At 43.1% G+C, this 243,793-nt stretch overlaps 1 protein-coding gene across 5 annotated transcripts; it reads left to right on the top strand.

The window, feature by feature from the left end:
• Positions 1-953: 953 nt before the first annotated feature.
• On the top strand, positions 954-162,774 carry p2ry1 (purinergic receptor P2Y1). Of its 5 annotated transcripts, none has more exons than XM_059992458.1 (3): positions 97,944-98,440; positions 112,805-113,016; positions 157,175-162,774. In XM_059992458.1, the coding sequence occupies exon 3, from the start codon at positions 157,220-157,222 to the stop codon at positions 158,303-158,305; it is 1,086 nt and encodes a 361-aa protein (XP_059848441.1). In that variant the 5' UTR covers positions 97,944-98,440; positions 112,805-113,016; positions 157,175-157,219; the 3' UTR covers positions 158,306-162,774. The 5 variants fall into 5 exon arrangements, 4 of the variants coding, with proteins under 4 accessions (XP_059848458.1, XP_059848441.1, XP_059848452.1 ...); XM_059992469.1 differs by having other exon boundaries at positions 112,802-113,016; XM_059992475.1 differs by lacking the exons at positions 97,944-98,440; positions 112,805-113,016 and adding an exon at positions 954-982.
• The last annotated feature ends 81,019 nt before the right edge of the window (positions 162,775-243,793 follow it).

Raw genomic sequence — 243,793 nt, 5'->3', positions numbered from 1 at the left:
TTCCTCTGGGTGTTCTGGTTTCCTCATATATTCCAAAGATGTATGGTTAAGGTTATATGTTGTGGGCTTGACATGTTGGCACCGGAACTAGGGTGACACCTGCCAGCTGCTCCTAGCGCATCCTCGATGCAAACAACGCATTTCACTATTTGATTTGATGTTTCAATGTACGTGTGACAAATAAGGCTAACCTTAATCTTAATTCAATTCAAATTTAACTGTCCTTCAACCATACATGAATACCCATTAATACAGCCAAACATGACATCGTTTCTGAGGGGTCAAGGTTCAAAACACAATGCTAACAGTCACACACAGCACAAAGTACATATAGCACATTCAAGATAGCAAGCACATGTAAGAATCAGTAAGATACAGTAACGCAAGCAAAAGTCCAGACCAAAGCCATGAATGCCACAGAAATCTGCAGTCGAGCACAATACAGCTTGTCTTCTGCTGAGCGTACACTGGGGGGCAGCACTGGCCCCAGCCTGCATGCCACACCACGCCAGTCCCCAGTGGAGTGCAGCAGCTCAGAGGCCCCTCTTCTGGCGGCTGTAAGCAGGTGACATTGCGGTTTGAGGCAGAGTCCTCGCACGCACAAGATACTGAGCGCGGTAAACTTGTAAGATTAAGATGCTACTCTGACACTGAGCAAGAGGTTGCAGTCGTGTTACTACTCAACCAGCTTTGCTTGCTCATTATAATCCCCAGATATCCCACTACCTTCTAGTGTTCTTGAACTCAGAATGTCACAGGACCTTCTACATCCACCCGAGTCACCTTGATCAACGTCCTATTTCAAGGGTGGTTTAGTACAGCATTAGAGACTCAATTAAGGGTTTTATGCTTGAATCTCCGGGGTAGAAATTGGACCCACAACCATGTGACTCAGAGGCTAGAAATGCCGATCGGGTGAACAGCTAACAATGAAACAGGAAATGAGAAGACTTACAGCCCACAGAAAAACCAGGAATAAACGGTCAGTAGTAGACTGTGGTTAGGCATGTCAAATTATGTATTAACAAGCTAACACAGCTCACTTCCTTATCTCCCACAGGCATATCTAGGCAGAGTTGATTTCATGTCCATTGCAAGACGCTGTTTCTCTGCCTCTTTTGAGTTTTGCCAGATTATTTAATCTGAGTAGAATTAAACCAGTAATTCAGAAGCCTCGATAGAACGGCTGGAGAGGGGAATCCATGTACCAGAGTTACTCGAGAACTTGAATCTATGTACTTGAAGTGGGAAAAACTAATTGGTATTGTGAAGATAAAACTACTTACTGTTGTGAAAAGCCTTCTAGCCCTAATGGATGGCGATCTGCTTTCCTTACCTAGGACAATAAATTTTAAGTTACTCACAAGCTCTTACATTTATGTTTATATAGCAGGGAACCTTCAGCTCAATTGGCCCATAGGAACTTCTATCTACATTAATCCCATTTATTTGCTGTTGGCCCACATCGATCTATAATTTTCCTATCAATGTTCAAAATTCAAAGTTCAAAAATTCAAAATGAATTTGGTATCAAAATGCACATATGTTATCTTACACTACCTAGAGATCCATTTTCTCACAGGCATTCGCTTTAGACTGATGACTGTGTGGCTAGGTACAGCTCCAACACCATATACAAGTTTGCTGATGGTACCACTGTTGTGGGCCATATCAAAGGTGGTGAATCAGTATACAGGAGGGTGATTGAACATATGGCTGAGTGGTGTAATAGCAACAACCTCTCACTCAATGTCAATAAGACCAAGGAACTTATCGTAGACTTCAGGAGAGGGAAACCAGAGGTCCATTAGCCAGTCATTATCAGAGGATTAGAGGTGGGGAGGATCAGTATCTTTAAATTCCTGGGTGTCACTATCTCAGAGGACATATCCTCAACACATCATATACTGTAAATGTAATTGCAAAGAAAGCACAACAGCGCCTCTACTTCTTCAGGAGTCTGTGGATATTTGACATGTCATCAAAAATCTTGGCAAACATCCATAGTTGTGTGGTGGGACGTCTGCTGACTGGCTGTTTTACAGCCAACCATTAGGCACATCTACATGAAACATCTCCTGGGAAAGCAGTGTCTATCATTAAAGATCCTCACCACCCAGGCCATGCTCTCTTCTCTCTGCTGCCATCAGGTAGAAGGTACAAGTACCTCTGGACTCACACCACCAGCTTCAAGAACAGTTACTACCCCTCAACCATTAGGCTTTTGAACAAAAAGGGGATAACTTACACTCATTCTATTTCTGACGTTCCCACTACCGATGGTCTCACTCTATGGGCTCTTTATTTTCTTATGTCATGCTCATTATTTATTGCTATGTATTTATCTTTGCATGTGCACAGTCTGTTGTCCATTGATCCTGTTTACAGTTACTGCTCTATAGATTTGCTAAGTATGCCTGTGGGAAAAAGAATCTCAGGGTTGTATGTGGTGACATGTATGTACTCTGATAATAAATTTTACTTTGACTTTGGCATTCACAGGAAAATGAAGAAATACAATTGAATTTTACAAAACAGAAGTTTACATAAACAGACAAAGACGGACAAACATCAGTTGCAAAAGAAGGCAAAATATGCAAATGAAAATAATACTGAGCACGTGGACTGTAAAGTGTCCCTGAATGTGAGCCTGTAGGTATTGGTATATGGTTGTCACATGTACCACGACACACTGAAAAACTTGCCTGGTATCCTGTTTTTGAAGATCAAATCTTTACACAGTTGGAATTGGGTAAAACATTAACAGTGCAGAATAAAGTGTAAAAGCTGCTAAAAAGTGCATGTGGGTAAACGATAAATGAGGTAGAATATAATGAGGTAAATTGCCAGGCCAAGAGTCCGTTTTATTGTACAAGAGGTCATTCAGGGGTCTGATAACAGGGGTAGAAGCTGTTCTTGAGTCTAATGGTGCATACTTTTAGATGTCTATATCTTCTGCCCAGCAGGAGAGGGGAGAAAAGAAAATGTTCAGTGGAAGAGATCATAGAATCAGCTTTGGAGTTTAGAGGCTATCCATGCTGGTTTAGAAGCCTGATGGTTGTAGGGTAAAAACTGTTCCTGAACCTGGTGCTGTGGAACCTAAGGGTTCTGTATCTCGTGCCCAATGGTAGTTGCGCTAAGGAGGCATGGACTAGATAGTGGTGCTCATGTATGATGGATGCTTTTTGTTGTGGCTGCACTCAATGTAAATTACTCATTAGTAAGGAGGGTTTTTGTGAATCTGTGGAATTCTCTGCCACGAGAAACAGCTGAGGCTGGTTCATTGGCTATGTTTAAGAGGGAGTTAGATATGGCCCTTGTGGCTAAAGAGATCGGGGGGTATGGAGAGAAAGCAGGTACAGGGTTCTGAGTTGGATGATCAGCCATGATCATACTGAATGGTGGTGCAGTCTCGAAGGGCCGAACGGCCTACTCCTGCACCTATTTTCTATGTTTCTATGTTTTTGCCTGTGAGGGACTAGGCTGTATCCATGACTTTCCATAGCTGTTTCTATTCCTGGGCACTGTTAATTCCACACCAGACCATGATATAACCAGTTAGGATACTCTCCACTGAGCATCTAAAGACATTTGTCAAAGCTTGGGCAACATGCCGAATCTACACAAACTTCTAAGAAAGTGAAGTGATAGTTGTGCCTTCTTTGTGATGACACTTCGTGCTCCTCTGATATGTTGACTCCAAGGAATTGAAAGCTACTGGTCCCCTTTACGTCTGTTCCCGTCTCATGGACATTTGACTCCTTCCTCCGATTAGTGATAATAACCTTCTTGGTTTTGCTGATGTTCAGTGAGAGGCTGTTGTTCTGGCACCACTCAACCAGATTTTTAAACTCTTTCCTATCTGTCCTAAAGCTTTGATTTAAACTTTGTAACTGTATCAGCCTCCTCCACCTCCTCTGACAGTCCACTCTACATATTCACACCACCTTCTATTTGAAAAAAATGTGCCCCACAATCTCCTATGAATCTTTCCCTCAAACAAACTGCTGGACGACTCAACAGATCAGACAACATCTATGGAGGGAAAGTATCTTGGCCTCAATACCTCTTTGTAAAATTGGATACTGGATTTCCTTACTTGTAGACCCCAGTCAGTTTGGACACATCTAACACCAGATACAAGCTTGCTGTTGACACCACTGTTGTGGACTTTATCAAAGGTGGTGATGAATCAGCACACAGGAGGGAGAATCAAAATTTGGCTGAGTGGTGTAATAACAACAACCTCTCACTCAATGTCAGCAAGACCTAGCAGCTGATTGTAGACTCCAGGAGAGGGAAACTAGTGGTCCATAAGCCAGTCCTCATTGGAGGATCAGAGGTGGAGAGGGTTAACAACTTTAAACTCCTGGGTATTACTATCTCAGAGGACCTGTCCTGGACCCAGCATGTAAATGCAACTGTGAAGAAAGCACAGCAGCGCCTCTACTTCTTTAGGAGACTGTGGAGATTCGACATGACATCTAAAACATTGACAAAATTCCATAGACGTGTTGGGGGCAATACATTGGCTGGCTGCCTCACGGCCTGGTATGGAAACACCAATGTCTTTGAACAGAATATCCTACAAAATATTGTGGCTTTGTCCCAGAACATCATAGGTAATGTCTCCCCAACCATAGAGCACATCTACATGAATCTCTGTTGCAGGAAAGCAGCATCCATCATCAGAGATCCCTACCATCCAGGCCATGCTCACTTCTCACTCTGCCATGAGGTAGAAGGTACAGGAGTCTCTGGACTCACACCACCAGGTTCAAGAACATTTACTGTCCCTCAACCATCAGCTTCTTGGACAAAGGGGATAACGTCATTCAACTTCCCACAACTAATGATCTCATAACACGCTAGTGTTATGGTCCGGTCCGGAGCCCGCATTCCGGGTCTTGATCCGGTCCGCAGACTCCGGATCTTCTAGCCATCCCTCCTTTCACCCTTAAGCCCAAATAGGATCATCTTGGCTTAAGGAGGCGCACCTGATGCCTATCGGCTGGCAGGTGTATATAAGGGGCTCTGGGACTGAGTCTAGTTGGGGGTTGCCTTATTTATTCTGTTCTGACTGATTTGTTATGTTTGCCTTGGCTTGGAGTACCCACTGTTAATCAACTAGTTCTGTGAGTCAGTCTTGGAGTCACCTGGACTGAGCTCCTTTCTGATCCCTTGCCTCTGTAGGGTAAGCAGGCTGGACTGCTGTTACCTGGTGGGGGACTCTGACCCTTCCTACCTATCTCTTCTGATGGGTTGTGCCCTGTGACCTGTGCAGGCCCCTATGTTCCTGCCTGGCAGGCTGGGATCTGCCCAGAAGTTATGTGGCCTGCCCAGAGGAGTCTGACCCTTTCCTACCCCTTGCTTCTGGTGGATTGTGCCCTGCAGCCTGCCCAGCTTCCCTGTGACCTGCCCAGGCCCCTGTGTTCCTCCCTGGGAGGCCTGGCCCTGCCCAGGAGTTATGCAGCCTGCCTGTGGGAGCTATCCCAGCATTCCTTGTCCCATAGACCCATCCTCTAGCCTAGCCAGGGCCCTGCCTGCCTTGAACTATCTCTGAACCCCAGGATCACCTTGAACACCATGTCTGTCATGCACACCATGGTCTCCCCATCATGTATTATCCTTTAGTTGTTCCTGTTCTGCCCCTAGTACTTCAGTGCCTGTGTCCTGCCTTGTGACAGCTAGAGGCAGGAAACATGTTCCTGATATTGGAGAGTCCAGAACCAGAGGCCACAGTTTAAGAATAAGGGGTAGGCCATTTTGAATGGAGTTGAGGAAAAACTTCTTCACCCAGAGAGTTGTGGATCTATGGAATGCTCTGCCTCAGAAGGCAGTGGAGGCTAATTTTCTGGATGCTTTCAAAAAAGAGTTGGATAGAGCTCTTAAAAGATAGTGGAGTTGAGAGATATGGGGAGAAGGCAGGAATGGGGTACTGATTGTGGATGATCAGCCATAATCACAGTGAATGGTGGTGCTGGCTGAAAGGGCTGAATGGCCTACTGCACCTATTGTCTATTGCCTTCTGAAATCTAGTTGATCTTTCGTTGATTGTGTTGTAGTTACTATTCTATAGATTTGCTATGCCCACAAGAGAATGAGCCTTGGGATTGAATATGGTGACACATATGTACTTTGATAATAAATTTACTTTGAGCAAGGTGGACACTGAGTGATAATAAAGCTGATCTGATTTTTGAGAGAGGTGGATGTCCCCAACAGACAATCTGTTCAGAGGGCACAGTGGATGTGAACCTGGCCAACCTGTATCAACATTCACACTTCCTCTGGGAAGTTCACCCAGACTCTGTAGCAAAGGAGCAATTACATCATGGGGCTTTCAGTTTAATAACAAACTGTCTTTAAGTTAATGATTTATTGGTTTAAGTTAGTCTCACAACAAGGTCTGTGGACGACTCAGAGCAATGCACACAAAACACTGGAGGAACTTGGCAGGCCAGGCAACATCTATGGAAAAGAGTACAATTGACGTTTTGGGGCAAGACCCTTCAGGCTGCCAGTCCTGTTGAAGGGTCTCGGCCCAAACCGTCCACAGTTTACTCTTTTCCAGAGATGCTGAGTTCCTTCAGTATTTTTGTGTGTATTACTTTGATTTCCAGCATCTGCAGATTTTCTGTTGTTTGTGACTGGACTAACCAAAGATTGGCTTTCTCCCAGACATCTGCCCCTCTCCCTAGAAATGAATGCAATCTCTGTATCTGAGACAGGCGAGAGATTGCCCAAGTGTAGCGTGGAGATATCCCGTCATAATTAGAGAAACCAAAGGAATTGTCACTCTGCCATCGGACAGCAGGACGAGCCCAACCTCAGAGCTCAATTGAAGCAGTAGCAGGAAACAGCTCGCTGAGGGAGTTTGAGATGCGTGGATTTGCGCCAAGTGTTTACAATTTTTAGTTTGGCCTTTCAGGGTAAGATTCCCTGCATTAGTGCATTACAGCCATTAAAGATCATAATTTCTCCCCCAGGGAAAAAACAAAAAGCAGAATGATTTACAGAAGGTCACCAGACATTCTGCGTTCTAAACAGAAAGCCCTCAGGATAGCAATTTATGTAAATAAAATATTAAATAGTAATGCAGATGGTGCCTACTAAAGAAGCTGAATTGATGGTAAGTACAAATTGGCAGTGTGCTACCATCCTTGAAATTCTACACACAAAGAACGTACACCTGTACAGTATAGTATGGGCCATTCAGTCCACAATGTTGTGCTGGCATTTTAGCCTGTTCTATGATCTTTCTCTCCAACACAGTCCATAACCCTGCGATAGGGTGACATGGTAGCATAATAATTAGCACAACACTTTACAGTAGCAGTGACCCAGGTTCAATTCCTGCCGCTGCCTGTAAGGAGTCTGTACGTTCTTCCTGTGACCACATGGGTTTCCTCCGGGTGCTCTGGTTTCATCCCACAGTCCGAAGATGTACCGGTTGGTAGGTCAATTGGTCGTTGCCAATTGTCCTGTGAAGAAGCTTGGATTAAATTGGGGGATCACAAACAAGAGAAAATCTGCAGATGCTGGATACCAAAGTAATATACACAAAATTTTGAAAGGGATAGATAAGATAAAAGTAGGTGAGACCAGAACTAGGGGACATTGCCTCAAGATTCAGGGGAGAAGATTTAGGACAGAGATGAAGAGAAACTGTTTTTCTCAGAGAATGGTGAATCTGTGGAATTCTCTGCCCAGGGAAGCAGTCGAGGCTTCTTCACTACAGATATTTAAGAAACAGTTAGATAGGTTTTTACATAGTAGGGGAATCAAGGGTTATGGGGAAAAGGCAGGTGATGGAGCAGAGTTTACGGACAGACCAGCCATGATCTTATTGAATGGCGGGGCAGGTTGGATGGGCTGGATGGCCTACTCCTGCTCCTGTTTCTTACGTTCTTATGTTCTTCTTAAAATACTGGAGGAACTCAGCAGGCCGGGCAGCATCTGTGGAAAACAGTAAACTGTCGACGGTTCGGGCTGAGACCCTTCATCAGGACTAGCAGCCTGAAGAATATCGGCCCAAACCGTTGATTGTTCACTCTTTTCCAGAGATGCTGCCTGACCCGCTGAGTTCCTCCAGTATTTTGTGTGTATTAATTTGGGGGATTTCTGGGCAAGGCTCGAGTCTCAAATGGCCCGTTCCCCACTTTTATCCATCTAAGTCTGTTAAATATCCTGAATGTATCAGCATAACCACCACTCCCAATAGGGCATTCAGGAACCTACCACCCTCTGTGTAAAAATACAATAACTGATATCTCCCCCTAAGCGTTCCTCCACTCACCTTATAATGATGTCCTCTGTTATCAGCTTTGAGAACAAAGGCACTAGCTGTCCACTCTGTCTGAGCCTCTTAATCTGATGCACCTCAGTCACATCACCTCTCAGCAGCCTTCAAAAGGCAAAACAGAAGTTGGGACTATGCGGAGGGTGCTGCCTGTCAATAGCTGAGAAAAAGGAGCTGGTCATCAGGTATGAGGTGCAACCAGGGCTGCTGTACTTGGCACAGGTGTGGCTCACAGGTGTGCCCCCATGTCTCCAGCTTGGGAATCACCTCAGCTGTCCTCAGGTCTATCTGGGGATCCAAGATGGAGTGGGTCAGATGGTTCACAATGCACAAGTCCATAGACAACCGGGGCAAATGTGTACCCAGTCGCCTTCACCCTGATGACCGCCTTCGTGTGTGGCTGTGTGTGGAACCTAAGGACATGGACACCACGCACCACTACGTGCCGACATATCTGTCCCTGGTGTTGTGAAGGATGGGTCTGTCCTCAATGCCGCACAACGTCCCAAACAGCCAGACGCTGCCGCACTAGCTGTCCTCCGTGGAAAAGGTCTTCCAGACCAACACTTTGATCACAAGTCCACCAGGCAGTGGTCAGCATGGAATGTCTTGCAGACAGTTCAGAAGAAGGGCTTGATGAACAGAGCGGGATTGCTTCCTGAGCAGACTATCCAGACCATCTGACAGAATGCCTCATCATCGGACCTCACCAAGACCTTGCCTGGCTGATGGTGAGGGGGGCCCTCCAAGGCAGATCCTTCTGGGCCATCACTCCCAAGTTGCGCTGCTTGTGGGATGACCATAATGGGGACAAGACGGTCACTCACCTCTTTGGGAGTGGAGACAGATACTAGGGCCTATGTCATGGTTGATCCTGAGCAGTTACGAGAGAGAGCACTCTCTGATCTACAGGCTGCTCCCAGGGGCACACAAGCAGATGAACGTCCAGTGCTGCTGACAGATCATCAATTTAATGAAAGACACCCTTTGGTCAGGCAGCACCTTGAGTTGTCTGTGGAGGACTGCTGCCAACAGACACATCCAGGCTGCAGGAAAACGTGCTGAGGACTGGATTGAAGCTCTGCAAAGGCTTGGTGGGGAAGGGCCACAGTATAGGTTCCTCTACTGGAGAGTTGGGTGAGGAAACCCCTCAACTATTGTAGTTCTACACTGTCCCAGGAGGCCACGTGAGTGTTATTGGTGTGTAGAAATGTAATAGAACAATACTGAAAGCATTGACTATGAAAATAAAAGTGCACGGTTTACTCTTGTAAATAATTATTTATTATGAATAAAGTTTAATTTGATATGACAAAAACACCTCAGTCAAGTTGCCTCTCATCCTCCTTCACTCCTAAGAGAAAAGAGCAGCTCATTCAACCGTTCCTCATAAGACTTGATGTTTAATCCAGCCAGCATCCTAGTAAAATCCTTTAAAATCCTTTAATCATTAACAAGATGTTTTTACCCACAGAATTGACGCTCACTGGATTTTTTTTTTGTGTTTGTATTTTGCATCATTCTCTGTAGAGACTATTGAGCATGAAAATCCCAGGAGATCAGCAGCTTTTGAGATACTCAAACTGCCCCATCTGGCACCGACAATCATTCCACGGTTAAGGTTACTTAGATCACATTTCTTCCCCACTCTGAAGTTTGGTTGAAACAACAACTAAATCTCTTGACCATCTCTGCATGTTTTTATGCCTTGAGTGATTTATTTATTAATTGTTTGAGTGATTGAGATACAGTGCAGAGCAAGATCTTCCAGCCTGTTGAGCAGCACTGACCAGCAACCCACAGTTTAATCCTAGCCTAATCACAGGACAATTTACAATGGCCAATTAACTTACTAACTGGTACTGTTGCAAGGACCTGGCAGTGGAGCGAACACAAGAGCTGAACATGGGTGCAGAGGCCGAGTCGGGAGGCGTTATGGAGGCGTAGTGAGCATGGAATTGGCGCCAAGGGAGTCTTTACCTGGAGTCTTGATCTGTTTTGGGCCCAATGTTGTTTGTAATATACATAAATGATCTGGATGATGGGGTGGTAAATTGGATTAGTAAGTATGCCGATGATACTAAGGTAGGAGGTGTTGTGGATAATGAGGTGGGTTTTCAAAGCTTGCAGGGAGATTTATGCCAGTTAGAAGAATGGGCTGAATGTTGGCAGATGGAGTTTAATGCTGAGAAGTGTGAGGTTCTACATTTTGGCAGGAATAATCCAAATAGAACATACAGGGTAAATGGTAGGGCATTGAGGAATGCAGAGGAACAGAGAGATCTAGGAATAACAGTGCATAGTTCCCTGAAGGTGGAGTCTCATGTAGATAGGGTGGTGAAGAAGGCTTTTGGAATGCTGGCCTTTATAAATCAAAGCATTGAGTACAGAAGTTGGGATGTAATGTTAAAATTGTACAAGTCTTTGGTAAGGCCAAATTTGGAATATTGTGTACAGTTCTGGTCACCGAATTATAGGAAGGATATCAATAAATTAGAGAGAGTGCAGAGATGAGTTACTAGGATGTTACCTGGGTTTCAGCACTTAAGTTACAGAGAAAGGTTGAACAAGTTAGGTCTCTATTCATTGGAGCGTAGAAGGTTGAGGGGGGATTTGATCGAGGTATTTAAAATTTTGAGAGGGATAGATAGAGTTGACATGAATAGGCTGTTTCCATTGAGAGTAGGGGAGATTCATACAAGAGGACATGATTTGAGAGTTAGGGGGCAGAAGTTTAAGGGAAACACGAGGGGGTACTTTTTTACTCAGAGAGTGATAGCTGTGTGGAATGAGCTTCCTGTAGAAGTAGTAGAGGCCAGTTCAGTTGTGTCATTTAAGGTAAAATTGGATAGGTATATGGACAGGAAAGGAGTGGAGGGTTATGGGCTGAGTGCGGGTAGGTGGGACTAGGTGAGATTAAGAGTTCGGCATGGATTAGGAGGGCTGAGATGGCCTGTTTCCGTGCTGTGATTGTTATATGGTTATATATGGTAGTAGAGAATTCAGGAACGATGCTAGACTTAGCACTGATAATCCTAAGAAACATGAAATGAGGTTACTCATACACGAGTCGTGTAAATGAACGGACAGCTCCTTGTTGTGTCACAGGACTTTTATGCTGCATTTGCTGATGGAAAGCAGGTGATTGTAGTTAATGGAACCTGGGAATGATTGGGAACTAAACGAGGTGTTTGAGGCCCAATTTCTGAGGAAAATAGCAAGGTGCCAGAAGGGACCATGACAGGTACATCTTTGGACTGTGGGAGGAAACTGGAGCACCTGGAGAAAACCCATGCATCGGTGGGGAAGATGTACAGACTCCTTATGGACAACACTGTGGTAAACCATGTATACCTGTCTGGACATGTCCCTCTGCTGACTGCTCCTGTGGCTCCTCCCACAGACCCCGGTATAAAGGCGATTGGGGCACTGCTCCTCCCTCATTCTCTGAGATGTCGTGCTCCCTTTTTGCTGCTAATAAAAGCCTGTCGTTCACTTCCTGTCTCCGAGAGTTATTGATGGTGCATCAAGCACCAGAACTGAATTCCAAACTTCAAAACACCCCGAGCTGTATTAGCACCACGCTGGCCGCCATGCTACCATGATTGGCTGATTGAATGTTTCCATGAATGAGCAGATGTATTTAATTAACATGGCCACTGAGAATAGTTTATGCTCCTTGTTATAAAAAAGATGTGGTTAAAGTGGAGAATGCAGAAAAGATTTATGAAGATGTTTCTAGAACTAGAACACATGAGTTTGGGGAGAAGCTAGCCAGGCTGGACCTTTATTCCTTGGAATGTAGGGGAATTAGTGGCAATGTTACGCAAGTGTTTAAAATCATGAGAGGCATGGGTACAATGAATGTTACCAGTCTTTTCCCCAAGGTAGGAAAGGCCAAAACTAAGGATAGGGGGGGACCTTTGATTTAGGGCAGGGGTTCCAACCTGGAGTCCATGGACCTCTTGCTTAATGGTATTGGTCCCATGACTTAAAGAAAGTTTGGAACCCCTGATTTAGGGTGCTGGGAAAAATTTAAGGGACAACTTTTTCCATAGAGGATTCAACTTTCAATGTAAATTTATTACCATATGTTACCATATAAGTGTTACTATTTACTAAACTGAGATTCATTTCTTGCGGGACTTTACAGGAAAAGAATACAACACAATTTACAAAAAAAACTATACGTAAACAAAGACTGACAAATAGTTAAACAGCCTAGGCAAACTGTGGAAAATAAATACTGTAATACTGAGAACATGAGTTGTAAGGGGTCCTGGAAATTGAGAAATGAGTGAGCTTCCCTGCGCCCGTCCCTCAGGTTTCACCAGCTTGAGCTGAGAGAAAATATATATTAAAAATAATAACAACTTATTTATGGAGAACTCTTCAGACAAACAATATAGTGCAAAGTGCTTTACAATGGGATAAAATGCAAACATAAAAATAATGAACAAAATGATGTTAGTTAAAGGTTAAATAAATAAGTTTTGAGCTGGTGATTAAAGGTGTCAGCTAAATCTGCATCCCTTATAGCTTTAGGTATTGAATTCTATAGTTTAGGAGCATAGTTCAAACAAGCTGACCTGCTAACTTTCTTTTGAGGGAAATTTTTTAAATTTACGAGACAGAAGAAGACCAGAGAGCTCAAGAAGGATAATAAAACAAATGGATCTTTTCAAATGAGTCTTCCAAGTACTTTCCTGTTTATTTCCTCAAACTTTAGGTTGCTTATTCCAAACTGATACTGATTTCCCCCCATGCAGTATCTACAATCCAGTCTATAAACAGAAAATCTTCCAGGATGTTGCCAAAGATTCTCCTGTACATAAAGCAAAAACCTTTGGTCAGTTCTGTCTTGGCCAATTCTCATTCCATGATTAGAGCAATTATTTTCATTAAATACCATTTAGATAGGTTAATGAGAAAGAAGCTATAAAGTATTTTAATGAATTTGTTAATCTAATTTCTGCCTAGTTGAAGCAGATCATGATACACAAGTCATTTAAACACCGCCGTCAAATTAGCAAATGATAAAGAAAGCAATGATATATCTTGTGTCTTCATTCTATTTCTGAGTTCCATTATAGCCAAACCACAAACTGATAATCGTGGTTTTTTTTTTAGAGAATAAATGTATAGAGGGATCGAACAGATATAACGGAGACAATTATCAACTAAGCCCATTAAGTTGCAGGCTATGATCTTTGAGTGGTTTTACAATTCAAGCAGTGAAATATGTTCAATAATTGTTAACAGCTAATGGGCCATCCAGCTTCAGTGTTCATTAAACTGATGGTTGTCCCAGCTGGGAATGGAGCACTTTGTGCAGATGAATGATATACATTCATTGGCCACTTCATTAGGTACACCTTTATACCTGCTTTTTAATGCAAATATCAATATATCAAAGTAACTTTGACTATGGAATGATGGCTGGTGCCAGATGGGACGGCTTCAGTTCCTCAGAAAAGGCTGATCTCCTGGGAGTTTCATGCACAAAAGTCTCTAGGGTTTACAGAGAATGGTTCAAGAAATATAGTCCCTAATGGGAGGCTAATCCAGAAGATGAAGATACATGGGGTCTGTGGCAAATTGGCTGTTTTAATTTAGAACTGGCTTGCACATAGAAGATAGAGAGTGTGGTCAAAGGGATTTATTTGAGCTGGTGGCTTGTAATTAGTGGTGTTCCACTGGACCTCTGTTGTTTGTGATGTATATAAATGAGCTGGATGAAAATATAGATAGGTGTTTTACTAAGTTTGTGGGTAATACCAATTATATCAGACAGTCTTCTATACTATCCACAACTCTGCCAGTCTGATGTAATCAGTTGCAGGTATTGGCAGAGAAATGGCAGATGGAGTTTAACCCAGATAAATATGAGGTGCTGCAAATGCAAGGAGACAGTGCACTGTTAAGGGCAAGACAGGGTGGTTTGAATACGTCAGAAACTGCTGATCTCCTGGGGTTTTCACACGCAACGGTACAGCCCTTCGGCCCACGATGCTGTACAACCATTTAAACTACTCTAAGAGCAACCTAACAATTCAATAGCCCTTCATTTTTCTTTCATCCATCCGCCTATCTTAAATTCCCTAATGTGCCTGCCTCAGCCACCTCCCCTTGCCTCGTGTTATTTTGTCATGCTCAGTGGGAGCACAATGATCGGGACAGTAAAATAAATGATCGCTTATAAACCCTGACCTGTCTGTGTGGAGGTTGTATGCTCTCCCTGCAACTGGACAGGTTCCCTCCTGCTGCTCTGGTGTCCTCCCGCTTTCAGGACAGGAACATAAAAACAAGGATGTAACGTTGAGGCTTAATAAAGCACTGGTGAGGCCTCACTTGGGGTATTGTGAGCAGTTTTGGGTCCCCTATCTTAAAAAGGATGTGCTGATATTGGATAGAGTCCAAAAGACGTTCATGGAAAAAAAATTACAGGATTGAAAGACTTATCATAAGAGGAATACTGGATGGCTCTGGGCATGTACTCCTCAAATTCAGAAGAATGAGGTGGGATCTCATTGAAACCTACTAAATATTGAAAGGCCTCAATAGAATGGATGTGGAGAGGATGTTTTCTATGGTGGGGATATCTAAGAACAGAGGACACAGCCTCAGAATTGAGTGATGTCCATTTAGAATGGAGATGAGTAACTTCTTTAGCCAAGGAGTGGTGAATCTGTGGAATTTGTTACCACAGGTGAATGTGGAAGCCAAATAGGTATATTTAACACAAAGGTTGATAGATTCTTGACTGGTCAGGGCGTAAAGGGATGTGGGAAGAAAACAGGAGATTGGGGCTGAGAGTGAAAATGGATTAGCAGAGCAGACTCAAGGGGCCAAATGGACTAACTTTATTGTATGCTGTTATGGTCTGAACCAAGTAATGAGGTTTGGTAAATTAATTGGCTGCTGTAGATTGCCTCTGGTATGCAGAAGAGTGGCAGAAGTGAAGGGGGCAAAAGAATTTGAGTAAGGCAGGTTTAGGGTAAAGATGAAGCCATTGCCTTTCAGTGTTCCTTAGTGTCAAGGGTAAAAATCATGCAACGTAGTTGTGTAAGTGCATTATTCCTTACTTTTTAATGATGGAAAGCAAAGAGTACCAGTCACTATCTTTGTCCAGAGTTGAAATGTCTAACACTAGAAGGCCAACCTTTAGGTGAGAACGGGGAATATTCAAAGGGGAGGTTCAGGAAATGTTTTCTGACACACAGAGAATGCTGGGTACTTGGAATATGGTACCATAGGTGATTGTGGAGGCAGAAGTAATTATGGCAATAAAGCAACTTTTAGATACAGTACTGTAAAGGAGGAGTGCCAGGGGCGGGAGGTGGCATGTGTGCAGACACACCCAGCCCTGAAACACCAAGCAAGGTCATTTGATTCTAAACAATTAGTTTATTGATCATTACAATGTCTCACTGGTACTTTCCTCTCACATCCCCTTTTCCCAACCATGATTTCCCTCTCTCTGCCCCCTTCCCACTCTCAGGGCACAATAGACACCCATATCAGAATCAGGTTTATCATCACTCACATATGACATGATTTTTTTTTGTGGCAGCAGTACGGTGAAATATATAAAATTGCTACAGTACTGCAGTAAAGTCTTAGGCGCCTTAGCACAGTGCTCTAGGTACATGAATAAGCAGAGAATGGAAGGATATGGACTATGTGCAGGCAGAAGGAGGGATAAGGTGGCATTTATTACCTGAATTAGTTAGAATTAGTTAGAAAGCCTGGCTCTGTTCTGTGTTGTCGTTCCTTCACCATTGCTGGATCACAATTCAAACTCCTAGTCTAATAGCGCACTAGTGGATTTGACAGTCATTTAAACAAAGGTCCCTCCCGTTTCCAAGACGATCACGTTTACAAGAATGTTGTCGGGACTGTAGGACTTGAGTTATAATGCCAGCGAGCTTTATCCACTGAGGATGGGTGGACTAAGACTAGAGGTCACAATACTAAACACCACTAGAATAGACTGAAAGTTTCTAGCAATTGACAAATAAGTCTGCTCAGCTGTGCCCGTACCTCAGGTTTTAACAGTTTGAGCTGAGAAAAAAATTAAAATATAGTAATAATAATAAAGCAATGTTACGTGTGATGATCAACCATTCTAAATTTGATTTGAAATGTTGGTTGTCTATTTCCCTCTACAGATGCTGCTTGACCCATTAAATTCTTCCAGCACCTCATTTATTGATCCTATAGTCAATCCCTTAATTGTCAGAAATGTTCAATATGTCCGATAACCAAGCTATTTATAGAGGGAGCTAGTAATTCAAATTGTCATTGGAGTCCTACTACACACACACCAAAACATCTGGTCAGGAGCTCCTGAACCTCTAGTCAGATACTTTGTACCCAAGAGCCATGAGGTAATATTGCAGCTCCGTAAAACCCTGCTGTGACCACACTTGGTACGTCATGTTTAGTTCTGGTTGCCTCATTATAGGAAGGATGCACAAGCTTTAAAGAGAGTGCAGCGCAGATTTACCAGAATGCTGCTTGGACCAGAGAGCATGGCTTAGGATGATAGATTGAGCATATTTGGGCTTTTCTCTTTGAAGGGAGGGAGGATAAACGAGAACTTGGTCGAGGTGTAAAGATGATAGGAAACATGAATAGAGCAGATTGCTTGAGACATTATCCAAAGCAGAAATGGCGAATATATGAGCCCTAATTTTAAGGTAAGTGGAAGAAAGTATAGAGGTGATGTCAGAGACAAGTTCAATGGTGGGTGTGTAGAACCGGGGGTGGAGGCAATGCACTCAGCAAAATTGGTTCTCACTGTCTACTCTGTTGGCTTCAAAATATGGTTTAGTATACATGAGCCAATTATCTATTGTATAATCAAACTCGTCAATATTTCTAATGCAGCCACCTATTTCTGATTTTTAATGATTATTATCACCCAGTCCTCACTCTTTATGAACCCTGAATACTTCCTGTTTATGGCCTTTTTATAACTCAGCACTCAACTCTGCACATGCTGGGGTGCTCTTTTCACTCGCTGACGCTCTGGCTGTGTTTTCTTTAGTCTGAACGTCTTGCTGCATCTCGGGTTCTTTTTAAAAATATCTCGTCACCAATGTAACTTCAAAACATTAAACTAATTCAAAGGAAGACGTGAGAACCCGAAATGTGAGTCTAGCTTTGAGGGTACTTTAAGCGAGGTGTGCATGTGTCATGTAAGCATTTAATGTATTTTTACATGTAACACTTAAATAATTACTTAAATGAACGAGATTGCTGAATCAAACAATATATATATATATAAGACTAGTCAAATATTATTGTAATATTAAATGCACAACATTCTATATCCTGAAAATTTACATTTTAATCCTTATCTGGATATCCTGAAGTCGTGAGTTGACATACCCAGGCAGATATTTACTTGGGACTCTGACTCGAAAGGGATTGGGTTAGGGTGAGGGTGAGAGGCAGCAGTGACTTACTGAGCTCCACTTACTTTGCCTGGCCAATGTAAAGAAGTGCAATGTTCCATTATCAATGTCATTAAGATGTTTTTGCACAATTCTCTCCTACACTTTCCCAGCAATCCTTCAAGATGGAAGAAGCATTTGAAAATGAGGTCATGTCTTGAATCAAGGCCAGGCATGAGAGCTTGCAATGTGGAATTACCTCATACAGATATATTAATAGTTGCTGAACAATGGAAAGAGGCCATGCCGTCCATTGAGAGAGAGCTGGCTCTGTGAAGGCGTGTAATGAGCTCTCCGGTCCTGTGTGGGGAGCTGGTGAGCGATGGACGCCGAGGTTTCTCGAGTACCCGAGTTTGTCAATTGTTGTTTGACATGATTCTTTAATTGTTGATATTTCCTTGATAAGTTTATTTTGATTTGATAACCTCATAAATGAGATTTGGTGGCAAGAACAGAAAGGCAGATTACTATTTAAATGGAGTCAAGTTAGGAAAAGGGGAAGTACAACGAGATCTAGGTGTTCTTGTACATCAGTCAATGAAAGCAAGCATACAGGTACAGCAGGCAGTGAAGAAAGCTAATGGCATGCTGGCTTTTATAACAAGAGGAATTGAGTATAGGAGTAAAGAGGTCCTTCTGCAGCTGTACAGGGCCCTGGTGAGACCCCACCTGGAGTATTGTGTGCAGTTTTGATCTCCAAATTTGAGGAAGGACATTCTTGCTATTGAGGGAGTGCGGTGTAGGTTCACAAGGTTAATTCCCGGAATAGCGGGATTGTCATATGTTGAAAGATTGGAGCAACTGGGCTTGTATACACTGGAATTTAGAAGGATGAGAGGGGGTCTGATTGAGACATATAAGATTATTAAGGGATTGGACACGCTAGAGGCAGGAAGCATGTTCCCGCTGATGGGTGAATCCAGAACTAGAGGCCACAGTTTAAGAATAAGAGGTAGGCCATTTAGAACAGAGATGCGGAAAAACTTTTTCACCCAGAGAGTGGTGGATATGTGGAATGCTCTGCCCCCAGAAGGCAGTGGAGGCCAAGTCTCTGGATGCATTCAAGAGAGAGTTAGTTAGAACTCTTATAGATAGTGGGGTCAAGGGATATGGGGAGAGGGCAGGAACGGGGCACTGATTGTGTACGATCAGCCATGATCACAGTGAATGGCGGTGCTGGCTAGAAGGGCCGAATGGCCTACTCCTGCACCTACTGTCTATTGTCTATTGATTTGCTCAGGGATTTTATGTTTCTTATATTATGTAAACACAGGCTGTATTACCACTATTGAGCAGGGTCCCTTTGTTAACAGTGTGCACTGGTAATGATGGGACCCAAGTGCAGAGGAAAGACAGACTCTCATGTGGAGATGGCAACCATAGGAGTTCCAATGGTTTGGCCGAGCAACACCACACAACGTAACATTCTTGAATCTGGACCTCATGATATTTATTTATCTATTTATTTATTAATCAGTTTATTTATTTATTTGTGTATTTATTTATTTACTTCATTACTTGTTTACTTACTGAGATACAGAGTGGAACAGGCCCTCAGGCCCTTTGAGTCATGTGCCCTGCAATCCCCAATTTAACGCTAGCCTGATGACAGGACAAGTTACAAAGGTACCAACCGCTACATCTTTGGAGTGTGGGAGGAAACCGGAGCACCTGGAGGAAACTCACACAGTCATGGGGAGAACGTACAAATTCCTTACAGGCAGTGGTGGAAATTGAATGCCTGCAGGCAGGGAGTTGGGAACCAGAGCAAGGCACTCAGGAGGGTAAACAAGCAAAGATAGTGTGCAGTCAGACTGTCAGGAAGGGCAGGGAGATGATAGGATATTATTGCAGCCAGCAGGGTGAGTATCAGTGCATTAGGGATGCAGAATCAAAAAGGGTAGCAAATAGAGCACTCAAGGTGTTATGTCTCTATGCATAAGAGTATAAGAGATGAAGTGGATGATCGTGTGGCACTATTACAGATTATCAGTTATGATGTTGTGGCCATTACTGAATCGTGGCTGAAGGATGGTTGTAGTTGGGAGCTGAATGCCCAAGGTTACACGTTGTATCAGAAGGATAAGAAGGTCGGCAGAGAGGTTGGTGTGGCTCTGCTGGTAAAGAATGGCATCAAATCAGTAGAAAGATGTGACATAGGATCAGTAAATGTTGAATCCTTGTGGATTGAGTTAAGAAACTGCAAAGGTAAAAGGACCTGATGGCAGTTATATACAGGCCTCCCAACAGTGGCTGGGAGGTGGACCACAGATTACAACGGGAAATAGAAAAGGTGTGTCAAAAGAGCAATGTTATGATAGTGATGGGAGATTTCAACACGCCGGTCATTTGAGAAATTCAGCTTGGTAATGGATCTCAAGAGAGTGAGTTTGTTACATGCCTACTAGATTGCTTTCAAGAGTAGTTTGTCATTGAGCCTAATAGGGGATCAGCGATACTGGATTGGGTGTTATGTAATGAACCGGAGATGATTAGGGAGCTTAAGGTAAAAGAACCCTTAGGAACCAGTGACCACAATATGATTGAGTTCAAGTTCAAATTTGATAGGCTGAATCTAAAATCTGACCTAGCAGTGTTTCAGTGAAGTAAAGGAAATTACAGTGGTATGAGAGAGGGGTTGTCCAAAGTAAATTGGAAGGAGATGCTGGGATGGATGACATGAGACCAGCAATGGCTTGAGTTTCTGGGAAAAATGAAGAAGGTGCAGGATAGATGTATTCCAAAAACAAAAAAAAAAATACTCAAATGGCAAAATAATACAACCGTGGCTAACAAGGGAAGAAAAAGCTAATGTAAAAGCCAAAGAGAGGGCACACAATAAAGCTAAAATCAGCTGGAGACTGGGGATTGTGAAGCTTTTATAAACCTACAGTGAGCAAATAAAAGAATCATTAAGAGGAAAAACATGAAATGTGAAAGTGAGCTAGCAAACAATATCAAATCAGCGAGAAAAAGCTTTCTCAAATATGTAAAAAATAAAAGAGAGATGGGAGTGGATATAGGACCACTAGAAAATGAGGCCGTAGAAATAATAATGAGGGACAAGGAGATGGCACATGAACTGAACAAGTATTTTGCCTCAGCTTTCTTGTGGAAGACACTAGCAGTGTGCCAGATATTGAAAGGTGTGAGGGAAGAGAAGTGAGTGCCGTTACTATTGCAAGGAAGAAGGTGCTCAGAAAGCTGAATGACCTAAGGGTACTTAAGTCATTGGCATGGTGCCAGAGGACTGGATCTTAGCAAATGTCACTCCACTCTTTAAGAAAGGAAGAAGGCAGCAGAAAGGAAATTATAGTTTAGTTAGCCTGACCTCAGAGGTTGGGAAGAAGTGCTAAGGATGAGGTTATGGAATACTGGTGACACAGGAAAAGCTAGGATAAAGTCTGCATGGTTTCCTTAAGGGAAAATCCTGCCTGATGAACCTGTTGGAATTCTTTCAAGAGATTACAAGTAGGATAGATAAAGGATATGTAGTGGATGTTGTATATTTGGACTTTCAGGAGGTCTTTAACAGGTGCTACGCATGAGGCCGTTTACCAAGTTAAGGGCCCATGGTATCACACGAAAGCTATTGGCATGGTTGGAGCATTGGCTGATTGGTAGGGGGTAGCGAGTGGGAATAAAAGAGTCCTTTTCTGGTTGGCTGCCATTGACTAATGGTGTTCTGCAGGGGTCGGTTTAGGGACCACTTATTTTTATGTTGTATACCAATGATTTAGATGATGGAATAGATGGCTTTGTTGCCAAGTTTTCAGATGATACAAAGATTGGTGGAGGGGCAGGTAGTGTTGAGGAAACAGGTAGGCTGCAGAACGACTTAAACAGATTAGGAGAATAGGCAAAAGAGTGGCAAATGAAATACAATGTTGGAAATGCATGGTCCTGCACTTTGGCAGTAGAAATAAATGTGCATGTTATTTTCTAAATGGGGAAACAATCCAAGAATCTGAGAGGCAAAGAGACTTGGGAGTCCTTGTGCAGAACACCCTGAATGTTAACTTGCAGGAAGAGTGGGTAGTAATGAAGGGAAATGAAATGTTAGCATTCATTTCAGGAGGTCTATAACATAAGAGCCTGGATGTGATGCTGAAGCTTTATAAGGGACTGGTGAGGCGTCACCTTGAGTTTTGGAAACAGCTTTGGGCTCCTCATCTAAGAAAAGATGTGCTGACATTGGAGAGGGTTCAGTGAAGGTTCGCAAAGTAGATTCCGGGAATGAAAAGTTTATCATATGAGGGACGTTTGAAGGCTCTGGGTCTGTACTCACCGGAATTGAACTGAATTGAATGGAGAGCAACACACACAAAATGCCGGAGGAACTCAACAGGCCAGGCAGCATCTATGGAAAAAAGTACAGTTGACATTTGGGGCCAAAACCCTTCGGCAAGACTGGGGAAAAAAAATTTGAATTAAATTGTATTGACTTTATTTCTCACATCCTGTACATTTACGAAGAGTAAAAATCTTTTTGTTATGTCTTCATCTGAATGTGCAGTGTGCAAACTAGAGTAATTTGTAATAAAAGGTATGTACTGTAAGATATACCACAGAGCAGTCAATATAGCTTAGAAATACAATTGTATCAGCATGAATTAATCAGTCAGTTGGCCTGGTGGAAGAAGCTGTCCCTGAGCCTCTTGGTCCTGACTTTAATGCTGCGGTACTGTTTCCCAGATGGTAGCAGCTGGACAGTTTGTGGTTAGGGTCCCCAATGATCCTGTTTACGCACCTGTCTCTGTAAATGTCCTGAATAATAGGTAGTTCACATCCACAGATGCACCAGACTGTCTACACCACTCTACAGGATTTAGAAATCTGGGGCAGGGGCGAGGGATCTCATTAAAATGTTGAAAGGCCTAGACAGAGTAGATGTAGAAAGAATGTTTCCCATGGTGCCGGAGTCCAGGACAAGAGGGCACAGCCTCTGGATAGAGAGTCATCCATTTAAAACAGAGATGCAGAGTAAGTTCTTTAGCCAGCGGGTGGTGAACTTGTGGGATTTGTTACTGCAGGCAGCTGTGGAAGCCAGGTCGTTGGTTGCATTTAAGGCAGAGCTTGATAGAGTCTTATTTCGCCATGGCCTCAAAGGTTACGGGGAGAAACCCAAGGAGTGCAGCTGAGGAGGTGAAAAAGGGATCAGCCATGATTGAATAGCAGAGCAGACTTGATGGGCCAAGAAGCCTAATTCTGTTCCTATGTCTTATGGCCTTATGGTCTGTACTGTACTGTACTGTAAAGCGCTGTGCTGGTCATTTCGCTACCATGGCACCCTGCACCCATTTTTGTCTACCTATCTATTTTATATTTTCTATTTATTTACCTTTTTAATATTTGCATAGTTTGTCTTCTTTTGCGCATTGGTTGTTTGTCGGTCTTTGTACGTAGCGAGATACAGCACAGACGGAATAGGCCGCTTCAGCCTTTTGAACCTTGCTATTGATTCTATGCTATTGCTTTGAATGCCTGCAAGAAAATGAATCTCAGGGTATTACTGGGTAATGTATATCTAATTTGCAAATAAATTTACTTTGAACTTTGAAACGTTTCCACATACTGATATTCAGATGAATTTCCTTAAGTGCCATTTCCTCCTTCATAGCTCTTTGGCAGAGTAAATGCTTGCCAATCCAATTAACAAAAAAATGGTTACAACAGAAATCAACTTTCTGATTTCTAATCTAAGATTTACTTGTAGTCCAGCAATTTTTCCTGTTTGAGCTTTGATCTAATCTAAATTGCTTTGTTTGCATTGAACTGGGAGTTAAGCCAAGTGTAATTGCTAATGCATGGAGCTATGAGCACAGGGCAGGAAATGATCCTTTGGAGGAACTCAATGGGTTAAGCAGCATCTGTGGAGGCAGAGGGATGGTCAGGAGCACATTAGCACTGCAGTTATTGCAATGCTTTACACCCGTAAGTTTGGGGTTCAACTCCTGCTAATGTCTGTCAGACGGTTGCACGTTCTCACAGTTCAGCCTCCTGATCTAGTGGCATTGGCAGTCCTTTATGCAAAGGTTGCTCCCATTTGCAAGATGGTGGTGTACGATGTGCGGTACTGATGCTCCCACATCTCTATTGACCCTGTCCTAATTGGTGTCTAATGGTCAGGAGACAAGGTGAAAATAAATTTTCCTCTCCTTCCCCCTACTAAAAGACAGTTGACAGGTTGGGGTTCAATTCCTGCCACTGTCTGTTAGGAGTTTGTACGCTCTCCCCTGTGACTGTATGGGTTTTCTCTAGGTGCTTCTGTTTCCACCCACAGTCCAAAGATGTACCAGTCGGTAGGTTAATTGGTCATTGCTAATTGTCTCATGATTAGACTAGGAGGTTGCTGGGGGGGCATGGCTCAACGCGCCAGAGGGCTGATTCCGTCTACGCTCTATCTCAATAAATAAATAAATAAATGTTCTGATGAGGGCTAGTGAGTTGTGGGCACGTTATGTTGGTGCTGGAAGACTGTGTCTGCATGCCCTAACATGCCACATGATTGGCTGATTGGAGATTTGCCTTCACGAGCAGGTGCACAGGTACCTCTCATAAAGTAGACACAGAGTGTGTATGCATTGGACCATACTGATGCAGAGATTCTGGCTGCTGCATTGTTATTGCGTGGAAGCGTGGCAACATTTGCAGACTGCCCAACACTGCCCCCACTGATTCGATTTAGTGCAAATGACACACTTCACTGTGAAGTCTGACATACATGTGACAAATAAAAGTATTCTTTAATCAGGCCCAAAGCTTCAGCCATTTCTTCTCCCCCCACCCCACTCAGCACGCCCCACCCCGCCACCCCCGCCCCCACCCAACCAGCAGAGGCTGACCGGCTGTTCACATTCTTCAGCACCTGTGTTATTTTGCTTTCAGTTTCTGCAGATTCTTGTGTCACCGCAAAGCTTTTTAGTCACATTTACTTGGTGCCCAATGTCTGCCCCTGAATGCAAATGCAGACATTGCTAGGCTTGCAATATTAATGCAGCCAGTTACGTTCATGTGGCCTCTTCATTGGGTACCTCCTGTACCTAATAAAGGGACTCTGAGTGTACGTTATGTGCGTGGTTCTCTGCTGCTGCAGCCCCTTCTCTTCAAAGTTTGGCAAGTGTGTGTTCAGAGATGCTCTTCTGCAGCAGTAACATGTGGCTATTTGAGTTACTGTCTCCTTCCTGTCAGCTTCAACCAGTCTGGCCATTCTCCTCTCCCCTCTCTCATTAACAAGGCATTTCAGCCAGCAGAACTGCTGCTCACTAGATTTTTCTTGTTTTTCACACCCTTCTCTATAAACCCTAGAACTGTTGTGTGTGAAAATCCCAGGAGATCAGCAGTTTCTGAGATACTCAAACCACCCTATCTGGCACCAACAATCATTCCAGGCTCAAAGTCACTTGGATCACATTTCTTCCACATTCTGGTTTGGTCTGAGCAACAACTGAACCTCTTGACTGTGTCTGCATGCCCTAACACATTGAGTTGCTGCCACATGATTGGCTGATTGGAGATTTGCCTTCACGAGCAGGTGCACAGGTACCTCTCATAAAGTAGACACAGAGTGTGTATGCATTGGACCATACTGATGCAGAGATTCTGGCTGCTGCATTGTTATTGCTAACTGGTAATTGTTTCTATTACTGTCAAAGTCGAAGACAAGGTCAAAGTCGAGTATATTGCCATGAGCTCAATACGTGTACTCACAAGTGCAATCAAAAACTTGCAACATTTCCACTGGCACATAGTATAATATCAGCAGATTCACAAGAAAAATATGATGATGAACAATCATTACAAGAAGAAACATGTATTGATATACTGCCATAAAAATTGTTTTGCATGCCATGCATGGATTATTTCAAAACATTAATACATCAAAGTACTAACTTTTCAAGATCCTGACTGGTTTCATCCATGTCTGGTGCAGATATTCAAATGTGTAGGAATGTAAGAAGCTGAAGAGAGGAGTGGACTCTGTCCATCCGTCCCCATCACTGAGACTTCAAGATGGAAACATATATCATCAAAGATAGCCGCCATTCGCCTTATACCATCTTAGACGGCAACTTCCAAACTCATAACCTCTACCATAAGACCATAAGACATCATTTCGCCATTCGCTATTTGATCATGGCTGATTTATTACCCTCTCAAACCCATTCTCCTGCCTTCTGCCTATAATCTTTGATAACCTTATTAATCAAGAACTCTTCAGCCTCTGCTTCACCTGTCTGTGGTAATGGATTCCATAGATACACCACCCTTTGGCTAAAGCGATTCGTCCTCAATTTCAATTTTAAAGGGAAATCTTTCTATTCTGAGGCTGTGCTCTCTCATCCCTGACTCTCCCATTAATAGAAACATCCCCTCCAAATCCACTTTATCTAGTCTATTCAATATTCAGTCAGTCCGGCTAAAAGGACATTGGTCTGCAAAAGGCCATTACGAACCGGAGCCACGCCCGGCCTCACTCCATCCTGATTTGGAAATGGTATATCATCTCATTGTTGCTGTGCCACAATCTTCAAAGTTAAAAATTCAAAGTAAATTTATTATCAAAGTATGTATCTCTTAGCTCTCTGAGATTCATTTTCTTCTTAGCATTCACAGTCAGTACAATAAAACCTACCCATTTTGGAGCTCCCTCCCTTACCCCATCCGGGTGCCTCACGCTGCCAGGACTGCAGCACATTACGGCAGCTCATCAACACATTCCCAAGGGAAACCTGGGATAGAAAGCTAATCCTCTGCAAGGCCCACATCCCTCGCACTAATTAGAAAAGGAGGGATTTGAGCTTCAGTGCTTTAGTGCACGCTTGTTTACCTGGCAGTTCACAATCTGGTGCTTTCAAATAACTGGAGGTTCAGTGGCAAGAGTTAGAGAGGCCTTTCCATTCAATGAACCAGCGATAGAGTGTTTAGGGCAAGGGAGCTGCCAAGGTTGAGGTAGATGTAGGGCTGAGGGAGCAGCTTGATTTGGTGGGAGGGTTCCAGGCTGGTCTGGCCCAGATTTGTGGAATCGATCATCAGGCCTCTACCTCTGGACTCACCGATTCTGGTATTTGATGTTTTGGGATTGATGCACCATCAATAACTCACTCTGAGTCGTAAAGGTGAGATATCGGCTTTTATAGACTGGAAGAAGAAACAAGCAGTGAATGACCACCATACTACATCCTGGAGACTGAGTGGCCGGGCTCCGGCCTCAATCGCCTTTATACAGGGGTCTGTGGGAGGAGCCACAGGAGCAGTCAGCAGGGGGCGTGTCCAGACAGGTATATGTAGTTCACCACAGGGCCTCTACCTCCAGACTTTGCCAATCTCTGGGTATTGGCCTCTGAACTCACTGACTGGGGGTTTGACCTTCAGGCTTAGATCCTATCATTCGAAGACCATAAACAAGGTCATGAATGGAGCAGCTGAAGATGATTTGACCTAGAACAGACCCTGAGAAAATTGTTAGACGATGTCTGGGGGTTGGGGTGTGGGATGATTAGCCTTCAGTAATCACAACCATCTTCCTTCAGCAAAAGAGATTTATCAATGTGAGGCTGTGAATTGCCAAAATCAACAAAGAGAAGCATTAATGGAAGTGTGTGATTAATCCAAGATCATTTCAGGGGGAGCTTTTCGAAGGGTGAAGTGATGCATTTGTGGGAACCAAAGCAAATGTAATTGAGCAACTTAGCAAATAGGTCCCTTTTCCCTCACCTCTTGATCTACCCAGTCCTTCCTACTGCTGCTCCAGCACCCATCACCCTATTTCTTACTCCTCAACCAACTCCATCTGCCCATTATTGACAAACTCCTTGCACTAGATCCCTTCCCCCAAATGTTCCCACCTTCCTTCCATATCTCCCTTGTTCAATTTCATTTTCCACCTTCCTCTCCAATTAGATCTGACCATCTGCAGTCCTTTGTTAACCCTACCAATGGCATATCAGCCTCTGGCACCAATTTCTCTCTCCCCTCTCCATCTTTCTATCACGGCTCCTCATCTAGATTCATCTATCCTATTCCATCCCTTGCTTCATCCTGTTCGTCCACCTTTTGACACTGGCTATCTCCTTCTATCTTTCAGTCAGGGTCTCATCCTGAGACATTGACTGTCCATTTCCCTCCCCAAATGCTGCCTGACTCACTGAGATCCTCCGGCATCTTGTGCATTCTTCCAGATTCTGGCAACTGCAGTCACTTGTGTTGCCAGAAGGAAGGCAAGTATTTTTAAAGATTCAAAAAATTTGATAAAATCAAATTCCTGCCTCTTATCCTCTGGTCTATGGTGAATGATGGTCTTTGTAAATTACTCCATGTGATAATGTTCTTCCAAGAGTCAAAGCCTTTGGTATTTTCTGCTGCAAAACTTCAATAACGCAATATTGTTTTTTTTATTTTCATGTTATTCATCAAGCAAATCAATTGTTTTTACTGAAGTTACAAAGCTTGTAATTACATAAATTACTTTAATGACGTGAGGTCCAAAGTCACAATGGACTTGGAAAATAAACGGGTTTTCCAGAAACAGATTTCATGTAATCCTAATATGTGCAAAAGGCAAACATCATACGTCCAACATGCATCATAGTAGCAAAGATGTTGTAGCCTCATCGGCGTGGATAATTCCAGTCACCTCAACAATGAAATGAATCTACAAATGATGGGCTCACTGTCAAAGACTCTGCAACTCATGTTCTCAGTATTACGAATATCCATATTATTTACATATGTATGTATTTATTCATCTATTTATCAGTTTGTTTATTTATTTAGTTTCCTGTTTATTTATTTATTATTTGTTTCTTTATTGTTTTTGCACAAGTTACAGTTTACGTGTATTACAGGAAAGATACTAGAATGGATAGAGCATTGGCTGACTGGCAGGAGGCGGTGAGTGGGAATAAAGGGGGTCTTTTCTGGTTGGCTGCCAGTGACTGGTGGTGTTCCCAGGGGATAGTGTTGGGACTGCTTCTTTTTACATTATATATCAATGACTTATGTTTGTGGAAGATACAAAGATAGGTGGAAGGGCAGGCAGTGTTGAGGGAGTAGGGACCCTGCAGAAGGACTTAAACTGATTGTGAGAATGGGCAAAGAAATGGCAGGTGGAACCTAGCGTCAGGAAGTGTAGGGCTATAAAATTTGGTAAAAGAAATAAAGGCATAGACTATTTTCTAAATGGGGAGAAATTTCGGAAATCAGAGATGCAAAGGGATTTTGGAGTCCTCATGCAGGATTCCCTAAAATTTAACTTGCAGGTAAAGTTGGAAGTAAGAAAGATAAATAAGATGTTAGCAAACATTTCAAATGGTGCAGAACATAAAAAGCATAGGATAGGTAATGGAGGCAGCAGTTAGGGCAGTTGAGTGCTCCGATTGCAGTATGTGGGAAGTCAGGGACAGCACAGTTGTCCCTGATGACTACATCTGCAAAAGGTGCATCCAGCTGCAGCTCCTGACAAACCGAGTTAGGGAACTGGAGCTGGAGTTGGATGAACTTCGGATCATTCAGGAGGCAGAGGCAGAAATAAACAGGAGTTTCAGGGAGATAGTCACCCCTAAGAGTCAGGAGGTAGGAAACTGGGTGACTGTCAGGAGAGCGAAGGGGAATAGACAGAATGAGCAGAGCTCCCCTGTGGCCGTTCCCATCAACAATAAGTATACTGTTTTGGATACTGTTGGTGGGGACGACCTACCAGGGAAAAGTTGCAGTGGTTGTGTCTCTGGCATTGAGACTGAACCCTCAGCTCAGAAGGGAAGGAGGGAAGAGAGGAGAGCAGTAGTGATAGGGGATTCGATAGTTAGGGGGACAGATAAGAGGTTCTGTGGAAGAGATCGAGAACCTCAGATGGTCTGTTGCCTCCCTGGTGCCAGGGTCCGCGGTATCTCGGTTTGAGTTCTCAGTATTCCTAAGAGGGAGGGTGAGCAGCCAGATGTCGTGGTCCCTGTAGGGACCAATGACGTGGATAGCAAGAAGTAGGAGGTCCTGCAAAGAGAATTTAGGGAGTTAGGTGCAAAGTTGAAGGACAGGACCTCCAGGGTTGCAATCTCAGGATTGCTACCTGTGCCATGTGCTAGTGAGGCTAGTGAGAAATAGAAAGATGATGCAACTAAATATGTGGCTAAGGAGTTGGTGCAGGAGGGAGGGCTTATAATTATGTGATTTTTGTCAGTCTTTTATCAATTATGGTATTGGCTGCACTGTTGCAACTAAATGTTAAGTATAACTATGTGGTTTTGTGTAGGTTTTTGCTTTGTTGGGTGGTAGTGCTGGTCTCTTGACTTGGTGTGTCTGGGTAGTCTTGTTTCATCTGGTGGATTTGGAAACCCTTTCTGGGGGACGCGCTAAGATGGTAGCGCGATATTAATACGCAGCAGCCTCTCCGGACTCTGGATTGGGGATTGCCAAACGTTATGTGGATTTTCTGGTGTAGTTGGTTTTTTCATGTGCTTTTTTGTGATATCATTCTGGGGGAACGTTGTCTCATTTTTTAACTGCATTGCATTTGTGGTTTCTAAATGACAATAAACTGAATCTGAATCTGATATTTCTGGACGATTGGGCCTTGTTCCAGGGAAGGTGGGACCTGTTCCAACAGGACAGGTTGCACCTGAACTGGAGGGGGTCTAACATCCTTGTGGGAAGATTTGCTAGTGCTGCTCCGGGGATTTTAAACTAGATTTGCAGGGGGAGAGAACCAGAGTGTTAGAGCAGATAGTGCGGTGGGGTAGGATAAAGGTCATGCGAGAGCTGCAGGTATAGTGCATGGAATAAAGGCAGATCTAGCATATAAAGAGGTTTTGAGGAAAGAGAAACAGAAAAAGGGGTGTAAAGGTAGTAAGGTAGAAGGGCTAAAGTGTGTGTACTTCAATGCAAGAAGCATCAGGAACAAGGGTGATGAACTGAGAACTTGGATACGTACATGGAATTATGATGTAGTGACCATCACAGAGACTTGGCTGGCACCAGGGCAGGAATGGATTCTTAATATTCCTGGATTTCAGTGCTTTAAAAGGGATAGAGAGGGGGGGAAAGGGGAGGAGGTGTGGCATTACTGGTTAGGGATACTATTACAACTACAGAAAGGATGGGTAATGTAGCAGGATCCTCTTTTGAGTCAGTATGGGTAGAAGTCAGGAACAGAAAGGGAGCAGTTACTCTATTGGGGGTATTCTATAGGCCCCCTAGTAGCAGCAGAGATACTGAGGAGCAGATTGGGAGGCAGATTTTGGAAAGGAGCAAAAATAGCAGGGTTATTATCATGGGTGACTTTAACTTCCCTAATATTGATTGGCACCTGATTAGTTCCAATGGTTCAGACAGGGCAGAGTTTGTTAAGTGCGTCCAGGACGGATTCCTATCACAATATGTTGACAGGCCGACTAGGGGGAATGCCGTACTAGATCTAGTATTAGGTAATGAACTGGATCAGGTCACAGATCTGTCAGTGGGTGAGCATCTGGGGGACAGTGACCACCGCTCCCTGGCCTTTAACATTATCATGGAAAAGGATAGAATCAGAGAGGTCAGGAAAATTTTTAATTGGAGAAGGGCAAATTATGAGGATTTTAGGCTAGAACTTGCAGGTGTGAATTGGGATGATGTTTTTGCAGGGAAATGTACTATGGACATATAGTCAATGTTTAGGGATTTCTTGCAGGATGTTAGAGATAAATTTGTCCCGGTGAGGAAGGTAAAGAATGGTAGGGTGAAGGAACCATGGGTGACAAGTAAGGTGGAAAATCTAGTCAGATGGAAGAAGGCAATATATGTGAGGTTTAGGAAGCAAGGATCAGATGAGTCTATTGAGGAATATAGGGTAGCAAGAAAGGAGCTTAAGAAGGAGAGCAAGAAGGGGCATGAGAAGGCCTTGGTGAGTAGGGTAAAGGAAAACCCCAAGGCATTCTTCAATTATGTGAAGAACAAAAGGTTGATAGGAGTGAAGGTAGGACTGATTAAAGATAAAGGTGGGAAGATGTGCCTGGAGGCTGTGGAAGTGAGCAAGGTCCTCAATGAATACTTCTTGGTATTCACCAATGAGAGGGAGCTTGATGACGGTGAGGACAATATGAGTAAGGTCGATGTTCTGGAGCATGTTGATATTAAGGGAGAAGAGTTGTTGGAGTTGTTAAAATACATTAGGACGGGTAAGTCCCCCGGGTCCAACGGAATATTCCCCAGGCTGCTCCATGAGACGAGGGAAGAGTTTGCTGAGCCTCTGGCTAGGATCTTTATGTCCTCATTGTCCATGGGAATGGTACCAGAAGATTGTAGAGAGGCGAATGCTGTCCCCTTGTTCAAAAAGGTAGTAGGGATAGTCCGGGTAATTATAGACCAGTGAGCCTGTGGTGGGAGAGCTGTTGGAAAAGATTCTTAGAGATAGAATCTAAAGGCATTTAGAGAATCATGGTCTGATCAGGGGCAATCAGCATGACTTTGTGAAGGGCAGCTCATGCCTAACAAGCCTGATAGAGTTCTTTGAGGAGGTGACCAGGCATATAGATGAGGGTAGTGCAGTGGATGTGATCTACATGGATTTTAGTAAGGCATTTGACAAGGTACCACACAGTAGGCTTATTCAGAAAGTCAGAAGGCATAAGATCACGGGAGGTTTGGCCAGGTGGATTCAGAATTGGCTTGCCTGCAGAAAGCAGAGGGTCGTGGTGGAGGGAGTACATTCAGATTGGAAGGTTGTAACTAGTGGTTTTCCACAAGGATTGGTTCTGGGATCTCTACTTTTTGGTATTTTTATTAACGACCTGGATGTGGGGGTAGAAGGGTGGGTTGACAAGTTTGCAGACGACACAAAGGTTGGGGGTGTTGTGGATAGTGTTCAGGATTGTCGAAGATTGCAGAGAGACATTGATAGGATGCAGAAGTGGGCTGAGAAGTGGCAGATGGAGTTCAACCCGGAGAAGTGTGAGGTGGTACACTTTAGAAGCATAAACTCCAAGGCAGAGTACAAAGTAAATGGCAGGGTACTTGGGAGTGTGGAGGAGCAGAGGGATCTGGGGATACATGTTCACAGATCCCTGAAAGTTGCCTCACAGTTAGATAAGGTAGTTAAGAAAACTTATGGAGTGTTAGCTTTCATAAGTCGAGGGATAGAGTTTAAGAGTTCCAGGGTAATGATACAGCTCTATAAAACCCTGGTTAAGCCACACTTGGAGAATTGTGTCCAGTTCTGGTCGCCTCACTATAAGAAAGATATGGAAGCATTGGAAAGGGTACAGAGGAGATTTACCAGGATGCTGCCTGGTTTCGAGAGTATGCATTATGATCAGAGATTAAGGGAGCTAGGACTTTACTCTCTGGAGAGAAGGAGGACGAGAGGAGACATGGTAGAGGTATACAAGATATTAAGAGGGATAGATAGAGTGGACAGCCAGCACCTCTACCCCAGGGCACCTCTGCTCAATACAAGAGGACGTGGCTTTAAGGTAAGGGGTGGGAAGTTCAAGGGGGATATTAAAGGAAGGTTTTTCACTCAGAATGGTTGGTGTGTGGAATGCACTGCCTGAGTCAGTGGTGGAGGCAGATACACTAGTGAAGTTTAAGAGACTACTAGGCAGGTATATGGAGGAATTTAAGGTGGGGGGTTATATGGGAGGCAGGGTTTAAGGGTTGGCACAACATTGTGGGCTGAATGGCCTGTACTGTGCTGTATTGTTCTATGTTCTATAAAAGGCTGAGATAGAGTGAATATGGAGAGGATGTTTCCTATCGTGAGGGAGTCTAAGGCCAGAGGGCACTACCTCAGGAATTTTTTAGCCAGAGGGTAGTGAATCTGCAGAATTCATTGCCACAGTAGGTTGTGGTGGCCAAGACTTGGGTATACTTATAGAGGAGGCTGATAGATTCTTGATTAGTAAGAGCATCAAAGATTACGGGGAGAAAGCAGGAGAATGGAGTTGAGAGGGATAATAAATCGGCTATGATAGAACAGCAGAGCAGACTCTATGAACCCGATGGCCTAATTCTGCTGCTGTGTCATATGGCCTTATGGTTGACTTCTTTTGCACAGTGGTTGTTTGTTAGTTTGTGTGTGTAGTATTTTAATTGATTCTATTGTATTTCTTCATTCTACTGTGATTGGCGGCAGGAAAGTGAATCTCAGGGTAGTGTGTGGCGACATACCTTGAGAATAGATTTACTTTGAACTTTGCACTTTGTGGAAAGCTGGAATGGTGTTGTGCTGTGCGAAGTGCTACTGTTGAACTCCCACAAGTGGCATTCTGTCAGCAATGAGGTAACCTGCATCTTTGCCTTTGTATGGCAAGGCAGAACTCCCCAGATCTACAAATATTTCCAAGGAATTACAGTATTGAGGTCCACTCCTTTAGGTCTGTTGCTGTCAACAACCTTGAGCACCATCTCCTAGTTGACGCCTGTGGCAGTGTTGCTGGTGAGTTTTTATCTTGTATACATGTACTTGTGCATGTGAAAATAAACTCAACTTTGACTTCAGAATCAGGTTTAATATCACTGGCATATGTCATGAAATATGTTGTTTTGTGGCATCAGTATATTGCAATATAGGATTTAAAAAGCCATAAGTTGCAATAAGAAATATATAAATAAAATTTAAATTAAATAAGTAGTGAAAAAGGTATAAAAATGTTTAGGTGCTCCAAATTTGAAAATCTGATGGCTGAGGGGAAAAAGCTGTCCTTGAAGCATTGAGTGTGTGTCTCCAGGCTCCTTAACCTCTTCCTTAAAGGTAACAATGAGAAGAGGGCATGTGCTGGGTGATGGGGGTCCTTCACGACGGATGTTATCATTTTGAGGCATTACCTTTTGAAGACATCCTCAGAGCTGGTGAGGCTAGTGTACATGATCGAGTTGGCTAAGTTTGAATCTTTCTGCAGCTTTTTCCAAACCTGTGCAATGGCCCCTCCATACCAGACACTGATGCATCCAGTTAGAATGCTGTCCACAGTACACCTGTAGAAATTTGCAGAGTCTATAGCAACATACCAAGTCTCCTCAAACTCCTAATAAAATATAGCCGTTGCCATACTATCTTTGCAATTCCTTCAATCTGTTGCGCCCAGGATAGATCTTCAGTGATGTTGACACCCAGGAAGTTGAAGCTGCTCAGCCTTTCCACTACTGACCCCTCAGTGAGGACTGGGGTTTGTTCCCCTGACTCCCTCTTCCTGAAGTCAATAATCAATTCCTTGGTCTTACTGATGTTGAGTGCAATGTTGTTTCTATGCCATTCAACCAGCAGAACCAGCCAAACAACCAACCAATCAATCAATCTGTCTTCCATCTCTGCTCAAACTCTAGCCGATGCACATCAATTTTCTTTGTTCACTGTTTCTTGGCAAGTTTAAGCATGCCCATTTACCAACATTTTCCCCAATCAAGTAAACATCCACCCATCATTCAGCCTATCAAGTCTGCTGAATCGTTATGCCTCTCAACCCCATTCTCCTGTCTTTTCCACATAACCTTTGACACCATTTTTACTTAAGAACCTATCAACTTCACCTTTAAATATACCCAAAGACTTGACCTCCACAACCATCTATGGCAATGGATTCCACAGATACACCACTCTGTGGCTAAAGAATTCATTCTCCCTCAATGGATGCTGCTTGCCTTGCTGAGGACTTACAGTATCCACGGCTCTTATTTCTGTATTAGAATATTGGCCACACTTTAAAAACATTTCATAGCAGATCACTTTGCTACAATCTGAGATGGTAAAAGGCACTATAAAAATGTAAGTCACCTTTGTTCCTTATCCGTCACCATTCCAACGTGCTTCAAGGCCGCCACCATTGTTCCCGTGCCGAAGAAGTCTTCAGTGTCCTGCCTAAATGACTACCATCCCATTGCACTTACATCCATCATCATGAAGTGTTTTGAGAGGCTCATCATGAGGCATATCAAGACCCTGCTGCTCCCCTCACTGGACCCCCTGCAGTTTGCGTACCGTCCCAACCGCCCAACAGATGACACCATTGCCACCACCCTCCACCTGGCCCTAACCCACCTGGACAAAAAAGACACATACGTTCGGATGCTGTTCATAGATTTCAGTTCATTCAACACAATCATCCCTCAGAAACTGATTGGAAAGCTGAGCCTACTGGGCCTGAACACCTCCCTCTGCAACTGGATCCTAGACTTCCTGACTGGGAGACCTCAGTCAGTCCGGATCGGGAGCAGCATCTCCAACACCATCACACTGAGCATGGGGGCTCCCCAGGGTTGTGTGCTTAATCCACTGCTGTTCACTCTGCTGACCCACGACTGCGCTGCAACACACAGCTCGAACCATATCATCAAGTTCACCGATGACATGACCGTGGTGGGTCTCACCAGCAAGAATGACGAGTCAGCTTACAGAGAGGAGGTGCAGTAGCTAACGGACTGGTGCAGAGCCAACAACCTGTCTCTGAATGTGAACAAAACAAAAGAGATGGTTGTTGACTTCAGGAGGGCACGGAGCGACCACTCCCCACTGAACATCGACGGTTCCTCGGTAGAGATCGTAAAGAGCACCAAATTTCTTGGTGTTCACCTGACGGAGAATCTCACCTGGTCCTTCAACACCAGCTCCATAGCAAAGAAAGCCCAACAGCATCTTTACTTTCTGCGAAGGCTGAAAGCTCCATCTCCCACCCCCCATCCTCATTACATTCTACAGGGGTTGTATTGAGAGCATCCTGAGCAACTGCATCACTGCCTGGTTCGGAAATTGCACCATCTCGGATCGCAAGACCCTGCAGCGGATAGTGAGGTCAGCTGAGAAGATCATCGGGGTGTCTCTTCCAGCCATCACGAACATTTACAATACACGCTGCATCCGCAAAGGAAACAGCATTATGAAGGACTACATCCACCCCCATACAATCTCTTCTCCCTCCTGCAGTCTGGGAAAAGGCTCCAAAGCATTTGGGCTCTCACGACCAGACTATGTTACAGTTTCTTCCCCCAAGCTATCAGACTCCTCAAAGCCCAAAGCCTGGACTGACACCTTGCCCTACTGTCCTGTTTATTATTTATTGTAAATGCCTGTACTGTTTTGTGCACTTTATGCAGTACTGTGTAGGTCTGTAGTCTAGTGTAGCTTTCTCTGTGTTGTTATTTTTATTACGTAGTTCAGTCTAGTTTTTTGTACTGTGTCATGTAAGACCATGGTCCTGAAAAATGTCTCATTTTTACTATGCATTGTACCAGCAGTTTTGGTCGACAATAAAAGTGACTTGGCTTGACTTGACTTGAATTACTCCCAATAGGTGCATTATGTATGCTTATTAGGGAATGTTCCCTTTGGAAAAAAGCATATATTTAAATGAGGCTATAGAACAAAAGCACTTCACATTTCAGGAAGATCAGCTCTTATTTGGAAGGAAGAACCACTGGCTTTATTTCTCACACGTACACAGAAACATCAAATTATACAGTGAAATGCATCACTTGCAACGTCAGCCAACTTGCTCTCAGGGGCAGCTGGCAAGTGTCGTCACAGCAACGTGGCATGTCTACAGCTCACTAACATTCACTGTACATCTTTTGAAACAGGGGCACCCGGAGGGAAGCCAGGTGGCGATGGGAGAACAGAATTTGCTGCCCTTTAGAACTCCAGCCTGATCAACCTTTCCTCCAAATGTAGCACCTTCGTTCTCCCTTCATTTCCCAATGGTAATCAGCCTGCAGGTAAATCTAGCAGTTGTGAGTGAAAATGCTGAAGGAATTCTATTCCACTCCTAATCATTTCCTCCCCTTGTGTGATTGTGTCTTAGTGATGACAGCAAGCCATTCTAGTTAGCCCTGCCCTTTCCACAACACTCAGTCTGTTACCCTAGTCACTGCACTGCATTGCTCTTTAAATCTCTTTTTATAATACTACTTACTTTGTAAGTGCATGCTGGTAATTATGCACATTTTATTTCACATCCATACTTTAATCTATAATTCTGTTTTTATATAATTTTTAAGTCAAGTCAAGTTGCTTTTATTGTCATTTCAACCGTAACTGCGGGGACAGTACACAGTAAAAACGAAACAACGTTCCCCCAGGACCTTGGTGCTACATGAAACAACAGAAAACTACACTAGATTTCAGACCTACATGGGACTACATAAAATACACAAAACAGTGCAAGACAGTACAATAATTAATAAACAAGACAATAGGCACAGTAAAGGGCAAATTACAATAATAAATGATGTAAATGTAAATTTGAACATTGTAAACAATGTATTAGCAGGAATTGAGAGCAAAATGAGCAAAAATTGCAAAGTGAGTGGAGTGGTGTTCAGGTGTGTGTGTGTGTGTGTGTGTGTGTGTGTGTGTGTGTGTGTGTGTGTGTGTGTGTGTGTGTGTGTGTGTGTGTGTGTGTGTGTGTGTGTGTGTGTGTGTGTGTGTGTGTGTGTGTGTTTTGGTGTCAGACTAGACTCTGGGAACTGAGGAGTCTAACGGCTTGGGGGAATAAACTGTTACACAGTCTGTGCGAGCCTGAATGCTTTTATAATTTTATAATTGCAAACACGAGGAGATCTGCAGATGCTGGAAATTCAAACAACAACACACAAAATGCTGGTAGAACACAGCAGGCTAGGCTGCTTCTCCCTACAGATGCTGCCTAGCCTGCTATGTTCTACCAGCATTTTGTGTGTGTTGTTGCTTTTATAATTGTTTTTGTTGCATGTCATACCAACACACCACAGCAAATTCCTAATATATGTAAGACCATAAAACCATAAAACATAGGAGCAGAATTAGGCCATTTGGCCCATCGAGTCTGCTCCACCATTCAATCATGGCTGATCATTTTACTCCCATCTCAGCCCCACTCCCCAGCCTTCTCTCCCTAACCTTTGATGCCATGGCCAAACATGAACCTATCAAGATCTGCCTTAAATACATCCAGTGACATGGCCTCCACAGCCACCTGTGGCAACAGATTCCACAAATTCACCACCCTCTGGCGAAAAAAATCGTTGTTGTAAATGGACACCCCTCTATCCTGAAACTGTGCCCTCTTGTTCTGGACTCCCACACCAAGGGAAATATGCTTTCCACATCTACTCTTTTCAACATTCAAAAGGTTTCAATGAGATCCCCCTTATCCTTCTAAATTCCGGTGAGTACAGACCCAGAGCCATCATATGATAACCCTTGTTATCCTTGTGGGCCTTCTTTGGACCCTCTCCAATGCCAACACATATTTTATTAGATGAGGAGCCCAAAACTGCGCACAATACTTGAGGTAAGTGCCCAAAGCCTCAGCATCACAATCCTGTTCTTGTATTCAAGACCTCTTGGAATGAATGCAAACATTGCTTTTCCCTTCCATATATATTGTAAATGTATAGTGTGAATAAAGTTGATCCTTGATTCTTGATTTCCTACATTGGATATACTAAAGCCAATGTGCAAAATCACTAATCCCTTTTTCTCTATAATAATTAGTGCTCTGTAAAGAGCTGTTATTGTTTCCACCACACTAACTTTCACTGTTAACATGGATTTCACTGTTCCATTCCATTATCTCCCAGTCTGGCACAGATCCCTTCTTTTTATTGGGAAACATTTGCTTCTTCTTCGCAAAGTAAAAATCAAAGCATGTCTCTTTTTAAAATATTGGGAATATTTGATGAAGATCGAATGTTGAAAGGCCTAGATAGAATGGATATGGAGAGGATGTTTCCACTAGTGGGGGAATCTAGGACCAGATGGCACAGACTCAAAATAGAAGTACAGCCCTTTAGGACCGAAATAAGGAGGAATTTCTTTAGCCAGAGGGTGGTGAATCTGGAATTCATTAGCACAGACAACTCTGGAGGCCAGGTCACTGGGTACACTTAAAGCAGAGTTTGATAGGTCCTTGGTTAGTAAGAGCATGAATGATTACAGGGAAAAAGCAGAACAGGGTTGAGAGGGATAATAAATTAGCCATGATGGAATAGCAGACAAGACTCAATGGGCCAAATGGCCCAATTCTGCTCTTATACCTTATATATATGCCATGCAATAATCCGCTGCCACAAAAGAACAAATTTCATGGCATATGTCAATGACAATAAACCTTATTCAGATTGTGATTCAAGCTTGCAGATGCCTAAGTCTTTCTGCATGTAGACATGGTCTTCATTTTGTGAGCAGCTGTGGACATAATCAAACAATGTGCCTTTTTCAGTGAGCATTCCCAACTGAGCTGGGTTATTAATATTACATGCTCCAAATTACAAAGAAAAACTTGCCTTGCATGTCAGCCCTACAGATCAATTTGTTACATAGTGCATCAAGCTAGTAGATGTTAAGACAATGACAATGCAGAATAAAGTGCAACAGCTACATAGAAAGTGCAGTACAGGTAAACAAGAAGATGCAAGTTCACAACACTGCACTGAACTGAATTATGCCTGGACTCTCTGATTTTGTGTTTCCTGCTTATTTTTTATGATGTCATTTGCATGTTTTTTTGTACGTGGGTGCGTGTTGATGCTTTTCTTTGATGGGCTCCATGGTTTTCTTTGTTTTGTGGCTGCCTGTGGAGAAGATGAATCTCAGGGTTGTATACTGTTTACATATATGATAATAAATGTACTTTGATTCTTTGAATCTTTCAGTTTAAGATGGCGCTACTGAACATGGATGACAGTTTACTGGTGGTTCATAGAACTAGAAATGCAACTAAATACTTTATTAATAAAACATCTTCTGTGGTAAATGATCACTACAAAAAATGAATAGGTGTGCAGAGGTGAAGCTGACTCATAGGTCAAGGCAATACAGTGCAATGTTGAAGCATGTTTGAGTCAGAATCAGAGTTGGAGTGAATGGAGGAGAGGAGTTTCAGTGCTCATCCACCTGAACTGGGAGCAAGGTTGGATTGGTCTCAGTGTTGGGCCAATCTGGAAACGTCAGGTACGGCTAGAATGTGGCAGCGGGGTCCAGGCCCAGAGTGTTTGCTGTGGCACATAGTGTGGGGGACAACTCGATGTTTGGACAATTTAAACACTGGCCCAGGTGGACTGAAAAGACAAGGTGTTGGGTCCAGAGGCAAGGGTTGGGCCAGTTCTGCTTGCTGCTCTGCGATCTATTCTCCACTTTCTGTGGGGAAGTCAGGCTGAGGCTGTGAGCTGCTCCATCAGCACTGGGCTTCGTGTCTGCGAGCTTTGTGATGATTTGCCCCCCTGGGTGATGAACTGAGGATGAAGCCAGTTCTGGCTGCTTCTAGCTTTATGTCTATGGACTCACTTTCACTCTGAATGCTACTACTTGCTCTTATTGTACGTACGATTTGTCTTCTCTCTCTCTCTCTCTCTTTGCATTGGGTGTTGGTCTTTTTTTTAATTGAGTTCGTTCAGCTGTCTGTAAAAAGAAGAATCTCAGGGTTGCATTCTGAATATATATTCTGATAATAAATGGACCTTGAACCTTTTGAATCTTTGAACCTTTGAATCCTCTCTGCTTGGAGTAGGGAGAAATGGTCATGTCCCAGATGGTGAGCATCCTGAATGACAGATGCCACCTCCTTGACGTATTGCCTCTTGAAAATGTGTTCGATGCTGGGGAGGTCAATATGGGGCAAGTTTCACATACACACACTAGAAAAGTGCCAGGTGATGACTGTCTCTGAGAAGAAAACATCTATTGATCATCTGTTGGCAGTCAATGCTGATTCCCACCGACATTGTCCAGAAACTCAGCTGGACCAGTGGCATAAGTACAGTGGCAACAATAGCAGAGCAGAGTCTGGACTTCCACCAAGCTGCACTCACATCTACTGATCTACTATGATGAAATGCTTTGAGAGGTTGGTCATGGCCAGAATCAATTCCTGTTTTAGCAAGGACCTGGACCTGCTGCAATTTGCCTATTGCCACAATAGGTCTACAGTGGATGCAATCTCACTGGCTCTCTACTTGGCCTCGGACCAGCTGAACAATAGCAATACCTATGTCAGGCCTCTGCTTATTGATTTGAGTGCAGCATTCAACACCATCAGACTGTCAAAACTTGGGCCTCTATACCTCCCTCTGCAACTGGACTTGGTCATTGGGAAACCACAGTGCGTGCAGATTAGAAATGACTTCTCCTGCTCGCTGACAAGCAACACCTGCACACTTCACGGATGCTTCTCTAGTGCTCTGTTCAACTCTGTCTACATCTACAATTGTGTGGCTTGGCACAGCTCAAACGCTAACTATAAATTCACCGATGACACAACTATTGTTGGCAGCATTTCAGGTGCTGACGGGGAGGTGTATAGGAACGAGATAGATCATTTGCTTGAGTGCTGTTGCAACAACAACCTTGCTCTCAATGTCAGTAAGAGAAAGCAATTGATTGTGGACTTCAGGAAGGATCACACACCAGTCCTCATCAAGGGATTAGCAATGGAAAGAATGAGCAGTTTCAAGTTCCTGGTTATCAAGATCTCTCATGATCTATCCTGGGTCCAACATATTGATGCAATTACAAAGAAGGTTCGAAGATGGTTATAATTCATTGGGAATTTGAGGAGACTTGGTGTATTTACCAAAGACACTTACAAATTTCTACAGGTGTACCCTGGACAGCATTCTAACGAACTGTATCGACATCCGGTATTGAAAGACCACTGAACAGGATCGGAAAAAGCTGCAGAAAGTTTTAAATGCTGTCACTCCATCCTGGGCACTAGCTCCCCAGCATCCAGGATTTCTTCAAAATGTGATGCTTCAAAGTGGTAGCGTCCATCGTTAAGGATGCCCATCTCCTGGGAAGAGTTCTCTTCTCTTTGCTCCCATCAGAGAGGAGGTTCAGGAACGTGAAGACACACACTCAACATTTCAGGAACAGCCTCTTCCACTCCGCCATCAGAATCCTGAATGGACAATGAACCCATGGACAGTCCCTTGGTATTCTTTCCCCCTTATGTTGCATTACCTAATTAATTTTATATACATACTTAAGTTTATACAGTGATACAGTGGATTCGGATTAATTGGGCCATTGGTTTATTGGGACAGCCACTTATTTGGGTCAGCTCTTGAAGAACAGAAGCTAATTGAGAAAATAGCTGGGATTCCCTTTGCTTATCAGGGACACTATGCCAGTTAATTGGGGCTGGAGACTTGCTGAGTAGTTTCTAACTTCTGTCAGTCACTTGCACTCATGGTCATTAGACGCTATACCATCCTTAGAGCAATCAGCATTTAAATACCATCAGTAATATGTGTTTGCCTTCAAAAAACAATGATTTTATCATTGATAAAATAGTGTAAAATAAGCAGTAAAGCTGTTAAGATTGTTGTGGTTTCAAGCACTCAGACTTGCAGATGCCAGAAAAGACCAGAAGAGAAAATGAAACAATTTCACAATTTCAATGAGTTAAAAACTATGAAGAATTGGAAGGTATTGACAATTATCTTCAATAGTCATAAACATTGTATCAATCAGCCATGATAAAATGGTGGAGCAGACTCGATGGGGCAAATGGCCCAATTCTTCTCCTACATCTTATGGTCTTCTAGTCTTATTAGCTGCACCAGGTGCCTGTGCTAATTTTGTTCATTTACGAACAATCTAAAGAAGACGGCAACATGCATTGGATGAATTTCTCCATCAATAACTATTAGGAACTAACGGGCAGTTTTATACCACTGTAGTACTATTGGTAATGTTCTAATTTCTTCTGTATTCCATTTAATTACGTAAATTGTGACTCCATTAAATGGCAATTTGTCTTTTTTATTGCCTTTTAACTATTTTCATGAAACCTTGGCTAGCTGAAGCAGCTGCTTAATTGGGCAGTCAGCACATTTTACACACCACAGTTCGTGAGGAAATGTCTGATTGCATAGGGAGAGAAAAGATTAAAAGAAGTGAAAGGGAGCAGTTGGCAAATTTTGCATAACACGGTTACCAAGCAGACTTTTGGATTGCACATACTGTAATTAGGCACTTGGCAAGATCCAATAAAAAGAATTCAGCTTTATGTTGTGTGGGTGGGTTATTGTTAGGGAGGAGAGTTGAGGCTTCAGGTCATCAAGGCTTTGGCATTATACTATGTTCCTTCACTTTGGCTTCACTTATCATTGGAACAACTTTCCTGCCTCGATCTTATCTATCTCCTTCATATGCTTCTAAATGATCTCTTCTCATTATTCTGAATTCCAGCAAGTTTAGACCCAGGCCACGCAGTCTCTCCTCCTACACTAAAACCTTCCTCCGCAGAATCTCCTCCCGGTGATAAATGCTACACCTGTCTCTACGCCTCTTCTCTTACCACCATTCTGGGCCCCAAACAGTCCTTCCAGATGAGGCAACACTTCAGTTGTGAGTCTGTTGGGGTCATCTATTGCATCCCGTGCTCCCGGTGTGGCCTCCTCTACATTGGCGAGACCTGACGCAGATTGGGGGACCACTTCGTCGAGCACCTATGCTCCGTCCGCCACAACAGACGGCATCTCTCAGTTGCCACTCACTTCAACTCTCCTTCACATTCCCATTCAGATATGTCCATACATGGCTTCCTCTACTGCCATGATGAGGCCAAACTCAGGTTGGAGGAGCAACATCTCATACACCGTCTGGGTAGTCTCCAGCCCCTTGGCATGAACATCGAATTCTCCAACGTTCGGTAATTCCCTCCCTCTCTCTTCCCCCATCCCACTTCCACTCTGTCTCCTCTTCTAGCTACCTATCACCTCTCTCATGATTCTGCCTTCTTCTACTACCCATAGTGCTTTCCTCTTACATTCCTCCTTCACCCCACCCCTTGATCTTTCCTCTGATCGGTTTTTCACCTGCACCTTCCCCCTCCCCCCACTTTCTTTATAGGGCCCCTGCCTCCTCCTTCTTCAGTCCTGACGAAGGGTCTCAGCCCGAAACATTGACTGCTCATTTCAACAGATGCTGCCCGACCTGCTGAGTTCATCCAGCTTGTTTGTACGTGTTAATCTCCTCCCGGTGAACCTTCTCCGCACTAACGCCAAAGTCAGAATATCTTTCCCCCAAGTAAGGAGAATCCGATGTTTGGACAAAGACTTAAATGCCGGGCTAAATCAGAAAGGTCAGGTCCAGGCTGAATCAATTTGATGGGGTCCAGGCCCCAGAGCGTATTGAACCAACTGAACCTGGTTTGGACAATAACCGGGGTGATCTTGATTCAAGGCATTGGGGGCCGGAGGTGAAGGATGGGCCAGTTCAGCTCACTGCTCCATTACATTTACTCGGCTCTGCGCTGAACTGGGTTCTGGGGACGAACTTTGTCTGGACTTCAGTTCAGAATGCTGTTTGCTTGCATTTATTGCTTGCATGATTTGTTTTTTTTCCTGCACATTTTGATGGTCTTTTTATGTGTTCTTTAGGATTTCTTTGTTTCATGGCTGCCTGTTAGAAGACAAAACTCAAGGTTGCATAGTGCATAAATACTTTGATAATATAGATGTAGTTCGAAATTTTAATCTGAACTGTATACAGTACTCTGAGTGCAAAGTCATCATTACCCTGTAGAGTTGCAACATAACCCCCCTTGCACCTAAGATTGATCCCTCTAGCAAGGAAGGACAACCTCTATTAGCATCTGACTAGGAATATATTGTGCTTCTTTATTGCCTCTGGGTATAAGACCTGGAACTTGCTTCTAACAATACAATTGGAGTCCCTGTACCAAATGAACAGCAGTGGCTCAAGGTGGCAGCTCACTATTACATTACCAAGGGCAGTTAGCATTGGGCAACATGTCTTGGCTTTGCCAGCAGTGTACAGATCCCCGAAAAGGAATAAATAAATAAATTTCCAGCTCTTGTAGACCTTGATTTTACATCTGTTTTCTTAGGTTCATCAATCTTCCAACTGACTTAATCTATGCTCTTTAGCCCTGAGTTATCTTTCATCTTTTCTGCAACCTATGAGTAAATTACTTGGTTTGCATGCTGGCCCTGTGTAAAGCTGAGGTATTTTCAATTCCTCCCAGAGTTGGTCTGTACTTCCACCCTATACTTGCCTGATTCCATTTTACTGAATTTTAAAGTTAGCCTTACCAAATTTAGAAATGGTTTTAAGTTCCTCACTGTATAAACCTCACATTTGAACTCACTTGCATTATGATCTCTCAGCCTCCATCACTCAACAAGTTTCCTGGTCAGTTGCTTCAATACTCGTGTGATCTTGCTGGGCATACAGTGACAGTTCAGTGACCACTGTACTTAGCTGCAATTGTCTTACTCGACTATACCTCTTCCCAACCTATTTCCAGTAAAAATGCTGTTCTCTTTTCTCAACTCCTTTGTTTCTACTGCATCTGTTCCCAGGACACTACGCTCCTTTGCAAGATATCAGAGATGTTCCGCTTCTTCAAAGAACAGGGTTTCCCCTCTTCTGCTATTAATTCTGTCCTCACTCGCACCTCCCCCACTTCCCAAGCATCTGTACTCACCCCATCTTCTTGACACTCTAACAGTGATGGAATTCCGCATCCAACACATCATCTTCCATAACTTCCACCATCTACAAGTGGGTCCAATTACAAAATCTATCTTTACCTTCCCCGCCACTCTACTTTCTGCAGGGATTGCTTCCTCCACGATTCCCTTTTCCATTCATCCCTTCCCATTAATCTCCTTCCTGGCACTTATCCCTGCAAGCAGCCCAAGTCCTTACCCCTGCCCAATCAGCTCCCCCTTCACCTCCATTAGAGCCCCAAATAGTCCTTTTGGATGAGGCAACACTTTGCCCGTGAGCCCGCTGGGATCATCTATTGTGTCCGGTGCTCCTGATGTGGCCTCCTTTCTGCTGGTGAGATGCATTGTAAATGGGGGACTGCTTCATCGAGCACCTCTGCCCCATCCACCAAAAGCAGAACTTCCTCATGGCCAAATATTTCCATTTCGATTCCCATTCCCATTCCGACATGTGAGACCATGAACTCCTCTCATGTCAAGATAAGGCCACTCTCGGAGGAGGAGCAAAACCCTATATTCTGAGTCTAGGTAGTCTCCAATATGATGGCATGAATATTGATTTCTCCTTCTGGTAAGAACCATCCTCCTTTTCTTTTCCTATGGCCCATCGGATTCCTTCTTCTCCAGCCCTTTACCTTCCCCACACACCAAGCTTCACCTATCTCCTTCCAGCCATCCTCCCTCCCCTCTCCATACCTTTTTATTCAGGCAACTTGGCATCTTCTAAACGTCGACTGTTTATTCACTTCCATGAACGCTGCCTGACCTGCTGAGCTCCTCCAGCATTTTGCGTGTGTGTTGTTATTTAAGGGTAACTGCAGTGACGCCATTGCCAAGAAACCTCTTCTCAGGAACATAAATAAATTCAGCATGCCCAGGGCGACTCTCACCGGTTTGTATCGATACTCTATAGGAAGCATTCAGTCTGGATGCACGACTGCTTGATATGGCACAAGAAGCTGCAGAGGGTTGTCGACACAGCTCAGCACATCGCCAGAACCAGCCTCCCCTCTACGGACTCTACGTGCGTAGTTTGCACTGCCTCAGTAAAGCAGTCAGCATAATCAACGACCCCAACCACAGTCCCAGACAGTCTCTCTTCTCCTTCCTCCTCCCCTAATTGGGTGGAAGGTACAAAAGTCTAAAGACACCAGGATGAAAGGACAGTTTCAATCCCACCATGATGAGACTGCTGAATGCACCTGTAAGATGAACACATGACCTGCACTGCACTCTTTTGGTAATTTTACACTTCATTCTGCATGGTTATTGTTTTACTTAATGCAATTCTAATGATTTGATCTGTATAAAAAATATAGAAGACAAGCTTTTCTTTGTATCTTGGTGTATGTGACAATGTAAATAAATCAACACCATTTTGCCCATTAAGATATCTGCATAAATGTGACGTGTATTTCAGATGAGAGGAACGAGCTGCCAGGACTGGTGGTGGAATCTGATGTGAGATTTAGAAGCTATTAGGTGCAAGAATGTGCAGGGAATGGGGGAAGATGTTTAGGCAGAAGGGCTTAGTTTATTCGGCATCGTGTCCAGCACAGATATTGTGGGATGAAGGGCATGTTCCTGAGCCATACTGACAGCCCCCCAATGACCCTTTAGTTTCAGTCTCTGAGGCTGGAGTGAGAGCATTCTTCAGGAGGCTGAACACACAGAAAGCAATTGGCCCAGCTAGGATACCTGGCCAGGTACTAAAGACTTGTGTTGCTGAATTGGTTTGAGTGTTCACCAACATCTTTAACCTCTCGTTTCAGCAGTCTGAGGCATCATAAGACAAGAAGATGTAGGAGCAGAATTAGGCCACCTGACCCATTGAGTCTGCTCTGCCATTTCCATCATGGCTGATTTATTATCCCTCTTAACTCCATTCTCTTTGCTTTTCTTCAAAACCTTTGACGCCCTAACTAACAAAGAACCTAGCAACCTCCACTTTAAATATACTCAATAACTTGGCCTCCCCAGCAATCTGTGGCAATGATTTCCACAGATTCACCACTGTCTGACACCAGAAATTCCTTTTTATCTCTGTTCTGAAGAACATCCCTCTATTCTGAGGCTGTGCCTTCTTGTCCTAGACTCACACATAATTGGAAACATCCTCTGCATATCCACTCTATCTGGTCCTTTCAATATTCAATGGGTTTCAATGAGATTCCCCCCTCATTCTTCTAAACTCCAGTGAGTACAGGCCCAGAGCCATCAAACACTCTCGTACATTTACCCTTCTATTCTCAGGATCATTCTCATAAACCGCCTCTGGATTCTCTCCAATGCCAACACATCTTTTCTTCCCATTTAGAAAATAATCTACGCCTTTAATCTTTCTCTCAAAGTGCATTACCATATAGTTCCCTACACTATATTCCATCTGCCACTTCTTTGCCCATTCTAGCAACCTGACCAAGTCCTTCTGCAGACTTCTGCTTCCCCAAAACTACCTGCCCCTCACCTATCTTTGTATCATCTGCAAACTTGGTCACAAAGCCATCCATTCTATCATCCAAATCATCGACATATAATGAAGTGGTTCCCCAGTGGGACACCACTAATCACCAGCAACCAAACAAAAATAAACCCCCTTATTTCCACTCTTTGCCTCTTGCCAGCCAGCCAATGCTTTATCCATGCGAGGTATCTTTCCTGCAATAGCATACACTCTTATCTCGTTAAATAGCATCACGTGCGGCACCTTGTCAAAGGTCTTCTGAAAATCCAAGTAAACAATATCCACTGACTCTTCTTTGTCTATCCTGCCAGTTATTTGGTCAAACAATTCTAACAGATTAGTCAGGCAAGACACCCCCTTAAAAAGTTGACTTTGGCCTTCTTTATCTTGCACCTTCAAGTACCCTGAAACCTCATCCTTAATAATGGACTCCAATATCTTCCTGATAACTGAAGTCAGGGTAGCTAGCCTATAATTTTCTTTGTTCTACCTCACCCATCCTAAAGAGTGCAGTAAGATTTGGTATTTTCCAGTGCTTTGAAACATTCCAGAATCTAGTGATTCTTGAAAGATTATTACAAATGCCCCTGCTATCTCTTCAGCTACCTCTTTCAGATCCCTGAGGTGTAATCCATCTGGTCCAGGTGATTTGTCTACTACAGCCCATTCAGCTTCCCAAACATGTTCTCCTAAGTAATAGCAACTTCTGCCCCCAACACTCTCGTTGTTCTGGCATAGTACTAGTTTCTTTCACAGCAAGGACTGATGCAAAATGCTTATGAAGTTCATCCATCATTTCTTTGTCCCCTACTACTCTCCTCACTGGCATAATTTCTGATATCTATTCTCGCCTCTCTTTTTATCTTCATATATCTGAAAAAACTTTTCAAATGCTCTTTAATATTATTGGCAAGCTTACCTTCATTTTTCATCTTTTCTCTCCTTATGTTTTTTAGTTGCTTTCTGTTGGCTATTAAAAGCTTCCCAATCCCCAACCTCCCAACAATTTTTGCTTTATTATCTCTTTTGCTTTGATGCTGTCTTTGACTTCCCTTGTCAGTGATGATTGCACCATCCTCCCTCTAGAAAACTTCTTCGTCTTTGGAATATATCTATACTCTGCCTTCCAAATTACTGCCAGAAATTCCAGCCATTACTGTTCTGCTGGAATTCCTGCTAGCGTTTTCTTCTAATCAACATTTCTTCTAATCAACAGCTCTGCTCTCATGCCTCAGTATTTCCCTTATTCCACTGTAATATCGATACATCTGACTTCATCTTCTTCCTCTCAAACTGCAGAGTGAATTGTGTCATATTATAATCACTGTTTCCAATGGGTTCTTTTACATTAAGCTCCCTGATCAAATCTAGTTCACTACACAACACCCAATCCAGAAATGCCTTTTTCCTAGTGCACTTAACCACAAGCTGATCCAAAAAGACATCTCATGGGCATTCTAAAAATTCCCTCTTTTGGGATCCAGTACTAATCTGATTTTCCCAATAAACCTGCATATGGAAATCCCCCAATGACTATCATAACATTGTGCTTATTACATGTCTTTTCTCTTTCCCACTGTAATTTGTACTCACTTTATGGCTACTGTTCTGGGGGCTGTACATAACACCCATCAGGGTCTTTTTATCTTTCCATTTTCTTAACTCTACCCACAAGGATTCTGCATCTTTAGATCCTGTGATACCTCTTTCTAAGGATTTGATTTCATTTTCTACCATGAAGCCACCCCAGCCTTCTGCCTCCCTGCCTTCCCTTTCAATACAATGTGTATCCTTGGATGTTAAGCTCCAGATCTTCTTTCATTCACGACACAGAGATGCCCATAATGTCATACCTGCCAATCTCTAACTACACTACATCTACCCTATTCTGTATATTGTGTACATTCAAATATGATGCCTTCAGTTATATGTTTGGGATTGGGAAATTTTTAAGGAACAACAGAAATTAACTAAAAAGTCAATACGGGAGAAAAAATGAGGTACGACTGCAAGCTAGCCAGGAATATAAAGGAGGATAGCAAAAGCTTTTTTAGGTATGTGAAGAGAAAGAAGATAGTTAAGAACAGTGTTGGGCCCGTGAAGAATGTATTGGGTGAAATTGTTATGGGAAACAGAGAAATGGCAGAAGAATTTAATAAGTACTTTAGATCTGTCTTCACTAAGGAAGACACAAGCAATCTCCCAGATGTATGGATGGGCCAAGGACATAGGGTAACAGAGGAAATGAAACAGATTGACATTAGGAAGGAAACAGTGATGAGTAGACTGATGGGACTGAAGGCTGACAAATCCCCAGGTCCAGATGGTCTGCATCCTAGGGTACTAAAGGAGGTGGCCCTGGAAATTGCGGATGCATTGATAATCATTTTCCAATGTCCCTTAGATTCAGGATCAGTTCCTGAGGATTGGAGAATGGCTAATGTTATCCCACTTTTTAAGAAAGGAGGGAGGGAGAAAACAGAGAACTATCATCCTGGCAGCCTAACATCAGTAGTGGGGAAGACGCTAGAGTCCATTATTAAAGATGAAATAGTGGCATATCTAGATAGCAGTGATAGGATTGGGCCGAGCCAGCATGGAATTACCAAGGGCAAATCATGCTTGACTAATCTATTGGAGTTTTTCGAGGATGTAACCAGAAAGTTAGACAAGGGAGATTCAGTGGATGTAGTGTACCTCGATTTTCAGAAGGCATTTGATAAGGTCCCACATAGGAGATTGGTGGGTAAAATCAGAGCTCATGACATTGGGGGGAAGATATTGACATGGATAGAAAACTGGTTGGCAGATAGAAAGCAAAGGGTAACGGTGAATGGGTTTTTCTCGGAATGACAGGTGGTGACTAGTGGGGTGCCACAGGGCTCGGTATTGGGACCACAGCTGTTTACGATTTACATCAACGATTTAGATGAAGGCATTGAGAATAACATCAGCAAGTTTGCTGATGATACTAAGCTGGGTGGCAGTGTGACATGTGATGAGGATGTTAGGAGAATTCAGGGTGACTTGGATAGGCTGAGTGAGTGGGCAGATACTTGGCAGATGATGGTTAATGTGAATAAGTGTGAGGTTATCCACTTTGGGAGTAAGAACAGGAAGGCAGATTATTATCTGAACGGTGTAGAGTTAGGTAAGGGAGAAATACAAAGAGATCTAGGAGTCCTTGTTCATCAGTCACTGAAGGTGAATGAGCAAGTGCAGCAGGCAGTGAATAAGGCTAATGGAATGTTGGCCTTTATTACAAAGGGAATTGAGTACAAGAGCAAGGAAATCCTTTTGCATTTTTACAGAGCCCTGGTGAGACCAGACCTGGAGTATTGTGTACAGTTTTGGTCTCCAGGGTTAAGGAAGGATATCCTGGCTATAGAGGAAGTGCAGCGTAGATTCACGAGGTTAATTCCTGGGATGTCTGGACTGTCTTACGCAGAGAGGTTAGAGAGACTGGGCTTGTACACGCTGGAATTAAGGAGATTGAGAGGAGATCTGATTGCTACATATAAGATTATTAAGGGATTGGACAAGATAGAGGCAGGAAATATGTTCCAGATGCTGGGACAGTCCAGTACCAGAAGACATGGTTTGAGAATAAGGGGTAGGTAATTTAGGACAGAGTTAAAGAAAAACTTCTTCTCCCAGAGAGTTGTGGGGGTCTGGAATGCACTGCTTTGAAAGGCAGTAGAGGTCAATTCTCTGGATGCTTTCAAGAAGGAGCTAGATAAGTATCTTACGTATAGGGGAATCAAGGGATATGGGGACAAGGCAGGAACCGGGTATTGATAGTAGATGATCAGCCATGATCTCAGAATGGCGGTCCAGGCTCGAAGGGCTGAATGGTCTCCTTCTGCACCTATTGTCTATTGTCTACTATTGTCTATGTTCATCACAATTTTAAATTTTGTCCCCATGTTACACTTCAACTCATCCATTATCTGCAATTTCACCCTATCATCTGCCTGTCCTTCCTCACAGTCTCACTACACACTGCATTAACTTGTATACCAGCTCCCCCATCCTCAGCCCTATCACTCTGTTTCTCATTCCCACTGACAAATTAGCTTAAACCCTCCACAACAGCTCTAGTAAGCCTGCCCACATGAATATTGGTCCCCTTGGGGTTCAGATATAACCTGTCCTTTTTTGTACAGGTCATACCTTCCCCAAAAGGGATCCCAATAATCCATAAATCTGTCACCTGACCCCTATACCAGTTCCTCAACCACTCATTCCTCTGCTCTATGTTCCTATTCCTGCCACATGGTTCAAGCAGGCTTCGATTATATTGGTACCCAAGAAGAACTTGGTAACCTGCCTCAACGACTATTGTCCATTAGCACTTTCACCCCTGTGATAAAGTGCTTTGAGAGGTTGGTGATGAAGCATATCAATTCCTGCCAGAGAAGTGATTTGGATCTGCTTCAATTTGCCTCCCATCACAACAGGTCAACAGCAGATGCCTTTTCACGGGCTCTTCACTCAACCCTGGAACATCTGGGCAGTGAAGAAGCATAAATCAGGAGAGCCTTCATTGACTACAGCTGAATATTCAGTACTATTATCCCCACAAAACTGATGAATAAGTTTCAAGACCTCGGCCTCAATACCTTCTTGTGCAATTGGATCCTCGATTTCCTCACTTGTAGACCCCAGTCAATTAGGATTGCAACAACATCTCCTCCCCAATCTCCATCAGTACTGCTGTGTCATAAGGCTGTGTTCTGCTTGCTTTATACAGTATTTATGTCTGTGGTTTAGCACAGTGCCAATACCATATTTAAGTTTGCTAACACCACACCATTGTAGGCCAAATCAAAGGAGATGATAATTCAGCATTGAAAATCTGGCTGAGTGGTGCCACAACAATAACCTCTCACTCAATATCATCAAGACCAAAGAGCTGATTATTGACTTGAGTAGGAGGAAACAATGAACTCGTGCTCATTGGGGGACCAGAGCCACCTCAAATTCCTCAGTGTTACCATTTCAGAGGACCTATCCTGGGTCTTGCACTGAAGTGTCATCGCAAAGAAAACATGGCAGCACCTCTACTTTCTTCGAAATTTATGAAAATTAGGCATGCCATCTAAAACTTTGACGAACATTTATAGATGACCATTGGAGAGTATGCTGATTGGTTGCATCCCATTCTGGTATGGAAACACCAACGTCCTCGAATGGAAAATCCTGCAAAAACTAGCGGATACAACCCGGTCCATCATGGGTAAAGCCCTACCCCACCATTGAGCTCATTTACATGAAGCACAGATGCAGGAAAGCAGCATCCATTGTCAAGGACCCCCACCATCCAGGCCATGCTCTGAGGGGATAACTTCACTTGCCTCATCACTGAACAGTCCTAACGAACTAAGGGCACTCTTTCAACTCATTTTCTTGATACTTATTGCTTACTTATTTTTTTTTTTCATTTTGCATTTGCACAGTTTGTGGTCTTTCACACATTGGTTGTTGCCATTCCTGTTGGGTGCAGCCTTTCGTTGATTCTATTATGGCTATTGTATTTGTTGAGTGTGCCCACAAGAAAATGGATCTCAGGCCATACATGTATGTACTTTGATAATAAATCTACTCGAACTTTGAACCCTAAACTTTTATTATATCAATGTTTCCTTGCCTCTGAACAGAGATGGTTCCAATGTGCCTCAACCTCTTCATCAGAGTTTTCTGCTATTTATATATTGGGCTGAGGAACTTGTTGAGAAGGAGAGTGACAAACCATCATTACCAAGCTGTCTCTGTGGAATTCTCCTTGTCAGTTTTGAGTGTGAGGCAGCTATGGGTGTCTGATAGTACAGGCTCAATTCATTCTCAAGAGCTATTGTCTGCTGTTTCCCGTGTTATAACTGATAGAGCCTTGAATGTGAATATGGAACATAGAACATGCAGCTGGTCTCCGCATAACTGTCGGTTATAGTCATTGTCTCAAAGGGGAATGTAGCACTGAAGCTGGCTCTTCAGTCCAACGTATGTGTCCCAGGCTTCTATACCAATCCTACACTCAGAGGCCACTTTATTAGGTACACCTCCACACCTGCTCATTAATGCAAATATCTGATCAGCTAAACACCTTGCAGCAACTCGATGCATAAAAGCATGGAGACGTGGTCAAGAGGTTCATTTGTTGTTCATACCAAACAGCAGAATGGGGAGGAAGTGTGATCTAAGTGACTTAGAGAAATCATTGTTGGTGTGAGATAGTGGTTTGAGTATCTCAGAAACAGCTGATCTCCTGGGATTTTCCGACAGAACAGTCTCCAGAGCTTACAGAGCATGGTGCGGAAAACAAAAAGCATCCAGTGGTTGACAGTTCTGCGGGTGAAAATGCCTTGTTAATGGGAGCAATCAGAGGAGAGGGCCAGACTGTTTCAAGCTGACTGACAGATGACAGTAAATCAAATAATCATGCGTTACATCAATTGTGTTCAGAAGAGCATCTCTTAACACATCAAACCTTGAAGCAGATTGGCTTCACTGCAAGCATACAAAAGTACACTCAGTGGCTTCTTTATTAGGCACTTGACGTTCATGGTTTACAGATCCTCTTTATAGTTACTGTTCTACAGATTTGTTAAATATGTCTCGAGAAAAATAATCTCAGGCTTGTATGTGGTGATATGTATGGACTCTGAAAATAAATTTTACTTTGAGCATAGAACTTTGAATATTTTGGAAGTTCCTGCACCTAATAAAATGGCCACTGAGTGTCAATAGGTGAATGCATAGTCTTTTCAGTGAAAGAGAAGCAAAAATTAGAAGGTGTAGATATAAGTTGAGAGGGTAAAGATTTTAAAGACTCCGTAAGACATAGAAGCAGAATTAGGCCATTCGGTCCATTCAGTCAGCTCCACCATTCCATCAAGGCTGATTGCTTTTCCCTCTCAACCCATTCTCCTACCTTCTCCCTGTAACCTTTGACACTCTTATAATCAAGAACCTATCAACCTCTGCTTTATATTCAGTGATTTACCTTCTCCATTCTGCTATGTCAATGAATTTCACAGATTCACCCCACTCTGGCGAAAGAAATTCGTCCTTGTCTCTGTTCAAAAGCGATGCCCTTCTATTCTGAAACTGTGCCCTCTGGTTTCTATGCTCTCTGAAGGGTCTTTTTCTGTTCTCTCCCACTAGAGGAAATATCCTCTTTACGTCCACTCTATCTAGACCTGTTAATATTCGGTGTGGGCCTGGGAAGAACTTCTTCAGCAGAGAATAGTGGGTATTTGGAACAAGCTGCCGGAAGAAGTGATTGGGAAAAGTAAAACAAAACATTTGGACAGGTACTTTGATAAGAGCGATTTAGAGCAGAGCTTCTCAACCTTCTTTATGCCATGGACCTGTAACATTAACTGAGGAGTCTGTGGAATACAGGCCAATGGAACTTAGATGTGTATCTTGGTTGGCATGGACCAAAAAGTTCAAAGTAAATTTATTACCAATGTATGTATATGTCACCGTCTACAACCCCGAGAAATATTTCCTTGTGGTCATTCACAGGAGATACAAAAACACACAATAGAATCAATGTAAAACGGCGCAGACGCAAAGGCAGACAAGCAACCAATATGCAAAAGATAACAAATTATGCAAAAGCAAAAAAAAAAGATAAATAAGTAATAAATAAATAATATTGAGGACACTAGTTGTAGAGTCCTTGAAACTGAGTCCGCAGGGTTTTAGGGCAGTTCAGTTTTGGGGTGAGTAAAGCTATCCACCAGTTGGTCCGATGGGCCTGTTTCTGTTCACTATGACTTTGGGACTCTATACCAATGTTTTTCAATTGCATGCCTTGCTCATTTGACCTCAAGCATAGATGATTATAATCCATCTCTGCCTTGTGCCACTGGTGCCGAACTCCCTCCTGTAAACCTCCAGTAAGTTGTTTAGACCCTTAAACTGAACTAATGAGCACAGTGCCAAGAGATTGCAGAATGGAATTTTACATTAGACTTTTAACATATGAACTTGGTATTAATCAGGTGCATTCTCAAGACAGGACAAACCAAAGCTCTCACCAAATAAGGTTATACAACTTGTGTGTTTATTTCAAATTAGAAAAATAAATCATGTAAAAGACAAAGAGCTGGGTGAGAGAAAAGACTTTTCATGAAATATGATATTCTCAGACAGGCAGTGGAGTCAAGGCATTGGGTATATTTAAAGTGGAAATTGATAGGTTTTTGATTGTTAATGCTTCAAAAGGTATGAGGAGAATGGAGTTGAGAGGAAGAATGCATCAGCTGTGATGGAATGGTGGAGAAGACCTGATGGTCTAATTTTACTTCTATGTCTTATGGTCTTAACATATGATGGCAGTGAGCCAAGCTGATTAAACACACATTCTTGAAGGAGTTATGAAGGGTAAAGATATTTGTAAACTCAGTCAGTGTTATTACACAGAAATTGATGCTCATTGCTTCAAATTAGAGATGTAGACATTTTGATCAGGATAATTAATTGTCTCCAGACTAACCTCTCACAGTGCCATTTATTGCTTTGATTTATTATAGGTTCAATGTTCTGACTTGTCCATAATGCTATTCATCATTGAGTCAAAGAGTCATAGATACTTAAATAGGCTCTACGGCCTAACTCATCCACGCCAACTGTGTTCCCCAGTGAGATGGTCCCTTCTGTCTGCATTTTGTCCACTGCCCTCTTCACCACTCCTAACAGTGTATTTGTCTAGATGGCTTTTAAATGCTGCTTATCAACCACTATTTTTGGGAGCCTCATTCCAAATACGCAACACCCTTCACGTGACCCTGCCCCGATGCTATTTTTAACTCTCTTACCTCTGATCTTAAGCCTACAACCGCTTGTTTTTAGTGCCCCTCCCTGGAAGATGTCTATGCCTCTAATATGGCTCTGTTAGGTCACCTCTCAATCTCTTACATGCCAGGCAATGAAGTCCTAGTCTTCACAAGCTCTCCTTGTAACTCGGGCCTCCCCCCCAAGTCCAGTATCCCCCTCTGTACTTGAAGGCCAGTGATGTGGGCATGAAACAAAGGGAATTAAGAATCCAGACCTCTACACCATGCTCTAAGGCCAGTGATGTGGGCATGGGATGAAGGAGATGTGGAGTTCCGGCTTCCACTTCATGCTCAAAGACCAGTGATGTGAGCATGGGGCAAAGGAGATGTGGAGTCCAGATCTCTGCTCCATGCTCAAAAGCCAGTGATGTGGGGATGGGACAAAGGAGATGTGGAGCTGAGGCCTCAGTTCCATGTTCAATTGCCAGCAATGTGGGCATTGGACAAAGGAGATATGAAATCTTTTAATGCTGTCTTTGATGTCTCTTGTCAACCACTGTTGCCTCATTTTCCCTTTAAAATATTTCTTCATAAATGGGATGTATCTTACCTGCACGTTTTGAATTACCCCCAGAATCTCCAGCCATTGCTATTCTGCCATCATCCCTGCTAGTATTCCCTTCCAATCAACTATGACCAGCTTCTCTCTCATGCCTCTGTAATTCCCTTTACTCCACTGTAATATGTTGTGAAATTGTTTTGAGGCAATGGTACAGTGTAATACATGATTAAAAGAACTTCAAATTATAACAAGAATAAAATACATATGTATAATTAAATTAAACAAGTAATACAAAAAGAGAGCAAAAACAAATAGTAAGGTAGTGTATATGGACTCATTGTCCATTCAGAAATCTGATGGCAGAGACAAGAAGCTGCCTCTGAAATGTTGATTATGTGTCTTCAGGCTGTTCAGGCTCTGATGTATTTTTTAAGGCATTGTCTTTTGAAGATGTCCTGGACACGGGAGTGGGATGAATTTCTGCTGCTCTTTCTGATCCTGTACAGGACAAGACAGTGATGAAACCAGTTAGAATGTTCTGCATGGTACATCTATAGAAATTTGATGCAGCATTTGATGACATACCAAGTGTCCTCAAACTCCTAATGAAATATAGGCACTGCCTTCTTTGTATTTGCATATCAATGTTGGGCTCAGGAAAGATCAGAGATGCTGACACCCAGGATCTGGGGACAGCTTACTCTTCCCACTACTGATCCCTCAATACATACTGATGTATGTTCCTTTAACTTCCCTTTGCAAAAGTCCACAATCATTTCCTTAGCCTTTTTGGATTGAGTGCAAGGTTGTTGTTGTGACTCAACTTTGGCTGAGAGATGCCACAACAACAGATTCTTACTCAATGTCAGCAAGACCAAGGGTCTGATTACTGATTTCAGGAGGAGTAATCAGAGGTTTATGAGTCAGTCCTCATCAGAGAATCAGAGATGGAGAGTGTCAATAACTTTAAATTCCTCAGTGATGTCACTTTGGAGGATCTCTCCTCGGCCCAGCACGTAAGTGCCACTATGATGAAAATTGGAATGTAAAAGCAAGGATGTAACGTTGAGGCTTTATAAAGCACTGGTGAGGCCTCACTTGGAGTATTGTGAGCAGTTTTGGTCCTGTTATCTTTGAAAGGATATGCTGGCACTGGTAAGGGTTCAAAGGAGGTTCTCAAAAGTTATTCCAGAACAGAACAGCTTGTCATATGAAAAGCATTTAATGGCTTGTGGCCTCTATTCACTAGAGTTCAGAAGAACGAGAGGTGACTTAATGGAAATCTATCGAAAGTTGAATGGCTGTGATTGAGTAGATGTGGATGTAATACTTCCTACGATAGGAGAGTTGATGACCAGAGGACATCCCTTTAGAATAGAAATGAGAAAGGATGTCTTCAACGAGAAGGTAGTAGATCTGTGGAATTCATTACCACAGACAGCTGTGAAGACCGTCATTGAGTATACTTTTGACTGGTCAGGACATCAAAGATTTTACCCTGTATCTCCTCCCTGATAGTAGTAATGAGAAGGCATGTCTTGGATGGTGGAGTCTATAAAAATGGATGCCACCTTCTTGAGGTGTCATCTTTCGAAGATATGCTCTAAGTTGGTGAGGCTCGACCCCGTGACGAAGCTGAATGTGCCTGCAACCTCCTGCAACTTTTATCCCATCCTTTGTCCTGGAGCCTCCAGACCAGATGGTGACATAATCAGTCAGAATGATCTTCATGGTACATCTGTAGAAATTTGTTAGTCTTGGTGACATAGCAAATTCCACTGTGATAAAATTCAATGGAATTTAAATAATCCCTTTCCAACTTATAGCTGTGTTCCTTAGGGAATGAATTCCTGTGCCTTGATTGTACAGTTGCCTTTAGAAACCTGCACAATCATTTCCTCCATTCCTTTTCCTGTCCCTGTGTGACGACAAGAAATTAATGCAGCTATTTATATACAGCTTTTTTTAAACTCAGGATATCTTTAACTGCTCAGGGCACTCTGACTACTCCAAGGCATGGAGGTGGTGCAGTATTTCTACAGCTCCAGCGACCTGGATTCGATTCTGATCTCCGGTGGAGTCTGCACAGAATTTACATGTTCATGCTGATGCTGCGTGGATTTCCGCTTGATGCTCAAATATCCTAAAAGATGCGTTGGTTACTTATTCATTTATTCTGAGATACAAAATTATGAGAGGTGTAGACAGGATAAATGCAAACAGGCTTTTTCCACTGAGGTTGGATGAATCCAAGACTAGAGGCCATGGGTTAAGGGTGAAAGGTGAAATGTTTACGTGGACCATGAGGGGGATCTTCCTCACTCAGAGGATGATTAGAGTGTGGAACAAGATGCCAACTGAGGTGGTGGATGCAGGTTTGATTTCAACATTTAAGAGGAATTTGGATAGGTACGTGGATGTGAGGGTTATGAAGGGCGATGTTCCAGGTGCAGGCCAATGGGACTTGGGAGATTAATAATTCTGCAGGGACTAGATGGACTGAGTGGCCTGTTTCTATGATTCTATTCAGCATGGAACAGACCCTTCTGCCCCAACAAGTCGCACCATCCAGCAACCCACCTATTTAACCCTGGCCTAATCACAGGACAATTTACAATGACCAATTCATCTATAAGCCAATACTTCTTTTGAATGTGGGAGGAAACCTACAGGGAGAAATGTACAAACCCCTTACAGATTATGCCAGATTTGAACTTGGATGCCCCGATCTGTAACAGCAGCATGCTAACCATTCTGTTACCATAGCATTTAGAATAACCGAATACTGTAGATTGAAATTGTCACATGTATCGAGACAGAAAGATAAGCTTTTGTTTACATACACTCCATACACACAAGAACTTCTGCAAATGCTGGAAAACTTCAGTAACATACACTGCATATGTTTCTCACTGATCTCCTTGTTGGCACATACCCCCATGAGCATGAGAGGTTCTATACCTTCCCCCTACACCATTCAGAGTCCCACACTGTCCTTTCAGGTGAAGTGACATTTCACCTGTGTATCTGTCAGGGCTGTTGACTGCATCTGGTGCTGCCAATGTGACCTCCTCTACATCAGAGAAACCCGATGTAGATCAGGGCACCTTTGCTCCATCCATTAAACAAGGGATGCTTTCCCGGTGGTCACCCATTTTAATTGTTTCACATGCCCATTCCAACACGTCAGCCCACGCCCACTGCAATGAGGCCACTTTCAGGTTAGAGAAGCAACACCTCATATTCTGTCTTGGTAGCCTCCAACCTGACAGCTTGAACATTCATTTCTTTAACTTACGGTAATTTCTCTCTATTCTCCCTTCTCAATTTTTGCTATTCCCTATTCTGGATTTCCTCTTACCCCTTCTCTTGTTCTCATCTGTCCATCACCTCCCAGTGGTTCCCCTCCTCCTTCCCTTTCTCCCACGGCCCACTCTCCTCTCCTATCAGATTCCTTCCTCTTCAGCCCTTTACCGTTTCCACATATTACTTCACGGTTTCTCACTTCCTCAACCCACCCACCTTCCCACTCACCTGGTCTCACCTATCACATCCCGGGTTGTACTCCCTCCACTTCCCTCGACCTTCTTATTCTGACTTCTCTACCCACCCCCCTTCCAGTCCTAATGAAGTAAAACATCAACTATTTATTCTTCTCTCTAGATGCTGCCTGCCCTGCTGAGTTCCTCCAATATTTCGTGTGATTTACCCCATACACTCTATACCATTCTAGATCAGAGACATATTGGATCAAGGCAGAACCTTGTCTGGTGGTGCAGAGAGAATGAGTTGCCAGATAAATGACTGTGTTTTGCTTAAGATCTTAAATTAGGATCTTGTTAGATCTCTCAAATGCTGTGTGTTCTGGCCATTCTTTCACATACCACCTCCAAAAGATTAGATTAGAGTCATCTAATCTTAAAAGATGGTTTTTATTTGTCATGTGTACATTAAAACATTGAAAGATACAGTGAGATATGTTGTCATTGACTAACACTTCTGAGGATGTGCTGGGGGCAGCCGGCAAGGGTTGCCGTGTTTCTGGCACCAAAATAGCAGGTCCACAATCTATTAACCCCAACCCATACTTCATTGGAATGCAGAATGAAAATGAAGCACGTGGCGAGAAGCCAACATAGACACAGGAAGCTCCTCACAGACAGAAGTGGGAATTGGACCCCTATCACTGGTGATGTAAGCATTGTGCCAGCTATTGTGTCTGGAGCTATGGTGACAGAAAGAACCTATGGGCTGCCCCTGGTTAAGAAAGGGTCACGTTTTTCAAGATATCCCAAAATCAAGTCCTTAAGACAGAAAATTACTCAGTTTGGTAACTATACCTTCACAATTTTGACGTTGTTGAAACCTAATTACAAACATGTCCTTTATTTATTGCTTTCCCTTGCCCAGTTACAGTTACTAAGTTAGGATATTGCATGCTCAATAACTGTTTTGGTGGGTTTGAACTATCAATGGATATTACATTGCTTAATCGAGCATCGCAATAGAAGTATCAATAGAAGCAATTGTCAGTTTCCAAACAACTCTCTTAAGTAAACCTCCTGCAGTGAAGCTGGTAGTCTGCATCCTTCAGAGACAAGAATGTCCAGTTACTGCAGGGAGGTTACATGTAAACAGGGAATTTTTTGTCGCAAGAATCGTTCTTGTCTGAATTTAATAATGTTACCAGAGCACAGTTATGTGTATGGAGCATTTATAATTTGGCAGTTTGCAACCCTGGGTGGGCCTGCATCTTCACTTTATCATATTAATGCTTACAGGAGCTTGATAAACAAAACAAAACCTAACATGAACATAACATTCCGGAGGCCCAGTCAGCTGTAGGAGCAGAGCACAGCAGTGAGGTTTCTCACAGATCGGCGACGTTTGTTTAAAAGGAGAGCTTTGCGGGTGTTCAGACATTCTGGACGTCCAACCAGCAACGGGAGCAAAGAAATACTCAAACGACAAAATAGTACAACTGTGGCTGACAAGGGGAGTCAAAGCTAATGCAAAAGCAAAAGCAAAGAGCGCACACAACAAAGCAAAAATTAGCAAGAAGATAGAAGTTTGGGAAGTTTTTAGAAACTTACAGAAAGCAACTAAAATAATCATTAGAAGGGAAAAGATGAAATATAAAAGCAAGCTAGTAAACAATATTCAAGTGGATAGAAAAAGCTTTTTCAAGTATATCAAAAATAAAAGAAAGAAGAAAGTGGATAGAGGACTACTAGAAACTAAGGCCAGAGAAATAATTTAATTGAATTGGATTGACTTCTATTTCTTACATCCTTGTCATACTGTACATGAGCAAAAATCTTTATGTTACATCTCCATCTAAATGTACCATGTGCAATCATAGTAATTTATAATAAATAGAGCAGTCAATGTAATATAGAGTACACTCAAATCAGTGTGAGTTCATCAGTCTGATGGCCTGGTGGAAGAAGCTGTCCCGGAGCCTGTTGGTCCTGGCTTTTATGCTGCGGTATCACTTCCCGGACGGTAGCAGCTGGAATCAATTGTGGTTGGGGTGATTTGGGTCCACAATGTTCCTACACACCTTTTTTTTTACACACGTATCCTTGTAAATGTCCTGAATCACAGGAAGTTCACAACTACAGATGTGCTGGACTGTCGGCACCACTCTCTGCAGAGCCCTGCGATTAAGGGAGGTACAGTTCCCATACCAGGCAGTGATGCATCCAGTCAGGATGCTCTCAATTGTGCCCCTGTAGAAAGTTCTTAGAATTTGGGGACTCATATCAAGCTTCCTCAATGTCTTTGAAAGAGGCACTGTTATGCCTTTTTCACCACATAACTGGTGTGTACAGACCATCTGAGGTCCTTGGTGATGTGGATGCTGAGGAACTTGAAGCTGTTTACCCTCTCAACCCCAGATCCATTGATGTCAATAGGGGTTAGCCCGTCTCCATCCCTCCTGTAATCTACAACCAGCTCCTTTGTTTTTCTGACATTGAGGAAGAGGTTACTTTCTTGACACCACAGTGTCAGAGAGATGACTTAATTCCTTGTAAGCCACCTTGTTATTGTTTGAGATAAGACCAATCAATATAGTTTTGTGGGCAAATTTAATTAGCAGATTGGAGCTGTGGGTGGAACAAGGAGATGGCAGATGAACTAAATAAGTACCTTGTATCTGTCTTCACTGTGGATGACACTAGCAGTGTGTCTGATGTTGTAGCATGTGAAGGAAGAGAAGCAATTACTATTACAAGGGCGAAGGTGCTCAAATAGCTGAAAGACCTATGGGGTACATAAAGCACCCAGACCAGATGAACTGCACCCCAGGGTTCTAAAAGAGTTAGTATTAGAGATTGTGGAGGCATTATCAATGCTCTTTCAAAACTCTTTGGACTCTGGGATGGTGCCAGAGGACTGGAAAATTGGAAATGTCACTCCACTCTTTAAGAAAGGAGGAAGGCAACAGAAAGGAAATTATAGACTAGTCAGCCTCAGTGGTTGAGAAAATGTTAGAGTCAATAGTTAAGGATGAGGTTAAGGAGTACTTGGTGACACAGGACAAAATAGGACAAAGTCAGCATGGTTTTCTTAAGGGAAAATCTTGCCTGATGAATCTGTTGGAATTTTTTGAGGAGATTACAAGTAGAATCGATAAGGTAGATGTGGTGGATGTTGTATGTTTAGACTTCAGAAGGCCTTTGACGATGTGCCATACATGAGGCTGCTTAAAAAGTTAAGAGCCCATGGTATTACAGGAATGTTACTAACATGGTTAGAGCATTGACTCATTGGTAGGAAGCATCGAATGGGAATAAGAGGATTCTTATCTGGTTGGCTGCCAGTGATTAGTGGTGTTCCGCAGTGTTTGGTGTTGAGATCGCTTCTTTTTATGGTGTACATCAATAATTTAGATAATGGAATAGATAGCTTTGTTGTCAAGTTTGCATATAATACAAAGATTTATGGAGGGCAGGTACTGTTGATAGGCTGCAGAAGGACTTAGACAGATCAGGAGAATGCACCAGAAAGTGGAAAATGAAATACAATGTTGGGAATACATGGTCATACACTTTAGCAGTAGAAATAAATGTGTGGACTATTTTCTAAATGGGGCGAGAATCCAAAAACTGAGAAGCAAATGGGGCTTGGATGTCCTTGTGCAGAACACCCTAAAAATTAACTTTCAGGTTCAGTCAGCTGTGAGGAAGGTAAATGCAATGTTGACATTCTCGAAAACAGCAGGGAAGTGATGCTAAGGCTTTATAAGGCACAGGTGAGGCCTCACCTTGAGCACTGTGACAGTGCTGGGCTCCTTATCTGAGAAAAGATGTGCTGATATTGGAGAGGGTTCAGAGGTGGTTCACAAGAATGATTCCAGGAATGAAAAGGTTATCACACGTTTGATGGCTCTGGAATTTAGAAGGATGTGGAGGATTTCATCGAAACCTTTCGAGTATTGAAAGGCCGAGACAGAGTAGATGTGAAAAGCATGCTTCCCATGGTGGGGAGTCTAGGACAAGAGGGCACAGCCTCAGGATTGGGGGTCATCCATTTAAAACATAGATGTGGAAATTTGTGGAATTTATTACCACAGGCAGCTGTGGAAGCCACATCATTGGGTGCATTTAGGCAGAGGTTGATAGGTTCTTGATTGAACATGGCATCAAAGGCTAAGGGGAGAAGGCCGGGGAATAGGGATAAGGAGGGGAATAAAGGAGTAGCCATGATAGAATAGCAGAGCAGACTCGATGTTCCAAATGGCCTAATTCTGCTCCAGGTACTTATGGTCTTATAATGAATTCCCATTACAACATGTCAATCCATGGCCTCCTCTTGTGCCATCATTAAGCTACCCTCAAGGTGGAGGAGCAACACCTTATATTATATCTGGATAGCTTCCAGTGAGATGGCATATATAGCGATTCTCTAGCCAGTAAAAAAAAATCCCTCCCCTCCCCTTTTCTTCTATTCCTCACTCTAGTCTCTTGCCTCTTTTCACCTTCCCATCACCTGCCCCTGACTCACCTCCTCCTTTCCTTTCTCCTATGGTCCACTCTCCACTCCTATCAGATTCATTCTTCACCAGCCGTTCACCTTTCCCACACACCTGGTTTCACCTGTCACCTTCTAACTATCCTCTTACACCTGCCCCCACCTTTTCATTCTGACATCTTCCTCCTTCTTTTCCAGTTGTAACGAAGGCTGGAAACGCCAGCCGTTTATTCATTTCCATAGATGCTGCTTGACCTGCTGGTGTCCTACAGCATTTTGTGCCTGTTGCATAATATATCGGCTATGTTTCCCAACATTACAATGATAACTACTTTGGAAGCACAGTGTTCTGTTGTAATGCACTTTGGGACAAATTGAAAAGGAGGTGAAAGTTAACATATAAATACCCTGATACCTTTTGTAGAAAGTGGATACCCCACCATATGTATTTTCAGCACGCTGAGATAGTGTGTTCAGTGGGGTTGTCTGTCAAACATTCACAGTTTTGACACCCGATAACCCTGTTCCTCTCTGCTTAATGCTGTCATGCCCATTCCTTTCAGCTGATCAGTGTGGCTTTACAACAGCTGCTTTTGTCTTCTTACCATCCCCCTCGTTCCCTCTCTCCCCCTCTAGAATTGGCCATGAAATTAAAGGCTTTTACAGGCTCACTTTAGCTTGAGCAATCTTCATGGTGGACATGGAAACAATGAGGGAGGAGGAGCGCTAAAGTAAAAGGGTTTGCTTATCACTCCATGCAGAAAGTTACTGATGGACGTCCCTGTTTTATGTTCTTGATGTCTTAATTATCGCAGTGTAAGCAAGCTCTGTTAGGTAGTGCCAATGTAACAAAGCTGTCCAAATTATTCTGGTCACAGAGAAATGGGCTTCTATTTCTGTTTGGCATTCAGAGCACTACCCCAGGACGCTGCAGCGGCAATACTTTATATTCTGCCTAGAATGATATAGAAACAACATGTTGAAAGAATCCCAACCCAACTGGCCAACATTGTTGTGTAAGAGTCAAACAACACTCACAACCTGTGAACCTGACTTTCTATTCCTTTTTTGCTTAATATCGCCTTCTCCTTATCATGTAATAACTTTTTTTACAGAATGTGGGCATCATTCATGGTGTCATGACAACATGATATCATGGAAACAACCCTGACAAGAAAGTAGTTTCAATACCAGCAAGAAAGTAATTTCAATACCAGCATGAAAGTAGCTTTAAAGCCAGTAAGAAAATAGTTTTAATACCAGCAAGAAAGTAGTTTCAATTTCAACAAGACTAAAGTGCTGGCCATTGACTTCAGGAAGGAGGGCAGTGTTAGTGAAGGGCCTTGGCCCGAAACATCGACTGTCTGTTCTCTTCCATAGATGCTGCCTGACCTGCGGAGTATTTTGTGTGTCGAGCTCCTTATGCTCTTGCATTTTAATGTTTATCTGCACTGCACTTTCTCTGTAGCTTTTACTTTTTTTCTGCATTCTGCTATTGTTTTATGTTGTTCTACCTCAGTGCACTGTGTAGTGATTTGATCTGTACAAGACAGCTTTTTCACTGTACCTCGGTAACATGTGATGAGAATTAACCAAAATCAATAGCAAGGTTGTTGTGTAAGGCTCACTCCCTTTCATAACCTAACATAGCTTGTCATGAACCTTCCGGGCTTGTGCCGCGAGCCAGAGAGTCGGGCTCTGAGGTTTCTCAAGCATCTGTATTCGTTAATTGCTGTCTTCACTAAAATCATTAGGCCCTTGAGCTTTCTTTTTAACCTTGACAAATTTATTTTGAGTGGCGCGGGTTTCCATGTACGGTGATTACTTAAAGTGGACTCCCGATTAGCACGTATCACGGGGTCCTTGTTCCGAGAATGACTTGTCTTGTGGTGTCAATCGATCCACCAGTACTCTGTTGGAATTCCTATGTATAAACTCTTGTTGCCATTTCTATATGGGATTCTGTCATTCCTCAGACCTGGGTTCAGTTGGTGCCAGCGCACACCGTGACAGAAGGACCCCGCAATCAATGGACCAGCAGAGGTTCTGTAGTGGCTGGACAATGGTCAGCTAGAGGCGAGGGTGCTTCTATGCTCAACTCATATCCTGAACTCTACCGTCCAGGTGCACGCCCTGAGCTTCTCCAGTCTACATTCAAGTCTTTTTCCAAGTTCTCTAGGTCGACAGGGTTCACCCAGTTTCTCATGATATTCAAAGTTCCTGAGTTTTCCGGCCCTGTCCTGAGAGCATCTGTCACCTGCACTGTCTCAAGTTTCTCAGGTCTCCCTGGGCCAATGGGTGAGAGCTTTAGGGAGGGAGATACAGTCATGAGCCCTGTGGACCTGTGTAGTGAGCCATAGAGATTCTAGAGCACATGTATTTGTTAATTGTTGTCTTACCTAGAGTCATTAAGCCCCTGTGCTTTCTGTTTAATCTTGGTAAGTTTATTTTGACTGGCACGGGTTTCCACATACAGTGATTATTTAAAGCAGACTCCTGATTAGTGTTCATTATGAGAATGATTTGTCTCATGGTGTCACTCAGTCGAGCCACCCAAGTTCTGTTGGGATTCCTATGTATACACTCTTGTTTCCACCTCTACATGGTAGACTGTCATTCCTCTGCACTTGGGTTCAGCAGGAGCCAGCGCTCACCATGACACATTAGGGACATTTAAGAGACTCCTAGATAGGCACATTGATGAAAGAAAAATAGAGAGCTGAGTAGGAGAGAAAGCATTAGATTAACCTTGGTGTGTCCAAGGGTTGACACACCATCATGGGTTGAAGGGACTATACTGTGCTGTAATGTTCTATGATCTGTGAATTGGCCGGGACCTGGACAGGTGACATTCTAACTTCTCGGCCTTGAAAACAACTCTTCGAAGGGAAAGCTGTCAGTAGGTTTTTGAGTGCTAGTAACAGATTGGAAACACAGCCCCTCCACAAACCCACAAGGCCCCATGGGGCTGATTTGCAAAATTGGTAAGTGATCTTAAGGTGGTGGAGATTCAAGCCAAAAACCAGTGACACATTGGGTGTTTGATGGTCTTTTTTTAATGGGTTCTATTGGATTTGTTGTTTTGTGCCTGCCTGTAAGGAGATGAATCTCAAGGTTGTATACAGCATATATACTTTCATGATAAATGTACTTTGAACTTTGAACCTACTTCATTCAATCAAATTCTTCCTTCCTACACGCCTTCCATTTTTTCTATCATCCACATGCCTATCTAAGAGTTTCTCAAATATATCTTAATGTATCTGCATTTATCACCATCCCTGGCAGCATAGTCTTTGCACCCACAACTCTCTGTGTAAAGACCTTACCTCTGAAATCCCCACTATTCTTTTCTCCCATCAGCTCAGAGTTTTGTCCCCTCATATTAGCTATTTCCATCTTCGGAAAAAATAGCTGTCCACCTGATCTAAGCCTCTTATCATCTTGTACACCTTCATTAAATCACCTCTCATCCTCCTTCACTCTAAAGAGAAATGCCCTATCTCACTCAACCTATCCTCATAAGACATGCTCTTTAATCCAGGTAGAATCCTTGTAAATCTCTTCTGCACCTACTCCAAAGCTTCCCCATCCTTCCTAAAGCTGAGGTTTTTCAAGACATTGGTCAGACTGCACTTGGAGTATTGTGAGCAGTTTTCGGCCCTTTATCTAAGAAAGGACATTCTGTACCTCTAAGTAATGAAAAAAATAAAATTCTGGAATCCACTATCTGGCTGTACTTTGCAAGCATAGAGCATGGAACTGTACAGCACAGTAACAGGCCTTTCTGCCCACAATGACAGTACCAGACACCAAGTTGACCTAACCAAAGGTGCTTCTGCCTGCTCATGATCTGCATCCCTCTGCACAAGGAGTTCCCAACCTGGGGTCTACTGACTCCTTCTTAGTGGTTTTGGTCCATAATATGAAAAGTTTGGGATCCGCTACTCTATACTCTGATTATGTTGAGAGGGTGTTTCCTATAGAGAGAGAATTTAGGACCAGAAGGTGCAGCTTCAGAACAGAAGGACATCCCTTAAGGGCAGAGATGAGGAGGTATATTTTTAACCAGACTGTGGTGAATCTGTGAAATTCATTTCCACAGATAGCTGGGGAAGCCACATCATTTGGGTATATTTAAAGCAGTGGTTGATAGGTTCTTGATTAATAAGAGCATGAAAGTTTACTGGAGGGATAATGAATCAGCCATGAGTGTGACTCAATAGGTATATTAACATATGCATCTAACAGCTTCCCAAGCACAACTATCATATCTACTTGTACCACTTCCCCTAGCAGCCCAGTCCTGGGATCTACCACTCTGCCGCAAAAAATATTGCCCTGCACATCTTCCTTAAACTTTAACTACTCATGTATTGGACATCATTATATACCACTACCTGGAATAAAAAATCCCTAGAGAAGATACAGAAAAAAATTTTGGCTTGTGGTGGGGTGGAGATATGTCTCTACCAAAGGAGATATGAGGTGCTCCTTTCCTCCATTAACCTGCAGGTCACCCTTGGGCAAGGTGCAGCACCTGCTTAGACCCCCCAATCAGGATTACATGAAGCCATGGCAGCTGGTGGTGGATGGTCATATGAGCAGCAGGTGCATATCACAAGTCCTGGTTATGCCAGGCAGACAATCTCTAAAGAGTATTGTTAATGTCTGGGGTCACCTGTCTTGTAAAGACACTACTCAGAAGGCAATGGTAAGCCACTTCTACAGAAAAAAATTGCCAAGAATAATCGTGGTCATGGAAATACTATGATCGCCCAAGTCATACAACATGGCACAAAACGATGATGATGTTTATACAAGGGACACCACAAGGTTCTCAAGGGATCATTGGAAACATATGGACAAAAGGAGAGTGTTTATGGAAGGAATTATTCTATGGAATTGATCTCCATATCTGTAATCAATAATGGCAGAACAGTTAAAGTGAGACGTGGGCATTTGCCTAAGTTAGGGAAATGTATATGCGGAGTTTGCATGCACCCCCCCACCCCCCCGTGACTCCTACCAAATCGCAAAGATGTGAAGCTCAGTACATTAACTCACTACTGTAAACTCTTCCAAGTGTGTAGGTGAGTAACAGAATTGGATGGGGAAGGTAGGGCCTTTGTAAGAACATTGAAGGAGTACAGAAGTGATTTGGCAGGATTAATGTAAAAAAGTCATCAACGATAACAACCTCGCACTCAACATCAGTAAGACCAAAGAATTGTTTGCGGACTTTCAGGAAGGGGAAGTCAAGAGAACACACACCAGTCCTCATCGATGAAGTTCGCAGTGGAAAGGGTGAGTAGCTTTATATTCCTAGTCGTCAACACCACAGAGCATCTATCCTGGGCCCAATATATTGATGCAGTCATGAAAAAGGCACGCCACCAGTTATACTTCATTAGGAGTTTGAAGAGATTAGAAATGTCATGAAAGAGTCTAGCAAGTTAACACAGATGTACTGTGGAGAACATTCTGACTTGTTGCATCCCTGTCTGGTATGGAGGGTCCAATACACAAGATTGAAACAGGCTGCAGAAGGTTTTAGCCTTAGCCAGCTCCATCCTTGGCACAACTCTCCTCATCATCAAGGACATCTTCAAAAGGTGGTGCCTCAGGAAAGCAGCATCCATCACAAATAAGCATCAGCATCTGGGCCATCCCTCTTCTTGCTACTATTGTCAAAGAGGAGGTACAGGAGAATGAAGTCCTATACTCAAATTTTTAGGAACACTTTCTTTCCTTCTGTCATAGGAATTCTGAATGGTCCCTAAATCCATGAACACTACCTCAGTTCAGAAGCAGGTGAAAACCTGGCTAGCATGAGCCATCTCTGCTCTTCAAGACTGCTTTGAGCACACTGACTGGCACATGTTCAGGGAGGCTGCAACCGATGGCGACTCTACCAGCTTAGAGGAGTATACACAGCATCAGTGACTAGCTACATCAGCAAGTGCATTGATGATGTTATTCTGTCCAAGACCATCACTATATGTGTAAACCAGAAGCCATGGATAACCGCAAAGGTGCATTCGCTGCTGAGGTCCCACAACTCCGCCTTCAGAGCAGGTGACAAGGCAGCTTTAACAACAGCAAGGGCCAAACTGTCCTGAGCCATCAGAGGGGCATCATGCCCAGCTAATCCACAGTTACTTCCAGGACAGCGGCGACACGCGGCGCATGTGGAAGGGCATCCAGGACATCACCAATTACAGGACAACATCACCTGACTGTGCAGGTGATGCCTCCCTCCCAAATGCGCTGAATAACTTCTACGCCCAGTTTGAGGTGGAAAATGACATGGCGGAGAGGAAGTCCACCCCTCCTGCGAATGACCAGGTGCTGTGTCTCTCTGTGGCCGACGTGAGAAGAACCCTGTGCAGGGTCAACCCACGGAAGGCTGCTGGACCAGACAACATCCCTGGTAGAGTGCTTAGAGGATGTGCAGACCAGCTAGCAGATGTTCTCACTGACATCTTCAACATCTCCCTGAGCAGCGCCACCATTCCAATGTGCTTCAAGGCCATCACCATCGTCCCCGTGCTTCAAGAGGCTCATCATGAGGCATATCAAGACCCTGCTGCCCCCCTTACTGGATCCCCTGCAGTTTGCGTACCATCCCAACCGCTCAACAGATGACGCCATTGCCACCACCCTCCACCTGGCCCTAACCCACCTGGACAAAAAAGACACATACGTTCGGATGCTGTTCATAGACCTTAGTTCAGCATTCAACATAATCATCCCTCAGAAACTGATTGGAAAGCTGAGCCTACTGGGCCTGAACACCTCCCTCTGCAACTGGATCCTAGACTTCCTGACTGGGAGACTTCAGTCAGTCTGGATCGGGAGCAGCATCTCCAACACCATCACACTGAGCATGGGGGCGCCCCAGGGTTGCATGCTCAGTCCACTGCTGTTCACTCTGCTGACCCACGACTGTGCTGCAACACACAGCTCGAACCATATCATCAAGTTCACCGATGACACCACCGTGGTGGGTCTCATCAGCAAGAACGATGAGTCAGCTTACAGAGAGGAGGTGCAGCAGCTAACGGACTGGTGCAGAGCCAACAACCTGTCTCTTAATGTGAACAAAACCAAAGAGATGGTGGTTGACTTCAGGAGGGCACGGAGCGACCACTCCCCGCTGAACATCGACGGCTCCTCGGTAGAGATCGTAAAGAGCACCACATTTCATGGTGTTCACCTGACGGAGAATCTCACCTGGTCCCTCAACACCAGCTCCATAGCAAAGAAAGCCCAACAGCGTCTCTACTTTCTGCGAAGGCTGAGGAAAGTCCATCTCCCACCCCCCATCCTCATCACATTCTACAGGGGTTGTATTGAGAGCATCCTGAACAGCTGCATCACTGCCTGGTTCAGAAATTGCACCATCTCGGATCGCAAGACCCTTCAGCGGATAGTGAGGTCAGCTGAGAAGATCATCAGGATCTCTCTTCCCGCTGTCACGGACATTTACACTACACACTGCATCCGCAAAGGAAACAGCATTATGAAGGAGCCCATGCACCCCTCATACAATCTCGTCTCCCTCCTGCTGTTTGGGAAAAGGCTCCGAAGCATTCGGGCTCTCAAGACCAGACTATGTAACAGTTTCTTCCCCCAAGCTATCAGACTCCTCAATACCTGAAGCCCGGACTGACAGCTTACTGCCCTAATGTCCTGTTTATTATTTATTGTAATGCCGGTACTGTTTTTGTGCACTTTATGCAGTCCGGTGTAGGTCTGTAGTCTAGAGTAGCTTTCTCTGTGTTGTTTTTTTTTATTACATAGTTCAGTCTAGTTTTTGTACTGTGTCATGTAACACTATGGTCCTGAAAAACATTGTCTCATTTTTACTATGTACTGTACCAGCAGTATGGTCGAAATAACGATAAAAGTTGACTTGACTTGACTCACTATTCCTCTTCTATGCTAAGCCAGTTGTGTGAGTGAATTGATATCTGGCAAAGAGGATATTAATATCTGAAAACAAAGATAAGAACAGTAATTTACTGGACTGGAAACCATTGGGACCAGGGGATGTGAGCAGCAGAGATTTCACTTTGACTAAACTAGTGCCAGCCCTGAAATTATCAGAATTATTCACTTCAGTTTCACATCTTGCTGCAGGATTTTCAAGTCCCAACTAAAGCATTCCTCTAACAATAACTTATATCAAACACAAGAGATTCTGCAGATGCTGGAAATCTTGAGCATCACACACAAAATCCTGGAGGAACTCAGCAAGTCAAGCAGTATCTTTGGAGGGGAATAGTCAATGTCTTGGGCTGAAACCCTTCATCAAGTCCTTGAGTTTCAAATTCCTGGGTGTCAAAATCTCTGACTATTTGCCCAAATGCCCAAGGTATTGATGGAATTACAAAGAAGGCACAATAGTGGCTTTATTTCATAGGGAGTTTGAGGAGATTTGGTACATCACAAAAGACTCTTGCAAATTTCAACAGATGTACCTTGCCGAGCATTCAGATTGGTTGCATCAACATCTGGTGTGGAGGGGCTGCTGCACAGGATCAGAAAAAGCAGCAGAGGGTTGCAAACTCAGCCAGCTCCATCTAGCCCCCAAGCACTGAGGAGATCTTCAAAAAGCAATGTCTCAAACAGGTGAGATCCATCATTAAGAACCCCCAGCAATCAGGGTGTGCTCTCTTTGTATTACTACACTCAGGGAGGAGATACAGGAGCCCGAAGGCACACATTTAACCTTTTAGCAATAGCTTCTTCCCCTCCAACAAAGAATTTCTGAATGGACAATGGGCCAACCCATGAGCACTATCTCAATACTTTTGCTCTCTTTTTACACTACTTACTTAATTTAATTTTTTATATACCACATATATTTTGTGTTGTAATTTATAGTATTTGTATGTATGGCATGTAATGCTATGGCAAAGCAACAAATTTCCCAACATACAGTCAGCGGCCACTTAATTAGGTACATTCATGGTCTTCCTCTAGTCTGTGATCTTCACTGTAGCTCATCCACTTCCAGGTTTGACATGTTGCTCATTCAGAGATGCTCTTGTGCACTCCACTGTTGCAATGCATGGATTTTTGAATTATGGTCGCCTTTCTGTCAGCTTGAAATGGTCTGGCCATTCTCCTCTGACCGCTCATTAGCAAGGCATTTTTGCCCACAGAACCACCCTCGACCCCTCAGCTCATTGAATGCTTTTTGTTTCTCACACCATTCTCTATAAGAGACTCTTTGGAGACTGTTGTGTGTGAAAATCTCAGAAGATCAGCAGTTTCTGACTGAAACCACTCCATCTGGCACCAACAAATATTCCATGGTCAAAGTCACATTACTTTCATATTCTGATGTTTGGTCTGAATAACAACTGGACCTTTTGACCATGGGTCCATGCTTTTATTCATTCAGTTGCTGTCACATGATTGGCTGATGAGATATTTATGAGGCCAGAATAGGAAGATTATATAGTTTAATATGTGGCTAAGGAGTTGGTGTTGGAGGGAGGGCATAAGACTTTGGATCAATTGGGTTCTCTTCCTGGGAAGGTGGGACCTGTACAGAATGGACAGCTTGCACCTGAACTGGGGAGGGACTAATATCCTAGCGGGAAGGTTTGTTAATGCTGCACGGTAGAGTTTAAACTAGAGTTGCAGGGGGATGGGAACCAGAATGCCAGAACAGTTAGTGCAGAGGTTGTGGAGAGAGATGTTGGTAAGATCTCAGACAAAGTTAGGAATTCAAGGTCAAGCACTAGCACTCTGAGCTGCATATATTTCAATGAAAGGACTATTGTAGGAAAGGCGTATGATAATGCTGAAGACAAGTTAGTTGGTTTTCAGAGGCAACGTGATGTGAGGAGAGGCTGCTGATAGGGGAAAATTGTAGTCAACAGGATGAGTTCTAACAAAAATGGAAAATGATGAATACAAGACTGAAGATGTTGTATTTGAATGTGTGCAGTATACGGAATAAGGTAGATGAACTTGCTGCACAGTTACAAATTGGCAGGTATGATGACGTAGGCATCACTGAATCATGGCTACAAGAAGATTATAGCTGGAGCTTAATGCCCAAAGGTTCACATTGTATCAACATGACAGGCAGGAAGGCAGAGGCTCTGACACTGTTCTGTTGGTAAAAAATGAAATCAAATCACAAGAATGATGTGACATAGGGTCAGAAGATATTGATCCATTGAGGATAGAGCTGAGGAGCTGCACAGGTATAAAGACCCTGATGGAAGTTGTTTACAGACTCCCAAACAGTAGTAAGCTGCGGTCTACAAATTACAACTGGAGATAGAATATGCATGACAAATGGGCAATGTTACAATAGCCATAAGGAACTATCAATATGCAGGTAAATTGGGAAAATCAGGTTGGTGCTGAATTACAAAAGGGGGAATTTCTGAAGTGCCTACAAGATAGATTTTTAGAACACCTCATCATTGAGCCCACTAGGGGATCAGCTGTTCCGGATTGGGTGTTGTGTAATGAACCAGAATTGACTAGGATCTTAAGGAAGAAGAACCCTTAAGGAAAAGTGATCATAATATGATTGAATTCATCTTGAAATTTTAGAAGGGAAAGCTCAAGTCAGATTTATCAATATTACAGTGGAGGAAAGGGAATTACAGAGACAGGAGGGAGAAGCTGGCCAGAATTGATTGCAAAAGAACACTGGCAGGGATGGTGCCAGAGCAGCAATGGCTGGAATTTCTGGAAACAAGTTGGAAGACATAGGATATATGTACATCCCAAAGAGGAAGATGTTTTGTAAAGGGAAAATGACACAACTGTAGCTATCAAAAGAAGTCAAAGGCAACATAAAAGCAAATGAGAGGGCATATAATAGAGCAAAAATTAGTGGGAAGCTAGAAGATTGAGAAGCTTTTAAATACTAATAGAAGAGAATTAAAATGCCATTAAGAAGGTAAAGATGGAACCTAGCCAATAATATAAAAGAGAAAACCAAAAGTTTCTTCAGATGCCTATGGTGTAAAAGAGAGGTGAGAGTGGACCACTGCAAAACAATGCTGGAGAGGTAGTAACGTGGGGGGGGGGGGGGGGGGAGAGACAACAAAAAGGAAAATGAACTGAATAAGTATTTTGTGCTAGTCTTCACTGTGGAAGACACCAACAGAATGGTGGAAGTTCCAGATATCAGGGGTCATGAATTCATGAGGTGTGTGAAGTGAGCATGACTAGAGAGAAGATTCTTGGAAAATTAAATGATCTGAAGGTAGATAATTCACTTGGACCAGATAGTATATGCCCCAGGTTTCAAAAAGAGGTGGCGGAAGAGATCCTGGAGTCATTAGTAATGATCTTTCAACAATCACTAGATTCCGGAGTGGTTCCAGAAGACGAAAATTCCAAATGTCACTCCACTCTTCAAGAAGAGAGAGAGTCTGAAGATAGAAAATTATAGAAAATTAGACTGACCTCAATGGTTGGGAAGATTTTGGAGTCGATTGTTAATATTGAAGTCTCAGAGAACTGGGAGGAACATGATAAAATAGGCCAACAGATTCCAACAGATTTGTCAGGCAAGATGGCTTCCTCAAGGGAAAATCTTGCTTGACAAATCTGTTGGAATTCATTGAAGAAATTATAAGAGGTATAGACAAAGGAGAATTGGTTGATGTTTTGTAGATGGACTTTCAGAAGGCCTTTGACAAGATGCCACACATGAGGCATAGTATTACTGGGAAGATTCTAGCATAGATAAAGCAGTGGCTGGAGGCGAAGAGTGGGAATAAAGGGCTGTCACTAGTGGTACTACACATGGAACTGTGTTGGGACTGATTCTTTTTATATGTCAATGATTTTGGAATTGATGACAGTTTGCAGAAGATATGAATATGTGGAGGGGCAGGTAGTTTTGAGGAAGTAGAGAGGCTACAGAAGGAAAGACAGATTAGGAGAATGGGCAAAGAAATGGCAGATGGTCATGCAGTTTGGAAGATGAAATGAAAGGGTTGACAAATTTCTAAATAAAAGGAAAATACAAAAGAACTGAGGCACTGTGGGGCTTGTGAGTCTTTGTGCAGGATCCCTAAATATTAATTTGCAGGTTGAGTCAGTGCTGAGGAATGCAAATGTAATGTTAGCCTTCATTTCAAGGAGACTAGAATATAAAATCAAGGATGTAATGTTGAGGCTTTATAAAGCACTGGTGAGGTCTCACTTGGAGGATTGTATGCAGTTTTGGCTTGTCACATGAAGAGCGTTGGATGGCTCTGGGCCTGTATTCACAAGAATTCAGAAGAATGAGGAGTGACCTCATTGAAGCCTATCGAATGATGAAAAGCCTTGATACAGTGCATGTGGAAAGGATACTTCCTATGTTGGAAGAGTTTAAGACTCGAGGACACAGCCTCAGAATAGAGGTGAGTCCTTTTAAGACAGAGATAAGGAGGAATTTCTTTAGCCAGTGAAATTCTGTGAAATTCCTTGCACAGGCAGCTGTGGAAGCCAAGTCTTTGTGCATATTTAAGGCAGATGTTGGCTGATAAATTCTTGATTGATCAGGGTATGATGGGATACAGGGCGAAGGCACAAGTTTGGGGCTGAGAGGAAAATTGGATCAACCATGTTGAAATGGTGGAGCAGACTTGATGGGCCAAATGGCCTAATTCTACAGCTATATCTTATGGTCTTATGGTCTTACTTACAATAATGGGCAGGTGTATAAGTGTACTTCTGAGTGTACCTCCTTAATGTTACAAATTGACTGTCTTAGGGCAATACTGGGTATTTTGTGTGGGTTCATCAGCCCCACACCATTCCAAGCTAGAGAACTTATAGCCTCCTGCACTTTCTCAAATGACATAAAGTGTCGTTTTCCCAACAGAATGTTAAACAGTGAGAACAGAGGCTGTATTTATCAGCAAGTGCTTAAGCCAACACAATTGATTTATTGTGTCGCTCAAATTATCTGCAATCCAAATAAATGTTCCTGGATAATTGGGCTACAACCCGCCAGCATTTTCAAAACAATGAAGTCTAACAAGAGCATAGGAGAATGAGGGGAGATTTGATAGAGGTGTGCAATGATGAGGTGTGTAGGAAGGGTAAATGTAAGCAGGCTTTTTCCACTGAGGATGGTGAGACCACACACCTGTATTTAGGAAAGTGGCCACTGTGTGTAGGTCAAGATTGAACCTTGTCCCTGGAGGAGAACTGGATGGTGTGGTTCTCACATGCCTCCTAACATTGTCCTTTCTAATTCTGGATCTCAGGGGTTTGAGAAGAGCCATTGGGGTTAGTACAAATGATTAACTGGCGAAATTGATTCACTCCACTATTTACAATCTTGCTTCTGAGTTCTAATTCATTGCAGGAACACTCCTGACTCTCTTACTTCATTGAAGGAGTCTCCTAAAGACGACCTCTCTGATGAAGGGTTTGGTAATTTTCCCTAACATCCCCTTCTGTAGATTGCTATTTTGATCTCCTTGGAATTGCCTTGGCAGATTTTAGACCATATACCGGGAGTTACCAACCATTTTTCTGCCACGGGCCCTTACCATTAACCTAGGGGTCCTTGGACCCCAAGATGGGAACTCCTGCCATAGCCTATAAGATGTGCAAACAGAACTGAGCTAGTTAGCAATTCAAGTCTACTCTGATTTATTATCCCTCTCAACCCTATTCTCTTGCCTTCACCCTTTAATCTTTGACACCTCTACAAGCAAGAACTTCAGTTTTAAGTATACCCAATGACTCAGCCTCCACAGCCGTCTATAGAACATAGAACAGCCATTCAGCCCACAATGTTGTGCCAAACTAATTGAATTAGTAATCAAGCGTCAACTAAACTGATCTCTTCAGCCGACACAATGCCCATATCCTTATATTTCCTTGAATTCAAATGGCTATCTAAACATCTTTTAAAAGTCCATAATGCAGCTGCCCCTACCACCGCCCCAGGCAGCACATTCCAGGCACCCACCACTCGCTGTGTAAAAAATACATGCCACTCACATCTCCTTTGAAATTACCCCCTCTCACCTTAAATGCACACCCTCTGGTATTAGACATTTCAACCCTGTTGTTGGATTCCATTGGTACTTCCACTGATTCACCACCCTCTGGCTAAAAAGCTCCTCCTCTTCTCTGTTCGAAAGGGACGTCCTTTAATTCTCAGGCTGTGCTGTCTGTTCCTAGACTCTGCCACTACAGGAGACATCCTTTCTACGTGCTTGCCATGTTAGTGGAGCTATGGGAATGTTTCTGATAAATGAATCCTCTTTAGAAAGTCACCACTTAAAACAGCACAACAAGAGACGATATTTGATTACGTTTACTCCCTGATATGTGTCCTTCCTGTTTTGCTCCATGTTTGTGTCTTATCAGAGGCTCAGCCTGTACCAGACAGTGAACTCACAGGGGTCAAAATAACGCATTGATACATAATATTGAGCCTCCAGACAGGCAAGAACATTGTCTACTAAGGAGGTTCTAAAGGACTCAGTGTACAGCCTGGAGATAGAGTCATGATAGATGCACAACATTCCAACATGACATTCTTCCTCATTTCTGTACTAGTAGTGCTATCACTTGAGTCAAGTATAATGTTCTTCCAAGGTGTTTTTCCCTTATTGGAGAAAGGCTCTGAGTGACTTTGTTTGATACCGATGCATGGGGAGCTACTACATGGCCCTTGACCGATCGGGGTCAGGGTCCAATGGCATGGCATTCAGGGTAACTGGGGACCGTTGTGACGTGTCATCATCTTCTGCCAGCTCCACTGTTGAGGTCTTGGTTGGATCGCTCTTTGTTTGGAACCCTTGACCTTGGTTGACCCTACCAGGAACTAAGCTCCAGGAGGCATCGACCTCGGGATCTCAGACACTCACAAGCCTCTCCACCACAACAAGGAGACGACCCTCAGAGACCCTTGACTCTTTTTTTTTTAACAAAACTACAAAAGTTTATTCACACAAGAATACACGGAATACAAAACATCAAGTAAATATAAGACAGTGAACAAATTCAAATTAAAACATTCCCATGAGACAAGGCAAATGCTTGGCGTATCAAAGTTCAGAGTGAATTTTTTAATTGAAGTACATATATGTCACCATATACTACACTGAGATTCATTTTCTTGCAGGCATTCACAGCATCATCATAGCCATGATGGTCATCAAGTTAAAGTTTAATTGTTATTTAACAATGCATGAAGACCCATAAATACAGACAAATGAAACTACAGTCTTCTGGGGCTAAGGTGCAAAACACTACCAACAGTCCTAAACAGCACGAAGCACATATCAGTTATCAGTAAAATATAGTCACAAAAAGTAACTATAGTCTCAGTCCCCAAGTCCAGAAATATTGCAACAATCTGCGGTCAAACGTAATATTACTTGTTTTCTGCCAGTGAACAGCTGGGGCAGCACTGACTCTAGCTTTGTCCCCACACCACACTGCCTCCGATGGAGTGCACCACCTTCGAAGCCTCCCTCCTGGGTGCCCGTGAACAGGCTACGTGGTAGCTCGAGGCCGAGTCCTTGCTACGAACGAGGAAACGCAGCTCCCCCGCCAACTGCCAACGTGTCAGTGAATCGGACTTGCAACATTCTACTTTAACCGTGCCCAGTGGGCTCTTGCGTTAACGAGAGGAGTGATTAAGATGACAACTCGCTGTTAGACTGCGCATCGCCTTCACACATCGTTTCCACTCTGACGCGGACAGCAGCACGATCGGCACCGAGCCCAGCTCCTTCAGTTTCCCCGCCAACGAGCAACTCGCTGCAGTACTTTAAGTTCTTAATGACCAGCAGAATCTTGCGATAGGAAAAAATACATTTTAAGAAAGACAGTAGCGCCTTTAGTTGACTCCGTAGAAACTGGTGCAATCGAATGCACCCCGATCTTATCGGAAATCATGGTCAAAATCAGAATCAGATCTGCTGTGTGTTTGTTCATGCAGAAACACGGCCCCAGGACAATATCCCACATACTGTCAATCTTCAGGCCAGGCCACTCGGGGACTTGAGCTAAGATTATTTTGCGACAACCTGTGCTATCGTAGCTATGTGTGTTGAGTGTGACTGATAGTGTGCATGTGTTTTGCAGCTTGACCTTGGAGGAATGATGTTTTGTGTATTTGTGTGTTTGTGTATATTTCAATGACAATTCAACTTGAACATGAACTTGGATGGCATGAAATGTGTTGCTTTGCAGCAGAAGCACAGTGTAAAGACGTAATTCTACCATGCTATAGAAAGAAATCAATCATTGCAAAATAAAGGAAAATGAAGGTTGTGTGCACAGGTTCATGGGCTGTTCAAAACCCTAATGACAGAGGGAGCAAGTGGTCTCTGAATCATTGAGAGTGGCTCTTCAGGCAAAATTCCACATTTACTATTATGTGTTCACTTCAGGTCACCTCATTAGAGGAAGCACAGAGCAGGAGGAGGAGGTTAACCAGGATACTGCCTGAATTGAAAAGCATGTCCTACGAGGAGAGTTTGAGTGAGCTAGGGACTTTCTCTTTGGAGTGAAGGAAGAATGGGGGGAGCAACTTGATAGAGTTGTACAAGATGATGAGAGGCAGAGATTAAATGGATAGCCAGAGACTGTTTCCAAGGACATAAATGGTTAATACAAGGAGATATAATTTTAAGGTGATTGGAAGAAAATTTAGGGGGTTTGTCAGGGGTAGGTTTTTTACTTAGAGTCATGGGTGTTTGAAAAGCCCTACCAGGATTGATGGTAGAGGCAGATACAGTAAGGGGCATTTAAGAAACTCTTAGACGGGCACATGGATGATAGAGGACTGTGTTGGGGGAAGGATTAGGTTGTTCTCAGTGTAGGTTAAGAATTTGACACAGAATCATGGGCCGAAGGGCTCATACTGTGCTATAATAATCTGTGTTCAATGTTCCTGACTTCCACCCTGATGGTAGCATGAGAAGAGGGCATGTCCTGAGAGGTAAGGATCTTTAGGGATGGATGGCATGTTCCTGATGGCAGAGAGGTGGAACAGTATTTATTTTGGAATGACCTCACTTTTCTAATCTCCAATGTGCATGTGTCTGACCAGCTCAACGTTCCCTCCTGAGAAAACCTCTTTGCTCCAGTAAACGGGAAGGCAACCAATAAGTCACATCTGACTAATTGCCAGAGACTCATTGCTTGCACCCTCCATTGTCAGTGCCTTTAGAGACCACATAATGGCAGCTGGTGATTCAGATGGAAAAGTCTGGTCTGAAAGAAAATGTTACTCCAACCAACTTCTCTTCTGGTATGATGAATATGAAGCAAATTCTCCAAGAATCTTATCGAATTATAACCTTGTATCTTGCTTATCATGTGGGGAAGCAGAATTGATGTGAAATGTAACATTTGCTTCATATTCACTGGATTGTTAATCCACATAGATAATGTTTTGACAACTGTGAAATTAGAATATTGCAGAGTGATAGAGAGACACAGTGTAGAAACAGGTCCCGTACCCATTCTGACTGCACTGAATATCAAGAACCCATTTATCCTGATCCCACACAAACTTGATTGATTGGTGCAAATACAAAGAAGGCAGGACAGTATCTATATTTCATTTGGAGTTTGAGGAGATTTGGGAAGTCAGCAGTGACTAGCAAGTTTCTACAGATGTACCATGGAGAGCATTCTGACTGGCTGCGTCACCATCTGGTATTGGGGGATTGGGAAAAGCTGCCAAAAGTTACAACCACAGCTAGCTCCATCATGGCCACTAACCTCCCCAATGTCGAGGACATCTTTTGAAGACGATCCCTCAAAAGGCAGCATCATCATTGAGGACTCCCATCACCCAGGACTTGCCCTCTTCCCATCGCTACCATCAGGAGGGAGGTACAGAGTCCTGAAGACGCACACTCAACATCTCAGCACCAACTTCTTCCCCTCAAAAATCAGATTTGTGAACAGACAATGAATTCCTGTACACCATCTCATTTTTTGCTCTCTCTTTGCACTGCCTATTTAATTTAAATTTATATATAGTTGTAATTTCATGTCAAAGTTATATAATGTATATGTTTTTTCTTTACGTCTTACATTGTGCTGCTATTGCAAAACGACAAATTCCACAGCATCTGTCAGTGAGTTTAAGCCTGATCCTGATTCTAGCACAAGATGCTGGAAATCTTGATCAACGTAGAAACTCAGCAGGTCAGGCAGCATCAACAAAGGGAAATGAACAGACTACGCTTCGTGTTGAGACCCTTTCTCAGGACTGATTCATTCTTCTCACATTCCCACCAACTCCTCCCAGATCCTACTGCTCAGCCACACGTGAGGAGCAATCTCCAATGAACAATTAACTTGCACATTTATGTGATGTGAAGGGAAAATAGAGAACCCAGAGGAGTCTCAGGTGGAAGGTGCAAACTCCTCATAGATAGCACCAATGGTCAGGGCTGAACGTAGACACAGGGGACTAGGAAACTGGAGGTGGAAAGGGTACTTAACTTTTAACTTCCTCGTCATTATCTTATCAGAGGATCTGACCTGGGACCAACACATAAGTGCCTTTATAAAAATGGCACAGCAGCACCTCTACTTCTGGGAGAAGAAGTTCCGGTGGTGGAGGAGTACAAATACTTGGGTTTTCACCTCGACACCAGACTTGACTAGAAAATCACCAAGGCTGTTTACAAGAAGGGGATGCTCAGACTCCATTTCCTAAGGAAGCTGAGATCCTTCAATGTGTGCAGTCAGATGAATGGAGATCTTTAACCTGTCTGTTGTTGTGAGTGAGTCTTCTTCGTGGCTTTATGATGGGGGAGCAGCATTGATGCTGGTGATGCAAGAAGACTAAATAAACTCATCAAAAAGGCTGGATCCATCTTTGGCTATAGCCTGGACACTTTTGAGTTAGTTCTGGAGAGGAGGTCGCTAAACAAACTGTTATCCATCATGGATAATCTGGCACGTCTTTCCTATGACCTGCTGAATAAATAGTGGAGCACCTTTTCAAACAGACTCGTTCAGCTCTGCTGTCACAAGGACTGTTACCGAATATCTTTCCTACCAAATGCAATAAGCATATACAACAGTTCATTTCTGTGCAACGGAAGAACACACATCATAGTACAATAGTCTGTTTTACCATATCGTACATTATTATTGCACATTAAAACACAGGCAAACACACAAATAACAAAGACAGATCTACTCACTTAAAACCACACAAAGACACAGAATAACAGACACAGAAACATACTTGTGCACGCACAGACACAGACATAGACATGCACATGCAATTAGTATATTATTGGGAATGTTATTATTCTGTACTTTATTATTAGTTAAGTCTGCACATTGCTAAGTGTGTTTTTAAATGTTGTTGCTGTAACAAAAGAATTTCCCACTCAGGGTCAATAAAGTACTTATTATTATTATTATTATTATTATTATTATTATTGTTGTTGTTATTATTGTTATCATTATTATTACTTTCTTTAAAGTTTGTGCAGTTTTTGCATGCGATCTAAAACTTTGACAAACTTTTCTATATAACATCATGGTTTAAGACCATGCTTTATTTTATTAATACAGTTGTGATGTTGGATATTTTATTTTCTCAAAGTGCAATAAGTGTTCCTTTAATTAGATTATACAATCAAGTATTTCAATTTTGTCTCTTTAAAATAATAATTCAGTTGATTAAGTTGGGTTTGCTGTGTTAGCCAATAGGATTTGTCTTGTTAACTTTTCTTTTTGAGAGAGAGAGGGAAAAGAATGGGGGAGCCAGTTTTTTGAGAGAGCATGGTATCACAGAAGGAGAAAGAAGAAAATGGAAATGGACTACCAATATGGCGTAAGAACATAATGAAACAAAGAAATAAATTTGGAAGGATACTTCTGTCAAAAAATCCTCATCCAGACCTTGGTCTCACAGAGAATGTACAGACAACTATTAATTAGCTAGTTATCACATGACCTTGAAGAAGGTTCAGTGCCTTTTCCTTGGACATTGCATGAGCATTTTTCTTCTTGGAATGAGCTCTTCAGCACAAAGCTGTTTCTGTACCTTGAGCAAACAAAGTGAAGCAAATTGGATTGATTATGCAACAATAAGCTCCAATGATTACACACACATTACAGACTAATATATAATATATATAATAGCCCACTTCTTCATTTATATGAAATGGTATTGTTGTGTTTGTTAGTTTAAAATACAATACAATACAATACAATTTTAATCTAAATTTATACTGAAGTGAGTTAAATCATTGCTTCCTAATGAATGGCAAGTTTGCATGGCTGTGTCAGTATTCACACAAGTAAAAGTCCTACTTTCCCTTAAAGGGACATTCAAACTTCTATGTGCCGTGTTTATGCAAATCATTTTTAGCCTAGACGTGTTTATTTATTGGAAATGGCCTTTTCATCATTATCCCATGCATTATAGAGTTATGTTACTGTTAGCTTGCATTCACAGTAACAGATAACTTTCCCTACTTTCCCTTAAAGGGACATTCAAACTTCTATGTGCTGTGTTTACGCAAATCATGTTTACCCTAGACGTGTTTATTTATTGGAAATGGCCTTTTTATCATTATTCCCATGCATTGTAGAGTTATGTTACTGTTAGCTTGTATTCACAGTAACAGATAACTCATTATGACCATATAGTGAGAATTACATATAGATGCCCAATGGAGAGTATCCTGACAGGTTGCATTTGAGTCCATTAGAGAACAAAGTCGTGCTATACTGAAGCATCAGTAAGTTAGTGCAGGTAGATTCAAGAACTAAATATTTGAAGGGATATAACTGTCCCTGAACCTCATAGTGTTGAACTTCAGGTTCTGTACTAATGGTAGATGTGAGAGTTGTGTGGATCTTTGATGATACACAATAGATACTTTGATGATAGAAGCTTGTGAAGTATCACACATTAATCCATATATTTCAACACCTTCTTGATGTCAGAAGGCTATACACACTCTTGGTAGATTTCACACTTTATTCTGCATTGTTATTCTCACCCGGTTTGGATGTGGCCCAAGTGTGGAGTGAGAGACACTGAAGCCGGTTGATAGTTCACAGACTTTAATGCGAACAGCGTTAAAGGGAAAATAAAACAATAAATGCTAGGGCAAACAGGACTGTTAAGTAAAAATCTGAAATGGCGAATGAAGCCTACACTGCAGCTGAAAAGAACAACTAAATATAAAATGGATACCGCTAGTCTTCAGAGTTAGGTGAATTGACAGTCCAATTTCTCAGGTAAAAGTGATTGCAAACAGGCAGCAATGCATTGCTGTGCTGTGTCCATGTCTCGACAAGCACTATGATGAAAAGAATGGAGTTAAATACTATCACAATGAAATAATAATGAGCTGACACATGCATATTCATGAGCACAATTGCTGTATGTACTGCGCTGCCAAATCTGTGGTTGTGACAGTTATTGTTTTCCCTTATTCTAGCTCAATGGACTGTGTAATGAGTTAATATTTATGGACTGCACGCTTGATCAGGTTTTCAATCTATCTTGGTACATGTGACAATAATAAACTAATAACAAGACCATTATCTTTTAAAGCTAGTTTCTAGATATTTATTACCACTTTGATTCTGATCAAGCTTTTGTTTTGATTCTTTGACTGATTCTAATTTTTGGATGAAGATGTGGAAGGGTGTGTCAGTAAGTTTGCAGATAGCTCGAAGGTTGGTGGTGTTGTGGATGGCGCAGAACGATGGTTACAACGGGACATTGATAGGATACAAAGCTGGGCTGAGAAGTGGCAGATGGAGTTCAATCCAAAAAAGTGTGAAGTGGTCCAGTTTGGAAGGTCAAGGTGATGATAGAGTACAATGATAACTGTCAGACCACACTTGGAATATTGTGTTCAGTGCTGGTTGCTTGATAATAAAGAAGGATATGCAAGCTTTAGAGAGGGTGTAGAAGAGATATACCAGAATGCTGCCAGGATTAGGGAGCGTGTATTATAAGGATGGGCTGAGTGAGCTTTTTCGTTGGAAGGAGGATGAGACTTGACTTGATTGATTGAGGTGTACAAGATAATACGAGGCAAAGCCAGCACCTTTCTGCCAGGGCAGAAATAGCTAATACAAGAGGCCATAGCTTGAATGTGCTTGGAGAAAGTATAGGGGCGATGTCAGAGGTAGGTTTCAGATTGATGGCACATGGACTGTGCTGCCAGGGCTGGGCATAGAGGCAGATACATTAGGGACATTTAAGACGCTTTTAGGTAGGCACTTGCATGACAGAAAAATGGAGGGCTATGTGTGAGGGAAGAGTTAGATTGATCCTGGAGTAGGTTAAAAGGTCAACACAAAATTGTAAACCGAAGGGGCTGCTTTGTGCTGTACCCATTTTTCAGAATAGCTCACTATATTTTGTATTTATTTATTTATCTATCTATTTATCGATCCATCTATTAATTAATTAATCAATTTATTTACCTATCTAGCTATTTGTTTGTTTGTTTGTTGATTGATTGAGATACAGCACGAAATAGTGTCTTCTGACCCTTCGAGCTGTGGCACCAGCAACTTCCAAATTAACCCTAGACTGATCACAGGACAATTTACAATGACCAATTAACCGACCATCAACCAACCGGTTATCTTTTGACTGTGGATGGAAGCACATGTGACCAAAGGGGGAACGTACAAATTCCTTACAGGCAGCGGCGGGAATTGAACCCAGGTTGCTAATACTGTAAAGCACTGTGCTAACCACTATGCTACCATGCCCTAATAAGGTAGTTCTGAAATGTTGTCTTCCAAGAGGATCACAATCTTGTTGTGCTTTAGAGGCTTGCATGCCTTAATGATCCAGTGAGTTATACCAGCTGGAGTCAGGGTTTTATGCTTTGGCTCTAGATGGGGTCACCCGTGCCAAACAGGTCAAAGGGTAGAGGACAGACTAAGTGTGGCCCACCGGTCCTCCAGGCTAACAACCCTGACTGGTCAAACTGAATTGTTATGGAAACAGCAATGAAGAACCCTTCTACATCTACGTGTGACAGCACTCCTGAATCTCTGCCAGGGACTTACATGACTGACAGTAGTGAAAACTGAGAGGAAGCTACTGTCACGATGAAGGAAGCCATGAACACTGCCAGAGATGGAGGACCTTCATTGCTGCCCTAAACACCAGCGGCGTAATGGGGAGTAAGTCAGTCAGTAAAGAATGAGTTGTGGTTGATATCTAAGCAGGTGCAGAATCTGATTTGTGCAGTGGAATAGACTGCTGAACAATAAATGTTTAAACGTTGGTCATAGAAAAGTCTCTTCAGGGGATGGTGTTGTGTCAGTCTAATTAAACTAGTAATTAAAAGCCTACTAGACGTCCCTTCTGCCTCCACAAGTCCATGTCCCTCCATTTTCTGTATATTCATGTGCCTGTCTAAGATCTTCTGAAGCTCATCCATTGCATTCCTTTGTGGGCTTCATCCTTTGTAGGCATCATGATAGAATAGTTTGGGGAGTTCCAGGGTTCAGAGTACAATTCCGGCACCACCTGTGAGGAGTTTGCACGTTCTCCCTATGAGTGAGTGAGTTTCCTCCAGGTTCCTCCACAGTCCAAAGACATGATTTTTATTAGGTTAGTTGTCATTGTAAGTTGTCCTGTAATTTGGTTAGGGTTAAATCAGTAGGTTGCTGGGTGGTGAGGCTCATTGGGCTGAAAGGGTCTGATCTGTGCTGTATCTCTAGATAAATAAAAGTAAATAAAATAAAATATTTGCCTCCACCACCACCATTGGCAGCATATTCCAGGCAGACACCACTCTCTGTGTCAAAAAACATGGCCTGCATATCTCCTTTGAAATTTAATCCCCTCTCTCACCTTCAATGCATGCCTTCTACTGTTAGACATTTCAAGATGGGAAACAGATACTGGTGCTCCATATCCCCCAAAATCTGAAAAACGTGCAGGTTTGTAAATTAAATGGCCTCTGTAAATTGCCCCTGGTGTAATAAAAACAAAAAAAAAATCCAGCGAGCAGCAGTTCTGTGGGCAAAAATACCTTGTTAATGAGAGAGGTCAGAGGAGAATGGCCAGACTGGTTCAAGCTGATAGAAATACTCAGAAACTCACATAACCACGTGGAACAACAGTGATGTGCAGAGGAGCATCTCTGAATGTGCAACACATTGAACCACGAAGTGGATGGGCTACAACAGCAGAAGACCATGAACAGCAGGTACCTAATAATGAGGCCACTGATTATAGGTGAGTGGTTGAATTTGGGTGGAGATAGGTAATGCGGAGTTACTGAGAATGTGGGGAAAATGTTATCGAGTTACGATAAGATTAGTATAAATGGATGTTTGATGGCTAGTACAAATCCTGTGGGCCAAATGGCCTGTTTACTTCCTTTATCTTTCTAACCTCTATCCTTGGTAATGTTTTGCATTTTAAGTATTAGCCTATATCTCCCTAATTTGATAACATTCTAGTTTAAAATGCTATTAAAAAATAATGAAGTTATCAGTCCACTGAAGAAGCATTCCCATCAGAATATTGCTGATCAATGACATCATCCAACACCGTCATCCCCTTAGCACCAATTAACAAGCTTCGAAAACTGGGCTTCTGTACCTCTCCCTATAACAGGATCGTGGACTTCATTATCAGGAGACCACTGTCTGTGTTAATAGAACAGAATGTCTACTCCTCACTAACAATCAACACTGGCGCACCTCAACAATGTGGACTTAGCCCCCTGCTCCACTCCCCCTACACTCACGATTATGTAGCTAAGGTCAGCTCAAGGGCATCTATGAATTCACTGATGTTGGTAGAATCTCAGATGGCAATGATGAGGCTTAGAGGAATGAGATAGATTGGCCGGTTGAGTGGTGTCACAAGAACAACCTCACACTCAGTGTCAGAGGCACTAATGAATTGATCGTAGACCTCAGGAGGGGGAAGTTGGGAGAATATGCACCAGTCCTCATTGAGGGATCAGCAGAGGAAAGGGTGAGCAGCTTCAAGTTCCTAGGTGTCAGCATCTCTGAGGATCTACTCTCGGCTCACCACTTTGATGCAATTATGAAGAAAGTATGCCAGCTGCTTAACTTCATTAGGAGTTTGAGAAGTTTTGATATGTCACCAAAATTTCCACGATGTCTATGAGAAAGCATCCTGATGAGTTGCATTCCAGTCTTGTATGGGGGCTCCGATTCACAAGTGTTATAGAATCAGCCAGCTCCACCACAGGCACAATCCTTCCCATCAACTAGGACACCTTCAAGAAGGCGACATCCATTACTAACGGCCACATCATCCTATACAAGTCCTCCTCTCATTACCACATCAAGGAGGGTGTACAGGAGCCTGAAGTCCCAGACTTAATAAATCAGAAACAATTTCTTCCTCTCAGATATCAGATTTCTGAACAGTCCATGAACTTGTGAACACTACCTTGTTATTCCTTTAGTTTGTTTTTTTTTTGAAACAGTGTAATTTGTGTCTTTTCACTGTACTGCTGCTGAAAAACAAAATAAAGTTACAAAATATATCAGAGTTAGTAGTCCTGATTCTATTTCTGCTCCAGATTTCCTCATGTAACACAGTCCTCTGAGCCCATGAGTCAGCCCCTGCACACCACACCCACAACATGCTCCTGACACCCTTACAGTAACTGGGATGTTTTGCTGACTTAATGGATATGTCCATGCTGCCTGAAGGCAGGTTACGTGTTCTCGAATTACTGGGAGGGATGTCCTTGATTTTAGTCAGCCTGGGAGATGCCAGGATGGGCATGGGCATGCCCAGTGCTGATCCATGCACTGATGCCCATGCTCTCTCCGCCTGCTACTGTTTCCAGCAGCAAGTGAGGAAATTAAGTCTACTCCAGCGGAGTCGGGAGCATCAATGTCCCCTCTGTTGCAGCAGCGATCACTGCACTGTGATACGTGACGTGCATTAGCAGCTGTGGGTGGAATGATCCTGAGGTGAGGAAGGTGAAAGTTAGGGTGACCTTGACTTCACACAGAGAACAGTACAGGCACATGTGTGATCTTGTAACTGAATCGGAATCTGATTTATTATCACAGTCTTATGTGACAGTGGCAGGGTGGAGGTACGTCTCTGCCAAAGGAGGTGTAAAGTGCTCCTTCCCTCTGCTAGCCTGCAGGCCCAATCAGGATCATCTGAAGCCATGGGAGTTGCTGGAAGATGGTTGTATCACAAGTCCTGGTAATGCGACCACTGACACCAGGCAGACAATCACTAAGCAGGATTGATAATGGCTGGGGTCACTCTCTTATAAAGACACTGCCCAGAAGACAATTTTTGGTAGAAAAATTTGCCAAGATCAATCATGGTCATGAAAAGACCACGATCAGCCATGTCATATGACACGGTACATACAGTAACAAATGAATGAACTTATGTGACATGAAATTGCTTTATCTTGGCAGTAGCACAGTGCAAAGACATAGATAGATAGATAATAAATAAATAAATAAAATTGTGCAAAGAGATAATAAGGTAATATTAATGGGCAGTTCAGAATTTGATGGTGGAGGGGAGGAAGATGTATCTGTGTCATTGGGTGTGGATCTTCAGGCTCCTGTACCTCCTCCCTGATGCTTGTATTGAGAAAAGGGCATGTCCATAAGATCATAAGACAAAGGAGCAGAAGTCAGCCATTCGGCCCATCGAGTCTGCTCCGCCATTTCATCATGAGCTGATCCAATCTCCCCTTTAGTCCCATTCCCCTGCCTTCTCACCATAACCTTTGATGCCCTGACTACTCAGATACCTATCAATCTCTGCCTTAAATACACCCAATGACTTGGCCTCCACTGCCGCCCGTGGCAACAAATTCCACAGATTCACCACCCTCTGGCTAAAAAAACTTTTTCGCATCTCTGTTCTGAATGGGCGCCCTGCAATCCTCAAGTCATGTCCCCTCGTACTAGACTCCCCCACCATGGGAAACAACTTTGCCACATCCACTCTGTCCAGCCTTTCAACATTCAAAATGTTTCTGTGAGGTCCCCCCTCATTCTGCTAAACTCCAAGGAGTACAGTCCAAGAGCGGTCAAACGTTCCTCATATGTTAACCCTCTCATTCCCAGAATCATTCTAGTGAATCTTCTCTGAACCCTCTCCAATGTCAGCACATCCTTTCTTAAATAAGGAGCCCAAAACTGCACACAGTGCTCCAAGTGAGGTCTTACCAGTGCCTTATAGAGCCTCAACATCACATCCCTGCTCCTATACTCTATTCCTCTAGAAATGAATGCCAACATTGCATTCGCCTTCTTCACCACCGACTCAACCCGGAGGTTAACTTTAAGGGTATGAGGACTTCCAAGTCCCATTGCATCTCAGAACTTTGAATTCTCTCCCCATTTAAATAATAGTCTTCCCATTTATTTCTTCTACCAAAGTGCATGACCGTATACTTTCTGACATTGTATTTCATTTGCCACTTCTTTGCCCATTCCCCCAATCTATCCAAGTCTCTCTGCAGACTCTCTGTTTCCTCAGCACTACCGGCCTCTCCACCTATCTTTGTATCATCAGCAAACTTAGCCGCAAAGCCATCTATTCCATAATTCAAACTGTTGATATACAACGTAAAAATAAGCGGCCCCCAACACGGACTCCTGTGGAACACCACTGGTAACCGGCAGCCAACCAAAATGGGATTCCTTTATTCCCACTCTCTGTTTCCTGCCAATCAACCAGCGCTCTATCCTCAAATGTAACTTCCCCGTAATTCCATGGGCTCTTATCTTCTTGAGCAGCCTTATGTGTGGCACCTTGTCGAAGGCCTTCTGAAAATCAAAAGTGCTCCAGACAGTGAGGGTCCTTAATGATGGATGCACCTTCTCACCTCTGTTCATCAGGCTCTGTGGGACAATAGTGTTGAACACCGAACTGACATCCAGAAATGGCATTCTCACATAAGTGTCCTTGCTTTCAGGTGCGTCAGGGCCAGGTGCATGAAAAAGAGTGATAAGAAAGTTAAGAAGATAATTAGGAGAGAAAGAAAGAGAGGAGTGAAATAGGAGAGAGAACGAGGAATAACAATGATAGAAAGAGAGAGGAAGGGGAAAAGGTTAGAAAGAAAAAGAGCAACAGCCCTGCACAGAGAAAGAGAGACTATGAGGAGAGAATGGAGGAAGAAAGAACAGAAAAAGTGTGAGAGAGCAAGAAAAGAGAGTGAGAGAGAGAGAGAGAGAAAGAAAGAGAGAGAGGGGGAGAGAAAGAAAGAAAGAAAGAAAGAGAGAGAGAGAGAGACAGAGAGAGAGAGAGAGAGAGAGAGAGAGAGAGAGAGAGAGAGAGAGAGAGAGAGAGGTTTATAGTGTCCAGCCCTGTTGTTGAGCCTACAGCATGTGTGAAGATCACCACCTTCCACCACATCTGACAATATTCAGGTCACCGGGTCTAAAGTCTTCACTGCAAGGTGTTTGGGTGTCACTCAGATGAGGTCATGTGGGTGGAAACAACAGAAGCCAACACAGAAACCTCACCAAGAAAACTGAGCAAACAATGTCAGTGGCTGGAATTCAAGCAGCCAGAAGTATCCCCAGAGGTGCTCCAGTGCATTTCCAACCACTCCATGGTGATTGTTTTTATTGCCGTGCAGATGACGTTCCAGATTGCAAGCGTCTCATGACCATTCAGTTTTCTTGAAGGAACGTTACTGGTGCAAGGCAGAAATAGCCAAGCCCGTCAGAGTACAGCAATTTCTGTAAGTATAGCAGTGATGGTGACCAGGTCATCCATTTTGGTTGAGGGGTATGTCGATAAGTTGCTCAGGAGAGCACAGAGTACATTTAGTATAGTCGAATCTATTAGCTGGCTTTAAATTATTCAAAGGCAGGATCTACAACACAACAACATCATCTTGAAAGTTCACCTTATGAGTTGAGGGTAAATTTAATGGTATTAGTGTAGATAGGTCAGTATCTATATAGTGGGCCGAATGGCCTGCTTGTACACCTTTTGACTCGATGGGTCAAGGAGCAAAATTTGAACCTGGCTCAGAAATAGAGTTCTCACAATCAAGGGAACCACAGCTGAGGAGGGAGAGGGGTGTCACAGAGTGACTGAGTTGTACAGCACAGAAACAGGCCCTTTGGCCCACCGACTCAATGCTGACCATTGTTTGGAATTAAATGACCTTGCTTGGTATCTCAGGGCTGGGTGTGCTGCCACTGTGCCACCTACCACCTGGCACTTCTTCTCTGCCACCTGTTCTACAACTCTCCCATGGTGCTCCGCTCTCACCTTTCCCAACATCCTTTGCTCCCTCCAGATTTACAAACTCGCCCTCTGCTCCACATTGACAAATATAGTACTGTGCAAAAACCTTAGCATCCAAGCTATATATTATATATATATATATATATATATATATATATATATATATATATATATATATATATATGTGCCTAAGACTTGGAACAGTACTGTAAACAGACAATAAATATCAAGAACATGAGATAAAGAGTCCTTGAAAGTGAGTCCATGGGTTGTGGGAATAGTTCAGTGATGGGGCAAGAGAAGTTAAATGAAGTTATTTCCACTGGTTCAAGAGTCTGATGGTTGAGGGATAAGGACCATTCCTGAAACCAGTAGTGTGAGGTCTGGGGCTTCTGTACCTTCTGCCTGATGGCAGCAGTGAGAAGAGAGCATGTCATGGGTTGTGAAGGGGGTGATGGGGAGGTCCCTGATGATTGTTGTTGCTTTCCTGCAAGTTCACCATGTCAATGTGCTCAAAGGAGGTGAGTCTTTTACCTATGCTGGACTGGGCTGTATCCACTACTTTTTTGTGGGATTTTCTGTTCAACAGCTTTAGTGTTTCCATACCAGACCATGATGCAACCAGTCAATATACTCTCCACCACATGCCCATTGAAGTTTGTCGAAGTATTAGATGTCATGCTGAATCTTCACAAATTTCTGAGGGAGTAGAGGAACTGCCATGTTTTCTTCATAACTGCACTTGCATGCTGGGCCCAGCATCTACCACTTCTCTGGCAGCTCATTCTTTCTACCATAAGACCATAAATCATAGGGTCAGAATTAGGGCATTTGGCCCAACAGGTCTGCTCCACCGTTCCATTGTGACTAATTTATTATCCCTCTCAACTTCATTTTCCTGTCTTTTTCCTGTAACCTTTGACATCCTTACTAATGAAAAACCAATGAGCCTCTACTTTAGGTATTCCCAAAGACTTATTCTCCTATGATTTCTCCATTTGATCCCCATTCAGAAAATAGAGAATAGAAGAAAGAGCTTATACTTTCTACCAGATTGCATAATCATACACTTCCCTGCACTATGATCCATCTGCCACTTCTTTGCCCATTCGCATTATCTATCTAGGGTCTTCTGCAGACTCCCTGCTTCTTCAACACAACCTGCCCCTCTACTGATCTTTGTATCTTCCGTAATCTTGGGCACAAAGCCATCCATTCCTTCAACCAAATCAGTGTCATATAATGGGAATAGAATTGGTCTCAACACCACTCTCTGTGTGAAAACCCTCCCCTGCAGATCTCCCGTGTGTTTCCCCCTCACATTTCCTCCAGTGTGTTTCCTCCAGTTGTAGACTCCCCTGTATGGGGGGAGAGGAATCTGTGACTTTAACTGTGCACCCCATTATGTTATGAAACTGTAAAGTCACCCCTTAGCCCTCAGCTTCCTGCAGTCCAAGAATAACAGTCCCAGTCTGTTCAGCTTCTTATAACTCAAGCCCTCCAGTCCTGAAAAGATTTTGAAATTGGTGAATTAGTGAATGACTCTCATATGTACTGAGGTACAATGAAAAACTCTGTTCTGCATGTCATCAGTACATAACATTTCATTGCATTAGGGAACTGATGGCAAGGCAAAACAGTAACAGAATGCAGAATGATCAGGCAGAAATGAGGGTTTTAGACAGGGTGGCAGGGTGCAGATACACCCCACCAAAGGAGGCGTAAGGTGCTCCTTTCCTCCACTAGCCTGTAGGTCACCCTTGGGCAAGGTGTAACGCCTGCTTAGCTCCGCAATCAGGGCCACTGAAAGTCATGGGGCAGGTGGTGGATGGTTGTATGAGCAGCTGGTGCACGTCAGGTCCTGGTTTTGTGCCTGGTGACGCCAGGCCAAAAATCTCTGAAGAGTATTCATAATGGCTGGGCTAACAGGTCTTGTAAATAAGAAGACAATGGCAAGCTACTTCTGTAGAAAAATTTGCCACATGCCAAACGACATGGCACATAATGATGATGACAAACAGGGTAAATGCGAGCAGGCTTTTTCCACTGAATTTGGGTGAGACTAGAACTAGATGTCATTGGTTAAGGGTGAAAGGAGAAATGTTTAAGAGGAACATGGGAGGGAACTTCATTCAGAGGATGGGAGTGTGGAGCAAGCTGGTGTACGTGGTGGATACCGGTTCAATTTCAACATTTAAAAAAACTCGGATAGGTACATGGATGTGAAGGGTATGGAGAGCTATGATCCCGGTGCAGGTTCGGCATGGACTAGATGGGCCAAAAGGCCTGTTTCTGTTCTGTGATCTGTGACTGTTACGGTTACAGAGAAAGTAGACTATAAGATGCAAGGCCACAGCGCAGAAGATCGTGAGTTCCAATAGTCCATTTTATGATCAACAGTCTTATAACTGCAGGGTAGAAGCTGTCCTTGAGTTTATGATACGTGCTTTTAAGTCTTCGTATCTCCCGCCTGATGATAATCAACTACACCAGCGGCAAATGCCGCCGCTTGTCTGGGGAAAATTGAATTTGTGCACAGAACTGGCGTGGCCGGCGGCGAGTTATGTCCCGCCTTGAAACTGAACACCTGTCAATCATTCCTCCGCTTCCGTGTGCCAGTTAATAAAGGGACTATTAACCGAAAACTTTAGAATTCCACAGTTTCTAAGAGGAAATAATTTTACCCAATTGAAAGAGCGCAAAGGGGAGTTGGTTTGCAGAAATAAAAACCCTTCAGGCTAAAGGGAGAGCGAGGAGAATGAAGTATTGAATGGTGGAACGTCCTCTGCGTTTCCCACTCCTTATCTCGGCTGGAGTGTCCACAGAGCGGGGCGAATGTAACTAATTAATTCGGAGATCTCGAGGTTATTTCACAATCGTCAAGAGTGCGAGATGAAATCCGATGCGGTCAATGTAATGTTACACCGGCGAGAGGCAGAGAGAGAGGGAGAGAGGGAGAGGAAAAATGGAAAGGGAGGGGGCTTGCAAGGCCACGCCCGCCCCGTGACGCTGCTCTACAGAACCGCGGACAGGAGTGACACTAGATAGACGCACATTGTGGGCTCTGTATGTCTGCGAACACGGTGAGCTCTTTCGGAGGGTACAGTGACTTTCAATGGAAGAGATCAAAGGACGCAAGGACGGGGAGAAACTTCTCTTTAACGCCCGCGCCTCCCTCTCCGGCTGTTCCCGGTGGATGTGATTCTTGACCTATCGTTGGGTATTTGGGAAGTCTGCAGTATGTGGTACGAAAACTTTCATCTTGTTAAGATAACCTTTGTGTCTCTTTCGAGTAACTTTGTTATGACAAGGGACTGCGCGTGCCTTAAACCCGCGTGTGGTTTTCTGCCGTGACAGTCCTCGATTTTCTGGGCTGATCTGACGTTCGCCTGGCTGTTCTTGTGTTAATAGGAATTCGCGACTCGGCAGGTTGCAATACGCCCCGGTGTTAAGTGAACTGTGTGCAGTTAAAGAGAAAAAAATATATAAGTGTCAATGAGAAAGCATGTGTGTGGGTTGATGGAATGGGAGTGTCAGGCGAGCAGGCATATCTCAGCTGTAGTGGAAGTCACTAAACTGGTGTTCCCAGTATTTGAGAGTAGAATTCGCAATCCCACCTCCCGCTTCTCGCGCATGGCCCTCCACGCTGGAAACCTTCAAGCTTTTTAAAGGTAATAAATGTTCAAAGTTCCAAGTGCATTCATTATCAAAGGATAATTATCTTAGACAACGCTAAGATTCATTTTCCTTCAGGCATTCACAGTAACGCGTTAGAATCAATGCAAAGCTTCGCACGAAGACTGCCAAACAACCAATGTGCATAAGAAGATGTTTTGCAATCGTACAAACTGTGCAATTTGGGAGAAAAAAAATACTGAGAACGTGAGTTGTAGAGTATTTGAAAGTGATTCCAGAGGTTGTGGAATCAGTTCAGAGTTGAGGTGAGTGAAGTTATCCACGCTGGTTCGAGAACCTGGTGGTTGAAAGGTAGCTGATCCTGAACCTGGTGGTGTGGGTCCTGAGACTGCTCCACCTCCGGCCCGGTGTCAGTAGCGAGGAAGCAGCATGGTCTGGATGTGGGGGTCCCAGAGAATGGCTGCTGCTTTCTTGTGGCATCTCTCGTTGTAGATGTGCTCAGTGGTGGGGAGGGTTCTATCAGAAAGGCTAATGTCGTAATAGAGGGGTTGCAGAATTAGTGAGGAGTGAATGCACAGGAGAATGTTTGGAGGAGATAACATCATGAAGGGCATAAATAGGTTGAATGTTCCCGGGGAACTAAACACCAGAGGATTTACGTTTTGAGAGGGCAGATTTAAATGGTAATTTGGCTTCAGATTTCCGAACGGTCCACGAACCCACCAAATGTTCAAAGTAAATTTATTATCAAAGTTCATATATGTCACTTTAAAGGCAACAAACTGTGCAAATATGAAAAGAAAGAAATAATAATTATTATTATAAGCAATAAATATCGAGAGCATGAGATGAAGTCCTTGAAAGTGAGCCCACGGGTTGTGGAAACAGTTCGGTGATGGGGTAGGTGAAGTTATCCCCTTTGGTTCAAGAGCCTGATTGTTGAAGGGTGACATTGCTGTTCCTGAGCCTGGTGGTGTGAGTCCTGAGACTCCTGTACCTTCCTTCCTGGCGGCAGCAGTGAGAAGAGAGCATGACCTGGGTGGTGGGGGTCCCTGATGATGGATGCTGCTCTGTGTAATTGTGCTCAATGATGGGGAGGGATTTACCTGTGATGGACTGCACCATATCCACTAAACGCAGCCTCAACCACTCCTCTTTGTCGCAATCTGTCTAACTAACTATTGTTCTGTATAGTTCAAAGTTCAAGGTAAAGTTTATTTTCAGAGTTCATGTATGTCACCACAAAGGACCTTGAGAATCTTTACTTCCTGTGGGAATACTCAGCAAATCTATAGAAAAGAAACTGTAAACGGGATCAATGAAAGATCACGTAGAGCGTAGAAGACAACAAACTGCAAATGCATATATAAATAAATAGCAATAAATAACAAGAACATGCAATGACAAGATAGAGTCCTTAAAGTAAGATCGTTGGTTGCGGCAACATCTCAACAGATGGGCGGGTGAGTGTAGTTATTCCCTTTTTTTACAAAAGCTGAGGCATCGCAATTGTTCTTGAACCTGCTGATGCAAGTCCTGAGGTTTTTGTATCTTCTACCTGATGGCAGCAGCGAGAAAAGAGCGTGCATGGCATGAGAGGTGATGCTCTTTGATGCTGGATGCTGTTTTCCTATGACAATGTTTCAGGTCAATGGTTCTCAATTCTCAATGGTTGTGAGGGCTTTACCTATGATTCACTGGGCCAAGACCACTCCCTTTTGTCAGATTTTCCACCCAAGTGTATTGGTGTTCCCATACTAGGCCATAATGCAGCCAGTCAGTACACTTGCTGATACACATCTAAATAAGTTTGTCAAAGTTTTTGATGCCATGCTGAATCTCTGCAAACTCCTAAGGAAGTAGAGGTGCAGCCATAGTTTTGTGGTAATTGCACTTACATGCTGGGCTCAGGACAGGTCCTCTCAAGTAATAACACCCAGGAATTCAAAGTTACTGACCCTTTCCACCTCTGATGAGGACTCGGACCTCAGGTTTCTCTCTTCTGGTCTACAATCAGACCCTATACATCATTCTATCTCTCATTCTATCATTCTGTCTATCCTCCAATCCCATTATTTATCAGTCCTTTTATCCTTCCATCATTCTGTCAATCAAGCATAGTCTTTATTTGCCATTTATATGCCCGAGGAAGGGTCCCAGTCCGAAACATCAACTGTTTACTCTTTTCCATCAATGCTGCCTGCCCTGCGAGTTTCTCCTATTTTGTGTGTGTTGAAAAGAAATTATGGACCAGTTAACCTGACCTCAATTATTGGGAAGATGTTGGAGCCAATTGTCAAGGAAGTGGCTTTTGGATTCTTGGAGGTCCGTGATGAAATAAGCCAAAGTCAGCATGGTTTCCTTAAGGCAAAATCTTGCCTGACAAACCTGTTAGAATTCTTTGAGAAAATAACAAGCAGGATAGACAAACTCAGTGGATGTTGCGTACTTGGATTTTTGGAAGGCCTTTGACAAGGAGCCACACATGAGACTACTTAACAAGCTATAAGTCCATGTCGTTACAGGAAAGGGTCTAACATGGATAAAGCAGCAGCTGATTGGCGAGAGGCAAAGAGTGGAAACAAAGGGAGCCTTTTCTGCTTGGCTGCCAGTGACGGGGTTGGTGTTGGGACTGCTTTCTACTTAGTATGTCAAAGATTTTGATGATGGAATTGCTGGTTTGTGGACGATATGAAGATAGGGGGAGGGGCAGTTAGTGTTGAGGAAGCAGCGAGGCTGCAGCAGGACTTGGACAGATGAGGAGAATGGGCAAAGAAGTGGCAGATGGAATGCAGTGTCATGAAGTGTTTGGTCATACATTTTGTTAGAAGGAATACAAGCACAGACTATTTTCTAAATGGAGAGAAAATTCAAAAATCAAAGATGCGAAGTGGACTTGACAGCCCACATGCAGGATTCCCCAAAGGTTAACTTGCCTGGTTCTGAAATGGCACCATCTCGGATCGCAAGACCCTGCAGCAGATACTGAGGTCAGCTGAGAAGATCATCGGGGTCTCTCTTCCCATCATTACAGACATTTGCACTAGATTCAAGATTCAAAAACTTTATTGTCATTCTAACTGTCCATCAGTTCTGCAGGGCAGAATGAGACAGCATTTCCCAGGAGCAGTGCAATCATAACATAACAAACGCAACACTAAATAATAAACATAACAATAAATAGTAAAACACAACAGCCACATGTCAGTTAAAAACAAGTTATAAGTGTCCAGTGCAAGTTAAAAGTGTCCAAAGCAGAGTCAGGTAGAGCAGCTATTTAGCAGTCTGACTGCCTGTGGGAGGAAGCTGTTTAGTAGCCTTGTGGTTTTAGTTTTGATGCTCCTGTAATGTTTACCTGATGGCAGAAGAACGAACAGTTCATGGAGAGGGTGTGAGGGGTCTTTAATGATGTACTGTGTCTTCTGGAGGCATCGACTCTGAAAGAGGTCTTGGACAGAAGGTAGGGAGACCCCAATAACCTTGTCTGCTCCCCTAACCACCCTCTGCAAGGCACTGCAGCTGGAGTCCCAGGTTGTGATGCAAAAGGTCAGCACACTCTCAACCACGCCTCTGTAGAATGTAGTTAAGATGTTAATGGGGAGTGATGCTTGTTTAAGCTTCCTCAGAAAGTGCAATCTCTGCTAGGCTCGTTTCACAATCCCAGTGGTGTTCCTGGACCAGGTGAGATTGTCTGAGATCTGCACCCCAAGCAACTTGATGTTTTCCACTCTCTCCACTGTGGAGCCGCTGATGCTGAGGAGTGTGTGCTCAGGCTGAGACCGTCTGAAATCGACGATCATCTCCTTGGTTTTGGTGACATTAAGCATCAAGTTGTTGTCACTGCACCAGCTCTCTAGGTGTTTAACCTCCTCCCTGTACATTGTTTCATCATTTTTGCTGATGAGCCCCACCACTGTGGTATCATCAGCAAATTTAATGATCAGGTTCTCCTTGAATCTGGCTGCACAGTCATGTGTTAGCAGTGTAAACAGCCGTGGGCTGAGCACACAGCCTTGTGGGGATCCAGTGCTCAGTGTGATGGAGTTAGCGATGTCCCTGCCAACACGGACTGACTGTGGTCTCTCTGTCAAGAAATCCAGAATCCAGCGACACATGGCAGTGTTAAGGCCAAGCAGCGACAGCTTCTCCACTAGTCTCTGCGGGATGATGGTATTGAACGCTACACACTGCATCCGCAAAGCAAACAGCATTATGAAGGACCCCATTCACCCCTCATACAAACTCTTCTCCCTCCTGCCTTCTGGGAAAAGACACCAAAGCATTCGGGCTCTCACGACTAGCCTATGTAACAGTTTCTTCCCCCAAGCTATCAGACTCCTCAATACCCAAAGCCTGGACTGGCATCTTACTGCCCTATTGTCTTGTTTATTATTTATTGTAATGACTGCACTGTTTTGTGCACTTTATGCAGTCCTGGGTAGGTCTGTAGTCTAGTGTAGCTTTTTTTTCTGTGTTTTTTACGTAGTTCAGACTGTACTGTGTCATGTAACACCATGGTCCTGAAAAAAAGTTCTCATTTTTACTATGTACTATACCAGCATTTATGGTCGAAATGACAATAAAAGTGACTTGACTTGACTTGAGTCGGTGGTGAGGAAGGCAAACGCAATGTTAGCTTTTCTTTTGAGAGGACTAGAATATAAAAGTAAGGATGTATTGCTGAGCAACACACACAAGATGCTGGAGGATCTCAGCAGTTTAGGCAGCATCTATGGAAATGAATAAACAGTCAACATTTTGGGTAGAAACCTTTCTTTAGGACTGAAAAGGAAGGGGGAAGATGCCAGAACAGAAAGGTGGGGGGTTAGGAAGAGAAGGAGGATAGTTTGGTGATAGGTGAAGCCAGATGGGTTGGAAAGATAAAGAGCTGGAGATGAAAGAATCTGATGGGAGAGAAGAGTGGGCTATCGGAGAAAGGGAAGGAGGAGGGGACGCAGAAGGAGGTGATAGGCAGGTGAGAAGAAGTAAAAAGACTGAGAGTCAAACAGAAGAAGAGGAGAGGGGTGAATATTTTTACTGGAAAGAGAAATCAATATTCAGGCAACCTAGATGGAATATAACATGTTGCTCCTCCACCCTGAGGGTGTCCTCATCTTGGCACAAGAGGTTGCAATAGATCAACACATCAGAACGGGATTTGGAATCAGAATTCAAATGTTTGGCCACCCACCAGGAAATTCTGCTTTTTGAAGATGGAGCGGAGATGCTTGACAAAGCTGTCCCCCAATTTATCACCAGTCTCACCACTGTAGAAGATGCTGCATCGGGAGCACCAGAGACAATAGAAATGCCAGCAGATGAAGTGTTGCCTCAGCTGGAAGAACTGTTTGTGGCCCTGAATGGAGGTGAATAGGCAGATGTAGCGCTAAGGCTGCTTGCAGGGATTTAAGTGCTGGGAGGGAGTTTAGTGCAAAGAGACTGAGAAAAGAGAGTAGCATTTTTACAGGAGATAGGTGGGGAGAGGTATATTTAAAGTAACTGTAAGAATCGATAGGTTTATAAAAGATAGATATCGCTTGACAGTTTGTCTCCAGAGATGGAGAAGGAAAAATCAAGAAAGTGGAGGATGGTGTCAGAAATGGACCAAGTAAATTTAAGAGCAGGGTTGAAGTTAGGAGTAAAGTTGATGGAATTGATGAGCTCAGCATGGATGCAGGAAGCAGCACCAATGCAGTTGTCAATGTAGTGGAGGAAGGGTTGAGGAGTTGGGCTGTAATCTTGAGCCTTTATTAGGCACTGCGGGGGGGGGGGGGGGACTCACTTGAAGTATTTTAAGGAGTTTTGGGTCCCTTGTTTGAGAAAGAATACACTGGCATTGTAGAGGGTTTAGAGAAGGTTAATGAGAATGATTACGGGTTTGAACGACTGATCGTGTGAGGAGTGATTGATTGCTCTGGACCTTTACTTGCTGGAATTAAGGAACATTGGAGCGGATCTCATTGAAAGCTATCATATACTGAATGGCCTTGATAGAGTGTATGTGGAGAGGTTTTTTTTTATGGTAGGGGAGTCTAGGACCAGAGGGCACAGATTTAGAACAGAGGGACATCTATTTAGAATGGATCTGATGAGGAATTTCTTTAGCCAGGGGTTGGTAACTCTGAATTCATGCCATAGGCTGCTGTGGAAGCTAGGTCATTGGGTGCATTTAATGTAGAGGTTGATAGGTTCTTGATTAGACAAGGCATGAAAGGTTATGGAGAGAGGGCAGGATAATGGGGTTGATTAGCCAGGAAAAAATGGCAGAGTGGACTCAATAGCTGAAGAGCCTAATTCTGCTCCATGTCTTATGGTCTGTGTCTGTCTCTCTATCCATCCTGCTATCTGTCTATTTATCTCTATCCTATGCATCCATGTATCCTTATATTGACTGGAGTACTGTGCAAACGCGATTGTGTATGTCCAATGAAGAGCTTCAACGGGAAACCCAGTCTCTATAAAAGAGAACTACCACCTAGCAGAATAGTCTGAGTCGGAGTAGGAAGGCTTTGGCTCAAACAGGACTTTGGCGAGAATAGGCGGAGCCTAGGTAAGTTCATCCCTTATTTCTTATTCAGCTCCAGAGAGGATAGAGGGCATGTCTGTAGAGCCTGTGTTCTGTTCGGGGTGTCGGATGTGGGGTTTCCAGGAGACTCCCAGCCCCCCGGACGGCCACATTTGCACCAGGTGCATCGAGATGCAGCTTCTTACAGACCGTGTTGGGGAACTAAAGTTGCAGCTCGATGACCTTCAGCTTGTTAGGGAAAGTGAGGCAGTGATAGACAGGAGCTAGAGGGAGGTGGTCAACCCTAGGGTCCAGGAGACACATTAATAGGTGACTTTCAGGAGAGAGGGAAGGAGGAACATCGGATAGTGGAGATCACCCCTGTCGCCATGCCCTCAACAATAAGTAGTCAATTTTGAGTACTGTTGGGAGGGATGACCTACCTCTGGGAAGCAACAGTGGCCGTGCCTCTGGCATGGAGTCTGACCCTGTGGCTCAGTAATAGGGACTCTATAGTCAGGGGGACAGATAGGTGATTCTGTGGATGCAAAAAGGAAACATGAATGATAGTTAACCTCCTGGGTTACAGGGTCCAAGATGTTTCTGGATGTGTCCACAATATCCTGAAAAGGGAGGGTGAGCAGCCAGAAGTTGTGGTACTTCAATGACATAAGAAGAAAAAGAGAGGAGGCCCTGAAAAAAGAAAATAGGAAGTTAGGTAGGAAGCTGAGAAGCAGGACCTTAAGGGTAGTAATCTCAGGACTGCTGCTTGTGCCATGCAACAGTGAGGATAGAAATAAAATGAGGTGACAGATAAATGCGTGGCTGAAGAGTTGGAGCAGGGGTCAGGGATTCAGATTCGGATAATTGGGACCTCTTCTGGGATAGGTGGGACCTGTACAAAAGGGACAGGCTGCATTTGAATCTGAGGGGGACCAATATCCTTGTGGGCAGATTTACTGGAGCTGTTGGGAGTGGTTTAAACTAATATGACAGGGGGAATGGGAACCAGGATGATAGAGCTGAGCATGAGCCAGCAGGTTTACAAGCAGATGATGGGTGTAACATGAATGTAAGGAAGGACAAGACAATGACTGGGTACAAATACAGACAGGGCAAGGAGGTAAGTTGTACCACAGAGGCAAAATTCAAAAGGGTGAAGAATGCAGGGCTGAAGGTGCTACATTTAAATGCACATGGCATTAGAAATAAGGTGGACGAACTCGTGGAGCACTTAGAGGTTGGTTAATATAACATTGTGGGCATCACTGAGTCGTGTCTGAAAGAAGGCCATATTTGGGAGCATAACAACAAAGGGTTTACTTTGTATCAAAAGGACAGGGAGGAAGGCATAAGTGGTGGTGTGGCTCTGTTGGTAAGAGAAGAAATTACATCTTTGGAAAGATGTGACATCGACTCAGAACATGTTGAGTCTTTGGTTAAATTAAGAACTTGCAAAGGCAAAAAAGAGACATTACTGGAGCTGGAAAACACTTGTAATAAGGAAAATTGTAATGGGGCCTTCAGTATGCAAGGGGATTGGGAAAATCAGGTTGGAGTCGGAACGCAAGACAGGGAATTTGTTGAATGCCCATGACATGGCTTTTTGGAGCAGCTTGTGCTTGAGCCTATTCAGGGAAAGGCTATCTTCGACTGGGTGTTGTGTAATAACCCAGATCTTATTAGGGAGCATAACGTAAAGGAACCTTTAGGAGGCAGTGATCATAGTATGATTGAATTCATACCGCAGAGGGAGAAGCAGAACTCAAATGTATCAGTATTGCAATGGAATTAAGGGATTTACAGAGGCATGAGTGAGGAGCTTGCCCAGGTGGATTGGAGGAGGATACTGGTGGGGATGATGGCGAGCAGAGGCAGCTGAAGATTCTGGGAATAGTTCACAAGGCACATACATGATAGATACTGTATGACCCACCAATGAAGAAGTTGTCAAATGGCAGGGGTAGGCAACCGTGGCTGACAAGGGAAGTTAACGACTGCAAGTAAGCAAAGGAAAGGGCATTTTAAGTAGTGGAAGTGAGTGGGACATTGGGAAGCTTTTAAAGTCCAACAAAAAGCAACTTAAAAAGCTATAAGAAGGGAAAAGACAAAATATGAGGGCAGACTAGCCAATAATGTAAAGCAGGATACCAATAGTTTCTCAGTTACATAAAGAGTAAAAGGGAGGTGACAGTTGATATTGGACCACTGGAACATGATGCTGGTGAGGTAGTAATGGGGGGACAAAGAAATGGCAGTTGAACTTAAGTGGTACTTTGCATCTGTCTCAACTGTGGAGGACACTAGCAGTGTGCCAGCGGTCTGTCAGTATCAAGAAGCAGGAGTGAGTGCCATTGCTATTACGAAGGAAAAAGTGCTACCAAACTCAAAGGCCTTTCAGGTGAATAAGTCACCTGGACCTGATGGACTACATCCCAGAGTCCTGAGAGAGGTTGCTGAAGAGATAACAGATGCATTGGTCACTTCACTCTGGCATGGTCCTGAAGGGCTGGAAGATTGCAAATGTCACTCCATTCTTTAATAAGGGAGGAAGGCAAAAAAGGGAAATTATAGGCCAGATAGCCTAACCTCAGTGGCTGGGAAAGTGTTTGAGTCTATTATTAAGGATGAGGTTTCAAGGTAATTGGAGACTAATGATAAAATAAGCCAAAGTCAATATGGTTTCTGTAAAGGGATATCTCGCCTGGCAATCAGTTCTTTGAGGAAGTAACAAGCAGGGTGGACAAAGGAGAGGCAGTGGATGTCATTTACTTGGATTTTCAGAAGGTGTTTGATAAGGTGCTACACATGAGGCTGTTTAACAAGATAAAGTCCTATGGCTTACAGAAAAAATACTGACATGGATAGCGGTGTGGCTGATGGGCAGGAGGCAGCTTGTGGGAATACAAAGGGCCTTTTCTGGTTGGCTGCTGGTGACTAATGGTATTCCTCAAGGGTCAGTATTGGGGCTGCTGCTTTTGACATTGTTTGTCAGTGATTTAGATAATAGAATTGATGGCTTTGTGGCAAAGTTTTTGGATGATAGCTGGAGGGGTAAGTAGTGCTGAGGAAGCAATGTGATTGCCCGACAAACAAATCAGAAGAATAGACAAAAAGTGGCAGATGGAATACAGTGTTTTGAAATGTATGATAATGCATTTTGGTAAAAGTAACAATAGTGCGGACTATTATCTAAACGGGAGAATTCTGAAATATTAGAGGTGCAAAAGGACTTGGGAGTCCTCATGCACGACTCCCAGAAGGTTAATTTACAGGTTGAGTTTGTGGTAAAGAAGGCAAATGCAAAGTTGGCATTTATTTCAAGGGGAAAAGAATACAAAAGCAAGGAGGCAATGCTGAGCCTTTATAAGACGTTGGTCAGGCTGCACTTTTGTCAACAGCTTTGGGCCCCATACCTCAGAAAGGAAGTTGCTTGTTTCCTGATCGGTCAGGGCATCAAAGGATATGGTGAGAAGGCAGGTGTATGGGGTTGCATGGGATCAGGGATCAGCCATGATGGAGTGACGGAGTAAACTCAATGGGCTGAATGGCCTAATTCTGCACCTGTGTCTTATGGTCTTATTTATATATCTAACCTTTAGCTTTCTTTCTATCAAGTATGTATTTGCCTTTAACTAAGTTATTATGTCCTACACTGTATTGCTGCCACAAAGCAATAAATTTCATGGCACATTTCAATGATAACAAACATGATTCTGATTCTAAACTTCTTCATGCAAAGGATGTTGTGTTAGTGCAACAAGTTGTCAGGCAAAGTAGTGGAAGCAGGTACATTGGCAACATTTACCAGACATTTCAACCAGTACACGGATAGGAAAAGCTCAGACGGATATGGATCAAAGGTGGGCAAGTTGCTGAAGTTTAGGTTCACTCATCCAGAACCATAAGCTAACTCAGATGGGCAACTGAGCACATGAAAGGGTTACATTGCATCTGATGGCTCGGAACCTGTACTCACTGGAATTTAAGAGAATGGTGGAGGGACCGATCTCATTCAAACCTATTGAATGTTGAAAGGCCTAGGTGGAATGGATATGGAGAGGTTGATTCCTTTGGCGGGGGAGTCTATAACCAGAACGTACAGCCTCAGAAAACAATGATGTCCCTTTAGAACAGAGGCCATGTCATTGGGTATATTTAAAGTAGATTTTGATAGGTTTTTGATTAGTCCAGGTGTCAAAGGTTATGGGGAGAAGGCAGTATGATTCTAAAGAGATGGCCATTCATTTCCAGACAAGCCCAGTGGTGAATAGAGTCACAGAATACCACAACATGGAAATGGGTTCTTTAGGCCATCTAATTCATGTTGACCACAGCATCACCCCCGCCTCTACCCCCAGTGTCAGTGTCTCAGTTGTCTATGTTCATCCCATAAACGTTAGTTTATCATGTCCATACTCGTACCTATCAACATAATTCCATGCACTCACCTTGGGTCCTGCACCTCCTATATCGTAGAGATTCAGCTACTTGTCCAAGTGTTTCTCAGATGCTATGAGAGATCCTGCCTCCACCACCTCATCATGCAGCATGTCCCACATCCCGAACACTCCCCCTCAGATTCCTCAGAGTCTTCAGCACCCTAACCATGGAAACAAGATACTTAGTACCTTGAATATATTCTGCAGGAGCAACACACAAAATGCTGGAGGAACTCAGCAGGTCCGGCAGCATCTACGGTGGGAAGTGGATAGTTGATATTTGAGTGGAGACTCTTTACCTATGGGTCTCAATCCAAAATGCTGGCAGCCCATTTTCTTCCATAGATCCGCAGATGGTTTCTAGTCAGAATCAGAATCAGGTTTATTATCAATGGCATGTGACATGAAATTTGTTACCTTAGCAGCAGCAGTTCAATGCAATACATGTTTTCTTAGATAAGGGGCCCTCCTCCTCTCTGTTCAAAAGAGATGCCTTTCTGTTCTGATACTGTGCCTTCTGGTTCTAGATGCCCCCACGTTAAACAAGAAACAAAAAGCGAATCTCAGTAACAATGTCCAAAGAATTAACAGTTTGTTTTAAAACCCTGAGAACTTAGAATACTACAGCACAGAAACAGGCCCTTTGGCCCACTATGATTGTGCTGAACACGAAGTCAAATTAAATCCCTTCTGTCTGCACATGATCCATATCCTTCCCTTCCTTGCATATTCATGTGTCTGGCTAACAGCCTCTTAAACACCACCATCCTATTTGCTTTCACCACCGCCACCCCAGCGGCCCGTTCCAGGCACCTATCACTCTCTGTGTGCCCCACACGTCTCCTTAGAACTTTCCCATTTTTCTTCTTCTATCTTAAGTGCATGTCCTCTTGTATTTGACATTTCTACCCTTGGAAATGGGTGACAGGGTGGAGATACATCTCTACCAAAGGAGGTGTAAGCCGCTCCTTTCCTCCGCTAGCCTGCAGGTCACCCTTGGGCAAGGTGCAGCACCTATTTAGCCCCCTGATCAGGGTCACATGAAGCCATGGGAGCAGGTGGTGGATGGTGTATGAGCAGCTGGTTCATATCACAAGTTCTGGTTATGTGACCACTGATGCCAGGCAGGCAATCTCAGAAGAGTATTGGTAACGGCTGGGGTCACCCATCTTGTCAAGACACTGCCCAGAAGAAGGCAATGGCAAACCACTTCTGTGGAAACATTTGCCAAGGACAAACATGATCAATGTCATACAATAGAGCACATAATGATAAAGACCCTTGCAAAGAGATTCTGATGGGTTCATGAATGTAAAACCAGAAAATTTTGGAAACACTCGGCAGGTCGGGCAGCATCTGTGCGAGGAGAAACCAAGCTCTGAAAAAAGATGTTGGCTGTGAAATGTTGACTGTTTTTATTCCCAACTACCTCCAATACAAGTTTTTTAATATGTTAATATTATTTTGTGGAATATATGTATTGTGTTTTGCACCTTGGTCCCAGAGGAACTTTGCTTCATTTAGCTGAATATACGTGTACAGTTGAATGACAATAAACTTGAACTCAAAACACTTTCTCTGGCTGCTTGTTCCATATATTCACCTCCCTCTGTGTGGAAAAAGCTTCCCCTCAAATCCCTTTCAGATCTTTCCCATCTCACCCTAAACCCGTGCCCCCTTGATCTGGACTCTCCTACCCTGGGGATTGACTGTTACTGTCGCCTTATCTGTGTCCCTCATATTTTAAAAATTTCTGTAAGGGCGTATTCATTTTCCTCCAGACCCATCAGTTATCTATTGTGTGCTCCGTTCAGGGACAAATGGGGATGGACAATATATACTGAGATGGTGAATGACATTCACATCCAGTGAATCAATACATTTATTAGTCATTATATTTCCTTACTGCCTTCCAGTATTGGCAGCGGGCAAGAATTTATAAATGGGAGCATTGAGATTTCTCTTGTGCTGTGTACAGTAGATCTTTATCCAGTTAATAGAACATCGAACGGTACAACACAGGACCAGGCCCTTCAACTCCCAATGTTGTGCTGAACGAGCTAAAAAGTAAATCAACCCCCCCCCCCCCAAAACTAACCCCTCCTACCTACAGAGTATCCATATCCCTCTATCATCTTCACATCCATGTGCCTACCCAAACTTCTCTTTGATGTATTTGCTTCTACCATCATACCAGGCAGTGCATCTCTGAGTATGAAACTTAGCCCTTGCATCTCCCTTGAACCTACCCCCTCCCACCTTCAACGCATGCCCACTGGTATTAGACACTTCAACCCTGGGAAGCAGATACTCCCTGTCTACTCTCATAAACATATGTCAGATCTCCCCCTTGACCTCTGCCACTCCAGAGGAAACAACCCAAATTTATCGAGCTTCTTGTGATAACAATTGCCCTCTAAACCAGGCGGCATCCTGGCACACCTCTTCTGCACCCTCCTCAAAGCCTCAACATCCTTCCTGTAGAGGGGCGACCAGAACGGTACGTAATACTCCAGGGACTATGGAACAGTACAGCGCAGGAAATGATTCTTTGGCTCACAGTGTCTGTGCTGAGACTAAAAGTCTTCAGCCTGCGCATAATCCATCTGCCTCTATTTCCTGATAGCCTCTTAAAAGCCTCACGCACTACCCCTGGCAGCCCGTTCCAAGCACCTGCCACTTTCTTTGTGGAAGAACTTACCTTGTGCATCTTTAAACTTTCCTCTTCTCACCTCAAATCTGTGTCCTGTAGTACTGGACATTACACTGGGTAAAAGATATCCACCTATGTCTCATATAATTTTATAAAATCATGTCTCCCCTCAGCCTGTGATGCTCCAGAGAATGTAACAAGCTCTCCTTGTAGCCCAAAACCCTTTAATCCACAAGGCATTCCAGTAAGACCCGCCTTTTACTAGACTTTTTCTATGGATTCCACATCCATCCTGTATTGGGACGACCAGAATTCCATGTAATATTCAGTATGTCCCATTTCTCCCTCACTGTCTTTTTTAAATGCCCAGTAGAAAGCATTGTATCCAGATGCATCATGGTTTGGTATGGCAGCTGCTCTGTCCAAGACGACAAGAAACTACAGAGACCTGTGGACACAGCTCAGCACGTCACAGAGACCAGCCTACTTTCCACAGACTCTGTCTACACCTTCTGCTGCCTCGGATGAGCAGTCAACACAGTCAAAGACCCCATTCTCTCTTCTCCATCTCTCCATGTCCGGAAGGTAAAAAAAAATCTTGAAAATTAGCTTCTGATTGTACCTTGTTGAGATGCAGCATAGAATAAACCCTTCTGGCTCTGCAAGACGGACCACACCTTCTGTGGAACTGTAGCTGTAACACTCCATGTACATTCTGCATTCTGTTATTGCGTTTCCCTTTGTTCTTGTGTTTTGAGATGATCTGTGTAGATGCCGTGTAGGGCAGCACAGTAGTGTAGTGGTTAGCACAACGCTTTATAGTACAGGCGACCCGGGCTCAATTCCTGCTGCTGCCTGTAAGGAGTTTGTGTGTTCTCCTCCTGACCGCATGGGATTCCTCCCCCAACCCAAAAATGTACCAGCTGGTAGGTTAATTCATCATTGTAAATTGTCCCGTGATTAGGCTAGCTTTAATTTGGTGTGTTGCTCTGCAGCATGGTTCAAAGGGCCAGAAGGGCCCTTAAATAAATTAATAAAAAGAACTAAGATTTTTACTGTATCTCTGTACTTGTGACAATAAAACATTTAGCAATTCTCCAGCAGCGATCTAACCAGTTATGTTAGTGTGAAAGGATTTAACGCTCAGTTGCTGTTAGCAGCCCAGCCTCCAATTTTTGCAGTTTCTTGGACGTAGTGGCGCCATTGTCAGATTGTGCATGTACAATACAGATCTGATTTTCATCTTCTCCAGATGGCGAAGAAATACAGGGAAAAAAAAACATGGCTGTCATTGAAAGAAAAGGCATCGAACCCCTCCCCACATGAAAAGGAGAAAGAAACAAAACTCACAAGCCCTAAACCTCCACACTCCTTCCATCGCACAAAATCTAACAGATCACCCAGACGGAAAACAGCGGCTAGAACATCATACCCCCAATGCCCTCCCTTGCGGGAAAAAAAACCAATACCATCAAATCCTAAGCCCCCTCCCTTGCCAAAGAAACAGCGGCAATAGCATCAAAGCCCCACTGCCTCAGCTTGTCCGTTCTCCCCGCCTCCGCTTGCTCCTGAGAAGGTTGGCAGCATGGAACCATAGTAGATATTGTATTGCTGTTACAGTGCAAGTGACCCAGGTACAATTCCTGCCATGTTCCCCAATGACTTTGTAAGTTTTTCCTGTGATTGTGTGGGTTGCCTCTGGGTGCTCCTCTTTCCTCCCACGTTCCATGGGTCACGTGGGTGTTATTAGGGGGTGTGAGCTCACTGGCCTGGAAGGGCCTGTTACCGTGCGGTATCTCTAAGATAACACAGTAACTCCGAGTGAGTCGGTGAGGGGTAAGACTGCCAACCGTGCCCATGGAGATGTAGGTGGTCGAATGAAGTGTGAAGACTGGAGATGGCACAGCAAACTTCGCACAGGTTTATAAACATCTGCTCACATTTAGAATGTGCCTGAACAGTTGGCTGTGCAATCAAAAACACCATCTGCAGATGCTAGAAATTCAAAGCAATGCATGCAAAATGCTGGAGGAGCTCAGCTTCGCCAGGCAGTGTCTCCAAAGCAGCACACACAAAGGCAGAATCCTGACCTGCCGAGTTCCTCCGGAATTTTGTGTGTGTTGCTTTGGGTATGCAATCAGGATTCTTTTGAATACATTTTGATGGCAGATGTGGGTGAATTTCATTGCGTGAGTCACCATAGATACAGGGAAGTAAAGAAATGTTATCAGTGTTGTGCATCAACTCTACATCAAATGGTTAATGTGATGGGCTTCCAAAAATTAGATATTGGTTTATTATTGTCATGTGAACGTGTTGAACTCGGTCTCCAAATGGGATTCAGAAATTGGGATATTATGTTGCAGCTGCACAAGACGTTGGTGAGGCTGCATTTGGAATATTGGGCTTAGTTTTGGCCATCCTACCAGAGGAATGATGTCATGAAGCTGGAAAGGGCGCAGAGGAGATTTATCAGGGTACTGCTCGAACTGTTGGGGAGAGAAGCTGAACATCAGACAGTTTTTGGGGACACAAGAGACTGAGGGGTGATTTTATAGAGGTGTGTAAAATCATGAGGGGCATACATAGGGTAAATGCACTCCCAAGGTTGGGAATAAAGCACTGGAGGGCATAGGATTAAGGTGAGAGAAGATAGATTTAATAGAAACTTTAGGGGTAATGAGTATGTGGAATGAGCTGCCAGTGGTTGAGGTGGGTACATCAACAACATTTAAAATGGGTTCCCAACCTGGGGTCCTCAGACCCCTCGGTTAATGATAGGGGTCCATGGTATATGAAAGGTTGAGCACACCTGATTTAAAAGTTACTTGGAAAGGTACAAGGTAGAAAGATATGGAAAGATACGGGCCAAACACAGAGAAATGGGACTAGCTGAGGTGAGAATCTTGGGAGGCATGTACCGATTGGGCTGGAGAGCCTGTTTCTGGGCAGTTTGACTTTAGGACTCTGTACAGTGAAAAGCTTGTCTTGTATACTGCTTACACAGACCAAGTCATTCCAGAGTGTATTGAGAGTCGTTCTTCGAGACAAAGAATTTAGATTGATAGAGGTAGGACAGTCACAATAAAAGCTGTAGATGGGTGTAAACTCAGCCGGCTCCACCATGGGCTCTAGTTTCCCCACCATTGAGGACATCTTGAAAAGGCGATTCCTCACAAAGGCAATGCCCATCCTTAAGCACCAAGCACATGCCCTCTTCTCTTTGCTGATTCCAGAGAGGAGGTACAGGAGCCTGAAGACCCACACCCAGCTTTTGCCCCTCAGCCGTCAGGTTTCTGAATGGACAATGAACCCATGAACACCCCTCACTACTTTTGCCCCCCTTTTCCACTACTTATCTTATATATTCATTAAACTTTAGAGTAATTTTATGTCTTTCACTGCACTGTACAGCTTCTGCTGCAAAACATCAAATTTCACAACATGTGATAATGAACCAGACTCCTGTTTTGACTCTATTGAGTGGCTCTGCATTGAGCAGCTTGCGATGAGACACCCCTCCAATGCCAAGTAACCTTCAACTAGCAGGAATTTGATTGCTTTGTAAAGCCTCATAACCCTGTCGTCCTACTTCAGTCTGACTTGCTGCCTCTAGACTAAGCCACTCCAAGGCTTTCCTGGTTGTATTTGTTCTGCACACCCCTAGCTGAAAACCGTCCATACTTCAGCTGCATGCAGCCCAGCTGAAGCCCATTTAATATCATTTCTGTTAATATTCACCAACACAATGATTCTCTGCCCACCGGGGACAACCCAATAACTTCACACTCTTGTTATCCAAAGTCATCATAACTTGGTCCCTCCCCATGTGTGTAAGCTCTCTTCCACCCTAACAACTGTTCCTATCACAGAAACCAGACTCATTGCGTACTGTATTATCTCCAGAGTGTATTGCGTACATTAAACTCACTGAGATCAAATTGCATCCCACATGAAGACACATACACTAGAACTAGACTTGTGTTTAACCTTGATGTTCTGACATAAGAACGAAGGAATAGGAGCAGGAGTCGGCCATCTGCCCTGTCGAGCCTGCTCTGCCATTCAATAAGATCAGGGCTGATTTGGCCATGCATTCATCTCCACCTAGCTGGCTTTTCCCCAGAACCTTTAATTCCCCTACCTCTAATTCCACTTGGGGTTGTTGAACAGCAAGGGAGGTTGTTAGACTCTTCTTTTGGAAATAGAACGTGGAATATAGAACACAGGAAAAGACACTTTGGCCCACAATGTTGTGCTGAACCTATTAAGCTAGTAATCAAATGGCCAGGTAAACTAATCCCTTCTGTGTACACAATGCCCATATCCTTTCATTTTCTTCACATCTCTTAAAAGTCTGAAGTATCTGCCTCTGTCACCACCCAAGTCAATGCATTCCAGGCACCCACAGCCCCAAGTAAAAAAAAACTTACCCCTCATGCCTCCTTTGGAATTACCCCCTCTCATCTTAAATGCATGCCCTTTGGGATTAGACATTTCAACCCTGGAAAAAAGACGTTGTCTGTCTACTCTATCTACACCTCTCATAATCTTACAAACCTCCGTCAGATCTTTCCTCAGCTTCTGCTGCTCCAGAGGGCACAACTATCCCTTGCCACTTTCTAGCCCAAGTCTCAGTGTTGCCTTGGCCTTGCTTTAAGTGGCCATGGATAATGTCACTACCAGAGGATATGCCAGTGAAAATGAAAATAGTGCGGCTGTCAATAACCTCCACACTTCTGACCTTTAAGTTTCCAACTTTCAGTTAATTGGGAAGTCAGCTCTGATGGTGGGAGTCTGGAGACTGGAATTGGACCCCTCTCTCTGTGTGTGGGTGAGTGGGAGGTAGTTATGGGGCTTGTCTTGCTGTTGTAGTTTTTTTGCTTGTCGTGTTCTGTTTTGGTGTGTTCTGTGTTGTTCTGATGGCAATTGTTGGTGCAGGAGTGTGTGGCCACACTTAGAGCTGCTCCCAGCACACCGCTAGGTTATGTTGATTATTAACACAAATGACGCATTTCACTGTACGTTACAACACACACGTGGTAAATGAATCGGGACCTGAATCTGAAGTGATATCTTGGGGCTGGGATGAGATGCTCCCAAAGACCACGATCATCATATTTTTGGTACACCACCAAACATCATTATTGTTTTTCTGCATGGCTATATTTTACAGATATCTTTATGTGTTTGTTACCATGTATGTGTGATTTGTGTTTTGTGCTGTATGACTCTTAGTCAAGTCAAGTCACTTTTATTGTCATTTTGACCATAACTGCTGGTACAATGCATAATAAAAATGAGACAACGTTTTTCAGGACCATGATGTTACATGACACAGTACAAAAACTAAACTGAACTATGCAGAGTTCAACAACACAGAGAAAAAACAACACAGAGAAAAAATGAAGAACACAACAACTACACTAGACTACAGACCTACCCAGGACTGCATAAAGTGCACAAAACAGTGCAGGTATTACAATAAATAATAAACAGGACAATAGGGCAGTGAGTTGTATCAGTCAAGGCTCTGGGTATTAAGGAGTCTGATAGCTAGGGGGAAGAAGCTGTTACATAGTCTGGTCGTGAGAGCCTGAATGCTTCGGAGCCTTTTCCCAGATGGCAGGAGGGAGAAGAGTTTGTATGAGGGGTGCATGGGGTCCTTCATAATGCTGTTTCCTTTGCGGATGCAGCGTGTAGTGTAAGTGTCCGTGATGGCAGGAAGGGAGATCCCGATGATCTTCTCAGCTGACCTCACTATCCGCTGCAGGGTCTTGCGATCTGAGATGGTGCAATTTCTGAACCAGGCAGTGATGCAGCTGCTCAGGATGCTCTCAATACAACCCCTGTAGAATGTGATGAGGATGGTGGGGGGTGGGAAATGGACTTTCCTCAGCTTTCGCAGAAAGTTGAGACGCTGCTGGGCTTTGTGGCTTCTCTGATGCCACCTCAGGTTGAAAGTCAAGATAGGTAGCTTCATACTAGCCCTGGAGTTCCGTCCTTTGGTCCACTTTGGAGCAAGTCCACAATGAGATCAGGAATCAAGTGGTCACGGCAGCCCTTATATTCCTTGTGCATTGCAAGTGTTACTTGATAGCTCCCCTCCTATCATTCTCCTAATGACAAGACCATAAGACATAGAAGCAGAATTGGGACATTCGGTCCATTATGTCTGCTCCATCATTCCATTGTGGCTGATGTATTATCTCCCTCAATCCCATTCTCCTGCCTTCTCCCTATAACTTTAGATGTCCTCACTAATCAAGAATATACTCCATGAATTGGCCTTCAAAACCATCTGTGGCAATGAATTCCACATATTCGCTACCCTCTAGGAAAAGGAATTCTCTATTTAAGGGGACGTCCTTCTAATCTGAGATTATGCCCTCTGGTCCTAGACTCCCTCACTATAGGAAACATCCTTTCCACATTCACTCTCTCTAGGCCTTTCAATAGTCAATAGGTTTCAATGAGATCCCTCCTCATTCTTCTAATCTCCAGAGAGTACAGGCCCAGACCTTTGAAATGCTCCTTATGCATTAACTCTTTCATTCCTGGGATCATTCTCAAGAATGTACTCTGAAACCTCTCCAACACAGTACAATACGTCCTTGCTTTTATATTCTAGTCCTCTCAAAATGAATGGAATCAGATTTTTGGATACATTTTATGATGGTGTCAAAGGCCTTCATAATCTGGTCCCTCCGCATTTCTGTTACCTCTTCCCCCCTAATGATCCACTGATGTTTTTGTGCTGTTCATATGATAGACAGTACCTGAGTCAATGAACTCCATGTTATCTCAAGAAAACTGTGTGCATCAAACTCTCTAGGACTTGACAACATCCATCTATGGTCCTTCTAAACTGGGAGAAAGTTTTAAAAAACTCCAAGATGAAAAGGGACTTCAGGATTCCCTGAAGGTTAGCTTCAAGCTGGAGTTAGTGGTAAGCAAGGCAGGTGTAATGTAAGCATTCATTTTGAGAGGATAGGAGTATACTGTAAGAGCCAGGGTGTAGTTCTGAGGCTTCATAAGGCATTGATCAGACCACACGTAAGCAGTTTTGAGTTCTTATCTAAGGAAGAATTGCTGGCATTGGAGAGGATCCAGAGGAGGTTCATGAAAATAATCCTGGGAATGAAAGGTTTAACATATGAGGAGCATTTGGTGTCTCTGGGCCTGTTCTGACTGGAGTTTAGGAGAATGAGGAGGGAACTCACTGAAAACTTCAAAATATTGAAAGGCCTGGACAGAGTGGTGGAATGTTCCCAATGGTGGGTGAGTCTGGAGACTAGAACCAGAAAGCAAGGTGTCAGAATCAAAGGACATCCCCTTCGAACAGAGATGAGGAGGAATTTCTTTAGCTGTTAAGTCTATGGAATTCATTGCCACAGATGGCTTTGGAGGTCAACTCATTGGGTATATTTAAAGTGAAGTTGATAGGTTCTTGATTAATAAGTGTGTCAAAGGTCATGGGGAGAAGGCAGGAGGGTGGAGTTGAGGGAGATAAATATATTAGCCATGACAATAAATCTCTTTGGAGAAGTGCACTTGATGGGCCAAGTAGCCTAATTTTGCTCCTATGTCTTATGGCCTTATGTTCTTATCAAAACATGGACTCAAAAATTAGCCTTTCTGCTCCAGAGCTTTTGAACCACAAGGGAGGTTGTTGGACTCTCATCAAATGACACATTCTGCCCTCTTCTATCAGATTCCTTCTTTTTCCAATCCTTTACATCTTTCATCTATTACCTTTCAGCTTCTAATTTCTTCCCCACCTTCCCCCTCACCCGGCTTCACCAATCACCTGCCAGCTTGTACTCCATTTTCTTACCCCTCACCTTATTCTGGCTTCTTCCCCCTTCCTTTCCAGTCCTGAAGAAGGGTCTCAGCCTGAAATGTCAGCTCTTTCCCCCTGTCCATTGATGCCACCTGACCTGTTGAGTCCCTCCAGCACTTTGTGTGTGTTGCTCTGGATTTTTAGCACCTGCAGAATCTCTGATACTTACGATTTGCCAGCAAAGATCAGCCACGATCATACGACTGGCAGCAGGAAGCTTGTGGGGCCTGTTGATCTCCTCCTCCTACCTCCTTGTGTTCTCGTGAAAGAAGCCACTCCACTCTCCACCCTAAGCACTCTTCCCCCTTCTGCAGGCCCAATCTCCAACGATGAGTGACACATTCCATTCTCTTTAGCTCAACGATCAGAGGCTTTGGCATAATTTAGATTAGCAAAGCAGCTGGTATTTATGTGGCAGCGTATCATGCTTGTGAGATGTCCCTGAAATCCAGCGTGCAAGTGGTGATTTTGAAGGACAGCGAGCAACGGTCAAGTTGCAACATTGTTATATCTTACAAATGCAAACTAATATATAAATCTTTTACTTGCACTCAGTGGGCACTCTATTAAGTACTTCCGGTACCCAATACAACGGCCACTGAGTGTAAATTTAAAATTCGAAGTAAACTTAATTATCAAAGTACATGTATGTCACCATGTACTCCACTGAGAGATGCATTGTCCTGTGGGGAATTCAGCAAACCTATAGAATAGTAACTATAACAGGAACAATGAAAGGTCAGCCAGTGTGCAAGAGGCAGCAAACTGCGCAAGTACCAATATAAATAAAAAGAGGAACTGGTGCTTTACCGGCATATATGATGAATAAACTATTCTCAGGATATTTGATGAATAAACTATTCTTGGGCCTAAAGCCGGGAACAAGTATCAATTTTAACCAACATTTCAATGACAAACTCTGCCAACTTCATCAGGGATGATGCCTGGGCATGTCTAGTTCAGTGATATTTATACCCCGGTTGTCTGTCCCTAACCTATCAGGAGGGATGGATGACAGGGGATAAATACCACCAGACTAGACATGCCCAGGCAGCATCCCTGATGAAGACAGTGTGAGTTTGTCATTGAAACGTTGGTTATTATAGATAGCTGTACCTGCTGGAAGCCCAAGAAGAATTTATTCGACAAATATAAATAAATAAGGTGAACACGAAATATGAAAGGAGTCCTTAAAGTGAGATCATTGGTTGTGGCAACATCTAAATGGATTAACAAGTGAGTGTTGTTCAAGAGCCTGATGGTTAAAGAATAGTAACTGTTCTTGACCCTGATGGTGTGAGTCCTGAGGCTCTTGTACCTACTCCCTGATGGCAGCAGCGAGAAAAGAGCATGGCCTGGGTGGTGAGGATCTTTGGTGATGGATGCTGTTTTTCTACAATGGCTTTTCATGTAGATGTGCGCAACGAGTGGGAGGAATTTACTGGTGATGTACTGGGCCAAATTCACTACCTTTTGTAGGATTTTCCATTCAACGGCATTGGTGTTTCCATACCAGGCTGTGATGCAATCAGTCAATATACGGTCCACCACATGCATCTATAGAAGTTTGTCAAAGTTTTAGATGCCAAATCTCCGCAGGCATTGCCAATTCTCCTGAGGAAGAAGAGGAAATACCTTCTGCTGCTGTATTCCTTCCACATCAAGTTTTGACATGCCCTACATCCAGAGATATCCTTCTGCACACCACTGTTGTAATGCATGGTAATTTGAGATACTGTCACGTCCCTGTCAGCTTGAACCAGTCTGGCCAATCTCCTCTGACCTCTCTCTTTAACAAGGCATTTTCACCCACAGAACTGCCACTCACCTGAGCGTTTGTTTTGCTTTGAATAACTAAATATGGAAAAGCTGAATGTCTTTGGGGAGTCTTGGCCAATATTCTGTTTATAATTAGTAACTACACTCAATTAATGCAAATATCAAATTAGCCAATCACGTAGCTGCAACTCAACACATAAAAGCGTGCAGACATGGTCAAGAGGTTCAGTTGTTGTTCAGACAAAACATCAGAATGGGGAAGAAATGTGATTTAGGTGACTTTTGACCGTGTTGCCAGACTGGGTGGTTTGAGTATCTCTGAAACTGCTGACCTCCTGAGATTTTCATGTACACCAGTCTCTAGAGTTTACAGAGAATGGATTATAAAAAAAAACCAAAGGAACATCCAGTAAGCACCAGTTCTGTGGGCAAAAAAATCTTGTTCATGAGAGGAGTTTGAGGAATCCTGACGAAGGGTCTCAGCCTGTAATGTCGACTGTTTGCTTTTTCCCATAGATGCTGCTGAATAACTCCAGCATTTTGTGTGTGTGTTGCTTAGTTTTCCAGCATCGGCAGACTTTTCTCTTGTTTGAGGTTTCAGGAGAATGGCCAGACTTGTTCAAGCTGACAGGACGGTGACAGTAACTCCACACTTTCCAACAGTGCGTGCAGAAGAGCGTCTTTGAACACTTCAAAGCTTGAAGTGGATGGGCTGCAGCAGCAGAAGACCACGAGTGTACTGTACATTTGGTGGTCACTTTATTAGGTACAGGGGTATCTAACTACTTATCTGAATGATACCCCTCATAACGTTGTATATAATTAATGTTGAATTATTGTAAACTTACAGTGCTGTTAGAAAGTGAGGTTATCAAGTGCCAATCCTGGTGTTGAATAATTGGATTGAGGAATTCATTGTGCAGGTCAGACCAATATGAGTGACGGTCCACAGGGAGTCCTGATGCAGTCCCCTTCCCTCCACATCAACCCACTGAGTTTCTGTATCGTTGTTTATGTCTGGTCGCTCATCTCAGTCTGTGCACTCTTCCTGCATCTCTAAACTGTGAGCGAATTCATTCAGCTAAGCATTGGCATGGCGGAAGGCACTTCCAAATGCATACGGCATCATGGCAAACCGTCTTTCCCATACTGTTGTCCGCAGTATGAGCCCAAATGCCTTTTGAGATTTGCAGTATCACACGGGCCTTCCTGAGAGCTGAACAGTGCTGCAGGAGGAAGAGCTGCTGCCTTTCAGTGAAGCTCTCACCCCATGCCATCGTTTATTTATTTAGAGATGCGTTGCAGAAGAGCCAATTCCAGCCCAATGAGTTGTTCAACCCAGTTATTTAACCCTAGCCTAATCACAGGGCAACTCACAACCACCAGTCAACCTACTGACCTGAACATCTTTGGGCTGAAGCCAGAGTGCCTGGAGCACACCTACACACAGACGGAAAGAACATACAAACTTCTCACAGAGAGCACCAAAACTAAACTCTGAATTCCAACGCTGTAATAGCATCACTCCACCAGTGTTCTCTCCAGCTGTTCTGGCTTTTTTCCACATCCCAAACATGTTCAGGCTGGTAGATTAACTTGCTGCTGTAAATTGTCTCCGGTCTCATTGAGAGGCAGGGGAATCAGCAGGGGTTGGTGTAACGGCCGCGCGAGAGAAAAGATATTAATTAAGTGGTGGGATATGTTTCATGGCATTTTTTTGAGGCCTGGCATAGATTCGATGAGCTGAATGACCTGCTCCTCCTTTGGAAGGAAGTGTGATAAATAGTACAAGAAATCTTCTAGCTCTTCAGAGGTCTTGCACATATTCAAGGATCAATTTTATTCACTATATTCATTTACACTTATTAGGAATTTACTGTGGAGTGTCGGTCAGAGAGCGACATGTAACAAGAAACAAGAACATTCAACAATCATAAAGAATTATAGAAAAAATAAAGTTAGAGATTAAAGGACAGACATGAGCTATAATGTGCACAGTACATAAAACCAGCATGTCTTTACAAAGTAAACAGCATTGTAAAAAGTGGTTTAAAGTGTTTACAGTGCAGTGCCAGGGGTAATAGATGGCGGGGGGGAGTGGTGAGGTGGAAGGAGGCTAACTGGAATGATTGTTTTGATTAACTACCTGGGGGCAGAAACTTTCAAGATGACGTCTAGTCTTTGTTTTCAAAGCTCAAATTAATTTATTATCAAAGTACATATATGTCACCGTATACTACCCTGAGATTCATTTTCTTGTAGGCATTCCCAGTAAATACAAAGAAAAACAATAGAATCAGTGAAAAACTGCACCAAGAAAGACAAACAACCAATGTGCAAAAGTGAAGTGCGTAAATACAAAAAGAGAAGAAAGAAATAGTAAAGTCAAGAACACAAATTGAATTGTTGGGATGAATGAAGTTGAGTGAAGATATCCTGTCTGGTTCAACAGCCAGTTGGCTGAAGGGTAATAACTCATCCTGAAGCTGGTAGTGTGGGTCTCTTTCCTGATGGCAGCAGCAAGAAGCAAGCATGGCCTGGATGGTGGAGTCCTTGATGATGGATGCTGCTTTCCTAAAACAACACTGCATGTAGATGAGGGTTTTACCAGTGACGGTCTGAGCCATATCCATTACTTTTTGTAGGATTGTCTGTTCAAGACATTGGTGTTTCCATATCAGGCCTGTCATTATACTTCCCACCACACGTTTAAAGAAGTTTGTTAACGTTTCAGATGCCGTGATGAATCTTTGCAAACTTCTAAGAAATCTTCTTTGTAATGTCACTTACATGCTGGGCCCAAGACAGATCCATGGAAATGAAAACACCAATAAATTTAAAGATGCTGACCTCTCCACCTCTGGTTCCCAATGAGAACTGTCTCATTCACCTCCGGTTTCCTCCTCCTGTGTCAAAGGTCAGCTCTTTGGTCTTGCTGACATTGTGTGGCACCATTCAGCCAGATTTTCAATCTCCCACATACATGCCGACTCATCACCACCTTTGATTCAGCCTATGACAATGTTGTTATCAGCAAATTTAAACATGGCATTGGAGCTGTGCTTACCCTCACAGTCTTAAGTAGAGCATAGGTACAGGGCTAAGCACACAGCTTTGGGGTGCACCTATGCTGACAGAGATGTTGTTGCCAATCCAAACTCACTGGGGTCTGCAAGTGAGCAAATCGAGCATCCAGTTGCACTAGGTGGTATTGCGGCCAAGGTCTTGGAACCTATTGATTAATTTTGAGGGGATGATAGGATTGAACTGAGAGCTACTCAGACAGGAATTGATATGCCTCATCCCTTCCCAGAGCACTTCATCATGGTGGATGTAAGTGATACTAGACAATAGCCAATGAGGCAGCTTTTTATAGTCATGTAGAACTTTCAAAAAGGGTGCTTTTGGAAGAGGCAGTTGGCAGATGGGTGGTACCCACATCTTTGTCCTGGACACATGCAAGTGCTGCAGTGATAGTGGACAGCAACCAATGACCATTTCTGTGGACCTGGCAATTCATTGTAGTTTTTGTGTGCTGGACCATAAGATGTGAATCAGGCCATTTGGCCCATTGAGTCTTCTTCACCATTCCATCATGGCTGATATATCATCCCAGTCAACTCTATTCTTCTACCTTCTCCCCGTAACCTTTGACACCTCTACTGATCAGGAACCAATCAACCACCACTTTAGGTAGACTTGGTGGCCAGTTTATTTAGCCAGTCATGTGGCCAGCCATTCAATGTATGCAGACGTGGTCTAGGGTTCAGGTGTTGTTCAGACCAAACATCAGAATGGGGGAGAAATGTGATCCAAGTGACTCTGGAGTATGATTGTTGGTGTCAGATGGGGTGGATTGAGTATCTCAGAAACTGCTGATCTCCTGGGATTTTCACATACAGCAGTCTCTGGAGTTCACAGAGAATAGTGTGAAAAACAAAAAAATCATCCAGTGAGTGGCAGTTCTTTGTGCGATAACGTCTTGTTAAGGAGAGAGGTCAGAGGAGAATGGCCAGAATAGTTCAAGCTGACAGGAAGGTGACAATAACTACATCAGTAGTATGCAGAAGAACATTGAAATGGCTGGGCAACAGTGGCAGAAGACGACAAACACTCACTCAGTGGCCACTTTATTAGGTACTTCCTAACCCTAATATAGTGTCCACTGAGTGTATTTCCAATGACTTGGCCTCCAAAGCTGTCTGTGTCAATGGATTCCAGAGATTCGCCATGCTGTGGCTACGGATCATTGGGAGAGGCTGCTGCACCAACCAAAGTGGCAGCTGTTAACGTGGTTTGACACAACTGTGAGATATTGCCGGGCCTGATGTGTTATTGGCAGTGTGAAAGACTGTGTCCATTACACTGTAGCAGGATAGCTGGAGAGTTTCCTGGTGTGATATCTGCTCTGGTTGGGCTGCAACAGTGTACCAAACCTCTTGGCTGGAGACATTGTTGTTGCAACATGCTTTATATCGCTGAGATTTCAAATAAGAATACTCATTTGCATTACTTAGCAATACAGTGCAAAACTGATTTTGTCCAGGGTGCATTGCGTTAATGTTCTTTTCCAGGCTGGATTGCGGCAATACATTGTGTGTTAACATGTGGCATGGTACCATCGTGGTTGACGCAACACTTTGCAGTATCAGCGACCAGGGTTCAATTCCCGCCTCTTCCCATGACCGTGTGGGTTTCCTCCTGGTGCTCCGGTTTCCTCCCACAGTCCGAAGACGTACCGATTAGTAGGTTAATTGGTCATTGTAGTTGGGTGGTGTGGCCCAAAGGGCCTACTCTGCACTGTATCTCAATAAATAACTACAGAAAGAAAGAAAGAAAGAAAGAAAGAAAGAAAGAAAGAAAGAAAGAAAGAAAGAAAGAAAGAAAGAAAGAAAGAAAGAAAGAAAGAAAGAAAGAAAGAAAGAAAGAAAGAAAGAAAGAAAGAAAGAAAGAAAGAAAGAAAGAAAGAAAGAAAGAAAGAAAGAAAGAAAGAAAGAAAGAAAGAAAGAAAGAAAGAAAGAAAGAAAGAAAGAAAGAAAGAAAGAAAGAAAGAAAGAAAGAAAGAAAGAAAGAAAGAAAGAAAGAAAGAAAGAAAGATAGATAGATAGATAGATGCTTAGTGCCTTCATTGTGGTTTAGGAATGGCTGCATCATTCCCAACATGTGTTGAGCTCAGAGCTGTATTAAACGTATGTCTTGGAGCAGTCACTTGGGAACAGGGAACAGGGCATGTTCTTAAGAGGGTCACCGTGCTGATACTGGGACATCTCCAGCTTTGAACGTAGACTGTTCATACCTCACAACTGAGCTCAAAGTGGCCAGGAGTGCTAGTAGGGCTGATATGGTAGCATAGTGGTTAACATAATGCTTTAATACACCAGTAATCAGTGTTCAGTACCAGCCACTGTCTGTAAGGAGTTTCTATGTTCTCCTCATTTGTTTCCACCGGCATTGCAAAGACATGTGGGTTATGGTTAGTGTAAGTGAGTTGTGGACATGCTATGTTGATATTGGACACTTATAGGCTGCCCACAGCACATCCTTGGCTTATGTAAGTCATAGATACAAGCAATACATTTCACTGTATGTTTCAGTGTTTTGATGCACATGTCAAATAAAGCTAATTTTTAGTTGAAGCATTAAACTGTTGAGAAACTTATTCATTGGGTGTCCTGATGTTCAGACGTTGATCCCTGAGACCTCTGTCAAGGTGTTACATGCAGTTTGGGGACTGTTGGTGTTTTTGAGGCAGAAGGGACAGCTGTGCTTTTACGTGAAGGCAACATTCCCCAAGGAGACAATGTCAGCAAGACCAAGAAATCGATTGTGGACTTCAGGAAGGGAAAGTTGGGAGAAGGCACACCAATCTTCATTGAAATGAGTGTGGTGCAAAGTTCATACACTTCAAGTTCTTGAGTGTTAACATTTCAAAAGGTCCATCCAGGACCGAAATATTGATACAATCAAAAAGAAAACAATTTTTATTTTGTTAGGAGTTGGAGAAGATTTGTATGTCACCAAAAACTCTAACAAACTTCCAGAGATGTACCATTGAGACCATTCTGACTGGCTGCACCACCACCTGCTGTGAAGGCAGGGTCAAAAGAGGGAGAGGGTTGCATACTCAGCCACTTCCATCATGGACACAAGCTTCCACATTATAAGACCATAAGACGTAGGGGCCCATCGAGTCTGCTCCGCCATTCAATCATGGCTGATCTGTTTTTCTTCTCCCCCTCAACCCCAGTTCCCAGCCTTCTCCCTGTAACCTTTGATGCCATGTCCAATCAAGAACCTATTAATCTCTGCTTTAAATACACTCAATGACCTGGCCTCCACAGCTACACGTGGCAACAAATTCCACAAATTCACCACCCTTTGGCTACAGAAATTTCGCCGCCTCTATGTTTTGAAAGGGCTCGCTTCTATCCTGAGGCTGTGCCCTCTTGTCCTAGACTCTCCCACCAGGGGAAACATCATTTCCACATCTACTCTGTCTAGGCCTTTCAACATTCGAAAGGATTCAATGAGATCCCCCCCCCCCATCCTTCTGAATTCCAGAGAGTGCAGACCCAGAGCCATCAAGTGTTCCTTGCATGATAACTCTTTCATTCTTAGAATCACCCTTGTGAAGCTCTTGGAGAGGGTCCAGAGGAGATTATCAAGGATATTATCAAAAGGTGGTGCCTCCAAAAGGTGGCATCCATCATTAAGGAACCCCATCATCCAGGACATGCCATCTTTTCATTACTGATGTCAAGGAGGACATACAGGAGCCTCAAGTCGCACATTCAACATTTCAGGAACAGCTTCTTCCCCTCTGCCATTAGATTTCTGAACGGAAAATGAACCTATGAATACCTCTTCACTATTCCTGTTTTGCACCAATTTATATGCTTATTATAACAATTTTATGTCTTGCACTGTACTGCTCTATAAAACAACAAATCTCATGACATACATTCAGTAGCCACTTTATTAGGTACACCTGTACACCTGCTCATTAATGCAAATATCTAATCAGCCATTCCTGTGGCAGCAATTCAATGCTTAAAAGCGTGCGGACATGGTCTAATTTCAGTTGTGTTCAGACAAACATTGGAATGGGGAAGGAATGTGATCTAAGTGACTGACTGTGGAATGTTGCTGGTGCCAGATGGGATGGTTTGAGTATTTCAGAAACTTCCTGATATCCTGGGATTTTCATGCAGAACAGGCACTAGAGCTTACAGAGAATGGTGTGAAATTTCAAAAAAAAATCCAGTGAGTGGCAGTTCTGTGGCTGAAAACCTTATTAATGGGAGGGGTCAGAGGAGAACGGCCAGACTGGTTCAAGCTGACGGGAAGGTGGCATTTACTCAAATAGACCCATGTTACAAAAGTGGTGTGTAAAAGAGTAACTGAATGTACAACATGTTGGACCTTGAAGTGGATGGGCTACAACAACAGAAGACCATGAATGCACAGTTGGTGGCCACTTTATCAGGTAAAGGAAGTACCTAATAAAGTTGCCACAGAGTGTATGTCAGTGACATAAACTGTCTGATTCTGCACCTGACGAAATTGCTCCAGGACGTCTCCAATGGGAATACGATCACCGGCAGCAATGACTGTGACCTTTAACATTCTATTAGCCAACCTTCAACTTCACTCATGCTTCTGGACTGCTTCCTCTGGCACCCATGTTCTGTAGTCGAGGAGGAATGCCCTTGTTGGGCTTTGAATTTAGTCAGGAGCAGACAGTATTTTATGCCCCGGGCAATGTTCCAGGCTTCCCTGAACGGGCTACTGTTGACTACACTCATCTACCCCTGGGGCTCCCTTACAGAACATCAAAGTAAAGTTCAAAGCAAATCTATTATCGAAGTATGCATACCACATAGAACCTTGAGCTTCTCTTTTTTCCAGACACTCACAGGAAGTAAATAAATACAATAGAATCCATGAAAAGCCACATGTAACAAAGTCCGACAAAACTTCAAGGTGCAAAATAGGGCTAATTGTGCAAGCAACAACGTGAATCTCTTCAAGGGTTCAAAAGTTCATTTATTATCAAAGCACGAATCCACATACAACTCCAAAATTTGCATTTCCCAAAATAGCCACAAAACAAAGGAAGACCATGAAAGTCACCCGGAGAGAAAACATCAAACTTACCCTTCCTGTACAAACAAAAGAATGGCGTCCCGATCATCAACCCCTCAAAACTGCCCTCACCCAACTCAAGACGGAACAGGAACATCGACCCCCAAAAGCAATCTCTCCCCCGATCAAAAAAACAAAAAGAACAAAACTGAACATCAAAACCCAAACACCAACCCCCTGCACAACAAACAGAAAAGGAACGGTCGATTTAAAAAACACAGAATATAGAAACTTTAAGACTGAAAAAGTCCACAGTGCATAAACACAATAGTTCAATCCATAAACACAGAACCACGATACTGTCCTATGATTCACTGACATTTATCAAAAGGGAGGGGCACCACACGAGGTAGAGAGGCCTACCCGCCTGCCACACAGCGGTAGGCTGCTCACAGACCCCTTCTCCAGCAGCAGTCAAGAAGCACACGGTTGGCCCTGCAACTGTCGCTCGCTATCTGCATTTGCCTCGGTGTCTCAATCTTCCTCGACGTTTTAATTGGGGATTAATGGATGCTTTAAACAGTGAAATGGAGTCCAGCATCGGCTCGTGTCCCGTCTCGAAGTTTCTTCACTTTGAGGCTGTCCGAGTGATCACGCACTTCCTGGAACCTTCTCAGAGCCAACAAAGTGCTGGATCACTCAAACACTCTCCAAGCTGTAGATCACAGGCTCTAACAGTCCCAGAAACACATTTAAGGTGAAAAGCGGATATAAAAGAAGTAAAAAAGCTATTTTTGTTTGTTACCAGGAAGATGCCGACCCAGGGAGTGCTGTACGTTGGTGCCATCTTGACTGGCAGTTCGGAACAGAAAGGGACTCCACTCATTAACTGTGCAGGCTTACTGAATCATGGCGGTCAAGTCTGGACAACTACTTCACCCTCAGGGAGCTTGCATCAAAAGGATGGGGGGGGGTGGGGTAAGGAGAAAGATGCTTCTAATTCTTTGACCTTTAATCTTTGTGTCCACTTCCACCATTATTTCTTACTTTTAAGCAGCACCTCCCCCCACCCCCCAGTGGAGATGTTATGCTGATATTGAGGGCTGCGTCAGCTCAGTGTTGGCGTCTCCCGGCTGACTACGGGAGCGCCACCCGCTGATCTGAGACTGCCAGAAGTCAATAAAATGATAAATCCTGCCGTGGCTGTCTCCGTGGGACAGACTTGGAGGGCTGTGCCGGCAGTGGGGCAGACTGCGGGAAGTCCGCATGACAATCCTGATTCCCTTGGTTCTGAGGTGACTGGGGAGGCCAATATAGGAACCCTAACTTCATGCACACCTCGGGTAGGGGATACCTAATGAATCAGGATCAAATTCAAATTCAAACATGTGACTTTTGGTGTTCGCTGGTAACAGTAGAAAACAAAAATGTAAAATCACTAAGCTAATCTGAGACATGAACTGGCTCTGTGGCTGGTGGACCCGCTTTCAGGGACTCTGCAGTTCATGCTCTGTGTTTTATTTATTTACTTTATACTGTTTGCACAATTTGTTCTTTTTTCGCACGTTAGGTGTTTGACTGTCGGGGGGGGGGGTGTGCTTTAATGTGTCTATTGAGTTCATTTGTTTTGTGGCTGCCTGCAAGGAGATGAATCTCAAAGTTGTTTATGGTATACATACTCTGATAATAGATGTACTTTGGACTTCTGAACTTTGAACTGAATTACAAAAATAGAAATGGTTCTGTAGTTTGATAGCTGGCGTGCTCTTCCCACCACTTGTGCTGGGATTTTGTGATCTGCCAGTACATGGAGTCAAGATTCTCAATATCATCCTTCATCCACTTTGAACAGTCAAGAGCCAGAGATTCTCCGAAGCCCATGGAGTTGTTGCATTTCTTCAGCAAGGCCTTGACGATGTCCTTGAATTCTAAGATTTGATTTATTATTGACACATGTATCGAAATACAGAGTTAAGTATTGTGTTTGTGTTCCATCCAGACAAATAATTCCATACATCAAGGGAAATAGATTGTAGAATAATGGTACAGGGAGCTTAGAAAAATAGATGGTATGCGGTAAGGAAATTCTAGGCAGTCTCCAGAGTAGGTTACGTTGTTGGCACAACATTGTGGGCCGAAGGGCCTGTAATGTGCCATAGAAAATGTTCTATGTTCCCTAATTACAGAGAGAGTGCAGTGAAAGTAGAGAAATTAGTCCAGAAGTCACAGCCGATGGCCAAAGCAGTGGGTTTACAATCTGATGTCCATGTGGAGCCTGATGTCCACTGGAGGCCTGTGGCCTGTTCTGCAGTTGGAGAGCACTTGTGTGGCAGTGTGGGCGGTGGGAAGGAGGAATGTGGCTTGTTTAGCTGCTGTTGTTTTGTCATGTTATGGGTGGTTCTGCCAAGCACAGTGATAAATAAACAAATCTGAAATTTGAAACCTTAGTCGGCCTGGATAGTGTGGTTTGAGGGCCTGTTTCCATGTTGTATTACTCCATGACCCACTGATTTTGCAACATTTGGTTCTATTTGCAACTCTTCAGAAGATGAAGCAATGCAGCCCTGCATACAGCAGGCCTTGAACAACTTTCAGTGATGGGCTGATTTGTAGCACGTATACACGTACACCACATGTATCTGCTTTTGATAGTCAGTACCATTATCATTCATAGGCCCCTGAACCAACAGCCTAGAGTCTACCACCAACCAATAGCCCAACTGGGCTAGCTGCATCAATGCTATATCTTCAAGGGTTAATTGAATGCTCTGGAACAATACGTATAGATCCTTATGAAGGATATTGAGGACCAGCTGGAAGGACAGACACACTAATGCCAGCGTACTGGAGGAGACCAATGTGAACAGCATCTCCACCATGATAAAGCAACACCAACTCCAGTGGATTGGTCATGTTATCTGGATACCTAACTCACATTACCCCCCCCCAAACAGATTCTTCAATCCCAGTTGATGGAAGGCCAGCAAGCAAAGAAAGTGCTTCAAAGATAACATTAAAATCATCCTGAAGAAATTCAACATTGCATCTAAAAACTGAGAAGACATTGCACTCAATAGATACACCTGGAGGAAATTTGTTTAAGAGGGAGCTGTGCTACATGAGAATGACTTCCGCTACGCTGCAGAGAACAAGAGGTGAAAGCAGAGAACAAGAGGTGATAGGAGAGAACGAACAGCCACTAACTACAGACACCACTTACTCTTGCCCACACTGCACCAGAATATGTGGAACTTGAATCGGCCTCTGCAGCCACCTGAGGACCCACCAATAGACAATCACTTTGGAGAACATCATACTCCACTCGAGTGATTACTATAGCAACATGAGTGTGTTGAATTGTGGGTATCCTGCAGCAAATGACTCAGGAGAGATTTGAATTCTTGTCATATCTCTTCACCTCTCACTTTAAGCATATGTCCACATTAGCTCTCGATTCTCCCCCTTTGGGGAAAAAGTCCGAGTGCATTCATCCTACCTTTGCCCCTCATGATTTTATACACCTCAGTAAGATCACCTCTCAGTCTCCTACACTCCATGGAATAAATCCTTGCTTGTCTATCCTCTCACTATGACCCTGACCCTCAAATCCTGGCAGTGTACTTGTAAATTCCTTCTACACTCTGTTCAGTTTAATGACATTCTGTCCTGCAGCTAGGTGGCCAAAGCTGAACATGATACTCCAGTGCAGCCTTACCTGCATCTACAGCTACATCATGACCTCTCAACTTTAATATTCAGGGCCCAGATGGAGGAATCCCAGTGTCACAACCCCGTCTACCTGTGACTCCAATTGCAGGGTGCCATGTACTTGAACTCAAGATCCCGCTGCTTTATAACTCTCCACGTGGACCTGTTTTCACTGTCAATCACACTAAATGTTAATTTCCTCCTCTGAGTTAAACCTCGCCTGCAATACTGTGATGGAGAACGCATGGTGAACGCACTCCTTACAAATGGGCATTACACACGCACACACAATCAAACATGGCCCCGGTATCTGCTGATAATAAGTCCGAGAGGGTTTGCCTTTGTGGTGCCTTTTCTGCCATACACAGTGGAACATTCCATTTACACATTCCCGTTACTGAGGAGATGTGTATATATTGTTTGTATATTGCATTTAGGGTAGATACTTCAGTCTATTTTGTAATATGATTGTAACTACATTGTGGGGTGCATTCATGTGTTGTCTTAAGTTAACTCTGTGGGTAGTTAAAGATGGTATGTCCTAGTACTTAGGAACAGGGGTGGCTTGTTCTCGTTAGCAGGGAGGTAGCAGCCACGATGAGGCTACACCCTGGTTGGAGGAGCAATACCTCATATTCTCTCTGGATAGTCTCCAACCTGATGGCATGATCATTGATTACTCGAACCCAATAATTTTCCCACTCCCCTTCCCTTTCTCTCATTTTCAATTCCCCACTCTGGCTCCCCTCCTACTGCTTCTCTTCTCCTCACCTGCCTATCGCCTCCCTCTGACGCCCTGCCTCCTTTCCTTTCTCCCAAGCTCCCTTCTCCCATCAGATTCCTCCTTCTTCAGCCTTTACCTTCCCACTTACCACGCCCCTGCTTCTCACCTTATTCCCCCCCACCACCTGTTCATTTTACACCTTTCCTGCTTGTACTCCCTTCCCTCCCCCCACCACCTTATTCTGGAGTCTTCCCACTTCTTTTCCAGTCCCGATGAAGGGCCTCGGCCCTAAATGCTTACTGTTAATGTCTCTCCATGGATGGTGCCTGAGCTGCTCTATTCCTGCAGCATTTTGTGTGTGTCTTGATCTACAAAATCTGCGGTAATGTCTCACTTCTCAGCGTCTCACAAACCACAACATCTTTACTTTGAAAGAAAAAGGAGAAACTCAGTGGTGCACTGCAACATTCGCACTCGGCTTGTTCCTCTCCAAGTGGAACACCAAACTGATTTGAAACCGCACTGCTCTTCTTTCATGCAATAGAAAATCTGCAGAGAGCTTTAAGGCCTTCCTGGTGGAGGGTGGAAGTGTATAAGGACTGGATATCTGTAGTGAAAATAAGATGCTTGGGTCCGGGGATCTTGAAATCATTGAAAAGATGATTTTTCAGCGTGTGAAGTGTAATGGATGTAGGTAGGAATGAATTGAACAAGGGGAGATAAAACTGAGTCGAGATATGCAGATATGAGTTCAGTGGGGCAGGAACAAGCAGAAACAATTGGTCTCCATTGTCCTTCGTCTCTTTCTGGACTCCAGATCCAACCAGTTCTCCTCCACCATCACCCTCCTCTTGCTGGTGGAACTTGTCCTCACTCTCAGTAATTTCTCCTTTGGCTCCTCCCACTGATTTCAAACAAAAGGTGTAGCCATGGGTCCCAGCTATGCCTGCCTTGTTGTCGGCTATGTGGAACAGTTAATGTTCCAAGCCTACACTAGTGTCTCTCCCCAACTCTTCCTACGCTACATCAATGACTGCATTGGTGCTGTTTCCTGCACCCATGCAGAGCTTGTTGACTTCATCAACTTTGCCTTCAACTTCCACCCTGCCCTCAAATTTACCATTTCTGGTACCTTTCTCTGGAGACAGCTTATCTACCGATGCCTAATGTAAACCCACTGACTCTCACAGTTACCCAGACCTCTTCCTATCCTGTTTCTTGTAAAAATACCATCCCCTTCTCTCAATTCCGCCATCTCCACTGCATCTGCTTTCAGGATGAGGCTTTTCATTCCAGAATGAAGGAGATGTCCTACTTCTTCAAAGAAAGGGGCTTCCTTTCCTCCACCATCAACGGTGCCCACAACTGCATTGCTTCCATTTTGTGCATGTCTGCTCTTACCCCATCCTACCGCCACCCTCCCTTTGCTGAATCCATGCTGCATCTGCTTTGTGGATCCATTTCTTTCCAGATGCCTCGCTATTTCTTTAATGATGGGTTAAAACATTTTCCCAACTGCAGATGTTAAACTAACTGGCCTATACTAACAATGCCTTTTGCCTACATCCCTTTTTGAACAGTGGCGTGTCATTTGCCGTCTTTGAATCTGCCAGGACCTGCCCAGAGTCCAGAGAATTTTGGAAAATTATTAGCAAAATCTCTACTATAACTTCTGCCATTTCTTTCAATACCCTGGGATTCATTCCATCAAGACCAGGGGACTTATCAATCTTCAGGACCACAAGTTTTCTCAGTGCTAACTCTTTAGTGACAGCTATTCTATCTGTTGTACCTCCCATTGCATTCATAAGATCTCTCTTTGTCATGTTAGACATGTCCTCCACCGTGAAAACCCACAAAAAATAATTATTCAGAACCTCGGCCATTTCTTCATTACCCAATATCAATTCCATCTTCTCGTTCTCCAAGGGATCTACATTCACTTTGGCCATGCTTTTCCACTTGGAATAATTGTAAAAACTTTTACTATCTGTTTTTATATTTTGTGCTAGTATACTTTCATTATCTACCTTCACTTTCTTTATTTTCCATAGATGCTGCCTGGCCTACTGAGTTCCCTCCAGCTTTTTGTGTGTGTTGCTCTGATTTTGTTATCACTGAGTCTAACTCCTTCCTGCCCAACTTCCTTATGTGACTACTTTCACCGGAACGTTGTAAGAACCACAGGAAAGGGGAACACACCAAAAATGTAAGAGGAACTCAGCAGATCAGGCAGCATGTATGAAAATGAACAGACAGTTGGAGTTTCAGGCTGAGATCCCTCTTCAGGACTGAAAGGGAAGGGTAAAGGACACCAGATTACAAAGGTGGGTAGAGGTGAAGGAGGACTATTTAGAAGGTGATAGGTGGGTGGGAAGGGTAAAGGCTGGAGAGAAAGGAATCTGATAGGAGAGGAAAATGCACCATAGGAGAAAGAGAAGGAGGAGGGGCATCAGGGGGAGATTATAGGCAGGCAGGAAGAGGTAAGAGGCCAGAGTATGGACTAGAAGAAGGGAGGGGGCAGGGAATATTTTTTTACCGGGTGGAGAAATCAATATTCAAGCCATCAGGTTGGAGGCTACCCAGGTGGAATATAAGGCGTTGCTCCTCCACGCTGAAGGTGAACTGTGGTCCGGAGGGACATTGTTTCATTTGGTTGGATATATGTGCAGTCAGATGACAATAAACTTGAAGTTGACTTACCCATGTTAGGCCCATGTTCACCTACTCCTTTACTATACATAGACCTATACAAGTGTCTGTAAATGCCCTCTTCACATTAAAACAATGGGGAGGAGAATCAGAATTGTATTTAATATCTGATGTATGTCATGAAATTTGTTGTTTAGTGGCATTATTACAGTGCAATACATTAAAATACTATAAATTACAATAAAAAATAGATATATTAAAATAAGTTAAATAAGTAGTGCAAACAGAACACAAAAATAGTGAAGTAGTGTTTGTGGGTCGGTTCATTGTCCATTTAGAAATCTGGTGGCGAAGGGGTAGAAGGCATTCCTAAATTGTTGAGTGTGCGTCTTCAGGGTCCTGCACTTCCTTGCTGATGATAGCAATGGGAAGAGGACATGTCCTAGGTGATGGAAGCCCTTAATGACGGATGCCGCCTTTTTGAAGCATCATCATTTTGAAGTTGTCCTTTGAGGAGGTAGGAGCCTGAAGGTCTACACTCGGCAGTTCAGAAAGAGCTTTTTCCCCTCGACTATCAGATTTCTGAATGATCAATGAACCTATGGACACCACTTTGTTGCTCCTTTTCTTTTGCACAGATATGTTACATTTCTAACGTACACTCAGTGCCCACCCATCCACCTGCACATTAATGCAAACATCGAATCAGCCAATCATGTGGCAACAACTTAATGTTTGTTCAGAATGAGAATGAGTCCAAACATCAGAATGAGGAGGAAATGTGATCTAAGTGACTTTGACTGCTGGTGCTGGATGGGGTGGTTTGAGTATCTCGGGAACTGCTGATCTGTTGTGATTTTCATGCACAATAGTCTTTAGAACTTACAGAGAATGGTGCAAAAAGCAAAAAAAAACATCCAGTGAGTGGCAGCTGTACAGATGATGATGCCTTGTTAATGAGAGAGGCCAGAGGAGAATGACCAGACTGGTTCAAGTTGACAGGAAGGTGACAGTGACTCAAATAACCACATGTTACAACAGTGGTGTGCAGAAGAGCATCTCTGAATACACAACATGTCAAACCTTGAAGTGGATGGGTTACAGCAGAAGACCCCAAAAACACTCTCTGTGGCCATTTTATTAGGTACAGAAGGGAACCAATAAAGTGGCCACTGAGTAGCTTTGAATGTATAGTTATTTGGTATCTTTGCATTGTACTGCTACAGCAAAAAAAAACAAATGTAATGACATGTAAGCCAGGAATGGCTAGCTGGTGGGTGTAGTGGCATCAGCACTGGACTTGAAGGCAGATGGTCCTGAGTTCAAACACATCCGGTTCCCAACCTGGGCAGCAGCAGTGTCCGCACAGAAGGAAAGCCTGGCAATCTACTTCTGTATCTTGCCGTGAAAACCCTATGGACCCTACGGTCCATGAGGTCACAAACAGTCGGAGTCAACTTAATGACTGAACAACAAAAGCCGATCTGATTCTGTATCTACCTCCACCACTTCCCCTGGTAGCTAGTGAGGTGCTTCATTGGTTTTGCTTGCAAGTTGTGTGTGTTGATCCAAATCCCACCTTCACAATAAATATTCTCTCGCATATCTTTTCCTGCAGCTCAGTCCTAAAGTAACTGTCAGCAGGATTGTAGCGAGGGCAAATTTTCTCACGCACAGAGTGGTGGGGCAGGGTTGGGATCTGAAACACTCTCTCTGGGGGTGGGGGGGAGGAAGAAGGAACCTTCCTCGCACTTCAACCATCTCTGGATGAGATGACACAGCAGCACCTCCACTTTCTTATAAGTTTGCACAAACTTGACAAACTTCTGTAGATGCGTAGTGCAGAGCTCCCTGACTGGTTGCATCACTGCCTGTTACAGACCCCCCCAATACCCAAAACTGGAAAAGTCTATAAAGAGTAGTGAACACAGCCCAGTCCATCACAGAAAAAGCCCTCCCCAGGATTAAACACATCCACAAGGAGTACCGTCGCAGGAAAGCAGCATCCATCATCAAGGATCTCCACCATCCGGGCTATGCTCTCTTTTTGCTGTTACAATCGGGCTGGAGATGGAGGAGCTTTAGGTCCCACACCACCAGGTTCAGGAGCAGTTGATACACTTCAGGAGTAGTTACTACTCCATCAGGATTCTTAACCAGTGTGGGTAACTTCACTTTCCTCAGCACTGGACCATTTGCACAACCAATGGGCTCACTTTCACACTACACTACAACTCATGCTCGCAAAATTATTTATTACTTTCACTTTTATTATTGTTCTTTCTGTTTGCATTTGCACGGTTTCTCATTTTTAGCACATTGGTTGTTTGGCCATTGATTCTATTGCTTTACTTTGTATCTACTGTGAATGCCTTGAGGAAAATGCAAATCGGGGAGTACATTGTGATGTATACGCACTTTGATAATAAACGTGAACTTTGAGTTGCTGAATTGCTCAAACCTCCAGAGAACTAGGGAATGGAATTTGGCTTGTATGATATGGATGTGGTGGACAGATTTGTGTCTTTTGATGGCCAAAATGGTGTGGAACTGCGATGTAAGCCGAATCAGGCTTAGTTGCTTCATAAATTCATAGAGATGGTTTTGGGGACAGATTAGGGTTTAAGGACCAGGATAAGGGAAGTTAAGGGTTAGGGGCTTTAAATGAAATTGAAATGTCAGTGGCTGGAACCAGCACTCCCCAGTACCCATAGATGAGGGCTGGTGACCTCCCCCCTCCCCCACCAGGCCAGCAAGTGCCCCACAGATTGACAAATCCTGGGATGGGAGGTCCTTTCAGGCAAGAGTGTAAGAACCAGTGAAAAGTCTCTGTGATGGAAGTCATGTCTGCAAGTCAGAGACTACAGCTCTGTGGCGGTATAGGTTGGAGGCCTGGAGGTGGCCAGTCCTAGAATCGGAATTCTGTCTGTGAGTCTGTGTGGGTAGGGGAGAGAGGAAAGGAGCTTAGCTTGCTGTTGTTATTTTTACGTTCTATTTCTTCTTCTTGTTGCTGGCACCGTTCTGCAGAGCATTGACTGCATACTATTTTGGTGCCAGAATGTGTGGCAACATTTGCAGGCTGCCTCCAGCGTATTGTTAGGCTGTGTTGCTAGTTTACACACGCAATGTATTTCACTGTATGTTTCTAAGGACATGTAATAAGTAAATGAATTTGAATTTGAGTCCATATAATGATCACTGAACCCCTAGGAGTTTCTTTATCATAAGCTCTCTAATTTATAATTAGGCAACCAGAAATGAACATAATTGAATTGAATTGACTTAATTTTTTACATCCTTCACATACATGAGGAGTAAAAATCTTTACGCTACGTCTCTGTCTAAATGTGCAACCATAGTAATTTATAATAAAATAGAAGTGTCAATGTAACATAGAAATACACTCAGATCAGTGTGAGTTCATCAGTCTGATGGCCTGGTGGAAGAAGCTGTCCCAGAGCCTGTTGGTCCTTGCTTTTATGCTGTGGTACCGCTTCCCAGATGGTAGCAGCTGGAATAGATTGTGGTTGGGGTGACTCGGGTCCCCAATGATCCTACGGGCCCTTTTTACACACCTGTCTCTGTAAATGTCCTGAATCATAGGAAGTTCACATCTACAGATGCACTGGACATAATATTACAAGTGTGATCTAACCAGAATTTTATAGAGCTGCAACATTTCCTCACAGCTCTTAAACTGAATACCACAACTAATGAAGGCCAACCGATCACATGTCATCTTAACAAACCTATCAACTCATGCATAACTTTGAGGCATCTATGGACGTGAATCCCAAGATCCCTCTGTTCCTCCACATTGCTGAGAGTTCCTCCAGCATGTTGTGTGTGTTATCATGCTTTCTTTTCTCCTTTTGGGAGATGGCTACCTATAAGCAGCAGGACCTATAAGACAGGACGGAGACAGGTCAGTCGTTGAACTGATAGGATTGTGAAAGGCAGAGATGGACAGACAGTATGTTTTCTCCCCAGAGTTGAAATTCCTCATACCAGAGGGCATGCATTTAAGGTAAGAGGGAGTAAGTTCAAAGGAGACGTGAAGGGGCAAGTTATTCTACACAGAAGATGGCAGGTGCCTGGAATACACTACCTGGGGTAGAGGCAGATATCTGAGGGACAAATAAGAGACGTTTGGACAGGCACAGGAATGTGAGGGAAATGATAGAATATAGACATTGTGTAGGCAGAAGAGATTAGTTTATTTGGCCATTTGATTCCTTAACTGGTTCGGCACAGCTTGTAGGCCAAAGGGCCTGTTTCCGTCTGTCCTGTTCTCTGTTCTCTATCTGATGGAATAATGTTCCCTCTTGTGTGCAATATGTACTTTGGGACTCTGTGCTTGTTACAACTCCGTACAAGATTCCCAGCTGCGTGCGTGCGTGTAGGGGTGTGTGTGTATACACATTTTCAGCTGGTAGTGCTGATGCCTCACGGTTTCAGAGACCCAGATTCGATCCCGACCCCGGATACTGTCCATGTGAAGTCTACACTTCCACCACCACCCCCCCCCACCCCCAACCGTGACTTCACGTGTTTCCTTATTTCCACCCACATTCTCTAAGACCATAAACCATAGGAGCAGAATTAGGCCCATTGAGTCTGATCCAACATTCTAACGTGACTGATTTATTATCCTCCTGCCTTAACCCCATGACCTTTGACACCCTTACTAATTGAGAACATAACAACCCCTGGTTGAAATATACCCAATAACTTGTCCTCCACGGCCGTGTGTGGCATTACATTGCATAGGTTCACCAGTCTGAAGAAGTGCAGGTCAGAAGGCGAACTGGTGGTAGTTGCTTCTTGTGGATTCCTTCATTACTGATATTATAACCATTCTACCTTTCTAAATTTACATTTCCCATGTGAAAGAATTAACCATTATTCTGCTCTTTTGGACGTACTTAGAGTATTGTGAGCAGTTTTAGGTCCTTTGTCTAAGAAAGACTGTGAAGACAGTGGAGAATGTCCATAGGAGATTCACTGGATTTATTGGGTTAATGCATGATGGCTCTGGGCCTGTGTTCACTATAGTTTAAAACATTGGGGGGAGATCTCAAAGAAACCTACCAAATATTGAAATATTCTGTCTCTCTATCAAACATAGATAGTGTGGACATGGAGAGGACATTTCCTATAGTGGAGGACCAGAGGGCACAGCCTCACAATAGAAGGAGACATTTAGAATAGAAATGAGATGGAATTTCTTTAGCTAGAGGGTAGTGAATCTGTGGAATTCTTTGCCACATTCTAGAGCAAACATATCATACCCAGAATGTTTCTTTGTTATCTCAGGATATGTGACAATAATACCCAATTCCATTTCCACCATTAATTGCTCCTAGTGTGTACATATGAGTGGTGGCATGGAGATACATCTCTACCAAAGCTGTAAGGCACTCCTTCCCCTCCACTAGCCTGCAGGTCACTCTTGGGCAAGGTGTAGCAACTGCTTAGTCCCGATCAAGGTGAGATGAAACTGTGGGAGCAGATAGTGGATGGTCATATGAACAGATAGTGCACTTTGCAAGTCCTTGGTATGTAATCACTGACGCCAGGTGGACAATCTCTGAAGAGCATTGATGAAGGCTGGGGTCACCTATCATGTAAAGACACTGCCCAGAAGAAGGCGATAGCAAACCATTTCTGCAGAAAAGTTTGCCAAGAACAATCATGGTCATAAGACCATGATCCTCATATTATTCGACATGGCACATAATGATGACGATGAGTGTGTATGTGAGTGGTAGATCCTGGGGAGGGGAATGGGGAAAATTCAATGGAATTATTGGTGGTTAGTTTGGAATTGGTGAACAGAAAAGCATCTTTCCTTACTGTAAAACTACCACGTCTCTACAATATTCTGAACTTGCATGTGCTTACATGGAAGTCAGGAACATATTAAAACAAAAGCAAAGTGCTGTTGGGCCACAGCAGATCAAGCAGCATCTGTGGAGGGAAATGGACGGTCATTGTTTCAGGTCGACGCCATTCATCAGGATTGGAAAGAAAGAGGGTAGAAGCCAGAATAAGAAGCTGGGAAAGAGGGTGAAGATAGATAGATAGATACATTATTGATCCCAAAGGAAATTACAGTGTTGCAGTAGCATTATGAGTACACAGATATACAAATATTAGAAGAGAAGTAAGAAAGAATAAAAACTAAGTTACCACAAACAGTCTAACAGGAGGAATTGTCACTTCCCCAGCTATAGGTTGACTTATAGCTCAATGGCTAAGGGTAAGAGTGAGTTTATATAGTGCTCTTTGGAGCAGCACAGTTGTCTTACTCTATTACTGAAAGTGCTCTTCTATTCAGCCAAGATGGCACGCAGAGGGTGAGAAACATTGCCCAGAATTGCCAGAATTTTCTGCAGGGTCCTTTGTTCTACCACAGCCTCCAGTGTGTCCAGTTTGACTCCGATAACAGTTGGCCTTTCTGATTAGTTTTTTGAGCCTGTTGGCATCACCCACGTTGATACCATTGCCCCAGCACACCACCGCATAGAAGATTGTACTGGCAGCAACAGACTGGTAGAATATGTGAGGGGGAGGTCTGGTCACTCCAAGGGATTTCAGTCTCCTCAGGAAGCAGAGGTGACTCTGGCCCTTCTTGTACGCAGCCTCTGAGTACCACTGGCAGGTGATTGGTGAGACTAAATGATGTGGGTGGGAGGATGAAATAAGAAGTTTGGAGATGATAGGTTGAAAACATCAGGGCTGAAGAAGTAGGAATCTGATAAGGGAGGAGAGCAGACTGTGGGAGGAAGGGAAGGAGGAGGGGCGACAGGTGGAGGTGGTGGGCAAGTGAGGAGAAGAGAAGGGGTAAGAGGGGAGCCAGAATGAGGAATGGAAAAAGGGAAAAGAAGAAGGGGGTAGAAATAACTGTTCAGAAAAAATGATGTTCCTGTCATAGAAAAAGGAAGGGGGAAGAAGGCAGAATAAGAATGTGGAAGCAGGAGAGGATCACAAGTTGGCAGGTGATACGCGAGGGGCAGGTGGGTGGGTGAGGGAACAGAGGATGAATTAGGAAGTTGGAAGGGGATAGGTGGAAAAGGCAAAGGGCTGAAGAAGAAGGATTTCTGATAGGGGAGGAGGATAGACTATGGAATAAAGGGCAGGAGTTAGAGAACCAGAGGAAGGTGATAGACATCTGATCTCTCAACACTTGAATGAAAATATATGGATATGATCTCATTGCTGGATATTAGAGAGACCTTACCTTGATATTTCAGAAATGAATGTTAGCGGGCAAGGAGTTGTAATACAATATAAATGTCTGAATTATTGGAGGTGTGATTGTATGGAGTGTACAACATAAAAGATCCTGAGGGGCCTGAAAGGATGATCCACATATCATCTTCTTCAGCCCTTTCCCTTTTCCATCTATCACCTCCCAGCTTCTCACATCATCTCCCCTTCCCTGGTCTCACCAATCACCTTCCACCCTGTACTCCTTTTATTCATTGACTTTCATTCTCCTCCATAGACGCTGCCTGACCTGCTGAGTTCCTCCAGCAGTTTGTGTGTGATGCTCTGATTGTAGAGAGGATGCTTCCTCTGTTAGGAGATTTAAGAACAAGGCCTCAATGTATAAAATAAGAGATGGTCCCATTAAGACCGAAAGGACAATTTGTTCTTTGTCTTGTGCATCTTTGGAATCCTCTTCACTAAAGACAGTGGAAGTAGAGTGATTTTTTGGACAGTGGTTTATAGATTCTTGTTAAACAAGCATTTATTTTGGATAAATGGGAATACGGAGCTGAGATCACAATTAGAACAGCTGTGACCTAATCTTATTAAATGACAGAACAGTCAAGGGACTGAATCACCTACTCTTAGACCTATGAGTAGCTTTGTTTGTCAGTGGGATCGCAGTTACCAAGGCAGTGGAATGGATACATTAAGATCATTGTATGCAGATGGTTAATGGTGGGAGTGCCAAATATGCAACACTAAATAATTAACATTGTTTGAGATTTGTGCAGTCAGTAGTGTCATGGTGAAGAAACAGAAGATAGACTACTACATATTCACAAAGAGCTCGAGTCACACATAATTACAGGCACACAATCGCATTAGACACCCAGTCGCATTTGCATTTACGCACAAATTCACTTGCACACACTTGCACACAACTGCATTAGCACAAGCAAATTCACACTCATGCACTATCACATGCATGTTCACATTCACACACACTCATGCACACAATCACAAATATTCAGGCTCATTCACAATCAGATCCATACACACGTATAATTGTAATTCCCTGGTTTAACATAATGCTTATTTTATTAATACAGTCATGCTTTCTGCAGATTTTCTCAAACTGCATTAGATGTTCCTTTAATTACATTATACAATTGAGTATTTCATTTTTTGCTGTTTAAAATAAAAATTCAGTTGATTAAGTTAGGCTTGCCTAATTAGCCCATAAGTTTGGCTTGTTAACATTTTTTTCCCAAGAGAAAGTGTGTGAAAGGAATGGAGGAGCTTTTTTTTAGAGAGAGCATGGGATGGAAAGAGGAGAAAGGCGGAGGAAAGAAATGGACAACAAGTATAACATAAGTAGAACATGGTGGAATCCTCAAAGCGATCAATTTTGAAGGACAGATGCTGCTGACAGAAAATCTTGCAGACTTTGGTCTCAAGGGGAATGTATAGATAACTGTGAGCTAGATAGCACACAACCTCAGAGGATGCGTGATTTTTTTTCCCTGGGTCAGGTTCTTCAGTACAAGACCATTTCCGTACTGTGAGTAAACAAAGTAAAGAAAACAGGATTGATTATGCAATAGTGAGCTCCAACAATTATGTGTACAATACAGACTAATATATAGTATAATGGGCTCTTAATTTTGTATGACATAGTATTATTGTGTTTGTTATAGCTTACAATATTTTGCCAATACAATTTCAATCGAAGTTTACACTGGTATGAGTTAAATTATTGCTTCCTGAAGAGCGGTAAATTTGCATGGGAGCGTCAGTTTTCACACAAGTAGCAGTCCAATTTTCACTTAAAGAAACATTCAAACTTTTATGTGTTGTGTTTACCGGAATCATATTGACCCTGGGGTTGTTTATTGGAAATGGCTTTCTCTTTGTTATTCCCATGCATTATAGAGTTATGTTGCTGTCAATAACTAACTGATTATGAGCCTACAGTGAGAGGGTTACATAATGAACACACATATAATCAGTCCCTCAAAAACTCATACGTCATACGGGTTCAAAGAATGGAAGCAAATGAAGAGATATCTAATTCCTAACCAAGTAATAAGGCCCTGATTAGGGGGTTGGGTCAAAGATGTTCACATGTCCTGTCCTCTGTGGCTCCATTGGTAATTGCACATTTCCACAATCAGGAGTTCCCAGGAATTATTTTGTGTCTGAATGGATGTAAGTAAATTGACAGACGCATGTGAAATGAGCTGCCAGCACAAGTGGTGCATGTGAGCTTGATTTCAATGTTTAAGAGATGTGTGGATAGGTACATGGATGGTTGGGGTATGGAGGGTATTGCCCTGGTACAGACTGATGGGAGTGGGCATTTTAAATGGTTTGGTCTGGACTAGAAGGGCCAAAGGGCTTGCTTCTGTGCTGTACTTTTCTATGACTCAATATAATCAATTCAAACTTCTCTTAAGTGTTGAAATTGAGCTTGCCTGGCCCACTTGTACCGGCAGCTTATTCCACATTCGGACAATCCTCTGACTGAAGAGGTTTCCCTTATGTTCCCCTTAAACTTTTCACCTTTCACCCTTACCCATGACCTTGGTTATGGTCCCACCCAACCTCAGTGGAAAAAGCCTGTTTGTAATTTTGTATACCATCTATCGAATCACCCTTCAATCTTCTATATTCCAAGGAATAGGGTTCTGATCTTATAACTCAGGTCCTCCAGACCTGGCAACATCCTTGTAAATTTTCTCTGTACTCTTTCAATCTTGTTTACCTCTTTCCTGTAGGGAGGTGACCAAAATTTCACACAGTACTCCAAATTAAGCCTCACCAATGTCTTATACAACTTCGACGTAACATTCCATCTCCTGTACTCAATACTTTGCTTTATGAAGGCCAATGCACCAAAAGCTTTCTTTACAACCCTATCTACCTGTGACACCACTTTCAATGTATTATACACGTGTATTCCCAGATTCCTTTGTTCTACCACACTCCTCAGTGCCCTACTGTGTAAGACCTACCCTGATTGGTCCTATCAGAGTGTAACACCTCACACTCGGCTGTATGAAATTCCATTTGCCATTTTTTTAGCTGGTGCAGATCTCTCTGCAAGCCATGGTAGCCTTCCTCACTGTCCACTATGCCCCCAATCTTGGTGTCACCCACAAATTTGCTGATCCAGTTAACCTCATTATCGTCCAGATTATTAACATAGATGATAAACAACAGTGGACCTGCCACAGATCCCCGCAGCACCACAAGTCACAGGCCTGTGGTCAGAGAGGCAACTATATACTACCATTCTCTGGTTTCTCCCACAAAGCCAATGTCTAATCCAGTTTACTACCTCATCCTAAATCCTGAGCAACTGAACCTACTTCACCAACCTCCCATGCGGGACCTTGTTAAATACCTTGCTAAAGTCAACATCCACAGCCTTGCCTTCATGAACTTTCAAGGTTCCCTATACTTGTTATCATTACCTTTTATTCTGACAGACACATAGAAGCCTTGTACTTTTAAAATTTCACTTTTGAAGGCCTGCCACTTATCAAATACACTTTTGCTAGGAAACAGGCTGTCCCATCTGCATTTGACAGATCCTTTCTGATACTATCAAAATTGGCCTTTCTCCAATTTAGAATTCCAATCTGTGAACCAGACTTATCTTTTTGCATATTTACTTTGAAACTAATGGTTTTCTGTTCACTGGATGCACAGTGTTCCCCCACACGAACTTCTGTCTCTTGCCCTGTCTTATGCCCTAGTAGCAGATCAAGTATCACACACTCTCTTGTTGTGTTCTATATACTGGTTACAGAAACCTTCCTGAACACATTTGACAAACTCTGTCCCATCTAGTCCTTTTACAGCTAAGCTTACTGTACTGTACAGCGGCAGTGTGGACTGAGACTCCTAAGGAGAGGCTGATGAAAGGGCAAAATTGCAGACAATCTCGGGACTGCTACCTGTGCCACGTGCGAGTGAGGCGAAGAATAGAATGATTATGCACATTAATACGAGGCTGAGAGCATGGTGCAGGAAGGAAGGGTTCAGGTTTTTGGATAATTGGTCTTTGTTCCAGGGACATTGGGATCTGTTTCGAAGGGATGGTCTACATCTGAACCAGAGGGGTACTAACATTCTTGCAGGAGTATTTGCCAGTGCTACTCGGGGGGGTTTAAACTAGATGTGCAGGGGCAGGGGGCAGGGATCCAGATCCAGAGGGTTGGTCAGAAGGTGCATGGGGTTAAATGTGTACAAGGTTTGGGTGATCTTGAGAAGGTCATCAAAATTCAGGGTGCAATTTGCCCGATGGAAGTTCAAGGAGCTGGGTTAGGTACAGTAGACAGTGTTTTAAGCAAAGAGAGGAGGAATGGGCTAAGAATTCTACACTTGAATGCGCGTAGTGTCAGAAATAAGACAGATGTGCTTGAAGCTCAGATGAAAATGGGGAACTACGATATTGTTGGGATAACGGAGACATGGCTGCAAGGGGATCAGGCCTGGGAATTGAGTGTACCAGGGTATACGTGCTATCGTAGAGACAGAAATATGGGAAGAGGGGGTGGGGTGGCCCTGTTGGTGAGGAATGAGATTCAGTCCTTAGCAAGAGGTGACTTGGGAACAGGGGAAGTAGAGTCTGTGTGGATTGAGCTGAGGAACAGTAAGGGTAAAAAGACCCTAATGGGTGTTGTGTACAGGCCCCCAAACAGTAGCGTGGATATTGGGTACAAGTTGATTAGGGAGTTAACATTGGCATGTGCTAAAGGCAATGCAGTCGTTATGGGAGATTTCAACATGCAGGTGAACTGGGAGAATCAGGTAGGTGCTGGACCCCAGGATAGGGAGTTTGTGGAGTGTCTAAGGGATGTATTTTTGGAACAGTTTGTGCTTGAGCCAACCAGGAACGAGGCTATTTTGGACTTGGTGATGTGTAATGAACAGGAATTGATAAGTGATCTTGAAGTAAAGGAGCCATTAGGAAGTAGTGATCATAACATGATAAGTTTTTATCTACAATTTGAGAGGGATAGGGGCAGATCAGAGGTGTCAGTGTTGCAATTAAATAAAGGAGACTACGGAGCCATGAGGAAAGAGCTGGCCAAAGTTAAATGGGCGGATGCCCTGGCAGGAAAGACAGTGGATCAGCAGTGGCAGATATTCTTGGGCATAATACAAAAGATGCAAATGCAGTTCATTCCAATGAGAAGGAAGGATTCAAAGAGTGGGAAGGGGCCACAGTGGTTGACAAAGGAAGTCAGGGATTGTATAGCATTAAAGAAAAAGAAGTATGACAGGGCTAAGATGAGTGGGAATACAGATGATTAGGAAAGTTTTAAGGAACAGCAGATCTTAACTAAAAAAGCAATACGGAGAGAAAAAAATCAGGTATGAGCTCAGTCTAGCCAGGAATATAAAAGGGGATAGCAAAAGCTTTTTTAGCTATGTGAAGAGAAAGAAGATAGTTAAGAACAATGTTGGCCCCTTGAAGAATGAATTGGGAGAAATTGTTATGGGAAACAGGGAAATGGCAACAGAATTTAATGCATACTTTAGATCTGTCTTCAATCTCCCAGATGTATGGATGGGCCAGGGTCATAAGATATCAGAGGAATTGAGACAGATTGACATTAGGAAAGAAACTGTGATGAGTAGACTGGTAGGACTGAAGGCTAATAAATCCCCAGGTCCAGATGGTCTGCATCCGAGGGTTCTAAAAGAGGTGGCTCAGGAAATTGCGGATGCATTGGTGATCATTTTCCAATGTTCCTTAGATTCAGGATCAGTTCCTGAAGATTGGAGAGTGGCTAATGTTGTCCCACTTTTCAAGAAGGGAGGGAAGGAGAAAACGGAGAACTATCGCCCTGTTAGCCTAACGTCAGTCGTGGGGAAGATGCTTGAGTCCATTATTAAGGATGAAATAGTGGCACATCTAGATGGCAGAAATAGGATTAGGCCGAGCCAGCATGGATTTACCAAGGGCAAATCATGCTTGACTAATCTGTTGGAGTTTTTTGAGGGTGTAACAAGGATGTTAGACGAGGGTAAGCCAGTGGATGTTGTGTACCTAGATTTTCAGAAGGCATTCGATAAGGTGCCACATAGGAGATTGGTGAGTAAAATCAGAGCTCATGGCATTGGGGGCAGGGTTTCAACATGGATAGAAAACTGGTTGGCAGATAGAAAGCAAAGGGTAGCAGTGAATGGGTGTTTCTCGGACTGGCTGGAGGTGACTAGTGGGGTGCCACAGAGCTCTGTATTGGGACCACAGCTTTTTACAATTTATGTCAATGATTTAGATGAGGGCATTGAAAACTATATCAGCAAGTTTGCTGACGATACTAAACTGGGTGGCATTGTGACATGCGAAGAGGACGTTAGGAGAATACAGGGAGACTTGGATAGGCTGAGTGAGTAGGCAGATACTTGTCAGATGTCATTCAATGTGAATAAATGTGAAGTTATCCACTTTGGAAGCAGGAACAAGAGGGCAGAGTATTGTCTGAACGGTGTCGAGTTAGGTAAGGGAGAAATGCAAAGAGACCTAGGAGTCCTAGTTCACCAGTCAATGAAGGTGAATGAGCAAATGCAACAGGCAGTAAAGAGGGCAAATGGAATGTTGGCCTTTGTTACAAGGGGAATTGAATACAAGAGCAAGGATGTCCTTTTGCATTTGTACATGGTCCTGGTGAGACCACACCTGGAATATTGTGTACAGTTTTGGTCTCCAGGTTTAAGGAAGGACATTCTGGCAATTGAGGAAGTGCAGCGTAGATTCACTAAATTGATTCCTGGGATGGCAGGGCTGTCTTACGCAGAGAGATTGGAGAGATTGGGCTTGTACACGCTGGAATTGAGGAGATTGAGAGGGGATCTGATTGAAACGTTTAAGATAATTAAAGGATTTGATAGGATTGAGGCAGGAAATATGTTCCAGATGTTGGGAGAGTCCAGTACCAGAGTGCATGGATTGAGAATAACAGATCGGTTATTTAAAACAGAGTTGAGGAAGAGCTTCTTCTCCCAGAGAGTTGTGGAGGTGTGGAATGCACTGCCTCGGAAGACAGTGGAGGCCAATTCTCTGGATGCTTTCAAGAAGGAGCTGGATAGATATCTGATGGATAGGGGAATCAAGGGATATGGGGACAAGGCAGGGACTGGGTATTGATAGTGAATGATCAGCCATGATCTCGGAATGGCGGTGCAGACTCGAGGGGCCGAATGGTCTACTTCTGCACCTATTGTCTATTGTCTATTGTCAATAGGATGAGTTGCAATCTAAATGGTAGACAGAATCGAGAAGTGTGAATACAGGACTGAGGGTGTTATGTGTGAATGCATGGTATATATGGACTAAGGTAGATGAACTTGTAGCACAGTTACAGATTGGCAGGTACGATGTTGTGGGCATCACTGAATCATGACTGAAAGAAGATTATATCTGGGAGCTTAACATCCAAGGATACACACTGAATCGAATGGACAAACAGGTAGGCAGAGAGGCTGGTGTGGCTCTGCTGGTAAAAAAAAATGAAGTCAAATCATTACAAAGAGGTGACAGAAGGTGGTGGATCACTGTGGGTAAGGAATTGCAAGGGTAAAAAGACCTTGATGGAAGTTATATACAGCAGTAAAGATGTGGGCAATGTTATGATAGTCCTGGGAGATTTTGATACGCAAGTACATTGAAAAAATCAGATTGGTGCTGGATCCCAAGAAGGGGAAATTTCTAGACTGTCTATACGATGGCTTTTTAGAGCAGCTTGTAGTTGAGCTAATTAGGGGATCAGCCATTCTGAATAGGGTGTTATGCAATGAACCAGAATTGATTAGAGAGCTTAAGATAAAGGAACCTTTAGGGGTAAGTGATCATAATTTGATCGAACTCACCCTGAAATTTGAGGAGGAGAAGCTAAAGACAAATGTATCAGTTTTACATTGGGATAACAGGAATTACAGAGGCATGAGAGTGGAGTTGGCCAGAATTAATTGGAGAAGAACAAAAGCAGGGATGACAGCAGACCAGGAATTTCTGGAAGCAATTTGGAAGGCACAAGATGCATACATCCCAAAGAGGAAGAGGTATTCTAAAGGCACGATGACACAACATGGCTAGCAAGAAGTCAAAGCTAACATAAAAGCCATAGAGAGAGCACATAATAGAGCAAAAATGAGTAGGTAGCTAGAGGATTTTAATGCTTTTAAAAACCAACAGAAGGCAATTGAAAGGTAATTAAGAAAGGGAAAGATGGAACAATATTAAAGAGGATGCCAGAAGTTTCGTTAGATAAAGTGTAAAAGAGAGGTGAGAGTGGATATCAGAACGCTAGAAATGAAGCTGGAGAGGTAGTAATGGGGACAGTGAAACGGCAGATAAGTATTTTGCGTCAGTCTTCACTGTGAAGGACACTGATAGTATGGTGGCTGTTCCAGGTGCTAGAGACATACAAGTATGTGAAGTTACTATTACTAGAGAGAGGGTGCTTGGGGAGCTGAAAGGTGTGAAGGTAGGTAAGTCACCTAGACTGGATAGTCAACACCCCAGTCTTCTGAAAGAGGTAACTGAAGAGGTTGTGGAGGCATTGGTAATCTTTCAAGAATATCTAGATTCTGGAATGGTTCTGGACGACTGGAAAATTACAAATGCTCTCCACTCTTTAAGAAAGGAGAGAGGCAGAAGAAAGAAAATTATAGGCTAGTTAGTCTGACCTCAGTGGTTGGAAAGATGTTGGGGTCGATTGGTAAGGATATGGTTTTGGGGTACTTGGTTTCATCAAGGGAAGATCTTGCCTGACAAATCTGTTGGATACTTCGAGGAAGTAACAAGCAGGATAGGCAAAGGAGAATCGATGCATGTTGTGTACTTGGATTTTCAGAAGACCTTTGACAAGGTCTTTGACACATAAGGCTGCCATTGAATCACATAAGATCCCATGGTATCACAAGAAAGATACTAGCATGGATAAAGCAGTGGTTGATTGGCAGGAGACAAAAAGTGGAATAAAGGGAACTTTTACTGGCCAGCTGCTAGTGACTAGCGATGTTCTACAGGAGTCTCTGTTAGAACCGATTCTTTTTACATTTCAAATCAGCGATTTGGATGATGTAATTGAAGACTTCGTTGCAAAGTTTGCAGATGATATGAAGATAGGTGGAGGACAGGTAGCTTTAAGGAAGTAGACAGGCTACAGAAGGACTTAGATAGATTAGGAGAATAAGTAAGTGGCAGATGGAATACAGTGTCGGGAAATGTTTGGCCATGCACTTTGTTAGAAGAAATAAAAGAGTCGACTATTTTCCAAATAGAGAGAAAATTTAAAAATCTGAGGTGCAAAGGGACTTAAGAATCCTTGTGCAGGATTCCCTAAAGGTTAGTTTGCAGGTTGAGTCTGTGGTGAGGAATGCAAATGCAATGTTAGCATTCATTTCAAGAGGACTAGAATATAAAAGCAAGGATGTAATGTTGAGTCTTTATAAAGCACTGGTGAGGCCTCACTTGGAGTATTGTGAACAGATTTGAACATAGAACATAGAAAACCTACAGCACAATACAGGCCCTTTAGCCCACAAAGCTGTGCCGAACTTGTACTTACCCTAGAACTACCTAGGCTTACCCTCTATTTTCCTAAGTTCCATGTATCCATCCAGGACCCTATCATTTATGCCCCCATCACTGCCACCAGCAGTCCATTCCATGCACTCACCACTCTCTGCATAAAAAAAAACTTACCCCTGACATCTCTGTACCTACTTCCAAGCACCTTAAAACTATTCCCTCTCGTGCTAGCCATTTCAGATCTGGGAAAAAGCCTCTGACTATCCACACGATCAATGCTTCTCATTATCTTGTACGCCTCTATCAGGTCACTTTTCAATCCTCTGTTGCTCCAAGGAGAAAAGACCAAGTTCACTCAACCTATTCTCATAAGGCATGCTCCACAATCCAGGCAACATCCTTGTAAATCTCTTCTGCACCCTTTCTATGGTTTCTACATCTTTCCTGTAGTGAGGCGACCAGAACTGAGCACAGTACTCCAAGTGGGGTCTGACCAGGGACCTATATAGCTGTAACATTACCTCTTGGCTCCTAAAGTCAATCCCACGATTGATGAAGGCCAATGTACTGTATGCCTCCTCAACCTGCGCAACAGCTTTGGGTGTCCCATGGAGTGCCCCAAGATCCCTCTGATCCTCCACACTGCCAAGAGTTGTGCCATTTGGGCCCCTTATCTTGAATTGATGTGCTGAAACTGAGAGGGTCCAAAGGAGGTTCAGCAAAATTATTCTGAGATTGAATATTTTGTCATATGAAGAACATTTGATGGCTCTGAGCCTGTATTCACTGTAATCAGAGAATGAGGGGTGAGCTAATCGAATCATATGTTGAAAAGCTTCAACACAGTGGATGTGGAGAGGATGTTTCCTACTGTGAGAGAGTCTTAAAACAGAGGACCCAGCTTCAGAATAGAGGGAAATCCTTTTAGAAACAAGATGAGGAATTCCTTTGGCCAGAGTGTGGTGAATATGTGGAATTTGTTGCCGCAGGCGGCTGTGGAGGTCAAGTCACTGGGTATATTTGAGGCAGAGATTGATAGATTCTTGATTAGTCATGGCATGAAAAGATATAGGGAGAAGGCAGGAGATTGGGGTGAGAGGGAAAATGAATCAGCCATGAAGAAATGGTTGAGCAGGCTTGATAGGGCAAATAGCATAAATCTGCCCCTACATCTTATGGTCTTATAATATGGATGTCCCAGTCAATATGTGGAAAGTTAAAATCACTTACTGTAACAACCTTATGTTTCTTGCAACAATCTATGATCTCTCTGCAATTAAATTCTTCCAAATCCCTCGGACTGTTGGATGTTCTGTAATCTAGTCCCATTAACGTGGCCATACCTTTCTTATTTTTCAGTTCCACCCATAATGCCTCACTAGACGAGTTCCACAGCGTGTCCTGATGGAGCACTGCCGTGACATTTTCCCTGAGTAGTAATGTGACCCGTCCTCCTTTAATCCCTCCTTCTCTGTCAACAGAACCCCGGAACATTGAGCTGCCGGTCCTGCTTCTCCTGCAACCAAGCCTCACTAATGGCTACAACGTCATAATTCCAGGTGTTGATCCGTGCCCTGAGCTCATCTCCTTTCCTATGATACTTCTTGCATTGAAGTATATGTAGCTCAGGACTCTCGTCACAGCCTTTTGGTTCCTGACTTGGTCTGATGTCTTAACAACATATCCCCCCCCAACCTCTCCACTAGTTGTTCTGGCACTGTGGTTCCCATTCCCCCTGCAACTCTAGTTTAAACCCTACTGTATTTCTAGAGCAAAAAAAATATTGAGGTAGAGTTCATGGGTTTGTTTCATGGGGGGAGTTGAAATTGTGTCAGAGGCTGGGAGGTGCTTGATGGAAGTGACAAATGGCTGAAGAAGATGGAATCTGACCATGTAAACCAGGTACTGTAGACCATGCAACAGTTGGAAAGAAGAGAGGAGGGGAACCAGAGAGAAGAATGTTGGCAGATGATGGACAGATGGAGAGGTTAGAGGAGGGGAAAGAGAAGGGGTACTGGTGCCAGTAGGAGGAAGTGCATCATGGTGGTGTAAAGCTAAAACAGAGCCAGCAACCCGGGCTCGATCCCATTGCTCTCTGCATTCTCCCTGTGACCACGCGGGTTTTCTTTGGATGCTCTGGTTTTCTCCTACTCTGCATACAAGTGCATGTTAGTCATTAGTGAGGTGTATTTGGGCAACGCAGGCTCGCTGGGCCAGAATGGCCTGTTACCGTGTGGTGTCACTAAATAGATGGATAGCTAGTTTATAAATGGATGGATGGGCGGAGGAGACAGGGAGGAATGGCTACCGGTAGCTGGGGAAATAGATGGTCAGTTTGGAAACTAGCAAGTGGAATCTAAGGTGCTGTTCCCCTAATCTGTGTCTGGCTCAACTTGGCATTAGAGCAGGTTGTGGACGGATGGATCAGTTTGGGAATGGGAGAAGAATTGAAATACCTGGGAGGTCCTGGATGGTATGGAGGACAGAGTAAAGGTGCTTGATGAAGCTATCCCCCAATCTGTGTCCAGCCTCACTGGTGTAGAGGAGTACGATATGCGAGACTGAATTAGTCAGATCTTTAGAAATTTAGGAAGTCAAGGATTGCAGTGACAGAGCAAAAAAGTGCTGGTGAGGGCAAGATGAAATGAGTCATGATCTCACCAAATGTTGGAGCATAATAATCTGTGTACACACCCATTCTTTCTGCCTCTAGCAGAGTTAGCACATAAGATACAAGACCATAAGACATAGGAATAGAATTAGGCCACTTAGCCCATTGTGTCTGTGCCGCCATTCTATCATGGCTGATTTATTAAACCCTTCAACCCCATTCTCTCACTTTCTTCCCATTATCTTTGATGCCCTTAATAAACAAGAAACTATCAACAACTGCTTCAATATATCCAATGACATGGCCTCTGGCTGTGGCAATGAATTCCACAGAATCACCACCCTTTGACTAAAGAAATTCTTCCTCATCTCTGTTCTAAATGGACATTTCTCTGTTCTGAGTCTGTGTCCTCTCGTCCTAGACTCCCTCAGTTTAAGAAACATCCTCTCCATGGCCACTATTCGGGCCTTTCAAGTTATAGTTGATAGAGATAATTCCCTTAAAATATCAAAATAGTGATTAAATATTGTAGATAATACAAAGCTAAACTTCTCTTGTTCAATGTTTCAGATGCTTTTTACATTGTTGGAACACGGGCCAACCTGTTGATGCTGAATGGACAACCTTGGCTTTGATACAATGGAGGAAACTTTTTCTAACTTCTCTGACTTTACGAGTAGTCCAACCGCTGCTATCAACAAAACCTGTTACTTGACCAAGGGCTTCCAGTTTTACTACCTGCCCATCATGTACATCATCGTCTTTGTCACCGGCTTCATCGGCAACAGTGTTGCCCTCTGGATGTTCATATTCCACATGCGACCTTGGAGTAGCATCACCATCTACATGTTCAACCTCGTCCTGGCCGATCTCTTCTACGTCTTCTCCCTGCCCATTCTGATCTTTTACTACTTCAACAAGACGGACTGGATCTTTGGTGAGGCTCTGTGCAAGCTGCAGCGGTTTATATTCCATGTCAACTTGTACAGCAGTATCTTGTTCCTCACCTGCATCAGTGTCCATAGGTACACGGGGGTTGTCCATCCCATGAAGTCTCTGGGCAGGCTGAAGAAGAAGTCAGCCATCATCGTCTGCACATGTGTGTGGATTGCTGTGGCAGTCAGCATCTCCCCGATACTGTACTTCTCCAGGACAGGGCTCAGGAAGAATAAAACCAACACCTGTTATGACACAACGTCAAAGGAACTCCTTCACACGTACTTCATCTACAGTATGAGCACTACCTTCTTCGGATTCTGCATCCCCTTTGCCATCATCCTGGTCTGTTACGGTTTCATAGTGAAGGCGCTGATATCAAATGACATGAAGACTCCTCTACGAGGCAAGTCCGTGCGTCTGGTCATCATTGTGTTGCTGGTCTTCGCAATCTCCTACCTGCCCTTCCACGTGATGAAGAATCTAAACCTTCAGTCCAGACTTTATTACCAAGGGATAGACATGTGCACGTGGAATAATAGGGTGTACGCCATGTACCAAGTGACCAGGGGTCTTGCCAGTCTCAACAGCTGTGTAGACCCCATCCTGTACTTTCTGGCTGGTGACACCTTCAGGAGGAGGTTTACCACTGCTGCAAGTAGGTTTGTGTCCAGGCGATGTGGGGCTCAACAACCATTCAGGAGTGAAGAAAGTCCGCTGCAGGCGATGTCAACTATCTCACAAAATGGAGACACTTCCCTCTGAACCTGTATTTAGGCAGTGAACTGTGTCATTTTCTGTAGGTTCAGCAGGTACTGTAAGCTATTGCACTTGAGGCTGATTTAATTTCAAAGCTTTTGTCTCTGTAGGAAATGACGATGAGTGAGGTATTCAGGAATTAAATGCTCAAGCATGCTGTCCTTACAGAACCACTCCGATTCCAAATCAGAATCCATTGTGAACCTGAAACTTGAATTTTTAAAAAATTGTTTTGGCATTTGACAAGGTTTTTAATGGTCACTCCACTTCCTGCAGCATTGCGACCCTCCCTCCCTGTCCTAACAGTACCACCATGGACGCATTTAGAAAAGGGCTTAAAAGGTAAAGAGATTTGCTTTATTTGCTTACAAGTACATCGAAAAAACACCATGAAATGAGTTGTTTCGCCTCAATGAGCAATGCAACCTGAAAGTGTGCTGGAGGCAGCTCACAAGTGTCACCAACGCTTCCCGCGCCAACTTATTGTGCCCACAAATTACTAAAGCTAACCTTCATGTCTTTCTGAAAGGTAGGAGGAATTGGAACACCCGGAGGAAACCCATGTGGTTACGGGGAGATTGTACAGACCCCTTATAGATGGTGGAGGGAATTGAACCCTGACCTTTGGAATGCTGTTGCAAAGCATTACGCTAACCGCTATGCTACTGTGCTGCCCGTCAGTCCCATCCTGCAGAAGATACCAAACCCAACTCTGCCCATCCCCATAAAGTGGCACAGTGCCGCTGTTAGTAAAGCTGCTGCCTCATGGCTCCAATAAACCAGGCTAAGTCCTCGCCTCTGATGCTGCAACATTTGTCCCTTCTCCATGAAGTTAATTTTCTTGCAGGCATTCACACCAGAACAAGGAAATACAATAGAGTCAATGTAAAACCACACTCAAAGACAGACAAACAACCTGCATGCAACAAACTAACAATGTGCAAAAGAAGACAAGCTGTGCAAATACAAAAAAGAACAAATAATAATAAAAAAAGTAAATAAATAATACTGAGGGCGTGAGTTATAGGATCCTTCAAAGTGAGTCGGTAGGTTGTGGAATCAGTTCGGTGTTGAAGTGAGTGAAGTTATCCATGCTGATGCAGGGGTATGGGGGTTTTAGGTTGTAATAGGGTTGCATGTGACAATGAGAAACTGTTTTCCACTGTTGAATCTGGAAGGCTGCAATGAAACTCCCTGAAGAGTAAGGTGTTGTTTTTAAAGCTTATTGGCTCTGGCCCTGAGTACAGTCCTCCATTGAATGCAAATAGACCACTGGACGCTAAACTACTCTCCACCTGTATCTAATAAGGTGGTCACTGAGTCACCAAGTATACGTTCATGATCTGCTGCTGCTGTAGCAGATCCACTTCAAGGTTCAATATGTTGTGTTTTCAGAGATGCTCTTTTGCACTGTTATAACATGGGTTTATTTGAGTTAATGTCGTTGATCTGGTCATTGTCCTCTGGCCTCTCTCATTAACAAAGCATTTTCACTCTCACAACTGCTGCTCACTGCATGTTGTTTATTTTTCACACCATTCCCTGTAAACTCAATGGGGCCGGAGCCACCTCCAACGGGATCCAACCAGCAAGAAAACTTCGCCACCTCCAATGGGATCCTGTAAGTCGGTGAGACCCGACGGAGATTGGAGATTGCCAAGCATCTACGCTCCAACAGCCAGAACAAGCGGGAACCTCCAGTGGCCACCATTTTAATTACACTTACCATTCCCATTCCGATATGTCAATCGATGACCTTCTCCAGTGTCATGATGAGGCCACACTCAGGTTGGAGGAACAATAGCCTATATTCCATTTGAGTAGCCTCCAACCTAATGGCATGAACATTGATTTCTCAAACTTCTGGTAATACCCCTCCTCCTCCATTTCCCATCCCCTTTTCTCTCTCTCATCTTATCTCCTAGCCAGCCCATTGCCTCCCTCTGGGGCTCCTTTCACCATCTTCTTTCTTCTATGGCATTCTGTCTTTTTCACCAATCAATTTCCCAGCTCTTTACTTCATTCCTCCCCCTTCAGGTTTCTCCTATTTAGACGAGGGAATTAAATGCAGCATCTCCAAGTTTGGGGATGACACGAAGCTGGGCGGCGGAGTTAGCTGTGAGGAGGATGCTAAGAGGATGCAGGGTGACTTGGATAGGTTAGGTGAGTGGGCAAATTCATGGCAGATGCAATTTAATGTGGATAAATGTGAGGTTATCCACTTTGGTGCCAAGAACAGGAAAACAGATTATTATCTGAATGGTGGCCGATTAGGAAAAGGGGAGATGCAATGAGACCTGGGTGTCATTGTACACCAGTCATTGAAGGTGGGCATGCAGGTACAGCAGGCGGTGAAAAAGGTGAATGGTATGTTGGCATTCATAGCAAGAGGATTCGAGTACAGGAGCAGGGAGGTTCTACTGCAGTTGTACAAGGCCTTGGTGAGACCGCACCTGGAGTATTGTGTGCAGTTTTGGTCCCCTAATCTGAAGAAAGACATTCTTGCCATAGAGGGAGTACAAAGAAGGTTCACCAGATTGATTCCTAGAATGGCAGGACTTTAATATGAAGAAAGACTGGATCGACTGGGCTTATACTCGCTGGAATTTAGAAGATTGACGGGGGATCTTATTGAAACATATAAAATTCTAAAGGGATTGGACAGGCTAGATGCAGGAAGATTGTTTCCGATGTTGGGGAAGTCCAGAATGAGGGGTCACAGTTTAAGGATAAAAGGGAAGCCTTTTAGGACCGAGATGAGGAGAAACTTCTTCACACAGAGAGTGGTGAATGTGTGGAATTCTCTGCCACAGGAAACAGTTGAGACCAGTTCATTGGTTATATTTGAGAGGGAGTTAAATAAGGCCTTTGTGGCTAAAGGGATCGGGGGTATGGAGAGAAAGCAGGTACAGGGTTCTGAGTTGGATGATCAGCCAAGATCATACTGAATGGTGGTGCAGGCTCAAAGGGCTGAATGGCCTACTCCTGCTCCTATTTTCTACGTTTCTATCACTTGGTGGCTCTCTCTCCCCATCCCACCCCCCATCTTTCAAATCTACTCCTCAGCGTGCTTTTCCCAGTCCTGAAGGGTTTTGGCCTGAAATGTGAACTGTACTTTTTTTTCCATAGATGCTACTTGGCCTGCTGAGTTCCACCAGCAATTTGTGTGTGTTATGACTGTTGTAAACAACAATTAACACGTTCAAGTGCTCTAAAAGGTTCAGTGCCCAATGCTCTCTGGCGCCCTACACAGGCCCAGAGAACTCATTACACCATTAAGTGTTCCTGGAGTTCCATTTGCTCCATTCCCACATTCCCACCATGGGGCACCCAAATCCTCCATCTGAAACTGAACCCTCCTTCATCTTACCTGTTTTGTGACTTACAATAAAAATATCACCTTTTCTTTCCCACCCTTCCATCTCTACAACTGCTACAATCACTCAGTGTACAAAGTGAATGAATACAGTAACTGTATGCATATTTTACATAAGTTAAATTAATAGTACGAAAAGAGAAACAGAAGTAAAGTGGTGGTGTTTATAGGGTTAATGTTCACTCTGAAATCTGATGGCAGAGATGTGTTTTCAAGCTCCTGTTGCCCCATCCCTGATGGTAGCAATGAGTAAGAGGCATGTCCTGGGTGATGGAAGTCCTTAGTGATGGCTGCCACATTAATGAAAGCATCGCTCCTTTGAACATGTCATGGATGCTGGGGAGGCTAGCGCCCATGATAGAACTGATTGAGTTCACAACTTTTAAGTAGGGCAATTTACAGTTAGTCTACCGACCTGCACATCTTTAAGGTGCTGGAGGAAGACGGGAACCTGCAATTCATAGTGCGAACGTGCAAAGTCCATACACACAGCAGCAGTAATGTAGGTGGGACCTTGGAACTCTGATGCAACTTAGCTGACCACTGTGTCACGATAGCCACAGAGTCATAGAGGAACATATTGTAGAAACAGGCCCTTCACCTCATCTGTTCCAGACGTCCTCAGTAATCGGGTGCTAAGATATCAGCAGCACACCACACTCTCTGTAGAAACTTACTATCCACTTAAAGGAAATCATACAATGGGAATGAAAGTTAGCTTTTGTTTCCCTCAATTTCCACCCCCCCCATTCAGATATTCAGATTCAAATGGAGTCACACGGTAATGTCGCGGTTAGTGTAACACCTTGCAGAACTAGCTGCAAGGTTGGGGTTCAATTCTTGCCACTCTCTGTAACTGGAGCGACACTTGTGGCCTGCCCAGCACAATCCTTTCTGATATGGTTTGATGCAAAATGACGCTTTTAGCTGCAACACACACAAGATGCTGGAGGAACTCAGCAGGTCAGGCAGCATCGATGGAAATGATGTGGACTTCAGACTGAGACCCTCCATCAGGACAGATTTCACTGTATGTATTGAAGTACATGTGACAAATAAAGCTAGTCTTTAATCTTTTATAGACAAACCATAGATGATCTGCACATTAATTCCATTCACTGGCCTAATCTCTACTTTCCCCAGTATCTTTTAATAGTATTATTCTGTCAATCTGGTTTAAAATATTTTCTTGAATAAGCACCACTTCCTTTTGCCAGGTCTATATTTTGATCTTGTGTGATGAAACATCCCAGCCCCTCTCCTGAGAGAACTGCCTCTTGACTTTTTTCTTCAGTCAGTCTCATGGCCTTGAAAAGATTGATCAATCTCAGATTCCAAACTTTCATATGCCACCCACCTTCAAAACCCTTTGGCAGATCAAAAGTCTTGATCAATGCCAAAGATGACCTTGGGATGTTGACACTCAGAACTTGAAACTGCTCATTGTTTTCCCTGCTGATCCCTCCATGAGGACCGATTGGTGTTACCTCGATTTAACCATCCTTAAGTTCACATCAGTTTCTTGGTCTTACTAACGTTGAGTGCAGGGTTGTTGTTGAGACACCACTCAATGAGCTGATCTATCTCGCTCCTGTACGCCTCCTAGTTACCATCTGAAATTCTGTCAACTATAGTTGTGACAGTGGCAAATTTATAGAAGGCATTTGAGCTGTGCCTCGCCACACAGTCCTGGGTGTAGAGAAAGTAGAGCAGTGGGTTAACTCCTTGAGGTGTGCCAGTGTTGATTATCAGCATTGAGGAGATGTTATTTCCGATCTGCACTGATTGTGTTCTCCCAGCGAGGAAGTCAAAAATCCAATTGCAGAGGGAGTTACAGAGACCCAGAATTTGGAGCTTGTTGATTGGAACTAAGGGCATGGTTGTGTTGAGCACTGAGCAGCAGTTAATAAACAGCAGTCTGCTGAAAGTATTACTATTGATCAGGTGATCCATGGCTGAGTGGAGGGCCAGTGAGGTTGCATCAGCTGAGAACCGATTGTGGCAATAGGCAAGTTGCAGCCGGCCCAAGCCCTTGCTTAGGCAGGAGATGATCAACCTCTCAAAGCATTTCAACACAGTGGATGTGAGTTACAACTGGCCAATAGTCATTGAGGCAGCTCACCCTCCTCTCCTTGGGCACTGTTATGATTGTCACCTTTTAGAGGCGAATGGGAACCTCCAACTTCATCAGTGAGATTGAAGATGCCCTTGAACACTCCTGGCAGTTGGCTTGGCACAGGTTTTTAGTGCTCTACCAGGTAGACTGTCAGGGCTTGACGCCTTGCGAGGGTGTACCCTCTTGAAAAATGTTCTGAGACAGAGGTCACAGGGTCAGCAGATACTGCAAGTATTCACACAGATGAATCTTTTCAAAGCATACATGAAAGGCATTGCGTTCACCTGGGTGTGACACATCACAGCCATTCATGATTGTAGGAAATAATGGCCTGTAAACCCTGCGGGAGCTGATGTGCATCTGATTCTATCTCCAACTTCAATTGGAATTGTTTTATCACTCTTAAAATAGCCTTTCACAGGTCGTACCTGTCCTTCCAGTTTAATTCTGGAGCACAGATTCAAAGGTTAATTTTATTTTCAAAGGATGCATGGAGAATACAATTCTGATATTCGTCTTCACCAGATAGCCAGGAAATACAGAAAAACCACAGGAGTCATTGAAAGAAAAGTCATCAGCCCCCCTCGCCTCACGAAAAGAAAGAGAAAAAAAATTCGCAAACCCCAACCCCATCAACTCCTGCCTTGTACTAAAACCAAAAGATCATAATGAAAATCAGAATCAGGTTTATTATCACCGGCAGATAATGTGAAACTTGTTAATTTAGCAGTAGCAGTTCAATGCAATACATAATCTAGAAGAGAAAAAAATAATAAATAAATAAATAAATCGATTAGAGTATAGGTATATTGAATAGATTTAAAAAAATGTTCAAAAAACAGAAATACTGTATATTAAAAACAGTGAGGTTCAATGTCCATTTAGGAATCAGATGGTAGAGGAGAAGAAGCTGTTCCTGAATCACTGAGTGTGTGCCTTCAGGCTTCTGTACCTCCTACCTGATGGTAACAGTGAGAAAAGGGAATGCTCTGGGTGCTGGAGGTCCTTAATGGGCACTGCCTTTCTGAGACGCTGCTCCCTGAAGATGTCCTGGGTACTTTGTAGGCTGGTACCCAAGATGGAGCTGACTAGATTTACAACCCTCTGCAGCTTCTTCCTTCAGTCCTGTGCAGTAGCCACCAGCCCCCCGCCCCCCCATACAGCAGCCTGTCAGAATACTTTCCTCAGTAAATCTATAGAAGTTTTTGAGTGTATTTGTTGACATACCAAATCTCTTCAAACTCCTAATGAAGTATAGCCACTGTCTTGCCTTCTTTATAACTACATCATTATGCTGGGACCAGGTTAGATCCTCAGAGATCTTGACACCCAGGAACTTGAAGCTGCTCACTCTCTCCACTTCTGATCCCTCTATGAGGATTGGTATGTGTTCCTTCATCTTACCCTTCCTGAAGTCCACAATCAGGTCTTTCATCTTACTGACGTTGAGTGCCAGATTGTTGCTGTGACACCACCCCACTAGTTGGCATATCACACTCTTGTATACCCTCTCATCACCACCTGAGATTCTACCAACAATGGTTGTATCAACAGCAAATTTATAGATGGTGTTTGAGCTATGCCTAGCCACGCAGTCATGGGTATAGAGAGAGTAAAGCAGTGGGCTAAGCACACACCTCTGAGGTGTGCCAGTGCTGATCATCAGCGAGGAGGGTATGTTATCACTAACTGCACAGATTGTGGTCTTTCGGTTAGGAATTCGAGGATCCAATTGCAGAGGGAAGTACAGAAGCCCAAGTTCTGTAAATTCTCAGTCAAGATTGTGGGAATGATGGTATTAAATGCTGAGCTATATTCGATGAACAACATCCTGACATAGGTGTTTGTGTTGTCCAGGTGTTCTAAGGCCATGTGAAGACCCATTGAGATGACATCTGCTGTTGACCTGTTGTGGTGATAGGCAAATTGCAGTGGGTCCAAGCCCTTGCTGAGGCAGGAGTTCAGTCTATTCATGACCAACCTCTCAAAGCATTTCATCACTGAAGATGTGAGTGCTACCGGGCGATAGTCATTAAGGCAGCTTGCATTATTTTTCTTAGGGACTGATATAATTATTGCCTTTTTGAAGCAAGTGGAAATTTGCACCCATAGCAGTGAGAGGTTGAAAATGTCCTTGAGTACTCCCACCAGTTGGTTGGCACAGGGTTTCACAGCCTTACCAGGTTCTCCACCGGGATCTTCCGCTTTGTGAGGGAGGGTTCACTCTCTTTAAAGACAGCCTATCATCAGCCTCTGAGACAGAGATCACAGGGTCATCAGGTGCAGCAGGGATCTTCACAGCTGCAGTTATATAGTCCCTTTCAAAGTGGGCATAGAAGGCCTTGAGTTCATCTGGTAGTGAAGTGTCGCTGCCTTTGTAGGAAGTAATGTCTTGCAAACACTGCCAGAGTTGTCGTGTATCCAATGTTGCCTCCAACCTCATTCAAAATTGTCTCTTTGCCTTTGAAATAGTCCTCTGCAGATCATACCTGGTTTTCTAGTACAGGCCTGGGTTGCCTGCCCTGAACGCCACAGATCTACCCCTCAGCAGATGACGTACCTCCTGGTTCATCCACGGCTTTTGTTTTGGGAATGGACAGTAAGTGTTTGTAGGCACACACTCGTCCACTCCTGGAAAATGGCAGCCAGAACATCAGAATCCCTAAACCCCCAGCACCTTCCCTCATAAAAAGAACAGCGGAAACAGCACCAAACCCCTAACCGCATCTCCCACACAGAAAACTAACAGATCGTCTACACAGGAAAACCAATAAGAACAGCAGACCCCAAATCCCAAACCCCTCCCTCACACAAACGCTAACACATCGCCCGCCTGGAACTCCAACCCGTCAATTAGTAACAAGCAGGAAAACAGGAAACTGAAGAAGACCAATATAAACTACTGTCTAATAATCACATAGATCTCATCTCAGAATTGCAGAAACATCAGGAGATTAATGTGATCACTGGACTGTAGTTTGGTCTTCAATGCCACAGATCCAGCTCTCAGATGACTACAAATTTCCTTGTTTATTCACAGCTTTGGAGTATCTCAGAATCTGCTGATCTCCTAGGATATTCACATGCAACAGTCTCTGGAATTTACAGAGGATGGTGCAAAACACAAACAAAAAAAAACCAAATCCCGTGAGTGGCTTCAAGCTGACAGGAAAGCGACAGTAGCGCAAGATTCATAATTGTTTAACGTCACGAGTGTAAAGGAGAATTTAATAATTGTTACTCATAACCACATGTTACAACAGAAGAGCATCTCTAAATGCACAACACGTTAAACCTGAAGTGGATGGGCCAGCAGAAGACCATGATTATACACTCAGTGGCCACTTTATTAGGTACAGGAGATATCTAATAAAGTGGCCACTGTTTGTACTCATTTTCCAAGGAAAGGGAACTAAAACCTAGAGGATATTGGTTAAAGGTTTGGGGGGGGGGGGATGATTTAGAAAGAACTCGGGCAGCTTCTTCATGCAGTGGGGGGGTCGGTCACATATATGGATCAAGCTGCCTGAGGAAGTAGTTGAGGCACGTGCAATAACAACATTTGAAGAGCATTTGGATAAGTACTGTATGAGGGTAGGAGGGACCAAAAGAGATATGAACCAAAGAACTTTAGTTGGATAATGCTTCGATTCAAGGTATTGTAAAGTTTTAGAACCAAGAACAGTACAGTGGATGTGGTATATTTAGATTTTCAAAAGGCTTTTGACAAGGTCCCACATGGGAGGTTAGTGTGCAAACTTAAAGCACACGGTTTTGGGGGTATGGTATTGATGTGGCTAGAGAATTGGTTGGCAGACAGGAAGCAAAGAGTGGGAGTAAACGGGACCTTTTCAGAATGGCAGGCAGTGACTAGTGGGGTACTGCAAGGCTCAGTGCTGGGACCCCAGTTGTTTACAATATAAATGATTTAGACGAGGGAATTAAATGCAGCATCTCCAAGTTTGCGGATGACACGAAGCTGGGCGGCAGTGTTAGCTGTGAGGAGGATGCTAAGAGGATGCAGGGTGACTTGGATAGGTTAGGTGAGTGGGCAAATTCATAGCAGATGCAATTTAATGTGGATAAATGTGAGGTTATCCACTTTGGTTGCAAGAACAGGAAAACAGATTATTATCTGAATGGTGGCCGATTAGGAAAAGGGGAGGTGCAACGAGATCTGGGTATCATTGTACACCAGTCATTGAAGGTGGGCATGCAGGTACAGCAGGCGGTGAAAAAGGCAAATGGTATGTTGGCATTCATAGCGAAAGGATTTGAGTACAGGAGCAGGGAGGTTCTACTGCAGTTGTACAAGGCCTTGGTGAGACCACACCAAGAGTATTGTGTGCAGTTTTGGTCCCCTAATCTGAGGAAAAACATTCTTGCCATAGAGGGAGTACAGAGAAGATTCACCAGATTGATTTCTGGGATGGCAGGACTTTAATATGAAGAAAGACTGGATCGACTAGGCTTATACTCACTGGAATTTAGAAGATTGACGGGGGCTCTTATTGAAACGTATAAAATTCTAAAGGGATTGGACAGGCTAGATGCAGGAAGATTGTTTCCAATGTTGGGAAAGTCCAGAATGAGGGGTCACAGTTTAAGAATTAAGGGGAAGCCTTTCAGGACTGAGATGAGGAAAAACTTCCTCACACAGAGAGTGGTGAATCTGTGGAATTCTCTGCCACAGGAAACAGTTGAGGTCGGTTCATTGGCTATATTTAAGATGAAGTTAGATATGGCCCTTGTGGCTAAAGGGATCAGGGGGTATGGAGAGCAAGCAGGTACAGGGTTCTGAGTTGGATGATCAGCCATGATCATACTGAATGGTGGTGCAGGCTCGAAGGGCCGAATGGCCTATTCTTGCACCTATTTTTTATGTTTCTACAGACTTTTCAACCCATGATGCTCCACCAAACCTTTAACCTACTCCAAAATCAATCAAACCCACGTAACCATTCATTCTTCTTCCACCCATGTGCCTATCTAAGAGACTCTTGAATATCCCTAATGTATCTCCCTTTTCCACCACCTCTAGCAGTAAATTCCATGGACCCACCACTCCGTGTAAAAAAAGCTACCTCTGACATCCCCCAAATATTCCTCCAATCACTTTAAAATTATGCCCCTTATATTATCCATCTCAGCCTCAGGAGAAATGTGCTGGTTGTCCATTCTATCAATGCCTCATCATCTTATACACTTTTCTCAAATTACCTCTTATCCTCCTTCACTCTAAAGAGAAACCCTCTAACTTGCTTAATCTTTCCTCATAAGACATGTTCTCTAATCCAGGCAGCATCCTGGTAAATCTCCTCTGCACCCTCTGCAAAGATTCCACATCTTTCCTTTCATGAGGCTTCCAGAAATTAACACAATACACCAATCCTGCTGAAGGGTTTTTGGCCTGAAACGTCGACTGTACTCTTTTCCATCGCTGCTGTCTGACCTGCTGAGTTCCTCCAGCATTTTGTGTGTGTTGCTTGGATTTCCAGCATCAGCAGATTTTCTCGCGCTTACAATATGCCAAATGTAGTTGAACCTGGATTTTACAGAGCTGCAACATTACCTCATGGCTCTTGAACTCAATCCCCTGTCTAATGAAGGCCAACACACCATATGCTTGTTTAACCACCCTGTCAACTTGCACAGTAGCTACGAGGGATCTATGGCCTAGGACCCCATGAACATTCTGGATCTCTGCTTTTGCTGTATCACCGGCTAAATCGGTATGTGACCAGCATGCCAGCACTCTGCCTGGGGTCTGAGTGGGGTTGAGCCGCTGGCAGAGGGGTTGGGGTTGGGGTTGGGTGTACAACTGGACATTTGGAGGGATGAGGGAAGTGAATAGTTAGTGGCAAACAGTTTGTCAATCAGAATTAGGTTTACCCTCTGTGACACAAGTCATGAAATCTGTTGTTTTGTAACAGCAGTATAGGGCAAGCATAACAAATTACTATAAACCACGATAAAAGTAAAACAAATAGTACAAGAAAGTAATAATGAGGCAATGTTCACACATTCATGAACTATTTAGAAATCCAATGACAGAGGGGAAGAAGCTGTTGATAAAATATTGAGTGTATATCTTCAGGCTCCTATACCTCTTCTTTGATAGGGAGAGCAGAGCATGTCCTGGGTGATTATGGTCATTAATGATTGATGGCATCTTTTTGAGGCATTGCCTTTGGAAGAACCTGGGCAAACACTTGTTTGTTCAGTAAATGCTGTGCCGTATGACATGGGTAATTATGCCCTTTCCATCACCATGATTGTTCTTGGCAAATTTTTGGACAGACGTGGTTTGCCATTGCCTTCTGGGCAGTGTCCTTACAAGGCGGGTGACCCCAACCGTTATCAATACTCCTCAGAGATTGCCTACGTCAGTGGTCACACAACTAGGTCTTGTGATGTGCAGCATGTGACCCTGAATGGGGGACTACACCTCGCCCTGCAGGTTAACAGAGGGAAGGAGCATCCCTCCACCCATGGGCAAACACGAGCCTTATGCTATAACCATTACTTCCCCTCCCCCCACACACACCACCTTCCCCCAGACTACTTCGAGTCAAATGTCTTCCTTTCACTGAGGCACTAGGAAAATTCCAGAAACACACGGAGGGTTAGGCTCCATCTGTGGGAAAAGAAACAGTATTGACGTTTCAGCTTCAAGACCCTATAATCTTTGACCTGAAACACAGGCTCGGTTTCTTTTTCCGCAGCTACTGCCTGTCCCCATGAAGGAACACAGCATCTATGGAGGGAAATAAACAGTCGGCGTATCGGGCTGAGATCTTTCATCAGGACACCCTGCCGGAGTGTTGCCAGCGTATCCAGATTTTCTTTCGGATTTGCAGCGTCTGCGTGATTTTTTGATTTGCATTGACACGAGCAAAGTAAAAAGGAGCAAACTTCCAAATACCCGGAGAGTTAACCTGGCATGGATGGAATGTCGTGTGAGAAATTACTGGCCAGTACCTGTCGATACTCATTTCGCCAAGTTATACGGTACAGCGATTTTGTTTCCAACTGATGTGAGATTGAGTCCTGGGTCCACACCTTGCTGAACTTAGGAGCGACTCAGACTTTATCACCTTGTTTTGATGTATTAAAAGGTTCCAGTTACAAAAGCCTCATGAGGAAAGGATGAGTGAACTAGGGCTTTCCAACGTTCAAAATCCAAAGTAACCATATACAACCCTAAGATTCATTTTGCTTGTGGTCCATCAGAATACATAACCAAGAGGCACATTAGACTCAGTAAAAGACCACACCTAACAGAATGGACAACAATGTCCAAATGAGCAACAAGTGGAGTGAATGCAAATAAAACCAGAAAAAAAAGAAATGATAACAATAACATAATTAAGCAATAAATATTGAGGAAGTGAGATAAAAAGTCCTTGAAAGCGAGTTCATAGGTTGTGGGAGCAGTTCAGTGATGGGGCAAGTGAAATCGAGTGAGGTTATCCCCTCTGGTTCAGGAGCCTGATGGTTGAAGGGTAATAACTGTTCCTGAATCTGGTGGTGGAGGTCCTGAGGCTCCTGTATCTTCTGATAGCAGAAGTGAGAAGAGAGTGTGGCCTAGGGGGTGGGGGGGTGTCTTTAATAATGGATATTGCTTTCCTCTAACAGCATACCGTGTTGTTGTGCAGAGGGATGGGCTTTACCCGTGATGGACTGGGCCATATCCCCTACTTTGTACAGGATTGTCCTTTCAAGGCTTTTCCACATCGGGTCAAGATGCAATCAGTTTATATACTCTCCACCACACAGAAGTTTGTCAAAGTTGTAAATGACATGCCAAATCTTCACAAACTTTTAAAAAACTAGAGGTGCTGCCGTGCTTTCTTCATAATGGCAATTATGTGCCGTACACAGGACAAATTCTCTGAAATGATAACACTGAGGAACCTAAAGTTGCTGACCCTTTCCACCTCAGATCTCTTGATGAGTACTGAAGTCAATAATCAGCTCCTTAGTCTTGCTGACATTGTGTGAGAGCTGCTATCATGGCACCACTCAACCAGATTTTTAATCTCCATGCTGTATGCTGATTCATCACCATCTTTGATTAGGCCAATGACAGTGGTGTCATCAGCAAACATAAATATGGTATTGGAGCTGTGCTTAGCCCCATAGTCATAAATATAAAGTGAGTAGAGCAGGGGGCTAAGCAGACAGCCTTGTGGTGCACTTGTGCCAAAGGACATTGTGGAGGAGATGTTGTTGCCAATCTGAACTGACTGAATCTGCAAGTGAGGAAGTCAAGGATCCAATTACACAGTGAGGTGTGGAAGCCAAGGTCTTAAAGCTTATTGATGAGTTTTGAGGAAGTGGTAGTGTTGAATGCCAAGCTGTAATCAATGAAAAGCATCCCAATATATGCATCTTCGCTGTCCAGATACTCCAGAGTTGAGTGAAGAGCCAATAAAATGTTGACTTGTTATTCTGTTGAAATGTTAAAATGTTGAAATGTTATCTGCTGTTGACTTGTTGTGACAGTAGGCAAATTGGTGTGGATCAGGCAGACTTTCATCACCAATCCCTCAAGACACTTCATCACTGTGGATGTAAGTGCTATTGTGTGATTGTCATTGAGGCAGGTTATCTCAGTCGTCGGTATAATTGAAGCATATCGGTACCTCAGACTGCCAAACTGAGAGGTTAAAGATATTGGTGAATACCCCAGGCAATAGATCAGAACATGTCTTTAGTACTTGGCCAGGTATCCTGTCTAAGCTGGATGCTTTCTGTATTTTCACCCTCCTGAAGGATGCTCTCAAATCAGCATCAGAGTCTGAAATCACAGAATCATTGGGGGCTGTGGAAGTTCATGAAGGTTCCTCCATGCTTTGATGGTCAAAGCAAGCATAGATGACATTGAGCTCTCCTGTGAGCAAAGCCTTGTTGTCACCTATGTCACTTGGTTTCACTTTGTAGCAGGCTATAGCATTCAAACCTTGTCACATCCTTCAGTGATTCAAATTTGCTCTGGAATTGCCACTGCGCATGTGAGATGGCTCTTTGGGGATCATACCTGGATCTCTAGTTTTTAACTTGGTCGCTAGACCTGAGTGACACTGATCATTCCTTTGGACTGAAGGAGGATAAGCGGCAGCTTGATAGATGTGTATAAGATTATGAGGCATAGATAGAATGGGCAGACAGTGAATTTTGCCCAGGGCTGAAATGGCTGATATCAGAGATATCCATTCAAGGTGGAGGAGAGTGCAAGGGGAGATGACGGAGGCAGGTTTTTTTACACAGAGAGTGGTAAGTGCCTGGAACACATTGCCTGGGGTGATAGTACAAGCTGATACAATAAGAACATTTGAGAGACTCTTATGTGAGCACATGGATGTAAGAAAACCCACCACCATCATCATTATGTGCTGTGTCAAATGATGTAGGCAATCATAGTCTCATGACCATGCTTGTTCTTGGCAAACTGTTTTTAGTAGGTTGCCATTGCCTTCTTCTGGACAGTGTCTTTACAAGACACGTGACCCAGCCGTTATCAATACTCTTCAGAGATTGTCTGCCTGGTGTCAGTGGTCGCGTAACCAGGACTTGTGATATGCACCAGCTGCTCATACGACCATCCACCACCTGCTCCCATGGCTCCACATGACACTGTTCAGTGGGGGTTTCGAAACCAGTGCTACACCTTGCCCAAGGGTGATCTGCAGGCTAGCAGAAGGAAGGAGCGCTTTACATCTCCTTTGGTGGAGGTGTAGCTACGCCCTGCTACAGGGGTAGGGAAATAGAGGATTATATTCTGAGCAGGAGGGAAAGGTCTGACTGATCATGGAGTTGGTTTATATAACTCTCCACATCATGGGCCAAAGTGCCTGTACTGTACTAAAACAGGGAGTAAAACAGTACAGAGACAGTCCCTTCAGGCCAACTGGTTCATGCGACCAAGATTCCCAATCCAAGCTAGTGCCACTTGTCTCGTAACCTTCTCAAACTTTCCAGTCCATGTACTTGCCTAACTGCCTTTCCAAAATCACAACTGTACTTGCCAACCACTTCCTTTCAAACCATATCCATATGTAACATTCGCTTCACATAGCACCTTAATATAGGGGTTGATAACCCCCTGCCCGGCCAAACTTAAGAAATCTCGTTTGGATGGATGCTGCATGATGTGTCCCCCGTTACACATCAGTACCCCGAAATAGCAAACAGTACACAATATGTGATTAAACGATTAAGCTTTATAACTCTTACTTTGACTATATGGTGAATAGAGAATCAATATATAAAAGAAGAAGGGCCCAAATCATAAGATTTAATCATGAGCAGTCTGAGCACAAAGTTGGAGCTCATACAGTTCAGTAGTCCTTCTTCCACCGTCAGTCTCCTCCAAGTATCGTTGACCTTCGGACCCCCCGCTCCGAGTCCACCCTGTCCGGCGGTCTACCAAATCTCTCCATTCGCGTCTTCTCTCGTCATCTCTCTCTCTCCCTCTCGCAAAACCCCGTGAGATCAACTGCTTCCAGAATCACAAGACGCAGCAACGATCTCTTATTGGCTAACATGCATCCTGTTATCTCCAGCCATGACCCAAACATTGCTGCTACAGAGAAACCGTTACCTCAGCAGTGAACATTACAGAGAAGCCATTACATTAGCAGTGAAACATTATAGCACGTTACACATATATGCTTGTTCCACAAACTGTATACACTGTACCTCCCTTTGTGTAATAAAATTCTGCTCCTCAAGTTCCTATTAAATCTTTCCCCTTTTACCTTTAACCTATTATCTTTAGTTCTTGATTCCCCAACCTTGAGAAAAGGGCCTGAGTCCATTCACCCTATCTCTGCTGCATATGACTTTAAATACCTGTATAAGATTACCTCTCAGTCTTCTATGCTCTAAGCAACAACGTCTTAGCATGTCCAACCTCTCCATATATCTCTGTCCTTCAAATCCTGGTAAAATCCTTGTACATTTTTTCTGCATTCTTTTCCATTTCATATCTTTCCCATAGCAGGGCAACCCAAACAGAGCAGAGTTTTCCAAGTCCGGCTTCACTATTGTCTTGAACAGCTGCAGATTTCACTAGGCTAGCAGGCATGGCCAGTTGGCATCATGTTTACTTGCTTTGATTTCATTCCTCCCACATCCCATTCTTTGAACATGGATCATTCTAGCAAGGCCATTATTTATCATCCATTCCAGTTTCCTTTGGAATTTTCTGGAGATCTTTATCCTTGTCCCACTGCAGTGGAGTCATCAGGCCTATAGACATAGTTATACTCCACAGAAACAGACTGTTAGCCCAATGTTCATGCCCACTGTGAGGTCCTGTGAGCTAGTTGCATCTACCTGTGTGTGGCCCATGGTCCTTTAAACATCCCCTATCTTATCTGAATGGTTTTTCAATATTGCGAATGTGCCCTTCCCAATCACTACCTCTTGCAGTTCACACAGACCACCCTCTGTGTGAAGAATCTGACCTGAATTCCCTTTCAAATCTCTCAACTCTGACCTTATACATATAGTCTCTTGTATAGGCAACGTGCTTCCACCCCCTTTCTTTGCTCCTCAAGATCTTATACATCTTTATCAGGTAACTCCACTTCCATTCTCCTACATGCCAGGTGTTCTTTGGAGCTGGAAAGGATGGTTGATAGTATTCTCCGAAGTAACGTAAGTGAACCAGATGGGTTTTATAAATATATAAGAAAAAGAAGTCTTTTTTTAAATTTCAGAATTCCAGTTTCCAATTAGCAGAATTGGATTCTTAATCAGTTCAAAGGACTAAGTGACTTATTCTGGCTTCTAAATCACTCTTACTGCTGGTAGCACATGTTATCAGATTTCAGTTAAACTATCTGCCAATTCCTAATAGCAAAATCAAAGTGAAATTTATTATCAAAATGGAATGTAGAGTGTTGCACAGATTACAGGCCCTTTGGCCCATGATGTTGTGTCAACGTTTAATCTGATCAATGTAATCTCTCCTTTCAAAGCCCTTTATTTTTCTATCATGCTTGCACCTACCTAAGAGTTTCTTAAATGCCTCTAATGTATCTACCTCTACTACCAACCCTGGCAGAGTGTTCCGTGCACCCACCACTCTCTGTGTAAAGAATTTACCTCTGATATCCCCTTACACTTACCTCCAATCACCTTTAAATTATGCTTCCTCTGGGAAAAGTCTCTGACTATCAACTCAATCTGTGGCTCTTATCATCTTGAACTCCTCTCTGCTCTGAAGTCATCTTTCATCTTCCTTCACTCCAAAGAGAGAAGCTGGCTCAACCTCTCTTCATAAGACATACCTCTAGCCCAGGCAGCGTCTTTGTAAATCTCCTCTACACCCTGCCTAAAGCTTCCACATCCTTCCTATAATCAGATGAACAGAACTGAATACAGTATTCCAACACAACAAACCCAAAATGCTGGAGGAACTCGGTTGGAAAGACAGCATCTATGGAAATGAATGTTGATGTTTCAGGCAGAGACCCTTCTTCACGACTGAAGAGGAAGGGGGAAATTGCCACAGTGAAAAGGTGGGGGGAAGAGAAGAGAAGGAGGATAGCTAGAAGGTTATAGGTGGAGCCGGGTGGGTGGGAAAGATAAAAGGTTGGAGGGGAAGGAAGGAGAGGAGAGTGGACCATAGGAAAGGTGAGTGTGGTCTAATCAGAGTTTTATAGAGCTACAACATTATCTCATGACTTTTGAACTCAATCCTCCTGACAGCTGAAGGCTAACACATCATATGCCTTTTGAACAAGACTATCAATTTGCTCGGCAACTTTGAGATATCTATTAATGAGGACCCCAAGAAATCTGCCATTAACCGTGTATCCTTTCTTCAAATTCGACCTTCCAAAGTGAATCTGTATTCCAGAATATGAATATTTTACCATATACTACCTTGAAATTCATTTTCTTGCAGACACTTACAGGAAAATAAAGAAATACTATAGAATTTACAAAAAAAAACTCTACATAACCAAAGACTGACAAATGACCTAAGTGAAAAAGAAGACAAACTGCAAATGAAAAAAAAAATACTGAGAACGTGAGCTGTGGAGTCCTTAAAAGTGAATCCATAGTTGTGGAATCAGTTCAGTGCTGAGGAAAGTGAAGTTATTCATACCGGTTGAGGAGCCTGATGGCTGAAGGGTGATAACTGTTTCTGAAGGGTGATAACTGTGGGATGAAATGCTTCTGTACCTCCTTCCCGATGACACTAGTGAGATGAGGGCATGTTCTGGATGGTATGGGTCTTTGATTTTGGATATCGCTTTCTTGTAGCAGTGCACCATTTAACTGTACTCAGTTATCTTCAGCTAATCATTGGATCAGCAACTTAAGGCAGAGAGGTCAGTAATTCCTCATCGCCAACAAACCATGCCCACATTGCTCGACAGAACCACAACTAAACAGAACGTACCAAGCAGCAAAGCAACAACAGTGCAACAAATTTCTTTCCACCCTCCCAGGCACAGCCACACACACATATACAGTCCTTTGACCCCAGGAGAGGCCATCTTCTTCAGCCTCATACTAACTTGTGGATTCACAAACACTGAGCTGCAATTTCCCCAGCAGATTTGCAGAGCTAGGCTCTGGCCATTGGGCCTTGACTTCTGGACTTCCAACAACCTCCAGCCTTCCACCTGGGCCTTCAGTTGACCTTTGGGTTTCAACCCACACTTGCGATTGACCTTCAGGCTTTGATCTTTGGTATTGACCCACCAGCACTTTTTCATGGGCAACTAGGTGCGGGCAATTAAATGCTTGCTCAGCCTGCAAAGCCTACATCCCATTCAATTGGAGACTCACCACACAGATGCTGGAAGTGGTTCAAAAGTTCAAAGTATATTTTATTATCAAAGTACATATAGGTCTCCATATACAACCCTGAGATTTATTTTCTTGAGGTTATACTCAATAAATCCATTGTAAGATAATAGTCATAACAGAATCAATGAAAGACTGCACCGACCTGGACATTTAACCAGAGTGCAGAAAGCAAGAAACTGTGCAAATACAGAAAAATTAAATAATAATTATAAACAAGCAATAAATATTGACAACATGAGATTAAGAGTCCTTAAAAATGTGACAAATTGTTGCAGTACCATTTCAATGATGGATCGAGTGAAGTTGAGTGAAGTTGTCCCCTTTGGTTCAAGAGCATGAAGGGTTGAGGAGTGGTAACTGTTCTTGACCCTGGTGGTGTGAGTCCTGAGGCTCCTGTACCTTTTTAATGATGGCAGCAGCAAGAAGAGAGCATATCTCGTGTGGTGGAAGTCCCTGATTATGGATGCTGCTTTTGTCCAATAGCTTTTCATGTAAGTGTGCTCAATGGCTGGGAAGGCTTTACCCATGATGGACTGGGCCACATCCATTATTTTTTATAGGATTCTCCATTCAAAGGCATTGGTGTTTCTATACCGGCTGTGATGCAGCCAGTCAATACACTCTGCACCACAGATATACAGAAGTTTGTCAAAGTTTAGGTGTCTTGCTGAATCTCTGCAAACTCCTAAGAAAGTAGAGGTGGTTCCTTGCTTTCTTTGTCATTGCATTTATGTGCTGGGTCCAGGACAAGTCCGCTGATATAATAACACCCAAGAACTTAAAGTTGTTAACCCTCTCCATCTCTGATCCTCCAATGAGGACTGGCTTATGGACCTTTGATTTACTTCCCCTGAAGTCTATAATCAGTTCCTTGCTCTTGCTGACATTGAGCGAGAGGTTGTTATGAAATCATTCAGCCAGGTTTTCACTCTCCCTCCGACATGCTGATACACCACAACCTTTGATCCAGCCGACAACAGCACACTCGAATATGACATTGGAGCTGTGCTCAGCCACACAGACATAAGTTGAAAGCGAGTAGAGCAGGAGATTAAGCATACAGTCTTGTAGTGTAACCATGCTGATGGACATTACAGAGATGTCGTTGCCAATCTGAACTGACTGGGGTCTGCAAGTGAGGAAATTAAGGATCCAGTTGCACAAAGAGATATTGAGACCAAGGTCTTGGAGTTTATTGATTGGCATTGAGGTGACAATGTTATTGGGCCATTTGGCCCATCGAGTCTGCTCCACTATTTCATCATGGCTGATCCAGTATTCCTCTCATCCCCAGTCTCCTACATCCACCACCACCCCCCAAATCCATGCCCTGACCAATCAAGGATCTATCAATCTCTGCCTTAAATATCCATAAAGACTTGCCCTCCATGGCCACCTGTGGCAACAAACCCCACAGATTCACCACTCACTGGCTAAAGAAATTCTTCCTCATCTCTGTTTTAAAAGGACACCCCTCTATTCTGAGGCAGTGTCTTCTGGTCCTAGACTCTCACACCACAAGAATTATCATCTCTACATCCATTCTATCATGGCCTTTCACTGTTCGACAGGTTTCATCTAAGTCACCCTAACTTTCAATTGTCACGTGTACCAAGATACAGTGAAAAGCTTTTATTAGCCTGCCATCCAGATAGATCTTTCCATACATATTGTATTGTATGATAATGTACATATCATTCTGTACATATGTGCATTGAGGCAGTAGAAAAGAACAACAGGATACAGTATATAGTTTCACAATTGTAGAGAAAGTGCAGTGCAGGTAGACAAATAAAGTTCAAGGGTCATGAGAAATGAGAGATGAAGAGTTGATCTATTAATGTGTGAGAGGTCCACTTAGGGGTGTGGTAATAACAGGATAGAAGCTGGCCTACATGCTCTCAAGTTTTCATATCTTCTACCCTGTGGGGGAGGGGGAAGACAATATGCCCAGGGTGGGAAGGATCATTGTTTAAAACAAATTTGATAACAAAATACAATTCAATGATAAAACAAAGTATGTTGGCTGTCTTCCATAAGATCATAAGACATCGGAGGAGAATTAGGCCAATTGGACCATCAAGTCTGATGCTCTTACTAATCAAGAAGCTATCAAACTCTGCTTTAAATACGCCCAATGACTTGACCTACACAGTTGTCTTATTCAGTCAGTTCCACAGATTCATCATCCTCTGGCTAAAGAAATTCCTCTTCTTTTCTGTTCTAAGTGGATTTCCTTCTGTTCTGGCACTGTGCCCTCAGGTCCCAGACCCCCCAGTTATCAGAAAGACACCCTACCCAGGTCTTTCAATGTACAATTGGTTTCAATTGTTTTAAACTCCAGCAAGAATAGGCCCAGAGCCATCAAGTTCTCCTGACCAATTTACTCTTTCATTCCCAGGATCTTTCTCCTGAATCTTCTCTGTCCTTCTAGAGGAAGACAGACATCTACCTTTCCAGAGACGGTGGGAAGTGTAGGCATAGATTTAACAAATCACATCACTAAAACAAATTATCTGGTCAGTCTGACATTGCTTTGTGGAACCTTGCTATACACAATTTAACTATTATGTACCCTGCTGCAGTCTAGTCATAGTTAATCGGCTGTGTGATTGAGCTATCTTGAAAGGTGACATTTAAATGCTAATTCTCCGTACTCTTTTTAAACTTTCTTCCTGTCTGCACATCCCACAATGCTGTGCAGCGAGATTGCCCTGGTGTGATTCACGTTATAAATAACTATCTTTTGCTTGAGTCAATGCAGTCAAATTGGAGAAAGAAATAAAACTGGTTTTTCTTCCCCGACCCTCCCCTCAGTAATGGCAGTGGATATTCAAAGCAATTCCAGCATGAGTCCATGAGGACAGACTGTTGGATATTTTTGTTATGACTGTGCTTGGGCATGAGAAATCTTGTCACGTAAGTAGAGAAGGTTGAACAAAATTCTTGAACAAAATAGAAATTCTTGTTTCTAAGTAAAGGGTTGGATTGTGTGAAGCAACCCACTGGTCTCAAATCTCAGAGGCACTATTGTTGCTACTGTGTTCCAAAAACATGAAGGGACCTATTACAACACACAGATGTTGGATGAAACCAGCAGGTCAGGCAGCATCTATGGAGGGGGAAGGCAGGAGAATGTGATTGAGAGGGATTACAATAATTAATCACCCATGATGGAAGGTTGGAACAGACTCAATGCGCCAAATTGCTTCTGTGTCTTATGGTCATCAAACTGTTCTAGAGGTTCACTACCCTCTGTTTTAAATGACTAGATCCTTATTCCTCAGCTACATCCCCTTATATGAAACATCTCATTTCTTGGTTTTCTAACAGGGCTGTGAATGCTTTGGTGAACTATTTGGGCTTCAAAACAATCAGTAGCTTCATTGTCACCATTGAGGATGCTATCAGGTTATTTCAGATGGTCATAGTTAAATTCCCCAAAAGATACACAAAATGCTAGAGGAACTCAGCTGGTCAGGCAGCATCTATGGAGAGGAATAAACAGTCGACATTTTGGCTCCAGACCCTTCTTCAGGATGAGGAAGGATGGTGGAAGGTGCCAGAATATGAAGTGGAGGAAAGGGAGTGTGTACATGCTGGCAGATGATTGGTAAGGCCGGGTGAGGTAGAAGATAAATAGGTGGGGGAGGGGGAATGAAGTAACAAGCTGGGAGGTGATAGGTGGAAGAGGTAAAGGGTTGAAGAAGGAGGATCTGGTGGGAGAGGAGAGTGAACCATAGGAGAAAGGGAAGGAGGAGGGGTACCTGAGGGAGATGACAGGCACTCAGGAGAAGAGAAGGGGTGAGAGGGGAGCCAGAATGAGGAATGAAGAAAGAGAAGAGGAGGAAGGGGCTGAATAATTATTGAATGCACTGCTAAAAAAAAATTGTTTTATCATTCAAGTATGACAATATCTTGAGAAGAACTGAAAAGGGAAAGATCAATTGTTGATGCTGGAAATTTGAAATTCAACATAAAATATTGGAATTAGTTATCTGAAGAGGAAGCATCAGAGGTAAAAAAGAAACAGGATTAACCTTTCCATTCAGCAACCATTCGCAGTTCTAAAGAAAGATCACTAAACTAGAACATTAGTACTCTTTCTCCACAGATGCTGTCTAATGTATTGTGTATATCCAGCATTTTCTATTTTAACACCTTCAGCTGAGTCCTGTTCACAATGAGGTGAACAAAGTTAGCAGAAGATATCCAGTAAGTTAAGAAACACATTTCTGCCAATTTAATTTGTGTGTATGATAGCTGTTGGCAATGGAAGTAAATGCTTAACTAATGTAGAGCAGACTGTTAAGGACACCATTACAGGCGCCATGGTAATGTAGCAGTTAGTGTAACGATATTACAGCTCGGTGTGTTCTGGGCTTTGGATTTCAATTCTGGCACCGTGTGTAAGGAGTTTCTATGCTCTATTGGTGAGCCATGTGAGTTCCCTTCATGTGCTCCTGTTCCTTCCCACATTCCAAAGATGTACCAGTTAGTAGGTTACCTGATCATTGTAAATTAGCCTGTGATTAGGCTAGTGTTAAATAGGGTTTGCTGGGCAGTGTATATACAGTAGACACCTATTAAATGTTCCCACTGGCGTGCACCTCAAATAGCCTCTGACAACCAAGTCCAGCTCCTGGCCTTCACGTGTGGCTTAGCTACGAAACCTGGTGGATCCATGCCTACTGACAGAAGAAGGGGAAAAGGCAGGTCGCTGGTGCCTTAAAACCGTTGCTTTGGACAGATGGTGCTCTTCAGTTGTGGTTCTCAGCTCGTCCAGGAGAAGAAAAACCACCACCGCCTTACAGCTGCACCCACTCATAGGGGAGGTTATGGGAGTAAATCCAGAGGGAAAATACAGAGCTAGAGTCTCTTAGGTCGTCCTGCTTTGAGTTCAAAACTGACTGGCAACTCCCGCGAGGCTACTGGTGCCAAATTGTATCAGTCTCTGCTGTTACTTTGGAGTCATCAGCTGTATGGAGAGGGGGAGCCTGCTACATGGGCAACAGCTTGCTTCCAAAGCGTATTGCCCTGGCTTGTGTACAAGCTTGCCTATCACATAGACAGCTGGGTCATAGCATCCTCTGTCAACCCCGACCAGCAAGGGACCTCAGAAAATAAACTGTACGTATATAAATATAGCTTTATGGCATAGTTTCCATATGATAAAAAAATAGGTGGAGGGTCATGGCATGTTGAGTAATCACAGTCTGCAGAAGGACTTAGACTGATGGGCAAAATGGGCAAAGAAGTGGTAAATGGAATCTAGTGCAGGAAGTGTATGGGTGTGCACTTTGGTAGAAGGAATAATGGTGCTGACTATTTTCTAAATGGAGAGAAAGTTTATAAATCAGAGGGGCAAAAGGACTTGGGAGTCCTAGACTATGGAAACTCTGTGACTGGTTATCAAATCTATCCATACTACCCTTTGCCAACTGTGCCAACAGCAGCTCACCAGAGTCCTCTGTCCAGGGCCTATAGAAGGTTGTTTGGCCCTGTGGCTTCCACTTTCACCACATGATTTCATATGTCTCATGGGTGAAGGCCATTCCTCTCACAGGGATGAGATCTTTGACACTTTTGTTGGTGTTTCTGGGTTTTTATGGGTTGTAGTTGTTGCCGCATTCCTAACCTTCCTCCGTTCACAACTGGGCTTGGGACTGTCTATGGCTGACTTGGGAAAACCGATAAACTTCAAAAAATCCAAGTCATTAGTAACTGGTTTATTATTTTTCCCACATGGTACAATACAGTGAAAAAGCTTGTTTTGCCTGCCATCCATATAGATCATTCCAAACCTAAGGGCACTGGGGTGGTACAAGGGAAACACAATACCGAATGGAGAGTATAATGTGAGGTGCAAATAGACAAATAAAGTACAAGGGCCATGAAGAGGTAGACCAAGAGATCAAGAAGTCATCATTATTGTATAAAAGGTCCATTCAAGAATCTTGTAACAGCAGGATAGAAGCTGTCCTTGAGCCTGGCAGTGCACGTTCTCAGGCTTATGTATCTTCTGGCTGATGGGAGAAGGGAGGAGACAAAATGTCTGGAGGAGTGATCTTTGACTACGCTGGCTGCTTTCCCAATGGAACGAGACTGTAGACAGGGTCCATGGAGGGGAGGAAGCTTTTATGCCATCCGGACACATTTCTGATTCCAGGTACCTGCCCATGAAAATATGGTGACATAGATGTACTTTGAACTTTGAATCTGATGGGAATATATTGAAAATAAATTGAAGGAGGTAGGATCAATGATTCAAGGGGCTGAAGGGCCTGTTTCTATGCTGGATCACTCTCTGACATCATGACTCGATAAAGGGTCACCTCCTGAGAGCTGCTGGATCTGCTGAGTATCGTTCATTTGTATCCCCATCATGACAATGCTGGGCTCCGATGTAGGGAGCAGCTCACCGGGAGCTATTCAGCCAGCGCAAGGACAGTATGGATAATGGAATCCAGAGCAATCAGGAAGAATTTCAGATCCTATTCACTCTGGGATAAAGGATAATGAAGAGTTTTTTTTCCTGTCTTACCATGTCAATGTTATACTGATATTTAAACGTAGAACTTTCTTAGAACTTAAAACACTTTGGTACAGAAATATACCATTCATCTCCTTTGCTGGGAGTTGTTTGACATCATAACTATTGGCACTGATTGTGAATTTCCTCCTCATTTTCAACTGCTGTGATTGAATAGTTGTGAAGCATGCTATATTATAACAAAAAAAAAGTCTTCCAACTTCTCGCACTGTGCTTCTAAATCCTCCTGCCTGTTCAGCTCTAGGTCTGCCAACCAATTGAGAAGAAAACTGGCTCTCTTTCACTCTGAAATTCCAACTGTGCAGTTGTAAGGAAAGGGTTAAATTTGATTCCTCCTTGGTGCAAGCTAAAATGTGAAATGCAAGATGGAAGCTTCTGATACAAAATGGTGTCAACTTAGAATGTGGTAATGACCTGTTTTTGCCCTTAATGACCAAAGTAGTTTTTATTTTGAATGCACATTGTTAAGTTTAGGTACTGGTGAAGAATGGTTTCCTCATTACACACCTGCTGTCTCTGTTTCTGTGGTGTGTGTGTGTGTGTCTAGGAAGACAGACAGACATACTTTATTGATCCCGAGGGAAATTGGGTTTCGTTACAGCCGCACCAACCAAGAATAGTGAAGAAATATAGCAATGTAAAACCATAAGTAATTAAATAATAATAAGTTAATCATGTCAAGTGGAAATAAGTCCTGGACCAGCCTATTGACTCAGGGTGTCTGACACTCCGAGGGAGGAGTTGTGAAGTTTGATGGGCACTGGTAGGAATGACTTCCTATGATGCTCAGTGTTACATCTCGGTGGAATGAGTCTCTGGCTGAATGTACTCCTGTGAGAGAGGTTGAGAGAGCTAAAAAGGGATCTTGAAAGGTATCAAAACAGGCAGTATCTTTTTTGCCAGGTGGGTGCTAAGAGCTAGAGACAGAGACAAGGACATCAGCAGAGAGAGAGACTGGAAAGGATGTTGGGGCACTGGGATTCCTTCTTAGTATGGCATGGATAAATCTTATTCTGTCTCTTTTACTATATAATCTCAATAAAGTACCTTTAATATGTGTACATTGCCTCCTTCTTTTTACAACCTCTTGCTGCTTAATCAGATATGAACCAGCGATAACATTTGAAATTACTTGTTTGTTAAAGCAATCATACCACAACTTGTGTTGTTGCATGCAAGGCCAGTACGCACTCAGTGCCCATTTTATCTGATAGATCCAGTACCTACTAAAGTGGCCACTGAGTGTGTGTTCATGGTCTTCTTCTGCTGTAGCCCATCTATTTCAAGGTTGAACATGCTCTGCATTTAAAGATGCTCTTCTGCATACCACTGTTTTAACCTGTGGTTAGTTGAGTTACTGTATCCTTCTTGTCAGCTTGAACTAGTCTGCCCATTGCCCTCTGACCTCTCACATTAACATGGCATTTTCACCTGTACAACTGCTACTCACTGGATGTTTTTATGTACTTTACACCATTCTCTGTAAACACTATAAAATCCCAGGCAATCAGCAGTTTCTGAGTTACTCAAACCACCCCGTCTGGCACCAACAATCATTCCACAGTCAAAGTCACTTAGATCACAATTCTACCCCATTCTGATGTTTGGTCTGAACCTCTTGACCATGTCTGCATGCTTTTATGCACTGAGTTGTTGCCACATGATTGGCTGATTAGATATTTGCATTAACGAGTAGGTGTCCAGGTATATCTAATAAAATGGCCATTGAGTGTATGTTCATCACGTCAGGATGTTTCCTGTTTTATCCTTTGTGCTATTTATTAAAACTACCATGTTATTAAGGAACACAGTAACACACACAAAATGCAGGATGATCTCAGCAGGTCTGGCTCCATCTTTGGAGAGGAATAAAGAGCCGACATTTAGGGCCGGGACCTGTCATCGGGAAGGTAAGTAGGTGAAACTAGGTGAGAGGGAAGGAGGGTGAGTGGGGGAGGAGGAATGAAGGGAGAAGCTGGGAGGTAATAGGTGGAAAAGGTGAAAGGCTGAAGAAGGAGGAACCTGATAGCTGAGGAGAGTGGACCAAAGCAGAAAGGGAAGAAGGTGGAGCACCAAAGGAAGGTGATAGGCAGCTGAGAAGAGAAGGGGAAAGGGAGGAATGTTATCAAGCAGCACTTAATTCTGATGCTATCTCTTATGGTCTTAATATACTGTATCTCAATAAATGCTTAAAACATTTCCTGAAGGCTTAATATTTATTTGGTTTTAACAGAATCCATGATAAGTCCTTTTTCCTCTCTCAATGTTTTCCTTCAGTGAAGTATTCCAATCCTGCTTATCCTCTGATTATCCATTCAACTATATTTCTACATGATTGAAATTCATTTGCAGTCCATCAATAATTAACTAATTGTTGCCATGCGGCATTTGAACGATTCTTTCCGATGTGTACTTGGTTCTTCGATTCAGAGGGTTACGTGCTCTCCCTGAGCTTCCACGAGGTGCTCCAGTTTCCTTGAGTATAATGTTATAGCACATGTAAACAGGCCCTTCAGCCCAAAAGGCCCATACTAACCAAGGTAGTCTTGACCATGTTTGGCTCATATCCCTCTAATCCAGAGGTTGCCAAACTGAGGTCCATGGTCTCCTTCTGTAATGGTGTTGACCCATGGCATAAAGAAGGTTGGGAACCCCTGCTCTAAACTTTTCCTATCCATGTACCTGTCTGTGTGAGTTTTAAATGTTGTTAATGTATCTGGCTCAACCATTTCTTCTAGCAACTAGTTCCACATACCATAAGACCAGAAGGTAAAAAAGCCAAACTGGGCCATTTGGCCTATGGCGTCTTTGCTATTTCATCATGACTGATTTATTATCCCTCTCAACCCCATTCTCCAGCCTTCTGCCATAACCTTTGGCACTGTTACTAATCAAGAACCTATCAACATCCCCTTTAAATATACCCAATGACTTGGCCTCCACAGCCATGAGTGGCAATGAATTCTGTCAAATCAGCACCCTCTGGATACAGAAATTTCACCTCATCTCTGTTCTAAACGGGGATTCTTGTATTCTGAGGCTGTGCCTGCAGGTCCTAGACTCCCCCCCAAAAGGAAACATCCTCTCCATGTCCACTCTATCTAGGTCTTCCAGTATTAGAACAGGACCATAAGTGATAGGAGAAGAATTAGGCCAGTTAGCCCATCAGGTCTGCTCTGTCATTCATCATAGCTAATCCATTTTTCCTCTCAATCACATTCGTCTGCCTTCTCTCTGTAACCTTTCACACACTAACTAATCAAGAACATATCAGCCTCAGAATATTAAAGCAAGGATGTAATGCTGAGGCTTTATAAGGCATGTAGAGTAACGTGAGCAGTTTTGGGCCCCTTATCTAAGAAAGCATGTTTTTACATTGGAGATGGTCCAGAGAAGGTTCATGAGAATTATTCCAGGAATAAAAGTGCTATTGGGTGAGGAATATATGATACACCCTGGCCTCCACAGGTTCCTGTGACAATAAATTCCACAAATTCACCACCCTCTGAATAAAGTAATTCCACCCAATCTCCATTCTATATGAACATCCCTCTATTTTGAGGCTATGCACTCTGGTCCCAGACTCCCTCTCTATAGGACACATACTCCCCATATCCACTCTATTGAGACCTTTGAATATTCAATTGGTTTCAATGAGAATCCCCCCTCATTGTTCTAAATACCAGTGAGTACAGGCCCAGAGCCTTCAAACGCTCCTCATTCAATAACTTTTTCATTCCTGAAATCATTCTTGTGAACTTCCTCTGAATCCTCAACAATGTTGGCACATATCTGCTTAGATAAGAGCCCCCAAACTGCTTACAATACTCCAAGTGAGGCCTCACCAGAGAAATGGACAAACTCTGTTTTGTAGAGTTTTAAAGATTAGCAAACTTTTCTCGAAAAAGATTCTTGAAGTTCCTTGTTACTGTAATATCAAGGTAAGTGAATTGATTATTAACTACTTTAAAAGGGAGGTCATGAAATACTAATGCTTGTGCTTCTCTATTGATTGGGAAGAGTTCGCCCTTGTGTAAATTAAGTTTGTATCTGAAAAGCTGACTAAATTGATTAAGAATTAAAAACACTGAGAGTCAGATTTGATATAAGAAGTAAAAGATCATTGGCATAAAGAGAAACTTTATGCTCAACACCACCCCTCCAAATCCCCAGCCATTCATCACAGCTACGAAATGCAATTGCCAGTGGCTCTATGGCCAAATCATAAAGTAAGGACTTTAAGGGTATCCTTGTTGGGTGCCACATTTAAGGCTAAAAGACTGGGATTGCCGAGAGTTGGTCAAAACAGAAGCAGTGGGACATGAACATAACAATTTAATCCATGGACTAAAACTTTGTCCAAAATCAAATTTTTCTAAAATTGCAAAATAGGTCATTCCACTCCACACGATCGTTCGCTTTCTCTGCATTAAGAGAAATGATACATTCAGGAGTCCCAATTGAGGGTGAATATAAGATCTTAAATAAATACTGTATATTAAAAAGGGGAAGGTGATTTTTAATAAAACCAGTTTGATCTTCAGAAATAATAGAAGGTACAATGTTGTCCATTCCACGAAGCAAAACTTTAGCCAAACCAAAACTTTAACTAAAATTTTAACATCGACATTTAACAAAGAAGTCGGCCCACATGAAGAACACACTGCTGGGTCTTTATCTTTTTTGGCTAAAAGAATGATACATGCCTTGTTAAATGATGCTGGCAATTTACTATGTTTAAACAAATGAGATAGAACTGAGAATAATTGAGATGAAAGCAGTGAGGAAAATGATTTATAAAATTCTGCAGAAAACTTATCAGGTCCAGGAGATTCACCTAACTGCAATGTAGAAATGGCAGAGGATATTTCCTCTAGTGATAATGGCTCATTCAGTTTTGCTTTAAGATTGGAAGAAAGCAAAGGAATATTTAAACTGTTTAAAAATTGCTCAACAGAGATACTATCATTTAAAGATTCGGAGGTATAAAGTCGAGAATAGTAATTCTTAAATGTGTCATTAATTTCAGAATGATTTGAAGTAATGTTCCCATTTCCCATTCAATTTTTTGTGATTTGTTGTTTAACTTTAGAGCATCTTAGTTGGTTGACTAAAAACTTGCTGGGTCTATCACCATGAATATAAAATCAACTCTTACTTTCAAGAAATTGACGTTCAACTGGTTGGGTGGAAATAAGGTCAAACTTAGTTTGAAGTTCTACCCGCTTCTTGTATAGTTCAGGATTTTTTGTCTGGCATATATTTGGTCTGTTGCTTTAAATCTGATCAAATCTAATCACTCTAAGTAGTTCTTTCATTTCAGATTCACATTATATGAAAGTATTTGACCCTTCAAAAATGCTTTCATGTCATCCCAGACAAGCTGGGATGAGATTTCAGATGACATGTTAGTGTTTTAAAAAAAGAGTTATCTGGTCCTTCATAAATTTTACAAAATCATTATCTGACAACAAGGTTGGGTTAAAATGCCAATGTTTATTCATTTCAGGGAAACCAGGAAAATTTATAGACAGGGTAACTGGAGCATGATCTGAAATCAATATACTTTGATAATCACAAGAGCAAACAGATGGAATCCGCTGGTTATCTATTAAAAAGTAATCAATTCTAGTAAAGGTATGATGGACATGTGAAAAAAAGGAATAATCTCTCTCAGTAGGGTGGAAAAATGCCACACATCAGAGATACCATAATTAGAAAGTAAAGAGTGAATAGATAAAGCAGATTTACTAGATAGTCTAGGAACAGAGGACGATCGATCCAAAACTGGATCTAATCAACAATTAAAGTCACCACCCAATATAAGAGAATATAAACTCAAGTTAGGCAATAAAGAGAAAAAAATCAACAAAAAAGTCCACATCATCCAAATTGGGAGCATACAGGTTAGCCAACACTACCCTAGTATTGTACAATTTCCCAGAGACAATAATAAAATGACCATTTATATCAGATACTTTGTAGTGAAGCTCAAAGGGACCGTTTTGATTAATAAGGATTGAGACCCCCCCCCTCCCCCCCTGGCTTTAGCCGAGAAGGCAAAATGGAAGTGCTGTCCCACCCACCTTGACATAAGACGAGAGTTATCAAAACTACGAATATGTGTTTCTTGCAAAAAAGCAATGACAGCTTTGAGCTGTTTAAGATGTGAAAACACCTTCCTTCTTTTAACAGGATGGCTCAATCCCTTAACATTCCAGTTTATAAGTTTCAACGGGCTAACCATTGTCATTTAAAACAACATAAAGGGTAGAAGGCATAAACAAGATCAAACATTCAAATATCAGCTCTGGGGCAAAAGTATAAGACATGAGAATCTGGACAAAAAAATGCCCCGAGTAACAAAAAATAACTAAAGGTTCCATGTATGATGTTGGAACTGGAGAGCCCTCCTGTGCACCCCCCCCCTCAAATCCCAGAACAAGAAAACTACCAAAAAACAGCAGCAAGCTCTTCAGAGAAAAAACCACCCCAAAAACGAACTTCCAGTTTCTTACCATCATCTTAAGCCCCGTTTAATTAACAATTCAAAAACCAGAGAACTTATGCACTACGAATTTAAATTATACGTAAAGAAAAGAGAAACAGATCCATCAAAAAGTATTCAGCTTAACTCAAAGTAATAATCCAGAGTAATAACCCACGAGAAACTATGAAAAAAATCAGTAATTTAAAAAGAAAACAGAAAATGATCCAGAAAGGGATAAACATTTTAAAAAGTACTTATCAGCCATTTTAAATAATCAGACTGAGTCTGAAGGAGTTGAAATGGCAGGGAGACTTTCAATGAATTTCTGAGCTTCTGTAACCGAATTAAACAATTTGTTGTGTCCAGTACTAAGAGATATTTGTAGATGGGCTGGATAATGCAGAGAGGGCCTGAATTCTTGATTGTAAAACTCTTTCATAACTTCTTTATACGTGGCATGCAGCCTCAGAAATTGAGGAGCATAATCCTCAACAATACGGATAAAATGACCCTTTTAATCCAATTTTCCTCTCCGACGTGCTTCTATGATCAAAAGGTTTTTCACCTGATATTGATAAAAACACGAATTACTGGGCATAGCCTAGAACTCAACTCGGGCTTGGCCAGAAATGTACGGTGAGCTCTGTCTAACTCAGGTGGGGTCGGAAGAACATCCTACCCAAAAATCTCACAGAGTAAAGAGGAAAAAAATTCAACAGCGGATCCCCTTTCAATAGCCTCTGGCAGACTGAGGATTCATAGATTATGATGTCTGCTCTGACCTTCGAGATCAGTTACTTTGGATGTTAACTTGGTATCATAGTCACTCAAATTGTAACAAACGGCTTCCAGCTGCTGAACACGACATTTTAAATCTTCGGTAGCTGACTCAAGATGGGGAGATGATCCTCCACTTTGGAATTAATTTGATCCAATTTTGACTCTAATGAACCGAAAGAGGACTTATATTCAGACTTAAGTTCCGATATAATCTCTTGTCGGTGCTGTTCCAAAATGGAGATAATCTCGGCAGAGGAACCAGAGACAGTCGTAGTCATAGACTTCTTTCTTCCCAGAATTAGGGAGCTTTGAGGCCATCGTAGGACAGGTGTATTCGCAGGTGGTAGGAGAGCAAAAAATTTAACAGGCTGAAGTAAAAAAAAAAGGAGATAAGGAGAGCGGAGGTAAGAAATGAAATGGAGCGATAGTTTTAAGCGACTAAACTATCGCCATCTTACCAGAAGTCCAGATGTCACCTTCTTGAGGTACCACCTCAAGAAGAAGCCCTCAATGGCGGAGATCGTTTTGCCCATGGTAGAGCTTCTTTATTACACTAGTAAAAAGTTACTATCAAACAGTTATATGACAAAAGCTGCTTCAATGAATCTTTCATGCACCACGTTCTGGTTCATAATACATTGTTTAAAAACAAATCTCCATCTGTCAAATCAAGTTCAAACTTTGGGCTTTGATCTTTGGATTTGACTCAGGAATCACCATCGTTTTCGAGTGACGGCCCTGGGTGAGGACCCTGAACACTAGGCCTCAAAGGCCACTCTCCTATGACTGACAATTAGGACTCAACTGGCGAATTCTCCAACAACCAGGACCCCAAACATTAGGCCTCAAATGACAGAATCTCTGATGATCGGAACCCTGAACACTGGGCCTCAAATGCAGACATTCCAACGAGTGGGACCCTGACCATTCAGAGTCAAATGGTGAATTCTCCAATGACTGGGACCCCAAACACTATGCCTTGAAGGACAGATTCACAAATATCAAGCACCCATTCACACTAGCCCCATTTTATTCTCTCCATATTCCCTTCAAGTTCCCTTCAAATTCCACCATTTATATGCACACTAGGGGCAGGGGTATGGCCTATGAACCTATGAACTCATATATCTTTGGGATATAATTATTAGGTCTCTATTCATTTGGAGAGTAGGAGAATGAGGAGGTGTACAAAGTCATGAGGGGTATATATATATATAGATATGGGAAAATCACACAATGTTTCCCTTACATTGTGGAATTAAGAACTTGTAGGTTTTAGGGTGAAGGGGTGGAGATATATCTTTAGTAAAGGAGGTGTAACACAATCCTCCTCTCCATTAGCCTGTGGGCCACCTTTGGACAAGGTGTAGTTCCTGCTTAGCCCCTCGATCAGGGTCACATGGAGCCATGAGAATAAGTGGTGGATGATATTATGAGCAGCCAGAGCATATTACAAGTTCTGGTTATGTGACCACTGATGCCAGGCAGACAATCTCTGAAGAGTATTGTTAATGGCTGGGCTCACCCATCTTGTAAAGATACTGACCAGAAGAAGGCAATGGCAAGCCACTTCTTGCAAGAAGAATCATAGAAAGACCATGATCACCCATGTCATAGCACATGGCACATAACATTACAAACGAACAGCCGTAGGTTTAGGGTGAGGGGGAGAAATTTAAAAGGAATCGGAGGGTAACTCCTTTGCTCAGGTGGTCTAGAGGAGGTTCATGAGAATGATTCAGTGAAGGTAAGAAGAGCTCCTATCCTGTGTTTGCTTGAATTTCTTAGAATGGAAGGGGGAGGGTATCACTAAAATCTGTAAAATATCCAGTGAATCGTTCAAGAATAATTTGATTCTGGAATGGTTCTGGAGGACTGGAAAATTGCAAATATCACTCCACTCTCAAGAAGGGAGGGAGGAAGAAAGGAATTTATAGGCCAATCAGCCTGACTTCAGTAGTTGGGACGATAGAAACATAGAAAACCTACAGCACAAAACAGGCCCTTCGGCCCACAAAATTGTGCCAAACATGTCCCTACCTTAGAAATTACTAGACTTCCCCATAGCCCTTTATTTTTCTAAGCTCCATGTACTTATCCAAAAGTCTCTTAAAAGACCCTATCATATCCACCTCCACCACTGTTGCCGGCAGCCCATTCCACGCACTCACCACTCTCTGAGTAAAAAACTTACCCCTGACATCTTCTCTGTACCTACTCCCCAGCACCTGACATGCACTCTTTTTATTGTGATCACAGAGAAAAGATGCAGGAACCGAAACAGCCCCACTCAGTAATTTAGGAAGGGGTTCTTCTCCTCCACCATCAAAATTCTGAATGCTCCGTGAACCGATGAATACTACGCCATTATTCTCTTTTTTGCACAATTTATTTATTTTGTAATTTATAGTAAATTTAAAACTCAAGTTGCTGGAGATCCAAGGCAACATACACAAAGTGCTGGAGGAACTCAGCAGGTCAGGTAGTCCCAGTGTAAATAAAGAGACTGTTGATGTTTCGGGCTGAGACCCTTCTTCAAAACTGGAAAGGAAGGGAGTAAAAGGTGAGGGAGGTGAAGGAGGATAGCCAGAAAGTGATAGGTGAAGCCATATAGGTGGGAAAGGCAAAACGCTGGGGGGGGGGGGGGGAAGGAATCTGATAGGAGGGGAGAGTGGATCATAGGAGAAAAGGAAGGAGGAGGGGACTGAGGGTGAAGTGATAGTCAGGTAAGAAGAGGTAAGAGGCCAGAGTGGAGAATAGAAGAGGGGAGGGGGAGAGGAGTTTTTTTTACTGGAAGGAGAAATTGATATTCATGCCATCAGGTTGGAGGTTACCCAGAGGGAGTATAAAGTGTTGCACCTCCAGCCTGTGGTGGCTTCATCTTGGCACAGGAGGAGACCATGGACTGACAAGTCGGAATGGGAATGGGAATCGGACTTAAAATGTTTGGCCACCGGGAAGTTCCTCTTCCCGTATAAAGATTTATTTCCCGTAAAGGTATGAAGTAAGTTTATATCTTTTGCCACAAAACAACAAACTTCATTTTATATACACAAGAGCCTCTGCAGATGCTGGACATTTTGAACAACACACACAAAAAGCTGCAGGAACTCAGCAAGTGAGACCTGAATTGTTGACTGCTTATTCACTTCCATAGATGCTCCATTGTCTGACTTGAATTTCTCCAGCACTTTATGTGTGTTCCGCAATAATCTTTCTGATTCTCATTCAGTCAACGACCATTTGTGGAGCTCTTTGCAGGAACTAAGAGAGGAGATGATAGATCATATAACCCTTGGTTTTCATGGAATTGGTTTATTATTGTTAGATGTGCCAAGATACAGTGAAAAGCTTAAACATGAGAAAGTTTGTGAATGCTGGAAACCCAAAGCAGCGCACAAAATGCTGGAGGAACTCAGCAGGCCAGGCAGCATCTATGGAGATGAATAATTAGTCAATGCTTCGGGCCGAGATTCTTCTTGAGGAACTTTTTCAGTGAAAAGCATGTCCTGCATAATCTTCATATAGATCACATCATTGCACAGTACAGCAAGGTCACGAGTTGCTCTTATTGCACTAGGAAACCATTAATTAGTCCAATAGGGAGGATGCAAGCTCTTTTGCTGTTCAAATGGTTAAATCTAATTTCAGAGGGTGTATACGGTAAACAACCTGATGTCTGTATTCTTTGCTGACGTCCACAAAACAATCTGAAAGAATGAATGACAAAAACGTCAGAACCCCAAAGACCCTCTTCCACCTCCCACACACACAAGCAGCAGCAGTGCATTAACTCTCCCCTCCCACCACTTGCACTGGCAACAGCATTGACTCCCGTACCCCCACCATGCAAACAATAGAGACCTCAATCGAGAGTCCATCAGAAACTACAGTCCATGTGTTGCTGTGTTCTCAGTTGTTCTGCTGAGCATTAAGAGCATGCTGTGCTGATGCTGCAAAGCGGGGCAACACTACCCGACTGCCCCCAGCACATCCCTTGGCGTGTTGTTAATGCAAACATCACATTTCACGGTACAAAGGAGAGAAAATCTGCAGACGCTGGAAATTCGGGCAACACACACAAAATGCTGGAGGAACTCAGCAGGCCAGGCAGCATCTATGGAAAAAAGTACAGTCCATGTTTTCGGCCAAAGCCCTTTGGCTCGAAACGTCAACCGCACATTTCACGGTACGTACGCTTCGATGCACATGTGATAAATAAATCCGAATCTCAAAAGTGAAATCTGAAAGAACAGCAGATTAGAATCTGTCCCTGAACCTGGTGTTATATGTTTTCAGGATTTTGCATTTTCTGCCCGATAGAGAGGGGGAGAAGAGAGAATGTCTGGGATAGGTGGGGTTTTAATTATCCTGGCTGCTTTACTGAGGCAGCGAGTAGTATGGACAGAGGCCATGGAGGAGAGGCTGGTTTCCATGATGTTCCGAGCTGAATCCGAAACTCTGCAGTTTCTTGCAGTCATGTGCAGAGTGTTCCCCTAACTCTAATGCTTTATAACTCTTGAGGCTTTATAAGGCACTGGTGAGGCCTCACCTTGAGTATTGTGAACAGTTTTGGGCCCCCCATCTTAGAAAAGATGTGCTGGCATTGGAGAGGGTCCAGAGGAGGTTTACAAGGATGATTCCAGAAATAAAAGGGTTATCATTTGAGGAAAGTTTGATGGCTCTGGGTCTGTACTCGCTGGAATTCAGAAGGATGCGGGGGATCTCACTGAAACCTTTCGAATGTTGACATGCCTAGAGAGAGCAGATGTGGAAAGAATGTTTCCCATGATGGGAGAGTTTAGGACAAGAGGGCACAGCCTCAGGACTGAAGGGCGCCCTTTCAAAACAGAGATACGGAGAAATTTCTTTAGCCAAAGGGTTGGGAATTCATGGAATTTGTTGCCACATGCAGCTGTTGGGTGTATTTAAGGCTGAGATTAATAGATTATTGATTGGACATAGCATCAAAAGTTATGGGGGAGAGGCCAGGAAATGGGGTTGAGGCGGAGAGAGAAAAAGTATCAGCCATGATTGAATGGTGGAGCAGACTCAATGGGCCTAATTCTGCTCCTATGTCTTATGGTCTTATGGTCTAATGCATGGTTGACATACTTGTAGAGATGTGCAAAGGAGAGTATGCTGACTGCTTGTTACATGGCCTGGTATGGAAACATCAATGTTCGAGGATGAAATAGCCCAAAGAAACGGCTGACACTGTATCCAGCTCCATTTCCAGTTTTGCAGCAGACATATCTATTGTCATCCAGATGATTTTGTTTTCTGCTTCAGTCACACTATGCAGTTCTATGCACGACCGTTCACCTTCGTCAGACTCGTTGTCTGATTCTGTTTTACAATCGGTAACTTTGTACGTTTGCTTGGTTTTGTGTTTGAGACTTTCCACTCGATTGTGCTTTTTGTCTGCCTTGACACTCTCTCTATGTGACATCGTCTGTGACACTCTCTGCAGATTTTTCCTTGAACCAACAGTCATTTGCATCGTGGGAGGATTTGCCAAATCAATAAAATTTTTGGCTTTTTGCACCATTCAGTGACATTTTACACATTTCACTCTCTTAACCTCCTTTTCTGTCGTTCTGCTGCATCTTTGCTGCATTCTCTGACAATATTGCAATAGACAATGCCCGTTCTGATGTTAGGTCTCTTTTGGACAGTAGCCTCTTTTGAAGCTTTGACAATGCATGCCACACACAAGCCAGTCCCTTATGCATCAGGAAATCCATCTCTAAAGTTACAGTACTGGGAAAGTTAGCACAGTAATACAATGTATTCAGAAATATTTTCATCTTTTGACTGGTTCCTTCTGTAAGATCTAAATGTCTCAGTTATTGCCAGTGGTTTAGGGCTCGTGATTTTATAAAATTGTAACAACATTGTCAAATTTCTTGCTTGCTGGCTTTTCAGGCATTACTAGGTTGCATAACAAACTTTACGTTTTTTGGCCCTTAAGCAAAGAAGCGAGGAGCTTTCTTTTGATCCTCCACATTCTTTGCATTACAATACAATTCAACCCTGTTGATATGCACTATCAAGTCACTATCAAGTTTGTCAACTTTCACGACTGAAGCCATCACCGCGCTATTTTCACTTTAAATTCAACGCATCTTTCACTGTTACTCGTGGGTCCTTCAGCTTTCTCATGCTGTTTAAGTCTCGCTGTTTCATCCCGTACCTGTTGGTATAGTCTGTGATATTTGTTAACATTCAGGTTTGTACTTGTCGCTGATTTGTTGTGTCTGGGCACAACTACATATCTATTAGATAAAAGCACACCGCAGGAGATGGCTTAACTGGTGTGCTCACATTGGAGAGAGAGGGAGAGAGAAAACAGTGCACACGTGTAGACAACAGTGCCTGCTCAGACAACAGATAATACGTAGTGCTGAGGGAGGGGATCGTTACTCTGAAAAAAGTCAATGTGTACTTAGATGTTTTTTAATGCATTGGCTGTCAATTTCCCTGGGTAGGTTTTCACTGATTTCATTGTACTTCTTTGCCATCCTGTGCAAGAAAATGAAGCTGGTGACATTGACCTTGATAACAAATTGACAATGACAATTGGCTTTGATCTTTGAACTTTGAAGATGTTGTACATTCAGATAGGGTGCTTTCTGCAGTGCAGCTGTATGTATGTGAGACGCTTTTCTCCCAACCAATAAGCACTTGAATGAATAGAAATGCCACTCAGCTCTCAGCTCTTTGATCTTTCCAGACTTTTGGACAGCAGTCAGCAAATAGGGATTACGTTTCAGCCAGTTGCGGGGTTCCAGGGAAGTGTTCTCTGCAGGTCTCTGTTTTAAAACGTTGGGCGAAGCTGACATTCATTGACACAAAGAACTCTTTCATCTGTCCCTCCAAGGCTTCCATGTTGTTGTTACTGTTGCCAAAGGCATTGAGAGCCACGTCAATAGTGTGCACTGCTTCCCTCCTCTGCTATGAGATGGATGATGGTGTTTCCCGGATTCCTGTGACTCCGTCGGTAGCTGTTGCTTCCACTGCTACGGATCTGGTGCTCAGCATCACGGACACACCCCTCCAAATCATTGAAGATGTCTTCAAGAGCCGGAAGGCCAGCATCCATCATGAACGACCCTTACCCTCCAGGACATGCCCACTTCTCATTATTCCAATCAGGAGATTGAAAACCCACAATTTAGGAACAGCTTTTTCCTCTCAACCTACAGATTTCTAAATGGTCCATGAATACTACATCATTATTGCACTAAATATTTTTGTAATTTATAATATTTTAATGTACTTGCAGTCTACTGCTGTTGCAAAACAACAAATTTTGTATCATTTAAATCAGTGATAATAAATCTGATTCAGATCCTAATCTCGGTTTCACTTTCATGTGACATATAAGGAAGCTATTCGAACAATCAGATCCATGCTAGCTCACGACAGGGTAATCCCCGTTCTATTTTGCCCTCTTCTCTTCCATCATCTGCAGCCCTTTGTCAACTCCACCCTCCCCTCCTCCATCTGCCTGTCACCCCTTCCCTCCCCCTGACCCATATCTCATCTGGATCCTCCTATTGCATACAGTATGTGCAAAAAAAACAATCTGCAGATGGTGGAAATCTTGAGCAACAGACGCAAAATGCTGGAGGAACTCAGCAGGTCAGGTAGCATCCATAGAGGAGAATAAACGGTTGACGTTTTGGGCTGAAGTCAGGAGTCTAAAGGAGGGCAGAAGAAGCCAGAATGAGAATGTTGGGGGAGGGTTAGAGTACAAGCTGGCAGGTGAGGGGGAAGCTGGGTGAGTGGAGAGGGCAGAATGAAGTAAGAAGCTGGGAGATGATAGACATGTAACGCCCCGGTAAAAGCTTTACAGCTGATGTTGCGGGATATTTCATGGAACGGTCTTTCTGTAGAAGCAGTGTTGGAGATAAGGGATGCTTAAGAATGTGGTCCATCCAATCAGGAGAGTGAAACAGGGTGAAGGTTCCAGGGAAGACCGAGGTAGTTTTTTGACTGACACAGGTGGTGGGTCTTCGCCTGTTGTTCGGTGGGAGATGTAGAGAGAAGATGCTGGAGAAAACCAGTCGTAGGATTCGATCCTACGTGATTCGATGGAGGCCTGGCACAGAGGTCTGCCAAGGATCGGTGAATATGGCTTTTGGAAGACTTGAGTTCCAACCTGTGCCTGTTTGGCTGTTTAATTATAATGGGCCTTGTTATTTTTTTTTCCCTTTCTTTTCTTCACTAACTCTTTGGTTAAGTTAATGGTCACAAATATGCTGCTTTATAATTGTATGCAGCGTGTGGTCAGTTATTTCATACTGGCTTTTGCAGGGCAGCAAATCACACAAACCGGGCTCTGGGTGGACGAGACATCCCCACCCCACGGATTTGGTGGGACCAAAGTAATATACTCCCTAGACATACGAAGCCAGAGGAAGGTGGATTCTCACACTGGAATCCAGCGGCTGTTAGCGTGGGGCTATCAAGCTACATTTCCAGAGACGCCCAGCAAAAGGGGAGCTTGTCTGGGATTGAATTCATTGGACCCTGTGTGATTGCCCTAACGATTGGTTAAGTGGCTTTGTGTTTAGGATTGTGTTAAACTATTGTCCGGGAAAGTGATTAAGATACGTGGTTATGGACACTGCAGGGATTAAGCGTTAGCCCGGATCAAAGAGATTACCTGTAACTGATGCTTGTGCTCTGAACAGGGAGGATATCTGCTGCCCAGGTGAATTGCTGACTAGGACTTTAAGCACCGTTAAAGCATTAGATAAAGTTACGATCACGGGGCGACTATTTACCAAATGGCAGGCAAAGGTTTTGTCTCAGTTCAGACCAGTGCTGAAGTAACAAGAATGGATCTGCCAAGTACCATTGGAGTATCCAGAGAGGTGGGGCCATGGGCAGTCCATATTTTCAGAGGAGAGAGGAGTGTAGGCACAAAATTGGAGGCCTAGGAACTCGGGGCTCTGGAGACAGGCAGATTGAAGGTTGGTGACAAGGCAGGAGATCCGGGCAAGTTGGAAGATCTGTGGCTGTGTGCCCAGAGACTTGAGATCTTCAGGCACAGAGTTTGAAAAAAGCGACATAATGGACTTTTAAATTATAATCCAGTGAGTTGTTTGCTATGTCTCCCCTCTCGCTGTGAAACGGAGACACCTCTTTCTCCCTTATTAGGGGGAGAGAGAGCCTGTGGTACTGTTACTTTACTCACGCTTGAGTGCTCGGTGGTGAGTGCCGATCCATTTTTTTGCCGGTGGGGGAGTGGGGGTCGCTGCTTTGCTGCTGCTTACGTGTGGGAGGGGAGAGCTGGGGGGGGGGGACTTCGGGGTTCCAACATTTAACTGTCGCTCATTCTTTCGGGTACTCCGCTGTCTTTGTGAATGATTGTGGAGAAAAAACATTTCAGGATGAATATTGTATATGTTTCTCTGATATTCAATGTACCCATTGAAATCTTTGAACCTTTGAGTTGTTATCGGCCCATAAATCCCTGGCGGATGAATGGCAAAGAGCCAAAGTTATCGCAGGCTGGTGATGTTCTCGGGAGTGGGGCCCTCTCCTGGGTGGGAGGAGGAATATGAGGCTGAGGCAGAGCAGACCTCAGAGATGCTGGATGAGTGGCAGTGCTCTGAGAATGTGAATTGGTAGAGAGTCTAAAAGGTCCAGCTGAAGTAGTGAGGTCTTTTGAGACAGAGAACTCCTTAGTGAGGGCTGTATGCAAGCGCTAGAAAACATTTTTGGCACGAAAGAAAACCCATTGGAGCTTATGATGGGGGTTAGGAGCATGTTTCAGGAGGAGGGGGAAGAGCTTTCTGCCTACATCTTTTGACTATAGAGGCAGCTGAGTTGCTTATGGTGTAGAGGGGGCCACCTCGATGGTTGAGGTGAATCAATTAAGGATGGACCAAGTGAAGAAGGCCACACAGTCACAGGACCTGATCTCTTTCTGCCTCCAAATGTCTGTAAAATGTTTCCCCCCTTGTTTGTTGAGTAGATCATTGAAGGAAGAGAAGAGGGAAATATGACAGAGAGTGAGAGACTAACATCAACAGGGTCCAGTCATCGGTAGTAGCCTCCATTGCTGACGTGAACCCTGAAGTCCCACAAACAGAGGAGTTACAGGAATTCATGGCAGATTTTAGAGTGGAGGTATCTCGGTTGTTATCGGCAGGTGCTGGCACCAAGACTGACAAAGCCGACAGGGAGCAGGACCCACTGGTGGGGTGTGCTCAGAGGGCTGCTGTTGAATGGGTCTCTTGAAAAAGGGTGCAGCCGGTACTATCTGTTACGACTGCGGTGACGAGGGACACTTCAGGCGGGAATGTGAAGGATGGGGAAACCTTCAGAAAGTGAGACCACGGTTCCATAAACAGAAGGAGAAGTTGGGAAAATTCAGAGAGACTCAGTGAGGGAGCAGCCTGGGATTTTGGGGGGAACATACTTCAATCAATACAGCAATCAATATTGCACTAAAATGCAATATCCTATTCCTGAGGGCTTAGTGGGGCCAAGTGCCAGTGTATCTTGACAGATCAAGGGTATTTATGCTAGAGTCATACTTCTCAGATTACTCTGCTGTACAGATCCTCCTACAACTGGTGTTTGATGCAGTTACCACTGACCCCACTCAGTGCCCTAGAACTCTGGCCTTAGTACTGACGACTACCTACATGATGGTTACTTGTCGTTGAAGGTTGAGCTTTTGGAGGCAGATGTGGGAGTAACTGAGGTCCTTGGTACGTTAGTGTTGGTTTGTTCAGACCTGGTTGAGAAGGTTGAAGCTTCAATTCCTGTGGGAACAAGTACTCCTTTTGTGAGGAGGCTAGTGGGAGCCCGCAAAAAGAAAGTTGGAGAAAGCTTTCTGAGAACCTTGTCCATTCACCCTGTGTTCAGAGCTACTTTGAGGAAGTGCCTGGCTGTTCTAGGCTGGATTATGAACACAAACGAGGAACTGTGTGATACACCAATTCCAATCCATCGTGTTATGGCCTGGGGAGGTAACTAGAGTGACGGAAAATCCCAAATTTCCTGGAATGCCTGATGCCGAGGTCCTCTCGGTGGATGCTCCGGAAGACCACAAAGAGGAGTCACGCTTACCTGCTGGGGTACTAGTGAGGCCCAAGCTGCAGAAGCCAGAGGTTGAAGAGGTAAATAGGAAGGCAGTGATTCTCAGGAACATCTCAGTGGGGGAGGTTACCCTCAGGCAGGGAATGCCAATGGTACACCTTTTCGCAGTGACGGTAATGTCAAGTTTTCTGGTGAGACAAATAGGAGAGAAACCATCTCCTGGAAAGGGAAAGTTGACAGCCGTGCCATTCAATTTTGGTGACTCCCCAGTACCTGGAGGTTGGAAGAGGAGATTGACAGAGAAGATGGTGAAGTTTGAAAATGTCTTATCTTCTGAGGAGTTTGATGTGGTTTGTTCCAAGAGTACTCACCACACCATCCAAGTGACGGAGGATATCCCATCCAGAGAAATGTCTCGCTGACAGGCACTAGCTGAGTTGGAGGACATTCAGTAGCATCTGCAGAAGCTGAAGGAAGCTGGGATTATCACTGAGTCACACAGTCCCTATGTGTCGCCATAGTGGTGGTGAGAAAGAAGAATGGGAAGGTACGAAGGTGTGTTGGCTATCAGACTCTGAACCTACGCACAGTCCCAACCAGTATACAGTTTTGAGGATCGAGGATGCACTGGCCTGCATGAGTGGGCTAAAACAGTTTGGTATGTTGGACCTAAGCTGTGGGTATTACCAGATACCCATGAGTGAGGCTGACGAGGCGAAGACGGCATTCATACGTCCACCTTGAAAGAATGGCCCAAGGCATATCAGGAGCTCTGGCTACTTTCCAGTGAGTCATGGGGAAAACGGTTTGGGATATGAACTTGCTTGAAGTGTTGGTGTATCTGGATGATCTCAAAGTGTTTGGATTCACCCTGGAAGAGCACAAGGCGAGGCTGCTGAAGGTGTTAGGCCACCTGAAAGCTGAAGGGTTAAAACTGTCACAGGACAACTGCCAGTTCTTCAAGATGTCTCTCAACTAATTTGGGCACATAGTCTCACGGGATGGAATAGTTATGGATCCATCTAAGATAAAGGCAGTGACCACATGGCCAGGGCCCAAGACTGTGAGCATTTTGCACTCGTTCCTTGGATTCTGTGGGTACTATTGGAAGTCTGTGAAGGACTACTCCAAAGTGAGTCACCCTTTAAATCAGCTTCTGTGCAGTTACCCTCCCTTGGGGAAGAAAGGGATAGGGACTATCTATATGGTGCCAAGTTTGAGGTGAGGACGGACAACGACCCATTAACATATATCCTGACCTCAGCAAAATTGGATGCCACAGGCAATCGTTGGTTGGTGACGTTGTCTGCCTATGATTTCAGCCTGAAGAACCAGCTGGAGAGCCGGAACATTGATGCAGATACTTTGTCCCGACATGCACACGAGGGGGTGGAAATGGACGGCGAGTGGGAAAGCTTTCCTGCCCCTGAAGTCAAAGCAATGTGCCAGTTTTCTCTCATGGAGAAGTCAGAGGGATGATAAGGGTGAAGTCTTTGATTATGCTGGTAGCCCTTCCATACCAGACAGTGATGCAGCCTGTCAGCATGCTGTCCATGATACATCTATGGAAGTTTTGAAGTGTTTTAGTCGACAAACCAAATCCCTTCAAACTCCTAAAGAAATATAGCTGCTGTCTTGCCTTCTTTATAGTGTTACGGATTCAGCAACAATAAATATATAAGTGAGGCAGGGTTTCTTATAACAAATGAAATATATATTAAACACTGAAAAGCAAACCCCCAAAAAGTAAACAAATGACTAAGGCAACCGGAAATCAGCTGTTGTGCGGCAGCTTAAACAGTTCTTAAAGCGATAAACTGAAAACAGTTTTTCAAGCGATGTTGCATAAACAGTTCTTCAAAGTAAAACTTCAAAAGTTCAAAATGCTTACAGTCCATTAAAGGAGATACTTTTTAGATGATTTAAATTCCCTTTCATGTTGTGTTGTTGCGGTTCACAGTTGAACTGTACTTTTCACGGAGAATTTACGAAGATGAAAATGAAACGGCTTAAAGGCACCGACCTTTCCTTTACAAAACTGTACCCAACCCTTTCTGCTATTATTCGCAGGTTAACATGGAGACAGCCAATGAATTCCTTCCGAATGAGGATCAAACAAGGTCAAACCTGATTCACCACCGAAATTTCCTCGGTCTTTTAACTCCCGAACTACGATCTTCACTCTCACGATTTTTAACTGGCAGTATTATAAAGAAACTGCTGGCCATGACCTTTTAAACTTTCAGCATTAAATAAAACTCCACCTTTCAAACAAACTGCGTCATAATATTGGACCATGCAGTGGCATGGAGTCAAAATGGCAAATCCAGCTACGAACTGCCCCTCCTCACAGGGAGGGGTCCTCCTTTTATACCCTGTAAAAAAAAACTGTCACATGACCTCTACTGGCAGGAAAATGACATAACTCCACCATCACAAGACCATTACCTTAAGTCCAGTCTAGCTTCAACACCACTGTCAGGTGACAAGTACAAGATACCCACGGGTACGTAACAATAGCTGCATCAATATGTTGGGACCAGGTTAGATCCTTGGAATCTTGACTTCCAGGAACTTGAAATTGCTCACTCTCTACACTTGTGATCCCTCTAAGAGGACTGGTTCATGTTCCTCATCCTATCCTTTCCGAAGTCTGTCACTCTTAGTCTGTTCTCTACCCTTTTCCCTATTTGACATTAGTGACAATACCAAGAACTAAAGCATAAAACCCTGACTCCAGCCAAAGTAGCTTTCTGGGTCATTGAGGCACACAAGCTTCACGATCACGACAAGGTTGTGGTCCCCTTGGAGGACTTAAAGGGACCTAAGAGGCAACCTCTTTGTGCCAAGAGTGGTAGGTGTATGAAACAAGGTGCCAGAGGAATGATTGAGGGAGGTGCATTAACAATGTTTAAAAGACATTTGGACAGGTATATACTGTACATGGGAAAGGTTCAAAGTTCAAAAGCTCAAAGTAAATTTACTATCAGTATAGTAAATTTACTATAAGTATATGCAACTATACAGCATACTACTGTAACACGCTGTAAGGTTTGACTACTAATGAAATGGCTTCTCTGTAATGTTCCACTGCTAAGGTAATGGTTCCTCTGTAGCAGCAATGTTTGGGTTATGACTAGAGATAACGGGGCACATTAGCCGATGAGCTGGACATTGTTCTTTCTTGTGTGTCTGGGAGCCGGGAATTCAGGCTCTTTTGCCGGGGAGAGATGAGAAGAAAAGACGCGAATGGAAAAAGTTGGTCGACCGGCGGACGGAGTGGACGTGGAGCAAGGGTCCGAAGGTCAGCAATGATCGGAGGAGGTTGATGGTGGATGAACGGCCTTATCAGTGGGCTCCAACATTGCGCAATACACTGTTCGATGAGAATGGGCCCTTTTTATTTGTTTCTTTACTAACCATACAGTCAAATTAAGAATTATAAAGGTCAATCATTTAATTGTATATTGTGTACTGTTTGTTATTTCATGGTACTGATTTGTAACGGGGACACATTGCACAGCATCCACCCAAATGAGATTTCTTAAGTTTGGCCAGGCCAGCGGCTATCATCCCCTTTATTAAGCCGCTAGCCAAACTGAGAGTTACGCTACTTTGAGGTTCACGATAAAACAAAAAAGTACAATGGAATCATTGGAAAAACTGTGTAAATAAGTAAATAAATCATACTGAGAACATGAGTTGTAATGTCCTTGAAAGTGAGTCCATTGGTTGTGAAATTAGTTCAGAGTTCATGTGAGTGAAGTGATTTCAGGAACTTGATGGTCGAAGGATAATAACTCAATCGGTACATTTAATGTCATATAAATGCATACAATTTACATCCTGAAATTCTTTTTCTTCACAAGCATTCACGAAAGCAGAGAAGTGCCCCACAGAATGAATGACCATTAAACGTTCGAACCCCAAAGGACCCCCAGATCCCCACTCTTCTGCACACAAGCAGCAGCAAGACAACCATCCCCCCCATCCCCACCAGCAGAAAAGCATCAGCTCCCCACACCGAGCACTGAAGCATGCAGCAAAGCGGCAATAAAGACACAGGCTTGAGTACCCCAAAAGTTACTTGTTCACCTGATAATTTGACATAACATAGGCTCTCTCTCTTCCTAATATGGGAAAAAAATGGTGTCCCCGTTTCACAGTGAGAGGGGAGACGTAACAAACAACTCGTAGATTTACGATGTGTAAAGTCCGTTGCATTGCTTTTTCCGAGCTCCGCGCTCAAAGGGTCAGCAGCAAAAAGGTGCAGCTCTCCAGACGCACAACCCCCGGCAGCTGACCCGCTGCTCTCGATGTTCCGTGTTCTCCCGCGATGCTTCAGTCAGGGGCACCGGACACATCCCCAGAGCCATGAAAATCCGGAACCCTGAAGGCATGCTTGTCTTCCAGGCTGCATCCTTGGGATATCAAAAAGCGGCTGGTTGTGAGGTCCTGAGAGCGGGTCCCATTCCCACAAAGAACCAAAGTTGGGTTGTAACTCCAGGTCAGGGTCTTCAAAAGAACCTTGAAAAGGGGAAAAAAGAGATACTGAAGATAGAAATAGGGCTGCTTCTGAAGATGCAAACAAAGGAGTGGCCGTTTAGGGCCATCTTGAATTCGCTCGGCCTTTGTTGCTGAACCTAGTGGTGTGGAACCTAAGGCTCCCGTGTCTCTGCCTGATAAAAGCAGCGAGAAGAGGGCCTAGACGGTGGGTGTTCTTGATGATGAATCCTGCTTTTTTTGTGGCAGTGCTCCTTGTGGAGGTGTTCAGTGGCAGGGAGAGCTTTCTCTGGGATGGACTGGGCTGTCTCCACCACTCTTTGTTGCACTTCTGTTCTTGGACCTTGGTGTTTCCATACCAGGCCATGATGTAACCAGACTGGGTACTTTTACTGTGCCTCTAGAGAAGCTGGTCAGCTCTTCGTGTAAATGTGCTTTCGAGGGATAGGGACCAAATGCGGGCAAACGAGGCTGGCTTAGGTTAGCACCTCGATGAGCTGAGACACTGTTTCTCCACATCTCCATAACTTGCATTAGTGTTGACACAGCAAAATCTCTTCATATGAGTGTAAACAATATATTTGGTTGCTGGACCACAGATTTTGACAAAGGATTAGATCCAAACTGAGGAGAAAGATGTTTAGATATAATTCCAGAGACTTGTGCTTTCTATGCTAAACGATGGGAGAAGGTTCAAAACTGGCGATGATCAAAGGGTGAAAATTTGAGGAAGGACAATAGTGTGATGTTATTACAACCTGAGACATTGGAGATCGAAGTTCATTTCCAGTGCCTTCAGTAAGGAGTTTATATGTTCTCCCCGTGACCATGTGGGGTTTCTCCCGATGCGTTAATTTCCTCCACAATCCACAGATGAACCGGTTAGTAGGTTAGTTGGTCTGTATAAGTTGTCCTGTAATTAGGCTAGTGTTCAATAGCTGGGTTGCTGGGCAGCTTGGCTTGGTGGGCCAGAGGGCCTGTTCCATGCTGTATCTCAAACTAAAATAAGAGAAACAAATAAATATTCTGTGAGGGACAAATCTGTCGAGCACTTGTTTTATGCATCTGCTCTTCTAAATGATGCTTTTGATGTCTGTCCAGCTTTCATCCAGTTATCATCACCAAATTAATTGGATTTATCTTTAAATACTTCTCTTGTTCTTCTTTTCATTTTTAAAAAAATTGTTCTGGATGTCTTCACTTCCGTGCCTGGTATCAGAATTTAAAATGCTTGCTCTTGCCAACTTTGATCTTTTTTGTCTGCTTGTCTGCGAGTTGATTTGGCTGAAGCTCCAGTGACCAATGTGGCAGGCGGCTGGAATCAGTGGGTGCCAGCGTGACCATCCAGCACAATACACTCAGTCAGGAAGGAGTGTGAGGAGGAGGTAACGACTAGCCAGTTTACTGTTACTCCTCAGGAACTGCCTGCCAACAAGTAGCGGTATACAAAGGCTGGTAGTCACCAAGGATGGCGAATTAACATTATTATTAACAGATTATGCTCCCTGAGATTTTTGGTTACCAGAGCATGTGAGGACTGGAATCTCTGTATATACAGAATTATAGATTTGTGTCATTGTATCAACACCCTATACTCACGAAAAGCTCCATTTCCTTCAGACTTGAAGAAGGGCCTGAGCATGAAACATCAACTGTTTATTCATTTGCATAGATGCTGCCTGACCTGCTGAGCTCCTCCAGTATTTTCTCTGTGTTACTCTGGATTTCCAGCATCTGCAGATCTTTGTTCTATTTCATTGGGATGTTTTAAAGTGTTTGAAGTTTTATTTGCAACTACATATGTGTGTGTGTGTGTGTGTGTGTGTGTGTGTGTGTGTGTGTGTGTGTGTGTGTGTGTGTGTGTGTGTGTGTATGTGTGTGTCTGTGTGTGTCTGTGTGTGTGTGTGTGTGAGTGTGTGTGTGTGTGTGTGTGTGTGTGTGTGTGTGTATGTGTGTGTGTGTGTACACAAAATTGCTGTCTGTGTATGCAGACATGCAAGGAGAAAAGGATTTTGGACAGTCAAGATTGCCATCTAAGCCAGTTCTATTTTCCTGTGATTGGCCCATATCCCAAAATAAATGTTCCCTCTCCGTGTTATGATGCCTGTACATAATAAAGAACCGCAGTTCCCAATGAGCTTTCCACATATGCGCAGGCTGGAGCAAAAGCTGTTACTGTAAATCTGTAAATAAAATAGCTCTAGTGCTTTTACCCACGTTATTTGTCTTTAAAGAAAACAAGCATAATATGGTGTCCGAAGTCCGTGTAAGATCTAAACACAGACAGTAAATGAATACCATGAGCGCCTGAAGAAAGAGACTCTAGACAGAGAGTGACGGAGCGAAGCAGGTCTACGCGGCCACAGAGCACATTGTGTCCTGAAGTACACTGATCCAACAAGAAATCCGGATGAGAGCTGAAAAGTTTCCATTATGGATAAGCTAACTCCTCCTGTACCTATGCAGTTTACCGGTATTCTGATACCTGGAAATGCTTCAAGCATACTGTATACCTCACATCTAGTGGAGCAGGAGGGTGGGATGAAAAGTTGAAAGCATCTTTCTTTCTACAAGTAAATTGGCAAAGTTGCTTTGGACATCTGTAACAGATTTCAAATTGATTTTGAAAGCCTTTACCTTGGACACTGATGACAAAATGCGTGGAGTATTTTACCCCAAGTAAAAACAACACACGTCAGAGATACAAGTTCTTTCCCTATGAACAGAAATGAGGCGCTAGCTTTGACCACTGCTTAGCCGAGCTTCACACACTGAGTAAGTCCTGTGAGTCTGGAGATGTGAGAGACTCACTAGTCAGAGGCAGAATAGCTTGGAAAAGGCTGTGTAGGACAGCTGAGACCACATGAGTACAAGCTAAGGAGCTGCACACGGCACACTGAGAAGACAGAGTGGCAGAGCACAGGGCATTTCCCAAAGCACGTACAAACAAGCTGGATGAGCTCGGCAGGTCGGGCAGCATCCGTTGAAATGAGCAGTCAACGTTTCGGGCTGAGACTCTTCGTCAGGATTAAAGAAGGAAGGGGCAGGGGACCTATAAAGAAGGTGGGGGGCGGGTGGAATGTGCCAGGTGAAAAACCAATCAGAGGGAAGATCAAGGGGTGGGGGAGGAGAAGCAGGGAGGGGATAGACAGGAGAGGTGAAGAAGGAATCTAAGGGGAAAGCACTTTGGGTAGTAGAAGGCAGAGTCATGAGAGAGGTGATAGGCAGCTAGAAGAGGAAACAGAGTGAAAGTGTGATGGGGGAAGGGAGAGGGAGGGAATTACCGGAAGTTGGAGAATTCGATGTTCATACCAAGGGGCCGGAGACTACCCAGACAGTGTATGAGGCATCTGCAATATACTTTGTATTTCCCAAAGCAACAGCAAAGCAAAGCGGTAGGATCAAACAACAAATGCAGCAAATGTAGAGGTCGACACATATGCCAAAGACATGTCCTGCCTATGGAAGGTCCTGCAATAGTTGTGGGAAGAAGAATCATTTTGCAAAGTGCTGCAAAGCTGGAACTACCAAGGGAAGCAGAATACAGGGAGCTAGAAAGGAAGCTGAGAAGCAGTCCTCAAGGCTGGTTATCTCGGGATTGCTGCCTGTGCCACACGACAGTGAGGACAGGAATAGAATGAAACACCCTTTCCACATCTACTTTATCTAGGAATTCAAAACATTTCAATGAGGTCCCCCCTCATCATTCTGAATTCCAGTGAATACAGATCCAGAGCCATCAAATATTCCTCATATGATCACCCTTTCATTCCTGGAATTGTCCTTGTGAACCTCCTCTGGACCCTCTCCAATGCTGGCTCAACTTTTCTCAGATAAGGAGTCCAAAACTGTTCACAATATTCAAGGTGAGGTCTCACCAGTGCATTATAAAGCCTTAGCATCACGTCCCTGCTCTTGTGTTTAAGACCTCATGAAATGAATGGTAACATGGCATTTACCTTCCTCACCACCGACTCTACCTGTAAGTTAACTTTCAGGGTGTTCTGCACAAGGACTCCCAAGTCCTCTGGATCTCAGATTCCTGGATTTTCTCCCCATTTAGAAAATAGTCCACACGTTTATTTCTACTACCGAAGAGCATGACCATGCATTTTCCGACATTGTATTTCATTTATCACTTTCTTTCCCATTCTCCTAATCTGTCTAAGTCCTTCTGCATCCTACCTGTTTCCTCAACCCTATCTGCCCCTCCACCGATCTTTGTATCATCTGCAAATTTGGCAACATCCATCATCTATTCCATCATCTAAATTATTTACATACAGCATAAAAAGAAGTTGTCCCAACACCAACCCCTGTGGAACACCACTAGTCAGTGGCAGCAAACCAGAAAAGGATCCTTTTATTCCCATTTGCTGCCTCCTACCAATCTGCCAATACTAACCATGTTAGTAACTTTCCTGTAATACCATGGGCTCTTAACTTGGTAAGCCTCGTGTGTGGCACCTTGTCAAAGGCCTTCTGAAAGTCCAAATATACAACATGCACTGCATCCCCTTTATCTATCCTATTTGTAATTTCCTCAAAGAATTCCAACAGGTTTGTCAGGCAGGATTTTCCCTGAAGGAAACCATGCTGACTTTGTACTATCTTGTCCTGTGTCACCAAGTACTCCATCACCTCATTCTTAGTAATTGACTCTAACATCTTCTCAACCAACGAGGTCAGGCTAACTGGTCTATAATTTCCTTTCTTCTGCCGTCCACCTTTCTAAAAGAGTGGAGTGATATTTGCAATTTTCCTGTCCTCTGGCCCCATGCCAGAGTCTGATGACTTTTGAAAGATCATTCCTAATACACCACAATCTCTAATGCTACCTCTTTCAGAACCCTAGGGTGTAATTCATCTGGTCCAGGTGACTTATGTACCTTTAGGTCTTTCAGCTTTTTGAGCACCTTCTCACTTGTACCAGTAACTGCACCCACTTCTCTTCCTTCACACACTACAACATCAGGCACACTGCTAGTGTCCCCCACAATGAAAGCTGATGCAAAATACCCATTTAGTTCATCAGCTATCTCCTTGTTACCCGCTATTATTTCTCGAACCTCATTTTCTAGCAGTCCTATATCCACTCTCATTTCTCTCTTATTTTTAACATACTTGAAAAAACTTTTACTATCCACTTTGTTATTATTTGCTAACTTGCTTTCAAATTTCATCTTTTCCCTTCCAAAGATTTTTTGGTTGCTCTCTGTAGGATTTTAAAACCACCCAATACTCTATCTTCCCATTAATTTTTGTTTTGTTTTATGCCCTTTCTTTTGCTTTTACAATGACTTTGACTTCCTTTGTCAGTCATGGTTGTACTATTTTACCATTTGCGTATTTCTTCATTTTTAGAATACATGTGCCCTGCACCTTCCTCATTTTCCCCAGAAATGCACACCATTGCTGTCCTGCTGACATTCCTGCCAGCAGCTCCTTCCAATTTACTTTGGCCAACTCCTCTCTCATACCACTGTAATTTTCTTTACTCCACTGAAATACTGCTTCATCACACTTTACTTTCTCCCTATCAAATTTTAAGTTGAACTCAATCATATTTTGATCACTGATTCCTAAGGGTTATTTTACCTTCAGCTCGCTAATTGCCTCCGGTTCATTACATAACAGCCAATCCAATATAGCTGATTCCTGGTAGGCTCAATGACAAACTGCTCTAAAAAGCTATCTCTTAGGCACTCAACAAACTCTCTCTCTTGAGATCCATTACCAACCTGATTTTCCCAATCTACCTGCATGTTAAAATCTCCCATGACTACGATAACATTGACCTTTTGACTCACCTTTTCTATTTCCTTTTGTTCCTTTGGTCAAGAAAGGGATTAGTGATAATCCAGGGAATTATAGACCAGTGAGTCTTATTCCAGTGGTGAGCAAGTTGTGGAGAAAATTCTGAGAGGCGGGATTTATGAGCATTTGGAGAGACATAATCTGATTAGCGATAGTCAGCATGGTTGTGCCTTATGAGCCTGATAGAATTCTTTGAGGATGTAACAAAAGATTTTGATGAGGGAAGAGCAATGGATATAATGTATATGAACTTCTGTAAGGCATTTGATAAGGTTCCCAATGCAAGGCTCATTCAGAAAGTAAGGAGGCATGGGATCCAAGGAGCCCTTGCTTTTTGAATTCAGAACTGGCTTGTCGACAGAAGGCAAAGGGTGGTTGTAGATGGTTTGTATTCTGCATGGAGGACGGTGACTAGTAGTGTTCTGCAGGGATCTGTTCTGGGACCCCTCCTCTTAGTGATTTTCATAAATGACCTGGATAAAAAAGTAGAAGGGGATGAGGGTAGTAAGTTTGCCAATGATACAAAGGTTGGGGGTGTTGTGGATAGTCTGGAGGGGTGTTAGAGATTTCAATGCGACATCGATAGGATACAAAAGTGGGCTGAGAAGTGGCAAATGGAGTTTAACCCAGATAAGAGTGAAGTGTTATCTTGGTAGGTCAAATTAAAAGAAAGAATATAATATTAATGGTAAGACACTTGGCAGTGTAGAGGATCAGAGAGATCTTAGGCTCCATGTCCTTAGGACACTCATAGCCGTTGTGCAGATTGACAGTGTTGTTAAGAAGGTGTATGGTGTGTTGGCAGTCATCTGTGGGATTAAGTTCAAGACCTATGAGGTAATGTTGCAGCTATATAAGACCTTGGTCAGACCCCACTTGGAGTACTGTGTTCAGTTCTGGTCACCTCACTACAGGAAGGATGTGGATACTATTGAAAGAGTGCAGAGAAGATTTACAAGGATGTTGCCATGATTGGAGAGTGTGCCTTATGAGAACAGATTGAGTGAGCTTGGCCTTTTTTTTCCTTGGAGCGATGGAGGATGAGAGGTGACTTGTTAGAGGTGTATAAGATGATGAGAGGCATTGATCATGTGGATAGTCAGAGGCTTTTTCCCAGGGCTGAAATGGCTAACATGAGAGGACACAGTTTTAAGGTGCTTGGAAGTAGGTACAAAGAGGATATCAGAGGTAAGTTTTCTACACAGAGAGTGATGAATGGGTGCATAGAAAGCACTGCTGGCAATGGTGGTGGAGGCGGATACAATAGGGTATTTTAAGAGGTTCTTAGGTACACGGAACTTAGAAAAATAGAGGAGTATGTGGTAGGGAAATTCTACGCAGCTTCTAGGGTAGGTTACATGGTCAGCGCAACATTGTGGGCCAAAGGGCCTGTAATATGCTGTAGATTTCTGTGTCTATGTTCTATGTTCACATGGTTGCTGAGGAAATGCAGGAATTCTTTGTGGATTCTCTACAGACAACGGATGCTGGTAAACAGAATGGGTCATTTCAGTAATTGTGAATGAGAAAGCGATTCCATTCAAGTTTGACACTGGAGCCCAGGTGAACCTGTTGTCCATGGATAACTACAAGCCTCTCAAAGCAAAGAGTAAGATTTACTCAGGGATGTTAAATGTGACAGGCTATACTGGAGAGAACTTTCCAGTAAAAGGAGGCTGTGTAATGACCTTCAAGCACAGCTACTGATTGTAGTACAGCCAGTACTAAGTCTGAGAGCATGTGAAGAGCTCAATCTGGTGGAATGAGTATTTGTAGTGGCTTCACAGACCAAAGATGACCATGCAACATGCACAGAAGAGTATGCAGGTGTCTCTGAAGGATGCAGATACCTACCTGATGCAACTTGAGAAACTCATAACAGCATCCATGGAAGTTTCATAGACATTATGGAAGAGGAGCACAGGAACTCCACCTTCCATTGACATCCACACCAGCATGACAGTTAGGATGCTAGTGCTGAACTAAATGATCAAGGTGAAGAGGTTGCCAGTCTTGCTTCCACATCATGCAGCTTTGGTTTAAAATCTGCCTCTCATTAACTTCCAGTTGAGGACTGGAAATCAAAAATATCTCCATGATCCTCTCTGAAGTTGAAGAGGACAAATAAAAAGGAAGATGGGGAGACCATACACATTCAGAGGTCAGAAGAACAGCAATGGTCCTACACAAACCAGCAGGAGGGGTTGCTATCTATGATATGCAGCCAACAGAAGGGGCTCTGGGAATTGAGACAGAATCAGTTAGAACTTGTGCAGAGAGTCACTGATCACATGGATGTAGTTCAGGGCTCCATTATGAGGCACATAGAGTGAATTCTGCTCACACAGCAGGAACAAGAACAGAGAAGAACAGACAGGACTTTGGCAGAAGGATATGAAAGAAAGGAATTCTCAGAGAGGCACAAATATTAATGCATCAAATACAAGGAAAAGACCTGTGGAAACACAGTGTATAGTGGACCAAAATGGATCATTACACCACCTCAGAATCTGATTGAAAGTTGATGAGTGAAAAGGGGACTGGCTACAGAATGTAAATAGCTTTGTTGTAAAGGATTAGTTACTGTAAATTTATTGGGACATAGTACTGTTGTTATTTTTCTTTAAAGAGGTAAGATGTGTTATTATGTGTGTACATTATAGAGAGCTTCCGTTCCCAATGGGCAATGCGGGAGGTTCACCCGGAACCAGAAATGAAATCAGTGCACTTGTCACATGTGCTTGTGATGGAGCAAAAGCCGTTGCTCTAAATCTGTAAATAAAATTGTTCTAATGTTTTTAGACACACTGTTTGTCTTTACAAAACAAAACAACGAACATAACACTATCCATGTTCCTATCCAAATGCCTTTTAAGCGTTATTAATGTATTTGCCTCAATCACTTCCTCTGGCTGATCACCTCTGGGAGAAAAACATTCCTCTCAGATTCCTATTAAAACCTTCCCATCTTGTATTAAGCTTCTGTGTTCTACCTCTTGATTTCTTAGCTGTGAGAAAAAGACTGCACTTTCACCCAATCTATGCCCCCTGTTATTTTAAACATCTCTGTACGATCACCCCTCAATTTTCTATGTTCCAATGAATAAAGTCACAACCTGCTCAACCTCTCAGTCCCTCAAGTGGAAGGAAAAGTGAATCGAGCAGCTGCCTCATAGCCCCTGTGGCTCAGGTTCAATCCTGGCCTCTGGTGCTGTCCGTGTGGAGTTTGCACCTTCTTTCTACGATGACTGCTGCCGCAGGAAGGTAGTATTCATCATCAAGGACCCCCACCATCCATGCCATGCTCTCTTCTCTCTGCTTGCCACCTGAAGGAGGTACCATAGCCTCAAGTCCCGCACCACCAGATTCAGAAACGGTTATTACCCCTCAAATGTAATCCTGAGTGGTAACTTCACTCATCACAACACTGAACTGATTCCACAACCAATAGGTTCACTTTCAAGAACTGCAACTTGTCTTCTCAGTACTATTTATTCATTATTTGTACCTGCACAGATTATCTGGTTATCGGTTGTTCGTCAGTCTTTGTGAGTAGTTTTTTCATTGATTCTAGTGTATTTATTTTTTCCTGTGAATGTCTGCAAGAAAATGTATCTTACAGTCATGTATAATGACAAACTTTCTTTGATAATAAATTTACTTTGAATTTTGAGCTTTAAATGTTGTTATTGTACATGCCTCAACCTTGTTTTCCTGCAGCTTGTTCCATGGAATCATCACCCTCTGTCTGATAACTTTGCCCCCTCAGGTCACTTTTAAACCTTTCTCCTCTCACCTTATGCCTATACCTCTGGTTTTTTGCTTCCCTTTCCCCGGATGGATGGCAGCTGATTCAATGGGCAGCTTTTTCTTAGAAATCAGAGCAATAACTAAAAGAAAAATAAAAGCTGTTGGCTTGTTGCATAGCACTGTAATTGGTCCATATGGCAATAGCAAACCAATTCCAATTCCAATCCCTTGTAATTACCAACCAGCTGTAAATGTGCTCTGTCCTGGAATATAAATCCAAATGATATAATGTAATCAAATCCCAAAGAAGAGAGAATCTGCAGATGCTGGAAATCCAAGTAACGCACACAAAGTGCTGGAGGAACTCAGCAGGTAAGGTGGCATCTATGGAAAAGAGTACAGTCAACATTTTCGGCTGAAACCCTTCGGCAGGTCTTTAGCCCAAAATGTTGACTGTACTCTTTTCCATAGATGCTGCCTGGCCTGTTGAGTTCCTCCAGCATTTTGTGTGTGATATAATGTAATGCAAGGTAATGTTACTGCTCTATGAACCTCTAGTTAGACCGCACCAGGAGAATTGTGTTCAGTTATGGTCAACTCATGACGTGGACATGGAAGCTTTAGCAAGAGTGCAGAGGAGATTCACCAGGATGCTGCCTTGCGAGATAAATTGAGCAACCTAGACCTTCTCTCTTTGGAGTGAAAGAGGGTGACAGGAAACTTGATAGAGGTGTATAATGTCACTCCACTCTTCAAGAACAGAAAGAGACAGAAGAATGGAATTGAGGATAATGAATCAGTCATGATGAAATGGTGGAGCAGACTCGATGGGCTGAATGGCCTAATTCTGTTCCTATTTTTATGGTCAAACTTCTTCACACAGAGGATTGTGTCAGAGGAAGTGGTTGAAGTAGGTTCAATAACAACGTTTAAAAGATATTTGAAAGAGTACATAGCTCGGAAAGGTACAGAAGCATATGGGCCAAATGCAGGCAAATGGGAGTACTTATCTATTTTCTATCTGTATTGTATTTTGTGTTGCGCACTTATTATATTTATTGTGGTAGATAGTCACATAGGTGGAGGTGTAGTAAAAGCAAAGAGTTTCAGTTAAGTATTCATGCTTTTGTCTTTGGAAGTTCAGTCAGAGTTTAGAGCTAAGAGAGTAAGCCAGGGTGATTTTTTTTGTTAACTGCTTAATAACATTTAAAGTTGTTTAGTTAGCTTAATTACATTGAAGAAAGCTTAAGGATGTTTAGTAAATTAAGGCTATTTATTTTGTTATATCACTAGTTTCAGTTTCATTAGTATTTATCGTTTCAAGGTTGCTTCTTTCCCTAGTTATCTAATGAAAGATCAAGGAGATTCTTTGACTCTGGAGCCTTTGTTATTGGTTTGGATTGGCTGCATCATGCGGGATTAACCCCAACCTCCCCCACACCCCCCATGCTTAGTCTCTAAACTGTGTTGGTTTGTTTGATGCTACACCTTGGTTAGCATAGACCAGATGGGCTGAATGGCCTGTATGAATCTATGATTCTGGTGTAGGAAAAGAGCAGTAGCTATAGGAACCAGCAGAGACAAGGAGCCAGATGGACTGTTCACATGTCTATCTCTTCTGTTCTTGAATCACTGAGAATCACAACAGTACATTGAGGTAGAACAAGGTATAGCAGCAACAGAGGCCAGAATGGTTACAGAGAAAATACAGTGTAGGAGAACAGTAGGGTACAAAGGCATTGCAAGATAGATCATGAGGTCAAGAGTTCATTTCAATGTACTAGGGAGTCACTCAATAGTTGTATAACCATGGGATAAAAGCGGTCCTCGAGCCTCGTGGTACATGTTTTCAGGCTTTTGTACTTCCTGCGGGTGTGGAAGCCTGGGGTAGGTGTGGTCTTAGATTACACCGGCTGCTCTAATGAGGCAGCAACAAATAGAGTCCACGGACGGGTGTCTTGTTTCCATCATGTGCTGAGCTGTGTCTACACCTCTCTTCAGTTTCCTGTGGCCAAGGGCAGAACAGTTGCCTTGGCAATAGGATGCATTCTGAATCAGAATCAGAATCAGAATCAGGATTACTTTCACAGGCATGTGTTGTGAAATTTGTTAACATAGCAGCAGCAGCTCAATGCAATACATAATATAGAAGAAATAAGTATAGAAATACATTACTGTATATATATATATATATATATTGAATAGATTAAAAATCATGCAAAAACAAATAATATATATTTTAAACAGTGGGGTAGTGTTCATGGGATCAATATCCATTTAGGAATCAGATGGTAGAGGGGAAGAAGCTGTTCCTGAGTCGCTGAGTGTGTGCCTTCAGGCTTCTGTACCTCCTACCTGATGGTAACAGTGAGAAAAGGGAATGCCCTGGTGCTGGAGGTCCTTAGTAATGGACACTGCCTTTCTGAGACACTGCTCCCTAAAGATGTCCTGGATACTTTGTAGGCTAGTACCCAAGATGGAGCTGACTAGATTTACAACCTTCTGCAGCTTCTTTCGGTCCTGTGCAGTAGCCCCTCCATACCAGACAGTGGTGCAGCCTGTCAGAATGCTCTCCACAGTACATCTATAGAAGTTTTTAAGTGTGTCTGTTGACATGCCAAATCTCTTCAAGATCCTAATGAAGTACAGTCAATGTTTTGCCTTCTTTATAGCTACATCGATACATTAGGACCAGGTTAGGTCCTCAGAGATCTTGACACCCAAGAACTTGAAACTGCTCACTCTCTCCACTTCTGATCCCTCTAAGAGGATTGGTATGTGTTCCTTCATCTTACCCTTCCTGAAGTCCACAATCAGCTCTTCCATCTTACTGATGTTGAGTATAAGGTCGTTGCTGTGACACCACTCCACTAGTTGGTATATCTCACTCCTGTACGCCCTCTCGTCACACCTGAGATTCTACCAACAATGGTTGTATTGTCAGCAAATTTATAGATGGTATTTGAGCTATGCCAAGTCACACAGTCATGGGTATAGAGAGAGTAGAGCAAGGGGCTAAGCACACAACTCTGAGATTCACCAATGTTGAACGTCAGCGAGGAGGAGATATTATCACCAATCTGCACAGATTGTGGTCTTCCGGTTAGAAGGTCAAGGATCCAATTGCAAAGGGAGGTGCAGAGGCCCAGGTTCTGTAACTTCTCAGTCAGGATTGAGGGAATGATGATGTTAAATGCTGAGCTATAGTCAATGAACAGCATCCTGAAATAGGTGCTTGTATTGTCCAGGTAATCTAAGGCCGTGTGATGAGCCACTGAGATTATGTCTGCTGTTGACCTATTGTGACAAAAAGCATTGGGTCCAGATCCTTGCTGAGGCAGGAGTTCAGTCTAATCATGACCAACTTCTCACACATCACTGTTTGATAATGTTGTTTTGCCTGAGAAATAAAGCTGTTGGCCAGGACTCTCAAGATCAATGTCTTTGTTCCTCTCAGAGTAGTTCCATAAGATTATGTCTCAGCTAAATGCTGGATGAAGGTTTTTTTATATATACTGAATACTGCTGCTCAGAAACTCATCCCCAGTTGGACCATAGGAGCATTGGATAATGAGACATAGCTGCAGTGTTAGACCATTGGGCCCATTGAATCTGTTCTGTCACTTGATCATGGTTGATTTATTATCCCTCTCAACCTATTCCCCTGTCTCTTATTTATAACCTTTGACACCCTTACTAATCAAGAAGCTATCATCCTACACTTTAAATATACCCAATGACTTGGTCTCCACAGCCATATTGTGGCAATGAATTCCACAGATTCATCACCATCTGGGTAAAGAAATTTCTGTTCTAAAGAGACGTACTTTAATTCTCAAAAAGGATAAAGATCCTACTGATTGTGCCTTATACAGACCTATTTCATTATTGAACGTTGATGGTAAGATTCTCTCAAAGATAATGGCCAATCAGTTGGAGAGTATTTTGGGTAAAATCATTTTTAAAGATCAAACAGGCTTTATAAAGTGTCGTTATTCTTTCTCAAATGTTTGGAGATTATTTAATATTATATATTCGCCTTCTTCTAAAACTCCACAATGCGTTATATCTTTGGATGTTGAAAAAGCATTTGATCGAGTCAAATGGAAATATTTATTTTAGAAAAATTTGGTTTTGGTATTAATTTTAATAATTGGATTAAAATGATATATAAAGCTCCTATTGCTCCTACTGTTGTCACTAATAACTGCAGGTCTCCTTTTTTTCAGCTACCACGGGGGACAAGACAAGGTTGTCCATTAAGTCCTTTGTTATTTTACTTAATAATAGAACCCCTTGCACTTTCTGAAGACGAAAATATTCATGGGATTTTTGTGAATGAGACCATGCACAAGATCTCTCTTTACGCTGATGATTTATTGGTATATATATCTAAGCCTGAAGAATCTATTCCTGCTTTGCTAAAATTATTTGGCAAATTTGGAGACTTTTCAGGATATAAAATAAATTTTAGTAGAAGTGAATTACTTCCTTTAAATGAATCTGTCTCTATATATGATAATATTCCTTTTAAAGTTATGGATTCTTTTAGATATTTAGGTGTTATAATTACTAAAAATATAAGGATCTTTATAAAGCCAATTTTCCTCCTTCAGTGGACTCTATGAAGTATTCCGTTTGTAGATGGAGCCCACGTACATTTTCACTTGTTGGTCATATTCATGGAGCTAAAATGATGATTTTACCAAAATTTTTATATTTATTGCAGAATATTCCTGTTTTTTTTGACTAAGAAGTTTTTTGATCGGATTGAATCTATTATTCTATCTTTTATTTGGGAAAATAAAAGACCAAGAATTGGTAAATGTCATTTGCAAAAGTTGAAAAAGGATAGAGGTCTCGCTTTGCCTAATCTAAGAATGTATTATTGGGCTGTTAATTTGTGATATATGTCCTTTTGATTATATTGGGGTGATAGGAATGATCGGCCAATTTGAGAAACCTGGAACTGAGAATTATGAAACAGTTTTATTTAACTTCATTATTAGGAGTTGCTCTACCTATACAATTGGCTAAAGTTGCTCATTTAAACCTATATCCTGTGGTTAAACACTCTTTACAAATTTGGATCCAGTTCCGCAATCTTCATAACCTTAAAAAATTTAAACTTTGTACTATAATTTATCATAATTACTTTTATAAACCTTCTTAGAGTGATCCAATTTTTTTTACTTTGGAAAAATAAAGGTATTGATTCTTTTTTGGATTTATTTAAAGAAGGCAGATTGATGTCTTTTGAACAATCAGTCGATAAGTATTCTCTCTCATATTCACACTTTTTACAATATCTTCAAATTAGACATTTTTTACAAAAATATTTAAGTAATTTTCCTTACATATTGGAGGTTGACTTGTTAGATAATATTATGAATATGAACCCCTCATTGAAAGGTTCTATTGGAAGATTTTATAATTTATTATTACAATGGGATAAGTGTCCTTTATTTAAGATTAAACAGGATTGGGAGAAGGAGCTCAATTTGACTTTTATATGGGAGGATTGGACACGGATTCTGAAGCTGGTTAACTCTTCTTTGATCTGTGCTAGTCATTCACTGATTCAATTTAAAATTGTACATTTATTACCATTTGACGAAGGAGAGACTTTCTAAAATATTTCCCAATGTTGATAAGTATTGTGATAGATGTAAAACTGAGATAGTTACACTGACACATATGTTCCGATCATGTTCTATATTAAAACAGTTCTGGAAGTCAATCTTTTCGATAATTTCAAAAGCACTCAGAATCAATTTACAACCTAATAAATTGACTGTGCTTTTTGGAATAATTCCTCAAAATATCCACGGTATTTCTGTGTCTGACCAACATGTTATTGCGTTTGTTACATTGAGAGCTAGGAAGGCCATCTTGTTGAAATGGAAGGATATATCAGCTCCTACTTTGTCACAATGGTTCTCTCAAGTGATGCTGTGTCTTAGCTTGGAGAGAATTAGAAGTCAAACCTTTGAACCTTTATTTGATTTTGAGAAGAGATGGGGCTCATTTGCTCGTTATTATCATTTCAGTTAACTGATAGATTTCCTCCATGATCTAAATGTAAATTTTTTTGATATATCTATTTTTCTTGTTGGCGGTTTGATGTTTATTTTTAGAAGCTTTCTGTATGACACTTGGCTCCGGAGTTGTGCCCTCAATGGGTTTCTTTTTTTCCCTCACTTTTCTTGCTTAGTAGGGTTTTTATTTATTTGCACAATTTTCAATCCTTAAGGTAATTTCCTCTTTCATGAGGCATTGTAAGTGTTGTTACTTCAATGTACTTGTGCTATTTTTGAATAATAATAATAATAATAATAAAAAGGTTTGAAAAGAAAAGAGACATCCTTCTATTCTAACATTGTGCCCACTGGCCCCAGAATCCTCCAATACAGGAACCACTCTTTCCACATAGTAATGATGTTAAATGTAGGGCACATGAAACTATGAGAGCTATATTCAGGAAGGAAATTCAGTTGCCAACAGGCAAGTCGAGAAGGATATTGCTGATAGCCAAGATTAGCCCTAAGAGAATTGTTTTCAATACTTTAGTAGTAAAAAGAAAGTCAAAGAGGAAGTTAAGTGTACTAAGAATAATAGTGGGCATTAAATTAATCAGAAAAGGACATAGCAGATACTCTTAACTCATATTTTGCTCAAGTATTCACTTGAGAAGATGTTAGCAATATGCCAGTAAGTGTAAAGAAAAATAAAGTTTTTTAAGTGACTTTAAGATCTCAGAAAGTGAGGTCCTGTTTCAGCTGAAAAGGCTGAAAGTTAATAAATCTCCAGGGCCAGGCAACATATATCCAAGGGTATATGAATTATACCATTATATATACAAACTCATAACATGTATTTTCTAAGGACTGGAAATGGGCTAATGTAGACCCACTACATAAGAAGAGTGACCTTGCTGACCCTGGTAACCGGTAAGCTTAATGTGTATCATAGGTAAGGTAGTGGAAACATTTATAAAAAATGAAATGGAAAAGCAAATGATAAGAACAGGCATGTTAGCAGAAAGCCTGCATGGGTTCAGAAAGGGAAAATCATGTTTCAGTAAATGCTGGAGTTCCATAAAGAAGCAAATAAAATTTATGATAACAATAGAATGGTAGATATCATTTACTTGGACTTTCAGAAAGCTTTAGACAAAGTACCCCACAAGAAGTTAATAATCAAATTATAGGAGGTAGGGATTCAGGGTAAGGTGTGTGAATGGGTACAGAATTGGCTCAAAAACAGAAAAACAGTGAGTTATAGTCAGAGGATAATTTTCACACCTAGAAGATGTTAAAAGTGGGGTTTTGCAAGGATTGGTTTTGGGATCGTTACTGTTTTTAATTTGCGTTAATGATTTGGATAAGCACATTGCAAATAAACTAGTAAAGTTTGCAGATGACGCCAAATTAGGGAGATGGGCTGATAACATTCAGGCAACAGAATCAATACCGTTAGATCTAAACAAAATCCAGATGTAGGCAGATAAATGGCAGATGAAATTTAATGTAAGCAAATGTAAAGTATTAGACATAGGAAGTAGAAATATTAGGTAAAAATATACAACGGCAGGGGGTCTTAAGTTAGAATATACACTGTACAAGAAGGATTTGGGCATCTTGGTAGACTCATCACTATCAGCATTTGGACAATGCACAGAAATTATTAGCAAGGCTGATAGAATATTGTGCTCAGTGGAGTTCAAAGTCAAAGCTGTGTAATGCAGTTGTGAGGCCACACCTTGAGTACCATGTACAATTTTGGTCTCCATATTTTGTGAGTGATGTGAAGGCACTGGAAAGAGTTCAGAAAAGGGCGATGAGACTCATTCCAGGTCTGCAGGGTATGAGCTATGAAGAGCGATTGAAAGAATTAAATCTTTTTAGCCTAAATAGATGTAGAAAGAGAGGAGACACCTCCCAGTTTCCCTCAGGATCAATAATATGTCTGTCTGTCTGTCTGACATGATAGAAGTGTTCGGCATCATTAAGGATACATTTAAGGTGGATACCAGCTGCTGCTTCATAATTAATCCATCAACGAGGACACGGAGCTGTAGGTGGAGAATGGTTAAAGGGAGGTTTCAGACAATCATCAGGAAGCATTTCTTTTACACAGTGCATTGTGGACACGTGGAACAAACTAGTTGTGTATTGGTGAGTAGTAGCTTAGAGACTTTCAAATCTAAGCTCAGTAGTTATTTCAATGCACGGTATGAGTAGGAATTTAATGAGCTTTGTTGGGCCAAGCAGCCCCTTCTTGTCAAAAACTTCCTAATGTTCTAATGTTCCAGTGCTGCAGGCTGTTGACCCAAAATGTCGACTATTCCTTTCCTCAGCCCACTGAGTTCCTCCAGCAAATTGTGTGCTGCTGCAAAGGCACATCGGATTTTTACATGGTATTTTTGAAATTCAGTCCACTGACTCCCAGCAAATTGAATCTTATTCTGAAGTCACTGAGAAAAACCTCCTCTGTAAAAGGAAACAGCAGAATTAATCTGGAAACATAGTATAACAGGCAACAGCTGTGGAAAGATAATCGGAGTTGGTGCTCCCGATTGGGGTTGAATTTACAGCTAGCATTTTCTACATCAAACAAACCCTTATCTATCATTTAGCCAAAATATAAATGATCTTGCTTTATCCAAGCTTCAGTATCCTTCAGGGAAGGAAATCAGCCATATCCTGGTGATCTGGGCAATGCATAACTCCACACTGTGCTTGGCTCATAACTGTCCAAAAGTGATTAAAGTACAAAATTCAATGTATTATCAAAATACATATATATCACGAGGTACAGCTCTAAGATTCATTTTCTTGTCTGCATACACAATAGAACTATAAAGTAATAACTGTAACAGAATTTATGAAACAGGCATAAAACTGGTGTGCAAAGACAATAAACTCTGCAAATACAAAAAGAAAGAAATAATAATAAAAGAAACAAATTATTAAGCAATAAATATTGAGAACATGAGATGCAGGGTCCTTGAAATTGAGTTCACAGGTTGTGGGAACATTTTAATGATGGGACAAGTGAAGTTAAGAGAAGTTATCCCCTTTGGTTCAAGGGCCTGATGGTTGAGGGGTAATAACTGTTCCTAAGCCTGGTGATGTGAGTCCTGAGGCTCCTGTACCTTCTTCCTGATGGCAGCAGTGAGAAGAGAGCATGACCAGGGTGGTGGAGAACCCTGATGAGGGATGCTGCTTTCCTGCGACAACATTTCATATAGATATACTCACTGGTGGGGAGGGCTTTACCTGTGATGGACTGGGTCATATCCACTGCTTTTTGAAATATTTTCTGTTCAAGGGCATTGTTTTTTTTTTATACCAGGCTGAGATGTAGCCAATCACAGGTAAATAAATGATGAGACTGGCAAAAATTTACACTTCCAGTCAATGAATTTTTAAAAAAGTGAAAATAACCTGGCTTCTTCTCCCTTCCTGTCCAGTCCTGATGAAGAGTCTTGGCCTGAAACATTGACTGTTTATTCCTTTCCATACATGCTGCTTGACCTGTTGAATTACTTCAGCATTTTGGAAATGTTACTCTGTAAAAGGATCTCAGTTTGGTGACATGCAATTTTCAATGTCTATCGTTTCCTGGAACCGTGATGTCAAAGGAGAAGAGATCTGTGAGTCTGACAAACTCAAACCAAGGAATAGACATACTGCCCGTCTCCTAACGATTCCAGTCTGTGGCAAGAATCTGAACGTAACCCGTGTGGACGACTTGCTGGAAGTCAGCAGGCAATCTGTCCAGGGTAACTTACTCCACCTCATGGTGGCTTCTGGTATTTCCATTGCTTTTGGCTTGGCTGTGTCTCTTATTGCCTGTTCAAAGATTAAGATTAACACACACAAAATGCTGGAGGAACTCAGTAGATCCCATAGAAAAGAGTACAGTCGATACTGTAATTTCCGGCTGAAATCCTTTGATTAATGTTAGTTTTATTTGTCACGTCTACATCCAAACATCAAAACTACCACAAAATGGGTCATTTGTCATCCAATCTAATCAGTGACGATTGTGCTGGGGGAAGACCAAAAATATTGCCATGCCTCTGGTACCAGCTCATTAAACCTAATCATATGTCTTGGAATATGGGAGGAAACTGGAGCAACTGGAGGAAACCCATGTAGTGAACCATCGGTCTCCAGGCCTTGCCACTCAGGGGATTGGGCTAATCTTATTTTGTGGTTATATTGTGCTGTATTGTAATTGTATGTGAGATTAAATGTGCTATCTGTGTGACCATATGTACTGTGTCTTGCACCTTGACTCCAGAGAAATGATGTTTTGTTTAGCTGTGTACATGTGTACGGTTTGAATGGCAACAGTCTTGAACTTTGTCATGGGAAGAACATACAAACTCCTCACATCGAACTCTGATCTTACAAACAGTGCTGTAAACCATTACACAAACTAACACAGTACTGTGCTGCCTGCTGAACTTTACCCGCTGTTACTTCCAGAAACACTGATATAGTGATACATTTCAGAGGACCCAGTATGTAAGTGCAATTACAAAGAAAGCACGACAGTGTCTCTACTTCCTTAGGAGTTTGCAAAGATTTGGCATGACATCTGTAACTTCTATAGGTATGTGGTAGACAGTTTATTGATTGGCTGCATCACAGCATGGTACGGAAAGTCCAATGCCCTTGAGTGGCAAAGCCTATAAAATAAATAGTGGATACAGCCCAGTCCACTTGATTGTGTCTGTGTAACTAACCAGAATTGAGTTAAACTGCTGCAGGATCCTGTCATGGGTGGGATTGTTTCTGGTTTCTCTCAGCATTTTCTGCATTTATCGCCTTGAATTTGTTGATCTTTCATTGCGTACTTTTGATATTTTTTGTGTTAAACACCCGGTCCTGTATTGCCACAAGAAACCCCTCTGTTTCTGGGAAGAGGTCTCCAACTGTGAGCCAGGCACTTCCTTGTCGAGATCTAGTCTGCTGAGGTCGTGGGGATGACTTCCATGGAGGCTCACGCACTTTCATTGGTTAACCATTTCTTCTATGCTGATAATTTCTTCTTTTTTCTGAGTTGAGTTTTCATTTAAGTTTTGTGGTGTGTACTTCTTATCAGCGCGCGTGGGCTGCTGAATCCTGTTTCCATTGACAAAAGTATATCCTTAGAAATTTTATCTGACGGCTGCGTAAATTTTTTATGTCTGTTATTTTTCTTCCTCATTCTGTCCTACATAGTGTGAATCTAAGTCTGTTCGAGTGCGCATAATGTTTTCTAAAAGTTCTCATTTCAGTTCTTATTTTTCTTTGTAAAATTTTCAGATCGGTTCTCGAAACATAGAAAACCTACAGCACAATACAGGCCCTTCAGCCCACAAAGTTGTGCCGAATGTGTCCCCACCTTAGAAATTACTAGGCTTACCCGTAGCCCTCTATTTTACTAAGCTCCATGTACCTATCTAAAAGCCTCTTAAAGGACCCTATTGTATCTGCCTCCACCACCGTTGCCAGCAGCCCATTCCGTGCACTCACCACTCTCTGGGTAAAAAACTTACCCCTGACATCTCCTCTGTACCTACTCCCCAGCACTTTAAATCTGTGTCCTCTTGTGGCAACAACTTCAGCCTTGGGAAAAAGCCTCTGACTATCCACACAATCAATGACTCTCATCATCTTATACACCTCTATCAGGTTGCCTCTCATTCTCCGTCGCTCCAAGGAGAAAAGGTCAAGTTCACTCAACCTGTTTTCATAAGGCATGCTCACCAATCCAGGCAACATCCTTGTAAATCTCCTCTGCACCCTTTCTATGGTTTCCACATCCTTCCTGTAGTGAGACAACCAGAACTGAGCACAGTACTCCAAGTGGGGTCTGACGAGGGTCCTATATAGCTGCAACATTACCTCTTGGCTCCTAAATTCAATTCCACGATTGATGAAGGCCAAAGCGCTGTACACTTTCTTAACCACAGAGTCAACCTGCGCAGCTGTTTTGAGCATCCTATGGACTCAGACCCCAAGATATCTCTGATCCTCCACACTGCCAAGTTTCTTACCATTAATACTATATTCTGCCATCATATTTGACCTACCAAAATGAACCACTTCACACTTATCTGGGTTGAACTCCATCTGCCACTTCTCAACCCAGTTTTGCATCCTATCAATGTTCCACTGTAACCTCTGACAGCCCTCCACACTATCCACAGCACCCACAACCTTTCTGTCATCAGCATAATCATAACCCATTCCTCTACTTCCTCATCCAGGTCATTTATAAAAATCACAAAGAGTAAGGGTCCCAGAACAGATCCCTGAGGCACCCCACTGGTAACTGACCTCCATGCAGGAAATGACCCATCTACAACCACTCTTTGCCTTCTGTGGGCAAGCCAGTTCTGGATCCACAAAGCAATGTCCCCTTGGATCCCATGCCTCCTTACTTTCTCTATAAGCCATACATGGGGTACCTTATCAAATGCCTTGCTGAAATCTATATACACTACATCTACTACTCTTCCTTCATCAATGTGTTTAGTCACATCAATCAGGCTCGTAAGGCATGACCTGCCCTTGACAAAACCATGCTGAGTACTCTTAATCATATTATACCTCTCCAAATGTTCATAAATCCTGCCTCTCAGGATCTTCACCATCAACTTACCAACCACTGAGGTAAGACTCACTGGTCCATAATTTCCTGGGCTATCTCTATTCCCTTTCTTGAATAAAGGAACAACATCCGCAATCCTCCAATCCTCTGGAACCTCTCACTGATGATGCAAAGATCATCACCAGAGGCTCAGCAATCTCCTCCCTTGCCTGTCACAGTGGCCTGGGATACATCTCATCCATTCCCAGCGACTCATCCAGCTTGATGCTTTCCAAAAGCTCCAGCACATCCTCTTTCTTAATACCTAAATGCTCAAGCTTTTCAGTCTGCTACAAGTCATCACTATAATCACCAATATCCTTTTCCATAGTGAATACTGAAGTAAAGTATTGATTAAGTACCTGTTTCCTCTATTTCCTCTGGTTCCATACACACTTCCCCACTGTCACACGGTCCTATTCTTTCGCGTCTTATCCTCTTGCTCTTCACATTCTTGTAGAATGCCTTGGGGTTTTCCTTAATCCTGCCCGCCAAGGCCTTCTCATGGCCCCTTCTGGCCCTCCTAATTTCCTTCTTAAGCTCCTTCCTATTAGCCTTATAATCTTCTAGATCTCCAACATTACCTAGAACTCTGAACCTTTTGTAAGCTTTTCTCTTCTTTTTGACTAGATTTATAGCCATATAACAATTACAGCACAGAAACAGGCTATCTCAGCCCTTCTAGTCCATGCTGAACACTTACTCTCACCTCATCCCATCGACCTGCACTCAGCCCATAACCCTCCATTCCTTTCCTGTCCATATACCTATCCAATTTTACTTTAAATGACAATATCGAACCTGCCTCTACCACTTCTACTGGAAGCTCGTTCCACACAGCTACTACTCTCTGAGTATAGAAATTCCCCCTCGTGTTACCCCTAAACTTTTGATCCCTAACTCTCAACTCGTTTATTTATTACAGCCTTTGTACACTACAGTTCCTGTACCCTACCATAACTTCCCTGGATTTGGATCAAGGTGTTATGCCAAAAGAATATATTTATATGGGTAGAATGAAAGTGTTTTTACTACCGAGCTCTATTTGGCAGATTTTCTTGAAGTGAATTTTGTCAAAATTTTCCCTTTATCACACTATAATCTATTTTGTTTGTATGTTGATATCCCTTATTTCCTATTCAACAATTGGTTGTATTGTATCCTGCTGTACTGTTTTGTATTCTATTAGTTAAATTACAACTATCTTTATGTTTACTGTTCTGCACTTTCCTAGTCCAAAGTTCATGTTTATATCTTTATATAATAGTTCTACTATTTGAATTAATTGCTTTAGCTTTACTGATGACGAGTGTATAATTTCAAATTGTCTGTGTATAGAAGGTGTGTCAAGGTATAATTCATTTGGTTGTTTCTGATTTGATGCCAAATTTTCATCTGATATAGTAGATTAAGAACAGGTTTATCGCAAGATAAAACCATAGTGGGTTCAGAGAATCACCTTGGAAAATGTTTCAGTTTACTTAGATGATGGTCATTGTTCTTTTTTGCTTGTTTGGGTGATTTAAGTACGTCAGTGCTTCATCAGATGTTAAAGGAATTTAACAAGTATTGAGGATAGCTTATATAAAGTCATAGAAAAGTACAGCATAGAAACAGGCCCTACAGCCTATCTAGTCCATGCTGAAACCATTTAAACTGCCTACTCCCATCGAACTGCACCAAGACCATTGCCCTCCATACCTCTACCATCCATGTAGCTATCCAAACTTTGCTTAAATTTTGGGATTGAGCTTGCATGCACCACTTGTGCTAGCAGCTCATTCCACACTCTCACAACCCTCTGAGTGAAGATGTTTTTCCTCACATTCCCCTTAAACTGTTCAGCTTTCGCCCTTAAACCGTGACCTCTGGTTGTAGTCCCACACAACACAGTGAAAAATGCCTGTCTGTATTTACCCTGTATATACCCCTCATAATGTTGTATACTTCTACATTCCATGGAATAAAGTCCTAAGCGATTTAATCTTTGCTTAAAACTCAGGTCTTCCAGACCCAGCAACATCCTTATAAATTTTCTCTATACACTTTCGACCTTGTTTACACCTTTCCTCTAGGTAGGTGACCAAAACAGCACACAATACCTGCTGTAGGGTCTCGGCCCAAAACATTGACTGTACTCTTTGCCATAGATGCTGCCTGGCCTGATGGGTTCCTCCAGCATTTTGTGTGTGTTGCACACAATACTCCAAGTGAGGCCTCACCAATGTCTTACACAACTTCAACATAACATCCCATCTCCTGTACTCAATACATTGATTTGTAAAGGCCAATGTGCCAAAAGCTTTCTTAATGACCCTACCTACCTGTGCCACCACTTTCAACAAATGATGTACCCATATTGCCAGATCCCTCTGTTCTATCACACTCTTCAGTGCCCTACCGTCCACTGTGTAAGACCTACCCTGGTTGGTCCTACTCCTTGCACTTGTCTGTATTAAATTCCATTTGCCATTTTTCAGCCTATTTTCCCAGCTGGTGCAGATCCCACTGCAAGCCGTCAAAGCCTCCCTCGCTGTACACTACACCCCTAACTTGGTGTCATCTGCAAAACTGCTGATCTACTTAACCACATTATTATTGATCCTATTGCATTTCTGTGTTCTACTGTGAACGCCCACAAGAAAATGAATCTCATGGTGGTATATGGTGATGTGTATATACTTTGACAGCAAAATTACTTTGAACTTTGAACGTTTTCACACATAGAGCGGTGGGTATATGGAACAAACTGCCAGGAGCTGTGGTAGAGGCTGGCACAATTCCGAGTTTTAAAAGCCAATTTGACAGGTGCACAGATGGGAAAAGTTGAGATAGAAATGGGTCAAACACTGGCAAATGGGATTAGCCCAGGTAGGCTCCTTGCTCAGCATAGACGAGTTGGTCCCAAGGACCCACTTATGTATTATATTACTCTGACACTCTGGTTCAGAAATATTTATAATTAATTTAATTATCATTCATTTGATATTTCTCCCTATTAATATTGCTCATGATTTTCAGAGTTTGGAGAGCTTTTTTCCTTCAAAGTGCCAGAAGTCAAGACCTCCCCGTTCAGATGTATGTATATATAACACTGGTTTTCTTTTGCTTCTGAATTGTCATGCCTGTAACAGTGTTAACATGAACAACTGTATCTCTTTATCTCTATTAATCACTACTAGAGTTTCAAGAGTACTATAACACAGGAACAGGCCCTCCTGTAACAAAGTATTATTCTGCCTAGTCCCATCAAACTGCACCTGGACTATTGCCTCCATATCCCTACCATCTGTTTACTTTTCCAAACTTTCCAAACTTCCCTTAAATTGAACCCCCATCCATCACTTCATTCCACAATCTCACCATGTCTGGGTGAAGAAGTTCACCCTAATGCTCCCCTTAAACATTTCAGATTTTATGCTTAACTGATGATCTCTACTGCTAATCTCACCCAACCTCACTAAAAAAAGACTGCTTGCATTACCCTAATTTTGACCTCATAGTCTTGTATGCCCCCATCAAATCTCTTAAGTATAGGACTGAAGGTATTCTATTTGAACGCATGCGGCATACGGAATAAAGCAGATGGCCTCTTAATGCATTTAGAGATTAGCAGGTATAACATTGTGGGCATCACTGAGTTGTGGCTATAAAAAGATCACAGCTGGGAGCTTAACATCCAAGGATACATATTGTACCAAAAGGACGGGCAGGAAGGCAGAGAAGGTGGGGTGGCTCTATTAGCAAAACATTAAATCAAACCCTTAGAAAGAGGTGACATAGGATTAGTAGATGTAGAACCCTTGTGGGTAGAGTTACAGGGGTAAAAAGACCCTGATGAGAGTGATATACAGGGCTCCAAACAGCAGCCAGGATGTGGGATATAAGTTACACTGAGAGCTAGCAAAGGCATGTAGAAAGGGCAATGTTGTGATGGTCGTGGGAATTTCAATATGCAGGTAGATTGGGAAAATCAGGTTGCTGTTGGTTTGCAAAAGAGGGAATTTGTCGAATGCTATGAGGTGGCTTTTTAGAGCAGTTTGTGTTTGAACCCAGTAGGAAATGACAATTCTGAATTGGATGTTGTGTAATGGCCCAGATTTGATTAGGGAGCTTAAGGTAAAGGGACCATTAGTGGTAAGAATGTGATAGAATCCATCCTACAAATCATAAACAGAGATATTGCAGATGCTGGAAGTCCAGAGTGACACACACAGAACACAGGAGGAACTCAGCAGGCCAGGCAGCATCTGGAAAATGCCAGAATAAGAAGGTGGGGGGAGGGGAAAGAGGACGAGCTAGACGATGATAGGTAAAGCCAGCTGAGTGGGAGAGAGGGGATGAAGTAAGAAGCTGGGAGGTGACAGGTGGAAAAGGCAAAGGGTTGAAGAAGAAGAAATCTGATAGAAGGGGAGAGTGAACTATGAGAGAAAGGGAAGGAGGAGGAGCATGGAGGGGTGGTGGTGAGAAGAAGATGCTAGAGTATGGAATAAAGAAGGGAAGGGAAAAGAGAAAGGGGAAAAAAGTTGAGGAAATCGGTGCTCATGCATTAGGTTGGATGCTAATTGGAAGGGCAGACAGACAGACATACGTTATTGATCCCAAGGGAAATTGGGTTTCGTTACAGCCACACCAACCAAGAATAGTGAAGAAATATAGCAACATAAAACCATAAATAATTAAATAATAATAAGTTAATCATGCCAAGTGGAAATAAGTCCAGGTCCAGCCTATTGGCTCAGAGTGTCTGACACTCCGAGGGAGGAGTTGTAAAGTTTGATGGCCACAGGCAGGAATGACTTTCTATGATGCTCAGTGTTACATCTCGGTGGAATGAGTCTCTGGCTGAATGTACTCCTATGCCTAACCAGTACATTATGGAGTGGATGGGAGTCATTGTCCAAGATGGCATGCAACTTGGACAGCATCCTCTTTTCAAATACCACCGTCAGAGAGTCCAGTTCCACCCCCACAACATCACTGGCCTTACGAATGAGTTTGTTGATTCTGTTGATGTCTGCTACCCTCAGCCTGCTGCCCCAGCACACAACAGCAAACATGATAGCACTGGCCACCACAGACTCGTAGAACATCCTCAGCATCATCTGGCTGAAGTTAAAGGACCTCAGACTCCTCAGGAAGTAAAAATTAGTGGGAAGTTGTAGGATTGGAAAGCTTGGAAGCCAACAGAAGGCAACTAAAAATGCTGTAAGGAGAGAAATGATGAAAAATGTCGGTAAGCTTGCCAATAATATAAAAGAGGTATCCAAAAGATTTTTGAGATGTATAAAGAGTAACAGAGAGTGAGAGTGGATATTGGACCACTGGAAAAAGGCACTGGAGAGGTAGAAAGTGGGGAGAAAGGAATCTCAGATAAACTTTTAAAGTATTTACGTCAGCCTTCACTGTGGCAGGCACAAGCAGTATGCCAAAAGTTTGGAGGGGAGAAGTGAGTGTAGTTGTTACTATGAAGGAGAAGGTTTCTTCAGGAAGCACAATAGTCTAAAGGTAGATAAGTCACCTGGACTTGATGGACTGTCAGCCGGTGGGGTAGTGGTATCTGCATCAGACTTTGAGGTGCGTGGTCCCGGGTTCAAACCTGGCTGGCTCCTTGCACACTTTCCAACTGTGCTGGGTTGAGCATTGAGTTAGCAACTTGGCCTTGTAAACAAAAACAGACAAATGGTGAGGAAACAGCAAAAGCTGCTGTTTGGTATGCCACGAGGCGCAGAGAGGAACAACAAACCCCTGGGCTACACCAAGGGTTCTGAAAGAAATAGCTGAAGAGATTATGGAGGCATTAGTAATGATCTTTCCAGAATTACTACATTCTGGCATAATTCCAGAGGAGTGAAAAATTGCAAATGTCACTCCATCCCTTAAGAAAGGAAGAAGTGAAGAAAGGAAATTATAGGCCAATTAGCCTGAGTTCAGTGGTTGGGAAGATGCTGGAGTCTATTATTAATGATGATGTTTCAGAATACTTGGAGGTACATGATAAAATCAAGTTGAAGACTAAGTTTCAAGTTTAATTAACATTCAAACATAAATGAATATAGCCAATCAAAACAGTGGTGCAAAACGCCTTATCAACAGCACTCTGCACATAGCACAAAGAACAAATAGCACATACGCTTACAATTTCAGAAAAACATACTGTCACAAACAGAGAAGAAAAATAAAGCCCGATCCCCTGTGTTGTCCTGGTCTATCTTGTTCTTCCACTGAGCAAGCACTGGAGGGCAGCACTGAGCAAACACTGGAGAGCAGCACTAAATGAACACTGGAGGGCAGCACCAATGGGAGAGGCTAGCCTCCAACCCAGTATGAAATCCAGTGGTGCACAGCCAGCTGTGGTGTCTGCCAACAGGCAACTCTGAGACATGTAGGCCTTGTCTGTGCGACAACTGAGGCAAAAAAGCTTCCCTTCCATTGGTCTCACCAATGAACTGGTGAACCAGTCTTGCAATACTCTATGTTACAAATGTCCAACAGGATCTTGAACTCTTAATAAAAATGTCGAAGAAAACTTGCATTGTTGGACTGTGCACTGTCTCAGCACAATGGTACACCACACATCCAGGCAATAACATAGCAATTTGCAATAACAGTCCAGCTCCATCGCTATCCAGCAACTCAGTGATGCTATAGTCCTGTGTACTTAATGTACTTAGTATCCAGCAGTGACTTTTGATCATGAAAGAAACGTATAGGACAAATCAATATACCTTTGATTGGAACTGGAGTGGCTGCTGGATCCGAACCCACCGCCATCTTAGCAGAGGGGCAGGCCAAAGTTAGCATGGTTCCTTTGAGGGTAAATCTTGCCTGACAAATCCATTGGAATTCTTTGAGGAAATAATAGGCAGGATAGACAAAAGCACGACACTGGATGTTGATTACTTGGGTTGTCAGGCTTGTGACAAGCTGTCGGACATGAGTCTGCTAAACAAGAGCCCATGGTATTACAGGAAAGATATTAGCAAGGGTAGAAGGTTGGCTGACAAGAAGAAAGCAAAGAGTGAGAGTAAAAGGGACTTTTGCTGGTTGACTGCTGGTGACTAGTAGTAGTCTGCAGGGGTCAGTGTTGGGACCACTTTTTTCACATTATATGTCAGTGATTTGGATGACAGAATTGAAGACTTTGTGGCTAAGTTTGCAAACAATACGAAGATAGGTGGATGGTCAGGTAGTTTTTGAGGAAATAGAGAAGCTACAGAAGGACTTAGACAGATTAGGAGAATGGGCAAAGTACTGGCAGATGAATGGAGTGTAGGGAAATATATGGTCATGAACTTTGTTAGAAAGAATAAAGGCACAGACTATTTTCTATAGGGGAGAAAATTCAAAAATCAGAGGTGCAAAGTGACTTGGGAGTCCTTGCAGGATTCCCTAAAGGTTAACTTGCAGGATAAGTTGTTGGTAAGGAAGGCAAATCCATTGCTAGCACTCCCTTCAAGAAGACTTTTGAAAGCAAGGATTTAATGCTGTCACATTAAAAGACATTGAACAGATCCCAATTGGAGTATTGTGAGCAGTTTGGGCCACTTATCTAAGAAAAGATTTATTGGCTTTGGAGAGGATTCAGTTGAAGTCTGCTAAGAATGATTCCGGGAGTGAAAGGGTTTAGATACGAGAAGAGTTGATGGCTCCGGGCTGCACTCTTTCAATCTCATTGACATATTTCCTGTTGATAGTGTTACATACCCCATGGGTATCTTGTGACTGTCACATGACCATGATGTAACTGAGTATCTGGTGAGCATGATGTAATGGTCTTGTGATGGTGGGGTGATGTAACTTCCCTCCAGTGTGAGGACACATGATGTAATTTTCCCACCAGTGAGAGGTCATATGATGGCTTGTTTCAACAGATATAAAAGGCGAAAGCCTTGCTGTGAACCAAGTCAGTTCATTGTTTAATTTGTCAGTGACTCCATTATGCTGCATATTCATCTCAAGACGCAGTTTTGTTTTAAAGTGGAGTTTGACTTTCTGCCTTAAGTCTCAAAGGCTATTGCCGGCAGTCTCGCCAAATGCTGCCAGTTTAGTCCAGTTGGAGAGTGAAGATTTATGGAAGTATGGAGACTGAAAGATCGAGTAAAGTAATACAGGATCGACCTTATTGAATCCTTATTCAGAGGGTAGTGGCCTGCATCTGAGATAGCTCCTGCATTGTGAAAGCAGAAACAGCTGGATGCATCTGTATTCGCCAAGGAAAGGTCAGTGCCTTCCAGCTGTTTTATTTCCTTGGTTGTAAATCCTTCTGGCAAGGCATATTCCAGCTGGGATCAGCAGTAATGTCGCATCATCAATGAATTTGTTACTTCAGGAAAGTCTCTCCTAATTGACTGTTTAAGTCATATGGACTTTTGCATTTACCACTTTTAAGAACTGTGTTTGCATTTATCGCTTTACGAACTGTGTTCGCATTTATCGCTTTAAGAACTGTTCGAGTTGCCGTATAGCAGTTAACTTCCAGTTAAATTAGTCATTTGTTTACTTTTCATTTTTATTGAGCAGTGTTTAATAAATGTTTTATTTGTTTATAAAAAACCTGTCTGAATTTTATATTCATTGTTGCCATATCATAAAAATAGGTTACCAGAACTTCACACAATACTCCATATTAGGCCTCACCAATGTCTTATGCAACTTCAACATAACATCCCAACTCCTGTACTGAAAACCATGATTTATGAAGGCAAATGTGCCAAAAGCTTTCTTTACCACCTTAACCTCCTACTTTGCCACTTTCAAAGAGTTATGGATCTTTGTAGATGCATCTGTTCTACCAGACACCTTAGTGCAAGGCCTACCCTGTTTTGTCCTCCCAAAGTGTGTCACCTCACACTTGTCTGCATTAAGTTCCACCTGTGACTTTTCAGCCCATTTTTACAATTGGTCTAGATCCCCCTGCAAGGTTTGATAGCTTACTTCACTGTCCAATATGCTCCAACTCTTGGTATCATGTGCAAGTTTGCTGATCCAGTTTACCACATTATAATCCAGCTCGTTGATACAGATGACAAACAATGGCCCTAACACCAATTCTATTAAGACATTTAAACCCAATCTCCTTTAACAAAATGTATGCTGTATTTGTTCCTTTCTAACAGCGCGTGGATTTCCTTTGTGCTCTCTAGTTAGTAGGATAATTGGTCATTAATTGGTATTAGGTTTGTTGACCATGATGTTCTGAACTCAGTCGAAGACCTTAAGCCCAATCGGACATAAATAGCCATGAGTACTCTTACTGAAGGGAGATCATAATGTAATTAGCCCATCAGTTTACTTCCCTGTTTATTCTCTACAGCAAGTTCAGCTGTCAATGTCCAGTGTTCAAGCAGGGGGTCCCCTCTTCCTACAAAGTAGTTTACAACACAATTCATTTATTTTCAGTGATACACAAACTGAAACACAAAACAACGTTCGTAAAACACATTTAAAATTCACAGAAAATTTCTATCTAAAACGTTTCAAAATGACAAACCATTTCTAAGACATAAAGGACAAGGCTGTCTGTGTGAAGAAGATCCCCTTCGTGGTGCCCTTAAACTTCTCACCTTTCACTCTTAACACATGACCTCCAGTCTCACTCAGCCTCAGTGGAAAAAGCCAGCTTGCACTTCCGCCTCATGATTTTGTATACCACTCTTCTCAAGCTGTTTGTTGTCAGTTTAGTTGGCAATCAACATACAAGTGAAGCAATTCTTCTCAACATCGTTTGGGAGGGTCAGGTTGCACCTTCCCTCTGCGGCCGTGCAAAGCAGGTAGTGAGAGTCTTTGGTGCTGTCTGTGTGGAGCTTGCATGATCTTTCAGTTGCAGGTCCCCCCCCCCCACCACTACCCCCGCACAAGTACTCCAGTTTCCTCCCAGATCTGATTCAAACCTATCAAATATTGAAAGGCCTAGATAGAGAGGATGAGAACAGGATGTTTCCGATAGTGGGTGAGTCTAGGACCGGAGGACGCAGACTCAGAATAGAGGGACATCCATTTAAGTTAGAGATGAGGTGGAATTTCTTTAGCCAGACTGTGGTGAATCTGTGGAATTTATTGCCACAGATGGCTGTGGTGGCCAAGTCATTGGGTGTATTTAAAGCAAAGGTTAATAGGTTTTTAATTAGTAAGGGTGTCAAAGGATGCAGAGAAGGCAGAACAGGGTTGAGTGGGATAGTAAATCAGGCATGATAGAGGGATGGGGCAGATGAAAGGACTAATTCTGCTCCTATATCTTATGGTCTTACATCACAATGACATTCCTTGGTAGGTTAATTGGCTGCTGTAAATAGCTCCTGGTGTGTAAGTGAGTGATAGATTCAGGGATGTGCAGGGGGTGGAACTGACAGAATAAAATAGGGTTGGTGTAAAGATGATCATCGTAAGCTTGATGGGCTAAAGGGCCTGCTCCCTCACTGTACAACTGCGACTTCATGACCTTGTGTGTTGATTGGAGTTTACGGCCAACCCTCTTTTACAGAAAGTGACTTGTATATAGAATCCACATTTATCCCTTCAAAGCTAAAGGACTAACATTTCTACAGAGCCTTTTCTATTCCCAAAGCTAAAGAACGTTGAAAGTGTAGTTACTGGTAATGTATTTAACAGAGTGGACAACTTGAGCATCGATTCTTCATCTTACGGACTCACTTTGAAGGACTCCTAACGACTCGTTGTGAACATGCAACATGCACAACAAGCTGTGTCCTGATGAAGGGTCTCAGTCCGAAACGTTGACTGCTCGTTTCCACAGATGCTGAGTTCCTCCAGCTTGTTGTACGTGTTGTTTTGACCCCAGCATCTGCAGTCTACTTTGTGTTTATGAGTCATCGTGAATATTATTTTTTATTTGCACAGTTGTCTTCTTTGCCATATTGGCTGATTATTTATTTATTATTGTTTAGTGATACAGCACAGAGTAGGCCCCTCTGACCCATCCAATCAGGTTGCCCCCGTAACCCCGATTAACCATAACCTAAACACGATGACCAATTGACCAACCTGGTATGTCTCTGGAATCAGAAAGGAAACCAGAGCATCCGGAGAAAACCCATGGGGATAATGTAGAGAGACTCCTTACGGAACAGAATTGACCTCTAAACTCGTTAGAACGGTGGTGTGCAGAAGAGCATTCCTGAACTCACAACACATCAAAACTTGAAGTGGACGGGTTACAGCGGCAGAAGATGTTGGTGTACCCAGTAGGAGTGCCTAATAAAGTGCCAGAGAGGGTAATGTCACCCTTTTCACCATTGGAACTTCTACTTCGAAGTACCCTAGCCTGAGCAAGGACAAGAACGCAAGAGAAAATGAGGTTGAGCCTGCCTTACCATTCTGTATCATCGTGCTCCATTCCTGCACCAGATCCTCCAAGTCATCAATTGCTCTCAATTGTGAAAAAAAACTACAAAAATTGATGGAGGAACTCGGCAGGCCAGGCAGCGTCTATGGAAATGAACAGTCAACATTTCACTGAAGGGGCAAAGATGCCAGAATAAAAAGGTGGGGGAAGGGAAGGAAGCTAACTGAAAGGTGAAACTAGGTGGGTAGTAAAGGCTGAAAGGGAAGGAATCTTCAGAATTAGGCCATTCTTCCCATTGAGTCTCTCTGGCACTCATGGCACTCATAAATCATGGCTGATTTATTATCCCTCTCAACCCTATTCTCCTGCCTTCTCCCTGTAGCCTTTGACACCCTGACTAATTAAGAACTATTCAACCTCCTCTTTACATATACCCAAAAAATTGGTTTCCACAGCCATCCATGGTAATGACTTCCACAGATTCAGCGGGCTTCCCTTTATTCTAAGGCTGTGCCCTCTGGTCCTAGACTCACTCACAATAGGAAACATCCTCTCCATGTCCAATCTGGGCCAATATTCGATAGGTTATTGATTACTAAGGGTGTCAAAGGTTATGGGGAGAAGGCAGGAGAATGGGATTGAGAGGCAAAATAAGTGATCCATGATTAAATGGTGGAGTGCCTCGATGAGCAGAATGGCCTAATTCTGCTCTTATGTCTTGTAGTCTTCTGGGTGTCCTCATGGATTATGCAATGTGTGTCAATTAAGCAAAGCTCACATTCCTCGAAGAATTTTTTTAAAATACAGAGTGCAGAAAAACTCTGAATCTCCTAATGAGTGTTAAGATATGCTCTGCTCTGTACACTAATTGACAATTAATTCACCACAGGCATTTGTGGAATTACTCAACAGGATAAGCACCCTCTTAAATGGTGAAGCAAATGAAGAGACAGGAATTAAAGAGATCAGCAGAGATTAGTTTGTGTTTATGCAATACGGGGCATATTTGTTCAAACTTTTCAAGAACGTGTTTAATTTCCCCATTGCTTGTTGTATGCTGCTCATAAATTTTTAGTGTTTAGTGTAAAGGATATCCAGCACCCTCTAAACACTGACCCCTTCAGTCTCTCACCATTTCAGAAATACTTTGCATTTAACCCTCACATTTTCCCACATTATTTTCCACTTGTTATGCCCTGACTCATTTACTCATAGATCAAAGAACATTAAACACTAGGGCACAATACAGGCCCTTCAGCCCACTATGTTATGCCAACCTTATAATCTACTCTAAGATCAATCTAACACTTCCCTCCAATAGGGAGAAGCGCTGTCGACGTCAGGACGAAGGGTCTCGGCCGAAACGTCGACAGCGCTTCTCCCTATAGATGCTGCCTGGCCTGCTGCGTTCCACCAGCATTTTGTGTGTGTTGCTTGAATTTCCAGCATCTGCAGATTTCCTCATGTTTGGCTTCCCTCCAATATAGCCCTCTAATTTTCTATCATCCATTGTTGTATCTAGGAATTTCTTTAATGTCCAAAATTCAAAATAAATTTATTATCAAAGTACACATATGTCACGTTATGAAACCCCGAGAGTCATTTTCTTGTGAACATACTGAATAAATCTATGGAATAATAACCATAACAGAACAGGTGAAAGACCTCCCAACTTGGGTGTTCAACCAATGTGTAGAAGACAAGAAACTATGCAAATACAAAAAGAAAGAAATAATGTATCTACCTCAATCAGGTACAGATCAGTCTCAATGTAAAATACTTACTGCTGCCACCATCCCCCCCCCCCCCCCATATCTTCCTCAAATCATCTTAAAGTTATGCCCCCTCGTATTTGTCATTTCCATCTAGGGAGAAAAGTGACAGGCTGTCCACTCAGTGTGTGCCGCTTATTGTCTTGTACACCTCTATCAAGTCTTGCCTATAACCCTTGATATTATAAAACCATAAGATATCAGAGCAGAAGTAGGCCATTTGGCCCATCGAGCCTGCTCCGCCATTCAATCATGGGCTGATCCAATTCTTCCAGTCATCCCCACTCCCCTGCCTTCTCCCCATACCCTTTGATGCCCTGGCTAATCAAGAACCTATCCATCTCTGCCTTAAATACACCCAATCCTCCACAGCCACTCGTGGCAACAAACCTATCCATCTCTGCCTTAAATACACCCAATCCTCCACAGCCACTCGTGGCAACAAATTCCACAGATTTACCAACTTCTAACTAAAGTAATTTCTCCACATCACTGTTCTAAAGGGACATCCTTCAATCCTGAAGTCATGCCCTCTTGTCCTAGACTCCTCTACCATGTGAAATAACTTTTCCATATCTAATCTGTTCAAGCCTTTTAACACTCGGAATGTTTCTATGAGACCCCCCCTCATTCTCCTGAACTCCAGAGAATACAGCCCAAGAGCTGCCAGTCATGCCTCTTATCGTAACCCTTTCATTCCAGGAATCATTCTCGCAAATCTTCTCTGAACCCTCTCCAGTGTCAGTATATCCCTTCTAAAACAAGGAGCCCAAAACTTCACACAATACTCAATCCCCAGACAGTCCTTCCAGGTGAGGCAACACCTCACCTGCGAGTCTGCTGGAGTCATCTATTGCATCCGGTGCTCCCAGTGCGGCCTCCTCTACATCGGCGAGACCCGATGCAGATTGGGGGACCGCTTCATCGAGCACCTCCACTCCATCCGCCACAACAGACAGGATCTCCCGGTTGCCACCCACTTCAACTCTGCCTCTCATTCCCATCTAGATATGTCCATACATGGCCTTCTCTACTGCCATGATGAGGCCAGGTTGGAGGAGCAACACCTCATCTACCATCTGGGTAGCCTCTAGCCCGGTGGTATAAATATTGAATTCTCCAATTTCCGGTAATTCTCTCCCACTCCCCTTATCCCAGGTCCCTCTCTGCCTCGTTCCCCTTTCCACTTTCTGTTCCTTTATCTCTGCAGTTCTTTCATGCTTATCCCCTCCCCCTCCCCTCTTTATCTTTCCTCTGATTGGTTTTCCACCTGGCGCCTCTGGGCCCTACCCCCTCCCCATCTCTATTACTGGGCTTCGGCCCTCTCTTCCCCCCCATTCCTGACGAAGGGTCTCGGCCCGAAACGTTGGCTACTCTTTTCTCACGGATGCTGCCTGACCTGCTGAGTTCTTCCAGCGCTGTGTACGTATTCTTTGCACACAATACTCCAAGTGTGGTCTCACGAGTGCCTTATGGAGCCT

The sequence above is a fragment of the Hypanus sabinus genome, chromosome 2 (assembly GCF_030144855.1).
Source record: "Hypanus sabinus isolate sHypSab1 chromosome 2, sHypSab1.hap1, whole genome shotgun sequence".
Lineage (NCBI taxonomy): Eukaryota > Metazoa > Chordata > Chondrichthyes > Myliobatiformes > Dasyatidae > Hypanus > Hypanus sabinus.
This window is presented reverse-complemented; position numbering and strand designations above follow the sequence as displayed.

Excerpts from the sequence above, each read along its gene's own strand:
- p2ry1 (XM_059992475.1), top strand. The coding sequence starts at position 157,220 with ATGGACAACCTTGGCTTTGATACAATGGAGGAAACTTTTTCTAACTTC.